A 288,358-nucleotide genomic window follows, 5' to 3' on the forward strand; every position below is an offset into this window, starting at 1 on the left:
TGTCCCTAGAACACCCAGGAAAAGTGTCCCTTAATGTCTACCTATGCTCCATTCGCTTCACTGACCACATTATCCTGCCTATGTCTGTGTCACCTGCTGACATTTCTAAAGCAAGTCTCACCTACTTGCTTGGGCTACACACAAGTGTGGGCCTGTTTACAAAAGCCTTCTTCCCGGACACTGCGTAAATGTACACAAGGCTAGTCCCATGGAAATTCAAAACGGCGTTCCTTCTCTGCCGAGGGCCCTGTGTTAGACTCCTTGAAATCTGGCAGCTGAGGTTAGCAGATATATATTTAACGTACATTTGTGAAATGGCAGAGAGGAGATTTGTTTTGAAAGGAGGGAAGGAAAACAAGGCCCTTCTCCCGTAGGTCTGGGGCTGACAAGCTGCAGTTGAAGGCTTGGCTTGGACTCTGTTTTCCTTTCCAGTGGGTGTGCTGTGAGTTGGCACACATACTCGGTGTGCGGATGGTGTGGGGGTTGACAAAGTTGCATGGCTCCTTCTCTTTGTAAATGAACAGTGGAGCCCTTATGAGAGCCGCGTAGGCTCGGGAATGCACCACACACCATTCTCTGACTGCATAATTAGGGAGGTCTCCATAATAAAATAGTCCTCATTCTTGCCAAAATGGATGCCCCTCCTCCATCCCCTCCTCCGGGAGGCAGCAGACTGACAGTTGCTTTGCCGGCTTCCCTACCTCTCACAATTTACTCCCAACCTCGCAAATGCCCTGGTAATGAGGGTTTTCAGGTTAGGCTGAGACTGCAAGTCACCTTAACCTTCCCGGCTCTCCCGGGTTCACAGTGAATGACTCACTCTGCACTGTACACAGGAGTGCTCCCTGGGTGCTCCCCATGAGGTGGATTCCTAGGGGCTGGCTTGCTGCCTGTAACGTGACTGCTGGGGCTGTAGTCCTGCACCTGTGAAATTCCAATCAAGGGTCCTCATTAACAATGCAGACTCAAAGGCCTCAACTCAGCCTCCCTGAATCAGAACTGCTTTAAAAACAAAGAAAAAAAGACCCCCCCACCCCACCCACTGAACCCAAGGCCTTGGTCCAGTTGAGCAAATGCCTTGTCCCTGGCCCCAGCATCTGCATTTTAAGATGCTCTCAGAAAGCAGCCTGGGTTTCAGCATTTAGTGTCAACCAAGCACTCAAGAGCCATCCTAAAGAAGGATGCTGATGGGGTCACATTACAATTACTAAAAGCAAATCAGTGTGCTACACTCACAAGACAGAACGAAGCTGCGGCGCCCTATGGGTCCAGCTGTTACACCACTGCACTGCGGCCTCCTTGATTCCAAGGGGGATGAGAACCTCAACCAAGCCAGCAGCTCACTGCCATGTCGTCCACCTTCCAAGAGCTGATTTTATCCGGTCATGTACCTCCAGAGAAGGTATCACTGGGCCAAGACTCCCTGGGCTTATCAGACCGAATTTCCACAACACCATCCAGTCAGTTCCTATGGACTGTCTACCTTGTTCTAAGTGTGGAAATCAGAATCGTGAAAAGGAGCTGTCTTTGGGATTCCTAAGGAAAAGCTTCTCCCAAGCTTGTAAGATCTGGGGCAGGAACTTGGTCTATGAATGGGATAAGGTGATGATTTTGTGGTCCTTGCAAATGCAGAGGCTGTAGTGAAGGCTAGCCCTGCTGTGATTCTATTGCACTGGGAAGGCTGTAGTGAAGGCTAGCCCTGCTGTGTTTCTATTGTACTGGGAAGGCTGTAGTGAAGGCTAGCCCTGCTGTGTTGCTATTGCACTGGGAAGTCAATGCTGACGGGAGAAGAAGTAAAACCTCTCGTGTGGGGTTTTGATAAAAAGTGGTAGTTGGGGAAGATGAGTGGGTGGGCATGAAGGTAGACTTGTGTCTTGTTGTGGATTTCCCAGTGATGACATCAACTGTCTTTAATTGTCCGTTAACCAGACACGCATCAAGCATCACTCTATAATGTCTCTGAAAGCATCCTTCAGGGGCCCATTTCAAGGGTTCCTTTCCTGTTTCTCTCCCATCACACAGCACATCTCTTCAGAAATGTCTTCCATTCATTTCTGCCCCTTCCTTTCCTGCGCCAACCCTGTTGTCTGAGCTATTACAGCAACTGACTGTAACAGCTACATGACATCCTGCTTCTGAACTTCCCCAAGCGTGCCTTAACCACAGACACATTTCTTATTACGTGTGACTATGTGCACACCAGGGCAGGTACCCACAGAGGATCTGGCTTGGAGCTGGTGTTACAGCAGCTTTTTGAGCCACCTGATATGGTTGCTGGGAATTGAACCTGGGTCCCATGGAAGAACAGTACATGCTCTGAACAGCTGAGCCATCTCGTCTTCCCCAGTCATATCTTTTAAAGGCCTCTAGCTGGATAGCTTCCTAAGATCATGTTTATACAGCGATGTCTCTGCTCCATAATGCAATATTCTGCCCAATTGTCTTTCTTTGGTCTTCAAAGCTCTTACCACTTGACATCCCATCACCTGCAAAAAAACAAAAACAAAAACAAAACAACAACAACAACAACTTGCCATTCTTTGATGCCCTACCACTAGCCCCTTCAGCCAGGATATTAGTCAATTTTTTCCCACAGCAGCACCCCTTGTAAGTCACATTATATTTAAGTCTTTACAAGGTTTGTTGTCTTTTGTGAAGAGCACACAGACCAAAGATTTTCTTGACTGATTTTATTTGGAACAACAAGGTTACTTCTTAGGGTCACACGTACTAGACTGAACTCATTGCTAATCTGGAGTACTCATTGGAATTAACTCCTAAAAATGTAGGAAAGGACACTGTTACTTCAGACCTGTGATCCCACTTCCAAAATTCAATCCATGTTTTTTTTTAAAGATTACTAGAAAAATACAGTAAGAGGGTGCTTTGTAGAAGTCACGAACATGCAAGTTTTAGGAAGAAGGAAACAAATTCCTAGGACTGATACACTTCAGCTGAGATAAAGCATTTACTAGCTGACTTGCAGATAAATTGAATACCTTATGTTTAAACCATAGGTAGCCGTGGGGATGACGTGTGTTCTCTGTGGGCAAACTGTCTGTAAGCACTAGTGACGGTGCACACACAGAGTTGCAGCAGCTGCTCATAAAAAATGTGAGAATGGAGACAAGCAGAGTTTGCTTGGTGCATTAGATACAGCTGTTCATAGCTGGCGCACAAGACGGAGGGAGGCGTGCGACTCAGATGCCCTCAAGGAGCGGCTTGCTCCTGAGGTACTGGTAGAGAGCTCCTGCTCAGGTAAAGAGAGCACTGTCGCCTGATGTCTCCTGCTGAGGCAGCTTAGTCTATGAAGCAGTGAGGTAAAACTCTGAAGGCCTGGCCACTGGAGCCCCACTCTGCTGCTTTGTCAAGTTGGAATCTCTGGTTAATGTGTTTCTTTGCCCCTTTCTGCTCCCTTCCCCATTTCCCTCATAGCTGCTGAGCTCTGGGAAGCGTTTTGTCCCTCAACCACCGCCTCAGCATCCGAACTCACCCTGCGATGACATGGGTAGGTAGTACATTAGTAACTGCCCTAAGACGCTGAGGCCCTGGGATTGAGCTGAGTGCTTACTTTGCATGTCCAGGGCCCTAGTTCAACCCCCACAGCCCATGCGAAGAAGTGGGTGTGGGGCACATGCTTGAGGCCCTAGAGTTGATGAGGCAGAAACAGGCAGGTCCCTGGAACTCACTGGTCAGACAGGCTAGCCTCCTTGGTGAGTTCCAAGTGAGGGATCCCGTCTCAAAAGAAAAGAAAGGTGGAAAGAGCTTGAAAAATAGCACTCAAGGCTGTTCTCTGATCTCTGATCTACACACACACATGCTCACGTGCATCTCCACATACATGTATACGAATGCATACATACAAAAGAAGACTACCTGCTCATCTAAATCCTTACAGCGTCACACATTTGAACTAACTACTAAAATTTTTCTTGCAAATTAACTTCTCTGGGGATGCTGAGTTTCACCAGACTACCAAGGGTGGTTCTAGTTTTCATACACTCGGTGTTCCCTTCACTCTGCTGCTCAGCCTGGGCCTCTCACTTCCCTCCCACCCCCCACCCTTCTCTCCACACCGCGTCACTGTACCCTGCCCACAAGCCCGGCTCACACCATCCCTGCGACACTAAGTGCTCTCTTCTCTCTGATGCCTTGCACACTCAGAGTCTACCCACCTCAAGGTCTTCTAGGAAGCCGCAGCTTCTTCCTAGAAGACTTTTCTCGTGTGACTTTTATCCCTGTATTTGTTTTAAGCAAAATATTATTATCGTTTGTGTGTGCATGCACATACATGTGCAATGCCTGCATGAGCTTACACTTGGGTCCGAGGACCAGAGGTTGACCTGGGATGTCTTCGCCAGTCTCTCTTTGTCTAAGTTCTTTTTTTTTCTTCAGAACCGGTAAGAGTTTAATGAGGCGTCTACACGTAAGATCAGCATCTCCAGGTCAACAATTTTTCTAGCAATCTGCTCAACAAGAACCTGAGCCCTTCCACTATAACAACAAAAAGTCAGACCACGGGGTAGAGCTCCAACAGAGAGCAGTATTGCAGAGACAGAGGCCGCCATCACACTGAATGCAAAGCTTGCTGTTACAGGGTTGTTATAGGGTCTCTCGCTGAGCACGGTGCTTATGGACAGGCTAGCTGGCCAGTGAACTCAGGGAGCTCCTGTCTGCCTCCGAGCGCCACCGAGAATGTGGGTGAGCACTGCTGTCCTGGGCCTCCATGTGGGTGCTGGTGATCTGAACTAAGGTCCTCAGTGCAGGCACAGTAAGCACTTTACTGATTGAGCCCCTCCCCCACCGCCTTGGCTACCTGTTCCTTCCTTCTTTCCTTCCTTCCTTCCTTCCTTCCTTCCTTCCTTCCTTCTTTCCTCTCTCTCTCTCTCTCTCTCTCTCTCTCTCTCTCTCTCTCTCTCTCTCTCTCTCTCTCTCTCTTCCTGTTTTTCAAGACAGGCTTTTCTCTGTGTAACAGCCCTGGCTGTCCTAGAACTCACAATGTAGATCAAGCTGACCTTGAACTCGCAGAGATCCGCTGCCTCTACATCCCATGTACCGTCATTAAAGGCATGCGCCACCACTGCCCTGCCTCTTCAAACTTTATTTTAAAAATAGAATAAAACTTTATTTCGCCCTAACAAAACACCTCAGCTGAGTGCAGCTGTTCCCTGACTGTCTTATGTGAACCAGACACTAAACGCGTCTGGCCTAATCTTGTTATCCCACAGAACGCGAAGCCACTGAGTGAATGTAGACATGATAACCATGTAGAAAACATTAGGACACAGTCAGAAAAACGTAATGGTTACAGCCTGGAGCAGTGCATCCCAAGGCTTGTTTTCTGCATTTGTCCTTAAAAATAAGTAAGAAAACAAATAAACTAATAACATTTTCACTGTCAACTTGATTAGGAAAACGCTGCCTGAATTAGCATCTTACTGGGGGCTAGCACACTGGCTCATGAGAAGATGCGGGCAGTTAGGTAAATAAAGCTGGTTGCCGTTATTTAGCCCAAATTACATCACTAAAAATACCACACGGATTTCTCCTTTTTAGAGCATGTCAATGTCTCTACAAAATTCGTATTTGGAGGGTGTACTATAGAACCTGGGTGTTGACAGGTGGAGAAGGAGAATCCAAACAGAATGGACAGAAACTGTCAAACTCCTGCTAGCTCCATCAAATAGGACTCCAGCCTGTCCCAGTCAGGGCCGATGTACAGCTCAAGGCTGTATTCTGACAGTGCTCTTTAGCAAAAGGGGTTGTTGGTTAGATTTCCTTGCAATGAAAAACAAACCAACCAAATAGCCTTGTGTCTTTGTGATTACTAGATGTTGTGGGTTCCCAGATCCTTCCCTTTCTCTACCACCAAGCCCCCCAAATGTTATTTCAGTGACCACACACCCTCTCGGTGCTTCCTTCCTTCCTTCCCTCCTTCCCTCCTTCCTTCCTTCCCTCCCTCCTTCCTTCTTTCTTTCTGTTTACAGGGTCTTTCTGTGTAGACCGCCATCAAACTCACAGAGCTCCATGTACCTCTGCCTCCCAAGTGCTGGAATTAAAGGTGTATCACCGAGCCCAAGTACTCTCAGACTTAAGTAGCCATAGCCAACTCCTCACTCCACTCTTGTTTGCTGCTTGGCTCTGACTCATCCATCAGCTGCTTTATTCCCCTGTCCTCCAGTCCCTGGTTAGCCACCGGGCTCTGAGAGCAGCACTCGTCTCTGGGCACACCGGCGCTTGTCTGCTGCAGGACACAGACTAGAGATGGCTTCTAGGAATAAGCACCTGTTAAAAGAAGACACTGGTGGGGCTTCACACCTGGAATCCTAACAGGAAGAGGTAGAGGCAAGAAGATTATGAGTTCAAGGTCATCTTAAGCTACATAAAAGGCTCAAGGCCAGCCTGGGCTTCATGAGACTCTGTCTCACAAAACCGAAAAGAAGGACTGGAGAGACAGCCCAGCACTAAGAGCACTGCTGGCTCTTACAGAGAACCCAGGTCCTGTTCACAGCACCCACATCATAGCTTACAACCATCTCTAACTCCAGTTCCAGGGAATCCGACAGCCTCTTCTGCCCTCTGTGGGCACAAGGTACATACATACATACATGCAGACAAGACATGCCTACAAAAAATTTTTAGAACAAAACAAAAACAGAAAGTCTGATATATCATATCATCAGTAGAGCAGGTTTTTGTTTGTTTGTTTGTTTTGTTTTTAGTTATTTTGGAGCTTGCTCTGGCACATTGACTTTAAATTCCATTTGAAAGAAAGAAGGCAGGAGTTGATTTGATTATAAATCTTGTCATTCTGAAGAAGACTTATTTCCCCTTTACAGGAAGTGAGGAAATCTGTCCCAAATCTGATACCAGTATCCCTGAGAGTGAAGGGCCTGTTCCTTCTGGTGCGTCTGTCACAAGCTATGACGTGCTCTGGCCATCAGTCTGAGTATAACCGGGTAGCAAGAGCTGATAAACACGCTTGCCTGTGTCGGACACTGCAGCAATACTACTCCTTCTTGTGGCAAGAGCCTGAGCCACAAATGTCTATTTCTTGTCTCTGAATTACTCAGAGGGATGGAAGGGAAAGTAAAGGTTCTCGGTTGTGAACGGAAGACCCTTTCTTGGCTACCTTATGCAAAAAGCAGTTCACTGTCAACATGCGGGGCATCTTACAGAGCTCACAGGAAGGCTGAAGAATTAAGCATGGAAATGGGCAACCAAGACAGGTCAGGCTAGGAAGCCAGTGAGAGGGCCATGGCACAGGTGCCCCAGGTGAACACAGTGCTTTTCTGCAAGGCCTGCTCCGAGCAATAGCACCACCATCACTGTCACCCCAGTGCCACACCTCTGTCACCCCCATTTAGCCAGCCTGGGCTGTATACCTACACTGCACATTCCAAAGGGTGTTTGTGTTTTGTGAGTCTTCCTGGAGAGATGTGGACAAATGTCTGTTTGCCTCAGGTAAGGCACCCACAACAGATCAGGAAATGGTTCCATCTCTGTGTAGTTTGGTGAGCCAATGAGTTCTCAGCTGAGAGACTACTTAGAGGACAGTGGATGACCCCAAACATTTGCGTCCCTGGGAAGTCCCAATCCAGGATTCCCAGATGGAAAACTGCACAGGTAAAGTCTTGTCTTCAGTCAGCCTTCTGCTTTCTCTATGTTCTAGAACCTCCCAAGATCGCATGCAGTTGCAACATTATTGCGTGCAACCTGAGTGTGGGAGATTCAGGAAGCACTGAGTCTAGAATCTCAGGTGAAGTCTAATGACCGGTCCCCAACTGTTCTAGGAGGGGACTTGATAGTGTCATGTGCAGTTATCAAAGCTGCTGTCATTTCAAGACAATAATGGACATGCCATGCATGAAGGATAGTGTCTACAATGACAGTCTGGTACTTCCCACTCCAAGAGTAAGACTTTTCCTCCCATGATGCATATGACCAGAGGTTAGTTACTATGTAAAAAGTGGGGGATGGGCCAGTCAGATCATGGCATGTGTCCATTAAAGGTAATATCCTTTTTGTTTATGCATTCACTACAACCAAATGATTGAATACTTTTAAATAAAGATAGTACCTTTAAGACTCAGTACATCCACCCTTTTCTATTCTATGCCAAATGCCTGTGGTAAGGGTCTGTGGAGGTTTGGTGCTGTGATGGTATAATTGTCAGCTTGACACAATCTAGAATCACCTGGCGAGAGAAGCTTGATGACAAATTGTTTACATTAGATTGGCCTGCCTGTGAGGGACTATTTGTTTCATTCAAGACAAGGTTTCTCTGTGTAGCTCTGGCTGTTCTGGAACTCGATTTAGACCAGGCTGGCCCCAAACTCAAAGACCCACCTGCATCTGCCTCCCTAGTGCTGGGATTAAAGGCCAGTGCCACCCCTTGCTGGCAGGGACTTTCCAGAAGGCCCACCAGGAATTCTGGGGGCACTATTTCATGGGCTGGGCTGGGTCTGGATAAAAAGGGAGAGGTGATGAACGCTGACAGGCATGCACTAACTCACTGCCTATGCTCTCAACCATGGATAAAATGTGACTGGTCGCTTCAGCTTCCTGCTGCCCCGACCACCCTGCAGTGATGGGCTGGGACTGGGAGCTGGGATCCAAAGAAACCTTTTCTCCTTTTAGTTGCTTTCCTCCAGGTGCCTTTCACAGCAACAGGAAACAGAACGAAGACAGGTCCCTACAGTTCTAGGACAGGTCCCTACAGTTCTAGGACAGGACAGGTCCCTACAGTTCTAGGACAAGACAGATCCCTGCAGTTCATGGCAAGACAGACCCCTGCAGTTTGCCTGTGCAGGGAAGAAGACAGGAAGACTTCCAGATGAGGCAGCAATGTCTGGCAGATCCAGAAGCCCCATCTGAATTAGCTTAAGCAAAACTGACAATTTATTGTAAGTGTATGGAGATTTGTAAATCGCACCTTAGTAAAATATGAAAATATGGGAGAATGTGCTCTTATGGAACCCTAATGGGATAGAATGGCACAAATCCAGAAACCACAACACTATCAGACTCTGTCTTTAATATTGTTATAGAACTAATACAGTATTTTCAGAGTAGTTTTATATCCTAGGAATCATGATTAGTGGTTGGACCCATTGAATTTTTTTTCTTATAACTTGATGAAACCAGAACTAAAATTATCCCATTTTACAAAGCAGGAAGCCTAGAGCAATAGAGGCGTGTGGCCAAGTGCTGCCTAGCTAGTCTTCCGTGATCCAGAGCCTGTCCCCGAGGCCATCAGCATGTCCCATGTCCCTGCCTTAGCATACTGTTTTTAGCCCTTCGTCCCACAGATCCCACGAGTTACACAGGCTGTCACCAGCCCAGAGACAGGTGTCTTTTCTGTGTCTACAGTTCAGTCCCTCCGAGGGAGGGCGATGGCTAGACAGCTTGTGTTGGGTGCTGGGGCCCAGAGGTAGGACGCATGCGCTCTAGCACCAAGCCTGTCTGCCCCATGCTACCCACAGCTATGATCACGGACTAACTCTCCGAAGCTGTAAGTGAACCCCAACTAAATGCTTTGTCTATGATCACGGACTAACTCTCTGAAACTGTAAGTGAGCCCCAGTTAAATGCTTTGTCTATGATCACGGACTAACTCTCCGAAGCTGTAAGTGAGCCCCAACTAAATGCTTTGTCTTCTACGTCGCCTTGGTCGTGGTGTCCCCTCACAGCAGTAGATCGGTAACCTAGACAAGGTGTTAACGGACATGCCCTTCTAACTGGGGAGACGGGTGACTTTGGGGCTCTCAGCAGTCATTCTGCTTTCAGGGACTGAGGTTGTGGGACAGCCAAGCAGTTGTCAGCTGCATGTTTCAACTTTGCCTTCAGGATGGCTCCTTTGTTTTCCTTACTTTGCAGAAATTTAGAGGTGCATTGAGCTTTCAAAGGGCGTGGCTTACCCATGCTACATGTTGTGGGCAGCTGATTCCTGTCATCTTTCACATGGATTTCTCTTTCTACCACTGTCTTGTCATCAATAACAATAATAATAATAATAATAATAATGTGAAATCAGTTTTCTTTCATGCTGTGCTTGTTTGCTTTTTTTTTAAAGGCAGGTTATCTTAGAATAATCATGGAAATAGGTGAGGTAGGAATCATTAGCAAAAAAAAAAAAAGGCAACAGTTATGTTATCCAGTATGGTGCTACTTTAATTAATTGAATTAAATGCAATTAACGCGTCATTTCCTCATTCACAACAGTCACATGTTCTGCACTTAGGGGCACACCACATTCAGTATTATAGAATATTCCGGTCACTTCACATTGTTTTGCTGTACAGTGATGTTACCGATTCCAGCAATGGTGTAGAGAGCCTGTGAAATGACCTGTGTGGCAGAAGTGGCCCCATGACCTGGAGTGACTCTCCTGCTCCCAGAGGCTACGGACCCCAGCATTCTATCCACCACAGTGTCCCTCTGGCTGATTTCTGAGGAGTTCCAGTGTGGATTTTCTCAAGACCAATATTTGCATCACATGACCTTGAGTTTTTTTCTTCACTGGTACACAAAAGGCATACGGCTGTAATAGTGGTTTCTTGGGCTGGGGTTGACGTTTATTGCTGACACTGAGATTTTCATGTACTTGCTTAGAGGTGGGGTTGAGAGACCCTGCAGATAGGAGATGCTGGTGAACAAAATGAAGTGTTGAGAGATAAGAGGCTTCAGGGTCCGCACAATGGAGTCCCGAGGTCTCCATGGGGGGAACCTTTCCAGCTCCCCTTTTATAACTTTCCAGAAATGACAGACTGTTTGAGATGGAGGGACTTTGACTCCTTAGCATTATCTTGGAACAAAACTTCCTTCATGCAATGTCGTCAACCCAGACTCAGTTTCTGGAAGCTCTGATTCAACTGGGGCAGTAGACCATAGACAGTAGACAGTAGGGGACAGTCTGGAGTCTGAGAGAGTTCCAGTGAATTCTGTCCTAGCACTGGAGGAAAAGAAGCATGTTTTGGGAGCAGCCAGAGGTCCTGGTGGTCTCCAGTACCGATCAGAAATCTTCCAAGAGTGAAAGCTGTTCACTTCCTGGAGGGGTGCTGCAGAGATGTCAGGACATCCCTAGGGGGAACCCCCGCCATGATGTTTGTATCTAGGTTCAGGATCTTCCAACACACTAATGATTTTCCCATACCCCGGAGCACAGGGGTCGTTCCAGATAGTCGGGGGAGACTGGCACACAATAGCAGGGTCTTCGGGTGTGGATAGACAGAAATGCTCTTCGGGTCTGAAGGGAACCATCAGGGGGACAATGCCTTCATGACTGCAGAACCTGGAATCCCCAGCCAGAACAGGATGGAAGAGCCTAGTAATGACGGCTATCAGCTCAACAGAAGGGGAACCTGGGATGACTTAATTTACAGGATTCTAAAGAGAATACTTGAGCTTCAGAATGAAAATTCTCGGTTGCTGCAGTTGCATATACTAAGGTTGGATACAAAGCCTCGAGAATCTCTGTGGTGGATCCAGCACCCAAATGAAATTTTAGTGGCAGCGTCCAGGACTGACTGCAGCATTGCTTTCCACATTGAAATCTTCACATGGGCTCGTTTGGGAATCTTTTGTGGGCGATTCGATCACCAGACAGAGGAATGAGCTCAGTTAGGATCCATTTCAAAGCCAAGGAAGACGTGTTTCCAATGAAAGTCTGCGGAATGCATTGTGAGACTCAAGGAAGAGAAGTCACGGGAAGATGGCGAGTTACATTTAAAAGCTGTAAGTGCAAAAACGCTAGGATTTGTTGAGTTGCTCTGCACTGCATTTAAATGCTTATTTCATATAGGGAAAAATCCAGACGAGACAAAATAAAGATGCCTCCTATGTCTGACTTGCAAAGAAAGGGAACAATACGGCATTCTAATCTGCAAATCCATAGTCAAAGAAAACACTGACCGAATAAAAGGAATGCTGCGTTCACACTTTACTCTGAAATGTAGAGTGTTTGTATTGTCTGAGATTTCCCACTCGATCGATCGCCCTCTACCGGTCAGAAGCCGAGGTGCGGCTGCGGGGATCACGTGGCCGCCCCACCCACGCTTGAATGTCAGAGCATTTCTGTCTATCCAATTGTGCAAATTCCCGGTGACAATGATTGGTGAGCACGTGGCGGTGGTTAAATCGGCACAGCGAGACCATTTTATGTGAATAATATTTTCGTCTATCCGGATAAGCATGTTTTTGTGATTGTAAAACCAAAAGGCGTGATGGACATCCCGCCCCGCCCCACTGTTTCATTGTCTTTCTCTTGCTGGTATGTATGCATATTAAAACAGATGCGGATTTAAAGGCTTTCGGAAGCTACAGCTGCCGTTCAGAGTACAGTGTGAAATAAAAATGATTCTCACTACAGAGAATTCTGATCTTGCTGTGGAATGAAAAGGTCGAATGCTTGCGGCAGAGAAAGCCTTCTCCTTACTCAACCGGAGCCTTACGGTAGTGATGGAAAAGCCTCCTGCAGCCACCATCCTAGCTCTACTGCAGCAGATTTGGCGAGATGGCGGCGGGCTCCTCCCACCTCTGCGGCAGCCGAGATCAATAAAGCAAGGCTCTGCGGCAAACACGCGCCTCCTTTCTTCCCTGGCCGCGGCGTCAAGAGCCTGCGGCGGGAACATTGATCCGTCGCGCCATCTAGTGTCCTTTAGAGTCCAGTGCAGCCTTGATCTGGCAGTCCGGAAACAGCTTGAAAGGTGCCTAGGGTATCAGGAGTTTTCAACAGCTGATCTCATTTATAAGGACAAAGGGAAAAAAAAGTAGCGCGCCTATTTTCCGGTGAAGCTTAATGTAAAGGCTAGGAGTCCCAGTGCCAATCATCACACGAAATAGAGACTTGCTACGTTTTATTCCCCATGTCTTAGGTTTCTATTACTGTGACGAAACACCAAGACCAAAGCAACTTGGGGAGGAAAGGGTTTACTTCCATATCATCGAAGGAAAGCAGGACAAAAATCCGGGCAGAGAAGAAACCGGAAGGCAGGAGCTGATGCAAAGCCCGTGGAGGGGCGCTGCTCTCCATGGCTTGCTCAGTCTGCTCTCTTACAGAACCCAGAGCCGCCAGCCCAGGGATGGCACCACTCACAGTGGGTGGGACCGTCGCCCGATCAATCACTAATTAAGAAAATGCCCTACAGGCTTGTTTACAACCCGATCTTATGGAGTTGCATTTAAATGCTCGAGTCTTAATGATTCTAGCTTGTATCAAGCTGACATCAAATTAGCTAGTACACCCGCTATTTTGAAGTAGTCTGTTTCCTACATGATTCATGCTAATAGGAAAACCCTGTACAAGCATATCTGGCTAAATTTGAATTTCAGATTAAAAACTAATAACTAGTATAAGCATGTCATATATGCATTAAAACATTTCAATAGACATCCTATCATGATCATTATCTTTGGTTTTATTGGCCGAAGTTGACACACTCCTATTAACAAATTGTTCTAGTACAGGTCTTACAAGGGCTGGTAGCCAGACTTGTATTGCTTAAGGCATTTTGCTGTGGGCGCCCTCTCCTGGTCTCCAATGGTACTTCACCCACCTGCTCCTTCCCTCAATAGGCCTATTGTTAAAAAACTAAAAGTTAGGTGGTGGTCCACGCCTTTTATCCCAGCACTTGGGAGGCAGAGGCAGATGGATCTCTGTGAGTTCGAGGCCAGCCTGCTCTACACAATGAGTTCCAGGACAGCCACAGTTGTCACATGAGAAACTCTGTCTCGAAAAACCTAAATAAATAAATATAAAGAAGGAAAGATAGAAAACCAGGAACAGGACACCGCATTTGCATGCTTTTCTTCCCCTGCAACATTAGCTCCACCCACACTTGGGGCCACAGATGTGCTTGGTCCTGTTTCTCCCGCTTTTCCTGTGGCAGTTTTCCCGGTCTCGTTAACTCAGCTCTCTTTCCCATTCAGAGCTCCCTCTGCAAACCCGACGAGCAGGGTGTTTATACACGGCCTTGTTTTTCTTATGTTCTTGGAATGAAGACATCTGCTTCTTTTCAAAAGTCTCGGACCCGGGGCCCACACAGCTGGCAGGGCAGGTCATTTTGTGACTTGAGTGGGTGCTACTAGCGGCCTGGTTCACTAAAAGCCAAGCAGAGTGTGGTAACATCCCTACTCCCCATGCATGCAGGGAGACGCTGCAAACCCTGGGCACTCTTCTCAGGCAGCCTCCCCGGATTGCACGAGTGTAGGTTCACCGGGCTGTGCACAGGTTTAGTGAAGGAAGAGAGAGCATGTTTCGCTCATGCAGGCATCACTGCAGCCAGATCGGCATTTTGAAACTAGAGCTGTAGTGACCAGCCTCCCCGTTTTAGCAGCCATGACAAGCTACCATGTGCTTGCATGACCTTGTGGCTCCTGTCCTGGTCGCTAAGGTCAGATGCCCTCCTCGTGGCAAGGAACCAATCAGAAGTTAGTGGGCAGGGCTGTGCTTTAAGGATAGTGCACAACAGTGACATGCAGAGCATAGCAACTGCCCTGGGAGGCCATGAAAACCAGTTGACCAACACAGGGCAGGACACCCAAACCTGGAAGCGCACCAATCCCGAGACTGTTTCATACCCCTAGACACTCCCCTTACGCTGCGCTTTAAGATCCCTGCCTCGAGATTACTTGGGGTCTTTCTCCAGCCATCAGCCATGGTGTCGGGGTGAAGGACCCGAGCTAATGGGTTTAGCTCGTTAAATAACTTCAATAAGACTCTTTGCTTTTTGCATCGAAATGGGCCTCTTGGTGATTTTTGGGTTCAGAACTTGGGCACAATAGAGCTTGTTAGATTTGGGGGTATATTTAACAGAGGGGTTCCATAATCAGTATCAGCAAATGTGCACAGACGTAAACAACCAGTAGATGCACTCGAAATCATGCGCATGCTTGACTGTGGTGGTTAAAATGTTATTTAAAAAAAAAAACTGGCCGGGCTGTGGTAACAACACAGAGAAACCCTGTCTCGAAAAACCAAAAACCAAACAAACAAAAAACTGTTTGCAATCCCCAGCAAGCGGCTACTGTGTACCTACTATGCGAATGCCCTTCAACACCATTGGGCCTGGGTACCAGCCTCGAGGGAAGACTCGCCAAGGTTATGTATGTTGCTGGCTGTATGAGTTCGTTTTCCTATTGCTGTGTTAAAATGAATGGGCAGAGAAAGTATTTCCTTGGCTCACAGGGTACAGTCGGTTGTGATGGAGAGTCGTGGGGCGGGAGCTGGACTTCCGTCCGAGCGAGCGCAATGGAAGCTAGTACTCAGCTCACTCGCTCCTTTTCATGTGTCTAAGGCATCTAGACGCTCCAGCGTTGGCTTCGATCCTAAGGCCTGAAGATTTTCAAATTACAGTACATGCAATCATAAGTGTTCTCGGGATTTATAGCAAGCATGAATATGGCTCTATGAGCTCACTTTCTCTGTCATTAACTCTTCTCCTCACCCCTACCTGAGGATGGACTTTTTTCCAATGGATCTGTGGTGTACCTTTCCTCCTCACCTGTAACATGATAAATAAAAGACCCAGAGACTGATATTGGGGTTCAAGCTGAAGATCAGAGAAGCAAAGCAGCGGGTCACTAGCTCTTACTTCCACCTCAGCTCAGACCAAAGGGGCGACCCTCAGACTGCTCCCGACTTCACTGCTCCTCAGATTCACTCAGACTGCTATGCTCTCCCCAGCATGGCTAGAGGCTAACTCTCCCATGAGCCCTTTAGTCTTCCTTTTAAACCTCTCAACTCCTGGGATTAAAGGCGTGAGCTCTGGTTCACTCTCCTGTAGCCCAGGGTGGTCTTGGACTCAGAGATCCGTCTGTCTTTCTCCTGAGGCCTGGGATTAAAGGTGTGTACCACCACAGCATGATCTCTGTAGCTTGAGGCTGGCTTTGCTTTCTGAATCCACAGGCAAGCTTTAATAAGCCATAACTAATATATCGCCACACTCACCTCCAATGCTACCACCACATAGACGTCTTCCACCACTAGTAGACGCCGAACAGCAGCAATGCAGGAGCTCCGGAAGGCACCTTGACAAGAGGTCAGGCCTCTGAGCTTCACTCCCCAAGTTTTCTGACTGCATCTGGATTTTCCACCTCTGCAGATAGGTTCTTGAGGCTACAGATCCATGGAAACTTCTCCAAGGAGGTTTGCTGATGCTGGAACCTCTGGGATCAAGTGAATTTTCCTCACTGAACCAAGTCCCACCAGGCTCCTGCTCCTGTCCTGTGGTCACTCACTGGTGAGGGCCAGAGTGAAAGGGATAAACTAAACTCAAAGGTTACTAAACACAAAGAAACTCCAGGACCCCACCCCCCAGCCTCCTAGATGCTTGATTTCTGGGGACTGTTTAGACAAAAGAAACTCTGGAGGAGACCAAAGCCTCCCCTGTAGTCTCCAGGATATAGTTCTGAAAACTATTGGTATCTATGAACAACAGGCCACCTGCAAGTAACGAGACAAAGCCATAGAAAACACAGAATGTTCCCTCTCAGCACTGACGGATGAGACTAATTGGTACACAGGAATTTCATGCCAAAATATTACTTTGAGAAATTCTCCTAATTGTTCCCAAATGTCAACCAACCTGTACCTACTGATGTAATCCTATAAGTTTTGTCTTTAAAAACCTAGCAGTAGACAGGGAACTTCACTCCCTCTGGGGGCTGCTGTGTTGGCTAGCCAGATGGGGTCCCTGTCATGGTTGGATAAACAATAAAACCTTGCTTTTGCAGTTAGTTGGGTCTGTATCCCTGGTGGCCTCCGGGGATCTTCGCAACTTGGGCACCAGGAACCCTGTCCTCACCCAAGCCTCAAATGTCATCCCTCCCCTGCCACCTCTTCTCCCAACACCATCTTCACTGGGATCAAGACACTTCAAGTGACAGAATAAACCATTTCAGAGGCTTCTGCTTTCTGTTTGGGGCATGAATTGGTGGGAAACAGAATCTCCCTGACTTCTTGAAATCTAGGAGGAGAGCAAGAGAAAGAAAAATACCGAAAATACAAGGCATTAACACGCTATGGGTCACTATGGGATGTATAGGCTCTGTGGTGACGCTGTGGGATATGACAAAGTGACAGACAGCCTGGGGCCCTGGCCCTACCTTTTACTCTCCATGCAACCTTGCCTGGCTTCCCAGTAAATGAGACAAAGGGGATGGTAGTACTATCTGTGTCACAACGTGGCTGTGAAAACAAGTGATTCGTATCCAACAGTTAGTGCCCCGTGGAGACCCAGGAAGGCTCATCAGATGTTAGCTGCTATTATTATTCAGTCTACTTCCCCTGAGGGGATCACGGAGCCTCCCTCCTGGTGCACCTCCTTCCCAGGTTACTACACAGCAATCGCTGTCTCTCTCGCAGACCTAGTGATCTGCAACCCTTTCTATAACCAAAGAGATCGGAAAGGAAGGGATGAAGAGAGGAGCTCATGCTGTACGAAGCTTGCTGACCAAGAGTGTGGGTTCTGACTTTTGTCTGCCCAAGAAGGCAATAGTCCTGGAGAAGGGATTAGACTCCCCGTGACGACACCCTTAGCAGAACGATGAGTGGTGGGATGCGTCCTTTGCTGATGGGGCTCTCATGAGAGGCACGCAGCCTGCCTGAGCACTGAGGCAGAAATCCTCTCTTCACCTGGTGTCATCTCCGTCCTTTTGAAGACACTGCAATGTAAAGTAGCTCTTACCCGTCATTCTTCCTAAGTTTCACTTCTGTTGTTAGCCTTTATGCAACTTTTAATGATGGATATTTTGTGTGTTTATTTATTCAAGGCCTGCTCTGCTGGTAGACTGCATAGCTCTTGAGGGCAAGGATTAAGAGTGTTTTATTGACCAAGCACAATGACTTAGCTTTAACTTTTTAATCTGTTAAATGAAGACAGTAATACTGCTTTTGTCCACCTCACTGAGCCGTGAAATTAAAAGAGACAATACATGGGAAATGTCCTTGTAAGTCATGAATGAGCTCCGCATATTATGCTTAGGCTGTGTCTGTTTGAGGGGACATCACAGGCTGAGCACTGTGATGATCGGGAGAGAGATGGGATGATAGTAGGAAGTCCTTGGAAGAGGACTGTGACAGCAGTTCCCACCTCTAAAAATACCCAGTTCACACGTTCGCTCAGTCACGACTGACAGAGGAAAACATCAGTGAAGGCTGGAGAAGTCTGAGTGTGGGTGGCTTCGAGTAACCCAGAGCCGATGGTTTTGCTAGCTAGGTCTTCCTTTCCTACTGAGGGCAGGGGTGGACAGACAGTATGACACCCTCTCTGCTCCACAACTGTGAGAGTACGGGTGAAGGAAGACGTTTCCAGAAAAGTGGCTGCTGCTGCAAGCTTATTACAGAGAGCAAATGGGAACAGCGTGGATCTCTGCATGGAGTTTCACATCTGAAACAGTGTAGATACATGGAGTTTCACATCTGAAACAGTGAGGAGTTGGAGCCAGAGAGATGGAGTTGATGATCTGGGGAACAAAATACTATCAAGTCTGATGGCCAGTTTGGGGCGAGAACCATTGTGCCTGGGGATCCAAATGCCAAGTGATCCAGGCAGTGGTGGTGCACGCCTTTAGTCCCAGCACCTGGGAGACAGAGGCAGGCAGATCTCTGTGAGTTCGAGGCCAGCCTTGTCTACAAAACTACACAGAGAAACACCATCTTGGGGGTTGAAGGGGGCAAGGGAGGAGGGTAACAATGAAAAAAAAAAACCACATAACCAAATGCCAAGTGATCACTAAACCAGGACAATAAAAAGAGAAAGATTAGACTGTACTCAAAGTAGATACAATTTCCAGAGTTTTGTTTCAACTCTCCAGGAGCAGCATACCCCAATGATGGCTAATCTTGATTATCAACTTGACTGGCTCTGGAATCAACTAAGAAACATGTCCTTCCTTGGATCTGTAGAGGTGTGTGTGTGTGTGTGTGTGTGTGTGTGTGTGTGTGTGTGGTTTTTTTAAAGAAAGGATTGGCTAAGGTGGGAAGACCCGCCTTGAATACAGGAGTACCATCACATGGACTGGGGTCCTGGGCTGGTTGTGTGTGTGTGTGTGGTGTGTGTGTGTGTGTGTGTGTGTGTGTGTGTGTGTGTGATTGGCTAAGGTGGGAAGACCCGCCTTGAATACAGGAGTACCATCACATGGACTGGGGTCCTGGGCTGGTTGTGTGTGTGTGTGTGTGTGTGGTGTGTGTGTGTGTGTGTGTGTGTGTGTGTGTGTGATTGGCTAAGGTGGGAAGACCCGCCTTGAATACAGGCAGTACCATCACATGGACTGGGGTCCTGGGCTGGTTGTGTGTGTGTGTGTGTGTGTGTGTGTGTGTGTGTGTGTGTGTGTGTGTGTGTGATTGGCTAAGGTGGGAAGACCCGCCTTGAATACAGGCAGTACCATCACATGGACTGGGGTCCTGGGCTGGATACAAAGGAGAAGCAAAATGAGCTCTTTCATCTCTGCTTCCGGACTGTGACTGCAATGTGGGCAGTGGCCTCACACTTCTGCCATGGCTTCTCCGCCTTGATGGACTGCACATTCAATTGTGATCAAGACTTTGCTGCTTTGATGGACTGCACATTCAATTGTGATCGGCATAAACTCTTCTTCCTTAAGTTGCCTCGGTCAGTATTATCTCACCACGAAGAGAAAAGTAACCGATGGAGGCCTCAGAGCTGCAGCTGCATGGGTGGTCCAGTGTGCACACAGCTGTATGGGGTGTGGTCTGGACTGTCCAGTGTGCACACAGCTGTATGGGGTGTGGTCTGGACTGTCCAGTGTGCACACAGCTGCATGGGGGTGTGGTCTGGGTGGTCCAGTGTGCACACAGCTGCATTGGGTGTGGTCTGGGTGGTCCAGTATGCACACAGCTGTATGGGGTGTGGTCTGGATGGTCCAGTGTGCACACAGCTGCATTGGGTGTGGTCTGGGTGGTCCAGTGTGCACACAGCTGCATGGGGTGTGGTCTGGGTGGTCCAGTGTGTACACAGCTGCATGGGTGGTCCAGTGTGCACACAGCTGTGGACTGTCTGTGTTTGTGTCCATGCCTGTGGCACTGAAGGTCTGTGGGAGCATCAAACTCCCTTAGCAATGTGCTACTTTCATGTTCACAGAGGTGAGTAAGAAGAGTTCAGTGTAAGAAAGGCACCAGGACACCGGAGGAGAGGTGACAGCCAAAGGGAGATGAAGAGGTGTGGGAAGGTGTTTTTGCCTGCTGGGTCCTCAGGAAGACAAGACTCTGACAGAGAAAGAACAGAGGTCCTGGTGACAGCACAGGAGGGGACAGGTTGGTGGCCACATGTGGGGATGCATGTGTGAGGAGAAATGGTACACATTCATAATAACTTTTTTTTAGATTTTTAAAGATTCTTTTAACTGACACATAAAAGCATAAAAATGTACACATTAATTTGTAACGGTCCATAAGGTTTTCATTTTGTTTGAGACAGGGTTTCTTTGTGTAACAGTTCTTGCTGTCCAGGAACTCATTTTATAGACCAGGCTGGCCTTGGACTCACTAAGAGCTACCTGCCACTGCTTCCCAAGTGCTGGGATTAAAGTCGTGAACCACCACCGCTGGGCTCCATACATTTAAAAATTCCTATCATTTCTTTGAATGTGAATGCTTGGTCCTAGGCTGGGAAAAATCTGGGGTTAACTTTTCTGTTGTCTTTCATGGAATTGTGACCGCAGAAAGGGGCCTACCTTAGGCAATGCATTATGGGAGTCCACCCACACGATCCAGGTTTACTGGTTACTGTTCCCCTGAGGTGAGACACGTGTTGGAGTAGAGGACAGGGGTGGGGTGTGGACAGCTCGGAGACAGTGGGCAGGAAAACAGCCTCTGGAACCGGTTGTTGGTAGAACATGAAATTTGGGTTGGCACCTAAAGGGGCAGGACCAGACCAGCACCCAGAGAGAAATCACAGAGACCAAGGGCAGGGAGGGGATTATGTCTAAGGCCACCACCTCCTGGAAGACAGGCTCTGACCTCAAGAACGGGCCACCAGCCCTCTCCCTCAGGCAGAAACCTCCGCTTGATCTTGCAGAATCCCTGCAGGAAGGAGCTGGCCTCTCGTGACACTAACTGTGCAGACCGAAGGTGCTTCTAGAAGTCACATGAAGTAAGCAGGGCACTGGAATGGGTCCTCAGACCGAAAGTGCAGCCTGGGAGTCGGAAGCCCGGGAGGTGGAGACGTGGTTCCTTGTGCAGGACACAGGAGAGCTTTGTGCCCGAAGCAAGGACGCGCCCTGCTCCTCCGCCTCTCCATCCTCCCACGGTCCGGCAGCATGCACAGGCTCTTCTTTGGCGCTCTGCTCATTACTGCATTGGCACAGGTAAGTCTTTGTTTTACGCCCAGGCTTCAGCTGTGCTTCTGCAGGCCCCAAGTAAAACGGCAAGATGGGGATGGGGAAAGATGCAGGTAATGATTTCGTGGGGGAAATGGGAGCCATTTTCCTTTCCAGAAAGTTCTGTTTTAGTTCAGGACAGATGCTCGACATTTCCTCTTTGAGGTGTACTGGTTTGCTTGTGAAGTGTGAACAGTCCACAAACGTTACCTTGTATCTGTTTAGAGTGCAGCTCCCAGATGGGTAGTGCTAGTAGTCACAGCCGTAAACACTGTCCCTGTATTCCGGGTGGGCTCATCTTTCCACAGCTTGAAGTGTGCAAACAGCCCCTGGAAAAACGGTTTTGGGCAATGATCTCCCCACTCCCCCAGGTAATCCTGTCCTTGTTTGAAAGGGGCATTTAGGAAGGAACATTTAGTTTTTAAAAATGTGTTATTTGTCTTAAGCCTCTCACTTTTTGTGACTCTGTCCATGGAAAGTCGAAATGTTTCAGAGGGCAGATCAAAGGAAATTTAATTTAATATGAGAAATTCATTGCCTTGGTGTTTTTAATGAGATGATTAAGACAGGGTGACTTGTTTGTTGATTTGTTTACATGGTGAAGGTCATTGCTGGCACGGAGGCCAGGGCTCTGACCTCTTCTGGTCACTTAGAAAACTTGCAGGGGTGTGGAGTTAACAGCGGATTCTGGCCCGGGCAGCAGGGGTATTTTAGACAAGAAGGGAAGTTGTTGCTCTGTTTAAGGATGTAAGGTTTGAAAGGAATCCAAAAGAGGACGTCTGTCAGGGGTGGGGTTCCTCTGGCTCTCACAGTTGGAATACATTTCTTCTGCAGTTGTGCAGCCTGCTCGATCCTGTTCTACATTCTGAGAGGAGGCAGGTGGTTATTGTCAACCAAGGGATGTTCTTAAACAGTAACTATTCCAGCACAGGGAAACATGTACAGAACAGAAAACAAGTGCAAATATAAGAAGATACCGTGCTTAGGGCAGAAAATATAATTTTGTGCTTATTTTTGCCTGAATGATTTTTTTCCCCTTTTGCTCACTGGGATAAGATACCTAAGACAAACAACAGAAGGAAGGGGAGGTTGGCTTTGGCTCTCAGTTTCGGAGGTTTTGGTCCTTGGTTGTTGGCTGGCTCTGCCTCTGATGAGACACGACACGGCAGCAGCGTGTGACACAGGAGGCAGCTTCCGTCTTAAGCAGAGAAAGACCTAAGAGGCAGGAGAAAAGATGTGGTGACACACCCCTAATGACACAGTTCAGTAAGGTACCCCCTGCTCGTTGTCCATTCACCTGAAAAATCCACGAATGTGTGGATCCATGGGCCAGGTCATCATACTCGTGAGACAGAATCCATTTCTGAACAACGGTGACCAGGCTTGTGTGTGTACATGTGGCACACGTGTGTGCACACAGGTATGCAGGTGCCCGTGTATGTGTGTCCGAGTGGTAGTCAGACTTCAGCTTCGAGTGTCTGTCTGTGACTCTCCACCTTATTTTCTTGAGCCAGGGTTTCTCACTGAAACTGGAGCTTGCTGTTTCTAAATGGCTGTCAGCGAGTCTGGGCGACTGATTCTTCTGTGTCTACCCCAAACCAAGCTTTCCTAAGGCACACTGTCAAACAAAACCAACGGTTTGATGCCAAACCCTGTGCTAGACATTTAGTCAATATCTTACTCATCTTAACTCTCAAACAAGTGTGCATTAATCCCATTTCACAGAGGATTGCTACTCAAAAACCAAATAATAGGACATTATTTAAGATCACAGATCTAGCCCAAGTCTCAGATCTATTTTTAGAACATTCTCATGCATCATTTTTATGGTCCCAAGACTTTGCTTTTGAAACAAATGTCTAAAAAAACAATATGTAAAATTCCTTATATTCTCAATATATTTTCTTTTTCTGTGAATCCTACTTTTTGTGCTTTTGCATTACAATTTATTATAATTTCCTTGTTTTTGTGTGTGTGTGTGAGGTGAGTCTGCTAACAAAAACAAACAAAAAATCCCTACACCCCAAAACACACAAAAAACAAACAAATAAAACTCCAGTTTTATTTGGAAATTTTTATTCCACCTTCACTAAAAAAAGTCTTTGTTCATGTTTGTGTGTATGTCACTTTGGGTGACCATCCTCACCCTCCACCTTGGTTGGGGCAGTTCTCCTGTTGACTGATGCTAAAGATAGGTCTGGTGGCCCATTACTTCTGGGGCCTGTCCTGTCATCTCCTCCCATCTGTCTTGTTGGGAGTGCAGATGCCTACTCTGCATCACTCTGAACTCCTGTCCTCATGTGTGCAGTAAAAATGGGCCATTGAGCCATCTCCCCAGCCCCATTGCTTCCGTTTGTGCTAATTTCACTAGACACAGAATTCTAGGCTGACAGTTTGTTGTTGTTGCTTTTTCTTTTAGCATCCTCTCTGGGCACCTTCACCCTTTCCTCTTGCTTCTTCTGCTGAATCAGCTCTCTTCTGTATGCAGGGTTTCCCTCTCTAGGGCTACTAGCATGAATTTCCCTTTTAGTCATGGATTTTTCCCCCCTGTGTTACCTTTTAATTTCTGAGATGGACTAAAAATATTTCAAGACTGGGAAAATAAACATCTCATGTGGACAGTCTGGAGCTGGAACATTAGACAAGGGAGTGTATTAGTTATTTTCCGTTGCTATGGCCAACATGCCTAGCAGAAACAATTCTTTGACTCCAGGTTTCAGAGGATCTGTCCTTCGTGGTGGTAAAACAGTTCATATCATGACAGCAGAGGCTGCTCACATTATAGTGGACTAAGAAGCAGGAGGCCAGTTGGGAAACAGGCAGAGGTAAAGGGATAAAGATGCCATACTCTCCAGTGGCATTTTTTCTTCAGTAGACCTTCCCATCTCCCAAATTTTTTAGAACCTCCCTGAGGACCAATTTTTCAAAACAGTTGGTGGTTGACATTTCAAATTCAAAGCATAACAGGGATCAACAGGAGAAGCAGGGAGGAGAACGTGGCATCGTGTCTCGTATACAGCAGGTCGTAGAAGGAGACTGTTGAGACATAGGCATGGCCAGGTCAGACAAGGCTTGAAGGTCCCATGCTCAAAAGTTTGCACCATAGGCTGCAGATAGTGGGAATCACTGGGGGGGACTTTAAGGAGTAATACAATCATATAGATTGACTTTAATATCTGTGAAATAAGAAAGACTAGGCCTAGGAGCATGAGGACAACACAATAAGCAGGGTTAGCCATGGCATGGCTATGGTGTGACAGAGAGGGGCTTGACCTGATGACTGCAAATACTGTGTCTAGGTGAAAGATGAATTTTGAATCCCCATTTTTCCTAAGGGACATTTGAGTATCCATGTCCATTGGGTAGTCAGCTGTGTGGGCCTACAGGTCAGTGGAGAAGTCTCTCCTGGGGATTAAGTGTCGAAGGTGCGTAGCATAGGGAGAAGACAGAAGATGGGGCTGGGAGCAAGACTGCCAGGTGGTAGCATGTAGAAATGAGCAATGTGTCAAAGTGACAGCTGGTGTGTCTCAGGCACAGTCCAGCAGAGGCTAACAGGCAGGGAGAGCTGCAGTTGTCAGGTGAAGGAAACCAAGGGAAAGGATTCCACCCGGAAGCATGAGGCACTGATGTAAATAGTCATTGCGGATGCTGAATAAAGGTGGCTGTATAGGAGGCTCTTCCAATCATCCAAGTGAAATTGGATCATGGTGGTAGGAGAAAGGATGTGGAAGCCAGGGATAGTGGAGGTGATACATTTTAAAGGAGTTACTGACAAGATTTGTCAATGAGATTAGATGTTAAAATGTTAAGTCCAGCATGACCCAGGGCCCTAGGTGTTTTTGGAAAAATACAATGGGCATTTGCTCAAATAGGGAAATGTATAGGTGGAAAAGATGACCGGAGGACACTGGAAAGTTTGCTCTGGCCCATTTACCATCTAAGCGGGGCAGCTAAGCAGACACTTTTAGTGAGTTCAGATGAGTGAGCTGGTTGGGAAATGAGATGGAGTGAGGGAAGGGAGACCGTATCCAAGCAGATCTGGGGTGGGGGTGGGGGTGGGAGGTTGGGGGTGGGGGTGGGGGTGAATGACCAAGCAGCTCAGGAGCCCTAGGAGCAGTATGGGGGAGGAAGAGAAAGAGAGATGTCTTGGAAACCCAGTGAGGAGTCAGTCAGGGAGTGACCACATCAAATACTGACACTGCAACTAACCGGACTGTCAGATGCTGGCATTGTAACTCAAGGCCCTGTGTGTAGTCTTGGGAACCTTTTCTAACATCATCTTTATCATCAAATGAAGCTATGCTGCAGGGCTCAGGACACTGTGCCATCAGAAGCATCACAAGTGCGCAAACAAGTCTGTCACTGGCCCTGCAGATGTCCTCCTCAGAAGCCCAGTTGTCCTCCTGGGGTGAGCTTGGTGAGGGATGGCTGTGGATGCTGCAAAATCTGTGCCAAGCAACGAGGAGACATGTGCAATGAGGCTGACCTCTGCGACCCACACAGAGGGTTATACTGTGACTACTCGGCTGACAAGCCTAGGTACGAGACGGGAGTGTGTGCATGTAAGTGTCTTCTGGGCCCACTGGGGAAGGCTGAACTGAGGCACATTGCACAGTGTGGATTTAGTTTAGCTAAACACAAGATGGATGCAGTCGTGCACCGGTGGGCTGGCTCGATTGTAATAGATGACGTATGAAATTCATAAACAAGCATCTGGGAGCCCATTATAGTTATCATGCAGTTCTCAGGTGGCTGGTTGTTGTTGTTTTGGTGACAGGATCTCTCTACATAGCCCTGGCTGGCCTGGAACTCACTCTGGAGGCCAAGCTGCTCTAGAACTCACAGAGACCCACCTGCCTCTGCCTTGAGTGCTGGGATAAGTGTACCACCAAGGTTGGCTCAGGTAGCTGCTTTTCATGATGGAATATAGGGTCTGACTTCAAAATGGCAGCTGTCGTTAATACTGTCTAAAATTAATCTGCATTCTGCCTTTCTTGCAAGGAGAGAGCAATCCTCTTTCAAATGCATGGATGCTTTTTCTCTCTTCAGAAGAAGGAGTGGGTGGGGGGAGGGAGGCTGGGAGGGGAGGAGGGGAACTTTGGCCAGGATGTAACAGAAGCATGCAAAACTCGTGAATGTAAAATGTGAGGATGCAGACGCAGTTCACTTTTGGCTTTCCTCTCTCTCTGACTAGCTGTGATGCGTCTTTCCACAGTGGCTTCACATAATGTGGTGATATATCGCTTGTGATTTATTAAAGCCACTGGAGATCAAAATAGCAAAGCAGCCATACTAGTTAGCCATAGAAGCCAGGTACACACCTTTAATCCCAGAACTCAGGAGACAGAGGCAGATGTATCTCTCTGAGTTCAAGGCCTCACTGGGCTACATGAGAGTGAATCAGTCTAAGAGAGTAACAGAGCTCACACCTTTAATGCCAGAACTACAGAGGTATAAAAAGATAGGAGCAGGGTCTTCAGTGATCAGTCTCAGGATTCTCCATCCACGCTGAGGCTTGGTGAGAGCTCATGGAGGCAGGATCAGCCCTTTCAGCCTGAGGTAGAGGTAAGATCCAGGGGCTTGGTTGCTTTGCTTTTCTGATCTTCAGCTTGAAGCTTGTACCCCAGTATCTTCTCTGTGCCTTTTATTTATTGTGCAACGACATGAAACATGAGATCTTTAACAGCAGGTGGGGTGGGGCGTGGGGGGGGCAATCTAGAACTAGATTTGAACAACTGCCCAGGGCTGTACCTAGACCATAGCTTGGCCTGTGACTGGTGCCTCACTTGGCACAGCTCAGACATTTGCAATCAATGCCTGCTGCACAGAGCAAACCAGTGTAGAAACCACATGGCCTGGAATGACTAAGTCAGTCAGTCTTCTATGGACACTTGCTGACTTCTGATGCAGAACATCCACTGTCAGACTTCTGTTTTAAAGTCTGGAGCTCTCCTACAGTCCTAGCAACCTCCAGGACTAGAGCGTCTCGCTAATGCGGGCTTTTGTCAGTTGACATTTAATAGCTGCTTTTACTACAAGTAGAGCTTCTGGGTTTTTTTGGATGTGACCATTTGGGGTTAATAACCTATACAAAAATACAAACACCCCATTTTAACCTTTCTATAGATGCTCTGTGAAGGAGATTCCAATGTGGCTTAAGGAATTAAGAACCAACCACATTGCTAAGAGGCAGCTACAGCTGGAGTAAGTCTATCTAGCCAAGCTGGACAGTTTATTTTGACAATCTGCTGCTTTTTTCTTTTCAGATCTTGTGGCTGTCGGATGTGAGTTCAACAGGGTCCATTATCAGAATGGCCAAGCGTTTCAGCCCCACCCGCTGTTCAGCTGCCTCTGTGTGGGTGGTGCCATTGGATGCACGCCCCTCTTCATACCTAGGCTGGCTGGCAGCAATTGTTCTGGTTCAACCAACTGTGGCCTGGGACCACTGCAACCGGGGCGCTCAGCAGGCTACAGAGCAGTGCCAGGTGATCCCCCAAACTGTAGCCCAGGACACTGTAACCGGGACGCTCAGCAGGCTACAGAGCAGTGCCAGGGATGCTCAGCAGGGATGCTCTCATGGATGACTTCCTGTGGTTCTTTCCTGATTCCTTTTATGCACCACAGGCAGTAAGAACTCACTGGCTGCTGGCTAGAGATTTACAGTGAGTGTATCAATGTAGTGTTGGCCTCAGGCAGGTATATTCCAAGTGTCTGAAAAGAAAACTTAATGTTTTGAGGATAACATAGTCTGATTTTTAAAACCTACTAGATCAAGAAACCTCTAAGATCTTACACCTCTGTTTATCCCCACCCCCTTCTTAGGAAAACTGAACAAACACTGTTCACATGTACCCTAAAAACCTTTCATTCTATTGTGGGCTTTAGAAGTTCAACCATCCAGTTTCTGCATTCTCAAAGTTTTTTTATGTATATGGTCTAGCAGAAGTGGCAAGTTGATTTAAAAACTATTTTTTCTTTTGAGGACTAACACATTTTGAGGTTCAAAATATTATTTTCAAAACTAGCAAAAATAATATTTTGAACCCAGCATTTTCAAAACCAGCGCTCCAGTCTTCTTGCTTACTTTAAAGCAGGCCACTATGTTTCCGTCAGGATGCAAAGCAAGACTCCCAAGTGCTCGCCATGAGGCAGTGAGCAGTAGGTGGCTGCAGGTGTAAATGATGTCCTACTTACATGCTGGAGAATTCTCCAGACAGGAGTTCCTCTAGGCTCACCTTCATTGTGTTGTTATCAGTTTTAGATATTTAAAAATACAACAAAACATCTTTAGGGACTCTAGTTGTGACAATTTACCAGGTTGTTTACATGATCACTCGGCTAACAGCATGATATAACTAATGTTCCTAAGAACTCTGAAATGGTAAGCTACGAGGAAGTGAGACAATCTCCTAACTCTGGTATTTGAAATTTAGGTCTCAGTATTTCAAAGGTATGTTAAGTCCACCGTGACTCTCCTTGGCTTACTTGTAAAAAAAAAAACCAAAAAAAAAAAAACCAAAAACAAAACGTGTTTATGACCACACTGGAATTTGGCTTTCATGGCGAGTGCCAGTGAAAGCATATGCCTTTAAAATGTATGGGAGAGAATAACTAATGAGGTCTATCATTGAAATCTAGCTTTTGTTGGGTCAGTACAAAGCAAGCAATGGCAGAATCCCTCCCGACACCAAGCTTTTATTAATCCCATAATTTCTTTGCTTTTTAACGAATGTTGAACAAATTCCTGAGCTGCAGGCCTTGGTTTAACTGTAAGCAGAGTTATTAGCAATGCAATAATCTGAGCTACCTTTATCTATTGCAGATATCTGCCCGGCTTCTAATCTGCTTCCTGCATTGAGGCCTTTAACTGTTGTCTGCCTCCAGGTATCTTTATGTCCCCACTTTCTGTGCTAGTACAAGGTCTCACTGCTACAACGAAGGCAGCATCGTGATGTCACTTTCATCAGACAGCACATGTTCAAAGTGACTGATACTGTCTATTGAGGTGGTTGGGTCTTTTTTCCTTTTTTCCAGCTTTAAGTTGATTTTCTCCATGTAGAACTATGCTGTTAACCGTGGGCTCAAATCAGTCACAAACCTGTTGACTTTCTACGGACCAAGAGGTCTGTTTCACTGGAGTACGGTAACAGTTCCCTAATGTTTTTCATGGAGAATTATTATGGAAGGATTATCTTTTTCCTGTTTCTTCTAAGCAGCAGGCAGTGGAAGGGGCTCCCTTTCCCCGCTCATCCTTCATCCACAGCTGCATTGCTTCCCTAAGTATTTCATAGTGGTTTTAAGTGGGCCTGACAACAGGGAGCTGGATGAGACAGACATTTGCAATATTTAGTATATTAAACTCATTTAGTGCAATATAGCATTAATTCAGTTGGTTATAAATTTCCAAGATAGACAGGCGAGACTTGCTGTGCAAGCCTGGAGACCTGAATTTGAGCTCATCATAAAGGGGAAAGGACAGACCGGATGACACAGAGTGGTCCTGACCTCCAAAGGCACACCGAGGCCTGTGTGCCTCCCCGAGTAAAATTTCCTAAGACTAGGTTTTAAAGTGGAAGAGAACTGATTTAATTGTCTCACTCTTAAATATGACTTTATTTTAGGTTTTTTAACATATCAAGAAATTTAAATACTAAGATCATACTATTACATCAGCCATGGTGATACAGGCATGGTGCCTGTATTCCTAACACTTGGAAGGTAGGATTGCAAGTTAGCAGGCAGTCTGAACTACACAGCAAAAAGTCTCAAGGAAAGAAAAGACACACTAATCTGAATTCCCTAATCCTGCCAACGTTTACTTCGTTATCTGCTGGAAATATCAGGCAAAAGCAAACAAAAGATGGGCACTGATCGGAAGCAGTATGGTACTTGAGAATAGATGAGGCAGAATGATGCCAGCGGGTGAAGATGAGAGTCTTCATTCCCTAGGAAACTTAGGTACCTGGAAGGGAGGATGACTTAGAATATAAGCGTTCATCCTTTCATGCAAAAAGCCTTAGAACTTTTAGATACCCACTTTATGTTTAAAAGTTAAATCCAGGTTAAGTACATATGTGCACACATATGCACTCCCCCATTTATGTTAGCTTACAGGAACCTGCCGCTTACGTGGAAAAAAAAATGCCTTGTGCAAGCAACCAAGTGGACTCCCTGCTCCAGAACGTGTGGGATGGGAATTTCTAATAGGGTAACCAATGAAAACAGCAACTGTGAAATGAGAAGCGAGAAGAGGCTATGCTATATTCAGCCCTGCAACAGCAATATATCAAAGGCAGTGAAGGTAAAGTATAACCAGATTTAACTGAACTGTGCTTCAACATTAAGATGTTTCTGAAAAGTAAACATGTGTATACATTCTGGAAGGCGGGATAGTATTTGGAGCTCATCAAACAAAACCACCCCACTGTGACTGACTCTTAAAGTCAAATTATCTGAGGACAGCAGGGGTTGATCTAGCTCATCTCTGCAGGGAAAACGTTACATAGCAGTGATGTTAACCTGTTGATTGTAGGTGTTCTGTCAGTTTAATGTGAGTCTTGCTGGGTGGTGGTATACACCTTTAATCCCAGCACAGAGGGGGGTGGGGGGTGGAGGGGGTTGGGGGGGCAGAGGCAGGCAGATCTCTGAGTTGAGGCCAGCCTGGTCTACAGAGCGAGTTCTACAACAGCCAGGGATACACAGAATCCCAGATATCTACTCCGAAGGAGGGTTACAAGAGTGTTACAAGAGGCTGGGCTGCTCAAGGCCATACTGTTTTTTTTGCTTTTTTGAGACAGGGCTTCTCTAACCTTCTTATTCATACTAACTATAGAAGTGGAACATAAAATTCCGGCTGTTACACTATAACTATGAAAACAGAAGTTCTGTTCATGGTTACATATGATTGGTTGTCTTAGAGGACACACCAGAATGTTCTGTGCATGTTAGAGTAAACTTGCCAAAGGACATGTTATCCTACAACTGACATAAAATTGTATAGCTGGTCCTCTTTCTTGATCAAAGCAAGAGAATTACCTTTTTACTTATTTATTTATTTGGAGATATTGCCCCGGAACTCACTATGTAGTCCAGGCTGGCCTTAAACTCAGAGATCCACATAGCTCCTGAAATGTAACAAAATAACTAAGTTTTCATTTATCGTAGACCCGAATAAAAGATGGAATGAGAAGCACCAGACAGAGAACCTGATAGCATGGTAGGGCAAGGGTATTTTACAAAGAAGACGGCCCTAGATGTCACAAACAACTACTCTTAGTGCCCCCCAAATAACTCATCTAGTGTCTGTTATAAAGTTAAGTCATTGCAAGCAAATTCGAAGAATGACTTTTTACTTTACTCATCTTTTCAGATCCCCAGAGGAAAAACGTGTCAACCCACTTTCCAACTCTCCAAAGCTGAAAAGTTTGTTTTTTCTGGATGCTCAAGTACTCAGAGTTACAGACCCACCTTCTGTGGGATATGCCTGGACAGGAGGTGTTGTGTCCCCAACAAGTCTAAAATGATCACCGTTCAGTTTGACTGTCCCAGGGAGAGGTCATTTCAGTGGCCCATGCTCTGGGTCACATCCTGTGTGTGTCAGAGAGACTGCAGAGAACCAGGAGATACATTTTCTGAGCTCAGGCTTCTATAGAGTCAAACACACAGGGGAAAGTTTAAGGCTAAGTCATTCACATCACATAATCAAAAAACTAAAGTAGCTATAAAAGGGTAAAAGTTTATTTAATGGATTTAAAACAGAAAGAACCACTAGTCATTCTTTGGTTGCTTTATTTTTGATATCACAAGTTTCTAAAAAATATTCTAATAAAACAAAAAGGAATGACTGAAAAAATTTAAATACAACTCATTTCCTGAGCATATCCTATAATTATATAATATATACATACATGGTACCATATAATGATTCCATATATAATAAAAATACAATTTACAAGAAAATATTTTATATAGATATAAAAAGACATAATTTAAAATTTTATTCTGTACTTGGCAATGCAGTCTATCAGATCCTATTACATGATAATTAGTGGGAAAGCAAGATTCTTAAAAATAAGATGCTATAACTATAAGTTTCATTGCCATGTTCTCAGTATCAGTTAAGATTCTTCTAGGAAGGAGAAAACGGAACGTCTGGGACTACTGTTAATAACTGTAATATTGCAGTTTTATATCAAATACTGTTGGGGAAGTCCTGTTATTTGTCAATAAAGTACTGTTGAGCCTATAGAAAACCTAGATAGGAGGGACTAGGAGTCGAGGAGGATTCTGGGAAAGAAAAAGACAAGAGAGTTCGAGATGTAACCGCATGGGGTAGGAAGCCGGGAACTATTCTCCGGTAAGAGACATACTTAGATTAACAATTATGGGGTAATTACTTAAAGCAGAGCTAGCCAGTAAGAGACAAGCAAGGCCAACAGCTTCATAATGAATATAGCCTCCTGTGTGTTTATTTGGGACTCATGCGGCTCTAGAACCAGGCTGGAGCGGCAGAGCCCAGGCGACTGGCGGGGAATATACCAAATCGGCAAGCAAGAAAAAGCTTCCCTTAACAAAATACTATAAAAACTAAACTATCAATATAAAAACCAAAAAGAGAACAATTACTTAGCAAAGGAAAGAAACATAAATATTAATAAACAAAGCATACAACAGATCATTTTTTCTCGAAAAGAATTTTTCCCCCAAAATTATTTCCTTGAAGGATAAACCAACCAATGGATCTGAAACATAAGTTGTGACTAAAAACAACATTTAAAAATTCAAAAGATTATGTAGACTGAAATAATTTCAGTAAGCAATAACCATTTACTACAAAATCCAGATGAAGATGCCAAGCTTAGCCATGTTTTTTCAATGTGCAAACGGTGATATGATAAGCAATGATAAGTAGCACTGTTTAAACATCTGTCTTTAAACCATTCATTTTAAAAGGATTGGACGTCTAAGTTGTGATGCCTTGAGTATAAACATGTTCTTACTCAAAGAACAAAACAGTCTTAGCATCTTTAATAAAAACTACGCCCCAAAGCCCACAGACATTACACACACTGCATTCTTCCATTCCTAGGCCCTCCTTTTCCAGCATGTAAACAGCATGAAGACATAACGTATAAACATAAAAGGATACATACAGTCTTCCTGAGGCAATTACCAGAGTGAGACAGTCTGCAAAGGAAGCTACAAATAAAGCAAAGTGATGAAGAACTACTCTTTCACCCTACATTGGCTCTCACTGCCCAGTCTAGACTGGCCCTGAACACAGTCCTCCTGCATGTCAGACACACTGGGATTACATGTATGAACGACCATGCCAGGCCCTCTTAATTTTGACAAGATGTTAGAGGTGACCCCACATACTGGTACAGAAAAATTATAACAAAATAGAAACCATTGTTTCATACTGTGAAAAATAAATTGGGCTTTCTGAATCACAGGAAATGCTGGAAGACAAAGGGGGAAAAATTAATGTGAATCAGAAAAAAGTAACAATGTATTTTTAGCTTCTTCCTTCACATGGCCACGCTTAGCCTAGGCACATCTGGCACAGGCATGCTTTTGGTGGCATCAAGTTCATTATACTCCTGTATGAGTGCTGACAGAGAGGACACAGCTTCTGCAAAAGCACTTTCCTCCATCCCGTCGACTTGCAGATAGTGATGGAGATGAGCCTGTAACCGAAAAATTACAACATTGTCATCTCAGGAACTTCAGACACACAACTACCCCATAAAGCAAATACTGTTAAAATATAGGTCACGCACCCATCCCTCCTTGGGAACTATAGGCAGTTAATGGTTGCTGGTGAACTTAAGTAAGTAGCCTTGCTTAAGTAAAAGCCCCCCCCCTCCATGTTCATCAAGGAACCCTATTTTAATTACAGTAGGGGAAACACACACACACACACACACACACACACACACACACACAGAGGAGGGAGACTGAGAAGCAGAAGGGGTTCAGCTGGAAGGAAATAGGAGAGAATAATGGGGAGAGAATAATGGGGAAATGTGATCAAAGTAGGTACTATACATGTAGGAAATAGCGAAAGATTAAATAAAAAACGGCATAGTGTCTTAAGCTCTGATCAGGAAGCAGGACTTAATGTAGTGCATGAAGATGTGTCCACTAGTACCAGAGCGGCATGACTGGATGGGGTAACCAACTGATTTTGATGGGACTTGAGGCTCCCTCACCGGAGCTGTAACCCAGGTCCAAGACTGAGGAGGTCACCGGATGTAAGGGACCATCTTCCCCATTGTTTTGCTAAATGGAAACGTTGTAAAACTGTCCATTTATATTTATATCCATAGAATATGCTGCTTTCAATACTGGTCACAAAGGTTTTTTTTTTTTTTCCCTTCCAGTGGACAGTGCAGGGACTCATAACTTGTCCAAATGGGAAGAATAATTGGCTATTGAGTACTCAGCTATAAATGGGACATCTGGGGAATCCCTTCCCCCCGACACCCTGGCCTCACCAAGGCTCAGGGCACACAGTGAGAAAGACAGACGGCAGTGTGAAAGACATAAGCCAGAATATGGGAAAGAGTGATGTGAGACTGTATTCTGGATGTGGCATGGCCACCGTGCTCATGAACTCCGGTGGCTGCGGTTAACTGCATAAGATTAAGCCTGCCAACAGTGTAACCTGGGCTGGGGAGAGGCTCATGAGGCCCCACCCCTAATGCAGTGCTACTGGCAGTTAATGTTTGCTGGGGCGGGGGGAGTCATTCTTGCTCAGTGATGCAGCCACTGGTAAGCTGTCCATGCCCACACTCTGCTCATGCAAGCAACCCTAGTCAAACTCAGGGTGTCACCAGGGAGGACTTGTTGGGAAGTGAAGAACGGGTTAAGGGCAGTGTGGGGATATAATCAGAATACATTACACACATTTGTGAAATTGCTGAATAAGTGATTTCTTTTAAACAAAATTAGTATATTGCCTAAATCCTATCAATGCATGGAGTGTCTCACTTAGATACAAAATAGCATAGGTGGCCTTCTCTTTGCTTACTACTAGTGTAACAGACACGCTGCACTTCAGCCCTGACTTCCAATACATCTTACAAAGTAAGTGCAGTTACAGAGGTGTAAGTACCTTCTTCTTGTAGAGCCTCATGAACCTCTCTCTCAGTTCCATGAAGGTGGGCTTCACACACGTGTTGTTGGCTAAAGCTAATAATGAATGGGAGTGACCCACAGGCGGTACCGAACACAGGCTAGTCTTCCAGCCTTCTTGATTCCAGGAGACAAATTGCAGAGCAGGTTTTAATCTGAGACACAAAAACCCTAAGGTAAGAACGAAGGTACTAAAAATGCCACGTTACAGCAGCTCAGTCCACAAAGGCAAAACAAGGACATTAGCAGAAGCAACAGTCTAACTGTTGTTTGGAATCTGCCATCTGTCTTTAAAACTGGCAGCATCACGTGACAGTATGGTGAGGCATCTTATATTTTATCCAGTGCTTACAAAAACAAGGCTTTGTACTTAAAGAGCCACTTACCTAGAGTCACATTTTACTGTAATTTGAACAAAGACTTTCTTAACCACTATGCATCACAGTGTCCCAAACTGTGCACGTGAATTATCTTAAAAATAAAAGCCAAACCTTTCAATATTTCTGCGAAGATCTGAAATCTGTACATCTCCTCTAACGATGAGGGCACAGGCGAGGTACAGACTGTGTCTGGGATCGGCTTGCATGAGTTGGTGATCTTTACTGAAGGCATCAGAAAACATCTGGTCCAATCTACAACAGGAAAGTGCCACTGCTTACACAAAATGTATCTGTTTCTTCTAAACATAATCGTATAATGAAAGCATACACTGATATGACAGCCTCTGGGTTATCTATAGTAGAGCAGATGTAGAAAACCAAAAAATAAGTGCATTAAACCCTTAACAATAGAAAAGGACACCACGATGAATTAATAACATTTTAAAAGGTTCTTATGGATTTTTACTAAAACACTTTAGTGAAATGTGGCTGCACCACAAACTATCATGATTAAAATTAAAATGTTGATATAAGCATTATTTATATAAAAATATACCAAGCAGTTTACAGAATATTTCATTTAAGTTAGAGGACCAAGTCAAACATGTTCCTTTTTCATTATGTTGAACCTACATAAAGATTAACTATTATGTATTACACTACATAATAGTTTATTATTGCTGGGTGTGGTGGCACACACCTTTAATAATCCCGGCGCTCAGAAGGCAGAGGCAGATGCAGGCAGATCTCTGTGAGTTCCGGGCCAGCCTGGTCTACAGAGCGAGTTCCAGGCCAGCCTGGTCTACAGAGCGAGTTCCAGGACAGCCTGGTCTACAGAGCGAGTTCCAGGACAGCCAAGTCCACAAAGAGAAACTCTGTCTCGAAAGAATGGGGCAGAAGTTTACTGCCAATTCACATTAGGTGTGTCCACATTAAAGTGCTAATGCTTCTTAAACACCTAAGTGCTGATGATCCAGGAACAGTCAGCGGTCATGATCCATACACCGCTTCCCCTGCTGAGATCATTATAGGATTCCTGGCAGATAACGGTCCTAGCTACTGGCTGGCACAACTTTATTTAATTTGCTTAAATAAAGTTTATTAACATCACTTGTAATATCCCTTACTTTAACAAAACTTTAACTGTAAAAAAGAATTTTTGAGGGCCAGTGAGATGGCTCTGTGGTTAGAAGCATGCATTTTTCTGCAGAGGCCCTGAGTTCAATTCCCTGTACCCACACAGAGCAACTCACAGAACACCTCCAGGAGGATCTGTTGCCTCTGCCTCTGCAGACACCTGTACTCATGCTCACACACACCCACAACATACACTTAACTACAACAAAATCTTAAAACAACAATAAAACCCTATGGCCCACAAGATGGCCCAGCAGATTAAGGTGCTGCTATCAAGCCTGGCACCTGGGGCTCAATTCCTGGGACCCCCATGATGGAGAGAAGTGAATTCCACAGTTGCTCTCTGCTCTTCAAACACCGTAGCACACACACAATAAAAATTTAAAGATGTAATCAAAATAGCAATGCGTGTGTTTGTCTGTGCACCACATGTAAACCTGGTGATCTTGGAGACCAGAAGGGGACATCAGAACCCCTGGAACTGGAGTTACAGTGAGTTGTGAGCCATCATGTGGGTTCTGGGTGACATCCCAGCCATTTTTTTTTTTTGTATTTTTGAGGCTCACTGTATTCTCCCACACTGGCCTGCGATCCATGAATGTACTACCCCCAAGTGCTGGTATTATAGGTGTGCCCAGCTTAAAAACATTTTTTCCTTTAAAAAAATTTTTTTGGGGGGGTACAGGAGCTCGCCATGTAGACCTGGCACACCACTTGCTACGTAGACCAGGCTGGCCTCAAACTCACAGAGATCTGCGATGGGGGAAGTCCTTCTGTGTATATGTGCTTGTCTTAATGGCTGATTAAATAAAGCACTGTTGGCCAATAGGGAAGCAAGATAGGTGGGACTAGAAGTCAAGGAGGATTCTGGGAGAGAGTCACAGTCAGTCCCGATGTAGGACGCTGGAGAAGAGGTCTGAACCCCTTTCTCCGTTAAGAGAAGACCACATGGAAATACTCAGATTAGTGGTTTGGGTTAATAATTAAGTCAGAGCTAGCTGATGAGAAACAAAAGCAAACGGACAACAGCTTTATAATTAATATAGTGTCCTGTGTTTTTTGGGGGCTAAAACGGCGATGGGACCCAGGTGGGAATCCCACAACAAATGGCGGCGGCTGGAGGGAAAATTACACGTTACAGATCTGCCTGTCTTTACCTTCTGAGATCTGGGATCAAAGGCGAGTGTTACCATGTCTGGCTCTAAAGCATCTTCAAGGTGGTCTGAAAATGATACCATATAAAGGCCTTCTATGGTGCTTTGCTGTGGTAAGAACTTTAAAACATCATTTCATGTACCCACAAAGAGTAAGATTGTGGAGAGCTGCGACATGCCGCACATTAAAGATGGTGCGGGCTTTCGCCTACCACCCTCCCGACGGTGAGTGCTCTCTGTGATAAACAACTCCTTATTTGGTCAAGGCTGGATATCAGGCTTGCTTCCTTGTATGTGGACCTATCTGCTGTCGCCAAGTGGCGTGCTGGGGTTGGCTATGCCTAGGCCATATAAGCTGTGGGCTGGCTTTCCCCAAAAAGAAAAAGATTGTTCATCAAGGTTCCTGAATAAACTGCGTGGAGAAGAGTCCGAGTGTTGCGTCTTCCTTGCTGGTCGAGGTGGGCGCGACATAAGATGAAATTTAAGACATTTGCTCAAGATCCTACAGTTGGCAACAGAATCAGGGTTTAAGTCTGCCAGATTCTATTAATTTTCAAAAGTCTAGAAATCTAGTTACCAGGTTTAGTTTCAGTGTAATACTGACATTTTAAAACAACTTACTTCTAAATAAATATTTGCCTAATGAAAAATGACTGCCATTAACTACATTTTATATGATTCTCAGCAATAAAATGATATAAATAACCTGTTAATATAAACTTTTTTTTTTTTTACAGAAATTTCACTTCAAGTTCTCAGGAAATGAAACCCAGTTCTACCTTACCTTCGAGGGGGGATGTTAACATCTGCCAGAGTGTACAGAGGTGTAAGGCTTGACACCAGATAGTGAAGTTGAGGGAAAGGAACCAAGTTCATGCTGATCTCATTCAAGTCCATATTCAGGGATCCTTCAAATCTTGCAGAGCTAAAAGGTCAGCATTACAACAAAGAGTATTTTTATTTAAAATAGTAATTCAGCAGGTCATTTTTTCAGATTCTTTGTTACACCGATCAGAGCAGAATGGAGCCTTTGTTTCTGAATCACTAAATTTACTATCATAAACAGTCACATGGAAGGCTAAAATACAACAATGCCTAGCGATTCTTATTTCTAGATTTCTAGCCTGCAAGCAACCTCTATTACACTTGTTCATCATACATGTAAAAGTATCCTATTTAGCCACGGAATTGTTTTGGATCCAGTGACAAAGATGTACAGGTTAGCTGGGTTACAGCAGTGGCAGCCTGTCCACCATGAGACTGCTGATCACAGAACTCCCACTAGTGTTCCAAGTAACACCCTCAGAGAAAGGCGGGTTATCACTCCAACACGTGAGATTACAACACCACAAATTGGTTTGATGGGAACAAAACATAGACACAAAGTTGGATAGAATATGGGGCTATGAGGCTGAGTATGACCAAATTACCTTGTAAGAAATTTTCAAAGAACTAATAAAAAGTGTCAGACAAATCTGGACAGAAAAACAATAAAGAAGCTTCTACAACTTAGAACAACTAAATAAATGTGACTGGGGAGGGAGGCCTGGAGAGACGGCTCAGAGGTTAAGAGCACTGACTTTTTCCAGAGGTCCTGAGTTCAATTCCCAACAACCACATGGTGGCTCACAACTACCTATAATGAGATCTGGTGCCCTCTGCTGGCCTGCAGGTGTACACTCAGGCAGAAGACTATATACATAATAAACCTTAAAAAATAAATAAACGTGACTGAGTTGGGCCTGTATGTAGCTCAGTGCTTGTTTCAACATGTTTAAGGGCTGAATTTAGCAGTGTCCCCAAATCAAAGGAATAAAACACCATTAGATGTAAACATCACACAGGCACAGTGACTTTGCCAGCGTCCTGTCCTAAGAGGGTTACCTTGTCAGGCTGAGGAGCAGATTGGCCACAATGTTGTTCATTGCATCAAAAGGCTTCTTGTGGCGCTTTGTAACAGCCCCCATATTCGAAGTAACTAGACTCTTAGGCTTCACAGTTGTACCCAACTTTCCAGAATTTACCACAAGATCAATTTTGCTAATGATGTCAAATAAAGACTTGAGAAAAAAGAAATATTGGATAAGAAACTATTAGTGAATGACTTAGATGATATTTTACTAGGCAAGAAAAGAAAAATAATTCAAACTTATTCTTTCTCTTAGATGGAGAAGGTTAAAAACTGAAGAGACTACTGAACAAAAATGAAAGCATGTGACAGAATTACATGTATATAAAATGTCTGTCAAGTCCACTACCATGTCTTACTTGGTTGTCAATGGGCAGCACACAGTCTGCGTGCTCGTTCAATTCCTTCATGGCCAGCATGCTGTTATAAGGTGAGGTGATGACGTCGTCCTCACTGGAAGGATAAACGGCTGTCACAAATCTGTACACTTCTGGGAATTCATCCTCCAGGACCTTTAACAGAAATGTGCCGAGTCCAGACCCTGTTCCTGAGAATTAAAAATTTGAGGCGACAACAACACAGATGGTTTGAAGTGTAACTCTGAAGAACCCAGAGTGTTTTATTTGTAGGCACAGTTTTCAACTCAGAGAGAGCACAGGCAAGGCTGTCAGGATTCAAGTGGAGAATTCCATCTCAGGTTCTGAGCACGAGTCTGGGACGGCTTTCTCTAATCTTTTTTTTTTTTTGTATTTAAGTCATTAGATAACAAACTGAACATGAAAAATTTAACTAAGACAGCATCCACTATTCCTGATAACAAGCAACTTAAAAAACAAAACAAAGGGCTGGAGAGATGGCTCAGAGGCTAAGAACACTAGCTGCTCTTCCAGAGGTCCTGAGTTCAATTCCCAGCAACCACATGGTGGCTCACAACCACCTATGATGAGATCTGGTGCCCTCTTCTGGCAGACAGAACACTGTACACATAAAAAATAAACCTTTAAACAAAACAAAACCAAAAACAACCAAAAAACCCCCAAAACCATATTTTGACAGTTTTGGTCTCAAGATATGCATTGTCTCAATGACACAGAAAACTATCATGTCCTCAAGCAACTTCAAATACCCAAAAAAATATATCCACCTTGCTTACCAAGTTTCAGACACAACATGTTATCCTTACTTATTTAAAAGCAGAAACTCTGGACATCTCATGAAAAACTTTTGATGTTTAAAGTCACATTTATACAAAAGAACTTAAAGGAGAAAAGTGGATCCTATAACTTAGTTCTACGACACTAGTGAAATTGGTAAGAGTGTTTTTAAGTTGAAACATGAGAAAGAAGCAATGTGTCAGATGCCAGATGCAGTATGGATAAGTAGTTTTCTGAATCATATATATATGGTTAAAATGTGGAGCCCAAAACTCTCAGGTGTGTCCATCACATGAGTCACGGGCCATATGCAGCCAACATAAACCCAGTGATTGAAGACACAAAACATTTATTTATTTGTTCGTTCATTCATTCATTCATTCATTCATTCATTCACCCATCTATTTCTGTAACTCTATTACCTGGTTCTTCACTGGGACCTCTGTATGTGACAATGTCATCTTGCAAGCCCCAGAATGTAACATCTTAATCTTAATTTTAGGAAGAAAAGTATGTTAATTTTTTCTTCCAAACCTTGTTAATATTATCATTTTAAAATTAGCATATTATCTTGTTTCTGTTTTATGGATAGGAGAGCAAAATACTTCCATTCCAAATTACAGACTCATCTGGGTAAACAAAGCAATGTAGATCATGCTTCAAGCTCAGCAATTATACTGTGAAATGAATGACTCTTAAGGAAAGGAAAGCATTTCTTTTACTCTTCAGTTTTCTTATTGGAGAGAGGTGTGGGAAGGTTTGAAGGTGATTAATAAAAGAGTGTTAGTATCCTCATAATGACAAGAACATAAGAATATGCCAGGAAAAACCTCAACTCCACCTGGGGTACAGAAACAAACAGGCATTTCTCAAGAGTGCATACATACTGGAGTGAGTTTGAACTATTACAAGAGGATCTGAAAGTGGAGACAACAATTCAGAGTTGAAAAAAGAAACGCTGGTTAATAGTGACAGCTTCACATTTTTTATGTGCGTGCACTTGCTCCTGTGTGTGCATATCAAGTCAAAGACAATGTCAGGTATTATTCAAGTGCCATCCACCGTTTTGCTTGGGATAGTCTCCCATTGGCCTAGAGCTGGCTGTCCAGAGACCACTCCAGCTTGTTTATGTGGGTTCTGAGGCTCCAACTCAGGTACTCAGGCTTGTAGCAGAAGCATTTTACCCTACTTGACGAATTGTTAAGATGAAAAGTTGAAATGTACTATGAAGCACATATATATACTCTACATCATGGTTCACAAGTACCCTAGGTTAGTTAGCCATGACTGTGGCCAAGACAACACGTGAAGCCTCATGAGGTTGCTTTTCTGTGCGTGGTCCTTGAGCAGGAACCCTCTGGTTGACACTGTGTCAACTGACAATGTGGAAAGGGTTAGCAGGCATCAGGTCTGAAAATAAGACTTATGTGAGCAACTGAATTCCCACTCATTACAGGCAAACGAGCGACTCCTACCTCCCCCCATGGAGTGTATGACGAAAAAACACTGCAAGCAATCACAGTGCTCTGCTGACTTCCGGAGTTTCTCTAAAATCTGTTCCCGGTAAAGACTGCCAAACACTTTGTGACCCACAGCCCTGAAAATAAGAGCACAGATTCAATCATTTTCAAATTTTCTCTAGATAAATTATAAAAACATAAGAGTTCAGTTATAACTTTTGTTTCCATTTAAACTAAACTCTGAGCTACAGTCAATTCACACATTAAAGAGCAGAATGAGGTTAACTCAACAGATAACAAAACGCAAAATTTCGAACTAATTTATCTTGTTTAAAAATGGGAAAAACTGGTCACATCACATTATTAGATGGAAGAGCAAAGGTTGAAAATGACAGTGAAGAGTCTTGGAGTATCACTATGATACAACACAAGATAAAAATATGTCCCATTACATGCCGCTGAGCACATGCAAGCATTACATAAGGAGTTATGCACACCAGAGGAAGGCTCGGCGGGTGGTCAGGGAGGCTCATTTCTTACGTGGCTGGCTGTCCCTGGTCTCCTGACACATGGAATTCAAATCACGCTTTAATAAACTGTGCATCTGAACAAACAATGTGAAGCAACTTAGTTTCTAAACAAAACCACAACAACAAATCAGGGTGTATTCTGTTGGGCCTGGTTTTCCCCAGTAAAGAGATCATATACTTAAGGCAGCCTGTGTCAGCTTGGATAGGGGAATCCTGGTTTGGCTTATATCCTTCTGTTAATTCAGACAAATAAATTGGAAGAATCAAATAACATCAGTGAATAGTTTTAAAAAGTACTTAAAACTTAAGAATTTAGTATATCGATTTCTCATAATTGATTTTTTATTAAAAAAGCAGCAGGAGTGAAAGTAAATCCTGGCAGCTTCTGAGCATCATACAGCAGCAGCATCAGTTAATCATCAGAAGATGAAGCAGAGAGGCTGAGACCTCTGTGTGGCAAATCGCTCTTTGCTTTCACACAGCAGGACCTGTTAGAGTAGGGCAGTGGACATTCAACTTTCTCAAACGGCATCAGTATGTTCTCACCAATTATTTCCTGAGCCAGAAATGTCAGTGATGAGCTGCTTGCTATCAAACACATCTCTCAGTGGTCCTTGGAGAATTTCATTCACTACTCCTTCTTCCATGTCAATCAAAACAGCCTGAAAAGAGAAGTTAATTTGAGCATATTTTCTCAGGTAATTATAAATTCAAGAATCCATGAGCTGCAAGTTATATTGTTCTTTTTCACCATTGGAGGTTAATTAAATTTTTCCTTTATGTAATCTATTGTAAGAATTAAAAAAAAAAAACCTGATCCATTGTAGAAAGAAGGAATCCAGTTAAAAAGTGGATCCTAAACTCTTTAATTCTACTCCAAAAGGGGCCAGTGGAGGACAAAGGAACCCAATAATCCTTTCAGCTGAAGTGTTTTTCACAGGGTCTTAGAAATCTAGAAGGCGCCAGGTGTTGGTGCACATGCCTTTAATTCCAGCACTGGGGAGGCAGAGGCAGGCGGATCTCTGTGAGTTTGAGGCCAGCCTGGTCTACAGAGTGAGTTCCAGGACAGCCTTCAAAACAATGAAGAGAAAGCCTGTCTCGCAAAAAAAACAAAAATAAACACAAACAAACAAACAAACAAAAAACCAAAAAAGAAATCTATGAGGCAATCCTGGCCGGAAATTTGAAAAAAAAAAGTAGTAGAAATGTAGGATGTATTAATGCATTTACTCGTTAGGAAGAAAATGGAACCATTACAGCCAACAAATGTCCAGTTTCAGTGAGTTAACTTCTAAAGTCAAGGCACTGGGCAGATGTTAAAGAGGACAAGTCAAATTCGTTAACCCTGACTATACTGACTCGGGAGATAATCTACACTAGAAATAATATAAACGATAAAATTAAAGGAGACAGCAAATGTGAGCAGAAATGGACTATATGCTCCCTTTCCTGGTTTTCTTCTTTACTGGCCAAAGACTTAAAAGTGGACCATGCTGGCCATTCAGCATTTAAAACAAGCTGGAAGGTGAATCAGCTTGAATACTGGGCGCCTCATGAGCTGCTCAAAATGAAACAAACTGTGGTTGTGAGCTACTCTCCTCTCTCATCCTAAACCCTAGACAGAACAACAAACCGTTCTAAACTGGCATGGACTGAGAAGTTTCAAAACATGTCCCAAAGCCAAACTTAGGATTGCCCAAGCACGTGCGCGCGTGTATACACTCACTCTCTCTCTCTCTCTCTCTCTCTCTCTCTCTCTCTCTCTCTCTCTCTCTCTCTCTCTCTCTCTCTCTCTCTCTCCCTCCCTCCCTCCCTCCCTCCCTCCCTCCCTCCCTCCCTCCCTCCCTCCCTCCCTCCCCGCTGTTGGACAGCTGGCGGTCTCATCCACATCTTTCTGATTCCCAGAGAAACTATTACAGTTAAGCACAGGATGCACTGGGGCTGCAGTGCTGAAGCTGTCTTTGGTCAGCAGAAATGGTCCACTTCTTTTCTATGATAAACCCAGCCATGCCGCAACTTCAAAAGTTGACCGAACTGGGCTATTACATTTTGCCTTTCCCACCATATGTGTCAACCATCCCCCGCTTCTTCTAGTATCTGGTATCTTTATGCAGGGAAAATACTTCCCCAACCAAAAAGATGTAGAAAATGCTTTCCAACAGATTGCCAAACCGCAAAGCATGAATTTATAATAGAGGAAAAACAAACTTACTTCTCACTGGCAAAAAAATGTGTTGATTGTAATGGTCCCTATTTTGATGAATAAAGATGTGTCTGGGTCTAGTTATTCTAAAAATTCTTGATCTGAAATAGCAACTCCTTTTGCTCCAGCTCGTCCATGCCATTGTTTAAACACTGACCTAACCACACAATGCTGTCATTTTCATTTCACACACAAGGAATCTGACACCTCAAATAATGGTATAAGCACTTGGCTATTAAGTGGTACAGCCGAGACCCAAACCTAGACTGACTGTAAGTTCGTGTTTATAGAGTGCTAACTACAATGGAGCTACAATTTACACACATGCAAATTCTGCCAATTTGTTAATTAACTATGCTTCCGATTTTAAGATTGTGCTGATTGGTTTTTGTCTACTTGACACAAACAGAGACATAAAGGGGAAGAGGGAATCAATCATAATTGAGAAAAATGTCTTCACAGACCAGGAAGGCTCGGCTCACTGTCGGTGGTGCCACGCCTGGGCAGGTCGTCCTGGAGAGTGTAAGAAAGCAGGCTCACCAACAAGAGGGAAAACAAACTTGCAGAGAAACAACTGACTCAAATTGTACTGCCATGTAACAAAGCCAGGATCCCAGATGTGTCTTACTCGCGCTTTTAAAGAAGATATTCTTCCTTTGGAAATACTGCCACCATCACCGACCACTCTGAAACAAAGAAATTGAGAATGTGTCATAAGATTTTCCAGGGCTGGCAGTATTCGCTTTCATTTACACAGTAAAGCAGCTCTCTCCTTCTGTCATACTGGTCCAGGGAACTCAGACTCCAGTCCTCCGCTCAGCAGCAAACTCCCTGACCTGGACCTGCTGAGCCATCTTGCCTGCCTCCGTATCTGTGTCTCTGAGGCACTTCCCCGCACTGAGAACATCTGATTCCAGTTGTGAGGTGAGTGGGTATCTTTTTTTTTTACCTTTAGATTTTCTGATGTAAGCATTTCTAGCATTTTTAGTGAAAACACTACAATCTATGAATAAGCATAGTGTATGGGTCAATATAATTTACCAGACAGAGACTAGATAAGGAGCTATTTAAACACAGATACTACAGGCCAATAGTAAGTGAACCGTAATTCCTAGGCCAACTCCAATTAGCTGCCTGTTTTGTTAAACAGAAATTTGTTTAAATATAGCCACCCCATTCTTTCATTTGCCTATTATCCACGAAGGCAGATGAGTGCCCGCAATAAGACCTTATGCTCTCAACAGTGTCCAAGTATTTGCTATCTGGTTTCTCATGCCAACCTCTACTACTGGTATATTTCTATCGTGGTATTAAAAAGGATTAATTTGGAAAGCAGGTGTACACAAAGAGGTGTTAGCAGTTTTCAAAGGGAGTTTTGGGTACTAAACCTGCAGAACAGAGGCTGGTACCAACAGCAGAGAAGGAAGGGCAGGATGCCCACGCCTTTCCCCCCTCTCCAAACTCTAGACAGAGGAAATACGAATGTTTTCATTGAAAAGCATATGCCCCACAAGGTAGATGAGAATTACACGACAACCTTCTTAAGAAAGAAAACTCAACCTCAAGGCTGTCAGCTATGTAATACATTGTATTTTATGAACTTGTAAAGAACTTGGTTTCATTATGTCATTTCTCAAATTTTTGTTGTTTCTCTCCCCAGTTCTGTGCCTGCCTATCCGCAGAGCTTCCTTCCTGTTTTCATGTCACGCGTGGCCTCTGCCCCCACCTCTGCCGTCTCTCGTCTCCTCCCATGGTCTCCTTATCGTTTCATTTGACTTGTAGTAACTGAAGGTTCGGCTATCAAAACAGGAAGGTGTGGAGGCAGGATAGCAGGGGAGCGTGACGAGGGACGACCACACAGGCAGGTCTGAGAACTAGTGTTTGAGAGAGGATACTGCGGGCCGCAAATAAGAGAATCGGCCTAAACGACAGCCATCTCCCTACAATAGCTGCTCTTCCTGCCACTGTGGAAATTCACCTGAATCCTTATTCTGACCCCACGCCTCCAAATAACCTTCTGACTAACAGCGTTGGTAGCTTTATTCCCCAAAACGTGCTTATGACGCAAAAGGGCTCTCTGGCCAGAGTTCATACTGTCCACCACTAACAATGACTTTCCATTTCCATTAACCCCCCATTTCTTCAAATTTGACTAATCTGACTGTACCGGAGAGCACTGGAACAGGTGTGAGCCCAAACATGAGGCTCTGGGACCAACCAACAAAACAAAGACCAGGCAGGTTTCCCGGTAAGATAACAGCTAGTTATGAATCACAATGTACATACCTGATAAGTAGGATATCTGACATGTGACCCCTGTGAAAGGAACATTTGACCCGAAGGGGTCTCAACCCACAGACTGAGAAACACTGCGCTAAGGTCAAGTAATAGGCAAAATAATCTCCTCCCTCCCCTATTCCTCAACACATGACATGGCACCCTCATTGAAAACAGCAGGTTTCTCCACCTGAAGCTTCACCTCACAGGTACTGGAGTCTCTTTAAAGATACTTTTTGGTTCTTCACCGAAGCCTGCGAAGGAAGCCTGCTGTTTGGCGGATATGAAATGGGCCATGAGACTAGGCTTCCAATCAGAACAGCAGACACCATGGCAGCCTAGGACTGCTTCTGGGACCCTTTAAGCTGACAGGACAGGAAGGAATCAATGGCGAGGCAGGCTCTCATCCCCTTACCTGGTATCCACATTCCTGAAGAAGCTGCTTATTGCATCGTCATAAATTCCTTTCTAGAAACAAAGCGAACAGAGCATTTATTTTCCCTGAAGTCCTTTCAATTTTAGTAATTCTACAACGGTCAAAGGGCTGATGGATAGCTCTTAGAAAAAGAATCCTAGGTAGGCTCTTTCATCTGCGTTTAAAGAGTAACATACCAACAGAACTCCTTATTAAATGTGAGAGAGCGATGAAAACAGTATGCCCTATAGGACTATACAGCTGGTACACCAAGTGAGAATTTCTTGGTATTGATCGTTTGATGTGTTATCTATTTTATAGAACTTTCACCTACAGCGCCTACTGCTTTCAAAAACAACTTAAAAGAAAAAGAAAGCAAGACCGCTGAGAATTAGGGAAACTCTTTGCCAGTGCCTTCTGCCTGTGACTTACAGCAACATGGGTCTAAAAAGAAACTAGGCTACGTTCCGTATGAGAAGATTCCATGCAACACACCGTATGGCACACATAAAAATGCAACTTGTGGTATAGATAAAATCGCTCAAGTGAGCTGGGCATGAAATATCGCTGCAAGTTCGAGACCAGCGCGGTCTACACAGAGAGTTCCAGTTCAGCCAGGGCTCCGTAGCAAGACCCAAACCAGCACCGCTCCCCAAACCTCAGGGGAACTCTTCTCTGCTGGCAGGCCCTGCGTCAGGCTCAGGGCGAGCGGGTACCTGGTTGACCGCGGCGTGCTCCCTCAGCGCCAGGTCCCAGAAGCAGCAGCCGATCTGGTTTCCGCACTGCCCGACTGCGGCCAGCGGCGAGGAAGAGAGAGGAGGACATTAGCAAGATGACCAGGTGGCTGGGCTCCCCGGCGACCCGGGGGACGGGGGAGGCATAGCTCACCCTGTACGACCACCGACTGGGTCATCCCGGCCGGCGGACCAGCAGGCGCTCTCCCGCTTGCACTCCCGCGCTCACATTCAAGCCCAACGACGCGCGACCAGGGGTGGCCGTAAGTCACGTCGCTGCCGCAAGTACCCAGTGTCGTTCAGCCCCGATTTCGGCCAGGAGCAGGGCTTCCGCGCAAGCGCATTTGCGGCTAGCCGTTACCATAGCGACTGGGCCTCCGGCAGGTAAATCCTAGCTGCCTTATCAACATCCTTGGGCATCTGCGACACCGGAGGCCCCGGTAACTGAAGGGTAACTAGGTTTCGGAGTGGCATTTTAAATAAGGGTCTTTAAGACTGGTCCCGGGCTGTGAGAGGCTCACAGTCTTAACAGCCAGGGCGTGGGTCAGATTCCTCGGGATGGTGCCCTAGAGTCGTTATCTAACAGAAAACGAACGTCGAGGAGCTCGGAGAAACCTCAGACAAACAGGCTTTTCCGGGAACAGCTGGAGCTAGGTACACCTGACCAAATATGGCACAGCTTTTAGAGGCCAACCTCAAACTAACTTTTAAGGTTTCGGGAGAATTCAAAAGCAATTAAGACATAAACCCAGCTTCAGACAGCCAGCAGTGTACTTGAACACACATACGCAAATGTACTCAAAGGACAGGACCTAAAATACTATGTGGCACGGACAAGGAGAGCAGAAATATTCAGTGAAACAGGTGGTCTCAGGGGCTGGAGAGATGGCTCAGAGATTAGGAGCACTGGCTGCTCTTCCAGAGGTCCTGAGTTCAATTCCCAGAACCACAGGATGGTTCACGACCATCCATAATGAAATCTGATGCCTTCTTCTGGCCTGCATGCATACATGCAGACGGAATACTGTATACACAATAAATAAATCTTAAAAACAAAACAAAACAGATGGCTTCAAAGTTATGGCATTTGATGTATGTACTATATAGACAGGATTTTTTTTAAAAAGTGGGGATTGCAAAGTTAGAAAAAAATCAGCTATTTCCAGAAACTGAGTTTTTACTGAATAAATTAAACAAGATTTAAATTAAGAACTAAATTAAGAATTTAGGCTAGAGAGATGGCCCAGTCAATAAAATTCCTGCCACAAGTATGGGGTCCTCAATGCAGATCTCCCGCACTTACAAAGAAACCAGGAGCCCATACCCCTGGGCTTGGAAGGGTGGAAAAGGGAGGACCCCTGGAGTACAGCTGAATCTGTGAACTCCACGTTCAATGGGAAACAATGTCTTTAACAAGCAAGATGAAGAATGACTAAGGAAAACACTTCATGTTTACATCTTGCTTCCACACACACAGAGACACAAATCCTCAGCAACTCTAGTACTTTAATGAAATTAATATTTTCCACAACAGTTCTGAGAAACCATAAAACCTTTAGTCTTGATTTAACAAGAGTTAAATTATACTTGCTCTTAATGTGTTGTGACATTAACTACAACCTTATTCTGCCACCAATATAAATAATAGTTGTTATTAGACAGTTTTGAAAGATGCGGTTTGAAGTTGTAGTGGATTATTTATATTGCTGAGGCCTTTCCATATTTTTGGAACTTTACAACTTTCGTTACATCTCTTGTAACGAAGGGGCCGATTTTAGTCAAGAAAAGTTTGAAGTTGCTTCATTTACTCTTACTTGTTTATTGGGAAGCACACAGTCAGTGGTGAAGGTACAGTGAGATTCTTTGGGCCTTAATGTTGAAATCCTCAAATCAGGGGCTTCCAAAATTTGCGAAACTTCGACAAATGTGTAAGTTGTGCTGTAATTAGGTTGAGTCGGTAGATTAAGATGCCAACTCACTTGGTGTTCCGGCCTTTGCAGAGCTCTGCCCATGCTGTAGTTCCCGTCATTCTCCAGAAGTCACACAACAGCAAGGAGTTGTAAAAAAGTTCTTACGAGTTTCGTCAGTAACGTCAGTCTGGAGTGAATCAGATGTGTCTGTTTAATCGCCAGGTGAAGTAGAGCCTTCTACACCAGTCACACCAGGACTTTTAGGGCAGGCACATTTAGGTTAGCCAAGATGGAAACAGCTCAAGGGCAGGTTATCTCCAGTCATACATGCAAGATTTTTTTTGTATGAAGTCTTTGAGGTTTTGGGGTGCAATTGTATCAGAGTAATAAGTGATTAATACACAGAAGAAATAGATTCAGCAAGATTTTACATGTTAAATGTCAGCAAAAGAAAGTCACCCATAGTCATGTCGATAGGTGATGGAAAAGGAAGGAAAGGGAAATGAAAGAGAAGGAGAGAGGAAGGAAGATAACATGTTAAGATGGGCGAGGCACCGGATATGAGATAAAATCTAACCTCAGGAGGAGGAAAGAGCATTTACTAAGTAAGCTGCACTGTGGAACAATGTAAGAACAGAGTAACCAGTTACTAAAGTAGTGTGTTGAAAAATACAGGCTGATTGAGATAAAGGAAACAAGGAAACCAATTAGAGTCAAAACCACCTTTAAGGGTTAATGGACAAGTTTTAAAATCATGGAAAAAGCAGACTGGAGGGATGAAATCAAATTATTGATACAGAGAAAAGGCTTGAAGTAATCACAGAATGCTGAGGGAAAGGTGACATTTTTGAAGCTATTAAAATAATATTCATGGGGGAGGCAAGATGGCTCAGCATAAGATTAGTAAATACCGGGGCTGGAGAGATGGCTTGGTGGTTAAGAACACTGGCTGCTTTTCCAGAGGTCCTGAGTTCAATTCCCAGCACCCACATGGTGGCTCATAACCATCTGTAGCGGGCTATGATGTCATCTTCTGGCATAAAGTCAGACATACAGATAGAGCACTCATACATAAAATAAATAAATCTTTAAAAAAGATTAGTAAATACCCCTGAAGTAGAGAACACAGACTACACAAGGGAAAATATGCTTAATGATATAAAACAATGAAAAACAGATCAAAAGGATACATCGTATTCTGCAGTATTTCTATAGTGCAACCAACATCAATAACTATATTTTGGTTAAGTTATTCAGTTTTCAGAACAAATAATCCTTTGGGTTTCTGGGAAAGAAATAAGGAGTGGGATGAAGAAAAACCAATTAGGCTGCTTTGACTGCTCCATAACAGGCATATCTTTATATTCATCTGTAGTGTTGCATCCATTGTTAGACATTCTAGCCCAATCCCAAGGCAAAATTCAATTAATTACTTTCAAAAAATGAAACTAAAGTCAGTGACCGAAACATCAGTTTTAGAAGTCAAACATTCTGACATAGTTTCAATCCAAAAATAGACTTATTTGATACATGCTGAGGGATGAAAGTAGGAAAATATTAAGAGTCATTGTTCTGTATAATGAAACCACTGTGTTTCTATAAGAAGCAGGAAATTTTGCACATACCATACAGACACTGCAATTAATAACCTCCAGTCTCAAACCTGAGCCAAGGTGTTTCTGGTGTTGTGTGTCTTGATGGCGTCGGTAGTGCGTGCTCAGAACCACGGCTGCGGTGAGATTCCATGGTTCAAGACAGGCAAGCACTGCCAGACACAGGACAGATTCATTATATTTCTTATCTTTAATCAATTTCTGAGTGTTGTGTGTTCAGAAACCGTTGATGGTTGTCAAATATTTCCTTTGGTTACATGACCCCACAGTTTAAGAAGCCACAATCTAACACATTTAGTACTGGGTGTCACTGGAAAACCTCTACAGGGTTGTTAGGACAAATAAAATATGTTCAGAAGAAATTCTATTTCTATGGCTTTCCAATTTGTCATTTAAGTACAATTTGATTTTGTGGTCACCTATCCACATTTATTCTTGTACACCGTCATTTCTGAATCCATCTCTCGTAGCTTGACAGTCAGTAGCAGACACCAAGTTGGTAAGATTGCCTTCCAGTCTCTCTTTGCACTTAAGTCCTTAGCTCAATGATCTGAATTACAGGTAATTACAGTTTTCACACTTTTTTTCTAGACTGGGTACAGTTTGGGAGGTAGACAGGTGAATCTCTGTGAGTTTGAGACAAGTGTGCAACTACAGAGTGAATTCTAGGCCAGCCAAGGCTACACAGTGAGACCCTGTCTCAAAAAGGAGACTTTTCCTCTCCTATGACCAACATGGGTCACTATACTTTAAACTTTCAATAACAGACTATTGCCAACCCTGCTAATGAGTAATGTGAAGTGGTTTGTAGTAGTACCTAAGTTTGGACCTAAGTCTGGACAAACTAGGATAAACTTTGTAATACTGGAGACACAATCAGCCTTAACATTTCAGTGGTATCTAAGAATAAATGTTCATCTTCTGCATACAACAAATGTCACTCAGGGTTGTCTAGGGTGTTACCTAGGCTGATGGGCTGCCATTATTTGGTCTATTGCTGGTTTATTTGAAATCGATGAATAATAATTGTACACATTTACTGGATATAGTTGCTATATGTTTGTATTTTGGGATGATAAAATTCACATGTTTTACCTCATATACTTACCCTTTTTATAATGAGAATACTTGAAATTGATTATCAACTTTTAAGTTAGAACACATTATGTAATCATTATGCTATTCCGTAGATTTCTAATATTTCTTTTCAACCTACTAAAACTTTATGCCCTTTGAAGATGCCTTTACTCCCCATCTCTTCCCTTTCTGATAACCACCATTTTACCCTCCTCCTTAACCCTTTAGCTCTCACACATAAGTGAGACATGTAGTGTATGTCTCGCTGTGCCTGGCGCATTTCATTTAACATGCTGTCTTCGAGAGGCTCCTGCATGTTGTTGTGAATGACAGGATTTTCTTCTTTCCTTCTCTCCTTGCAGTACTGGAATTGAGCCCAGGGCCTTGTGCACGCCAGGCAAATGCTCTACCACAAAACTACATCCCCAACTCAGGATGGCTTCTGTTTTTAAAATGCCAATTAGTATTCCATAGAGCACATTAATTTACATGGTTGGGTCCAGTTCACACCCACAACATCTTATGTAAAGGCTTCTTATAATCCATAGATCATTAAGTAGCAGAGACAGATTAGTCCTAATGAAAGACTCTCATGATGTAGTTTAAGAAAACATAAAACCAATTTTCCAGAAGCTGTGTTTCTGTGTTCCGGACAAAAATCTAAAAGGACTTGGAAGACTAAAAGTAAAATTATTCATCAATGTAAAATTTTCATTGTCTGGTAATACTTCCCAGTATGCAAAGATGACGTCTATAACTAGGAAAAAAATTAATCAGTTAAAACAGACCAAGGGAGGGCCACAAATGAAAAGATTAGTAAACAAGAGCATGAGTAAACAAGAGATAAAAAGAATAATATCTGAGCTCATCCCCCTCCTTTAGAGATAGTCTGATTATACAGCCTTTGTTGTCCTGGAACTCACTATGTAGATCAGGCTGGCCTTGGACTCAAGAGACCTGACTGCCTCTGCCTCCTAAGTGCTGGGATTAAAGGTGTGTGCCAGCACATCTGGCCATATCAAACTTCTCACTGGAAAAAATGAAAACCAAGAAAGCCTGGAAAGTACTTAAAGCAATAAAAAGAAAATAAAACTGTTACATTTGGAGCAAGTCTGTTGTCTGATTTCATTATACCACCTGTGCAGAAAACGACAAAATCTGTGACAAATAAACCACTACAATGGTATTAAAAGGACTTAAAGAATAATAGCCTTGAAGATACTTTACTTTGTGGTTTTAGTGCTATTTTACATATAAACTTTTGGTGATCTTCTTAGAATTTCAGTGCTAACATCTTGTCAAAATTCATACCCAGTTTTGATGCCCAAACCCATCATCTTTTCACTGTTACCTTGTCTCAAACACAACTTAAACTTTTTCTTGCCATCTTAAGAAACTGACTAGATGTTAGTCATTTGTTAGCTAACAATGGGCAGCAATTATTTCAGTTGCAAGACTGTGACACAGTAAGTTAAACTCAGTTTTCTCTAAGATGAAATTGTGATCCATATATTTACAGATAACCCTGGAAAGAGAAAGAAGATAGAGGTAAGATTTTTACCCAACATAAACTTCATTCCTAGATAAGACACCAGTTTTCTTTAATTTAAAGTCTGAAGCACAGCGATGGGGACTGAGCATACCATGTGGTTACCATATGTAGATGTGTAGATATGTACATTACTGCCTGACTTAAGGCTTAAACTAAAGCACTTCAAAGTGGGACAGACATTGAGTGGAGTAGCTCTGGCTACAGAAGCCCAGAACGGGGGCAGGGGGATAAGAAGGAGTCCTAAGGATCGGATTAGCAGAAAAGAAACTCCAGAACAAGGAACTAGAATAACAAGAGTGTACAAAAAGGAGCCTTCCCTTGGCAACCGTCATTCTCTCCATTTGGGGATTTCAAGGCTGTCTGGATGAAACTGGAAAATGACGTGGACCAGGCATGACAAGAAATGGCCCAGGACATGAAGAATTCCAGGCAAGAAGAGATACAGAATCTCTTCTGAGCCTTTTAGCTGAGACCAAGGGCAGAGACACAGGAGCCTGGGTCTGAGTTTCACGATTCTGAGGTGGCAGGATGGTGTAGACAGACAGACTGGATGACTTGGTGTTGATTGTCATAGGAAGTCTGGGAGGTAATGAGGAAGAGGAAATGGTGAATAAGGTGGGAAGAATCAGGAGTGTGATTTTATGCAGATTGATTAATTATATGTCTCATAGATTAAGATACGTAATGTTGAAATTAAGGCACTGACAAGAACACAACTCTAAAATGCTTAGTTTTTATTGAACATTCATCTTGTTAGCAAAGCCACAAACTGATATGCTTCATTCATTAGCAGGCAGGAAGCTATGTGAAAGAATCTTCTGATGTCATAATTTCTGGTGTCACTGGAACATTGACCAACATTCCTTTGGCAAGTCTAGACTTCTATGGAAAGTCAGTAGAAGCAATTGATTTATTCACCTCTATAGGAATCACACTTGGCCTATTTTGGTAAGTCTATGTTTCCTTAAGCATGGTAGCCAAAGATTAATGTTATCTAAATTACATAGATAGTTAATTAAACCACAGGTGATTGTGTTTATACAAGATCATCATTGAGTAAAATCCCCTTTCTTGATAATGGTCACAGTCTACCAATCAAATTCTTAGAACTTAATGATTTAGTTTTGTTATTACTGCCAATAAATACTTATTTATTAGAAATAGAAAACTAGGCATAGGAAATACTTTAAAGACATTTTCATGTTTCCTATCCCTGGTGTATTAATATTTGAAGACATGTAAATTTACTAAAGATAGAATTATTAAATGTCTATTGTGTGCCCAGACACTTCTAGCTATGAAGGAGTAAATGGTAACAAAGATGAACAAAGAATGGTTGAGGACATTTAAAACATTTACTAAAAATAATTAGGGCAGGGCTTCTCAATAGGGAGAATTTTTGCTTCTCTCTCTCTCTCTCTCTCTCTCTCTCTCTCTCTTTCTCCCTCCCTCCCTCCCTCCTTTTTTAAAATGTCAAAACACTGGGAGAAGGTTGTTGTTGACATCTAGTGGGTGAATACTGAAGAACATTTTACAATGCCTATGACAATTTAACTTTCTCCCATTTATAATGCCTTTGATAGTCTAACTTTCTCCAGTTTAGAATCATATGATCTCAAGTGTCCACAACATCCTGGTTGAGAAATCCCGAATTACAAAATTATAGGTGTTACAAAACAAAAAGAGAGAGTTCTATGAAGACCTAGACAATAATGGTTATGGAAGAGTTCTTTCTCTAAGAAAGGGAATGTAAATTCAAATCTAGTCAGTGAATCCACTCTAGCAAGTAAAAGGTGGGAGTAGTGGGAGGCAAAGAGTTCCAGGGACAGGAAAAATAGGCAATAATAAATTTATTTGTGTACATGTATTGAATACACTTAATGTCTCCCATTTATCTGTGTGTTTACTAATGCTCAGCATCTACTAAAGAATAATAGCTACCACTGACTGAGTTCTTACTGTGTGTCAGGCATTGTATTTCACATGATTTATCTCCTTTAAACCTGTTACCTGAAAGCAGATATTATCATTGCCCTTGGTAATATAGACAAGTGTTTTCACCAAGGTCATGATGCTGGGATGTAATGTTAACTCATCAACCCAGCTCTCCCAAGGCTTGCTTAACTAACACCCTGTAACATGGGGTGGGTGGACTAAATGGTTACAGGAACAAAAGGGTTATCTAAAGGTGTCTAGACAGGCATAAAATTCTACTCAAAGAAAGCCTGCAGTAGTGGCATGGAAGGGTAGAGAATGAAGACTCAAGCTTGTTGATTTCAGTAATCGTGGGAAGGCAATTTGATTTTTTCTTGTTCCACAGTAGAGATACCACTGTTAACACAGGCTAGCCACAGTGGGCATAGTTAGCTTATACTACTTGGAGTTATTTAGAATTTGTTATAAGAGTTTAAATTGTTTATAAGGGATATTTGTATAATAAAGTATTTTATAGATTTTTTTCAGATGTCTCCTTCTGAATGTTTTTTTTACACATATAACAAAATTATAGCATTAAAATGTCAACTTATCTTGGAAGATAAGCACCATCTTTATTTTAACTTTGTACCCTAGGATTTCAGTGAATTATGCCTTTTCGGTTTGGGACCCAGCCAAGGAGGTTTCCAGTGGAAGGAGGAGATTCTTCGATTGGGCTAGAATCAGGCCTGAGCTCCAGTGCTGCCTGTAACGGGAAAGAGACGTCACCCAATAGGTGAAGTTCACTCATTTTGACAACTGAGGTTATGGGTATTGCCTATCATCATGAACTCTGACATTTAATATTCACAAGAAAAATTAAACCTGGGGATTCAAACACTGCTGTCATTAAATTAGTACTAACGAGCCCAGATTTAACAGTCTATAATTTTGAAACTTTGTAAGTCTAGACTAATCCTTCCCCTATCTTCATAAATTTTTTCTAGATTGTGTCTATATTCTCAAGATCAACATTAAATTACCAGTATAACTATGTGTAGGGAATTGTTCTAGGTACAAGACTACAAATGTAAAAAGAGATAGAGACTTCAGATTTAGTGTCACTTGTATTAGATCATTGGCTGAGAATACAGTAGAGTGTGAAAGTACTGTGAGAGAAATCACTTTTACAAAATCGAAGCAAACTATTATAAATAGGATTTGTCTCACTCCTCCGCTCTTTACCATAGCAAAACTGCAAATAATACACTGCTAATTCTGTTAGTGGATTAGAGTTCTGGGACCACAGAGTTGAGCTTAGTAAGGTCAGTACTTTAAGAGCTAGAGTTACTTATGGATGAAATTGGTGAAAATATCCAAGGATGATTGTTTGGTGGAAGTGTCAGAAAAGTTGCTGAGTCACTAAATACATTTTGGACTCATGTCATTTAAGGGTTATTTTAACTGAGATTCTATCAACATTTGAACATTAGTCTGCTAACTTTCACCCCACAAATGTCCTAGTTTGAAATTACTCAGCCAACGTGATTGAAGGTTCATGTCTGAATTAATTTCCATACTATAATCACTTATGCATTTTTGCCACTTAGTAATTATTGTATACCCCTGAAAATGAACAACTGGAGTATTAATTTTATTTTTATGAATTTCTCATAATTAAATATACAGCAATAGGCATGTTTTCTTTGCTATGTAAGCGTAGAATCTCATCAGGACCTCTGTGTTATTGATTTTTGTGACATTCAGAGGTCCAGATTTGAAACAGTTGAAAAGATAGTGAATTTTTTTTTTGCTTTGGAAATAACTCCCTATTTAGTGTCTTAACTACATATCATTTGCCCTTTCATTCAGGCAACTCCGAAGATGCCCTGGAAGTCATTGCCTGACAATAACTGATGTTCCCATCACTGTCTATGCAACAATGAGAAAGCCACCTGTGCCAAGCAGCAAGGAAATGCATCCCAAATAGCATCAATAAGTCTTCTGTCAAGGGTTGACTAGGTCAAGGGTAATGGGCCAGTATCATCTTATGGTCTGTCTCGTAAACAAATAAAGGTGGTGGCACGACGTGGGTGATGCTAATAGTTGAATATTTGATTTTAATAAAACCGGAAATGTGGTTGGCAGAACACACACAATGATAAGCCACTGGTTACAACTTAGAAAGCACCTTAGAGATCATCTGTTCACAGCAGATTACTGGTTCAAGATGCCACCTGATCCATGTTGGTCATAATGCCAGATGCTTGGAGCTTATTCAGAGCTGAGACATTTGAATTTTCATTAGTTAAAGAGAAAGTCCACACGTAAGTTGGGCTCTGAGTCTTGCCTCTGTAAGTCTAAACTCCCTCTACAAAGAGAGACAATATAGCTCTGCCAAAGCCTGAAAATAATATGAGACTCAAGGTGATGCCCAATTAACACAGTTGTCTATCAAGTAAAGATACAACACTCTCTAGACAAAGAAAACTAAATCTAGACTGAAAATTGCCTAACAATAGGAAAATGGCAGGAAGGAAGGAATGTCATGAAAGGTGGGAATGACTGGTGTTTCAATCATAATTAAAAGTCCTTTCTACCCCCTCCTTCTTCCTATCTATCTTCCCTTCCCTCTCTTCCTTCTCCTCCTCCTTCACTTTCTCCCTTCTTCCCTCTCTTCTCTCCTTCCTTTCTCCCCCTAGAGATCCAACTCAGGGCCTCCCACATGCTGGAAAAGTACCCTACCTTACACTGTAAGCTACCTTAACACATGACCTTAGAGCTTAGTCCTTGCCACAGTGCGGATGGTGCTAGACTCAATGAAAAGTGAAGGCTGCTAAAGGCAAGACTGATTCCAGGGAACTCCACTGGGACAAAGTGTGAGGGGAAGAGATAAAGAAAACAATGACATAAGAAGCATGTCTTACAACTCCACAGTTAAAACAGTCAGTCAGAGGCACAAAAGTAACGACAGCACACTTTTTCATCAAAAGACATGTAAGAAGACAGTAAAGCACCAACCCCACATCGGACAGGGCTGATCTCCAAAATATATAAAGAATTCAAGAACCTAGACACCAAAATAGCAAATAATACAATTAAAAATGCGGTATAATTAGTGTATAGATGTACTTTAGAAGCCCATTACACATAAAAGGATACTCCCTCAGCCTAGACACACGGGGGAGGGCCTAGGCCCTGCCCCAAATGATGTGACAGATTTTGATGATCCCCATGGAAGGCCTCACCCTCCCTGGGGAACAGAAGGGGGATGGGATGAGGGCTAGGGGGGTATGGGAGGATGCGAGGGAGAGGAAACTGGGATTGATGTGTAAAATAAGATTGTTTCTAATTTAAATAAAAAATCTAGAGAAAAAATGGGTTACAGATCTAAACAGAATTCTCAGCAGAAGAAACTCAATTAGCCAAAAAGCATTTAAGGAATTACTAGACATCCTCAGCCACTAGGGAAATGAAAATCAAAACAACTCTAAGATACCATCTTATACCTAACAGAATGGCTAAGATGAAAAACATTGATAATAGCTTATGCTGGAGAGGATATGGAGTAAGGGGAACACTCCTCCATTACTGGTGGGAGTGCAAATTTGTACAACCACTTTGGAAATCAGTATGGCAGCTTCTCAGAAAATTGGGACTCAATCTACCTCAAGACCCAGCAATATCACTCCTAGGCATATACCCAAAGGATGCACAATCATACCATAAGGACATTTGCTCAACTATGTTCATAGCAGCTTTAATTTTGTAATAGCCAGAACTTGGAGACAGCCTAGATGCTCATCAACCAAACAATCGATAAGGAAAATGTGATACATTTACACAGTGGAGTATTACTCAGTGGTAGAAAAAACGACATCTTGAAATTTAGAGGCAAATGGATGTAACTAGAAGAAATCATACTGAGTGACGTCACACAGACTCAGAAAGACACAGTATATATTCACTGTATATAAGTGGATATTGGATGTAAAGCAAAGGATAACCAGGCTATAATTCACAGCCCCAGAGAAGCTGGGTAAAAAAAGGAGATTGTAAGAGGGACACACATAGGAAGGGAAAATAGTTAAGATCTCCTGGGTAAACTGGGAAAGGGCAGAAGGGAGGGGGTAGGGGAAGGGAACATGAGAGATCAAGAAGTCCGAGTTGGGGGAGCCAAGGGGAGAGCAATGAAAGAGACATCTTGACAGAGGGAGCCATTATGGAGTTAGAGAGAAACCTGGTACTAGAGAAATTCTCAGGAATTCACAAGGATGACCCCTGCTAAGACTCCTAGCAATAGTGGAGAGGGTGTCTGAATGGGTCTTCCCCTTTAATAGGATTAGTGACTGCCCTAATTGTCATCATAGAACCTACATCTAGTAATTGATGGAAGCAGATGCAGTGACCCACAGCCAGGCACTGCTGAGCTCCTGGATTTCGGCTGAAGAGAGCGAGGAGGGATCATATGAGCAAGGGGGTCAAGAGTGTGATGGGGAAAACCACAGAGACAGCTGACTGGAGCTAGAGGGAGCTCATGGACTATGGACTGACAGCTGGGGAACCTGCATGGGACTGAACTACACCCTCTGAATGTGGGTGACAGTTATGTGACTTGATCTGTGGGGGTCCTTGGCAGTGGCACCAGGACCTATCCAAGAGTCCCCCCGTGAACTGGACTTTTGGAGCCCACTCCCTGTAGTGGGATAACTTGCTCAGCCTTGATACAGGCAGAGGGGCTTGGTCCTGCCTCAACTTGGTATGCCAGACTCTGCTGACTCCCCTGGGAAGGAGGAGGGGACACCCTTTGCAGAGTGCATGGGGGATGGGGAAGATGGGAGGGGGTGGGAGAAGGGAAGGAAAGGGGAACTGGGGTTGGTATGTAAAATGAAAAATAATTTTTTAAAAATAAAAACTATATGAAATAGCATGTTAGTACTTGATTGTGATAAATGTGTAAATTGTAAAGTTTTGAATTATCTCTAATAACAAATAGAATAATTATACAAACAGTAGGACTGAAATAACACTCTAAAAGAAGACAGGAAAAAAGGTAAAAAGAAACATTTAAATCTTAGATATTTATATCAGTTACAAATGTCTAAATTTTATTTGCAGCAAAAGACTATCTTATTGGCCAAAAAAAAGTATAAGCATAAGCTGTTTACATGAACTCACTTTAAGTTTAAGACTCACAAATTAAAAGTCTAAAGGGCTGGGGCTGGAAGATGGCTCAGCAGTTGAGAGCACTGGTTGCTCATCCAGAGGACCAGGGTCAATTACCAGTACCCACATTGTGGTTCACAACCATCTGGATTTCCAGTACTAGAGAATCTGATGTCCTCTTCTGGCATCTGTGGGCCCTGGACACATGTGATACACACACATACATGCAGACAAAATACCACACCCATTAAATAATCTTTATAAAGTTAAAAGGATATAAGTAGAAGGGCATGCAAACATTTATCAAAAGGTTGGAGTAGCTATGTTAATAATTACTTAGATCTTCGAAGTGCACTGAGCCACAGACACTGATGCAACTGAAAGGAACAATTCTACATTTATAATACAGGTTTTCAAGTGGTAGAACAAGAAAAAAAATCAGAGAAGACAAGGAAACATGATTTAGTTGGCATTCTGAATGCCACTTCTTAAAGCCAGAATAGTGTGTATTCTTTTCAAGTTTCACTATTCTAACTACATTATGGGTCATCAAAGCTCAGAAAATTGAAAAACATTGAGTATGTAGAGCATTCAAAGTATATTCAACTAAAGAATTAAATTAAAAACAACAAAAAACCTAGAATATAAAAATGACACAATTCTAAATAACCCTCGAGTAAACGGAATGAGAGAAGTCACTTTGAGCTAAATAAAAGCACATATCAAAACATGTGAGTTTTAGCTACAATAGCACACAAAACTGGACCATTCGATTATTTCATTAGAAAGGGATAAGATGGGTGTGGTGGCACATGCCTACAATCCCAGTAGGGTGGCATAGAGCATTACCACAACTTCTAGACCATCCTGGGTTGCAGAGTAAGACTGTCTCAACAAAATAGCAACGACTACAACAACAACAACAACAACTAGAAACTCCATAAAACAAAATGAGAAGCTGGGGGGGGGCAGGTAATCAAGCCTTACTCTCAAAAATAAGCAGAGAAATAACAAAGATAAGAGGAGCTGGTGAGATGCTTCTGCAGGTGATGATGCTTGCTGCCAAGTCTGCTGGCTTGAGTTTCATCTCCAGGAGCCATGTTGTGGAAGGAGAGAACGGACCCCATAGGTCATCCTCCGACCTCTGCACATGCATCAAGGCATGTGTGTACCTAAATAAATGTAATAAAAAACAAGAAGCAGAGAAATAATAGAGGAAACAGTGGAACCCAAGCCTTTTCTTCACATGATGAGTAAAACTGATAAACGTCTACACAGAATGGTCAAGATTAACAAAAGACACAAATTCCTGCTAGTCAGGATTGCCAATGGAGCATTATTACTGATCTCACAGCAAGAGAAAGCACTTTTCAGTACTATTGTAAGTCTCCCCACATTCCCTTACATTACTGGGTACGAGCTCTCTCGGAGCATATCATACTTTTATAACTTGCTTCTAGGCTGACATTAGCTCACGGTTACTTGGAAAGCTAATCTATCGAGGCTGTGGATGTAGGTCAGTGTGAGCTCAGTATGATCTGGCTAGGTTGGCCAGAACACGTCCTCTCAGCACCACCCTGGGCAGCTTTGGAGAGATTCAAGGACTGCAGCTGACTGGCAGTGTCATTGTACGTGGTCATGTTTGTGTGTCATCCTACATGGCTATGCTTGTGCCTTTCTGTCCTGTGGTTACACAGATCATTGGGCTGTCATCCTTCAATCTCATTTTACTCCTCGATTGTCAGAGGCTCTTCAGGGAATGGTGTCCTCCACTGTGAGCTTTAGCCAACTTTATTCCCTGATTTTGAGAACTTTCTGAGCTTTCCATCTTTCTTCCAGTCTTCTCATGCCCTCAGGCAAGTCTCTTGGGCTCAGTGGAGTCAAAAGTAGAAGCATCAGGTTTTGCTTTTCTCCGATTCCAAGGATTGCCTTGGAAGCTTTTGTGGAAACTCTGCTTGCCTGAATGAAGTTCACTTAATATTTATTAACTGTATTCCTACACATGCCAGATACAATTCTGAGCTTTTTTGAACAACCCAGAAATTCACTTAGTGTATATTAGAAAAGCATTTTATTCTATGTGTATGAGTGCTTCGTCTGCATGTATGTACCTGTAGTGCATACATACAAGAGGACAGAAGAGGGTAGCAGAGCCCCCGGAACTGGAGTTACAGGTTCCAGCTGCTAAGTAGCTGGAGGTGAATAAGGGTCCATTGCAAGCGGCATTTGCTCTTAGTCCCCGAGGCATATTTCCAGCTCCCAGCTTCCAGTTTTGAAGTTGTATGAACTTTTTATGAGGAGACGCGAACGGGTGTTTACTAACAGATGGGGCACCGATGACAGAAATGTTTCTACCCAAGTGTAGCATGGGAATCAGTGAGTTAGGAGTATGGGTGAGGGATTACTGGTGACTATACCAGTGAAGAAAAATGTTCTCTTTATCAACCTTTAATTGCCTATTTTCAGGGGATGTGGGGCCTCACGAGCCCCCTTCCGCCCCACCCCAGCAACTGTTAAGGCTTATACATTTTCAGGGAAAGGCGGCGGGAACTGTTTTATACCCCTCATTAATGGGCCCAATTCCTAGCCAAGGACTGAAGTAATCATTACTGGGCAAAGTGTAAGCAAGTGTGTGCTGGGTTTCCGCACCAGAATGTGAGGGTAAGTGTTACAGCTTTGGAACTGCAAAGGTATCCTGACTTATGGGGAATTTCCGCCAGGCTACCTAGAGCCCCAATAGGACAGTTCTGGAGGGGTAGAGCGCAATCGGACAGCTCAACCCTGGAGAGAAAGGTGTCTTGACTTCTCCGGAAGCCAGGCTACCTGAAGCTGGGGTGCTGTGGGGTGTGGTCTCCCCGCAAGGTATAGCTTCTAGAGAGCTGAGCTCTGGTCTGTTCCCCTAGCCTAGTGTCCTAGCAGAGAGAGCTAAGCGCTTCTTCCTCGGCCGAAGATGTTACTTCTTCGGCTATAGTCTGTTAAAGGGGAGGCCCCTGCACAAATGTAGCAATCTTCTCCAGCTCCGGAGAAGAGTTGTTACTTTTTCTGCTCAGTTTTGCTCAGCCCTGCTAAGTGAGCGTCTGAGCAAGGTTTTTTTTGGTTGCTGTTATTGTTTTGTTTTGTTTTGTGCTCAGTTTCCCAAGGGGTGTCTCAGCAAGTTTCTTCTACTGTGCGCGGTGAATGAAGATCTTCATCCATGATTCTTTTGAGAAAGAGATTTATTTGAAAAGGCAGAGTCTAGGAGACTTGTTGCCTCTGCCAGGGTGGGAAAGGACAGTCAACAATTGAACAGGCAGAGGAGCTTATATAGGGCTTCTTAGGGGCAGAGTTTTCCCAAGGAGAAGGTTTTCTGCTCAGGGATTGGTTAGTTTTCCTGCTCAGGGATTGGTTAGTTTAGTTGGTGAGGGACAGAGATGGCTGTGATTTCAGGGCCAAATTGTCTTTCTTTCACTGGTCCTTTTTAGCCTTTAGGACCAGGACACATTTCTTTCACTGGCTCAGGTTTCAGTGTCAGGGCATGTTTCTTAGGGCCTGTGTTCAGGGCTGAAAGTGTTTCTTTGGCTGGCCCTGTTTCCTTACACAAAGGATAGAGGATGTGTCATTTTCTGTCTACAGAGTGGCAATGCCAAGATTTACATGCCTGGGAACGTGTGCCCTGAGCGTCTAAAATCACATTTCGGTTGAAATCTCTTCAGTTTCAACTTCTACTAAGTACCTGGTTTTCTTGTTTCATAATCTAAACTCACAAGAGAAAATATTCAGCTGTTCACACTCATCCTTTCATACCAGACAGTGTCAGCTGCGGCCATGTCAGAGAGGAAGGGAACACAGGTACACAGAGGGTCTCCATCAAACAAGGTCCCCTTCATTTTGTAGGGCTCTGAATTGGCAGGGACTGTGAATGATCAAAAACACATAACTCATTTTTCTCCTTTATCAAGTACTGACAATGACATGCTTAGCAAGAAGAAGGAGGAGGAGGAGGAGGAGGAGGAGGAGGAGAAGAAGAAGAAGAAGAAGAAGAAGAAGAAGAAGAAGAAGAAGAAGAAGAAGAAGACCTTTTTCATTTTGAGTCTGGGAGAGTGAAGTCTTATATAAGAACTGATTTAAGTTTATGTAAATGGCGAGGCTTTGGTTTCAGAAGGCCACTGCGCGGTGCTAAGTGGTACCCTGACTCGGGATTCTCATTTTCTGTGTATGAGTGTGAAGTTCTAACTCTGTAAAAAGGTGGCCTCCTTTCAGTCCAGAAAAAAATTAAATTATATGTAATTACCTTTTCTTTAAAAAAGTTATGTGTGTATGTATGTCTATACATACATGAGCCCTGTGACTTTTGATGCTCACGCACACATGTGTCCTGTAAATGCACACATGGTACTTGTTGGGAAACCACAGGTTAACTTTCCTGAAACAACTATGGGGACTACAGATCTAACTCAATTAAGCTTGAGCTCAAGCACCTGCTTGTATACTTGGATTCATCTCCCCAGTCCCATAAAAACATAATCCATTAGAGCTGTTACTAAACCAGGTACTCCTAATGTAAACTGAAAACCCTCCTGTAAGGGTGTAAACGGGTCATCCGATTTTAGGTTGTGAACAAGTCAGGAAATGTAAGGTAAGAGAAAGCATTCGAGGACGAACATATTGGAAATACGTTGAATGATCTCCCCTGAGAGGCTGCTCACTTGGGGGACACAGTGACACCTGGCTTGTATACCAGGGCTGGTTTGGAAGTTCTTCTGTTTTATTATAGAGACGGGAGCAGTGACTTTGCCAGCTGAAGAACATGCATTCTCAATATAAGGAATTCTGCTGCCTTTTCAATTGCTGCCCACCGCAGACATTTTGGATCTGCAGTATAAATTCAAATAAGAAATAGGAAGCGGCCGGTCTCTGATTTATTGAAATCCCCTTCAACCAGGTGAGAGCTGTGGTGGGGAGGGGGTTCTGCCCCTTCCCCCAATGGCTCTGTGTTTATTTCAGTGCTAGGAAGAGTTCTTGTCGGCAGGGGGCTATGTCCCACCATGTCAGGCTGTGGGGCAGGAGTTGATGCTCACGGCGCCGCTGACCAGGGCTGCTTTACTGAAGCTCACTGGTCGCCCGTCAATCACAAAGTGGCGGATGCAGCCTGTGAAGGGTTTGCCGGGAGCCAAACGCGGTGTCAGTAGAGACTCTGAAAAGAGAAACACAAAAAGAGCAAGAATGTCAGTGGGGGAATTCCAAGCTCCAGTATTACCTCCTGGTGAAAAACTGGAAAATTGCTCAGGCTGTCAAACTGATTTCCGCATCAGCGATGGCACGGGTTCTCTAGCAGACTCCCAGGACCGGCCCTCGTTCTTGAGGAATGAGCACCCTGGGGTATTTTAATGTTTGCCATGTTTTCTCTGATCACATTTCTGTGCATGCTGTGGCTGTCTTCCAGGGCTGAAGCTCACCGCTTCCACGTGAAGCCTCAGCAGTGAGTTTCCATGATCTACCTGTGCTGTCCAGAGTTAATTTCCCCGGGGCCTCATTTGCTGACTATGTTTTGCTGAGAAGGGAAGAGGAACTTGAGCTTCCATATTATTTTTGGACAGAATTAATGTTTTTGTATAATTCCTATCTTCATTACCCTTCACCCTTAAGCCTCTACATCTCTGCCAAGTGTATAGAAATTGTGAGAAAATGATGAATTCAAATGAGGTAAAATATAATTTTCCTGAGCTCAGAGCTTAAGAACTATAAATAGGGAAGCGGTAGATAGCATGGACTTTGTATGGACACAGGCATCTTGTGGTTATGTCAGGGAATCTTCTCATCACTGCAATTAGGCACCTAGAAGAACCTGTGTTTATATTAATTGTACAGATACAATTAGGTGTGTTGGGATGAGAGAAGCAATATAATTTAAGGCAACTTGGAGAGCTCATAAATATTGTAAAATTAAAATCCATTCAGTCAAAGCTCGTTATTATAAACACACAGCTATGTGAGTAATGGTGGAGAAAAGAAAAAAAAAACACTTGGCAATCTGACTCGGGAAGGAACATAAAATAGGACACCAGGCAAACGGCACCAAGCAGCTGTCGCTGTACATTTTCTCTGCAGGGTAGGGTAAGTATGCACGGAAGCTGTGCACTGAAAATAAAGCGTGGGAACAGCATCCGTCTTTAGAATGGTAATCATAAAGCGTTAGATGTGAAAGCGGCCCCAGAGAGCAGTTCCTTTTATTTGTATCTAATTCACAACCGCTACATGGTTGCAGCCTGCTCGGTGCACTTCATCCTCAGGATAAAAACCAAGTGAAAGCCTGAGAGGAACCTTCTAAGGCCTCCACCACCCTGCGCACCGTGGAGCACAGCTTCCTTTCTGCTCGAGCTGTCCACCCTTGGTTCATGCAGAAAATCATCTGGGGGAATAATTAGCATAGCAATTACGGTCTGCATGATTTACCATAAAATTAATTATATGTAGAGACAGAAGAGTACCCCAGGGCCCTAAGTAATTGGTTAACAAAATCAACGTGCTTGTTTCTGTGTTTGTGTGTGTGAGTGTGTGCATATGTGTGTAGAGCATGCACTTATGTGTGCAAAAGCTGGGGAGGGGGTGTTGTGTCTTTCATGATCTCTCTCTCTCTGTCCCATTTCTTAGAGGCAGGGTCTTTCCTCAAACCCTGAGCAGACGGTTTAGTTTCCAGCAATAATACAGAGCTATTGAGGCTCAGGGATCCGCCTATCTCTGTGGTTCTCGGTGTTGGGTTATATGTAATCTGTGGACAATACCTGGGTCCTGGAATTTGAACTCTGGTCCTCATGCTTAAGTATCAAGCACTTTCACCTGCTGAGTCATTTTCCCAGTCCCCTAACACATACTTTTAAGGATGTTTCTAAGATGGAATGAAGATGTGACTATATTTTATAGAAAATAATGTGGGGGTTTCAATAATGATAGGTTAGATTTTGGAATGAGCTATGCTAACCTCAAAGATGCTTTAACTTTTAAATTATCATATAGGCAAGTTGATTTGTGTGTGTGTAATAGTTAAATGGATTTTATTTATTACCTTTTTGTTGTTTTTTGAGACAGGGTTTCTCTGTGTAGCCCTGGCTGTACTGGAACTCGTCCTGGGCTGTTTTGTATAAAAAGGGTATCTGAACAAGCCAGGAGGAGTAAGGCAGTAAAAGGCATTCCTCCAGGGTCTCTGCCTGTGCTCCTGTCTCAATTTCCCTCCATTTCTCCCCAAGTTGTTTTGGTTACAGTGTTTATCACAGTCGTAGGAAGCAAACGAGGACATGAGAAAATGTGTTATCAAAGTCGTGAGTCATATAAGAGTGACTGGCATTTCAAGAGAACTCAGAACATATTAGATTTCTATCTATGCTTAATTTCTTTAGTTATCATTCTTGATGCTCCGGTTTCTGATAGGATTTTAGTGGAATTAATCTCGAGCATCTCAGGATGATAGAATTAATCACAGCCACCTTAAGTTATAATTGCATTTGCTGAAGCCTTGCTGACAAGTTTCCTAGGTGGAATGAAAAGCTGCTCACTCAGTGGGCTGGTGGTTCGGACTACAGGTGGCTAGTCCCAGTGGGGTGGCTCACTAGTGAATCTTTGCAGTCTGTTACATGGGTTGGACGCCCTGGCTGTGGTTTCAGGTGTATCTTGCTGGCTCAGTCTGTGGAGCTTATGGAAAGACTCAGAAGGCAGACAAAAGTCAAAAATGAAGACTGCTGAATTGCAAGGTGAAGAGCTCAGGCACTGGGAGGAACAAGCATTGTGATGTGCACACTGGAGAGACACGCTGTCACTCTCACACAGGAGAGACACACTGTCACTCTCACACTGGAGAGACACACTGTCACTCTCACACTGGAGAGACACACTGTCACTCTCACACTGGAGAGACACCCTGTCACTCTCACACTGGAGAGACACACTGTCACTCTCATACAGGAGAGACACACTTGCTGTCACTCTCACACAGGAGAGACACACTGTCACTCTCACACTGGAGAGACACACTGTCACTCTCACACTGGAGAGACACACTGTCACTCTCATACAGGAGAGACACACTGTCACTCTCACACTGGAGAGACACGCTCTCACTCTCACACAGGAGAGACACGCTGTCACTCTCACACTGGAGAGACACACTTCCTCTCACTCTCACACTGGAGAGACACACTGTCACTCTCACACAGGAGAGACACACTGTCACTCTCACACTGGAGAGACACGCTGTCACTCTCACACTGGAGAGACACACTGTCACTCTCACACTGGAGAGACACACTGTCACTCTCATACAGGAGAGACACACTGTCACTCTCACACTGGAGAGACACCCTGTCACTCTCACACTGGAGAGACACACTGTCACTCTCACACAGGAGAGACACACTTCCTCTCACTCTCACACTGGAGAGACACACTGTCACTCTCATACAGGAGAGACACACTGTCACTCTCACACTGGAGAGACACACTTGCTGTCACTCTCACACTGGAGAGACACACTGTCACTCTCACACTGGAGAGACACACTTGCTGTCACTCTCACGCTGGAGAGACACACTGTCACTCTCACACAGGAGAGACACACTGTCACTCTCACACTGGAGAGACACACTGTCACTCTCACACTGGAGAGACACACTTGCTGTCACTCTCACACAGGAGAGACACACTGTCACTCTCACACTGGAGAGACACACTGTCACTCTCACACTGGAGAGACACACTGTCACTCTCACACTGGAGAGACACACTTGCTGTCACTCTCACGCTGGAGAGACACACTGTCACTCTCACACAGGAGAGACACGCTGTCACTCTCACACTGGAGAGACACACTTCCTCTCACTCTCACACTGGAGAGACACACTGTCACTCTCACACTGGAGAGACACCCTGTCACTCTCACACAGGAGAGACACACTGTCACTCTCACACTGGAGAGACACGCTGTCACTCTCACACTGGAGAGACACACTGTCACTCTCACACTGGAGAGAGACGCTGTCACTCTCACACTGGAGAGACACACTGTCACTCTCACACAGGAGAGACACACTGTCACTCTCACACTGGAGAGACACACTGTCACTCTCACACAGGAGAGACACACTTCCTCTCACTCTCACACTGGAGAGACACACTGTCACTCTCATACAGGAGAGACACACTGTCACTCTCACACTGGAGAGACACACTTGCTGTCACTCTCACACTGGAGAGACACACTGTCACTCTCACACTGGAGAGACACACTTGCTGTCACTCTCACGCTGGAGAGACACACTGTCACTCTCACACAGGAGAGACACACTGTCACTCTCACACTGGAGAGACACACTGTCACTCTCACACTGGAGAGACACACTTGCTGTCACTCTCACACAGGAGAGACACACTGTCACTCTCACACTGGAGAGACACGCTGTCACGCTCACACCTGCTTAGGTGCTTTGCAGTGAGTGCTGGATGGGATGAGGTCTTGTTCCCTGCCAGCAGGCAGTGTACCGTTTAGCTTCACAGTGTTCTATGGTAACCTGTGACGTTTAAGTGAGAAATGTCTTCCACAGTTTTGGGTATTTGAGGATGTGCTGTTGGTACTGTTTAGGAGGTTGAGGTGGTGTGGCTTTGCTGGAGGAAGTGCGTCACTGGAGGCAGGCATTGAGAGTTTAAAGACACACTGTTTTGTGTATGTTCTCTCTGCCTCATGCTTGTTTACGATGTGATCATCTTCCTGATCCTGCCTCCACGCCTTTACTCAGCCATCATAGACTGTAAACCCTCTGGAAGCGTAAGCCCAAACAAACTCTGTCTACTACAAATAGCCTTGGCCATTGTGTTTTATTGTGGTGATAGGAACGTAACTAATACAGTTTCACAACAGTGGTAGTGTATGTTTCCTAGGGAAGAAAGATGGAAGGAAAAGCCAAGCCCAGATGATCAATAAGGAGAGGTAGGAGAAATTGCTACTTGGGAATGCACTAGAAGAAAAAAGAAGAGCAACATTTACTGGAAATCCGATTCCCAAGTGTTTGTGGGAAGGCCTGGGGCAAAGGCAGCATCCCTGAACATTAAAGAACTTCAGTCTCAGTTGGTACAGGGAGACCAGAGGCCAGGGCATGAAGGAGACAGGTGCATGCCTTCATTACTTTAATCCCGTGTGTGCTGGAAACCCGGGAAATAGTTAAAGCCATACCATGATTTCTAGGAAGGAAGCGATGTGGAGAGATAGAACTGATATGAGACAATGTTCACAGGGTTCCGACATGAGGTGCAAGGGTGGCCTTCACCACAGCCCCTTTCAGAACCAAAGCCAGGACAGAGGCAGGGGGCTGAGGAATAGTGGTGTGAGCACTTGTGTGAAATATAAGAGAGGGTTGTGTTGTGAGCACTTGTGTGAATGTAAGAGGGTTGTGGTGTGAGCACTTGTGCGAATGTAAGAGGGTTGTGCTGTGAGCACCTCTGTGAAATATAAGAGGGGGATGCCTATTGAGGGTCTTAACTATGCCTTTTGGCTCCTGAGTTATCATTGTTAACGAGGGTGTCTTAGTCACTGCTCTATGGCTGTGAAGAGACATCCTGGCCAAGGTAACATGTAAAAAAAGAAAGCATTTACTTGGCACCTTTGGTACCTTTCAGAAGATTTGCTCATCATCCTAATTCCCACTGTGGTAGGAAGCATGATGGCAGGCAGGCAGGCATGGTGCTGGAGAAGTAGCTCTCTCCCTCACGCAGGAGGGGAGGGAAGGAGGGAGGTAGGGAGGGAGGGGAGAGAGAAAGGGAGGGAGGGGGGAGAGAGAGGGAGGGGGAGAGAGAGAGGGAGAGAGAGACAGAGAGACAGACAGAGAGAGAGAGACAGAGAGACAGAGAGAGAGAGAGAGAGAGAGAGAGAGAGAGAGAGAGAGAGAGAGAGAGAGAGAGGAGAGAGAGAGACTGGGCCTGTAATGGGCTTTTGAAAACTCAGAGACTCCCAGTGAACTTTCTCCAACGGTCACACTTAATCCTTCTCAAGTAGTGCCACTCTCTGGTGACCAAGTACACACATATATGAGCCTGTGGGGCCATCCCTATTCAAATCACTGCAGCTCCTACCTGAAAAATGTCAGCCTAGAAAGAGGGGTACTTGGTTACTACTATTTTAAGAGGACACGAGATGAGATGCTTGATTTTATCTGCAGATTTTTCTTTTTTTAAATTATTGACTGCTTTTGTATGATACAGTCAAAAAATCTAGTTGAATTATTAAAATTCTCACCAAATTCCAGGTGAAAAGCTTAAATATTTCCACCTTATCTCCTCCTCTTCAATTTTCACTTTTAACTTTTCCAAGTCAGAGAAATGTAGAAAAACAATCTTGTTCAATGTAGGATAATGGTCATTATTCTAAGGGCATAAGGTAATTTAAGGGGGCCCGTAAGAGTCTTCTCACTATACTGAATTAGACACCATTTAGATGCTGTTTACAGGACTGTAGATGGAAACCTCTTGTAGGGAGTGCCAGTCCGTTTGAGCAACGTAACTTATGGTCTGCAGCTGTTTTCTCAACTCAGGCGAATTCTAGGCAGGGGAAGTATGGGTTCTTTCCTATCGTGTAAGGGGAGATGGTCAGTAAACTTTAATCCTCAAGGTTTGCAGGTCCTGAAGCATCATCACTCATGAATGAGTGTTCTCTGTAGTGTTTGTGTACATTAGAGGCTATTTAAAGGAGAAAGAGGGAAAGAGGAGATAAAAGTAAACGTGGCAAGATGGACTGGTGTCTCCTGGTGAGCAAGCTGAGTCTTATGTTATTAATCTTGAATGAGGAGTTAGTTATAAGTTTTGGCACTTTACACCCCCCTCTCTCCCTTCCCCCTCCAGTGCTGGGATCAAAGTCAGCACTTTGCAGTTCTCCCCTATTAGGGACCACTGCATATAAAATCCTTTGAATTTTTAGGTGTTATGACAACACATGTCTCAATTTTTAATATAACAACAACAGTATGAAAGCTTACTGGTTTTCCTGGATTTGGAAGCCTGTCACTTCTGGGAAGTGCTTACCTGGAACACCTCCAACAAACACAGGCTCCCTGTGATCCACTGGCTTTGGATTCAATGGTCCAACCACATGGTTCACTTCAGAATCCACATCCAACTGAACCACGTTTGAATCTCTAATAACTGAGAGACAGGAGAAAGATTGGTCATGCATGGTATAGGGGTATTATCACAACACCAAATACATTCCAGAATAAAAATCCCTATACTTCTTTATCATTGAAAACATCAACAATATCTAAAGCATATCTAATTGATCCACTGTGGTGACATTTTCCTTAACCATGAGCACTATTAGTTTTTGCTCCAAAATTTCCATGTCTTGTATTTTGGCAGCATTCATATTCTTGCATTCAGTACACATAGTGTAGTCTGATGATACTGCGTTCTTTCTTCTTGTCATCTTTCAGGTGTCATAGAAGGTCGCATCAGCCCCCGTGTGCTGTGCGGCCTCAGGCTTGCACAGGACACTTCGGGTCTCACCTGTGATTCTGTGCCATCTGCCATCACAGAGGTTCTGCTTGGGAGTTACTGAGGTAGAAAAGTCTCTGACGCCATTGTTGACTTTCACTATGACCTGCACAGATGGGGCATGTGGTAGAGTTAGTTGACTTTCTCATTATCCTGGTAGAGCTGAACTCCATAACTGATTTACCACCACAGAGAAGCAGTACTTTGAGTAAATGCCCGTGCATGATTACATTTGCAATGTGAACACAAGGGGTCACTCTTTGACAGGTGATAGGAAGAGTCTAAGTTAAAATAGTTCAAATCTTTGGAGAGAGAACAAAATTATTCTACTGGAGAGAACATAGAGGAGTGGAAAGAACAGTAACAGAACAGTTTTACTGAGTTAACAGAGCACTTTCTATTATACAAAGTAATAGAACAGTTTTACTGAGTTAACAGAGCACTTTCTATTATACAAAGCAGGGCGCCTGGGAGTAGTCAACCAGTGCAAAACAAACGCAGTGTACTTTTGTGGAGTCTCTCTCTGTCTCTCTGTCTCTCTGTCTCTCTGTCTCTCTGTCTCTCTGTCTCTCTCTCTCTCTCTCTCTCTCTCTCTCTCTGGCAATTTTGTCTTTGTGATCTTTTGCTTGTTTGTTTTTTAATTTTTTTTAAAGAGAGAAGAACACAAAGTTGGGTGCACAGAGAGAGGGGGAGAATCTTGGGGAAGCCGAGGGAGGACATCACGATCAAAATACAGTGAATGAGTTTTTTCAATCAGAAATGGAAAATAAAAGATACTGTTGAGGGGAATGGACTTTCAAGCCAAATCATAGCTTCCATTTATCTACTTTCTGCCCCATTATTCTCAGACACAAAATAATAGTGTTAATACTATGCACATCCTTGAGATGACAGGAGGCCTAAGCCAACTCACTCATATTAGAATAGTACTCGATACCTAGTAACTAATATGTATAACATATGTAGTGTATATTATGTACTAATATATAACACTAACATATAATGCATATTACACAACATGCACATGTAATATATGATAACATATAACAATACATAACATATATATCACACAATATATTATATATTACATATGCATACAATTATATACATTACATACATATTATATTATATATATTACATATGATATATAATTATATATTTATACACACACAATGATGCTGGGGATTCATTTCAGGACCCTATGAAAGTTGTTTTATCTTTAATCCTTTAATTGAGTACATTAGAACCAAAATAAAACTTAGTTATATTAAGTTTGAGGCATAATGAAAATATTATTTTCCTTTAAACTTATTTGAACATGTTCCTGAATATTTTTTAGTAATATCTTAGGATGAATGTGGTGTTTAACTACAATTAATACAAATTTCTAGTAACTAAGAATAATATCTATGTACATGTGTATATATACACACATCTATGATAAGCATATAAGTATTTAGAAAGATGCTTTCACACTTGTGGACGTTAAGAAGTGGATATATTTTTACCTTCTATTTGCTGAAAAGTTTTCTTCTAATTCTTTTATTAAAATGTCATGCTGTTATTTATTGGTAATCTTTTGGTACCTTTGGCATATTTTCATGTCTCTATTCTAATCAACTCTCGGCACACCAATGTGAATACATGCATTGCACATACTTAAATCTCATGTTCAGTTTTCCTCTTTTTTCCCATTAGAAAGGCAGATGGAATAACTCTGTGAAATACATCTGCTGCTTTACATCAGCACTCTAGGTCAGACAAGATAGACTGTTAATTCTCAGCACACTACCTGCCCATTTTTTATGTGCACGTTCAGGTATTCTCCGTTGACACTGTGGCCATGGACAAGGGTTCCAGAACTGCTCCGGGGACGGATTTCGAATGCTATTTCAAACTTTAATCCAATATTGAAAGACTCATCTGCAGATAGAAATATAAATTACCCAGAAGAGAAAAATAAATTTTCTACCTATGGTGTGACTTTGTGAGGACAACACACTAAACGTACTCCCTATGCTGTGAGAGTTTAGGGCAGTGGCATTCCAGCCAGCAGAACCATTTGTTCTTTTAAGATAGAGAGGATGGCAGGATGGCTAAGTAGATAGAGCACTTGCTGTATAAGCCAGCCAACCTGAGTTCCATCCTTGGAACACATGTAAAGGTGGTAGAAAAGAACCAACTGTGATCTTACACATGTGCTGTGGCGTGTGCCCCCATCACGCACACACATAGTACATACAACACACACACACACACACACAAACGGTAATAAATAAAAGTGAGATGGGTAGGACAATTTGGGCAATGGATGGAATCTGAAGACACATATCATACATACATAATTTTACAAAAAGGAGGGCAGGAAAGTCTGTGCAGAGACTATAATTTGAAGTCAAGTACAGAGGCTGGAAAACTTGGGGAGCCTGATGAAGTGGCTCTGGATGGTTTTTGGGTATGCCTAGCTGGTTCCACATGGAAGGTGGGGAGCCCTGCCTAGAGGCCTCCAGTATGCAAATATGGAAGACAGATGTTACATTGTAACCACTGAAGAGGTCTGATTAACTGTATTTTAAAAACAATTTTAACCCCAAAATTAACTGGTGCTAGTATTTAGAAATTGTTACTGTGGTGACCTAAGACATTGCTTATTAAGAATAGTCCAGTGGGGGTGGAGGCAGAGAAATGGTTTCATTGATTAAAAGCATCGGCTGTTCTTTCAAAAGACCCGGGTTCAATTCCCAGCACTCACATAGCACTCACAATCATCTAATCCCAAGGGACCTAGCACCATTTCTGGATTCTGTGGATGCCAGGCATGCATGTGGTGGGCAAACACGCATACACATAAAATAAATCTTAAAAAAGAAAAAGGGAAAAGAACAGCCGTGGGGCTAAGAGATGGCTCAGCCGTTAAGAGGGTGTGCTACCCTTCTGAGGAGTTCAGCTCCTAGCAGTAACACTGGGCAGCTCACAACCATCTGTAACTCCAGCTCCAGGGGATCAGACACCCTCTTTTGACATCTGCACTCATGTGCACCCCCCAACATCCCCATACATATACAATTAAAGGCTCATTGCAAGCCTAGGCATTGTAATAGTGTCTACTTGACAATTTCCTCATAGACAACTTAAAATTTTATTTCCCAACACATTTCTTTCTTCCTTCCTTCCTTCCTTCCTTCCTTCCTTCCTTCCTTCCTTCCTTTCTTTCCTTCTTTCTTTCTGTTTTTAGTCAGGGTCTGTTTGTGTAGCCCTGGCTGCCTGGAACTTGCTGTGCAGACCAGGCTGGCCTTGAACTCATGGAGATCCTGAGAATGCTGGGATTAAAGGTGTGCACCACCATGCCCAGCCCTCCTGGTATTAGATAATGCTCAGAACACAAATTATACAGTTGGTTATATATTTCAAACTGTCCAAACTTCAGAATTCTTTAAAGACTAAGAAACTTGAGGGTATGTTTTAGTAGGAGTAAATGGGAATGGGCAGGGAGGGAAAGCAAAATCCTGAGGTAGACAGAGGGCAACTGCCTCCAGTCACATTCTACTGGACACGAGTGGTTCTTTAAGAAAGTGTACCTGGTTACATCATGGTTTCTTTATCAGAGGTTGTGCAAAATCCCTGGTGGTTATTTTATCAAATCCATTAAGGAATGGTTAATCCTTTATATTTGTAGCATGTTTGTTGCTGTGGGTTAGATGGAGCCTGGGTATAGTCTCCTAGGATTTCTTTTTTCTGTTTTTTTGGAACTGTTACAGTCCATCACCCAGCACACACACTGCCCTACTGAAGGTGTGCACAGAGTGTCCTCCAGGTGGTGTGCACAGACTGCCCTCCAGGTGGTGTACACACACTGCCCTCCAGGTGGTGTGCACAGACTGCCCTCCAGGTGGTGTACACACACTGCTCTCCAGGTGGTGTGTACAGACTGCCCTCCAGGTGGTGTGTACAGAGTGCCCTCCAGGTGGTGTGTACAGAGTGCCCTCCAGGTGGTGTGTACAGAGTGCCCTCCAGGTGGTGTACACACACTGCCCTCCAGGTGGTGTACACACACTGCCCTCCAGGTGGTGTGTACAGAGTGCCCTCCAGGTGGTGTGTACAGAGTGCCCTCCAGGTGGTGTGTACAGAGTGCTCTCCAGGTGGTGTGCACACACTGCCCTCCAGGTGGTGTACACACACTGCCCTCCAGGTGGTGTGTACAGAGTGCTCTCCAGGTGGTGTGCACACACTGCCCTCCAGGTGGTGTGTACATAGAGCTGGGGGAGGCAGTGTATTTTCTCTCTGTGGGGACAACAGTTCATACTAACAAACAAGAAAACTTGGAGGACAAAGGTGGCCAAGAGCTGACATAGACCAGATCACATGACGGTGGGCAAAGTTCTGCGTGAAGATGGTCTGCACCCAAAAGTTTGGCTGATGCGAGCAACAAGGATAGGCGCTGGATATTTGGTTTGAAACAGCAGAGGGGATAACAGTGGACAGGGATGAGGGACATTACAGGGATAAGGTTGGCATTATTGAATTTTAACTTTGGCTTAAAATTCCCTGTCAAGTGTCTCCAGGAAGAAAGCATTTCAGGACTCATGCTTTTGGCAGACATCATTGTCTTCATCTATTACGTTGCTATAGCAGGGTACCTGCCACTGGTTGATTTATAAAGAAAGGAGGTTTGTTCCACTCACAGTCCCGGAGGCTGGGAAGCAGAGAGTATGGTGGCAGCGTGTTGAGGCTCTCACTGCAGAAGTGGGAGGGTGTGTGGATGTGCGCACAGGGAATGAGGAGAGGGACCAGGGTTTCTTTGTAACAACTCACTCTGTTGGTGAACAGCGCCGTTTTCAAAGAGAGAGAGTTCTCTCACACAGAAGAGCATGGATATTTCTAATAATTCTACCCCTCACAGGCCCCCATTCTGGATGTTTTGCACTGAGGAGCAAGCTTTAGTTCGAGTTTAGGCAGGGGCCAACCGTAATCACGCCAGAGCGGTCACATTACCTAGAACCACATAGCCTCCTTCTGTTGAAAAGTAGGTTCCTGTTTCCATTGGCCCTTCAAAGCACGGGGTCACGCTAAATGTCTGAGAGGCGGAGGTGAGGGAGGCACCATTGAGCTGCAGATTGCCAAGGCAGCCACTGAAACTGTACACGGAGTTAATCTGAAAGAAGGAGAGGTCATTTAAAATCGCCCCGCCCAGCGCTAGATGCATCATGGGAAAACAAACCCGTGAGTCTTGAGAGAAAGAGATATCCCTTGTTCATTTTACCTTTCCCAATGATCAGTATTGCTCCAGGTAACCAACTTTTAACTAATTCATCGAAGCTGGGATTTTTGTATTTTGTAACATCAGCATGTAGTAATTAAGCAATGGAAATGTTTCCATAGGCTGTGACAAAATAATCAAATCTATGTTTGTGTCTAAGATAAATTAAGCCCTTTGATACCTTCCTTTCACTGAGAATCATTTTAAAAACACGTAATGGTTACAATTCAATTCACAAAAATGTTTCTTGTATTCTCAATTCTTCTACTTATACCCACATTCTTTGCATATTTAAAAACTGTATGAGAAAGGAAAAAAATTGAACTGAATTAAAATGAGCTAAAGGGTTTTTCTGTTTTGTTTTTTTTTCTCACTCAGTAGTATAGTGGAATCACTTGCTCTCTGGTCTTGGTGTAGCTTTACATAAAAATTATAGGTACTTGCAGAACTAAAGAGGTGCCCTGGAGTTTCATGACCTACCAAGTTTTTTTTCATCTCATTTCTGCTTTAAAAATCAAAAGGTGACAGCTGACTTTGTAATGCCCCAGGGCAGACAGGACGCCCAAGGGACAGCCTAGGGTGCTTCTCCTGCAAACCCCCTTCACTTTTGCTAGCTTCCTACTCTGACATGAGGGCTTGGAATCAGCCATCTTCCCGTTCAAGGGTCAGTGACTTAGTCTTGCCACAGCTGGCTTACCTGGATGTTTTTCACAGCCCTTCCAGGAGCCACTCCTCCCAAATAAATGGGACCCTTGATTTTCCAGGCAGCCCCACTTGGAGGAAGGCTTTCTTCTAGGACTCGCAGACCATCAATGACCAGTCGGCCACTGCTCCTTTCCCGAATAAATATCACCTGGATAAAGAGGAGGAGAATAGCTTGGCTTAGCAAAGGCCACAAAATGGGGAAGGTGGTTTTGTCTACCCTCCTAACCCTGGTATTGCAATGCTGTGGGAAGGTACAGAAAGTTCTTAAAATTGTGAACCCATCTCTGAATGTCTCAGCCTTCTTGCTTCCTCTTTGTATGCTTTTGGCTGTCTTGTTCTTGGAGTGCCAGAAACTTTATCCCTTGATTCTTGGTCCCAGTGCAGATGTCTTTATTATGAACTGTCTCTAGCTTCCTTACTTTTTGTATTCTGATTTTTTGTCTAGCTCTCCTTGGGTTTACCACTTCATGTGTTACAGCAAATGTTCACCTGTTTTCTTATCTCTAGATTTAATGACTTAAAGCTATAGGTTTCATCTCTGAGTGCAGGCTATATTTTTGGCAGGAACTTTAGGAAGTTCCTCCGAGCTGACCAGCTATTGGGGGATATTCATACACTGCATAAAGTGTATTGCTGTGATTGGTGTGATAAAATGCTAAACAGCCAATAGCTAGGTAGGAGAGATAGGTGGGACTTCTGGGCAGAGAGAGATTTCTGGGAGGAAGAAAGAGGATGGACAGTATGGAGAGATGAGGTAATGAGTCACCCAACAGAACATAGATTAAAAAATAGGTGTTAATTTAAATTATAAGAACTAGTTAGGAACAAGCCTAAGCTAAGGCCAAGCTTTTATAATTAATAATAAGTCTCTATGTCATTATTTGTGAGCTGGTGGCCCAAAGAAAAATCCTTCTACAGCCAGCGGCATCGTACAGTTAAGTATATAGTGTACTACTCCTGCCATTCCACACCCGCTGGCTACCTTAAGTGTTAAGTACTCCCCATTGGAAGAGTCTGTCTTCCAAGTGGTTTACTCACTTCATAGCTCCTGTAGGTTACTTTTAAAAGAAATACAGTGATAGTTATCAAAAATTCATTAGAAACCAAACTTTTGCTCATGCTGATTACTGGGATTTTGGCTAAAATAATTACTATCAGCCTGTGATTATCTAAATATATGATTCAAGACTTTTAAAATAGGAAACTGATAAATTCTTATAATTGAACTCTGGGTGCATAGCCTCAGAATCTGAGCATGGTCATTCCTATTAGGCCAGTAGTATAGAATCAGCCCTAATCTGGGGGGGGGGGCAATGACCAGCATTTGCTGACAGTGCTATTTCTCTGCACTCGACTTACATCATGCCACAGTCCATCATTGTATTTGTCTTGGCTCCTAATCTTCAGTTTCTTGTGGCCAACATTAAACATGAAGACCAAGCGGCCATGAGCCAAGAACAGAGTCATGAAATCATTCTCTTCCTGATCCGAGACATAGAAAATCATCCCATGTGAGGAACGGGTCTTCAGACGAATGGAAAACTGAGATCTGTAAAGGAAAAGAGAAGCCACCATATGTAAGGTGAGGCTCAGAATAATATTTCAAAATGAAATTTCAAAGCAATACAGTCCAAGACAGAATTGCCATTCTATCTAGTCCAAACAGCTTCATTCTAATTGTCCATGACTACGAGCTAATGAATTTAATTGGGTAAGCATGGTTACCTCAATGCAAACTCCTATCTAGGTCTATTCTAGAAGCTTCAGGCCCAGGGTACCCCATGCATGTGCATCTCTACTTTTCTCTAGAGGTCTGTTACACGTTTAACAAAGTCTTATCTTGTTTATGAACCTTATGGTGTCTGTGATAGCTAATCTTGGTTGTCAATTTGATTGTCTGGAATGAACTAAAACTCAAGCAGCTGGGCATACCTGTGAGGGATTTTTCTTAACTGGATTATTTGAAATGGGAAGACCCACCCTAAATCTGGGTCTTTTGAGGTCAGAAGATCTGTCTCCCCCTCTTATGGAGGCTGCTGATACAATGAGACATGTATCATTGCTTGCTCTCAGTCTTGCTGGCAAGTTCGTCTGTCCGGCTGCGGAGGTCTCCTTTGTTGATACGAGAGCCTACTTCTTTGGGACTGTGACACAGATCAAAGACCAGCTGAGACAGCTGGCCTCATGGGTGGAACAATTACTGGGTTCTGTGCCTTTCCGTTGGAGACAGCCATTGTTTTACTAGCCAGACCGAAGCCTGTAAGTCACTCTAACAAATCCTCTTTTTATCCTTATGTTGTCATCCTATCAGTTCTGTTCCTTTAAATCAATGGTTCTCAACCTTCCTAATGCTGTAACCCTTTAATACAGTTCCTCAGTTGTGTGACCTACAACCATAAAATTATTTTTGTTGCTACTTCACAACTGTAATTTTGCTACTGTTATGAATCATAATGTAAACATATGTTTTTTGACGGTCTTAGGTGACCCCTGTGAAAGGGTCCTTCCACCCTCAAAGGGGTCTTGACCCACAGGTCAAGAACCACTGCTCTAGAGAATCCTATCTAATAAAATTAGTAAACACCCAAAACGAACATGTTAACTTATCTCTGTGAATATAAATAGCAACAAGTGATTAACATGCATAGAGACAATTTCACAGAAATATCATTTATCTACATAAATCACAGACTAAGGACCCGCTCAGTGGAAGGGTATAGAGTCTATACCACTGACAAATATCACATGTCAAAAACAGCCATGGGGGTGGGGGTGTTGTGGAAATGTGTATGAAGAAACCTGCCTAGAACTTCAGCTCCGAGTGTGGGTAAGACACACTTATCAAGTCTCCTTCATGAAGAATATGAAAACACTGATTCTGCCTGCTGGTACACAAACACTATGAAAATGAATCCTTAACAACAAGGAGTCATTAGAGATTTGTGAAGAAGTAAATGGTGTGTGAGGCAGATGGAGGGCCGCAGATGTGTAGGAACAGTGCATTTTCTGTGTTCTTGATCTCTAGAAGTTTGGGCGCATTCTCGTTCGTAATCTGAATGCAATTTATGTGGGGGAGAGGAGGTGGCATCAAGTCAGCTGATGCGCCATTCAGCGCTGTCCCTGATTAAGATGCTTCTTCTTTGGGCAACTTTGGTGAAATCAAAATGCTGTTTTCTGTCCACTTGGAGAGAAAGTGTGAGCACAATTTCTTGGAAAGCAGGAATCATGTGCTGCTTAGTATATACTTACACACACACACACACACACACACACACACACACACACACACACACACACGCCCCAGAATTAAGGAGACATATGAAGGAAAGGCAGAACAAGGATGGAGCACGGCATGAAGTTTCTAGAAGGACAGTGCACTCCTTTACTTTTCACCAAAATCTCCTTGCACGTGTTCAAACTCTTGGCGGCTGTTGGCTGTGCCTCCATATTGATAGGCATGTTCTATCACTCTGGGGCTGTTGGAGAGGTGGCAGTGAGAGTCTCTTTGAGTCTTCCGTTCTAGAAACTTCAGGCCAACAGGATCCCATGAAGAAAGTTCATCCTTATTTTTCTCTCCCTATAGGAAACAAGTGAAATGAGAGATGCAATGTCTTTATCCTTAATAAGAATATAAAATTAGCCTAGCGGCTATTTCTTGTGAGTTTTCTATCCATGAAATAGCAGACTGTTTTTCCTTCTAGCACCATAAACAAGTAACAGCAACAGTAACCACACAGCATGTCAGCAGACCCAGAATTCTGTGGTCGTAAAATAGCACGCAAGCTCAGCTTTAGAGATAACTACCCTATCACTCAAACCAAACGCACATCTTAAATAATAGTGACCAATGGGAAAGTTGGCAATAAAATAGCCTTGAGAGAATCAATTCATAAAATCTTCACATAGCCATAACATCACATTAACACACAGTATGCTGTGTATAAAAAGTTAAGATTTTGGGGCTGGAAAGAGGGTTTAGTGGTTAAGAGCACTGGCTTCTCTTCCAGAGGCCCTGGATTTGGTTCCCAGCACCCACACAACAGCTCACAGCAGTCATTAGCTCTAGTTCCAAGAGATCTCCTTGGGCACCAGACATGTACATGGTGCATAGACACGCATGCAGTCAGAACACTCATACACATAAAATAGGTAAACCTTTAAAAAGCTTGAAAATATTTAAGATTATTTTTTAGTGACAGGTTATATAAGGAAATTTTTGTGTGACAGAACCAATATGGAACAGCATTTTAAAATATCGTCTTTTTCTTTGATGACTTGTTGTGCCTTTCAAATTGTCCTGCTGGCACTACAATGCAGGGTTGTGAAACTACTGGCTAATACTTTTTTTAAAAAAAATATTTATTTATTTATTGTGAACACAACATCTTGCTTCCATTATGTCTGCACACCAGAAGAGGACACCAGATCTCATTACAGATGGTTGTGAGCCACCATGTGGTTGCTGGGAATTGAACTCAGGACCTCTGGAAGGGCAGTCAGTGCTCTGAACCTCTGAGCCATCTCTCCATCCCTACTTAATGATGGTTTGGTGTTTATTTCTGAGCCAGAATAAAAGTATGAATAAAATTAAGTATGTAATAATTTATTCACTACTTAAGCAAACATTTACTGGACAGGTAGAGGCAGACATGAAAGAAATCAATGTAGGTGCTATGTGGTGGGGACTAGAAAGTGAGAGATAACTGTTGGTTTTTAAGAACTGATAATCAGTTTGGAGAAGCAGGTCTACAAAAAGAAACTGGGCATCAGTTTGGTGACAGAGAGAAAGGTCTTTAGATGAGCTGGAGGTAGAGTTTTGCGTTTAGGCAACCAGTAGCCACACAGGTTTTAAAGCAGGGAGTGGCTGGATCTGATCTACTCAGGAAGCAATAGGAGAAATGTTTGGCATCAGGGAGGGCTGGAGAGCCTGGCAAGATGTTTAGCATTATTTCCCCTCTCCTGAACTCCTGCTGAAGTGTCAGACCTATACACATTTAAACAAACAAACAACTCTACAGTTGTTCTGGGAATCAGCAGAACAAAGCACTGTAGGGTTTTTGGAAACTCCACGCTGATTAGAAAGAATCTCATGCGAGCAAAGAAACTTCTAAGTAATACTTTGCCTTTGCCAGGGTGATTTCTTTCTTTGAGAGCATGAGTTACAACCCTACTAGTGGTGTGAACTTTAATTCATCACCATTTTATGTGAGCCAGATAAGAGCAAAGACAAAGGAGGCAATTGTGATAAGGACAAGGGGGGGTTCTCATGCAGTCCAAGAGAGGACATAGCAGGAAGCGGGGACTGGACAGAATCTAGGTGCTTCCTTTGCGGAGGCTTCTGGTATCTCAGTGCACGTGCTTGCTCTCTCTCTACCCCCTCCCTCCCTCTCTCTTTCTTCTCTCCTCTCCTCTCCTCTTCTCTCCTCTCTCCCCCTTTCCTCCCTTCCCCTCTCATCTCTTCTTCCCTTCAGGGCAGTTTTCTGGCTTTTATTCTTTCTAGAAAGCTCCTTTCTGTGCTGGAAGAGTGGTTGGCCAGATACCCACAGTGAACAAACTGTTTACAATTATGTTATAAATGAAAATGTCTCAGTTCATCTTAAAGTATATCTTAAAACTGAAAAAAAAACTTTAAGCCTGGAACATAGTTTTTAAAGACACTATTCTCATGGAGAAACACAAAATCAGTCTTACCTCTTTGGGAACATGATTTGCCTTAATCCAGTAATTCTATCTCTTGGAATCTATTCTAAAATTTATTCAACTAAGCATTCAGAAGAAATGATTGTGAAAATAAATTGTTATAATCCAGACCCTTTAATGCAGCCTTGATAGAAATTCAAACCAGGGTTGGATGTGGTGGCACACACCTTTAATCTCAGCACTTTTGGGAGGAAGAGCAGGCAGATCTCTGTGAGTTCAAGGTCATCCAGGGCTACATAGAGAGATTCTGCCTCAAACAAACATACATACATTCATTTAAACCAGAGACGGCAAGTTTTTCTTGGTAGCTAGTGAAGACACATCTACATAAACTACATGAATCTTGGTAGTTACACTTTATCCTGAATGGGAAAAGAACAACCAGAAAATGGCAAAAAGTATGTATAGTACTTGTGAGAGACAGCAGGTAGGCTACGGTACAGAATAGGCAATCAAGTTCAGTCTCACTGAGTAGAGGAGAGGTCCCTACAGCAGGACAGAGGAAAATGGTGCACATATCTGAGAGAACTCTAAGGTGGGCACTGATGTGACCCAGTTTGGGAAATGGGCCAGAGGGGGAGAAGAGTCAGAGAGATGAGCAGTGAAAGAGATGAGCAGAATGAATGGGTATTGGTCACACGGGGCCTATCGGGAACTGGAGGCACTTGGGTCTTTCTTCTGAGTGCACTGGGGTGGGGGTATTTTGGTTAGAGGAGTGCCTGGTATGGTTTTACACACAGGAGGGTCTGGATGCTATGTCAGGAACAGATGGTAAGGGGACAAAGTAGAAGCAAGGAGCCCTGTTTGGAAGCTGTTGCAGTAGCAGGAACATTGACAGGAACATGTACCAAGAAGGACACGGGGAGCATTAGACTGAGAGAATGGGGAGGGACCAGGGCTTTCATTTGCCATGGAACCAAATAATGTGCATGAGTAAATAAGAACAACAGTGGTCAGAGATGAAATTTTACAGCTCAGTGTTTATCAAAGGAGCAGTTCATTTCCAACTGTGTACAGAGGGGGAAGACAAAGGTTGAGAAGGAAAAACAAAGTTTAATGATTTTCATGACTGTGACAAAGGCTTAAAATTATTCCTGAAAGTAGATTATAGTAGACAGCTATAGTGCTAAACATTGTGTGCATGCGCGCGCGCGCGCACACACACACACACACACACGATGGGAGATGTCATTCTGTAAATATGTCTCTCTTATTGGTTGATGAATAAAGCACTGTTGGCCAACAGGGATTCAAGACAGGTGTGACTAGGAGTCAAAGAGAATTCTGGGAAATGTAGTCAAGAGTAGGGAGTTGCCATGTGATCCTGGGGGAAGAGAGGATGCATCAGGATGCCATCCTCGGAAAGATAAGTCCTTATAGAAATATATATTAGTAGTCAAGGGTTAATACTTACGACAGAACTAGCCAATGAGAAGCCCTGGGTATTGGCCGGCAGCGTTGTAACTAAGAGAGTCTCTGTGTGTTACTTGGGGTTGATACAGTACTGGGACCAGGCTGGTGGGAAGAACTCTCAGTGTACACACACACACACACACACACACACACACACACACACACACACACACACACACACTGTTAAGAGCAGATATTTTGATCGCCTTTAATGAAAAGCCATTAGAAGTAGGACTAAACACCTGAGAGCAACTCCGTGCAGCGCAATGATAAGCTGGTGCTTCTGATGCATGGGTACCCGCGGCAGCAAGAGCAGGTTCTACAAAGCAAGAACCCGCTTCCACGTGGGCACACGTGTCAGTGAGAGCAGGTTCTACAAAGCAACAGTGGCTCTCTGCAGTGGTAAGTGTGGAGCATGAGGGCAACTGTGAATTCCGAATGATGTTAGCCGTTACCTGTTTACTTGTTTTAGGCTTTGAGGAATTTTTTCCTTTCTTGTGAAGGAGAAGCAATGGCGACGACTCAATGGGACACTCATAAAGTGAAGTGTGTACCTTTTCAGAATACCGCTGGAAATCTTCTACTTCCACATCTCTATCCAGCCTGTGGCGTAAGAGGGAAAATCATCCTAAAAATGCTTGTCCATAATTACACAATGAAAACCATGGCAAAAATGTGTGGTGGTGGAAATGTACGAGTGTGTGTGTGTGTGTGTGTGTGCATCAGAGTTGGTGTGATAGATCCTTGCCTATCTTAATACGAATACTACAGTTATCATTCAGTCAACTAACACTACTTTCTGGCATTCCACATTCTGACTGGCAGATGTCTTGCCTCTATTCTCTAGGTGACTAGGGCCATGACTGTGTCTCTTTGTCTGTGTTCAGCTTCTCCCTTGCTTGTTTATGTAACCCCAGAGCCTCTGTTGTTTCTTAAGGACCTAGATCAGCAGCCTTTGAACAAGGATTTTGGTATGTTTACCTGTAGTTTATTAAAAGCTGGCACGAAATAATTGTATCATATTTATATAGCTTGTTACATACCAGGTGCTAAACAAGGAACCTTACTATGTATTGTCTCATAAATTTGTGACAAGCCTACCAAGCAGGCACCCTTGTTATCTGTGTTTTGCAGGTGAAGAAGTGAAGGCTTGCTTAGCACAGCAATACAGGAATTAAAAGGCAAGAGACTTACAATCCCAAGTACGTCAGTTGCTCAAGCACATGAACTTTTAGTTACTATCTGCTAAGGACTGTAAATTTAATAATTACCAATTTTACTAATTTAAACATTTCACCATTGTACTGATTGTTATCAATCAGGCACATTTGTCAATAGAAAATAGCATACCTGGTAAAGTAGGCATTGCTTATGCACCCGGTGAAATTAGCATATTGGGGACTGATGGGTGAGCCGCCAAAATAGAACTTCTTCTCACTTATTTGAGGCTCTTCCGCCTTTGCGTTTGCAGAATTCATGCTCCCAAGTTTGCTTTTGTCTACTACCAGTTCATATCTGCAAGGGAAAGAGTGTTTACACACAGCATATTTTACGCAAACACCGCACTTCACCAGACAGGCAGGAAAGAGTGTTTACACACAGCACATTTTACGCAAACACCGCATTTCACCAGACAGGCAAGTTTTCTCACAGGGCGGAAACGAACCCTCTCCTTAATGAAAAGGCAGATTCCTCAGGAGGCCCGGGAGGAAATGTCTAACTACACCTGTGTGCAAGAAGGGTTCTCCAAGCTGAGGCTGGAGCTTAAGTTTCCACAGAGAGAGTGTTTTAGGGAGAACCAGAGCGCACTGCTGGCAGCCATCACATTTATTCGAGGCCAGTTTCATTGCACAGCACACTGGGGCTAATGATTAGAAACACAGTCTGCAGAAACCGCACCACCTACACAGGAAGACGGGCAGCAGCAGTCCTCAACAGAGGTTTATGTCTTATTTCAAAACATTTTGTTTTATGGGAAAGAAATTCAGTAATATATATATTTTAAATATGAAGCTAGAGCCTTTAAAATGCAGTCACAAATATAACATCCTTTACTGTTTGGATTCAAAATCTAAACGCAACCAGCATTTGTTGAACCCCTTCTGTGTGCAACACACCACACTCTGTTCACCAAGTAGCATAGGTACAGACTGGCGGTGTGTGCTGCCAGGGCAGAGATGAAAACTAATCTTTTAATTAACCCCCCCCCCAACCAAAGAGTCTGCATTTGTTAAGCAAGTTTCTGATGGTTTCTTTGGTATCTCTTGAAAATGAATAGAACCTTTTTGGGAAGAAGGTAAGTTGTTCCTTCCATCTCATTTTGGAACACTAGAAAATCAAGGGCACAGCCTAGGAGTCATGGCGCCTTTGGCAGAAGCACACCCTACAAATAAAGATCCTGGTGGGAAGTACGGGAAGTGAGGAGCCATACTTTGTGGAAGAGACGGAGGTAATGACGAAGTGGGATAGACCGTCATGGTACTGCCTGTCTGCCGACTCAATCTTGGTGCCCTTTACGTCCATGACGACAGTCCCATTGTTCAGTGAAATGGAAAACACGTCAGGCTGAAATGTAAGCACATGTATTGGAATCTCAGGATAAAAACTGGACACGTTTTCAAAAATCCACTTGATGGCATTGCTTAAAGGAACACATGGGTGCAGAAAACTGTCCAGTAGGATAATTTCTGTGAGTAGCAATGACTAAACTCTTTTGCCTATGTTAATGCTGCTCGTGAAAGTAGACATGGTTCAGGGCTGACTCAGTGGGTAAATGTGCTTGCCCTGAAAGCCTGATGACCTGAATTCAGAACCCCAGAATCCGTGTAAAATCCAGATCCAGTAGTGTGTATCTGCAATGCAGTACTACTATAGGGAGATAGGAAACTTAGGTAGGAATATTGCAAACCTGGAGTACACATAGAAGCAGAGAGAGAGAGAGAGAGAGAGAGAGAGAGAGAGAGAGAGAGAGAGAGAGAGAGAGAGAGAGAGATCCTGCTGCTTCAAAACAAAGTGGGGAAGGCAAGAACTGAAGCCTAAGAGTTGTGCTTTGACCTCAACACATGGTAGGATATACCTGTAGTCTCTCTCTCTCTGGTAGGTCAACAACGTTCCAGTGGATGGCCTCATACCCAGGAGTACATGGGCAGCACAAAATGGACTTGGACTTAAGGGGTTTTATGTGTATTAAAAAAGAGGACGCTGGTTGGGGGTGCAGAGGGAGGTAGGATGAAGCAGGAGGAGTTAGGGGAAGAAACATTGTGTGTGTGTGTGTGTGTGTGTGTCTATGACCAAATACATTGTATAACATTCTCAAAGACTTAATAAGACATTATAGTTAAAGTATATGCATTAGTATCTGACAGTCTTCTGTGTATTTGTGAGTCAAAATCTGAATCAAAATTAACTTTTTTTTTTGGTTTTACGGGACAGGGTTTCTCTGTATTGTTTTGGAGGCTGTCGGTCCAGCCTGGCCTCGAACTCACAGAGATCCGCCTGCCTCTGCCTCCCGAGTGCTGGGATTAAAGGCGTGCGCTACCACCGCCCAGCTTCAAAATTAACTTTTAACATTCATAAAATTTGTTTCTGATAGACAAAACAGCTACACAAAGTATCCTCAGAGGAAAACAAATACTTACCCCTGAAGCATAGTAGAATAGTAACCCATTTGGCTGTAGCGTTCGGAAATTGAAACCTCCTTCGAAGCCATCAAAGAAAGATATTTTCTGAGTTGAAGCAATAAAACTCTGCCCATTGAAGTATGCTCTACGAGATATCTGTGTGAGAAAAGGGAAACATAGTGCTTTTGGTAATTATGGAACCTTTATGCCAGTTTTCATATACAAAGAGCCTTGCCTGCTGTGTAAGGAGTTTGTGTTACACGTTTGTTTTTTGCTGGAATTCAGGCTTGCTAGCCTTCCTTCTATGCTCCTATTGCAGCTGGGTTTCAGCTTTCGCATTTCTTACACCCGAGTGACCAATAGGATTTGAGCAACCTCTCTGGGCTTTGGATACCCCATCCGCTGGAAACTGGAGCAGCTGCACAGGTGACGGGAGAGTCCCACAAGCCTGTCTAGTTTAATGAGTTTTCTTTCTCCTGGCAGCAGAGACGAGCCCGGAGAAGCAGCAAAGGATCGATCTAGCTGTAGAAAGCGCTATGTTTACCCGTGAAAAAGCTCTTGACGGAATGGTGCTTACCAGGGAGTCTTCTGGGCATCCATAACCAATGCCTAGGGTTTCTGTCTGCTCCAGTAAATTGAAATCTTTCTTTTGGAACTGGAAACCCTTCATGCATCCCCTGAAGTTGATATCTAGGGGAAGATGTGTTCTTAGGGTCCTGGAAAAGAAAGCAGTCTTCACTGGCTCAGAGGTGCTGATGATGCTACATATACATGTTCATATACATATACATGTTCATATACATATACATATGCATATGTATATATACCTTTCAGAGCTGAGCTTACTTACAAGCACAGTTGCTTTAAAACCATTCATAGACTCATGCTTTTTCTCATAAGCATATAGCTGTGTCAAACCTTTGTGTGTAGTACACTTTGCTCCAAGTAAAGACAACTCGCTTACTTCTTTACAGTTTTCAAAGAATTTTAACTCAGATAATCATTTGCCATTGCTATAACAATCAAGCGGTATACATGGAAATGGTGGTATTTTTAATAGAGTCTTGAGACTGAATTGATGTCTTACAGATAAAAAACCCTGCTATAATTTTATAGAAATTAGAAAAGAAAGTTATTTTCTTACATCATAACTACCAAGTTAGGATTTGAACTTGGGTTTTCAGACATCTACGAATGGGTTTGGCCTTATTTGTAGCATAGTCTAAAGAAGGAAAGCTAGAGGTGGGTCTTAGCGAATGTCAGACTGCTGGGTTCCAGGGCCTATGCAGGTCTGCACCAGATAGGTTCCTAGAGCTGAAAGGAGACGTGGGCGCAACTCCCCACCCCTAACCTGGACGCCATCTCCAGTTGATAGCTACTTGCCAGTGAAAATTAGTTTTCTCCAAATGATTCCCACTGAAGAAACAAACCACTGTTAAGGGAAAGCTCCATGCCCGGGAGTAGATGGTCAACACAAAATGAATTCACCATCTTTTGGAGGGCCTTTGTTCCGTAATGTTAAGTCAGGGCACTTAAAAACAAAACAAACACAAACCTTTACAGGTGCTTGCGTGTATATATTATGGCTTCCTGCTGTGTGATTTTTAGGGGATTCCTGTGTGGGACAACATGTGTGTCTGCATCTATATGTGGTTCTTGTGCTTTTTCTTTGGTTCTTTTTCTTGTTTGGTTGTTTTCTCCTATTCTGATTTGTTTTTGTTTTAACTTATTTTACTTTTATTCCTTAGGAGCCTGTTTTCTAACAAGGGACAGAAAGAGTGTGGATCTGGATGGGAAGGGAGGTGGGGAGGAGTAGGTAGAGGAGACCAACTAGACTCAGGATATGTTGCATGAAAAAGTCCATTTTCATTAAAAAGTGAAAGTAAGACAGTTTATCTGATCAGGGATGGTGCTCTTGTTCAGTGCTCTGGTCTTAGTCCCTGACTTGCTCCGAAAAAGGAGGTGCCCAAGAACATGTCATGTGCTACTGAATGAATGCCATGCTGGTGTAGACCAGATCACAGTGAGTTAACTATGCTGAGGATTAATGGCTCTGCTGTGTTCTTCCCTCACAGCTCAGAGCTGGAGGAGTGTGCTTCCCAGCAGGCAGACAAGTAGTCAAAGGTCCCACAGGACAGGGTTGGAGGACTAAAGAGGGTGTTTGGTTTGAAAAATCTTGGGAAGCCTTCTTTAGACTGATATTTTGCAACACAAAAAGGATTTAACTCAGGATAAAGGAGAACTTTGTAACAAGTGGAGTCTTAATACACACAAACACACACATATTGCCTTCTGAGGTAATCATGCATACAGCACTAAATTTACTCAGAAGTTTGAATGTGAATAGAGAAGGTGTTTCTGTTGGATGAGGAGCTCTCACTTGAGTTGGGGATTAGTTTCTCCTTTTGAACACTGGGGCCTGACCTCAGAGCAGTCAGAACTTTAGGAAAGCAAGTGGCTCTGTGTCTAAAGCTTCCCAGGTTACTCTAACAAGAGTCACTATGCAGGGTTATCTCAAAGTCGCTGTTATGCTTCAAGGAGCTCTGCTTCTGTGGATTTATTTATTTCAATTTCATATGTATGGGTATTTTGCCTGTGTGTATGTCTATGGCCCATGTGTGTGGCTCATGGAGGCCAGAAGAGGGTGTTGGATCCCCTTGGAACTGGAGTTACAGGTGGTTGTGAGCGGCCATGTGGGTTTGGGGAATCAAATCCAGGCCTTCTGGAAGAGCAGCCAGTGCTCTTAACCACGGAGCCATCTCTCCAGCTCTGTTTCTACGAATTAAATGTGCAGTAAGAGCTGACTTTCCGAATACACCAGAACAATGTGTCAGTGCACACCGAGCACGGCCTCTTGTATACCCTCAAGAATGTACCTACTGCCAGGTACTATTGAAGAGTTCAAAATAAGTTCAAAGACGAAATCAAAAGTAAACATATATGCTGTTTCATCTTCACATGATACATTATACTCTTCTTGAGAAACACTGCAGGAGACAGTGGTCTAAAAGTGATGTTATATTAATGAAATATGTAAATTACACACGAGATACTGATTTAAGGAGGTCAAAGTACTGGCCTGCAGGTCCATGAATATGTTTGTCTGTACCTGTGCAGGTGTGTGAAAGTGATGAGCAAGGATGCTTAAGCCCGTCATCGGACCTCTCCTGGGTATTGAATACTCGTTATTATTAGTTGGTAGTGAAAAGCTCTGCAATAAAAGAGCCTCACCTGGAGTGTAACACTTCTTGGGGAGCACCTCCAATGTAGATGTCTGTGAAAGGAATTTTCTTCTTTTCATTGTCCATGCTCTTGACATGGCGTCTGTCAACCACCAAAATCATTTTCTTGTCATTGTGGTAAATGATTGAGATCTGGAAGAAAGAATGTATTGTAAGCCTGTTTAAAAATTAGGTTTTTTAAAAGTTTATTTAACTTTATTTTATATGTTGGTGTGAAGGTATCAGATCCCCTGGAACTGGAGTTATGGACAGTTGTGAGCTGCCATGTGGGTGCTGGGGTATCATTTCTGTATTGTTTTGAAATGCTAGATTTGCATAAATAAACATGGAATTATTATTTAAAGGACAGTGAGCAGTTCTAGTCAATCTACAAAAATGCTAGTCAGACAAACAGCTGAGTTCTTCTGTGGAAACCCATCCTAAGGCAGTAGACTAAGGCTAACAACTTAAACTAGCAACTGCATTTGGTTTCACCTTAAAAGATATAACATCTTTTATATGACTTAATAAATTACATAATTAAAGTACTTGAAGATGTAGATGAAGAGTATTTTCAGCAGATTATAAATGTGATTTAAGAGTAATGAACATACTTTTGGAATGCTCTTAATGAAAAAATCACTAGTATTTTTATATTCTCGAGAACGAATTCATGAGAAAATTCTGTATTTATTTATATGACCTCCTTAGCATATATTATTGAGGCTCAATAAGTAGCAAGGGCCTTTTATCTGCATTCTAATATGTTCAACACACACGTGCACACACACACAGCATTTTGTTGGTCTGCTATTGTAATCAAGATATTTTAGATTAACAAGAGACTTTTGGTCAATGAACCCCTTTTAAAGAAAAGGGAACTTCCGGTGACTCTTTTGTTAGAAATTTCAGCATGTGTTTTCCTGGGGTAGAGTAGATGAGGGCACATAAATTGTTTTTTAGATATGAACATATTAATTTACTATCTCTCCTACTGCATTTGGCCACCTGGTCTACATGTCAAACCCCAAACCCACCCAAAGTACTATGACTGTACCTCATGGTATTTTGCATCATTAATCTGGGCTTTTTTCAATGTGTCTTCAAGATGCACAGGGCCATTGCTGAATCCAAAGTCATAGAACACATGTAGGTAGCCGTTGCGCATTTCCAGGCTGAAAAACATGCTCTGTAGAGAGAAAGAAACTCTAAGATGGGGCATCCACTGTTATGAAAGCAGAGTCCAGTTTTAGCTGAATTTGAGAAATGATATTTACATTCTTTATTAATGGAATTCCTTGAAGATTAGTTTCATGAAATTCTTGAACTATGTAAAATGACAATTATGTCCCCATTGGCACTCATTTCTTACATATTACTATAATGCACTAATATTTTTGTAAGCTTCAAAATACCTATCTTCTTTTGTTTTTATGTTACCCTAGAAAGCACTGCATGGAAAAATAAGTCACATTCTTGACCTTAAATTCTCCAACACAAAGTACTACATTTTTTCCAACTGTCTTGCTGTTAAGCAACTTTTGAAAATACAATAACCTCAAAGGTGCAATTGTATTCATTTAAGGATAAAAAAATGGTAATACTGGAGAATCATTGCAAGGTAGGCTAAAGAGGTCCTCTAAAGTGCCAATACATACGGACACAGGAAAAAGAAGGTCATTTCTGTATTGTTTTGAGCCACTGGATTTGCATAAGTGAAGAGGGAATTAGAATGAACTTGGGTCAGCTAGAGAATAGAAATAATTCAGCAGTTGTCAAATAACTTGCTGTCTGGGTTTTCTCCTTTCAGAAGATGGTTCATAGGTACAAGAACTGAATGAATTTGAAAAATAAAGTGTCATGGTAAAGTGCCCATGAAGAGATCATGGTAAAGTGATCTCTTCAATGGAGTTTGTATATTTCTTGACATGAGAAAAGTCTCTAGGGGAAAAGGTTTTAACTTTTATTTATGCTCATTAAGAAATCTGAGATAGCTGGGCAGTGGTGGTACATACCTTTCTTCTCAGCATTTGGGGGGCAGAGACAAGTGGACTTCTGAGTTGGAGGCCAACCTGTTCTATAAAGTGAGTTCCAGGACAGCCAGGGCTACATAGAGAAACCCTGTCTTGAAAAAACAAAAACCATACCAAACCAAACCAAACCAAACAACGCTACTAAACAAACAAACAAACAAACCAAACCAACCAACTGAACAAAAAAACCAAACAAACCCCAAACCTAACTGAAATATAGAAAGAAAGTGATCTTGGATATAGATTATTGACCCTGGGACTTCATTCCATGGTTGTACCAGACTTTCATAGGTTTCACAGACCTGGTGAGGCTTCCCGAATTGAAGGGCTCAAAGTGTCCTCTTTGGGTCTATTTGTGGGGGTTTATTGGTGATATGACTTAAAAAATAAAATTTTGACAATCATTTTATACTGAGATGTGGAGTGATATGAAAACATTTTAGGACAGGCAGGTGTCTGCTGGTTATTTCATGTGAAGTTTTGACAATACTGGCAACTCAAAAGACATTTTTTGTTGTTCTGAAATGTGTTATTTTAAATTGTTGAACTTTACATGTGATGACAAATATCCTTAAGCAGCATGGACCTGCCTATCTCAAGAAACTCAGTTGATATGCCGACTCAAAATAAAGGGTATTGTAGCAACGGGTGAGAAAGTAGAATGCTCTCTCCCTTCCTTCCTTCCTTCCTTCCTTCCTTCCTTCCTTCCTTCCTTCCTTCCTTCCTTCCTTCTTTCCTTCCTTCCTCTCTCCCCTCCTCCCTCTCTTTCTCAGAAAGTATGGTATAGATAAGAGGTTGCTTGAAAAACGTCTTGGGGGGATTTTCTATTGTTAAATGATTTTGGTGATGAAAACAACAAGAATATACTATCTATTAAAAACTTTCACATTGGAACCATCAGGCTGTAGAGAGGGGAGAGAAAGGAGGGGATTGTGGTGCTGAGAAAGGTGGATAAAGACAACCAGAGTCTAGACTCATGCATGGATGGAAACACCTCAGTAAACCCTATTGGCTGGTACAGTTGGTGGGCTCTTTGTAAGCTCTCTAGCATCTCTTACGTCTGTACTGCTGTTCCCATCTTTGGAATATGTATTTATTTCTCAGCAGCAGCAGTTTCCAGACACCACAGTAAATCACAGCCCAACCGAAGGACTGTACCATCTGGTGGGAAACTTCAGTTTCTGGTCACACTATTAAGTCATAGCTGTATTTTCAAAGAAAATTTTTTTCAAGACAGGGTTTCTCTGTATTGTTCTGGAGGTTGTCCTGGAACTTGCTCTGTAGACCATGCTGGTCTCGAACTCACAGAGATCCGCCTGCCTCTGCCTCCTGAGTGCTGGGGTTAAAGGCGTGCACCACCAATGCCCAGCCTTAAAAAAAATTTTTTTATGAGAAGAGATTTCTCATTTGTTTAAAAATCTTCCAAAGATGGCTGGGAGCAATTTTATTAAAGTTTATAAGATAATATTGTATCTGATTTGCTCAGAAGAACTGACATGAGGAGAGAAAATGGAACAGCCAAATATTACTTGGACCAGGTGGAGCATGAAATTTAAAAAGAGTATATGATTTAGTAGGCACAACTAATAATGTATATATATGACATATATATACATACACATAAGACACACACATATATATACATAATATACATATATACACAAGTCTATCTTGTTTTGATAGCCAATAAACAGTAATGGAAAAAACTAGATTAGGATGTCATTCTTGGTTATTCTTGAATCAATGCATCACAAAGCATCAAAAAAGAAATTCAGAAACATTCGATACATTTTATTATACCATTCTCACTAACATTGTTTGTATTAATAAGATAGTTTTAGTGAGTTTAGGTTTCTACATTATTAGTGAATGAGAATAATTTACATTTTATTTAAAATATTTAAAAATATTGATATTTAAATTTTTATTTCATATTTTGTTATTGTTATCAATTTGGAGTGTTTCATGACATGCTTATGTCTGTATTTTCCACAACTATACTATATCACTTATAAAGAGAAATATCTTAATATATACTCGATCTTGGTGCTGAGTTTTTTCTAAGTTTTTTATTATGAAATGGTATATTTAATATATACTGAAATTGAAGTGTGGAGAAGTACATCTCAGGACTGCTTTTACTCAATGCTGTCATAACTTCCCTGGAAAAAAATAAATCTGATTTTCCTTTCTAAGCTAGATATTTATTTTGATGGCATGGCACACCCAACACGCGAAGGGGCAGTTCCTGGAAAATGAACAGCAGAGAGCAAAGGGAATATAGGGTAATAAGTAGGACTTCCACTTTTACTCACCCCGTTGACCATTAGAAGCACAAGGCCATTGTCAGCTGGTGTTCGAACTTCTATGTCGAAGCGAGTCACCTGACCAAATTTCCCTCTCCTTGTGATGTCCCTCACCACAGCGTAACTGGAGCCATCGAAGAAGTAGCTGGCAGCCCGACTCTGAGTGAAAGCCAGCTTATCCCTGAAATAGAACACAGGGTCACACACATGTTACAGGTTTGGTTACATTTCTCAGGTGATACCCTTGAACCCATTTTCAGAACACCTTCCATTGTCTTGATGGCATGGAGGTGAAGGCCTGCTGTCCACAGAAAGAGATACAGTATTTATAAATGCATTAAATGGGGTTCTGCTCCACCCTTCACACTAGGATAATTGAAGTTTTCAAGGAAACCCCTGACCTTAGAATCCTAAATCATACACACACACACACACACACACACACACACACACACGCATGAAGAATTTTAATGTCGGGCATGCGCATCTGTGGGAGAGGAAATCGAAAGCATGTTTTGCAGGCCTGGCACTTACACAGCTTCATACATACTTTTCCCACAGAAAAGTTTAAGAAGCTGGCTGTGCATCAGCTCATGCTTGTCCTGTCCACTGCTGGTGCCTGGCTATCAAAGGCGTTCGAGCTCCTAACAGTCTCTTACCTGGCGCAGGGCACTGACTTGGACGGATCCATGTTATAGATGTGCTTGAAGTTGTACAGACTGATCACATCATTATTCAGAGTGGCCAGCTCCAGGCAGCCTGAGTAGCTGGGCAGGTTTAAGCTGGCAGGGAGCTGTGAGACAGAGAAATAAAATCAATTACTGTGGTGATATATTATTTATGATTTATTAAAGCTAGCCTGAGGATTCAGAAAGCAAAGTCAGCCATAAGCCACAGAAGCCAGGCATACACCTTTAATCCCAGGACTCAGGATTAAGAGGCAGACGGATCTCTGTTAGTTCAAGGCCACACTGACTACATGAAATTGATCCAGTGCTAAAAGAAACAGCTCACACAAAGATGATCTCAACACGTGGTATCACATGCCTTTAATCCCAGCACTAGAGAGGCATAAAAGATAGGAGTGGGGTCTTCAGTAGATCAGTCTCAGGGTTCTCTCCAGACGTGCTGAGGAGAGGCAGCGGTCTGAGGCTTGATAAAGAGCGGGTCGATCAGCCCTTTCAGCCTGAGCTAAAGGTGGGAGCTAGTGGCCTGCTACTTTGTTTTTCTGATCTTCAGCTTGAAGTTTGAACCCCAATATCCGTCTCTGGGTCTTTTATTTTTCATGCTACAAATTACTCATTATCATGTTTCATGCAGACACTGTGGAATGGGGAATCAGAGGGACCCACCCAGTGACATGAACATCTCTCTGGACCAAAGTTTGCATCAGTATGGCAGATACACAGCAATTTGCCAGTTTCACATATCTTAGTGGAGAACTGGTGTTTGTTGGGTGTGGAATATGTATACTACATATCCTTAACAATGAATTCACAATGAAAACCAATTGTCACACCAATTCTGTGAGGTGGGAATTACTGGTCTCATGCAATGATAGAAGAATTCTCAAGAGAGGGTGGACAATGTGCCCACAGCTGTAAGCAACAGTACTTGAATGGAAAGCCCGATATCACTTCTCATCTTCTTTGGCCTTTCCCTTATCCACTCTTTATAAGTCTCATACTCTCCCTTAGGTTTTGTTTTTTCTCATCTCACATGTTTTATATTGTGCTTGTATATTTCAGGTATTTGAAACTGTCATATGCAATGCTGAAATCTACACCCAAGCCAGTGGCATTCTAAGGTACAAACATTCCATGAGCAGATAATACTAATTCTTACCTGGGAGTAATATTCAATACCTTTACAAAATAACATTACAAAATGGCATTACAAAAATCACAATTTTTTGTAATGTATTTTTTGGTAATGACGTTAATTACAAAATGAACATTAGTTAATCTTCAAGTGTTAGCTGTATCAGACATTGAAAATATGGTTAGAAGAGACCAGATTGAGATATCAGACTTGTAGATTCTAGTCCAGAATTCCACCACCCATTGAACAGAGCTCTTAAAGTGGTATACACCTCCCCACCTCCAGTCATTTAGATTTATAGATTTATAAAAGAAACACAGCAGATTTGCACTAAGGCAGCTGCCTAACTTACCTTGAAGTTTGCAGGCACCCCACCAACATAAAACACCGTGTCCTCAGGGGACAGATCCAGCAAGGAGTCATAGCCTGCAAACTCCCCCTTCTTAATAAACTTTTCTTCAGCTGTGCTACTGAGGCTGGGAACCGTCAAGAACACCTTTCCGTGTTTCCCTATCCTGGTGAGAGAAAAGGTTGTCACTCATTTCAGCTTGGCAATTTGTAGAAAATACTTTCATTACGTCAAAATGTTAATGTCACTCCATTAAAATAAAACCAGGTGTTTGATTGTATCATATTGCTGCTCACATCTAGAGTATCCACTACTGAAGGAAAGTAGAAAAACAGACATCTTAATTTTAAAACTTAACTTACAGCAAAGTAGAAGCGTCAGATAAGCAGGTTGCTATGTAGAAGTGACTTTTTCCCCTAGTATTTACATTTCACTCAGGTGTTTGGGAAGGAATATAGGAACAGTGGAAGAAGAGGAGTAAGATGAAAAAGAAAAATGCACATGGCATCTACAAGAAGACGTGTGTGTGTGTGTGTGTGTGTGTGTGTGTGTGCGCGTTCATTCAACAGACTTCGTAGGAAATGTGCACACAAGCCACTTGTCACAGATTCACCTGCTGTGTGATATTTTGACCTCATTCTGACAATAAAGTTTGCTTGGAGTCAGAGGGCAGAGCTAGTCACTAGCTGACCAAAATTAATCGTAGAGGTTTTGGAGGACTGAGGATGGATAGGAGACAGGAAGGAGTAAGGCGGGCCTGAGAAAGGATCTTGGCCCTTTTGAATAGAGGGACAGAAGAAAGAGGAGGTGGCTTCTCTGTTGCTTCTTTGATCACAGAGTAGCTATATCATTATCCCAATATCTGACTACCGATTTGAACAATTGATAAGTAATAATTGATAGAGAATAATTAGATAAATACATCATTCACCTTACCTCTCAATCTTAACAATACTAAAGTAAGCAGGCCAGGAGCTGACAGGCTTGGAATCCAGGGGGATTTCCACGTCTTTGTTCCCCAAGTTATAAACATATACCAGGTTATCATTTTTGATTGCGAGACCCATGTACTCTTTTTTGGCCTGAAATATCAAGAGGTCACTTAAGTGAAATCATTAAGTATAATCCACACAAATGATACCATCTGCTTCTTTTCTGCAAAACACAATCATAGGTTCGAAGAGTTGCTGACACAAACAGCTTCTGACCCAGATTACCACTCCAAGTCGCTGCTCTTGTTTTCTACACTCCCTGGGCCTGCATCAGAGCAGGCTGTGCCTGTGATCTCTAAGTGCTTGTTACATTCATGAAGGGTGAGGAGAAGGGAAAACAACTGAATGTGACTGCTGCCAGAAGTGTGACAGCATTATCAGGTTAGCGTGAGGATCCTGTACCTTGACAAAACCAGTCCGTATGCATCTTTAGGCAGGATTCAGCATTGACAAACAAAGGCTATAGCTATTCCAAAGTGTTCAGATTCACCCAAGTTAGTTATGGGATGCTGCCAGGAAGTAATCCCAAAATGTGGTCCCTACCCCTGGAATCTAGTGCATCTCAATCACAGCTTGTATCCTGCCATTAAAATGACTTCTGGACCTTATTATCAAAGCTGTTTGCTTTTTCAACAGCTTTGTTCAAAGAGGAGGGAGGGCAACACTATCCCCTTCAAATCCTCTGCAACGCTCTTACGTTTTTGCTTCCGAGGTAGAGGACAAACTGATCTGCTACCCAGCTCCCAGCCTGCTCTGGCTGCTTTGCAGGAGGCCTCATGTACAAGCTGAGGGATGTGAAGGCCTTCAGGTCATCCACGCTGACTTTGGGGTGCACTTCAACGGCCGACTGGCCATCAAACATCATGGAGACCTGGATCTGGAATTATAAAGTTGTTCCATTGAAAGCACTCAGAAGAAAGGGGCAGAATGCTCTCCCACAGTATCTGGAGGGACCTCTACTTGCCCCCGTCCCTTTATTTCTCTACACATTCCCACTTAGTTAGAGAAAGAATTTACAACAAATAGTTTCGGACTAAAACGGGCTGAAGAGCAAACGATGACCACGTAGATCCAAGGACGAGGATAGACATGACTCCCACAGTGAACTCTCCCCTCGGGTTGGTGAGCTACACAAGATGAAGGGACACTTGGCTGGTCTTACACTTCACAGTGACTCTACAGTGCACAGAAGAATTAGTTGTTTCGGAGAAGTATAACTCATCTTCGGTGCTAGAGCTGCGGAAACCCCTTCTCCGAGATTGCAAGAGCTGTATAGAATAAAGCTGTGTACAGCATCCTGACCACACCCACATAGTTGGGGTCTAGACACAGCTCCTGACTTTCACACCTACCATTTCACTTAATAACTAGGCGCCCCTAAGTTGGCCGCTCAGTGTTCTTTGGAAAGATGACATAATAAACAGACTGGGAGAAATAAGGCGGCAACTGTAAAGTGCTTTCCAGCCCCTGGCTCTCTCCCTGTAATAGTTGTAGTAAGAACTTCCTTCAGCCATTTCCTGTGATGTTTCTCAGAAAAGTGAAGTATGATTTCAGCATATTTCTTAGAGGCCCACGATGACACTAGGAGCTGACTTGATTTGCGAGAGATTTTTGAGGCGTTTGACAATGTGCATACCCACGCTGTCTGTACAAACCTCTCTGAACAGTTAGATGTGTTTATATCAGTTAGTATTGACTTGGCTGATGTTGATAGCCAGCTAGCTTGAGTGTCTATTCCCCAGTGCTTGGAGCACAGCTGTCTCCTGCTGTCCTCTGAGTAGAGATCAATACATCTCAACAGACAACCAAGCAGTGTGTGGGGCTGAAGCCTCCTGAGAGTCTGAGAGAGCTGCACAAAATGTGTATGGAAGCATCTCACTTTGGAGCTGGGTACCCAGCAGCCGGGAACAGTCTTTCTTTAGAAAAATAACCTTTCTTTGTGATCAGGACCCCAATGCTATATTCCATATAAGCAATATTGAATAATATCAAGAAAACACTAACAAAAACTGTTTTGAAAATGCCCCCCTCCTTTTGGTCTTTGAGACAGTCTTACTGTATTGTCCTGGAATCTTCTTAGGAATTCAGGATGACTTTAAACACACAATCCTGTTTTAGCCTCCCAGATTCTGGGATTACAGGCATGTGCCACCACACCCAGTTTAAGATGGAATTTCTTGATATATGTTTAAGATAATCTATCGTGACATATCCATGGAGGTATCCACATAAGACACTTTGGAAGGCAGGGCCTCTCTTACACTGTACTCAACAGCTGTGTGTGTTTACCAAGAATGATCCGCAGCACTAAAACAATCCATCTCTCAATCTTGTTTCTACCAGTCCTTGGGCCAATGCTCTGTTTGATGCGGTTCTTAATTGAGAAAAGAAAATCGCATAGTTTGGCTGTAAAAATCAGGCCAATCTATAAATCAATTAAAACAAACTATAGAGAGGCCCAAGCACACGTCCTCTTCTGGCACGTGAGGACATTAACTGTGTGGGCATTGCCCCGACAGTGCTGGCTATGGTGTCGGGTGGCTCGGTTGCCCCTGTAACTGAACCTCAGATGTGTGCCTTCCTCCAGTTTCTTCCACTCATGATTCCTCAGGTAAGCCTGCAGGGTGACCAACAAAACCTTCACACAATAGGTGCTGTGCCAGAGAAGTTCCTCGGAGGAGGGGCAGATAGGCAAGACTATCCCATATGGTAATGGCACTTACACAGCTGTTAAAAATGAATAACTGTAACATTGATTGGAGTCTTTTTATTGAAGCTTAACTTGATTTCCTTTGCTTATAAGCTTTGCTGACTAGAACTCTGTAGTTAATTCTGGCTTCACATTAGGAGAGCCAAGTAACTTAAGAGATGACAAGTACTGAGCCTTCCTTGTTCTGAGGGTTGGGACTAAGAATTTTACTTTAAGAAAAAAAGATTTCTTTATTTGTATGTTTCCTGAGATATGAATTTGCTTTGGAGGCCCAGAGGCAAGGTTTTGCTCTGTGGACGAGGCTGGCCTGGAACTTGCTGTGATCCTCTTCCCTCTGCTTCCTCGTGCTGGGACTACAGTCATGTGCCACCACACCCCTCAGGTTTACTTTCCGAGGCTTCTTATGTGACTCTAACAAATGACACAGTAGGACAGTGCCAGGCCTCAGGAGTTGCTGAGGAGTTGGAGCCCAATGTCTTGTCCCCATCATTCCCAGATAACTGATGACACCACTCATAAGTCACATACCTTGCTGGCGACGCTCCTGGTCTGAGCAATGAGCTCTCGGATCCTCTGGATGCTGGCAGAAACATTGCTTGCAGGCCGCTTCTGCTCAACAGTACGAAGCTGATCGAGGAGCTGGGGCACAACCTCTGTGAGATTTCTTACTGCAATAAGGAAATTGAGTCGCTCGAATTAATGATATCCTAAGAATCCAGTGAGAGACAGAGAGGGTATTGCCTCTGGTAGATCTATTGAACATAATTGTCAACCTTACAAAATTAATAATAGAGTTCAAAGCACAATCCATTGTGTTTTTGTGACATTTAGAGTGTATATTGATTTATAAATGGAATGTGGTGTGTGCTGACTTACAATGTACATCCTAAAAGGCAGGCCCCATGACCAGCATACAGATGTCCTTTTACCACAGAGCAAAGGCGCCTCACATCTGTTATACAGACTGATACAACAGGTCGAAAGGCTTTTTCTGATGAGAGACAAGAAGGCTGTTTTTCAGGAAGTCTGTGTGTACGCTACACTGTTGCAGTGGCTGTTACAGTGGAGGTGGAGTTAGAGGGAGGAGCATACAGCCAGGCTGTCTTCACCACTGTGAGAGAGGGTGGTCACCGAGACAGGGCAGCCACCACTGTGACAGAGGGCAGCTTTGTAACCTGACATGAGGGCCCAGACAAGGGGACACTGCAAGCCGACTGTACGGACTTTTCTCTCTTCTCTACCCATTCCTTGCCTTCTCCCTCCCTCCCTCCCTCCCTCCCTCCCTCCCTCCCTCCCTCCCTCCCTCCCTCCCTCCCTCCCTCCCTCCCTCCCTCCCTCCCTGCCTGCCTCTCTCTCTTTCTTTTCCTCTCTCCTTTTTTTAGGTTCTAGACCGCCTCCTGAGAAAACAACCCCTGGTCATTAGGGGACAATTAAGGGGGCATCAAAAGAAGAAGTGGCCAGGTTGGGGCACACACTCCCCTTCATCTAGCCTGGTATGGCACTGATTCCACTAACCATTTTATATTAGAGTGATCTGTAAAGTGGGAAAATAATACAAGATTTAAACTACTACATTCAATTTTTGCTTATGGAAAGGTATATAAGACAGACTTCCGACCCTCTTCATACAGACTCTTTCTAAAGTCTCTTACATCATGGTATATTATTTAATTTACTTTGTTTTGAACTGCAAAGTACTGTTTGAGGAAAACACAGTAGCTTGAGACAATTTCAATTAGTGCTAGTTTTGGATGCTTATTATGATAACTTGATAGGACAAATGAAAAAAAGATGATGATAAATTTAATACAGACAGAAAATGTTCTCAAGTCAATGTTTTGATAAATGAAAATACTGAATAACACATAGATATCTCTAACCTCATGCTAGAGATCAAACTAGGGCTTTAGAAATCCTAGTAAAGTCTCCACTATTGAACTAGACAAATCCTTTAAAGGTTAAAAATTTAAAAAGATTAGATAAATGGTTATGTGGATGAGTTTATGAATACACATGGGAAAATATAAGAGAATTATATTCCTACTATGGTAATTTGTAATTTGTGGTAGATTTGCTAGTGACAACAGACCAGGTCTAGATTTGTGACTGTTTTTAATTCTGATGTAGTCTGCAAAGCTGTTCTGGAGACTGGTTTGTAGGGAATGACTGTCAATGACTACCAGTCATTATTTGTCATGATACTGGTAGACATTGATATCTGAGAGATTTATGAAAAATCTGAATAAAAATGTGAGAATGGAAAAAAGTGTCTTCTGTTGTTATATGATTTTTAACTATGCATGCGACATTAATATATTTCATTTTCATTACTATAGAATTGTATGTGTGAATTGGCCAACACAAATAGTTGGTATTTGTTGGTAATAATCAGATCCACTCAAGTGGAATATAAATGGCAGTTAGTAAAATCAACACCATTAACTATTTTTTCCCCTCTAAAAGTAAGACAGTATTTTTCTGAAATTATTTACTCTAACAGTTGATCAAATTTTATGCTAAAGGATCAGTCTTACATTAATAAAGATAATTGCTATCATTTTAATTGCTGCCACATAATACAAACTACTTCATTAATGTAACTACTGTATTACTTTTTACCAATGTATTGGTAGGTGTGTGTAAAATTTACATACATTTTGTGTAGGTCCATACCTGTCTAGAATCTAGATAAATCTAGACTCTAGATAAATACCAAGATGAACTGAATAAAATGTTTCTCTTTTTCTAAATTAACTTCTTTAAATGAGTTTAGGTTGCATTCCAAACAAAAATGCAAATGGAGCAGACTGTTTCTTAGCAAAGGTTGTGTAGAGTTTAGTGGCTGATTCTTCAGGTAGGCAACCCTGTGAAGCTTGTAAGAGGTACCTGCATCTCGAGCAGAGGCCACTGCGGTGTTGTACGCAGAAGAGTCGAATGTCTGAAGGTTCTGGGACCAGTTGCTGAGGTTGTTAGCCATTGGCGTGGTGACCTTCTCGACAGCCATTGTTGTCTTGTTAACTTCCTCAATGACCAGCTTGGACTGGCCCAGGCGTTGCTGGGCATCCCCTGCACACACAGAGAGCAGACAGACATTCCCTTCACCAGAGAGCACTGACATCATTTCAGTCACGGGCTCTGTGTGTGTGTGTGTGTGTGTGTGTGTGTGTGTGTGAGAAACAGACCTCAAATGTGGGGCTGTGAAAGAAGACTAAGACTTAAATCTGTGACAACTGTGTCACAAGTTAAATGAACTAGAAGATGATAAACAGCATCGATACACGGATCGGTAAGACTCTGCAGTTTCAATAGTACAAGATTTTTACTTAAAATGTTTCTAAATCAAGAGGTAAATTATACAAAACAAAACAAACAAACAAACAACACAACAAAATAACACCAAACCAAACAAAAACTGAGTATGTTCTCAGGCCAGCAAGCTGGTTAGAAAGTTACAGGAAATAAACATGAAGTTTCGGCTTCTGTGATGTTCACATCTGAAGTCCATCACAAAAACATCTTCCTTTTATGGAAAAGAAATTCCCATGGAAGACTCCTGCCATAAAAATGACGCTATATTTAGTTCACAAGTAAAATTAATAATAAGAAAAGCTTTTATTTTGTTGGTGGCGGTAGTTTTATTTTTCAAAAGAAAGACAAGATTCAGAAAAGCTGTGATGTTAAAATCCAATTTTCATAAAAAAATGATTACATATTTGGGCCGGGGAACCCACATGAAGTCAGATGGAGTAGCACACAGCTTTAGCCTGTTCTGCTACAGCAAGATGGCAAGCAGAGAGGCGAATCCCCAGAAGCTTGTGGACCAGCTGGCAGCAAGGACTGCCACAAGTTTAAAGTCAGCCTAGCTAGGTACGTATTAAGTTCTAGGCCACTCATGGCTACATAACAGGACCCCACCTCACAAAAACAACAAGAGCCAGGTATAGTGAATCATGTCTGTAATCCCAGCTGTCTGGAGGTAGAGGCAGGAGGATTGAGGCAAGTTCAAGGCCAGCCCTGTTCACAGGGTGAGTTCCAGGAACTAGAGACTTTGTTTTAACCCGACAGATGATGAAGGCCCATAATTGAGGTTATTCTTTGACTTTCACAGTGCACAGTAGTCCGGTGCACATGTGCTTGTGTTCTCTCTCTCTCTCTCTCTCTCTCTCTCTCTCTCTCTCTCTCTCTTTCTCTCTCTCTCTCTCACACACACACGTATATATCATACACACACATACAGTAAGTCAAAACTTACTGCATATTTAAAATAAAGTTAATGTAAATTTTTTGTCTAGACGATGGGATTATAGGCTATTTTTTCCCTCTTTCCCTTCTAATACATGTTTTCACATTTTTTTCTATAAGGGCAATGTATTACTTTTGTAATAAAAATCCTTAGAAATCACATTGATGCTGTAACTTCATGTCTTTAAAGTGAGGAAACATTTTGTTTAATCTTCCTGCTCTGGATCCCGCTGTATACTGGTTTGAGTCCTGGCTCTCCCTCCTAGTCCCTGTGCCCATGCCCTGACAAAGCTTAGGATTCTCTCAGCTGGAAGGTAAATAGTGACTCTCATCTCCACTGCACAGAGTCCAGCAAGTATCTTCTGGCAAGGCTACCCAGTGCATACGCTCTCCTCGCCAGAGCTGCAGGGCTCGAAGGCAGCCCCATTTCAGCAAAACGCCCACATCCAACGACAGTATCTTAACTGCTGCTCTCCCTAGGAGAGCGTGTCTGCTTCCAATCACAGCTTTCCAAGACACCACTAGAGTCCCAGATTATGCAAGGGAAGCACTGGTTTCTCTTTTTGGAGTGTCGATCTCCCTGCTTGTTTGATAAGAGTAACTTGACACGTAACAGAAAGGATGCTGTGTACGGTGGGGGCCAGAGAAATTCAGTAACCAAATTAGGGCACACTGTTAGCAAGAGGGAATGTTCACGGGAGAGGCACCAAGCAGCAGAAACAGCACAATCCTATTTAAACACATGTGGGCCCATGTGTGTAGGCAGAGTAAAGACTGGAAGAAAATACAGTTACAGATTTATTTTTAAGGCAAGTTTTTGTTGTTTTGGTAAAAGAAAACAAATCCTACTCTGTATGGAAAAGTTGATGCATAAGGAGTCCCTCAAGTCTCCTTGTAAGGTTGTTTTACACCAGTGGACAAATACAGGGACCTTGGAGTTCTGGGTCCTTACCTCTCTCTGCTGCCTGGAGGCGCTTAACAGCATCACTCAGTCTGTCTCTGAGGGCCCCCTTTCTCCACAGGGCTCCGCCCACCCGCCTGCTGGTGTCAGCCAAGGCTTCATTATCGCCTGTGGAGAAGAAGCAGAGGGAAGTACCAGGAGGTCCAAGATGCCTGGGAGAAGTCTCCCACTCAACAGCATAAATTCTGACTGTGACATGGATGCGTGTGCAATAACCTATACTCTAGAAACAGATGGGCAGTTCTGGAAAATGGCATTTGGAATCAGAGGTACAAGACAGCAGAAAACTTGTGGCACTAGTTGGGAGTGACTTAGGATGCCACAATGCTTGTGTTTTGAAGAAACAGAGCAAGACCATGGTTGATAAAATTCAGTAGCACAAATGATAAAGTCAAAAGGAAATTTATCTATCTGTATGCTGATGTCTGGTTATAAGAGAATCCGTTCCCCTCCTAGTTCTCTCAATAAAGATTTTATTAATATATGTCATGAACCTAAGAAACAGATTATACATACACAGCCTGATGAACTTTCACGCAGTGAACACAAATATAGCTACAAGGAGGTCATCATGATGGAATTATGAGCACTTACCAAGCTCCTTTGGGATCCGTGTATGACTGGCCAAAGAGGACCACTGTTTGGTTTCTATTATTATCTAGTTTTAAAGATTTATTTTATTTTTATTTATGTCTGTGTGGGGTACGTGTATGAGTGTATGTTTTCACAGAGGCCAGAAGAGGGCAGTGACTACCCTGGAGCTCAAGTAACAAATGGTTGTGAGCCACCAGGGGTTAAGTATTGGAAGCCAAGTTTGGGTCCTCTGCAAGACAGCATGTCCTCTCACCTGCTCACCCATCTTTCCCGTCCCTATGCTTTGCAAAGATTTATTTTATTTTTAATTATGTGTGTGTGTGTGTGTGTGTGTGTGCATGCGAATGAAGGTATTATCTGGTTATAAATTCCCTGCCCCCAAATATGACGAAGTACTACAATCTTTTATGTTTTGATATCTATAAAGTTATAGTCTTGATATGTTTTCCCATTTTCATTAGCATTTACCAACTGCATGAAACAACGGGTTTCACTGTGACATTTCACACACGTACATAATACACTTTGACCATCTTCAGTGCCTTACTATCATGTCCTGGCCCTGCTCCCCTTCCTCCACGCCCTCCTTCTCTCATGCATTATCTCTGCTGCTTTCTTTTCCTTTGATTATGTTGTTACATGCTTACACACACATGAATATACAAATGCAACTACTCAGTCCATTTAGTGTAACTCACATATGCTACTGTCTAGACATTTTGCTCTTTTCAGGACTGGCTACTGGCATTTTCTCTCTCTTTTCAAGTAAATTCCAGGATTAGTCTCTCTGTATATCTAGTGTTTCAGTGTCTCAACCATCATTGTTTTGCACCTACAGATAGGTGTGGTAGAATTGTCCATTTTACAACGTTGTGCCTTTCCCTTAGTGAAAGTTTTTTATTAAAGTGTTACTTAAATGTTTTATTTAGAATTGGTAATGGGGATATCCTGATTCTGTTTACAGTCTCATTGGGAAAGCATTTAATAATTTAAATGAATGTGTTTACCGAATATTATTTTATTATTCTTTATTAGATTATGAAAATTTCCTTATGTTCTCTTTTTTACTAAGAGTTTAAAACATATTGAATGGGTGCTGCTTTATTAATGAAGTAGTAAGGAGGGGTGATCTGGGAGGAGTTGGAGGAGGAGGAAGAATATGACTAAAATATATATATAAAAATTTAAAAAGTTAAAATTAAAGTTTTCCTGTGTATAGTCAGATGATCATGAATTTTCTCCTATAGTCTTTAAATGTGATGATCTATAGTATTTAAATGTTAGACTACCTGTGAAATCCTATAATAAACTTATGTTGCTCACCATATGCTACCATTTCTATACATGGTAGATTTGACATGCTAATATCTTTATTTGCTTTTTGAGTCAGGGTCTTATTCTCTGACCTAAACTGGCCTTGACCTGTGGCCAGTCTCCTGCCTCAGCAGCCTCCGGAATGCTGGGATTACAGGCACGAGCCACCACATCTGGCTGATTAGGATTTTTGTATCTATAAGAGAATTCGGTTTGCATTTCCCCCTTTTCTATGCCTTCCTGAGGTTTTGGTATTCATATTATGCTGGCTTTTATAGAACAAGCTGGAGAATATTTCTTTTGCTATTATTTGGAAGTGTTGGATAAAAGTGGTGCTGTTTTGTCTCTAAAATTTGGAAAGAATTTACTGAAAGCCTGGAGACTTCTTCATGGGAGAGTTTAATTTCTGAGTTAACTGATAGTGTAACTGTACTCTATATAGTTCTATTGGATCACCTACTCTCTGCAATTCATTTGTGATACTTTTCTTTTTTGCCTTGAAAATATGCCCTGGTCATGGTTCCCAAACTGGGGTTATTCTTGAGCAAATCCTAGCAGGTTATGAAGTTGTATCTCTTTATTTGAATGGAAAACCACTTTCCCTGTAACTAGTGGTTTGTGTTTGGCTTATTTCTGAAGCACCAGGAAATTTGTCCTTCTTGACAAATAGCAAACTGGTTGCTTTGCTTCTTCTTCTTTTTCCTTCATTGAGCTTCTAAAACACACACACCCCAGCAGGGCACCGACGCTTCTAGCTCGGTCTTTGAGTATTTTGTTACTGCTGTGTATATATACAAGATGGAGCGTCACTGTCTTACTGTCACCAAGTACTGCGTAACCAGCAACAAGCGCTTATTTATCTCCTCTAGGTTTCTGAGAATTTCCCAGCATCCCAAGAGTGGCCTAACATACTTTTGGTGACAGTGAACCGCCCTTCCCATTTTTGAATTTCTGGTTTCAGATATGTCGATATAAAAGTTTTTTAAGCTTTTGGTTTTGGGCCCGTGACTGCATTAAATGCTGCTTTATTTAGCTCTATATTTGGGACTTGATAAAAATAAGAGGAGAATCTATTTGGGGCTGGATATATAGAAAAAGAAATGTTTTGCTGAAAGTGTTTCCTGATGGAAGAGGCTAGTGTCCTTTCAGAAGATTACGGCAATGGCGTTTTTTAATGTTTATTACAGATTGTTAAATCTTTGTTCTAGACAACGAATAAGAGAGAAAGCTGAGAAACATACTGATCACAGAAAGCCTTTTGAAAATGGAGGAACACTAACCTGGAATTAGAATGTAATTGAGTAGAGGAAAACCTGAATTTATCTTGCAAATGTGCTTATTGCCCAAAGGGAGATTCTTATCAAGTCTAGGATACGCGGTCCAAACTCCTTTATGTTGTCCCTTGTACAAGGGAAAGGGAAGGAATTCAATAAAAAACAAACAGATCATGAAATACGTGACGAGATCTGCCAGTCAAAGAAGCTGATGCAAGGGATTTACTGCATATAAAATGCAGGCCTCTGAGAACATGCTGTTTGCAGATGGGAAGGCTGCTTTCAGGGATCTCTGTGACTCCATGATGATAGGATTCACTGAGAATGTGTGCAGATTGTCAAGCAGAACACAATGTTTAAGAGACTGGCTCACAAGGATGGCTATACGCTGGCCCTCCCCACACAAGAAACAAAGCAGTTCACAGATTTGCCAGCACTTAGTTTTAAAAATTGTTGTTACCATCTTAATTCTTGCCAGGTGGTAGTGGTGCACACTTTTAAATCCCAGCACTCGGGAGGGAGAGGCAAACAGATCTCTGTGAGTTCAAGGCCAGCCTGGTCTACAGAGTGAGTTCCAGGACAGCCAGAGCTACACAGAAACAGCCTGCCCCAAAGGGGAAAAAAAAGAATAAAAAATAAAAAAGACAAGAAAAAGAGAAATAAAAAATAAAATCCTAATTCTTTACTGCTCACATTCTCATTAATTTTCACAAGCATATTCAGAATTATTTTTATAAGGCATTAATATGAATTACATGATAAATTAGGACAGAAATATTAATAGTGTTCTTATTACCTTTGTCTACCTAGATAGCATAAAAGAGCAGTTGCCTTGTGGTACTCAGCATTCAGAATACAAAAATCAAAGTGTGCTCATTTTCTTATATAGTTTTTTTTTAATTCAGAATAGGACAAAAAGGTAGAGAGAGCATGGTTGACTTGAGATTAAATGCTTTGATAAAATTTCATGAAGCTTTCTGTTTCAAACTTGTCTTGTTTTCAGGTGAGAGTTATAAATCTGATAGATAATGACTTTGCTACTCAGGACTCAATGCTCAAATGACCTTGGGAATGAGTCCATGACCTCAGAAATGAGGGCCATTGAAAGATATTCCTGGTCCACTCAGCTGTTTGTAAGAGTGACGCATGAGGTTTAAACACTGCAGTGTTTCGCTTGTGTTCCTGTTCCATTCTGGCATGCTCGCCTTCACAGCGGTGGGGGAAGCTTCTTTCTATGTGTCTCTTCAGGCTGTCCACAACCACCACTTGAGGCAAACAAGCTATAGCTGAGCCGACCAACCAGATGGCTTGTGGAATCCACACTCACGGGAATGACATTTCCCATCATCCCAATCGACTCTTAAAGGAATATGTATTAAGTCATCCCAATCAACTCCCATGGGCATGATGCCTCCCTTCACTGTAAAACTGTGCAAGTTCTTCTGGATGGGTAAATAGGTTTAGTGTTTAGTCTGTTTTATGGTTTTATCTCCATGAGTATTAGTAATATGAAGTTCCCACTAGCCAGCCCATTTGATTAGTATGAATTTCCACCATATGTTGGATACATACATATTTCCATGCAGTTTTCCTACATGGAAGAGGCTTTTCATTCATAATTTTCTTTGAAATATCAAGCCTGCTGTTTTGTGACTTGATTCTAAAGCACTGATAAGTTATTTACTGACTTATTATTTACTCCTTAGGTCTCGGCTTTAGAAACCAGTCTACATTTATAAAAGGTGGCTATCAGTCAGAAGGAGAAGAAAATGAGATATTTACTGGAATCTGCCTTTGCTTGCAGCGCTCTTGCTTGATTGAGAAGATTGTCACTTTCATCCTTATGGTAAATGATCTGAGTGTCAATTCCACTCACAGCCTAAAAAACAAGGGGTCAGAGATGGTCAGAACAGCTGGAGAAATGCCAACAATTCTTTATGGCTTTCGGATTTAAATGATGTCATTTATCCACGAAATGCCAAGCGAAGTTAATACAGCTTTGTTTTCATAGCTCGGAATCAAGATGGAGCACAGAGAGGAGAAAACAGCATCTTGGCATTTCCAAAGTAAGTCCTGCCCCCACCCCAGGAGGACTCAGCAAACTAGGAGACCTCTTTGGCCAAGGCTTGAGCTAAGTACTCTCATAAAGAAACCATTGGATAAATAATTATGAATTGAGAAAGAACACAAAAGAGGAGGAATCCATCCCATGACATCTTCTCTATGAGAAGATGCTAGCCAAAAATGTTTTCTTTGGAGACTTCAGCAAAAAAAAGAAAAGAACAATCAGTGAACGAAACAGCATGAGCAAAGGAGCTCTCATTTGCTAACTGGACCCATCCTGATGAACCTGCAAACCCAAACCTTCGTTCCTGACCTTGCTGACATTTTAATTTTTCATTAAAAGGTCAAGGGTTAAGCAAAGATTATATATGTATATATATATGTATGTGTATATGTATATACACAAACACATGAAACACATACAATGTATATTTACTATGCATAATGTATTATGTGTATATGTTCTAACACACATACAAAAGCAGAAGGGAGGAAGAAGTGCAGTAGCAAGTAAGAGCAAGGCATAATGATGCTTTTGTATTTAAAAAGAAACCCAAAGGCTGGAGAGATGGCTCAGTGGTTAAGAGCACTGGCTGCTCTTCCAGAGGTCCTGAGTTCAATTCCCAGCAACCACATGGTGGCTCACAACCATCTGTATTGACCTCTGGTGCCCTCTTCTGGCCTTCATGCATACATGCAGGCAGAACACAGCACACATAATAAATAAATAAATCTTAACGATTAAACAAAACAAGAAAGACACTAGGATCTGTTAATAAATAAATAAATAAAAAAAACCAGGAGAAAAGCCAGAGTGAGATGAGACAATCAGTACACCAGCAATCCCCGAGGTAAAGGAATACTCACATCATGAATTCGGTCAGTGATATTCAGAGCAACTTCTGCTGTTTCATTGGCTTCGCTGACATAATTGGCAATATTTTCATAGACATTCGATGCATCCAAAGCCTTCTGCACCAACCCATTCATGTCTGAGCTGTGCAAATTTCTGTTAATAAACGAATCTGTCACTTTTCCTTCTTACTTTAAAGGAAATGGGACCACGCTTGAGTATTCATTTGGAGTAATCACAGATGCCCTCCTTCCTATTTTTTCAAAGCCACCTGTCTTGGAAGGTTTTCCCGAGTGTCCCTTCCTGGGGGTACATTATGCCTGCATTTGTCTTTCTGTGTTACCCCCAATGTGGCAGCCCATTTTGGCTTCATGGGCAGCTGCAACTTGGCAGTAGCTGCCGAAAAAGAGAATGGTGATTTAAAAGAATTCCCTGTTCCTCTTCCTACAGGGTTTGTTTAAATTGTGCAGGTCGAACAAAGGCCTGAAGCCTGTGCCTCTGCTTACTCCGTACCCAGCCGTTACTCTCCTATAACAGAGGTACAGTCCCCAGAGACGGTGCAGAGCTTACCCGTTCACACATTGGTTTGCTAAGGTTAGTCTGGTTCCTCAGCAGGCCCAGCTCAGTCTAGCCTTCCCTCTGCCCTGAAACACAATGTTCTCTGCATTATCTCGGCTTGGGTAAGATTCATGGAGCACTCACCAAGAACCTATCACAGACTGGGTGTTCTCACATACAATGGCTAATAGCCACACATCTTCTAAGGATTCATAGTGGGCATAACAGGATCAACCGTGCGTCTCTCCAACTTTAGGACTTATTGTTAGACCATTTTTGAACTGGACTTGGAAACTGTTTGTGTGACATATTTCATTTCCTGACTAATACGTTCTCGTTCTCTCTCTCTCTCTCTCTCTCTCTCTCTCTCTCTCTCTCTCTCTCTCTCTCTCTCTATTCCTTCCTTTTTCTTTTCTTTTTTCCCTTTCCTTTCCTCCTCCTCCTCCTCCTCCTCCTCCTCCTCCTCCTCCTCCTCCTCCTCCTCTTTCTTCTTCTTAACAGGGTTTCTTTACATAGTCCTGGCTGTTCTGGAACTCACTATGTAGATGAGGCTGACTTTGAACTCAGCCTGCCTCTGCCTCCACAGTGCTAGGATTAAAGGCCTGCGCCACATGCCTGGCTAACCAATACCTTTAATCATCTGCTTTATAAACTCCACTCCCAATTCCACAGCTCATCCTAAATCCTTGTTTTACTGACTCCCAGCTCCAGTGGCCACTTATTTCCTCTCAGTTCCAAACACCGCTTGTATCATGTGGCTCATCAATATACTGCAGATGATGGCTGTCTTGCCCAGACTTCTGGACACTGCAGATCCTACCTTCTCCAATCCCAGAACCTACGGGCATATTCTGCTCTTTCTTCCTCCTACATCTGGCCCAGGCCCATTTTATTCTCAGGCTGAGAAACTTCCTCTGTGCTTCCTCAGCTACTCTCTCTCTGTTTATGCCCATCATCAGCCAGTTGCCCTGTAGGAGGGCTGACTCCCCACCCCTGCCCCCTTCACCCATGGTCACAGAAGGGATCCACAAAAATGTTTCATTTGAATGTTTTCCAAATCAGCAGGAAAAAAAATGAAGACAATAAAAAGATTTTGTCTTCATGATATTGTGATCATGACAGAGTTTAATTTTGATAGAGACAAGGATCAGCCATGGCAAGAGTCATCTTACGTGGAGGTGATTCCTTCCCAGACACTCTCTACCATTCCTTCCTGGGTCCTATCCTTAGAAATGGCCCCAAGAGTGAAATATGAAGAAAGCAGACAAGAAAATGAACATCACGCCTGTAATCCCAGCACTCAGGAGGCAAAGGCAGGAAGATTTCTGAGAGGCTGCAAGCCAGCCTAGGCTACAGAGTGAGACCCCCAAAATCTTGTCTTGGAATATTTGGTTCAGCTATGTAGAGATGGGCTAAATTTGTTTATGGTACGGAATATTGCTCTAACTGTGTAAAGGCGTGTTACATTTGCTTGACAATGTAAGGGTGTGTGCTTAGTTATGTAAAGATGAGTTGCATTTGCTTCCCCTTGACTGCCTAAGGCACCTGATTGGTCTAATAAAAAACGGAATGGCCAATAGCTAGGCAGAGAGAGGGAGGGATAGATGGGGCTGGTAGGCCGAGAGGATAAATAGGAGAAATTTAGGCTTGAGAAAAGCAAAACAAGAGACAGGAGAAGAGAGGGACGTGCCTGGGGCCAGAAGCCAGGCAGCTGACAGCCAGCAGACAGGGGAAGCAGTGGAATCAAGATGTACAGAAAGAAAGAAAAAGGAAAAAGCCCGAGGCAAAGGTAGATAAAGAGAAACAGGTTAATGTAAGTTAAAAGAGCCAGCCAGCAGTGAGCCCAAACTAGGTCGAGCATTCAAATCTGTTAATAAGTCTCTGTGTCATGGTTTGGGAGCTGGTTGGTGGTCCAAAAGAAAAAGCCTGGGACACTTGTCCAACAAATCAAAGCAAACAAATACATAGCACCTAGAATGCACAAAGCCCTGGGTTTGATCTGCAGCAATGCACAAAACACCACAGTAGCTCACACCTGTAATCCCAGCCCTTGGAAGGGACAGGCATGAGGATCAGAAACTTAAGATCATCTTGGAAGTCAGGCTGGGTCACAAGATACTTTGTAACAAAACAAAACCACATACACTCCCTAACAGGCAAAAGGAGATGACGGAAAAGAGTGTGTACACCGGACAGATGTTGAGGAATTTTTCAGTCTTTACATTTTGAGGGGGGAAGGTCTATAAATCTTGATGTGTCCCTGAATAGATTGGGTCAGGAACATGATGTCAGGGTGACTGATGTTTGCGACGGTGGTGCAAGTGGAATGAACAGTAGCTTCCGTGGAACCCTGTTGGGCTGTCACTGCAGGATGACATTTCGAGAGGGGTGCTGTGTGCACCTGCCAGTGGGATATGGCTACTGACGAGATGAGCGAGCCAGAGGATGGCTCCAAACTAATAATCAACTGATACGCGACCAGCAAAACCGGCATTTTATCTAAGTCCCTTTTATTGCTTTCACAAAAAGCATACTTCCAAAGGACACGGCACCAAACTGAACAACTGCGACACTCCAGCACTGCCGATATGCAGGTTTTCATGCTGTGTCTCCTCCCTCCCCCTTCTTTCTTCCTCCCTCCCTCCCTCCTCTTCCATTTACCTTTCCCTTCCCTCTCTCTCTCCCTTCCTCTCTCTTATTCCTTAAGCCCTCTCACTCAGTCTGGAAGGTTGTTTGACAATTTTGGTGAAGAGGAGTGAAAAGATGACGTATTTGGAATAGTCGTTAATCTCTGCTCTTTACTCCTGACCTTTCTGGGCGTTTGTTTTCTATAAGGATCCCTATTTACCTATTTCAGGGTCACGAATCCAATTCCAACCTTCCAGTACATATCGATTAACATTAACAGAGTGCCCAAAGGGTGTGTGGCTATTTTCTAGGTGGTGTGAGGGAAACTGTCAATTGATTTCTCTCTCTCTTTTTTTAAAAAATATTTATTTATTTATTTATGTGCGTTGGTGTTTTTCCTGCATATATGTCTGTGTGAGGATGCATGATTCCCTGGAACTGGAGTTATAGACAGCTGTGAGCTGCCATGTGGGTGCTGGGAATTGAACCTGGGTCCTCTGGAAGAGCAGCCAATGCTGTTAATCCCTGGGCTGTCTCTCCAGTCCTTGACATTTCTCTTAACGGGCATTAAGTCATACATTTCCTACTGGGTCCCACAGAAAGTCGAGTATTTACCAGAAGTCAGTTGTATTGCTAACTCCCAACCAGCATGGCTGACTATATTTGGATAGGGAAGGTAAAACGGTCTGTGAAATAAGCAGGCTACGATGGCGGGATTAGACATTGTGAAGGGACTTGATTTCTTGTGCTAGGCATTTACTAATTGTGAAACAGACCTTACTTGCACGCTTGCCTAGAGCACAGGTTTCTAGTCTCAAAGACTGAACCAAAACAAAATATGTCTCCCAGAAACAACTGCAAAAAAAAAAAAAAAATGATGATTGGCTCTAAGGGAACAATTAACAAACAAATCTGCAAGCAAGCGGATCCACTCCAACCTACTTATCTTAGGGACTCTGGTGTGGAACTGAATACAAATGTCTCATTCAGCCTATGTAAGCGTTTGCATTTCTAAAACTGGGATGTTACCTGCTCAGCTCATCGGCTTCTTGTCGAAGGTTGGACGCATGGTCCACAGCTTCTTGCACTAAGTCATGACTGAGGTTACTTAGGTTGGATAGTTTTCCTTGCAGCTCGTTTTTGGCTCCATCTATTTCTGCATAGATTCCAGATGCATTCTAAAGGAAAACAAATTGACGAGTTTAGAGAAATGTACAGCAGTTTCTCCAGATAACAATGAAATCGATCATTTTCCTTCTTGTCAATTTCAGACCTGAATTACTGTAAGGAGGATTTGTGTACTCCTACACTTCACCCCCCTTCTCTATGGATTGCTTCCTCATCATTCAGACATGTTCAATTTCCTTTTGAAAACAAAAACTGAACACACAGCTTCTGTTACCCACACATCCTGTTAGTATTCCACCTTTCGATTCCCTTCTTAGCAAATCTCTCTGGGGGAATTTACTGGTAGGGAGCCTTGCTTTCCAGCATCTAATTTTAAACAAGCTGGCAAATATATAATACAGAGTCCAAGCATGTTGCCTTATATATCTGTGAGCTGAGATGAAAGCATACCTTCTGATCTCAGCCGACTGGTAACTGAAACTTAGTCCAAGAAGTACAGTTAGTCTACCTGGTCAGGCAGTGTGAGCGTCATGGGCCCTTGTGCCCGAAGAGTTTCCTTACAGAAGAACACAAGAAAGTGGGCCTTCTGCCCAAAGCTTCCATCCAAGAAGAGGGTAGAGCTGAACAGCTCCTGTACAAGACTTTTTCCTAAATTTATCAATAAAGAAAAAATTTTCCCTTCTCACAGGGCACAGGTGAGGAGAGGGTCTAGCAAGGTTTGCAGAGTGGCCAATATTTCCCTAGGAGCTGAGTCTGATAAAAATCAGTCTTCACCATCTTGCAGGAATGGTGATGATTTCCCTTCCCAGACTCAGCCCATTGCTTTTTCCATTGTAGCTCTGCTCTTGTCTGGTTTTTCTCTGCTTATTTAATATTTTTTCTCCACTAGATCTCATAGATCACCCTTGTCCAATGGGTTGTCTTAATGCTGTATATATATTTTTTCTGACCACTGTTCATGCTATTTCCTGGATCTGGAATAACTTGCCTCTCAGAACCTATTTGGGGTTCTACTCATCCCTCTGAATTCAGCTCAAATATTACTCCCATTCTGTAGCAATTCCTAACTGCTTGGGTGAGCTCATGTTTCCACAGGTCTGTTATCCATGCTACACTACTGTAATCATTATATATGGCCCTCACTACTGTAATCATTGCATGACTACTCACTCATGATGTTACAAACACCTACATGACATTACAAACTCTTACATGATATAACAAACTCTTTTTTTATTTAAAAAGCTGCATGCATATTTATTTTGCTTTCTGACTCTTTGCTTGTGCCTTCAACACTTTCACAACAATTTTCTGCTCCTCGATAAGGAAAGGCCGCTTGATCCTGTCTCGGACACACTTGTCACACAAGGAGCCGCCGTAGGCCCTGCTGACATGCTTCTTTGTCTTAGTCTCATAAGGACTTGGTCTGTCAGCATGAACCCCTCGAAGTCTGACTGGGCACACACCGCATGCAGATTTAGGTGCTTTTCCAACCTTCTTGGTATAAAGGTAAACGATCCTGTTGCCAGGGGTTCGAGACAGCCTAGTTTTGTTAGAGGCTATGTTGTAGGAAAGCCTACGTGGGTATGTCAGACGCTGGACCATTCTGAGCACCCTCACGGAAGCCGCAGCACTGTCCCCCAAGTCGTCCCACCCGCCTGACTCCTCTGATGGCTGCGGGTTGTAAACAGGGCAAACACGGAGCAGAAGCAACGTCCCAGGAAGAGCGATATAACAAACTCTTAAGAATCAGGAACTGAGTTGAACTGCGTTTTATTTCTCTAGACTGGAGCACAGTTTCTAACACATGAGATTTATTTCTTAGAGATTATATTAGGCCTTTAGCCATTTGGCTGGTCACATTGGTTTGAATTATATAAACAGAAAAATATCACAGGCAGTCCATCTTTCCTCATTATCTCATTATTATTTTAACAAATGTCCACTGTGTGCCCAGTGCATGCCCAGCACTCCCGGAGAGGAGAACAGTTGTTGTTTTCAAGGCCGCAGATGAGGGATGGCACGGACAGTTAGCAATGATCACATAAGTGGACAAGGGCGGGGGGTACAGACAGCAATGATAACATACGTGGACAAGGGTGGGGGGCACGGGCAGTTAGTGATGATCACATAAGTGGGTGAGCTAATTGTAAAAAGCAAAAGATATTTTGAACAAAATGTACATGTAGCATGGGGTGCATAGTGGTTGGGGGTACAGGGACCTCTTGGATTAAACTGTCACAAAGATATGAGGTCATTTGATGATCTAGGGGCAATAGGTGAGGAGACCTTGAAGGAGGACTCTAATTGACATTTGTGAAAGTGAGTTTGCCGAGCTGCTGAGTAGCCAGTGAGGAGCAGAACGTTAAAGTACCAGGTCAGACAGGTAGGTGAGCCAGGTCACGTGGTGCCTCCTGGACATGGTTGGAGAAACCATATTTTGATTATGCTTTAATATGACTTTTCTTCTAATGGTTTGGGGATGTGTCTAGGAGGGTCATGGTGTGGCTAACACATCTGTTAGCAGCCTTCTCCATCACTTCACAAGGGGCACCAGGTTGTTAGAAACATAGGGCAGCAGCAGAGATGAGAAAGTGGCAGGAAGCTAGGGTTCACACACAGCCAGTCCGTCTTGGTAAAATGTCACCCGAAGAAAGGAGAACTCAGGAATGACTTGGGAATTTGGACATGAACTGGTGGGAGCTGCCCTTTACTGAGATGGGGAAGGGGGAGGAAGTAGCTCTTATTCAGAATACTTGAGGTTTGGTGTGCTTATTTATTATACAGTAGATGAAACTTGAGATTTTGTAACACGGAACCCTGCCTTCCGAATTGTCTACAAAGGTTTGGGCAGTTGGGTCAGACATGCACTGTAAATGGAGTCGTCTGCATAACTATTCTTTATGGGAGCCAATGACTCAGCTAGGAGAGACTAGGGTAAAAAGGGGGGCTTCAAACCGAGCTAAGCCACTCACTCTACAGAGCAGAGACCAGTACACCTCAGACCCAGGTCCAGCTCAAAACCTTTTGACACAGCCTGAGCTAAGAATATATCTCTCACATTTGAAGGGTTGTTTAACAATAGCAACCATAGGAAAGGGCAGAAGCAGTATGTGGTCTGCACTGATGTAGTTACCATACAGAGGATGCAGAGAGCTGCATCAGTGGAGAGTCCTGGGATCCCATGCAGACTGGGTAGAGCTAGTAGACAGTGGGGGCTGGAGGGCAAAACAGCTGTGACTTGAGACATCATTTTTCTATGATGCTGAATAGAGTAATGGGGCAAAGATTAGGAGGGACTTCAAGGTTTTTTGTTTTTGCCAGCAATAGCTTTTTCAAAGGGCACATCTCTCTCTCCTTCCCTTTTTCCCTCCCTTCCTCCTCCACTCCCCCCCACCGCCCCCGTCTCTTTCTCTGTGTTTAAAAGATAGGAGATACCAGAGCAAGAAGAGATCCAACAAAGCATAAGAACTAGGAGACTGGAGAACAAAAGCCCTGCAACCATGTGTCCAGGGGAGGGGAGGGCAGGGTTCCATGTGTCCAGGGTAGGGGAGGACAGGGTTCCATGTGTCCAGTGCCTACAGGCTTTGCCTTTTACTCTTCTCTCCCTTGCTAAAAGCAGTTAGATTACATTCCTAAAGCTAACCCTCAAGGTCCATGCCACTGACTCATTCCTGAGACAAAACACACCATGGCCCAAGAATCAAAATTCATTACTTGGTTAATGTGTCCAATCAGGAATTACTGGCTCACCCTAGCGCAGATTCTCCATTTTTCTCCTTAAACAGCCTGGTCCTACCAGCTTGGAGCTTGCTGCTGACTGCTGCTGCTGCTGCTGCTGCTGCTGCTGTTGCAGTTGCAGTCCGGTGCCCCTCCCCCCAAGGAGGCTAATAAACCTTTGTGCGGAGAATTTAGTGTCTGGGTTTGTTCTGTATTGGCTCTCAGGGGCAACCTCCCTTACAGACAGGTTTCTTACAAAGCACATTTAGCTGCTTGGGAACAGCTATGATACTGGGGACCCAGGGTTAGAATCTGTACGCAAATAAACAGGAACAGGTATACCTGGAAGTTCAAGGTATTTTCCAGGAATAATTAGATTGATAATTTCAGTTGGTTAAGAAGAAAAGAAAGGAGGCAGAGGTACAGGATAAATGAGGGGGGTTGATGTGGTTGGAGAATTGTTGGCCTGGGTGTTCTAGATTAAGTGAGATAAGAGAACAAAGTGGTCAAGACCATGCTAGGGAAACCCACAGCTGACCTGAACAAATGGGAGCTCATGGACCCCAGTCTGACAGTTGGGGAACCAACATAGGACCGAACCAGGCCCCCTGAAAGTGGTGTCAGTTAGGAGGCCTGGGCAGTCTATAGGGCCTCTAGCGGTGGAACCAGCGTTTGTTACTAGTGCACAAACAGACTTGGTGGAAGGGGGGACAGCCTAGATACACGGGGGAGGGCCTAGGCCCTGGCCCAAATGACTTGACAGACTTTGGTGATCCCTCATGGAAGGCCTCACCCTCCCTGGGGAGTGGATGGGGGATGGGATGGGGAGGTCGGTGGGGGGGCATACTGCTTCTAATTTAAATTATATATAATATATATAATATATATGTTATATATATATATATATATATATATATATATATATATATATATAGAGAGAGAGAGAGAGAGAGAGAGTTGAGCAAGGGAGGGTTTGAGCTGGATTTAGGAGAAGGTAAGCTCCTGGATAGTGAAGATCTGGGTGTAGCCCTACAAGGGACAATAGTAGTGGTCTGGAGGAAAAGACTGGAGAGAGTGGGTGGGCTCATCCTCATGGATTTTGACATCATTAGGAGTAGTGATGGGAGCTAGGTTGGAGAAGGTAGGGACTTAGGGACTTAAGTAGCTGAAGAAGAATGAGATTGTCTTAGTCTGATGTCCTTCACAGGTTAAAAAAAAAGCAAGACCAAAAAATAAAAACAAAAACAGCCCTCCCCCAACAAGTACAGTCATTGATTTCAAGATAGTATCATTCATTGCAATTCATTGGAAATTTTCTATTTAAAAACGCATGCCTTCTTATAGAGTTTTGAATGATGGCTTTAAAAAAAATCAGTCTTTAGGTTGGCATACAAAGTAATTGGCTCAACTATGGCATTTTCACACATATTTGCTGCTAGATTTTCTTTGTATTTATTGTCCTCCCCTGCTGCCCTCCTCTGTGATCTTGTCTGTATCTGGCTGGTTCCTTCCTTCCCCCAGATGGTCTTCCATTCCTCAGTCCTATTACACGCATTCCCCCAGAGATTTCATTTCCTCCACCTTAAGATCTCCTCCTCTCTTCTCATAATCCCCTTTCCACATGTACATAAACACACATACATATAATTGTAAATCTGGGTTCCACAAATAAGAGAAAACATCTGGTATTTGTCTTTCTGAGTCGGGATTATTCCATTTAATACAGTAGTCTCTAGTTCTAGACATTCTCTTGCAAACATCACAATCTCATTTTTCTTTATTTCTTTATCTAGTCAACTATTGATGGACATCTAGGTTAGTTTCATTTCTTATCTATTATGAATAATTCAGAATGGGCAAGGATCTCTGGGCTATGTTGACTTAGGATATAAGTGAATATACCAAACAGTGGTATAGCTGGGTCATATGGTAGTTCTACTCCACAGTGACTGCACAAGGTTACATTCCCAACTGGCAGTGCATAAAGGTTCATCTTTCCTTACATCTGACCTGCATTTGTTTTCTTAATTATAGCTATTTTAATCGGCATGAATGGATTCTCAAAGTGGCTTTAATTTGCACTCCCTGATAGTAAAGAACATTGAACACTCTTTCCAAGTATGTATTAGCTGTGCGTATTTCTTCTTTTGAGGATTGTCTATTCCGTTCATTAGTTTATTTACTGATTGTATGATTTGGCTTGTTAAATAACTTTCTAGGTAGAGTGAATAGGATGGAACTACACCAGTACTTTTAGTAGATTTTACTGTGACCATATCTCCATATCTATACCATCAGAGCTGCTAGCCGCATGTAGCTCTTGAGGATATGAAATGGAGTTGAATTTCTGACTTTATGAAATTGAAATTTAAGTAGCTGTGTGTGTTAGAAGCTACTGTGCAATAAAAGAAACTAGAGATTCCCATTACTTGATATTATTTTACAATCCTACTAACTTGAATTCAGTTTGATTACTCTGACACTGAACTGCTGTTCAGAATTGCTATAAAGGCCAGACTGAGCAATCCAGGTATGTGCTTACCTTTATTATCTCATCAAGTTCCTCAAGAGTCAGCTGAGGTATCATCAGAGAGTCTGCAGACATGCTCAGAGAGGCGCTTACAATTTCTATCTGTTCCTTCACTCTCTCTTGTTGTTTCTGAGGGAAGGAAAAACAAAGGATAGAGAATGTGATTGTATACCATATAAATAAAGTGAGGGACAAAAACTATACAATCCTATCATTGGATGTAGAAAAGGCCTTTGACAAAATCCAACATCCATTCATGATAAAAGTCCTGGAGAGATTAGGGCTACAAGGGACATATCTCAACTAATAAAGGCACTTATAGCAAGCCAATATAAACTTAAATGGAAGCTCAAAGTAATTCCATTAAAATCAGGAACAAGATAAGGTTGTCCAATCTCTCCATACGTCATTAATATGGTACTTGAAGTCTTAGTTAGAGCAATAAGAACTGAAGGAGATTAAGGGGATAAAAAATGGAAAGAAAGAAGTCAAAGTATCTTTATTTGCAGATGATCTGATAGTATACACAAATGACCCTAAAAATTCCACTGGGATACTCCTACAGCTAATAAGCACCTTTAGCAAAGTAGCTGGATAAAAAATTAACTCACAAAAATCAATAGCTCTCCTATATATAAACGATAAATAGGCTGAGAATGAAATCAGGGAAACAACATCTTTCACAATAACCTCAAATAATATAAAATATCTTGCAGTAACTCTAACCAAACAAGTGAATGACTTGTATGACAAAAACTTTAAGAAACTGAAGAAAGAAATTGAAGAAGATAAAAATGGAAGGATCGTTCATGCTCATGAATCAGTAAGATTAATAAAGCAAAAATAACCATCCTACCAAAAGCAATTTACAGATTCAATGCAATCCCCATCAAATTCCAACACAATTCTTCACAGGTCTTAAAGTACAATTTTCAGCTTTATATAGAAACACATAGACACAGATGCACACAAACACACACACACACACACACACATACACACACACACACACCCACCCTTCCGATAGTTAAAACCATATCGAATAACAAAAGAATTGCTGTATCAACATTCCTGACCTCAGATTGTACTACAGAGCAATAAAAATGGAGAGTGGCTGGAATGGGAGGATCACGTGATCACGTGGGACAGGGAAAGATGAGGGGGATGAGGGAAAGAATATAGGCAGAGACAGCTAAAAGAAAGAACAATATGAGGGGGAAGCATAGAAACCTAACATGGTAGCCTATTCCTAACACACACACACACACACACACACACACACACACACACACACACACACACACGCACGCACGCACATGATCTAAATGAAACTGCCAAGTAATGAGGGGGCAGAGTTACAACTGGACATCTCTTGTCACCAAATGAAGCTTCCAGTATCAGGAATGGATTACATTTAATTGAATTGTAGGCCAAAGGGGCCCCATGAAAACCCCCAAACAACCCACGTTGTTGCCAAGACTATAGGTGGCTTCCACAAACTGATTGGAAGGTCCTGTTGCTGAACACAAAACCCACATGACTCATCAAACATGGAGAAATGTGCACATAGAGCCCTGACCCCAGATGGTAGCATCTTTGGTACAGGAAAGTACTCTGCACACTACCAAAAGAGAAACACAAACACCAACCTAGCCACAAAACCTGTGGTCTACAATGGTACCCTGCCTTAAAGATTTTCTAGTGCAACAATGGTACAAAGCTTGTGGGAATAATCAATATATGACTTGACTTAAGGTTCACCCTATGAAATGAAACCCCATATTTTATAGTGCTTGGGTGATCAAAAACCTAAGGAAAGACAGCCAGGGACTTAAGGAAAACAAAAACTACTGTTCTACTAAAAGAACATAGCAATAAAAATGACTTCTAATAACCGTCTGCTGATGGGGGATGTCCTTCTGTATATATGTTTTTCTTATTGGTTGATGAATACAACACAGTTTGGCCAATAGAGGCAGGAAGATAGGTGGTTCTAGGAGATGAGGAGAATTCTGAGAAAGGTAGGCAGAGAGAGACCCAGGAGAGACGCCATGTAGAGACTGGGAGGATAGGATGAGTCAGGCGTTCTCTGGTAAGATAAGGCCATGTAGAAATACATAGATTAGTAGTTATGGGTTAATAATTAAAACAGAGCTAGCCAATAAGAAGCCCTAGCTATTGGCCAATAGTTTTATAATTAAAATAGCATCCATGTGTTTATTTAGGGCTGAAGGGTGGCGGGACCTGGAGGGACAAGAAACTTCCATCTACAGTCTGCTATACTCATAGATCAGTGACTTGATCAGCCATCATCAGAGATGCTTCCTCCTGCAGCAGATGGGAACAGATGTGGAAACACACAGCCAGGCATGATGCAAAGAGAGAGAATACTCAGTCCTAAATAAGATGTTTCTATCAAATACCTCCCTGACAGGACTCAGGGAGTCCTATGGAGGAGGAGGGAGACAGAGTGTAAGACCCAGATGGGATGGAGGACACCAAAGAAACAAGGCCCTCTAAACAAACGTGCTCTGCCCACACACGAATTCATAGAGACTTAGGTAGCACTGGGGAAACAATTTACTCTTAAGGGTAGGTTTTATGCCAAGCAGTAAGTAGATGGCCAGCAGAAAACAAACTCCATGACATTTTTAGAGGTTCCTTGTCTCATAATGTTATACCAGGGTATTTCCTTTTTTTAAATACTTCAAACTTATTTTTTATTTTCATCTATATCTATATCTCTATATCTTTTACCCTAGAGATTCTTTGTGCATACATATTTTTCCAGTTTAGTGGTTTTATGGGGTTCCTGAGTATGTGAATAAGTGGGTTTCTGCATCTATATCTTTTCCTTCTGTTGGTTTTTTTTGTTCTATTCTGATGTGTTAGTTTTTGTTTTATTATATCTTCTTTTATTTTATTATTATCCCTGAGAAGCCTGCTTGTTTTCTAACTGGAGACAGAAAGGGGGGAACTGTGAGGAATAGAAGGAGGGGAAATTGTAATCAGGATATATTATGTGAGGAAAAACATCTATTTTCAACTACTAAAGACAAGTATGGGGCCTCCACTTGCACTTCCAGGACAGAAGCAGTGAGATGGCTTGTCAGCCACTGGAGAGGAGTCCAGGGAAGCAGGGATGGAGGTCTGGCTAATGCTAACTGCCTAATTAGGAAGAGAAAGAAGCAGGATGGGCTATGTATGCTGTGTGCTGTGCTGTTCTCTTCCTAAAATTTTGCTCACATTGTTCCTTTGTACTTAGTAGAAGGATTTGCTTAACTAAGTTAAATGAGGCCTATCATCTGTCTGAAATCACCGAAATGCCAAACTCCTGGTATCCACATCCAGGGGAGGTTTTTTGTGCATAAGAAACATTTAATTAAGAGCTAGACTGGCATTTATTTACTTTTAGAACTGGAGTCACTTCACATAGGCGACACTGTTCATTTACTGCTCATGACAAGGCCCTGACACACATCAGCATTTAGCAAACTCCAGCAAAGCAGCTGGTCATTCCTATGTATATACATTGGTTTCCAGTCAATCATGCGTCACTCTTGTTGGCTATGGCAATTTCAGAGCCCTAAAAATAAAGTCAGTGGAGAGCTGAGCATGTTGTTAACTCACATTATACTGGAATGTGTTCTCTAGTAAAGGTCTATGCAGAAGATAAAACACTTGCTGAGATCCACAGCTCACAGCTGGAAAAGAGAACCTATGTGGTTTGCTGTTAGTGTATATCAACGTGGATCAAAACCTTACTTCTATGGCTAATGGAACAATTATCCTAAGGGCTGTCACTTGCCCTTGTCTGGCAAGGGATGGTCTAGGTTGATAATCCTTCCTTTTCAAGACTTTTGGTATTGAACAGTTTGGGCATCTTCATTAATGAGCCTCTAGAACTGTTAGATGTGTCACAGTGATACTCTGGTCTTGCATGATTTTCATCACATTTTTACTTTGTGTGCGTTGCCTTACAACCTATTGCACATTTATTAGTGAGTCATGGTGAACATCATTTGAAAATCTCCACCCAAAAGGAAGCTATGTTCTTCACATGGCACAGGGGACCCTCTTGGATCGGTCCCATCAGCTTCCTTAGCCTTGACCCACATTGTTCCTTGGCACATGCGTTCAGTTCAGGCAGTCCCTGCCTACCCAGAAGGCAGGCCTTGTTTGCTCTTCACCTGGCTACCTTAGTCAATCATTACTTCTTCCTGCAGAGGCTGACCATCCAGTCCAATCCCATATCGCCAGGTACATAGCTGTGTTTCTCTGTTGTGGTCATCTGTGAATGGATCAACCTACCTCTAAACTAGAAGCTCCATGATATCGTTGAATAATGTGTTCTTCATCTTTGAGCCCTAAACCACCTGTCATAATTCTCGGCACAAATTAACATATCAGTAAACATTTGTTAATTTAATGGAAATATTTTTGTACTTTCCCGTTGTGAGCTGCTATGATTTTTTTAAAATTATGCCCAAGTTTATTGAAGATGTATTGTAGATGTATTATAAGTAATAAGTGATGCTTTTGTCTGTGGATTTAAATGCACACCTACAACCTGCTCTATAACCAAGAAAGGACAATTCTAAGCACTCATGTAAGACAGGAATATAAACATCCTTTTATTTGGTTTTCTTTAAAAAAGGTTGTCATAAACCTCCAAAATTATTTTATAGCCCACTGAATGGGTCACAGTGACTATCTTCAAACGATACTTGGTGCTATATTGACATGTTTATTGTACACCATAAGCATACATTCACTCAACAAAGAAATGCCACCCTAGGCATTATTATTCTAAAAAAAGAAAAGAAAGAACAACAACAAAAACTCTACTGAATAGAGTTTGTTCCCATTAGAAAAATGGTGGTGAGTGTAATTTATTTTTATTTAGGGGGAAAATGATGACTGCAAATCACATCAGTGCACCATTGAGTTGATGTTCCATTGAGTTGATGTTATCTCCCATAAAATATGTAACTGAACTGATGAATTTAGTCCTGGTTACTTCTGTTTGTCTACATTGTTTTCTTTAGTCTAAGTTTTAGAAACATGTCCAGGTTTACTGGTGCCATCCCTTTGGAGGACGGCTCTTCAATGGTGGTGGTTGGGAGTATGAGTGTGGCTTAGAGTGGACACATGGCCAGTACCTCCCAGCCCTGCAAGTGTGGGCATCAGAGGAAGACAGGCTGAGGAAGCTATGGTGATGCTCTTAATTTTCCTCACCTTTTTATGTTTGTATGCTTTTAGCTTGAGCCCAACTCCATCCTGCTATAGCTGTTGCCAGTGGCTTGTGAAATTTGCTTATTGTGTCTTTCCAAAAACTATCCCTTTCTAAAATCTGCACATATTCATAATACATGGTTCTGGGCAGTTGGATGTTTAATGAATAGTCCTTTTCCTTCTTGAGAAAGCCATGTAGCCACATGTAGGGGTGCAAGCAATGCCACATCCTCATTCTTCCTCAAGCATAGACTAAACATTTATCACCATTAACGTAATTTTAGGCACAGATATGGCGGTAACTTACAACAGCAGAAAAGCAATATATCAATATTTAAATTTTTAAAAATGTCAACTGCTTTTTCTTGGCATAAGTTCAGATAGTTCGTGCCTAACATGCATTTTCAGTTGCTGCCCACTGTACCTCGTGGTCCCGCTGCTTGGAGGTGATGGCTCTGTTCATGTCTTCTGCATCCCTGACATGGTCAAGGGCCTGGTTAAGTGATTCCTGGATGTCTGACAGCTTAGCATTGTAGTCGTCCAGCTGTTCCAATACCACGGGGAACAAAGAACGGGTGTCATTGTGAAGCCGCTGCCAGCTCTCAGTCTGGGTCAGCACTGAGGAGAAATGGAGACACATTTAGTCTGTGCTTCTCCTGCATTTAGCAAAGTAGACAAAAATCCAGGCCTGTTTCCTTCAGTGATTGAGGCTGGAGACAGGAGTAGGCCAATAGTTTACATTTGGTATGAGATGCTTTTCTGTTGGATTTAGAGCTTCAGACACATCCATTGAAGGAAGGGTTTGGTTTGTTTTTCCATGAGAGTTATACTTCATGTAGAAATTAGGCTGCTACACTTTCCTGCTTGTTACCCAGAACATCTGTAGTTTTACCTTATAAAGGGAAACCCGGTACACTACAGAAAAGAACCACCATTTTCTAGTTAGGGACAGAACAAACAGCTCTGTTGGTTATAACTACTCACTCTTACCAAGTTTTCCTGCGGTTTCCAGTTAGCTCCTTAGGTCAAACTCAGGTTGAGATTTTGGGTGAGATAAAGATGAAATAGCAATAATACAATATCCTTAAAGTCTCTTTTCACGCATGCTTTATTCTTGGCTTATAGGCACATTGGTTGATTAGGTGCCATGATTCTTCTGTCCCAATCCGTGTCTGTTCTCCCCCACTTGGCCCAGGGAAGGCCAGTCTGTCCTTTTGAGGCTTCCCTTCCCCACAGGCCCTGGCTCAGTAAAGAAAGTGCTTGAAATACATTCATTTATTTCGCGAGACAGACAGAAGTAATCCGTCTCCTTTCCATGGGGCAGTATGGTTAAATTTCAAAACAGTCAAGGAGCTTGGAGACATCTGGCTACAATACTGGAGTTCCAGCTGGCTGAATGGCCTGGGATTCTCCTGTTGGCCTCCCTGATGCTATTTATCTCTCACCACAATAAACCTTTATGCCAATAACCTTCTCCTCTGGTATCCATAGCAATTGTCAGCAGAGGTTGTTAGAGTGACATCCGTGGACGATGACTTATGTCTTTTAACTTTTAATGTTTCATTGATTCCCTGGCAATCTAGTGAATTCCTGGGCCCCATCTTAAAATAGACTTTTGAGTGTTTAAGATAAAATTTAAAAAATTTAAAAGTGACTAGAATAAAAGTAAAAAATAGCTAATATATTAAATCAAACCAACAACTTTTTATCTATATTAATTTACCAATTGATCTTTATTAGTGTATTGAGATAGGATCTAGTGATAGATGTATTAACTATAATTCTGAGGTACTGATGAAAGTATTAAGAAATATCAGCAACAGCTGAAATCTGATCTGAAAATCTATAATTTCCTTTATCAAATGTATAGATCCTTTGCAATCTTTCTTATCAATCCTACCACTGAATTCAGGTTGGCCTTGACCAATAGGACAAATACGATATGACTGAGTTCCAAGTCTAGGCTTGAAGAGTCCTTGGATTTTCTATTTTTTCCCTCTCAGAAGGCTCCCTGCCATGTCAACAAGCCTGGGATAGTCTCCATGAGACAAAGACTCTACATGGAGGGAGAGGTCTAACTTGCCTAGCTAGTCCCAGACACATGAGTGAATTTTCCCTATGCCACATAGAATAGAGCTAAGTATGCAAGTTGCATTTAGCCTGAATAACTACCCTGTGAAATTAGAATCAAATAAATAGTTATGTTTTAAAATAAATACACTTGGGGTATATTGGTAGACAATGATGAGCTATATGGTGACCAAGTCAGAGGTCCAATAACACTACTTCACGTGTTTTAGTGTTTACACTTATTATTAATGTCATGTCAAGTTTCTGTTGGAGGTTAAAGGTTATAAAAAAATCAGGGATATCAGAATTTCTATAAAATTTCTCTCACTATAGACTTGGGAATTTAATCTTCCTTTCCTTATTTTTATTTTTTTCCTCCACCAATTTTTAAGTCCCTATTCTTTCTCCGAGGTAGTAAAGGTTATATACATTCTGGACAGAATCTCTGAAATTTCACAAATTCTCAAAGTTGGGCCTGGACCTAAAACTCTTGATCAAAAGGTCAAGTTTCCATGAAAGAGTCCCTGATGCTATGTATAAATTCTACATAGCTCTGAATATTGAGAGTGAGTTGTTTGACCAAATGTCACCCTCTGGCCTGTTGTCCTTTTTTCCTGATCCCACAGAGAAGGAAGAAGACATATGCTGTGCTGGCCTGGAATGGTAGACACATACATTCCTGGGCCTCATCTGCCTCCTCATCCACGAGCTCCCGCTGGGTGAGGAATGGTTGCCGGCTTCGGATCTCCTCCAGCATTTTCTGGGCCAACACCAACTTCTGAGCAATTTCCTCTGGGCCAAGTTCCTGATTCTCTCCGTAATAGAGCATCTTGCTGTTGATCTCTGAGGAGAAGAACACCGTGAGACAGGAGCAGGGCAGAGATGTGCAGGGCTGCTCAGTCAGATAGCAAAGCTCAGGACTGACCTTGCAATGGAAAGAGAGCCTCATTTCCAGGTTGTGCTGTGAGTGTTGGTGTCAGCATGGGAGCTCATCATGAGGGGAGAAAGGTACACCTGAGGAAGCCATTCTGGTCCTATGAGGTGTGTTCAGAGTGGGAATGGGCTGCTCCAGAGCCTGCCTGACTCCTGTGCTCATCTGGTACGCATGCTGACTAGAACACTAGCATTTAAGGCACAATAATCTAAGGGCTTTGTTCAATACTTCATAGAAATACTTGACTTGGGAAAAATGCTTGGCAGTGTCTCCTGTCACTTGTAGCATGCAATGGTGAGATTAATTGCATTTTAGTCATCAACAATTTAACAAAACAAACCTCTAAGCCAAAATGAGAGTGTATTTGTAATTGTCCAAATGAGACTTTTAGATTGTTTTTTGCAGACAAGCTAGTAACAGGATTAAAGAAAATATTGCGTGATAGTTTTGTATATATATATATATATACACACACATATCATGATTTTCTATTTGCCTTCTGTGGTGTGTATAGGGCATTTGACATTGAGTCTTTTTGCCCTACATATAATCTAGGCTGAAGGATTTTAGAACCAAGGGGACCACTGGAGCACATGGGGATTAGGTAATGTGCCTAAACACCGGCATGAAACAGTTCTTTGACGTCCTCATTCCTACTCCATACGGTCAGAGGAAGGTTGTATAGCTCCCTTGTTTCCTGGCAGCTCTGGGAGGAAGTGTTTTATCTTCCTGGCATAATGAAATCGTGTGTCTGTGGTTCACTGTGATCTATGTGGTTGGCCAGATAAGATGGGTAAAGAAGCAGCAGTGTCACATAAATCACACCAGGATGAGGAGCTGTATTTTATGTGGGCAATAGCTTGAAGGTCACCAGCAGCTATTTTAGAGCTGGTTGGGAATGAGAAATGACGCACTATTGGTGCTGTGTAGCGCTCCTGAATTCTGAAAGAAGGGAGATAAATGGTAATAGATGGTTTTAATGCTCCAAACATCACTGTTAGTGTTATAGGGAGATCAATATATGCTAAGTTCCCCCAAACGCCATGTATCAAAGTATTACAAACTCACTTTTCAAAGTGAATCTTGGTTTTCACATTTTCAAAGATAAATAATAGAGTCCTTGAAATAAACGCAATGTAAAACATTAAATAAATCAAACACACCATTCTCCCTCAAGTTCTGGTAGTGGCAAGGCTGAATTGTTTGGCATAGTGATGCAAATTCTGCTCAGTTTCAGGATGTTTTGTTTAAGCTATGTCTGGAGTAGATTAGCAAAAAATAAATGCAGACAATAACACTGTGCCTTTGATCCTTGGAGACTATTCATACATTATTTTAAGGAGATGAAAAACGGAAAAAAGTTACTGTTTCCCACTTCCTTTTCTTTTGTATTTTTTTCCTCATCCTTTCCCATGACCAAAGGTCAAGTTGGATGGTTTGGATTCTTTTCGAATGAAACATATTATGACCAAAGTCTGGGTTACTAAATAGCAAAGGCGAATTACTTCCTCTGACTGGTTTAGAAGGGTCTTGAATTTATCTGCTGCCCAATGGGGGCATTTACTTCTTAATTGGATGAATATTAGGGCGTTGGCTATTCTAGGTTCATTCTCACTGTTTGAACAAATCAATAGAGCTATGCTTTAGGAAAAGAATATTTTATTGGTAGATGCTAGGGAGCTAGGGAGGATGGCAGCGAAAAGTCTGAAATGTGTGTCATTTGTTTCCACTGGTTTTACAGGCATCCAAGGAAATGAAGCAAAGTATTAATCTGGGCTTTATCTGTCCCTCAGCCTAGACTATGCTCCCACTACCTCAGTATAAAGATATGAATCTCCCACTGTGGGTCCCACTACTGTCATTGTGCCCTGAGATGCATTCGGTGTTGTCATCCAACTCAATATATAGCACAATAAAAACCATGGAAACAAACAGTAGATCTGAGCTGACTCTAACCTGAGGAGTCTCTCTTTACCCTAGAACAAATGTGGTCTTTTTCAGTTGTGCAATTACAGGCAGCTTTCACGGCACCGCTAAGATAGTCTTCACGACGCAGCCTGCACTTAGTAAAAAGCAGAGCACAGATGAATTAATCGCCAGCAGGGCGGGTAGACTCTGCCACAGTGCTTGAGGGAAAGGAATCACTCACAGACCCTGCTCCCTTTCCTTTTGGGTCACCAACACGAGTGACTCATCTGCCTGGTCCTTGAGGAAGAGCACCACAGAAACAACAAGTGACTATCTGGTTTACCACCTTCACTGCACGCCATTCAACCCTCATTTTTTTTTTTGAGGTAGAGTTTCATTGTGTAGCCCAGACTAGCCTGGAACTCACTCTATAGACCAGGCTGGTCTTCAACTCACAGAGATACACCTATCTCTGCCTCCCAAGTCCTGGGACTAACGGCGTGTGCCACCCTGCCTGACATGGTATATTAATATTCTGAGGACATATTTGGGGGCTGTAAATAATTGAAAAAAAAGTGTGACTCCTACTAAACTCATTCATTTTAAAGACACCACATTCCCTCAATAGAAATGCATCATGGCATTAAGCTTAAGGGATTTTTACATATTTATTCTTGTGCATTAACAGATAATAAATAGAAATGAGTGCTCAGAAATCTCAATGAACAAAATTGCCATGCTGAGTGTGTGTAAGCTAAAACCTGCCACACTTTGAACAACATGCTCTTGCACATAGCAATCATTGACAATAGGCATTCTTTCGCTGTCACTAAGACATTGTATGTCCCTTGACATGAAGTTAAATGGAAGAGAAGATAATTTACCTTGGATTTTGTCTCTCATGTTGTGGGCTTGTTCTACAAGTTGAGTTGCTTGGTCAATTGTATCCATGCTTTCCTTCTGAAGCACTTTCCCCTTTCTTGAGGCTTGACTTCCCTACAAATTATATAAAGCACATTAGATTTATGTCATATATATACCTGAGGGTGGGTTGCCATAATGTATACATTTGACAAACAAACTTTCCCAGTGTGTGCAAGTTCTATGACATTCTGAATGGTCCCAGGAGTCATACAAGAAGATTGGGTAATGACTATTTTTAGGATCCTGGAATGCTGTTAAAATCAGACACAATATGGCTCTGTGGCACAATGGACAGCATATTGGACTTCTAAAATCAGACACAATACCAAGGCCATAAATCACGGTTCAGTTCAAACCAACCACCTATCACACATGTCTTATCCTTGTAATTGCTACTGTAGATTAAGATGCCAGACTAGGATGTGACTCGTGTCTGCGGATCACTTTGACGTTGTTCTGGTTGAAGGGTTTAAACTTCAGAGAGGAAATCATCTAGAAGGAGGACAGATCTTGAAATGCTCCTACCAGGTGGTCCAACCACTGCTGAAACGGAATCGCCACAGGGATTTACAGGATTATAGTCACTGGGCTAACTGCTGTCTTTAGAGCTTCATCATCCAGTTTCCCTTCAACATCGATGGCCCTTGTGTGCAAATAGCTGCTCAGGCAGATTTGGCACAGAGTAAATGGAACTTATTTCCCCTAGGGGCTGACTCCACTCAGTGGGTGCCTCTATTTCAGAGCTCCCATAAAGTATCTGTCACCATTAAATCCCATCTGCTCTGTGGCTTTAGAAGTGTGTGTGTGTGTGTGTGTGTGTGTGTGTGTGTGCGCGCGTGTGCATTTCTGTATATAGTAAAGGGCAGGAGATGACCTAAAGACTTGCACACAGGTCAAGGTCAGGACATTACTCCCATTGCATGGAGGATGTACCCTTCCTTTTGGCATTAGATGACAGATTGACAGTTATTGTGGCTAGGAGGGGCGGTTAGTTCTTCAGCCTGTATTTAAGAGGTATCTGCTTGCCTTTTCTGGTGCTTTCTTGGTTCATCTCTGTGCTAAAAGGCAATAATGATCCCATGAACGGCAGACTGAAGCCACATGAATGGAGCACTGAGAGGCTACTGAGCAGGTTCTCCAGACTAGGGAAGGGATTGTCCCAAGCCTCCCGTCTGTCATGAACTTCTACCCAGGGGACAGTGGCATGATATCAGCAGTGTTTTCAGCCTTTCTAGGACAAACCAAGCAAATGTCACTCTATGATGGTTAAGAAAGAAGATGCAAAAATATTTGTGTGCGTGCATGCGTGTGTGAGCGTGTGCGTGTATGTGTGCATGTGTGTGTGTGTGTGTTTTGGGGGCTTTTGCTTGTATTTCTTTATTTGGTTGTTTGCTTTTGCAGAGATAGGAAAAAGGAATGTAAAGTTTTGAAATGGGGAGATTTGGGAGGAATTGGGACAGAGGAAAAACATGACCAAATATATTGATTTTTTTTAAATTAAAAAAGAATAATGAATGCTAGGGGCTGTACCCTGAGAAGCCAATGCTAGATAAGCTAGCCATTTTATACTTCAGAGTATACTTACTCAGATATATTGTGTATGTCAATCAGTTGATATGACCTCTTCATGTAACCAAAAGATGTCATAGTCAAAAGATGGAAGAAACTGCTTCCAAAACTAAACAGCCTTTCATTCTCCAGCTAATTATTATTTTGTATAAATGCAAGGATACATTCCACAACAGGAAAACAAAGTTCAGTATTGAAAATATCTCAGCTCATAACATTGTCTTTTATTTTCATTATCATTCAACATGAATTGTGCATGACTGACTGGATTATACTTCGCTTTTGTTGACAGTAGGTTAGCTTCTTAGTTTGGATTGTTTTTTTCTTGTTTGAACATTGGTGGTGGTTTGGTTTTCAGTACTGTGGATTAAACCTAGAGTCTTGTACCACTGAGCTATATTCCAAGCTTGTAAATTCATATATTAAATGTTTTATAATTTATTTATTTATTTTGGTTTTTCGAGACAGGGTTTCTCTGTGGCTTTGGAGGCTGTCCTGGAACTCACTCTGTAGACCAGGCTGGCCTCAAACTCACAGAGATCTACCTGCCTCTGCCTCCCAAGTGCTGGGATTAAAGGCGTGTGCCACCAACACCCGGCTAATGTTTTATAATTTAAATTACATATCACTCATTCATTTATTCATTGTGTGTGCTTAGGCACATGCATGCCCAGCTCATGTGTGGATGTCAAAGGGCATCTCAAGGGAAGCCCTCCTCTTCTTCCAGGGTGGGTCCTGTGGTTGAAGTTGTCATCAACTTTAGCAATCAGCATCTTTACACACTGGTCCCAAAATGTTTTATAATTTTGTGTTAAAATTGTTGAATTTGTGAAAATTAAATATACCTATGAATACATGTCATTTTAACGCATGCATTAAGTCAATGTGCTCAAAAAAAAAAAAAGAGTAATGGAAATGATGAAAGAAAGGCAGAAAGGAAAAACTTTTACTTGATGAGCACCAGAGGGCTCTGTGAGATATAAGGATGGACAGGGACCTGTAGTTCTGTCCATGAGTGTTTGTATAGAGAGACAGATAAGAACAACATAAATAGCAGTAAAGGTGACCATTTATTACTTTAAATGGAAAATTTACCAAATATAATAGAGCATATAGGGATTTTTTAAGGCTTAACTTCTTTTCTGGAACTTTGCTCATGGAAGGGAAATAATGGTGTGTGTACAAGAGGAAACAGGCGTGCCTTGCAGTTAAAACACTACCCATTGTTATAAACTGGTTGATTATTTGCATCACTACAAAAAAATGATCACTTACTGCCCCAGTGGTGACTTCTGCTTGCATTTATTTCAATTAAGTGACGATGATAACCAATCTATTGGCTCACCAAGAATTTTATGAAGCTGGAATTCTTTTGTGGTTGAAAGTGGGAAAGTTTTAGTCATTACCCTGGGACACAGTTCAAATGAAGACGGCCCCAGAGAAACAGGTAGTGGGAATACTGCTGTGCTTCTCCAAACCTGAATGGTGATGTCAACTTCTGTGGGCTTCTTTTCCTCCTCAACATTAGTAACATCCTGATACCTGTGCATCCTTCATCTAGTGCCTAAGCTGCTGACGCATGGCATAGAGGTACCAACTGTCAAGTTTGAGGCCGTATCATTAGTTTTAATCATTGTGGGAATAAATATGAATGAAGTATAGCATGTGTTTGCTTGGTGCCCACAAAGGTCAGAAGAGGCTGCTGAATGCCCTAGGACTGGAGTTACAGACAGTCGTAGTAACCATGTGGGCTCTGAGACTAGAAGCTGGGTCCTCTGCAAGAGCAGTAGTGCTCTCAAGCACTGAACCAGCTCTCCAGCCTTGTGTGAGAGTTTTTGTAAGTCATTATTCTGAGAACTTTCCCTCAGTGATTTGACTATTTATTTAGTGTTTCTCTGAGAGTTGAAATTATAACTTGTCAAATCTATTGCCTATATTTTTGCAGATCTTCATACTGTATTTATGTTATACTGTTTCCTTTTGATGCTAGTAATGACTTGATTCTATTTTTCTGTGGACTTGAAATTTTTTATTGACTCTTTAATCTATCTGGAATTCATTTTAGTTCATGGTGTAATGTAAAGACTAAATTTGGCTTTTCTTCTTTAAAACTTAATTTTTTGTGTGCTTGTGTGTGTGTGTGTGTGTGTGTGTGTGTGTGTGTGTGTGGTCTCCACATGGGTTCTGGGGATTGAACTCAGGTTGCCAGGTTGTGTGGCAAGAATTTTTACCATCTAAGTCATCTTGCCAGTCTGAAAATGATTTTTTTACCACCTTGTAACCTTTCTTTTTCAGTGAAATTTCTTGTTTTTCTCTTTGCATTTCATGCTCCTTTACTAACATTTAAAGCATATTTCTGGATATTCAACAGCTCTTACCTACATAGTGCTAAGGCAAACAGTTCAATGACTACCCCAGTTGCAGCACATATCAACTGTGTTAACCAGCTATAAATGCATAGAAGGTTCTCCATAAGCATGTTTTTTTTTAAGAAAACCTATTAAAACAGGAAATCAGGAAAACATCCTGTGTTAACTTTCTCTGTGGATCTGGCCTTGGCTTATCTGAATACTCATGGGTCACTGACGTGTTAGGCTCATAGGGCTACCTGGACTCTACCAGGTAGACCCTGCTGTCTTAACAGTTTCCTCCAAGACTGAAATTGAAAGACCCCAGCCCAGTCTAAACAGGCAGCCGAGGCTTATGGAAAATTCCGTTTCGCCCCCCCCAGCTGAATAGTCATTGTTATCAGAAAGGAGCTCAGCTCAAGGTCCTCATGGCTGAATAGTCACTGCTATCAGAAGGGAACTCTGCCCAGGGACACAGGTGTCTGCATAACCAGCCCAGCAGGGCTGAGCAAGCACAGAGACCAATTGTTCTTCAGATAGGGCCAAGGCCGGAACTTGAGTTCCAAGAAAAATCTCTATTTGCCCGCGCTCTGAGCCCTAGCCTCATTTAAATTGCCCAATCAGGGTCCTGTTACTAGGCTTCTCGCTTCTGTACTGCGCTTTTTGCTATAAAAGGACCCCTGAGTCCCCAGCTCGGGGCGCTCAGCCCCCCCCCGAGACTGAGACGCCCGGGTACCCGTGTGTAAATAAAGCCTCTTGCTGTTGCATCCAAGCTCGTGGTCTCGTTGTTCCTTGGGTTCGGGTCTCCCTCCCGTGAAAGTCCCCCGCCTGGGGTCTTTCAAAATAATGTATCCTACAGAGATGCTCCTTAAACAGGAAGGTAAACAACTCAAAATAACTCTCAGAAGTCCCTGAAACTGACCAGATTCACTATGCCCCTCCCTGCCAGAGTGAACAACAAAAGCTGAGACTCCCTCTCAGGTGATTTAAGGTGCAAAGACGACCTAGACAAATCAACTACAAAGAAGAATCTGAGACCAGACAAGCTTCCTGGAAGAAACAGAAGCCAGCTGTGCTGCCTGGAAGATGTTTAGACCAATGGAGACACGCTCCCACCTGTTGAGCTACCTGCAGGCTGTGCAGTGTGCTCCAGGTTCCCAGCTTTGTGAGCTGTCACCCATGCTGGGGTGGAATTTGGTGATACATCTGTCTCTAAGTCATTTCTGTTCTCAATGTAAGTAACCCTTCACCCAAATTCCTATAAGCAACCCCAGTAAAACTCACTGGTTCACCAAGGTGGACTTTGGTGGTATCTGGGTTGAATAGACGTGTGTTGTGTTTCCCCAGGAGAAGTTTTGTTGCACAGCAGGCTAGACCCAGAGCACATACCTTTTCGTCCAGTTCTTCCATGTCAGACAGGAGGCTCCTCATCGTGCTCTCAGCGTTGCTGATCTGAATCTTCCTTAGGGTATATTGGTTTTCTCTCTCCGACAACCTTGTCTGTTGGGGAAAGAAAGTGTTTTCAAAACTGTTAGTGAATTGTGTTCCACCAGTCTTAAAATAATTCATTTTTGTTCATTTTTAAGTGAAATGTTTGTGTCTATCTGTGAATGAGTGTAGAATCCACAGAGGCCAGAAGAGGGCGTTGGATTCTCTGGAGCTGGAGTTACTGGTGATTGTAAGCTTGAACACTGGCCATCTACAAGAAAGCTACTCAATCTAAAGTGCCTAGCCATCTCTCCAGTCCTGGACACAGGGTTCTATAGAATACACATGACTCTTTCAGCATAGGAAGATTTAGGTAGATTGTGGCCTCTGTTCTTTCCTTTTTGAATATATTTTATTGTATGTATGTGGTTGTTTTGCCTGTATGTATGTCTGTACACAATGTGTGTGCAATGCCCAGGTGGCCAGAAGATGGCATTAGAGCCCTGGAACTTGAGTGACAGATAGTTGTGAACCTCCGTGTGGGTGCTGGAAATTGAACCCAGGTCCTCTGCAAGGTCAGCTGTGCTCTTAATCCCTGAGCCACCTCTCCAGGCCCTGACCTCTGTCCTTAATAGAGGTTCCTCAGATGGCTGTAGAATTCTGTATAGAGTGGGTCTATAGGAGGGGCCAGAGTTTCTGGGGCTGAAAGTCCCAGTTCAGGAAACCCTGGTTAGCCCTGGGCTGACTGCAAAGAAAGGGCACGCTTTTCTGTTGTCACAAAACTATAATTAGGCTGGAGATGTCCCTGGAAATCTGGCAGATTTCAATCTAGTCAGGCCTCAGAGAAACACATCAAATAATCAGGATCAATGAAAATGGATTTTTAGAAATACGTTTTCCTCCTTTGGATGTCAGTGAAGGATGCTCTTTATTTTGGGTCACTGCCCCTCCCTGCTTTGCAGTTTTGAGAAGCTTGGTGGGGATACAGCTATCCTGAGGCTACTCTGGGTTCTGTCCTTTAGTCCTGGTAAAGCCTTGGGGCTGGCTGCTGTGACACCCACGTGAGGGGTGCCTTATGGAAAGGGTTGAGTGCACTCACTGTCCTGGGTCTGGGTGACTCCTGAGAATTAACACTCTTATGTATCTGAGCAGGGGAGTTTGACAAAGCAGTTCCAGATGGCCACAAAGATTCCATGCAGCGCTACAGTTTAGGACATTAATTTTGGTCTGCGCTGCACATTTCCAGTCATTTGTGGATATTAGTTGAACCCCCCCCCAAAAGTCATGAATACTTAGGCTAGGTCCTGTTCTGACTACTTTATGTATCCCTGATGGGGGAAGTCCTGCTGTATATACATTCTCTTATTGGTTGATGAATAAAACACTGTACGGCTAGTGGCCAATAGGCAGGTCTAGGAGACGAGGTGAATTCTGGGAAATGTGGCCAGACAGAGTTGCAATGTTGCCGGATGTTACTGGGTAAGCCACAGCCTCGTGGCAATATGTAGTTACCAGTCTTGCAGTGATTTCATTTTCCATATGCTCTCTCACATAAATGGCATTTCTGGTTGGGGCATTAGCTCATGGTTATGCTGAACTTTTCCTAACTTCTCATGTACCTGGGTTATTGTCTATGTTGAACCTACACAATCTGTGAGACAGCCACGGAGCTCAGCTGCCAACAGGACGCAGAGGTTACCTAGGGGAGGGAGCCTGCTGGGCTACAGCAAAAGCACAGGCAAAAGTACAACATTTAGCATACTTTGAGGAGGTAGATGGTAGAGTTCATCTCGCTGATGTGCCTATGCGCCGCAGCGCCAGAGGACACGCTCAGCAGTCCGGATTTGCTCTCTTGGATGGAGAGTGCTGCTAACCGCAGGTCATCAGTCAGGTCCCAGATACACTTGTCACAGCCTGGAGATGAAACAGGGAAGTCATTCCTGCAGAATCAAGAGGCCCTGGAAGCATGTGGCTTTAATGTGGGCCCCCTTGGTAAATACCATGTTTATTTTTGTTTCTTGAGGATTTGTGCTGGCCAGCCTTTACCAAACCAAACTGTACACCAGGCAGGATTTCCACTTAAAACAACGAGAAACAGGCAGCAAAAACAGTTAACAGCAGCACTAGTTGCTGGCAAGAAGGAAGGGTATCATGGGATAGGTGGACAAGAAGCCCTGCCCACTTTTTCTTAGTAGTGGGGCCCTGGCTCCCCTGGAAAGATTCCATTCTTGTCAGCTGGTGGCAGCTGGTAGTGCAGACCTAGCTTTTTTCAGGCAGTATAGCAATGCTGCACCTACCTTGGCGTCCCCCAGGGAGGGACTGGCTCCCCCCATACCCTACCTCCTGTCTACATGAACAAGTCCTCAGAGCAGGTCTGTAGGGTACAATTTTTTGGCTAATGTCATGACTTGGTCTCCAAGGAAGGCAGCCGAAGCTCTGACCAAACTTGGGCATGGTGAAGAGACCAGCCCCGGTTTCTCATCGCTCCTCACCCTTCGCACCGCGACCCTGCCCAGGACCCAGCATCCCTCCATGGATACAATCAAAAGGAACACACGCCAGGCTCTGACCCCTCTTTGTACCTTGCCAGTTCCCATGCTCCTTCTCATGGGTGTTACTGTTTTCTAGAGAGCTGGGAAACGACAACTAAAGGGTTAATGCATATTAATATGTTAGTTTGTTAATGGAAGGTCAGCATAGTACTCCCTTTACGCTCCCTCAGAAAATGAGTCCCCAGCCTACACCCCAGGCTGCTGAAGATGTTTAGGGCTATGTAGGCATCTGGGTGTCTTTAAATGGAGCTGGTCAGGGATGGTCTACTTGATAATTGCAGACTTTGACCTGCTGTGTCTCACATCTCGGGTGTCCTCTAAGATGTACAATGGCAGATTTACTCTCTTCTGCCCACAAGGACTTTGGGACTGATGTAATTTTGTTTTGAGGAAGGGATGCATAATGTTCAAATAGTCTTTAAGACAAAAGCCTTGTTGCTATGAGTGACAAAGAAACCTAGGAAAGAAAGCAAGCAACTCCATTTTGTAATGCCTTATTACTTTACCCCTGGGGAAAGCAAGCTACCCAAGTCTCCCAGTGTTTCCGTGTCTACTGGTGTTGTGAAGCACTGTCTGTCTCATTATCTGAGGACCGGCCAGCCAGCTCTGTCCTGGGAGCATGAAGCTTGAGTGTGAAGACCAGCTAAGTAAGATGTCTGAAGTGGGGTGATGTCAGCAACAACCACCTACCTCACTGCTGAGTGAGAGCGAGACCACCACCTTTGCACAGGGTCCATCACCCTGGAGTGAATAAAGCCTTAAATCCAGGGCTGAGGGTTAAACAGTTCCAGGGAAAGTGGTATCACATCTATCTTTACATTTCTTTTCACTACATTTATTACATATTTGTTGCGTGGTGTGTGTGTGTGTGTGTCTCAGTGTGGATGTGGAGGGCAGAGGATAATTTCTGGGGGTCAATTCTTTTCTTCCACATTTTTGAATGTTTTAAACTGCAAAGAGCTCTTCTAAAGTGAACACCTGCAGCACATTAGAGAAGGCAAGTTAGTCACTCATGCGCTGTTATCTTTACTTATGGTTGGGCAGTCCGTGCCTGTAGGGAGTTCAAGTCCTTCTTCCAAGCACTCTCCGGTTATGCTGTCACAAGGGCCGCCTCCACAGTTGCATACTGTGGGAAACAAAAACAACAGTAGGGAGTCATCACCTAGTGCTTAAAGCAGGGCAGTCTTCCCATTGTTTCCAGAAATCCTGGCTACGGCTGCGGAATCCTTCAATGGGGATTAATTATATTCATCTTTATGAGTATGGAGTCTATGATGTCAAGAAAATGCTCTCCTGTCACCTCAACAAAGGCAAGTGAGACATTCAGAACTGACCCCAAAGCAAAACTGCATCTCATTTCCTAGGATTCTTCTCCCAACTCTTTATGATCTTATTAAAACTCAACAGACACTTTATTCCAGACAGGCCCAGGACATTTTCACCGGGAAACAATGGCCACAGAAGTTCAACACTCAACTTGAAATCGAAAGCCATCCTCTCACATAGAGAGTCTCCAGTCAATCCAACAGCAGGGCTGGTCCCTGCCAGGTGTGAGGGAATCGCTCCAGAGGAGAGAGTGAGGAGGCCAGGAGCAATTCTTGGCTCCCAAGCATTTGACCCTTGGCAAGACCGATTCCAGACTCCAAATGGGAGGTGTCAGGGGGGATGCTGGGAATAGCGCCAGGGAAAGAATTAGGAACATATTTACATGAACTTAAAAGGCTTGAGAGTCCATCTTTCGTCTACTGATGATTTTCAGCAATGCCTTTTGAAAAGCAAAATCCAATCTTATCAGACTTTTAATTTGCCACTAGTTTTTCCCCCAGGGCTGGGGAGCAGGCAATGTTGGGGACTGAACCAACCATATGCTTTGCCGCCGAGTTACAATCTGAATCACCCCTTGAAGTTTCTGTGTGGAAGTAGATTTGTAATATTTTAAGAATTCCCAGGCCATCTCTGCTAGCTGGCCAGCCATAGCTAGAATAGGATTGCGAGTTTTCCCTCACAGAATAAACACATCATTTATTATATATATTTCAGCTGTGTAAATGCTCCACAAAATGCAGACTTATTAAACCCTATTTGAGGTCATGTTCCGATGCTTCCCATAGCTGCGTCATCTAGGAGCGTCTGCATATTTATTGTTTAAATATAGGTTTTGTTATTTCTTTGAGAATAATGGTGCCATTTTCTAAGGTTTTATTTTCCACTACACTTCTAATGCCTGACCCATCTGATTGTCTTTTGTTCTGCCTGCCATTGATTTTAGTATTGTTGCTCTGGAAGCATTTCTTTTTCTGTAGGTGTGTTTGTTTTCGTTGTGGTCAGATCACAGCTGTACCCTTCTCACTATTAAACTCTTCCCCTTTGTGCATCTTTCAAGTGACTCAACTGGGGGATTTTCCCAGAATGCATGCTGTAAGCGCACAATCTCTGCTTTCTCTCCCGTCTTCCTACAAGACTCCTAAGCCTCATTCTCAGCCCTCCTTCCTCCTGGAGGAAAGCGGTTCACTTCATGCCTGAAGAGCTTATTCTATGCAGCAAATGTACTGGAGAAATTAGGGATGGGAAGTACACACTTCAGCTGACCTGAAGTCTAACCATTAGATTTCTCATCCTCCCTCTGAGGTATTGACTATCTCAGGAAATGTAGAGGGCCCTGTGTGACTAAGCTGTGTCTGTGCTTTGCGAATTTACCTATCTGGAACTTAAATTTTCTTAAACATAGCTGAAAGAGGATGAAGTTTCCAGAGCAAAACAACTGGAGCCAAATCAGATTTCATTCAGTCCTAGGTCAATATAGGTAACTCATCGTGATGTGACTTATTCCTTAATGAAAGCCACAAAGATGAACACAATAAGACAGAAATCACTCATGCTGATGTCTCTTGCTTCACTCCACCCACAAGCTGAGGTTCTTTGGTTGCCTTAATGAAAATGTCGAACTTTGGTAAATTTTGATGTATATTTTGTATAGTGCTCTAGACCAGAACTTCTCAACCTGTGGGTCACATTGCATATCAGATACCTTGCAGATCACATACTATTCTATAACTCATAAGCAACAGTTGCGAAATTACAGTTATGAAGTAGCAGCAAAAGTAATTTTATGGTTGAGGGTCACCACGACGTGAGGAAGTGGATTAAGGAACTGTAGAATGAGAAGGTTGAGAACCACTGCTCTAGATAAATATCAGGACTTTGGCAGTATCCCCTCAATATAAATTCTTCAGTTCTGATGGAGAGCAGGGCTGGCTACACCGGGGCCTGAGGGTTTGGGACCTGTACCTGCACAGTTCTGATGGAGAGCAGGGCTGGCTACACCGGGGCCTGAGGGTTTGGGCCTGTACCTGCACAGTTCTGATGGAGAGCAGGGCTGGCTACACTGGGGCCTGAGGGTTTGGGGACCTGTACCTGCACAGTTCTTGGCGGTTCTGGCATCTCCGTAATAGCCAGGAGCACAGCGCTCACACTTGAATCCTGTGGTATTTCTTAAGCAGTTCCTACACTGGCCAGTGATTTCATCGCAGTCTTCAAAGATTAGGTTGGGATCCGAATTTCCACTGCAGTCACATTTCTTACAGGTGCTTCCAATGAGTAAGGGGTTTCCATAGTAACCAGGAGCACATCTGAAAGGTGTTAAACATGCCAGCCATTTTAGCATCCAGATTTGTTATTTCATTGTTTTGAAAATCTTTCCTACCTAGAAGAAATACATAGTGAATATTTGTAGAGGCCAACCCCAGAGTTCATCCCAGTTCTCCTATATTACTAATATGACTAGACCTCTAAAAACATTTATTTGCATATTTATTTTGATTCTATGTCTCCCCAAACATCCCAGGCTGGTCTATTCTCTCTCACCCTGCAACTGCTAAGATTATGGGCATTATCTCTCATCTCTCCCCTTTAGAGGTTTTTTTTTTCACTTCTCAATGTGTTATAGATTATTCAGGCTCCAGATGCAGGAGTGTCTTTAATGTGAGGGCATTGTTGGTAATCTTGGGGACTGGTGTGCATCACCGGCATGTAATGAGTGGGGTCACATTTGTTAAATGTCCAGTAATGAGATGCAGCAATAGGATACAGCTGGGTAATATCCTGACCAAAATGTTAGTGGTACCTCTACTTAGAACCAAATCACAACTTGTCCTGCCTTAATGAATTGTTCAAGGAACTTAGCCTAAGCCACTTAGTGCTGAGCATTCTCCTAGCCCAAAGTGACTGATTTGGGAGTAATTTCTTGGAACCCGTCCTAGTGAGGGTTATTATTGCTATGATGAAACACTATGACCAAAACCATGTTGTGGAGGAAATAGTTTATTTGGTTTATATTTCCACATTATAGTCTATCACTGAAGGAAGTCAGGGTTGGAACTTGAGTAAGGCTGGAATCTCGAGGCAGGGACGGATGCAGAGGTCATGGAGGGGTGCTGCTTACTGACTTCCCACGAGTGGTTAGATCTGCTTTCTTATAGAACTCAGGACCACCAGTCTAGGGATGGCCCCACCCACGATGGGCTGGGCTCTCCCTCATCGGCCACTAATTAAGAAAATACCCTGCAGCTGGATCTTCTGGATGAATTTTCTCAATTGAGGTTCCCTCCTTTCAGATGACTCTAGGCTGTGTCAGGGTGACATAAAACTAGCCAGCGTAGCAGCATAACCTAGACCCTTGTTTGAATGGCATGCAAGAGAAGCAGGCCAGTCCTTCAGCTACTGGCTGCTATGCTGTGATTGAACATAAGCGGGCTGGACAGAAAGTGGGTAGCAGAACTCAGAACACCAGAAGTAAACAGAGTAGAGCCCAGATTGCTGTCCTGGGTACTTTAGTATGTGAACTAACAGTTAATCAGAGGGGGCACTTGCCCGAAGACGCCAGCCACTTGTTACCAGGTTGTTAGCCTGTATGAAACAAAGGACTTGGGCTGGCCGATCTTATTTTTGAAGGAAAAAGTAGGAATTTGGATTTTTGATGCAGCATTGCATTTTTTAGAGACGAGCAGAGTATGCTAAGGTCAAACTCCATGTGTCTCCTGGGTGACTGTGGACTGCCCTTTGCTGTAGGAGGTCCTCTAGCTGGAGAGTGGAAGATGGGCTAAGCTGAAGGTAGCATGGGAGAGGCTGGGAGAAACATGTGGTCACTGCTCAGTGGAGCTCAAGGTCAGGCCGAGGAGTCAGCTCTCGTGGGAAAAGGAAAACTAAAGGGAAGCCGAGGGGAGGCTTCCGAGTGTGATGAAAGGCAGTGGTGTTGGATACTCTCAGAATGGAGCAGAGGCCGAAGCAGGGTGTGGCTGGATAGATTTGGGGAGATGGTCTTGGGAGTGGCCAGTCGGGATGACTTTCCAAAGAGATCCTCATCAGGGTAATGATAATAAGACACTACATTTAAAAAGTTTTCCCTTTGAGGCAAGAGAACCATGATTCAGAACACTTGGAAAACAAATCAATGAGTGGGAAGAAATCACATGTAATCCCTGGATCTAACTACTGTTGAACACACGGTGCATGGCTCTTGGTCTTTTTCTGATGTCTTTCTTTCTATGTCTGTCTGTCGGTGGAGCTGTGATGTTGGCGTCTGTCAGTCTTTATGTCCTTTGCTTGCACTGTGTCTCAGAGCTGCTGGGTTAGCTCTTTCAGTTGCCATGGACAGCTGGAAGGAGGACCATTCGCACTGGGCACCTAGGCTGCGGGGCTAGCCACCCATTTTCCAGGATCACACAGGAGATCACAGTTCAAGGCCCAGACCTTCCAACCCTGATGTTCTTTCCCTTGCTGTACCCTGTACTGCACAGCTGCTGTTCTGAATGAATAAATAAATTCATCCAACAGAGGGACAATTCATGTCCGTTTTATGTGAGGCGTGGCGGGAGACAGGAAGAGGAACAGAAAGAGGAAGAGCACAGCTCCGGTTCTGAAAGGACAGGAAATGAATTACATATAATATAATGCACTCTGCAAGTCTCTGAAAAAGATGAGAACGAATGTCGCTTCTACACACTCCACAGAGAAACACCCCGAGAGGAAATGTCTAGTGAGGTTTGTTATTCATAGTCACTTAGGTCTTTGTGCCTCATATTTCCAGGGCCTTTGGTTTTCCAGCAAGCATAAATTATTCATCTATGGAACATGTGGCTGGATTGAATTTCTATTCTTTGCTGTAGTTCACCAAACAGAAAATACTACGCTTGCTGGGTCACTGAAATTGGATTCAGATATACTTCAGCATGCAGCTGGGAATCTTGAGGTCTTAGGCAGAAGGACTTGCTTGCCTCATGGAGGCCAGATGCCAGTTTCTTTGTTTTCTCCATTGATTTCATTCCATCAGTATAGGTGGATGGCCTTCCATAAAAGGAAGACCAATGGGGACCTGGAGATGGCTCAGGTGACTCAGTGCTTGCTGTGCAAACATGAGACCCAAGTTTAACTCTTAGAATGCACATAAATTAAAGGACATGCATGTAATCCTAGCACCAGGGATAGAGATGAGTAGATTCTTGGAGTTCACTGGCCAGCTAGTGTAGCTGAATTAGTACAACCCAACTTCAGTGAGAGACTGTCTCAAAAAACACAAGGTAGAGAATGATGGGGGAAGAACTTGGCCTCCAGTGCACATACATACATGTGGCACACACACAAGACACAGGAAAACAAAGTTTCGCAGCCTGTGAATTGGGGTCTTGGTCACGATGGAAACCTCTGAGCTTCAAGACCATCTTTTGGTGATAAGTTTGGAGTAAACTCTGAAGTTACAACCTAAACTTTGGGCCCTATGGACTTCATAGTTAGCATACAAATGCTTCCTTATTTATTGTCTCCTTAGAAACCCCACATTTGTAGATAAGGAAGCCATCATGTATAAATTGATAGTCCATTCAATGCTGGTTTGGCTACCTTGCATTTAACAAAATGATGTTTTGAGACAGGGTCTTATGTAGCCTAGGCTTATCTTGGCCTTGCTACATAGCCAAGGGTGACCTTGAACTTGCTCTGTAATCAAGGGTAGCCTACTTCTCTCTTCCCAATCCCAGGACAATGGAAAGGGGTGAGCCAAAATTAACAGCAAGCTCTTTGTCACCTGAGCCATCTCCAGGTCCCCATTGGTCTTCCTTTTATGGAGGGTAATTTTTTTTTTAGTTGCAATCATATGTCTATAGTGGACATGCTGCCCTATGTCAGAGTGGGAACCCCTGTTTCCCCACAGGGGTCTTATGTGTGCCAGCCCGGTATTTGATCAGCAGGGCCATTAACTCCTCTTAGCACACACTGGTGATCCATTAGCAACATGCTCCATCCTAATTGGACTACACAGAATTTCACTCCAGACACAGGAGAAAAGCCTCCATCTTTGCCTGATAAACAATTATCTCAGACCTCCCACAGGGCCAGAAAATGAGTAAACTGTGTGCCTCATATTTCTGTAGCTCCAAATAAGGAGACACATAGTGATTGTGTCACATACATTAATTAATCACTCCCTCTGAACCCCTTTGCCATCCCTCATGTGGACCCTCCTGTAATGCCAGTGGAAAGGAAAACTTCCATTCACCAGGTGCAAGAATTACCTACAGCCTGCCCTTTTAAGAGTGAATACAACAACGTAGAGATCTTTTTTTCTTTACTACAAGCTGTGGCTGCTTTTGAGTTTCAGAACTACTCTCTGAGAGATGCAGGGACATTTCTTAGGAGACAGATGTCTCGTAATTAAGGATTTATGTCTTGAGCCACAGGCTGAGTTTGTGAACTCTGCTGAGGGGCCAGCTTGCATATGCTGTCCATGAGGCTAGGAGTCTGTGGATGTATTTCTGGATTGAATGTTTGGTCAGTATCTCTGGTCTTTCCCACCCTGTCTTTACGAATCACGGCATCCTGGTCTGCTGAAGCCCAATGGTGAGGCCAGTGGCTCTGTTAGGAAGACCTCTCTGTGAGATTCTATTAGCTAAAGGCATTTCATCTTGGAGAACTATGAGCAGCGGACAGGTGGACTGAATACCACATATCTTACAAGGAAGTCATCCAGTGGGAAGCCTCGAATGCTTAGCTGCTGAGGTTTCTCTTGAGAAAGCCACAGGGTAAGTGAAAAGGACATTTGTGTAAGCACCAAACAGGGACTCTGAACACCCAGCTTTGTGGATTTTATTTTGTAAGGGGTGGAAGGTTAGTGCTTTGTACATTTCTCATTCTATGAGTAATAGAGGAGATAAGACTGGAGGATTCACTTTCTTTTTACCTGGGGAGTCTCACTCTGTGGGAGAGACATGAAGTATAGTAGTGGTTTGTTATGCTGCAGAGTGGGAAGGCTTACTAACATCATCTGGAGAACCTCCCCATTCATCCTAAGATACCACACTTGTCTGGACCCCAAGGGATATACTATTCTAACTGTACTGGGACATGGAGTTTGAGGATAACACCCCACTTGGGGTTCTGAAATATTTCTCCACTCCCAATTTATATATCAGTCTTGAAGAGAAACATGGTTCCTAACACAGAAAGTTTTCTCTGGCCCCACAGGAAAAAAAATAAAGAATTTTATTTACCTACCTTTCACAGTTAGGTCCAGCATAATTTTCTTTGCAAATACACCGAACAGCTCCATTTTTCCTATAGCAGGATTCTGCAAAGCTAGAATCATGAGAGATGTTAGAAGTCATTCCATTATCACTGATTTGTAATGCTGGTGAGATGGTTGTCTTAACTTTAGATTGGGTCATTTCTACCTGGTTGTTCTCCAACAAATGTGATTAAATTCTTACCCTTCAGAATAGAGTGGACACCAAACCAAGACAGAAAACCCCACTCCATGTGGGACCATCACCCAGATATACCACTACATATCTCTATATAGAGGTGGTTTATTAGTTTTGCCTGAAGAAGGAGGGATTTCTAACATAGCAGATTATATAATACATATGTATTCAAATATGTGTATATAATATTTACCTTTTAAGTGCAATTGTAAACTATATGCTCAAAAGCCAGAAAAGAAAATTCACTGGTAACTTTAGACTTGTATAGACTTCTCTCATATTTCCACCACCTCTTGGGTATACATTAAAAGTTTCTTCATAGTTTTTCTGCACTCAGTGAGCCAGTCCTAAACGATACAACCCACAAACTCTTAACCTGTTCCTCTGTGTACTTTAAGTACTGGGACTATGGGTGAAGGGATTGGCTGAAGTAGATCAAAGAGCCAAAAACAAGTCCTCAAGAAAAAAAATAAGGTTCATGGTGTATACACACACACACACACACACACACACACACACACACACACACCCATCCCATGGGAATTCCTCTTTTCCTCTCCTTCTTTCTCCCCTCCTCACCCCCTTCTTTATTGTTAGCAAAAATTGGGACATAAAACAGAAATGTAATAAAAACATTGTTCCAGCAGAATAAATGCCTCTCCTAAATTTATTGAGGCAGAAGAAATGGGGTATTACTCTTTCGGGCACGGAAACCTTCACAATGACACACCAGCTGTGTGATGGGTAGGTGTAATGTGTGTGACTTGTGCATCACTTTGGCTTCTGTACTATGCAGTCAGGAGAGTTTGATCTCTGCTCTCCACTTCTTGCGTGTGTCAGCAATTTCGCCCTAATGATGCTTGAAGAAAAGCAAGGGATATGTCTGCTTTCCTCAGCGGTGGTTATAAAATCGGTACAAAAACACTATGTGCCCCTCGTTGAAAGGCAATATTCAAGATTTATTTTCTCAGCAGTTTGGTAAAAACATCCCAGTGACATGACATTTCCTTGGAATTTCACCCTTTATTTTGCCTGTTCTTATTCCTTAGCTGACCTAAAGAAATCTTGCCTGTTGCACTCAGAAAATGAACAAACACTCATGCATCTTTCCTTTGAAGGTGTTCCATCTAGCCTGCCCACAGCTCAAAGAGGAAACATCTGCCTGGGGTGTCTGGAGTCCTCTGCATTTATCTGATGTCCTACTGTTTCAAACAGATGCCATTTTCCTTAATTGGAGTGATTAGCATAGCTGCTGGTAGACATAGAGGAAGTCTGGCCAGACCCAGAATAAACAAGTGGACTCTATGCAAATGGCCCTTGGGAACAATGGCAGGACCACTGATTGGTTTCCATGGTGCAGACCCAGGGACAGTGCAGCACCAGCCAGGATGCTCAGTTCTGTTTTCACTGGCATTAACCATTTATGCTTTAAAAACAGGGGAATCTCTGCTAGTGGATGTGGAAATTAAAACCTAATGCCTTTCCCAGTGCACTCTAACTCCTGTGGTGTCCTCTGCAAGTGGCAAGATAGATTTGCTCTGGGAAAACACTCAGGTTTAAGGAGAAATAGAAATTTAAAAATGTTTTTGTTGCTTAGGTATCTCAAGCATTATCTCCTTGCTTAAAGATAATATTTACTTGTCCCTTAGTCATGGGTCTCGTGTGTGCCTGTGAGCCTGCTTGAGGGTGCCTGAGGAGGCCTGGAGAGGGCATCAGTCTCCGGAGCTGGAGTTAAGGAACCTGTGGGTTTCTGGGTGTTGGGAATTGAATTCTAGGCCTTTGAAAGAGCAGGAAGCACTCTTAAACACTCAGTTACCTCCCCTCCTCCTCTTCCTCTTCCTCCTCCTCCTTCTCCTCCTCCTCCGTTTTCTGATGTGCTGCCATTAACTGGAAAACCCAGTCCTTCTCGCTGACACTCACATTTGGGGGGTCCAGATCAGTCCCATACTGGCCTCCTCACTGTCAGTCTGGAATCCAAGAGCTCTCCCCTGTTCAGATCAGCTGTCTCTGCTGGTTTTGCGAGCCCATTCTTTGCCAATTTGCTCATCACTCCTCTCTCTCTCTGTCACTGGGTTCCTTGGGTTCAGTTCAGTGATTAATTGTGTGTTTGCCTCTGCTTCCATCAGTCCCAGGATGAAGGCTCCCGGATGGTTATAGACATCAAGTTCATTATCAGGAATGGGCATTCGAGGTGGTCTCTCCACTATTGCTTAGCTTGCCAATTGGTGTTATCCCTTTAGATCACTCGAGGTGGATCAGTGTCTATCCCTGATATACAAACAGTCTTCGTGTGCCTATAGCACAAAGAGGGATGCTCTCTCAGCCTGGACTCTTAGGGGAGTGCCTGGACCCTACCCAGAGTAAAATGACAGACTCTGATATCCCCTATGTGGAAGGATTTGCCAATAGGGTGGGAGGGTGGGGGGAAAGGGAAGTGGGGGAGGAGGGGAGGGAGAGGGAACTGGGATTGACATGTAAAACAAGCTATTTAAAATAAAAAAATTGAAAAAAAGAAAAAGAAAACCCAGTCCTAGGTCGTTGATTCAACCCATGGAGTTTTCCAATATAATTCAGATTCCAAATTAGGCGCTCGTTGGAGAAGTTGTCTGACACTTATTTTATACTGATACTTTATATAGAAAGTATCAATACAAATAGTTTTTGAAAGCTGAAAATGACAGTGAGGCATTTGACCTTTTGTGATATATCCAATTAATGCTTGTGATAGTTCCTTAACTAAATTATTAATAATAAAACCTGATCAAAGATTAGACCTCTTGGGGATCCAGACAAATCTTGTTAGTCCTGTGACGGCAAGCTAATCCACCCCTGCCCCTTTGACGCCAGTTTTCCCCAACGACAGAGCCACTGTCACTACAGAGAAAACTGTAACATCTCAGAGAAGGCCTCTCAGACCCTCTTCCCACCCCAGGAGAATGTCGTTTACTCACGGGTGGCATACTTTTGCTTTCATTTTAATTTTCTGCAGGTTTTATTTTATCATGTTTGCGTCACAGACAGCATGGTGAGCTTTTGTTCCTGTGGGTCTGATTCTAACTTGGGAATGTGTTCCTGAGGTCCTGTGGCTGCTGCCTTGGACCCTGGATGTGTCCTTGCACACACAGCATGGGTGGGAGTCCTGCATCTTGATGCCTTTGGAAACTGCTTGTGAGCTGAGGCCATGAGACTCATTATCCAGTTGGTCAATTTCTGCTTCTTTTATTGGAAGGGGCCAACAGCTTGAAGCAGTGCGTCTTGTGCAACTAGAATACTGAATAGTCTGTCTCAAAAGAGAAAGGGTCATTTGCCGTAGGAGCATAAACATTGCCCTACTTTGACCCAGTGAAACATGGCTTTCAGCTGTTGGACAGATACGCTGCTGGCAAGAAATAAATACCAGTGTCATATTGGCATGTGGTGAGGGCTCAGGAGTTGTTTGGCCTGATTTCATGTAGACAAAGGTCCTCAGCTTGTAGGGAACGATATCTTAGGGGTCTGACATTAATGTTAGACAATTGTGACGAAGAATTGCCATGTAAATGGGGCAAAAATGCAGAAGCAGGAAGCACAATCAGAAGGAGCCTGTTAAGATGACTTTCCTAATGTGTGTTACTGTCTAAAGAAACTGCCTAAACTCAAAGCTTCTAAATCCCTTTCTTGAGCAGATAATGGTATTGCCGTCTTTGTATGGGTGAATGAGTGAAACTTGTTATTAGGAAGTCAGGGGTGAATATATTTAAGTGTGGCTAAGGTCTCATTAGAGGTGGTCAGGATTAATGTTTGAGAACAGAAGAGGAAGAAATTTCATAAATCAGGACATTCTTGAGTGAAAATATCAGATCTTTCAGTGTTTGTGTTCTTCACTCTCCCTTTCAAAATTGTCCATCCTGCACACGTTACTAATACTATCCAGCCATGAAAAAAAATCACTAAGAAAGGTCCACAGCAGCTTCATGTTGTTTGAAAGATGCAACTGTAGAAGTTTTGACTTTGCTGCCTGGCTGGCTGGCACATTATAAGATTTGAAACCAGTTGATTCCTCAAGTGATTAAGGAAGACAAGGAAGGGAACATCTTGCCACCATATTCCTTTCTTACTTTATCAGTGTGTATGTGGGCAGATATTTAGGCCCTTTTCAGTGTGTGCATATGTGTATATGTGTGTTTGTGTGTGCATAGGCGAGAGGTTTGACGTGAGATGTGTTTCTGGATTGTTGCACGATTGAACCCAGAACTCAGCGATTTAGCTGGTCAACCTAACCGGATTGCTCCGGTTATCTGAGCACTGGGCTTAGAGGCAAGTGCACACACATGCCCACTAGCATTTACATTGCTGCTGTGAATCCAAAGCCTGGTCCTCTGAAGTGCACGGCGAGTACTTCATCCCTGAGCCGTCTTCTCAGGCCAGTACGTGGACGCTAAGTAATTTATTTACTCTTTACAATTATGTTCAATTGTGCAAATGTTGTCTATAAATACAACAGTTCCTGGCATAGAGTAAATAAAACACAAGTTTTAGAATAAAAGTTACTGTGCTCTAAGTTTAATGAAGCCAATGTCTGCTTCAGCTTTCAAGGCATCCACCCACATGGTCCACACATGTTACCATGTCCAGCCTACACCTTACTTTAATTTACTTACTAAGGAAAACGCTGAGTAAAAGCAGGTAAAAGAACCAAGGGATGGAACCAACATTTGAACCTAGTCTCACAGATAGAAGTGCATAGAGATGAGGTACCAGTCTGAGACCACATGGGCATTATGTGTCAAAACAGAAATAGGAAGGCAGGTTGGTGATTCTGTTTAAAAACATTTAATCTCTGACCTCCCATTTTTAGCAAAGAGCTTCTATAACCCTTGAATCTGTCAAGTGAAAAGACTTCTTTTTCTTAGTTTATAAAAAGCATCTTCACCATACTCGAGTATGCTAATGAGGAGGCTTAATGATTCTTTAGTGGATTCAGTGTGCGAGTGGTCACCGGAGGAAACATTCCTTTGGCTGTGGCTAAAGGACTAGCAATTCATCTCGCCACTCCCACCCCCCAATCTATCTCGTTTGCACAACGTCGGAGCTCAGTGGCCAGTGGCCACTACCCTTCATGCCTCTGAAAGGAAACCTGGATGAGAAGTCTGGAACAGTGGGGCTCAGGAGCTTTGGGTTCTTTGCATATGGACACTGAGAATCGGGGGAGATGGTGTGGGATTTCTGAACCTTCCCCTTATGTTCCCCTGTATTTCCATCCAACATTATACATGTCTTGTATACATTATTTATTTACATATATTTCCTTACAGGTTACTTCATTTGGCTCTTCCTAAATTGCATCATTTAAATAAACTGATAGCCATAAGTAGAATGCTGTTTTGAGTTTTGTGAATAATTCTAACAAGTGATTAAACGTAAGAGTGTTTGAGGGAAACCCCGAATTTGCAGTCAAATGGTGAGAAATGTGAGTAGCCCGGGGATTCATTTCTTTTGGCTGGTATCTGGAATGGGGCCAGTCTTGTGGAACTGAACCGTTACCCCGGAGACAATGCTACCTCTATGCACTCTCATTAAGAACTGAATCAACTGTGGGACACCCAGTTGGTGTTAGAGAATTGGAGAGCTGGTTGCTGTTTGGAAAACCAAACCCACCATGCTATTTTAATTCTACACTTTAACTTTTCGGCGCCTTGTATGTGTCAGGTGGGTGCTCTACCACTATGCTAAACTCCCAAACCTTGTGTATCACCGTTTTTGTTTCCTAGATCTTTTTCCTTCCCATGTGCTTAAAAATTGCATTGTTTCCATTTATGCCCAATGGATATATGTTTATTCTTGGCAGTTCCACACTGCAGTCACAATACAGCTCTCAGCATTCTTTCTGGGTGTCTATGTTCTAATTCTGGCTGAAAAGCATATTTGATGGCATCCTGGAGGGAAACTATTCTGTAAAAGTCAGAGGGGGAAATACTTTTGAAAACACAGGGTGCATGTTCGTATTACTAGTGGAAAGTGAGAAAAGGATGAGTTGGCTTTGCTTGTGACACTGAGATGACTTCGTTGACTTCATGATCTATTCTAATACTTTGGCAATAGTTGTACTCTCTATAAGTGCTTAAGCTGTCTCCAAAGTGTCTGTAGGCCAGAGCGAATTCTTACACTTTTCTCAACATGAAGCATCCAGTTTTGGCTGTGGGTAAAAATTGGAATTCCATGTAGAACCAAAAGGATAATTGTAAGAATAGTCATTATTCTAGGCAGAGGCCGTCTGCCTTCAGGACTTACTTGGCCAGGTGGGGCAAGGGACAGGGGCACGGCTGGCAGAATCGGGGTGCGCCTCTGATGGAGTCTCCGATGTAGCCATCCAGACATTTCTCACAGTGTTCCCCTGTTGTGTTCTGCTGGCAGTGCTGTGGGACAGAACACAGGAATATTGAGGAGAATGAAGACATTTCACAGACAGCAAATGTAACACCCTGGCTTACTTCAAACAGAGGGGCATCAGGCCTGCCCGCATACACGTTGTGTGGCAACGTAAAGCATCTGTGTTAGTCCTAGTCAGAGCTAGAAGTCTAGATGAAGGTGGATGGGTGCATCCTGCAGGTCTGTGTGTGCGCTGGCAGGCCAGGGACTCTATTTGGAGTGTGTGTGCAGAGGGGACTTAGCAGTTGTCCACCTTGATTCAGAAGGATAGTTAGAACTGCCACACACTAGGTATTCTGGATGCTTAAGCTTACTGATGTGGAATGGACATTAAATGAAAACAAATAATATTCCCAGGGTGCTTAGCCACGACAGTGGAAACAATAAGGACTTACAGGCATGGAAGAGCAAATAGGTTGGGCTATGGCACACATGTAGTAGAAGGAAGATAAAGGCCTTGCTAATGACTTGACTGTCTTGGTTAAGGACACATAAGAAATAGAAGGCGGGTGGATTTGCATAATTTCCTCCTTGTGATGAAAGAAGCAAAAAATAGGAAGAATGGCACAAACCAGGCTGTTCCCCTGCCTTGACTGTAGCCGGTTTCAACATCTCCAGAATGTTCTTTCCGATTCTCCCTTCGCAGTCCTGCCTGTGGAGCTAGGCTGTTCCCCTGCCTTAACTGTAGCAGGCTTCAACATCTCCAGAATGTTCTTTCCGATTCTCCCTTCGCAGTCCTGCCTGTGGAGCTAGGCTGTTCCCCTGCCTTGACTGTAGCAGGCTTCAATATCTCCAGAATGTTCTTTCCGATTCTCCCTTCGCAGTCCAGCCTGTGGAACTATCTGTTCCCAGCCTCTGCCCCTCATCTTTACCACAGTTGGTTATTCAGCACTGTATTACAATTACATGGGAGAAGTGGATCCCCGGTCCAACAGGAAGAGTCCTATGTGGGTGACAAGCTATCCTGACTGCATCTTCCTCAAGCATTTGGCCCACTGTTAGGTATGGATGTGAAGTATAATTATGTAGCAGAAGAGAAATTAGAATCTGGCTTAGACTGTGTGATCAGGGAGAATTCTTAAAAATCAGGTTTGATATGGAAGCAGGTGTTGACACAGTTCCTGCACAGCCTTTAAAACTGTTGGGTGCTCAGGCACCCCTCAGGAGATATTTTGGGAAATTAATTGAGGAAAGAGGGAAAACATGAAAGCTTGAACTTGGGGCCAGTGTCCTTCTCTGGAAAGACAATGAGCTGTAAACAACTACCATGCACCTGAACCACAAGACATTTGTAAGGGTGCTTGTAAACTAGAGGAAAATTTGAGTCCTCGTCACACAGATGAAACAGGCCTGCATAGAAGAAACCATTCCAAGTCATTGGCCACCTCTAGTGGCCGAAGTGACTATTGGGGCACAAACATGAGTTGTTTCTCAGTTCTGTCCCTTTGTCACTTGATGGATGCTTTGGATTCCCCTTCAAGGCTTCAGTTCTATTTGTAGTAGCCACGGGTAGCGACGTTCAAGGGCAAAGCAATGCAATCTCTGTAAGCCACTACAGCATCAGAGTGCAAGCACTGGCTCTTCTCACCTGCCTCTTTACACAGTTTATTATGGATTTCCCTAGAAGGTGCTGGTATCAATTTGGGGAGGAGTGGGGGCTGGTAGAGATAGTGCCAGCGACACTGAGAAGGGACCCTAACTCTTCGTTTTTCCAACCAGTTCACGTTGAACAGTGCCTTGATCTTCTTGACTCTCGATGTCTTTCTCTGAAGCTTTAGAATAGATGGCCTTCACCGTTGTTGCTCTGAAAGTCTTTGACCTTGAAATTGCAAAGTGCTTCTTCACCTTTGACACTCTGCCATTTTCCAAGCAGGAAACAAACCTGACAACAATAAATGTTACAGGAGAGGGGGATGGGGGATGGGGGGGGGAGCCAGGGTTTAAAAAGCAGGGATCTACATAAAATGTTGGTATCTCCACTAATTTATACAAGTATAAAGGGTTGGTGAAGTCCATGAGGTTTAAGAATGGGATATGCTCATCATCACTCCTTGAATTTCAGTGCACCTGTGTCTTAGTGCACAGGGCAAAATGTCGATTCCAAGGCAGGACATTTGGGCTGCACCCTGAGAGTCTACACATCAATCAAGCTCCTGAGTAATTGCCAATGCTGCTGCCTTGGGCTCCACTTAGAGAAGCAAGTGTCTGGAGAGTATTAGCTGCTAATTAGTTACTCTGAATTAGGTTCCAGCAGTAGTCTCCAGCAAAGGGCAGTTTATCTTACTGCAACAAAGGAGTGCCATTAGTAGCTCATAAATCAGAAATTAATTAAAAGACTTTTTTTTTTTGCATGGAAGTCATCGTCTTATCATTTCAGTAACCAACCTGGATTAAGCTGATACAAGGTGGATAAGGTGCTCCTGCAATGTGTGGTAAGATGAGGAAGACCCAGTTTCTGTATTTGAGGAACTCACAGGCTCATGGGAGAAACAAAGAACAGCCTTGTGTACTCAGGGATATGACTGAGGAATGGGAAGGCTTGGTGGAGATGCTGCTACCTGAAACAGGCCTTGACGTTGTCTTTCAAGAAATCTCCCATAAAAGACAAATACAGGCACAGACTGTCAGAGCACCAAGATGATCTAGGTAGCAGTGTGCTCCGTGTGGTTAGAGGCAGAACCTTTACTTTGGAGCATCTTAAAAAGATACTTGGAGTTGGGAGTGTGGTAGGAAAACGGAGGCGACAGTAAGGAAGGGATGCTATGGTCCTAAATTGAGGTAGTAGCAGGTCATAGAAGAGAGACAGCTACCTAACAGTGTGAGCTGTTGAGATCTAGCATAAAAATAAATGTTAGGGGAATAAATGGAAGTTGATAAAGACAGTGGGACTTCTGGCAGAATGATGCTGTTATTGAGTGAAGTGGGGAATGAAGAGGAGGAATAAAGTGTTTTAAGAGCAAGAATGAAAACTGTCCGGAGAATCTTGTATCTACATTGACTCCCTGCTGTATTCTGTACTGATGTACAAAGCATAAGGGAACTTCATCAAGCTATTCATGCTTAGTATTCTTTAAACCTTGTCGTTTTTTTCGACTTTATGTCAAACTTTGGCTGTCATGGAACCAAACTGATGGCTATTTTGCAAAATGCCAGATTTTTAAAATTTGCAACAGTCTGAAAAATCAAAACTTGGGTATAACAATGTATCATCAAGTCATTTTATTGCTGTGTTTCTTTAACAGAATAAAATTCCATCACAATTTTTCAAGGACCTGGAAAGAACATTAAGCAACTTTATATGGAAAAACAAAAGGCCCAGGATAGCCAAAACATCCCTATACAATAAAGGAACTTCAGGAGGCATCACCATACCTGACTTCAAGCTCTATTATAGAGCTATAGTCCTGAAAACAGCTTGGTATTGGCACAAAAATAGGCAGGTAGACCAATGGAACCGAATCGAAAGCCCTAATTTTAACCCACACACCTATGAACACCTGATTTTTGACAAAGAAGCTAAAACTGTACAGTGGAAAAAAGAAAGCATCTTCAACAAATGGTGCTGGCATAACTGGGTAGTGGTATGCAGAAGACTGCAGATAGATCCATGTTTATCGCCTTGTACAAAACTTAAGTCCAAATGGATCAAAGATCTCAACATACATCCAGCCACACTGAAACTGTTAGAAGAGAAAGTGGGAGATACTCTTCAACGAGTTGGTACAGGAGACCACTTCCTAAACATAACACCAGTGGCACAGGCACTGAGATCAACAATTAACAAATGGGACCTTCTGAAACTAAAAAGCTTCTGTAAGGCAAAGGACACAATCAAAAAGACAAAAAGGCAGGCCACAGAATGGGAAAAGATATTCACTAACCCTACATCTGACAGAGGGCTAATCTCCAAAATTTACAAAGAACTCAAGAAACAAGTCTCCAAAACACCAAAGGATCCACTTGAAAGGTGGGGTACAGAGCTAAATAGAGAATTCTCAGTAGAGGAGGCTAAAATGGCCAAGAGACACTTAAGAAAGTGCTCAACATCCTTAGCCATCAGGGAAATGCAAATCAAAACAACTCTGAGATACCATCTTACTCCTGTCAGAATGGCTAGAATCAAAAACACCGAAGATGATTTATGCTGGAGGGGATGTGGAGAGAGAGGAACACTCCTCCACTGCTGGTGGGAATGCCAACTCATACAGCCTCTCTGGAAATCAGTATGGAGATTCCTCAGGAAAATGGGAATTAATCTACCACTAGACCCAGCAATTCCACTCTTAGGCATTTATCCAAATGAGGCAGGTTCATACAACAAGGGCATCTGCTCCACTATGTTCATAGCAGCATTGTTTGTAATAGCCAGAACCTGGAAGCAACCTAGATGCCCCTCAACTGAAGAGTGGATAGAGAAAATGTGGTACATTTACACAATGGAGTATTACTCAGCAGAAAAAAACAATGGAATCTTGAAATTCGCAGGGAAATGGATAGCACTGGAAGAAACCATCCTGAGTGAGGTAACCCAGTCGCAAAAAGACAAACATGGTATGTACTCACTCATATATGGATTTTAGATATGGATCAGGATAGTGCCAGTCTGCACTTCCACAGATAGAGAGTCTGGGAAACAGGAAAGAACCTAAAAGATATGCATATATGCATAATACCCAAGAGAAGAGGATGGAGACAAGATCCTCTGAATGGATGGGGAACAGGGCGAGGGGGGGGGTAGTGGGACCTGGGAAGAATAGAGGGGGTAAAGAGGAAGGGAGCTGGTCATGGGGGAACAGGAAGTTGAGGGGGTGGGGGTAGAATAGGGGGAAGAGGGAATCATAGGATCGAAGACAGATCAGGCACCAGAGTGACCTCGAGTGATCTAAAGGTATAACATCAATTGGCAAGCTAAGCAATAGTGGAAGGACCACCTCGAATGCCCATTCCTGATAATGAACTTGATGTCTATAACTATCCGGGAGCCTTCATCCTGGGACTGATGGAAGCAGAGGCAAACACACAACTAAGCACTGAACTGAAGCCAAGGAACCCAGTGGCAGAGAGAGAGGAGTGATGAGCAAATTGGCAAAGAATGGGCTGGCAAAACCAGCAGAGACAGCTGATCTGAACAGGGGAGTGCTCTTGGACCCCAGACCGACAGTGGGGAGGCCAGAATGGGACTGATCTGGACCCCCCAAATGTGAGTGTCAGTGAGAAGGCCTGGACAACCTATGGGGCTCTGAGCTGTGGATCAGTGTCTATCCCTGGTATACAATCTGTCTTCATGTGCCTATAGCACAAAGAGAGATGCTCTCTCAGCCTGGACTCTTAGGGGAGTGCCTTGACCCTACCAAGAGTAAAATGATAGACTCTAGACATCCCCTATGTGGAAGGATTTGGCAATAGGGTGGGAGGGAGGGTGGAAGGGGAGTGCGGGAGGAGGGGAGGGAGAGGGAACTGGGATTGACATGTAAAACAAGCTATTTAAAATTAAAATAAAAAAATTGTTAATGACTTATTACATAGAAAAAAAAAGTAGTAGATTTTCCCATGATCCGTGACTACTTATCTAGTCTTGGGTTCTTGGCCACTTTAGCAGTGCCAGGTATGAGTTTGACCTCATGGAATGGACCTTAAAGCCAATCAGAGAGTTTGGTTGCTCCCATAACACTTAGGCCGCTACTGTACCCATGTGTCTGTCAGGCAAGCTGCTGTTGTAAGTCTCACCGTTTGTAGCTGGTTGATGGTGATGACAGTTTTCTCCTCCAACAGTGAGAAAACTACCTCCCAGCACCCTGAGTAACCAATAGCCTTAGAAATCACCTGTGGTCTTAAGGGTGTATGTGTCTGTCTTTGGCTAATGATCTTTTAGTTGTGTAATTAAATACACTTTATGCCCTTTTAAAAAATTAAACTTATAAGAATATAAATATGATAAACTGGAAAATTGGTCATGGTTGACTTTTGTCCTTGAATTTCAAATACGTTTATTATACATATAGTATATATGTATGTACAAATATTACATTTAGTATATATTTATTATTTTCCCCACTGAGCACACATTACTTAAATTGGAGAGGAAAACATTTTTCTCTTAACAGAGTGTAATGGGGTCACTGCCATTAATGAGAGGAATAGTTATTTCTTTCTGTGTACATTTTCTGTCTTGGAACAAAGTCATTGCAGGAAGAGTGACAATTGATGTACATGTGAGTGTCGAATGTCCTGGTGCACTTCCAGAATTGGAGAAGGACCCTGTCATAATGAATCATCTCAGAAGCTCATGTTTAGATCAAAAACTACAACTGTTCCCGTTGTGAAAACATCGTCACAGCTGTGGCTTCATCGTAGCTCGTGATGGACACGAGCTGAGCGAGCGAACCCCCTCCCCAATGTAGTCTACCCATTCATTTTGCCAGTTGCCTAGTGGCAGCTGACGGGCCTAGTGATCCCTTCTGTCTTACAGTCTAATGAACCAGGTAACAAAAAGCCTTTAATTGGTCACATTATCAGCAATGTACATTGTTAGTTCAAGTGTATGCATGGGATTTCCCCCCAAGTGTCACTGGGATTAAAATAACAGGAAACCGGAGATGAAGGCATTAAAAAGGGGTACATTCTGGCAGCTGTGTATGCCTCCAGGGTTGTGGAGGACATCCTGGATGTAATGGTTATTAAAGACGATGGTGTGGGGGGAAGGGAAAACAAATACCACGATTAAAAAAAACTACAAAATTACAAAATTTAGTGACAACCACTAGGTTCATGATAAATGCTTTCTAATTTGCATCTTAATGTGAAACATGAGTTAAATTGCACTTTTAAGGCACATACCTCGGAGGCCACTTACAATAAAAATGATGTGTTCAGTAGAGATAATTATGTAATTCTGAGTGTATCTAGATAAGCATCGTTGTAGTTTAAGTGAAATTACTCTTGCAGTTTGGGAAGGCTCTGTTTCTATGCAGGAGTCTGTAGCACAGAACTGTCATGTCTTACAGTTGTTGAAGAGGAACATGATGAGAATACACAATCTTTAAGAGACTTCATGGCTTCTACCGGAGCCACTCTGACCAGCATTTCAATGGTAATTTTTACTAAGTGATCAGTCCAATCTTGAAAACGTGAAGTATACAGCAATGTCTTGCAGTAACAGCCTTCTCCATCTCCATCAGTATCTGTCTATCTGAAAAGCTGTCTGCTGGGGAAGAGAATTTTCTATTTTTTTTTTCAGCCTTGAGTGCAGACTTGCAAAGAGCCGAAGACAAAGCCTTCATCTTTACCGGCTATTGGTTTAGACAGCTCTTTAGAAAAATCATTTTGATCCATAGACCTGATTGTCTTGCATGCTGCGACAAGCTTTGGGACAACCGTTGCATTCTGGCTTACATGGGATGAAGCCAAACACCTGGCCAACTATACTATTACGAAGGAATCTGGAGGGTGGGGGTCCTCCGCTGTGTATTATTTTCAACCCATCACCACTGGTCTACAGCAGGAAGCCAGCTGCCAGGGAAGGGAAGACAGAACCCTCCTGGAGCACATATGCACATTCATGCAAAGCCTCAGGGGCCACTTGTGACCAGAAGGCGTTGACACGATATATTCTTGCAGGAAAAACTGAAATGTAGAAAAGAGCTTGGTTGGCTGTTTTCCCTGCATGTCCCTGAACTTACCAGACAGAAGCCGGAGCCGTCCAAGCACTCCTGGGAATTGCCATTGCAGTCACAGGGTAAACATTCTCCTGACCATGTGCGAAAGAATCCAGCGTTGCATCTCTGAAAGAGACATCGACATGCATTTTCATTATTTCATATTCTGAGGAAAGTAATAAGAGGTGATTATTAAATGAAATATTTTTTAACAAAACACGAACGTGTGCTATTTGTACAGCCATTCAGCAACAGACGGGGCTGCACAATCTTCTTTGTTGTACAGTTTCTTTTCGTCTTTCATTCTGCACACAGGGAACAGCAAGGTTCTGTCATTGTAAGGAAGGAGGAGAGAGATAGACAGAGACAGAGAGGGAGATGATGGGGAGAGAGAGAGACAGATGATGGGGAGAGACAGAGATGAGAGAGAGAGAGAGAGAGAGAGAGAGAGAGAGAGAGAATTTTCTATTTTTTCCAGCCCAAACAAAACAAAGTCAAATGAGACCATAGCTGGGTTTGTCTCAAGGTGAGAAGCTGTGTGATGGCCCCTACAATAAGGACTTGTAATTTTGAGTGACTGACTCTGCCATAGTAACTTAAGAGTTGTGCCTTTAGTGTGTGTGAACGTTTAAAGAGCTCCGCGTCGGGGGCTGGAGGGATGGCTCAGCAGGCAAAAATGCTTTCCACGAAAGCCTGGTGACCTGCTTTGGATCCCCAGAGCTCACAGCCCAGGTAAGTGGAAGAAAAAGAATGACTCCCCAAAGTTGTCTTCTTACCTCCAAAAACGCGCCATGCCAAGTGTGCCCTTCCCCACCACGAACATACATATACAATTAAACAAAAAACAAACACTCAGAACAAAATAACAAACAAAAAGCCCTCTGTTTCCAGACCGCAGCATTGCAGAGGTCCTGGGAAGGAAGCTAATGAGGTCTTACACTAGTCCAAGCCTATGTGGTCCTGGTCACAACTTCACTGATTGTCATAATTTTTGAGAATATACTATTTTTCTTCATTTGGGTGATGAACCTCAGAGAAGCTAAGTGACTTGTGGGATTGTGCACCCACTGACCTGCACAATAATGAGTCACCTTCCTCCCCCATGTCATCAGTGCCTTCTATGGAAAATATTATGAGATTGCTCTCCTATGTGGCTAGGCTTATGGATACGTGGTTCATGATTTTCTGAGATGTCTCAATGGTGCCGGGGGTGGGGGGGCTAAAAGCAGACTTCTAGACAGATAAGAATGTAGACTTTTCACAGCCTTACAGAGAGCATTGGACATCACACCCTACAGTGACTCATTGCAGTGTGAACTGTCATGGGTACTGACAGTTTTCACTGTGTCTGGCTTGAGTCCTTCTGACTGTTATGTGAACCCATTTCCTCTTGTTTCTTTCTGTGTGAAGAAACACAGTAATTTGCAGTATAGAAGCACCCATCTGGACCCTAGAGCTACACAGAAACAAGTAGTTTACAGTATAAAACCAATGATTGGGACCCTAAAGCTACAGAGAAACAAGTGATTTTTTTAAAATAAAAATCACCAATCTGGATCCTAAAACTAAAATTTAACATGTTCACTTGAAGAAAGTACAAAAGATAATAATGATATTTGTTCATGATGTAAAGCCAAAGAAATTTCACCCAAATGAGAGAATGACAGGCTGAGAGGGACCAGGGAATTTATCCTGTGAGTTTATAGTAGACAGTAAGCCTTTTCCTCGGTTTCTCCAAACCAAGAGGGGAGAACAGAGAAAGACACTAAAACTGCTACTGGAAAGACTTCACGTAGAACATTTGATTTCATGTATTTCTTGTTTGTTTTGTTTTACCCCAAGTTAACACACACGTTTTTACCATGGTGCAGCATATTGGCAGGTGAATCTAACTGCAATGTTCATAATTCATCTCAATTGCTATTGATAGAGATCAGGCTATAGATTCATCTCTATATAAACAGGTGTCTTCCTCAGCAGAGAATCACATGACAGTAAAATCCCATTTTGTTTAAGATTAGTCCTGCTCATGGCTAATAAAAAATGGATTTCATAGTCCACAAATTTGCGGCATCTTACAATGTCCAGGGTCTTAGTTATACTAGGAGCGGCTGACAGTAGGCAACATCTGAATATAAATTAGCCTGGTAGTTTCCAAACAGTGGTTCCTGGGTCTGTAGCTGAACATACTATAATCATTTGGGGAGCCTCAGCTCTTCTGACGTCAAGGCCAAAGGACTCGTGTTTTATTAATAAATACATTTGCATTTTAAAATAATTTCAGATTTACAGAAAAATAGCAGAGCTGCATTAGAAACAGTCTTACTCAGAGATTCCAACTTTGGGCCAGGCAGTGGTGGCGCATGCCTTTAATCCCAGCACTCGGGAGACAGAGGCAGGCAGATCTCTGTGAGTTCAAGACCAGCCTGGTCTACAGAGCAGGTTCCAGTACAGCCAGGCCTATCACACAGAGAAACCCTGTCTTGAAAACAACAAGAGAGAAGAGTTGGGGGCGGAGAAGGAGGGAGGGAGGGAGAGAGAGAGGGAGAGATTTCAACTTTGGACCTGGTGGAAAGATCTTGAATGGCGCCTTGTGTACATTAATTGCTCGGTCAGCACATGGTGTTTTGAATGGTATAGAGCCCGACAGCACAGCTGAGTTATACATTCCTAATCTACCCTTCACTCTCTCCTCGGGCTGAACTGGTCTTTCTCAATTGTCCAACAGTCGATGTCCAGAGAGGACGGTGTAACGGATGAAATCATGCTGGGCCAAGGTTAGGGGGAGAGTTGAGTCTGAGAGTTAGTTTATCTACTCCCCAGGCCGAGCTGTGACATGGGACAGAGGATGATTTGTCTTTAAGATTACACCATGAGAGATAGGAAGATGGGAGGCAGGGATAGGGCTGTACTGAGCAGGCTCCTGGCCTCCGGCTGACAGGGGAAGGGAAACCTGGTGAATTCCTTTCCTATTGGCTCTGTCCATTTACAAGAATTATGTGCTGCAAAATTCCTGTGTACAGACAGAAGGCATCTTTTAAAAAACCAAGTAAGTGCAATCAATAGGTGAGCAGAAGCTTTAGGCGTGTGGAGATTCTGATGCCATCATTTGGGCACACGGATGGGGTATCTTGCACCTTGTGTTATAGAGTTTCAGAAATTACCTTGAATGGAGTTGAGTGTTTTGAGAGAAGTTAAATTATTCCAAAGGAAGTCAAGCTTAAGACCATCTCTTTACATGGAAATAGTCCATCATGGTTTGCAAGAAGTCCAAGATCTCTTTACTAAGTGTCTTCTTGACAGTGTGAACTGGCAAAACATACCATTTAACATTAAAATACAAACATTCTCAAGGATGAAAGCAGAACTGTGTTTCTTAGCGTTGTTCCTGAGTAGCAACTGTCATCCACTGTGCCATGGAGAGGTCTGTGGAAGGGTAATGGCTTCCCTTGTAAATTAAATTCATGTCTGTCTGTTTTCTTTCTAGAAGATGGTGTTCTGTATGCTTTTCATTTCTTAACAATTAAAAAAAATAAGTATTGATAATATAAGTGACAATGCTGTGAATGGGACAATATATGAGGCCACTGGCAGTGGGCCCAAGACCTAACACTAATGTACAAACTGACTTAGTGGAGCCCATTTTATATGGAGAGATACCTTGCCCAGCCTAGACATGGGGGTGTGGGGGTGAGAGGTGCCTTGGTCCTGCCTCAACTAGATGATGGGACAGACTTAGTAGACTTCCTAGGGGAGGACTTACCCTCTCTGTGGAGCAGATGGGAGGAGTGGAGGGAGGGAGAGGAAAAGGGAAGGGAACTGGGATTGGAATGTAAAAAATAAATTAATAAAAAAGAATTCTAAAACAAAAATATATATAAGTATTAAATGTCTTGCCTGCATGAATGTATGTGCACCACATGTGTGCCTGGTGCCCTTAGAGATCAAAAAAGGGTGTCAGATACCCTGGAAATGGAGTTACAGATAGTTGTGAGGAACCATGTGGGCGCTCGGTATTGAACTGGGGTCCTCTGCAAGAGCAGTAAGTGCTCATAAGTCCCGAGCCATCCCTCTGTCCCCTGTGCATGCTTATAGATGCCACATTCAGCTCCTTTTCCCATGTGAGACTTTCTTACAGAAGACAATGATAACAATAATGGGGGAGCAAACGTTAAGATAATTCAGAGGGGCTGGGTATGTGCCTCACTTGGGAGGACGCTTGCTCAGCATTCATGAGACCTGGAGTTGATTTCCGAGCACTGAATAAACAGGCATGGTGGTGCTCACCTGCCACCCCACGCTGGGGGTGGAAACAGGAGGAGCAGACGCTTGGGGCCATTCTTGAATGCACTGCGAGTTTGAGGTCAGTTTGAGAGCTGTCTTAAGAAAAAAAGAAAGAAAAAGAAAAGAACATGCAGAGGATGTACATCTCCTGACCCATGGCTGTGAAACATTGCTAGCAGGATTACAGCGTTAAGAGTGTGATTCTCACAACGTCATTCCACTTTGTAAGGGCTTCAGACCAATGCAAATTTTTCTTCACTATTACATGCTGACCCCAATAACTAATTAAATTGAATGGTTAACTAATTGAACATGAATGTCCACAGAATCCAAGTGTAGGTCATATACAGTTTTCTCATTTAGTCCACAGTAAACCTAGGAAGCAAGCTCTTATCTTCATTTTACAGTTAGGGTAGGGGCTTTGTGGTCTTTGTAAGTCAGCTAAATGAAGAAATGCAGATAAGAAATGCCAGACTCGGGACTCATAATTTTTGGGCCTTTTTTCCTATTAAATTTGAACTCCTATTGCATCATTAGCATACGGAAGCAAGCCTTCCTTTCTGGATAATTTTGTTTGCAAATCTTTATTATTACAAGCATTACAGAGTGGGCTGGAATGAATAAAAAGTGTAAAATTTCTCCTTTACATCCCCCAAAAACATTTAAAAATTTAGTGTTTGAAAGTATTTAGGTTATTAATGTATGAAAGTAACTGAGTTGTAAAACTTCCCTTTAAAATGGTTTTTACCGTCATGTCATTTTGATCAGTTGGTCTCCACTGAATCACTGTATACCTTTATTTGTGTGTGTTATTGCTTTTTTGAGACAATACAGTCCTGGCTGTCCTGAAACTTTCTATGTAGACCCACCTGACTACCTTGGCCTCCCAGGGGCTGGGATTAAAGGCATGCATCACCACACCGATCCTTTTGAATTTCACGATTACTAAGTCATCTCGTTACTATACCTTTCTCCAGTTCTATTGATACTGGATTAATCAATGCCATTCACTCGTGCCCGTTAAAAAGGAAGAAATAGTTTTAATTTGCTTACTCTATCATTGATGTGAGGTCTGGCTTGGAGCGAGAAAAAAAAATCACCATGACCACAACAACTCTTATGAGGAAAACATTTAACTGGGGTGGATCACTTAACAGTTTCAGAGGTTCAGTCTATTATCATCATGAGGGGAGGGGTATGGAAACATGCAGGCAGAGGTGGTACTGGAGGATACCTGAGAGCCCTGCATCTTGCAGGCAGCAGGAAGTCAACTGAGACACTGAGTGGTATCCTATACATAGGAAACCTCAAAGCCCGCTCCCACAGTGATACACTTCCTTCAACAAGGCCATACCCATTCCAACAAAGCCACACCTCCTAATAATACCACTCCCTATGAGATTATGTGAATCAGTTATATTTAAACTACCACACAATGCATGTAAAATACTTATCTAATTTTTCCATTTATAGAAATTAGAAGGAAATCAGTATGGCAGTTCCTCACGAAAATGGGAACCAGTCTGCTACAAGATCCAGCAATTCCACTCTTAGGCATAAACTCAAAAGATGCCCATTCATACAAGGACATCTGTTCAACCATTTTCATAGCAGCATTATTTAAATAGCCAGAACATGGAAGCAACTTAGATGCCCCTCAACTGAAGAATGAATGGAGAAAATGTGGTACATTTACACAATGGAGTACTACTCAGTGGGGAAAAAAATGGAATCTTGAAATTCACAGGCCAATGGATGGAACTAGAAGAAACCGTCCTGAGTGAGGTAACCCAGTCACACAAAGACAAACATGGTATGTACTCACTCATACATGGATTTTAGACATAAGCAAAGGATTACCAGCCTATAATCCACACCACCAGAGAAGCTAGGAAACAAGGAGGAACCTAAGAGAGACATACATGGTCCCCCGGAGAAGGGGAAAGGGACAAGATCTCCTGAACTTGGGAGCATGGAGGAGGGGAGAGGGAGTTTGGAGAAAGAGAAGGGGAGAAGAGGAGGGGAGAGGAAGACATGAGAGAACAGGAAGATTGAGTCAGGGGAAGAATAGAGGAGAGCAAGAAAAGAGATACCATAATAGAGGGAGTCATTATAGGTTTAAAGAGAAATCTGGCCCTAGGAAAATGTCCAGAAATCTACAAGGATGATGACCCCAACTAACAATCTAAGCAATAGCCGAGAGGCTACCTTAAATGCCATTCTTTAATAATGAGATTGATGACTACCTTATATGCCATCCTTCAGCCTTCATCCAGTAGCTGATGGAATCAAAAGCAGACACCCACAGCTAAACACTGAGCTGAACTCCTGGAATCCAGTTGCAGAGAGGGAGGAGTGATGAGCAAAGGGGTCAAGACCAGGCTGGAGAAACCCACAGAAACAGTTGACCTGAACAACGGGGAGCTCATGAATCCCAGACTGATAGCTGGGAAACCAGCATAGGACTGTTCCAGACCCCCTGAACGTAGATGTCAGTTTGGAGGTCTGGTTAATCTATGGAACTTCTGATAGTGGATCACTATTTATCCCTAGTGTACAAATGGACTTTGGGAGCCCACTCCATATAGAGGGATACACATGGGGAAGGGTGCTCCAAATGATATGACAGACTTTGAAGATTCCCCCATGGAAGGCCTCACCCTCCCTGGGGAGCAGAAAGGGAATGGGATAGGGGGCCAGTGGGGAGCAGGGGAGGAGGGGAGGGAGAGGGAACTGAGATTGATATGTAAAACAAGCTTGTTTCTAATTTAAATTAAAAAAAGAAAAAAACAAAAACAAACAAACAAGCAAACAAACAAAAAAAAAACAACCCCAAAATAGAATTAGGTGGAAGGAAGAAATTGGTGTGATTTCTACACATGGCACTTATCTGTAAAGGAACTGGAAGTGACAATGTATGTTGCAATTATAGATGTCATTTCCAGGAGTCATCATGGCATAAGTTATTTAATACTGGAATTATAATGAATTAAGATAAACTTTTTACAAGCAATGCCATTTGTACAACTCTTTTGTTATTTTTGCTCTATTTTGAATAAGTCTCCTTGAGGACAACTAGACTCATTCTGACAATAATGTCATCACACAACACTTCTTGAGTTTCCTTTAAAAACATAATCATCGGAGCTGGGGAGTTGGCTTGGTGATTAAGAATACTTGTTTCTGTTGCAGAGGACCCAGTATTGATTCCCAGCACCCATATGGTGGTTTACAACCACCCATAACTCTATATCTAAGGATATAATGCCCTCTTCTGACCTCCAAGTCCACAAGGCACATCCATACATGCAGGCAAAACATTCATACACACAAAATAAAATAAACATAAATAAATGTAAAAAATTTTAAAACAATTTTCTTTTGAAGAATAGTTCAGTCTACAACCTTTGGGTGCAGTGAACTTGTAAGTATTTGGAATTATTACATAATCAAGCATCTGGCTAAATAGTAAGATTTTATTTGGGGGGCTGGAGAGATGGCTCAGAGGCAGAAGTCCTGAGTTCAATTCCCAGCAACCACATGATGGCTTACAATTATAATAAATCTGGTGCCCTCTTCTGAGCTGCAGGAATACATGCAGACAGAACACTGTATACATAAGATATAAACAAATATTTTATTATAAATTTTTGATTTTATTTGGAACATGCACAGAAACCCTACTGTGCTTTCCAAGTATGGTCACAGGAGTGCAAATTAATTGGTCAGAAGCATCACTTCTGCTCAGACCTAAATATCTGGAATCTTGAGAATTTCTGTTGAAAAATCTGGTGAGAAAATAGTTTGAATGCTTTCATGCACCCTTCTGAGATCTAAGGTCCCTGCTGTGCATTAAAACAAACAAGGGGGCAAACATGGGATTTGGGAAGAACCTGAAGGGGCCGCAGGCTGAGAGCAAGAGACACATCTTGAGGTCTCTAAATAGATGAACCTATGACCTGCAGGGAATCAGATAGGAATCTCAGCTGCAGCAAATGACAGTGAACTACAACAAAACCCCATGACAACATGCATGCCCTCCGTCCCTGTGCTGTGCCCAAGGGACCTAACTGATGACTGCAATGACACCTGCGCTGTGTCTGTAACCAAGGATCTACAAACATTTTATAAATATTAGCATGACTTCATCTTCCTTCCTGAATTAGACTTGGAATTATGATGCACCAATTTTTGCTTTAATTAAGAGACTCAAAGAAGAAGTCCAAATTTACTCACTAGTATGCAGAGTTTTTACGACTTCCCACATTGGTGGTTTTCAAACATAAGCTAGTTCATTACATTGTCTTTCTGCTTAAATCTTTGTATGTATATAACAAATCTATTTTCTTCTTGTTTCCAGACAACAATGTTTTGGGTCTAATTTCAGTGTTAACAGGTGCTATTTTTTGTTTGTTTGTTTAGATAAATGATAAAATCACTTTAAGAAAGATATGATCATCAGTAGCACAAATATAAATAAATGAAACAAATAAACACAAAGCCGAATGAACAATAACTAAGTATTCTTTCTCACTTAGGGGGATGGAACTCTAACCTAGAGTCTCTGTGGTCCTTCACAATCCTGGTTTGCATCTGTTTAAGACGTGGACAGACTTAAGAATGGGATAGCTCTGTTCTCAAAGAACTAATGTCATTCAATTCAACTTTGTGTATTTAAACACATCAATTTAGATTTTGCTGCAGAGGAGCAAACCTAGGAGCAAACTTACAAACAAAGAGGAATTGCATGGTCTTCTTTGTTGTTGTTTACAAAAACAGAAATGTAAGCTACTGATCACTTTTGGTTCTCTATTTTTTTTCAGATGAGGTTTAATGTGTCCTTGTTTTTCACGTATAAAACCATTGGCAAGGCATTAGGCTGAGTTAACTAAGTTCATTACCTTATGTAACCTGCTCTGTGAGAAGGTGGAGGATTGATTGATTTTACTTGAATCTGGAGCGAATTACCCACATACCCTCCCTTGGGTATTTCTAAGCACTTGTTGCGTAAATGAAATTCCCTGCATTTTAATAGGTGAAGTTAATTTTTAGATTTTGACAGTGATTTCACCATAGCTTGATTAGGAGAGTGGTTTCAACATTCTTCAGGGTTATTATTTTTTTTCTGATTGCCACAGCAACAGATAAAAGCTGAACATAGACAGTGATGCTGCTTTCTCCTAAGTAGCTTTTAGAGCTATGCGCTTGAGGTTTAGGGCCGATGACAGGCATTATTTGTCTCCTTTGTAAAGCATTCTCAGTCTCTCAGTCACTAATAAGATGGGAACAATCATTAAGATGCCCAGGAACTCAGTGGATCACTGTTTTCTGACTGATCTTAAACTACACTTCTGATTGTTAGTTACTGTGCCATTCATGCTATATCTGTGTGTCTGTCGCTCAACATTCTTGATTTGCTGTTGGGTATTCTCATGGGTGGAAACCCCAGACCCACCCACAGATTTCAAGTATCTGTCCCCATACCCTGTGCATCAAACAGTTACTAGGATTACAGATACCAGTAGACGCAGACTCTGTTGAAATAGTCCTCTTTATTTGCAAAGCTGAAAGGATCAAAGCTGAAGCTTGAGGCCCCTACAGCTAGACAGAGTTTCCATGTGAAGTACTGGATTTGGAACGGTTGTGCTGAGAACTTCCTAAACTTTTCTCCTTAGAACATTAGGATGCTTTACAGATTGCTTATCTACAGTATTGATTGTCACTTCTATAAGGGAAGGAGGCTTCAGGGGTCCCCCTCCCTCATTATGAGATTACTCTTCAGCTGACATCCGGCCTCTGTACTGGACTCTGTTCATGTTGCCTTGTGTAACTGGCTTGTTCTTCTCACTCCTCGCCTTCTGGGTCTTGATTACACAACTTAGACTCTGCCAAGTAATTTTTAAAAAAAATCTGGACTGACTCAGTCTTATTTAACTTAATAGGGGCAACTGCTGTGGACACATTTCCAAGAAAGGAAGAGATTCAGCCTTCAGGGAGGGCCTGTAGAGTGAATGACCTAAAGTGTGGCCATTTGGGGGATTTTGATGACTCCTTGGCCATTTACAAGGAATCATGTTGCCAGATGACAAACACTGCCACCGTCTGCACCCGGGACTTTTTAAAGACTAGCAATAACTAATATTTATGGACAGATGCCAGCACTGAGCTGCATGCATTTTATGGGTCACTCAATTTTATCATTACCACGTAATGGTCTGCAGTCTTGTCCAAATCTGCCTACGTTACCTTTCCTTTTTACACGAAGTTGGAGGTGGAATTGTTATGGGTGGCTAGGGCTTTTCTCCAGTGGTCTCGGGCAAACTACTTTGCACGGGTTTGGTGTTGAGCCGCAGCCAGTGCTTCTGGGGACACCACTTCTGTGTTCTGTTCTGTGAACCCTCTGGACAGGGTCCCTCACTCAGGCTCATTAGGAAGGGGGACTCACGTGCAGACAGCGACTAGGAAAACCTTCCTCTCCTCGTGTTCTTTCTCCCTGGCTCACAAACCACTGAAGAAATGCTGCTGTGGATTGATAGGAAGGAGAAATGCACCCCAACTTTCTTCTTCTCATTAGATAGTTTAGAGGCCACTGGCTGGGAAATCTCACTCTTCTTTTTTAAATTCTCCATTTGTTTTGGCTTATCTTTATGCCTTTTACCTATCCCAGATTGCTTTCTATTCACTAGAAAGATGAACCTCTGATCTGCAACCCACGCATCTGTGGCTTTTAGACTCTGATCAATTTATCCTCCTCTCCCCACTCTCCCCTTCTTTCCTTCCTTCTCCTTCCTACAGTATCTCTGTTAGTCAGCTTTCTGTTACTATAATAAAACATCCAAGTGACTTAAGTAACTTTTAAGGACAGAGGACTCATGGTTTTGGAGCTTTCAATTCAGGGTTGATTGGCTTCATGGTCTTGGCTCTGTGGCATCACAGGACATTTCAGTGGGAGTGTGAGACAGAAGACAGTCTGTTTACTTTATAGCAAACAGGAAGGAGAGGGGAGGAGAAGGGAGCATAGGGCATGATACTTGGGGTTCAAATACTGGTTTATATGATGAAATTCTCCAATGTCCTAAGTTCTTTCATCAGGTTCCACATCTTATAGACTCAAGTTCCCTCCCAATAGTGCCACAGGCTGGGGAGACTTTAGCCATTGCCATTGGGTAGACGTTCTAGAATAAATTATGGCCCCACCCATCTCTGCACAATGGGGATTGTGAGGGGAGACCCAGTCTGCCCAGGCATAGGTCCTGAGTTAGGCAAGCCTTCACTGCCTCTCGGGGCTAAGCTTCCAAGCATACCTTCCCTCAGCTCTGCTTCTCTTTCTTTTCCTCTTCTCTTACCCAGTCTTTTCACCGGAATTCACTCACACCGGCTCCGATTCCATCACGACAATCTGTGCCTCTACCTATTTTATGGCTTACTCTCCCAATGAGGCACTATCAATGAAGTCCAGGGATGTCCCAGGCTTGCCTTCCCCAAGTCCTGTTCCCATTCACATAGTGCTGTTTCCCTGTCTCCTTGAGGCTCTTACAGTCCTCTCCTTGGGAAACTCTCCGTTCTTGTTTTTCTACTATCTTTTTCTCCATTTTCTTTTAGAATGAGAGTCTCATCCTCTGTTGTTCTTACTTGGTTGGTGTTTTTCAGGGCATGCCCCTCCCTTTTACTTTGTTGATGTGTCCCAGGGCATATGTCTCCTTATTTTCTGTCAGCACAGCTTTGCCCAATGATGTCAAGTTCCCACAAGCACATTAGTCTCCTCCATTGTGGTGACTAGTGACTCTCTGTGTATCTCCAATCTGGCTCTTTTATGTCACTTCTAGCTTCTAAGTTTATGTAGGCAATAGGCTCCCAAAGTCCACTTGTGCACTAGGGATAAACACTGGCTCCACTGTCAGAGGTCCCACAGACTGCCCTGGCCTCCTAGCTGGCACCCACATTCAGAAGGTTTGGTTTGGTCCAATGCTGGTTCCCCAGCTTTACGACTAGGGTCTCCGTGCTCTCACTAGGTCAGGTCAACTGTTTCTGTGGATTTCTCCAGCACAGTCTTGACTCCTTTGCTCATCCCTCCTCCCTCTCCACAACTATTCCAGGAGTATGGCTCAGTGTTTAGCTGTGGGTGCCTGTTTCTGCTTCCATCAGCTACTGGATGAAGGCTCTAGGAATGGTAACCAAGGTAGTCATCAATCTCATATAGGGGAAGGGCATCAAAGGCAGCCTCTCCACCACTGCCTAGATTCTTAGTTGGGGGTCATCCCTTGTTTAGAATTTTCATAGAAAAAAAGAAGAAACCAGAATGGATTTTAGTAAGTTTTAATAGAATTTTAAAATTCTCTACATGCAATCATACTTTGTGCCGTGTGGGTTAGATAGTTCCAGACTCCTGCCACCCTTTGTATGTTGTTATCCCACAGAATCACCATTTACCTCTCAAATACTAAGAAGACGGTTCTTCCTTGTTTCCAATACCATGAGTTAGTTCAGGATGTCGAGTATTTCTCCTTCCTGACTTATTGTACTTACACTTCTCCCCCAACACACACACACACACACACACACACACACACACACACACACACACACACTTTCTTCTAGTTTACTCTTTATATCAGAATTAACTTTGAAAAGGTCTTATTACGTTACATTTCTGCTTCTTAATGGCTACATGGATAAATAAAATTTCTGAGCTTAACATACAAGGCTATGTTATAGAATCCCAACATCTTTTTAGGATAAACTTTAGCTCCCTCTGCCCTAGTAAAACCACATCTCCTCACTTCCCATATGTGACGTCTCACAGAAGTCAAGGGGGTCTCTTTTGCCCTCTGTCTATTGGGAACACTTTTCCAAGTCTTTCAGACTTGTCATGGTCATGACACGTTACAGATACCTCATTAGAGCACATGGAACAGGATACTACAATTTGAAAATTACACCCCTGATTCCCTGAGATCACTGATTGGACCATGAGGACAGGGATATTGTCTTATTCATCTTAATGTCCTCACTACTTATCTCAGTGATTGACAGATAGCAAAAAGATACTGGAAATGCCAACTGGAAAAAAACAATCTATCTGAACCGGTAAAGAATGAGCCACCTGGGAACAATGTGCAAACACTTTGGAGAGCAATCCAGCAGATCTCACAGTACAGATATTTCTAGTTATGAGAGAATCTTATACTATTGCGGGGAAAGACAGTTGCTGAGGAGAAACAGTATATTTATGTTACATTAATGCATGCAAAACATGTAATACCTTGTAATTTTGTGTACACATACAAAGTAGGAAGAGGAAAAAAATCAGGCTTCTTAAGGGTTAAGAATGGGAGTGAGATTAGGGCAGGATGAATATTGGTTTCTGTGTTGGCAATATTTTATTTACTAAGTTTTAAAGAGAATACACAAATTTCCATGAAAGTCTTAAAGAAATCCGAAATGAAAGGGAAGGGTAAGATGTCACTTAGGTTGTGCCCTGGATTTCTATGACTAGACCCGGAGAGACTCAAGCATCATTCCCAGGAAGTCACTGATGTGGTCCTCACAATGATGAACAAGTGTAATTTCCCTTGCTTCCTGGCTACTTACTTTGTATAACTTTATCATTACACATGGTTCAAAAAATGAGCATACAAATTCCTTACATAATTTGCTATTCCTTTGTTTTCCACTTCACAGTAGTGATGCCCCCTACCCCAGGACATCCTTTCACAGGGGAAGCACTAGTCAGTCTCTAACTCCTGTGTGAGTATTTAACTTAATTTTAATAGCTTTCATTTCAGTGGTAAATTTATTTATCCGGGGCTACCAGCGAACCTAGGGGACTTTACAACACCTTCTTAATTTGACTGGGCTTTTCTTTTTATTTTTGTTTTATGTGTATGAATATTTGCCTGCTTGTATGCATGTGCTCCGTGTATGCCCAGTACCCACAAAGGTCAGAGGACGGCATTGTATCCTTTGGGACTGTAGTTACAGATGGCTGTGAGCCACCATGTGGGTACTGGGAACTGAACATGGGTCCTCTGCAAGAGCACCAAGTGCTCTTAACCACTGAGACATCCCTCCAGATCCTTGTTACAGATTCTCAGACTCATACACAATATTCCCGTTTTCCAATTGGCAGATCTGCCAACACTCAAGTGATAAACGCTCATTCGCCAGTTTTCTTCCCTAAGAAAAATACCGGGGTTCAATAACAGGCTTCAAGATGGCTAGTAATGGAATTTGGGCAATCTCTGCCCTTCGATGAACAGAATATATAGAGAGTGAACCACAAGCTAGACACACAAGCTCTCCCTAACTGGTTTGAAGTTAGAGGGAATCAGGAAAAGACTCCAATAATTCAAGATTAACAAAGCTGGGTTGTAAATTTAAGATCATGTTCTTTCAATCTTGTAAACTGAAATTGATTTATCCTCTTTTTCCCATTACTCCTTTACATGAAGGGAAAAGGGATTTTTTTGTTTGTTTTTCGAGACAGGGTTTCTCTGTGTCTTTGGAGCTGTCCTGGAACTCGCTTTGCAGACCAGGCTGGTCTCAACTCACAGTGTTTTGCCTGCTTTCTGAGACCACTGGAGTTAGTATGTACCACTACCGCCCAGTAGGAAAAGGACATTTAAACTGTTGGTTGGGGCTGTGGATGCAGCTCAGCGGGTAGACTACTTGCCCTGTACGGACACAGCCGTGGGTTCAATTACTATGACTGCTTAGGATGCACACCTTATTGTAATCCTAGCACTTTTGAGAGGAAGTAGAAGCTGGAAAACCAGTTTAAGGTCATCCTGAGCCACACAGGGAGTTTGAGACCAGCTCAAGACACATAGAATCCTTTTGAAATGAAATAAACCATCTGCATAAAACAGGTGTAAGTAGATAGGGTTTCTCTAAAAGAAAAGAAAAAAAAGAATTTCTCAAGAGGGGTGTCATGGGCATGATGTATCAACCAGTTAGGGGTGGAGAGAGAAATGATAGTCTTTCTAGTCACATCCCCCTCGTGACTCAATGTGTCCCTTCTTCACTGGTGGGACACTGCTTTGTGGGCAAAAGCTGGAGCCTCCAAAGCAGAAGCCTTTCCAGGCAGCGTTCCTTCTCAGGGTGGAGTTTCATTGGGCTCAAGGAACGAGCTGCCTTTAGCTCTTGGCGCTAAAGTCGGAGATGTTAGCAGAGTTCAGTGGTACCAAGCTTTCTGTGGTCTTCCATCCCTTTCCCCATAACTTCTCACTCTTCTCCACTAAGGAAGCCATGCTCCTTCCTGTTTTCTGGCTTCTTACTTAGCCTTGTTCCTCAGCTGTTCTTGGGTATAAGTCACCCAAAGCGCCCAACTACAACAAACCTATATTATCTTCTCCAAAATTCCTGAATTCATCTTTACAGTTCATAAAAATCAAATTGTTTTTGAAAGTAGTAGTAGTTCTCTTTCAGAGCAAGCATTATTACCAACAGAATTTTTAAGTAATTTCATTAGGGGTCACAGGCAGGATGCAGTGTGGATAAAATTTTCCTCCAAGATGTATTTCTGAGATAACTAATAAAGGGCTCAAAATATTTTTAAAAATTTAATTCTATCCACCTAAGGATTGGGATTGCTTTATCATAAGACAGCTTACACTTCACGTGGTCTTTCATAACTTACAGGAATCTGAAAAAAGTGACATTTCCCCCCTGTTTAGTGGTAGAATCAGAATAAATAAGCATTTGTATTTAAAGCAAGACCCTGTTTCAGCTAATCAATTTTGATAGATCTCTCAATATAACCACTTTGAACTGGATATTAAAGGGAATAAATTGAAGACATTTCATAGGTGATGAATTATTTTTCTTTCAAATGCTTTGTCCTTTCCTTTTTATTCTCCTGGTGCCTCTGCAAGTTCTCTGCCCCTTCAGGAATATGCACACTTAGATACTGCTTCTCCAGAACTTACCCCCTTGGTTTCTTAACAAATGTCCCCTTGTGTGTGTGATCTCAAGTCCCCATGTGTCTACCATTTATGGAGCAGGCGTTTAGTACATCCTTGCTTAGTGTGCAAATGAATTTCTCTCATAAACATGCTTGCATTCAGGATACCACTGGCTTTTAGGGGAACTGATGCAGTGTCCCGAGATCTACTTCTTACAGTGACCACACTTCTCTGCAGTTATATCCTTTGTAAGACAATCTAGAACAGTGGAATCCTCTAGATCATTGGATTTCGGTTTCAACTCTACCACTGGGGAAACTGCCCAGGTAATTTCATCTTCAGCTCCTGCTTCCCTTTCTGAAGAAGAACAGAGGTGATTGACACATTATCTTCTAGAGTGGTTGTGAGGATCAGCTAACTTTGTGCATTCAGGTCCAATGAAGGGGCAGAGGGCCAATTACCCCTATTGTCCTCTCTTCCCTTTGTGCTTGCTGCCTGTCTGGACTGTTGTGACTGTGCTTTATTGGTGAGCTATAGCTCTCCTTTTCTGTAGGATACAAGGCTCAGAAGTGGCAATCAGAGATACAGGTTCACCGCCCTCCTTCCTCAGAGCACATATTCTCTCTAGAGCAGAAACTGGAGTTATTTGATTTGTCACTGAAGTCTCAGCACCCTCACAGAACAGGTGCTTAGAGAATGTGGCTGTCTTGACTATGTCTGTCATTACAGAATCACTGAATACCAGAGATAGCAAGGACCAAAGGCTATTTACACAGAACCAGGCGATGTCATCTTTAGTGCTTGTCACACTAGGCTAGACTACCAGATAGTGATGATGAAGGAAAAGAAAAGGATGATGCCGGGAGTGGTGGTGCATACCTTTAACCCTTGCACTTGGAAGACAGAGTTTTGAGTTTAAGGCCAGCATGGTCTACATTTGAGAGTTCCAGGCCAGTCAATGCTACATAGTGAAATCTTTTGGGGGTGGGGGGTGACTGATGGTGAAGTCTGAAGGTTCAGCTAAAGATTGGACCTTTTCTGGACAGTGAACAATCCCATGCTGTCCATCTCTTCCCCTCTAGGAGATACCTGAGAGGAAAGTTAACTTTACTCATGTCTATCATACTTTTAGAGAATCTCACTGAAGTGATGTCAGTACTATGAATTCCTTATTTTACAGTAGAGGGTCACCAACACACACACACACACACACACACACACACACACACACACACACACACACTTGAGACAAGGTCTCACTCTGTAGTCTTGATGATTTGGAACTCACTATGTAGACCTGGTTGACCTTGAACTTGTAGCTATATTCTTGTCTCTGCCTCCCGAACCATAAATCTGAATACCACTCTCCAGGCATCTTTGAGGGGGATGAGAGTGGTGGATAGAGAAAACCCTATTAACAAATTCACATTTTCTCTATGAGTATATGGCTGACTCCAGAGAAGAAACATGACCCATCAGCCCTCTGAAGTTATTTGGTCTAGCTTGCAGCAACTCTTCTTAATTTAAATATAATCATTTATATCTGGTGTTCTGGTTTAAACTGTTTTTAGATGTGGAGCTAGGAAGTGCCTGTTGAATCAATAATGCTGATTCCTCATTAGAGAACACATCTCTTGTGGGAAGTTGATTGCATGTCATCCAGCTGTGTATCCGACACCTCCCTTGTTCCATCTGAAAGATCTGACAATAGGCCCTGGGAAAGGATGCCCTCTGTGTAACGGACACCGGAGTATGTGCAGGTGTTTCCTCTCATGAACCACAAGCAGATGTCTGGCCATGCAGAATATATGGCAGCTTGACATATATCTGGATGCAGCCACAGGACAATATAATTTATGGTCCATAAACTATATTAATAGAATACTCTCATTGAAAATGAGTGAGCCCTGAAATGCATGCCTTTGTCCTTCAACACCAAGAAAGGGTAAACCTCACAGAAAGCTCATGATTGGTTCCAAATGTGGGATTGTAAACGGCATGCCTACTACCTTTGGTGCATTTTTATGAGACATGTAACCATATGAAACATGTAACTGCGAGTTTCTATCTTACTTTCCCATTTGTAAAATGTTAGCAGTGGGTTTGTTTAATGAATATTTTACAGGTCTGCTATGAGTCAAGCACCAACTGAGTCTCAGAATATTGGAATGGGTCTTCAGACCAGGATCCAGCAATTGCAGAGTGATGACAGAACATTTTCAAACAGCTCATAATGAAGTAAACACACCAAGCACCAACTGCTCCAAGAAAGGGAGAGAAGTGCATTACCACCCCAAACATTACTTCTTTAATTTGGGGTGCAAATGAAAAACAAAGCGAGAACGCTCTGAACACACGCTAAATATTTACTCATAAAACTTGAGCTACATCCTGAACTGTTCACAAAGTATTTCTATTATTTTCAGGATATGAGTAATATTAAGAACTAGTACAAGCTGGGCAGTGGTGGTGGCGCATGCCTTTAATCCCAGCAGTCGGGAGGCAGAGGCAGCTGGATCTCTGTGAGCTTGAGGCCGGGTTGGTCTAAAGAATGTGAGTTCCAGGACAGCCAGGGCTACACAGAGAAACTCTGTCTCAACAAACCAGACAAAGAAACAAAATTCAAAACAAAACAAAGCCAATTAGTATAGTGCTTCTATTTTTCATTCTATTTCCTTTCATTTGATTTCTGAGTATTTCATTTTGAGTTTTTTTTGGGGGGGGATGACATTTAGTGAAAACAATTTCGAGCTTACACATGTGAGTGTCATAGACTGGAATGGTTGTTTAGAAACGACTGTGGGGGCTAGTTTCAGAACCATTTTATAAGCTGTCGTCTGTAGCTTTGAAACTTTGCTCCCAAATAACCACTGTGATCTGGACAGTTACTCATGGTAGGATGTTCATAAAGCCAAAGGTCAAGTTTGCAAAGCGAAGTAAAAAGAAAGAGACTGAAGGGGATGGCAATGCACAGGGTGCTGCCAATATCACACCTGTACCGCCTTTCCAATGACAATGACATAACGCACAGTCCAGGGGGAAGTGAATGGTGATGGCTGAGTGTGCGCTTTAAAGCAACTCTCTTATCTGTTTTCTGAGGGGAAAATCATGCTGATTTTAAAACAATACTTTACAGATGTTTCCAGACCCCATCCCTGATCCAAGGAAACAAAATACCATTCAGTAACAAGCCCAGATTTAGAGATGGGGCTTGTTCCAATATAAACATCTCTTGGTTGGACCTTCTCCGTGAAAGTGCATAGTCAATTTTTCCATATACAGTGGGAAAGACAAAGCTTTTAGCTTAAAAGGCATTCTCTCTCGCCAGCAGTATGGAGCTCCTGGGATGGGCAGTTCAGGCAAGCCACTTTGTGGTTCACTGTTGGTGCTGGGCTCAATGTTGATGTCTTTCTCAGAACTACATGGGAACATGCATGCACCCTAAACAGAGACTCGGCTCCGTTTAGGCTTCTGGTGTTTGGTGTGGCCATTTATTCACTTGGTGTTTCTGCTTCACGTGCCACTGTTTACTTAAGGCTTTGCTTGGGCTTGGCACAAAGCTGACATTCAACAAATAACTGAGGAATGCACAAACAAGGGAGCTGAGCACCAGCTACGCGGACAGCACTTGCAGAGGCCATTTGGCGAGCCAGAAGATGACCTGTGAACTGTCCCACCCGGTACATGTTCACGAGGGGTGTCTCAGGCATGCCACTCACTACAAAACACTAGTGTGCTCAGAGCTACAAGATTCTTACCACTGAGAGGTACAGAGAAGTCCTGCCACATGGAGGAAGAGGTGGGGATTGATTTTAACAGGGAAGTGAGGAAGTCCAGAATAACTCTAAGGGAAGGCATTTGTACAGATTTTTCTGGAAGGAGAGAATGGAAACCAAAGGACTGGAAATCACAGGATAGAGTACTGCTGTAAGGGAGACAGGCTTCAGGTTAAGATTTTGTCTGCTGTCCATTGCTTAGGATCCACATCTTTCACTTTTGGTACTCTACCTCAATAAAGATACCACATGGATTTGCTCCTTTTACTTGTTGGAATCTTCTGGAAAGGTTAAGTGAATACCAGCGATTAAACTCTTGTGAGCTACTCAGCAATTTTCTGGCTTACAGTATGCTCCCACGGCTTTCTTCATATGTTGTGGACAATGCTGAAGACTCCTCTCATCCCCAGAATAAATGTTGGGTGGATGTGGAAGCTTTGTTGATTCTTTGTGGCCACTAGTATCTCACAAGTCACTGATATGTGGCTCGAGAGGAATTTTGAGAGTGAAAATAAATTTCAAGTAATAACTTATAAATAGGGACAATGTCATCTAGCTTTAAAAGGAGACTATTTTTTATTTCTATCTGCTTTCATTCTATCCAAACTGGGTTGAGGAAGAAATAGAGAAGATACTTGGTTTTGTGGCTGAGTACTACAAGACTGGGTTAGTTCACTGAGAGCTTGTGAAGAAATGAAGACCATAATGTCCTCGGTTCTCAGTCCTCTGCTGTGGGTAATCCAGTCTGCAAGGGGCTCACACATCCAGTCTCCCAGGGGCTCACACAGAGCAGGTAATTGTCTAATATAAAGTTTGGACTATAGTATTTTAATTTTTTCTTATTTACTTGAAATTTATGAACTTCTTTGATTGTTGAACCAAACTCAAGGGAAATCTCGGCTTATTTTTGGGCTTTGAGGAGGAAAAATGTATTTCCCTATGAATATATCTTATGCTAGAAGATTAAAAGAGAAAAATTGTAATCAAACAAAAGCTCAACTATTTTAAATAAACTAACTTGAGGATATAATACCTTATAGTTAGAAACATAACCTAATGCTTAATGTTCCAAAAAAGTGAATGGAAAATCAGACAAAAAGAGCAGAAAAAAATGTTATTTCCAATGAAAATTTAATATACCATATGTCTCAGGAAACAGGCACAGAAAAAAAAAGATGTGTTCTCTCTGCTGAAATAACCATAATTTTGGGGGGGGGATTAGGAAAAGCCTAGTCCTTTCATTAGAACCTGGAGGTTTTAAACAACTTAGAGAGAACATTAACCTTCCTCCATAAAGACCATTTCTCCATCTCTACCATATTTATATCACCGTAACACTGCTGTACTGAGGCACTTCCTCATATCACAGACTAGGACAAAGCAGGCATGGTGGTGTCTGCAGTATTGAAAGTGAACTAGGGCAGGGCGGTGGTGGCACACGCCTTTAATCCCAGCACTCGGGAGGCAGAGGCAGGCAGATCTCTGTGAGTTTGAGGCCGGGCTGGACCGACAGCCTCAAAAACAATAGGGAGAAACCCTGTCTCATAAAAAAAAAAAAGAAAGTGAACCAGGTAGCAGGCAGCAGGCCAGAGCTGTCCTGCCCCTCTAATGTCTTATTATTTTGCTGAGCACACAGGGCTGCCTTAAACTCCTGTAATCCCCTTCATTCTGCCTTCTATTATGTTCAAGACACCTCTAAGCAGATACCTATAAGTCAAATCTGGATTGTACCATAAAGTCCAACAGTTTTGTTGTCAAATTCCCTTTGGAAAAATGGATATTTAATGTCCTTGCTGTTAGAGTATGAAGAAGACACAGTTTGAAAACCAACAGTGCAAAAGCTCTACAGATAAAGGAGGAGATGGTGGAATTGTTATGAGCAGGCTGGGAGGGTCACAGTGGGGTGTGAGCATGAGCTATCACACAACGATTTCCTTCATTAATTTCCTACATCTCCATTATTTTGCAACATAACAGGGGAGTTCCTAAAATCATGTAGAAACCTGACAGAAGGAATACCAGACATGATGTGCTCTGGGAATGTGTAAGTCTCTTTCTTCAGTCGTTTTTGCAACAAAAGGATTATTGTCCACTTTTGAACTACATCTGTCTCTCTTCTTTTTAAGATCAAGGATTTGTCTTTTCTTTTTATGTGACCATGAGAAAGCTTTAGCCATGGAGAGTGAAGTTGAGAGGACTGACAGCTATATGAAGCCATGAGTCAACTGGCTAAAATGAAAGAAAGGGGATGAATGATATTACTATAAATTAAATTCAAAATTAAGATAAACAGAATGAATCAAAGCCAAGAGAACTTCTAATGTGTGTGAGTGTGATCTATGCATGTGTGATGTGTACACATGTGTGCACCTGTGCATGTACGTGCATGGGTAAGAGGACAGCAGATGTCTTACCTTGTCATTCCTTACCTAGTCCCTAAAGTGGGGTCTCTCATGGGACCTGAAACTAATCGCTAGCCAGCAAGCTCCCGTGATCCTCCTGTCTCAGCTCCCACAGTGTTAGAATTACAGTTGTGATACATGCGACTATGTCTTTTTATGGGAGCTCTAGAGATTCACACTTAGCCCCCCTCATGCTTATGTAGCTAGTGCTCTTTCCCATGGGGGCATCTCTCCAGCACCCAAACTTCTAATGTTTTAATAATTAAATGAGTTCTAAACCATAAATTACTACAGACTTATCAAGAAGGTAACATGCCAGGACAGCCTCCAAAGCCACAGAGAAACCCTGTCTCGAAAAACCAAAAAAAAAAAAAAAAAAAAAAAAAAAAGAAGGTAACATGACCCAAAACAGCCATCTCCAGGTACTCCTCTTCCCTTGTCCTTGTTTGTTCCATGTTGTGGGACACAGTAAGAGGCTGGAGGGACAGCTCAGTAGTAGAGCACTTGATTAGCAAGCACAAGGTTCTGGGTGTAATGCCTAGCATCTCAAAACAAACAAGCCCATGATGTAGGAGGAGAGATGGCTGCCTCTAAATCAAGGAACTTGGCTATAGTTCCAATGCTAAAATGTGTCTGGGGGACCTTGAAAAAATGACTCAAATTCTGGCACCAACATCTTCCTCTTCAACGGTATTAGCAGAACAATGGTTCCTCACTGTCTGGACTGCTGTGAAACTTCCTGCTGTTGGGTTACCTGTAGACATTCTCATGTTTCATAAATAGATTAGCAACAACTGGCCTAGCATGTAAGCCGGTTATGATGATTAAAGCTGGAAATATGAAGGAAAATACATTATAAACAATGAAGCTTAGTAAGTATTGACCTGTTCAACAGAGTTAGTTGTCATTGGAAATTCCTTTACTTGGAAGTTGTGAATAACATTTTTCAACATCAATAACTTTTTAAAAATTGTCTCATAGAATAGATACATCCCAACCACAGTTTCCCCTCCATCCACTCCTCCCGGTCCCCTCCTACTTCCCTCCCCTCTCCTTCAGATCCACTCCTCCATTTCCCTTCAGAAAAGAGCAGGCCTCCCAGGGATATCAACTGAACACAGCATAACAAGATACAACAAGACCAGGCACAAACCTCATATCAAGGCTAAGCAAGGCAACCCAGTAGGAAGAAAAGGGTTCAAAGGGCCAGCGAAAGAGTCAGAGACACCTCTACTCCACTGTTAGGAGTCCCACAAAACAATGCCAAAAGCTTTAAAAAAGCTGAACTCCGCAAGAGACACAAAAAGCTTCCCTAATTCATTAGATGATGAGCTATCCCTAGGTGTTCTGAATATACGTCATGAAGCAAAATTTCAAAAGCACTGCAAGGAACCTGATGACATTGAGACATGTAGGGATCGGCTTTTTAAACAAGTGACAAACTAAAGACAAAAATATTGGACATTTTTTAAAATTTTTTGTTGCTCTGAGTGAAATTACATGACTTTTAGAGATTGGCTTTTGTACAACACATGAAGTGCAGTTCACATTTTAAGGTAAAATGCTGACTCTTGTGATAGGATAAAGTTTAGAAAAAGAAAAACTTAACAAACATCCAGGAGTTGCTAGGAAGACCAAAAGATAATGGCTAACACGTCTGCCCATCACCACCCCACCCTCTCTCCAAAATTCCTCTGTTGTTTTCCTCAGCACTCCCAGGTAATGACTGAGACAAAAGTGGAATTTCCTAGGAAGGGCCAAAAATATCATCTGACAAGGAAGAGGAAGCATAAAAATATCTCCCTGGAGGGCATCAATTGTTAAAGACTTCAGCTCATGTGTGGAGGTGCTCAGCATGTCGGAAATTCTGCACAGCCAGCCGCTAGTGCTGGCTGGAGACAGGCGTATGTCCTGCTGGGATCTGCCAGGAAGACGGATTTCAATGACACTTTGGAGATTTGTCATGATTTACAATGTCAACTTCCCAGGCCTCTGTGCTGTGCTACAGTTTGCAAACATGCTGAAATATAGAAGCCCTATTAGAGCAGCAACCATAAAACAACGAAGTTCTGTGAGGAACTCACGTGCAACTCAAGCGAACCAAAGATGTTCTCATGATGACTCAACTTAGAGCCATTGACTTAGTGGGGCTAATGTTAAACACATGGTTAAATCCATCTCTACAAACATCAGCAGTACTGTTGCCTTCTCCCTCATTCTTACTCTCCAAACATGGGACAACCCATCTTGATAAAACCTTGGCAGTGATCCCAGTCTCTGTTTTCTCCTTTTTAGACAATGGCCACCGCACAATGCAGAACCTTTTATTCTTTCCTGGGCAGTCATCAGTGCACAACAAGTCACTCAGATCTTGGGCTGTCTGCTACTCAATTCCCAATCTATCTTTTTTTGTTTGTTTCTTTGTTTTGTTTTTTCCAGATTAAGGTTTAGAGAGCACAAACCTCACTGTATTTCTCTTTCTTCTTTGCTGAAATCCTCAATGACTCCCAGGTGTATAGTCTAACCAACTCCACTCACCTTGTCTTATCATGAGCAAGCCGGATTTTCCCAAACCTTAAAAGTCCAGTTCAAAAGCCACATGGCTCATGGATTGACTTGGTCACTTCCCACCAGAAACATTCTTTCTAAACTCTCTAAGCTTTTATAACATAACAATTTCATTGTTTACAATATTAGTGTGCATGTTTTGCCTCTCTGATTGTGTTTTATATGTAGGATACATAACATTCAGTGGGCATTATAGTAGGTTAAGTGCAAGTATCCAGATTTCTTTCTGTGAACTAAATAAATTACTTCATGTTGAATGAGAGAGTGATGTTGCCAAAACTATTGAAAGCAAATGTCCCTAAGTGCCTAAGGAATACAAGATAACTCAGGACTGAAATACTACTTCTTTCATTTCAAAACATAGAACTGAAGTTAATTGTGCCATTATCTAAAAAGAAAAATCCAATCAATATGAAATAGTATACTTTCATGATGCTATTTTATCAGTAGTCCTCTTTTGCAATTATGAATTATCTCATTAAATATTGCTTAATACTTTTCTTAGCAGATGCTGTGGGTTGAATCATGCTCCTCAAAATTCAGATGTTGACATTTTAATTCACAGTCTGACTGTACTAGAAGACAAGGCCCACAGGGAGATGGTAAAGCTTAAATGAGGTCACACGGTCAGGACCTTCATGTGATATGACTGGTGTATTCCTCTAAAGACACAAGAGGAATGTTTCAGGAAATGCGTCAAGGGTGGCTTTCTACCAGCTAGCTACCAGCCAGAAAGATAGCCCTTACCCTACAACCCGCACAGCTATTTGATCTTGGACTTCAGCCTCTGTAACACTGAAAAATCTACTTGTGGTGTTTAGATCATTCCATCTGGGGTATCTTGTTATGGCAATCTTAACAGATGAAAACAAAAGGTGATCTCTGGTAAAGAGATCCCTGGGTGAAAGGTTCAGGGATTATACTGGCCTGCCCTGTTACCTGGCAGAATGCACTCAGAAAGCACTCTGATCAGCCCAGGGTTCCGTGAGTACAGCCTGCACACAGGTGCAAACGACCCCTTTAAAAGGATAGACCCCCCCCCCTGCGCCGCGCCCACTTACGCTCTTCTCTCTCTCTCTCTCTCCTGCTCCTTCACTCTTCTCTTACCCTTTCTTCTCTCTACCCCCCTCTTGTCTCTCTCCTGTCTGTCTCCCCCCTTTCGCTCTCCCGTCGCTGGAATAAACCATGGCTTGTACACTCCATCACGCGGCCTTTCGTCTTTTTTCTAATTTTTAAACTTTTGCAAAATAACAACACTGGGCATGAAAGGTCTGAGGCTCACCCGGCTCAAAGATGTCCCCCTCTAAGTTACAACGGACGTCACTGATGACTTCTTCCCCAGCCACTGTGCTGGTCCCAGAGGGACAGTCTAGATCTGTGCTAGACGGAACCATGTGTGTTGAGGATAACGTCCTTTGCTCTCCTCTCTCCGGCAACCTGTTTCCTACAGTAGTTGGTGGTCTAGGAGAGGAGCGAGGCTGTTTGTCTTTGCTCTGAATTGAATGTGTTTGTTGTGAACTGCTTTCTTTTTCCACAGTCATTTGCTGGGGAAACTGAGAAAGCAGACAGTTTTAAGGCTTCAGCTCAGTTTCCCTTTGATTGATCTGTCAGTCATTTTCCCCGAGGCAGCTCAAGTTGTTTCCTCATCCTTTTGAAGCAGGCTTGAGCCAGGGGTCTACTCAAGACTCCACAGAAAAAATGAATGCTCAGCCAAGTTGGGGGCATGTGAGTATGTGCATGTTTGAAATTGTCACCAGTTACTCCTCTCATAGCCAAGAGAAGACTTTTCCATCATTACTGATCAAGATAGTTTGTTCCCAACTGTAACTTTACAAAGGTTAAAGACTAGACATCCTACTAACTTAAATGCCCTTTATAGACTGATCGCTCTCATTTCTGGATGGCACTGGGGACCTTTGTTAGCTGAGTTTAAGATTTAGAGACAGCTATTAGAAGACATTATAATGAGAAAATTAAGAGTTTGGAAGTAGAATTCTCGGCTATGACCTTGAGTAAATCACTCAGCTGCTGTGTGATTCCATTTCCTGTCTGTTAGATGGGGCTAATAGGAAAGCTTTCCCTGGCGTTGTCAGGAGAAATAAGGAATAAATCAAGGAGATCCATAAAGTGCTCAGAACAGTGGCAGGACCCAGAGTGCTAATCAAGTGTTTGCAATTAAAGTTAAAAAGATCTTAGAACTCAGAGAGTGAGCTGCCCCACCCCCACCCCCAGGGTGAGACACAGCCGTCCCTTAAGATTGTACTAACATGTTCCCTCAGGGCTGAAGTGGTGTCAAGGAGATCTGGAGAATGGGACTGTCTGATACAGGAGACATCTGGGAACTCAAATGGTGCTTCCTTGCTGTTCTCAAGCCTGTTGGAAAACCTCTGCTGGAAGACAATTTCCATTGTAAGGAATAAGTTCTTATTTTGTTTTCTTTTCTTTTCTTTTTTTTTTTTTTTTGGTTTTTCGAGACAGGGTTTCTCTGTATTGTTTTGGAGGCTGCCCTGGAACACACTCTGTAGACCAGGCTGGCTTCGAACTCACAGAGATCTGCCTGCCTCTGCCTCCCAAGTGCTGGGTTAAAGGCGCCTGACTGGGAATAAGTTCTTATATATCTTGTGACATTAACTTTCCAGTTCAGGATGTAAACTACACTCTTCTTTCCATGGAGACACATCCTGAATCAGGATGACATCCTTGCTATGAAGGAAAACATCACAACTGTACCACTCCTTAAAGAGTCAAAGTGACACTCTATTCCAGCAGACTTCACAAGTAAGTTCCTACTTGACCTGTGAGTGCCACTCAGGGATGATTTGATTTAACATTTCTGGTCTCTTCCTTCTCGTTACATAAAAAAGTTTTCCCTTTATAGAGTCATAGGTCTTCTCTCCCCCAGCCCATACCAAATTCAGACCTGGCTGCATTTTAGACTTCAGTGTTTCCTGTATTTCAATGTACTAAGGAGAATGACCAGTGGGTGAAAAGGCAGTTTCTGGTTCCCAGGCTCTGCATTGCTAATCTGTACTCAGGTGACAAAAATAATGCCCCTTTGCACACACTTGAGGGTCAGTCTTTTAGACCCTGCTTCCCCACCACCAGCAATAACCAGTCTTTTATCAAGGCAAGCTTCCTTACCTAATTTTGACTTCCAGAAAGTTCCTAGTACATATCTGTTCCCAAATGTGTCCCGCTGAATCTAAAGCCAGCTTTCAATTTTCCTTCCAGCAGCTTTAGCACCCAGCAGGCAACTCCTCAGTGGATAGTACAGTGTGGGAATTTTGTCTGATGTTTATAATGCATTGAGGTGTTGCTGGTTTGCTCTGCCATCTCCACCGAGAGAAAACACGTTCTCCTCTCTGGACCCTCTGCAAGCTGATACTTGACTGAAGGCACTTAGGTATGGGTGTGTGTTTTACTTCTGTAGTTCATTTCGTTTTAAAAAGTCTCAGTAGAGCCTCTAGGAACCCTGGCATAGGATTTGTTGATCACGGGAGGACATACCTTGTATGCATGGGGGTGTCTGTACCTCACACTGTCTGAAACACTTCCTTGGTGTGTCACTGTAGAAGGTTCATGTCTGTGCTTGGCCTGTGTCCTGACTTGTAGTTCCCCCTCAGCCTCACTTACAGAAGGTTATGGGAAGGTGGAAAAAGTAGTCCATTAAAGTGTTTCTCGTTCCTTCTTCCAAGTCAAGGCCCTATGTTTCCTATTCTCTCTGGACACTTACGAACTTGGGGTTTTAAGGGAGGACAGTTATAGGTGTGCTCCTTCTGCTTTGTACATTTTAATCTGTTAGGACTCACTTTTAGAAGGCACATTATCAGCAACAATCTCTTCATCTTCTTCCTTCTCCTTTTTCTTTCTCTTCCTTCCTTTCTTCCTTCCTTTCTTTTGTTCTTTCTTTTTTTAGACAAAGAGACTGTGATCACTGGAGGTAAAGGGACTTGCCCACATTCCTTAATCTACCAAGAGCGATCTGCTTATTAGTGATGGCATGAAGCACCATCAAAGTTAGTCTAGGCTCATAGTTCACCTTTACTTGGTGCCTTGGCACTCTTCTACTGGCATTTTAAGGATAACGACTAAAACGAGCAATAGTGCAGTGAAGTAAATGACTTCCTACACAGAGACATCAAGGTGTGTCTGTGAGGCAATCTGATGCTTAAGGCGACCAAGTCCACTGGAGCAACGAGGCACAGTCAGAAGACACAGTTCCTTGAGCTGTCACTCATGATCCCTGCTTCCCTCTGCCCAACTTAATTCCTGGGCTACGAAGCCAGAGGACTGGGTCTCTAAACTGCCTTTCCAGATGGAACATCAGATCATTTCTTAGACTTATGGTTCAGGGCACAGCAGAGTTTGTATCCAAGGATAACGTCTGTCTGACTGTCAAACACCTTTCACCCTTAAGTAAGTCTCTGTGCTGTAATAAAGATCTTCAGGGCTTCTCTCTATGAGTGATAATTTGGGAGTCTGTTAGCATTGATCGCGACAGACAATGCTATCCAGGGAAGACAACAGGATAAAACAACTATTTATGCATTATAATGAAACATTCATGTCCAAGCGATCAGACTCCATTCAGTCCTGACTATCAGGAATTTAGCATCTCACCTGTGGGACTGACGGAAAACAGACTGCTGCCAAGATTTGTGTCAGATCAGCAGGAAGAGAGGAGTACTTAAGGGGTGTTGGTGGCTGGTCAAACTATGTCACCCTGCTCAAGGGCCATCACACACATCACCAAACTTAAGAAGAATTGTAGAGCTACTAGCTACTGAATAGGCTTGCCACATTTTAAGACTAAGATTTGTGGGAGGAGGCCAGAGAGATGGTTCAGGAGGTTAAAAGAACCAGAGGGCCCAGGTTTGATTCCCAGCACCAACATGGCAGCTCACAACTGCTTGTAATTCCAGTATAGGGGATCCAATGCCCTCTTCTGCACCAGAGGATTCTGCGTGCATGTGGGGCACACACACTCTCAACACACCTCAAATTAAATAAACAAATACATAAATAAATAGCTCTCACACACCGTCACATTAAACAAAAAATACATAAGTAAATAGCTAAAAAACCAAAAGGCTGAGATATGAGATTTATGCTGTGGTATCACATTTTCAGAAAAAAGTTTTTATTTTGATATTTTTCATTTGCAGCTTCTACAGTCAGTGTATATCCATCCAGGTAACTCAGAGTCTGAGAATCACTCATTATCTCTCTTGCTTCTGGCTACTATGCTATGCAGTCCTTTGGACTGACATGGCTTTTTTTTAAAGAAGTTTTTAGTTCTGTTTCTACATTGCAGTGTACTTGGTGCAGACAGCAATATGGAGGGTAGCTGTTGTGTCCTCAAGGCAAGCTCTACTGAATGCATTTTGGGTCCCCAGAGTCTCCAATTTTCTTTAAGGTAATGATATTACTGCATAACTTCAAAATAAATGTAATCACACAAGGTCTGCACCATGTTCAGGAGGTCTTTTTGCTGAAGGGTACAGCATAGATTTCCATTCTTTTTTGCATGAAATTTGTGCTAATGTATGTTCTAGAGTTGCCCCCCCTTTGTTCTCAGGGAGCCATCAGAGTAGCTACATCATTCCATTTACATACATAAACATAAGATCTCTAACTTTCACAAGCTTTAAGACAGCCCTGGAAGTAAGCAGAGGGCCACCTTGCATACTGTCATTATTTTTAAAGCATATCACTACCTTTTCTATTGGTTTTTCAAAGAAGCCTCTTATGTGCTTTTCTTTATGCAGAGTATTTGGGTTTGAATATGGAAAACTTCCCACTACATTCAGCCTCGGAATGTTGTTCCCCCCCAAGTTTCTCATGACAAAAAGGCAGAGTCAGAGGCAGGCTGCTGGCAGCTGAATTTCATTAGGACTTTGATGGGAAACTCAAGTTGGAATTACAAACATCTGTGGTTAAACTTCCCTTTAGTAAGCCGTTTCCCAGAACTTAGCTTTACCACACCAGCAGCAAAGGATAAAAACAGTTGAAAGGAGAAGGTTGCTCTTGTGAAACCCAGGAGGCCTTTAAGCATCTGGCTATGGTTCACTATCTCTTAACAGACTCACAGACCTCCGCATTTTAGAAAATTAATAATTATTTAGAAATATTAATTTTGGGAGTTGAAGCATGTACCAAAAATCTGATTTCAGTGGTTTCTAACTCAAATGTCTCAAGATTATATCTGGCCACCCTCGTATTTATATGATTGTTATAAGCAAGCAAACCCCCTCAAGACTTTTTTCTGGCACTATGCATTTCTGCATTTCACAAAATTACAAGCCAGATTTGGATATCTGTGAATTTGTCATTTCAGAGCTTTTTTCCCCCCACTACTTAATTTGTTTTTCAATTTCATCCTTTTTTGCTTTGCTTTGCTGTTAGTTGGCTTTTCTAGAGCTTTAGAGAAACCCATCATTTTCCTCAACTGTTCAGACAGCATATTGTCAGCATAAAACTATTAAAGAGAATGATTAGAAGAGACACACTACAATCCCTCTACTCTTGGGTTGCACAACTAGCAAGTTTGCAGACCAAAGTTGAAAGTAATCAAACTTACAAAATTATTAACGATTTAGATGACAAAATATGTTTAGTGAGCATTAATCTCATGCTTTACCTGTGTTTAGATGAAATCACATGGGAAGGAAGGAGCAGGAAGAGGGCAGGGTGAGAAACTGGGGCTAACTGTCTTGTGTGGCCTGCAGACACACCCATCTATGTGTCATTTCACAACCTTGCCAGGCAAAATATGTTCCCACTAATTTTATAGCAAAAAAAGACAATCCTTCTAAGATGAACTAATTTGCTCAAAGTCATGCTGCGGAAAGTCTGGGCACTGATTCACACATCTGTCTGGCCACAGGCCCACATTTTGCCTCTGATGCAAGGTGAAATTCAAACATGGTAGATGCAGCAAGGAAATTGCCCCTGGCCTTCACATACACTTGCCTAGAAGAAATTTAAAAATCAAGTCATCAATTTCAGCTAAGCATTCAGATTCTGTCTTCCCTTAAAGGAACAGGCAAGCAAACTCCCAGAAGAGCTTGCAGGGCTCACCACCCACGGTTGTTCTCCCTCCTTAGCTGGCCCCACTTAGGCGTTTTTGCAAGGCTTCTGTAACAGTCTGAATATTAGAAATGCCTTTGAGCCATGTGATCCTACATTGCATTGGCTATGAACTCAAAAGAATTGAAAACAGGGACTCAGAGCCAGGTACTTGTACATCATTGTTCACAGCAGTATTGTTCACATCCCCAAAAGGAGAAACCACACTTATTTCAGTGAATGGATGAACAAACAAATGTTCTGTACCCATCCGTCCACATGGAAACTACGTGCATAAATACGTGGATGTGAATGGGAGCTTTAGCAAGTAAAGTCTGACACACCTTCAGTGTGAGTGAACTTTGAAGACTCCCGCAAGTTGTCTGCTGACTGCCACACAAGGGTCAAGGCAAATGATGCCACCCCAGCCCCCCAATAAAGGAAAAAGAAATATAATCAAAAACAAATAGCAGGCAGTGCAGGGAGGGAGTGCTACCCAAGTCTCCTAACAGTTTATGCAGCTTACACAACTGTTCCAGTAGCAACAAATGGAGCTTTGAATGACATTTTACACTTCTTCCTTAAAACAAAAACCTCTCAAAATCAATAGGATCCCCACGGATGGTTCCATACTTTTCTAGATACTCCTGCACAGTCAAATGGCTTTTATGAACTCCATTCCAGCTGAGTCACTTCACATCTAGGGGCTTGGGCATCTGGTTCTGTACCTGTTTCCACATCTGTGAAATGAGATGACATCTGTATAGTCCGACCCATTTATGGAGGTGACCGGAGATATCTTGGGGAGTGTTAGCTACAACTGCTCTGATATTCCAGTCTTTCTAAAGTAAGCTATATGACATATTCTTTGCTGTTTGGCAAGTAGAATATTGTGTCCTCCTGGTCTACCTCGTTTTCTCCATGGTACTTAGCTCATAGTCATCCTTACATCAATTCATTGTGATGGGCGTATTTATTTTCTCCCAGATTGCTTACCACTTGAAGGTAATGGTAAAACTTTTTTTCTTAAATTGCTCTTGGTACTCTTTTTCTTCTGTACATGGTAACTCTCTAGATCTGCTTGCTGTGTGAAAGAAGCAGAGGTTCCAAAGACCTAATCTAGCACTGTGACAGCAGTCCAGGATGGCTGCCTAGGCTAGTGGCTGGAAGATTTATTGTCTTCTTAATCTTTTTCAAAGCAAGGGGTTGAGATAAGGAAAAGGAAAGCAGATTGGGAAAGAGATACAATGACTTTCTGTAAACATTCCGCAACCCTTCAATGGCAAGGAGCCTAACAGTGTGTCAGGGCATGGGACTACATGTCAACACAGAAAAGTATAGAGGGAAAGTCCCTCAGAATTGGTCTCCTACAAGGCTTCTTAAAGCAAGTCAGTCTGTCCAGAGCAAGGAGTCCATGGGCCCATGAAGCAATGGTATTTTTGGAGGGAAGTTAGCATGACAAAGAGGTAACAGTGGAATGCATTCGGGTTAGGCCATGAAGTCCTATTTTCTCCTCTCAGGGAATTTTCCTCACCTTTATCAGTGATTTCTCTTATTTTTCTCACTTAGGTATCAAAACCAGTTACAATGATGCAACTGGCCTCCACCCACTCCCACTTGGCCCTTCCAGCATTCCTTCTTTGCCCAGTATTTCTCAATGCCTGTGCATGGCCTCCATCTAGTTTCTACCTCTAGCCCAGTGTTCTTGACCTTGGTTGACTCCTGGCCTATGTCTCAATAGACAAGAATCTCACTATTCCCAAGGGTTTTCTGATGCTTGTTCCCTGGGGTCATTTTCTCTCCACTCCTGCTTTCTTTCTGGTTCTCTCTGCACTTCCGGGTTAGTCAAAAAGATTCTGATCACTTAGCTTCACAGCAAAATCCACACATGTAGATTTCCCTGCCTTTGCTTCATCATTTCTATAAATTGCAACCACCCTACAGGCAAGAATAGAAGGAAACAGTTTTTCTCTCCCAAGCTTTGTGCAAACTAACTCCATAATCCCCCCTACACACACACACAACACACATACACAACTTTTAGACTTTCACTTGCTACTTTGTACTTGACAAAGTGAATGGGTTCTGTCCTCCTTCTAAAATGTTCCTTTTGAAACTACCAGTCTCCCTCTTGCCTCTACTCACCTACTGAAAAGCGACTGCTGTCACCATACACTCAGCAGTGATGGGCTGCTTGTCTAGAGGCAGGAAAGAGGAAAATCACTGAGTGGAGTGTGGGGGTCCCTTTGGGTGCCTCTCTTCCACACTCTTTCCATCCTATGGGGAAGCGTTTCTCAAGGAAAGGTAGGACCTGCCTTTTTGGCCTGCCAGCCATTGTTGTCCCTTCAGTCTGCTAAGTTTTCGAACTTATTTGCTGCCAGCTCACGCAGAGTACCACCGAGGGTCATAGACACTGCTTTAGGACAAGCATCCAGCCGTGGAGGAACTCAGAGAGAGCATTAGGGGGACTTCTGCCAAGCTCCTCCCACTGACCCGTGCTTGCCTTACTTTTTTTCTTCCTTCTTTTGGAGAGTTGGTTGAAGAACAACCATTCATATCAATCCAATTCAAATAAACTGGAAATATTTTTAGAGGACCCTCCCACCCACATTTTGAACCCCTCCTATGAATAATGTGACCATATTCTGTTTTATGTAAATACAGTTTCCTTACCCAACCCAGTAAAGCGGTCGTGCTGTGTTATTAAGTCTCTGGGATGTATTTGGTTTAAGATCTGCTTACTGGCTATAAAGAGCATGGGAAAGCTGCTGGTAGGGCACTGAGATCATCTTGAGACCACAGGCGAACTGGAACCTTTATATGAAATTACCCTTTGGAAACGTAATTGGCTACACTGTCTACTGTGATCTTTTCTGGGTTGACTAATATTGCCTTTCTCTCCCTTAAATTCCTCAACTAGTATTTTGACCCTAGTAGACCCTGACAATACTGCACATTTAACTGACTATGGGCCATTCTTTCTGATTGGAATAATATAGCCAAACATAGATACAATATTAACAAACATTAAGTAAGTTAGTAACAAAAAAAGTCTCTAAGAAATAGCATCAAATAAGGGATTATAAAAACAACAACCCCAATCCATCTATGATAATAACTCAGAATGTGTAAATCAACTACATCTACTACCTTCACTATGGTAACCACAGAAAGTATAAAATAGGTATCAATGATTTCTCTAAGCCTCAAGTTTCTCTTTCTTCGATCTGGGCAAACTATTACTTAAGTAGAGTCAGGAAGCTTGCAGTTTAAACATGGTCAGAAAACCTGCCACCTTAAATGTTTTGCTGTCATTGCACTGGATATGTGTACATATAAGAAATTGCTACAACCTCAACATCAACTTTAAGGTCCCCTAACATTCAAATAATTATTATGAGATGTAAATACAGAAAAAATAGTTATGTATGATATGATCAAATCTTTAGATTTAACATACCCAAATACAGAATGCCTAAACGATTTGAATTAAGATGAGTAATGAAGAAAAATGGGCATAAATGTATCCTGTACAATTGGGACGCAATAAAGATTTGGTTATTGTTTATCTGCAATTCAAGTTAAATTGAGAGTCTTATACTATATATCAATTCTGCCCTTGTATCGAGTGTTTCATTCAGGGACTTTCCATGCTGGAAGAAACAGGTGTGGAGATAATGCTGCCTGGGGTTAGTTCCAAGGGTGCAGAGAAACAGTGCCTTCCTTTTCATTGATGGAGTTTGGCTAGTCTGGCCTGTCTTCAGTGTCTGGGTGTGATCAGAAGCCAGGCCCCTTCATTCCCATGGAGCTTTTATTTTGAACCTAAACTAGAGACTGGTCCTACCTACCCACCCCCCTTTTGAGGGAGCATGAGAAAAGGTTTCACTTAAGAAGGACCGTCATGCATTTTATTTTTGATCAACAATTGGTAACTATAGTTATATTACCAATGAATAGAAGCAGGAGCAACAGTTCACTAATTTTAGCACTGTTATCAACCTGCATTACAGGTTGATATAGATTTTAGTTGTATGATTGCTGTAGCCATGGGTACAGTTGATATGTGTGTGGAGGGGGTGTATGTGTGTATTTGTGTGTATGTGTGTGTGTGTGTGAGTGTATGTGTGTATGTGTGAGTGTGTGTGTGGTGTATGTGTGTATTTGTGTGTGTATGTGTGTATGTGTGAGTGTGTGTGTGGTGTATGTGTGTATTTGTGTGTGTGTGTGTATGTGTGAGTGTGTGTGTGGTGTATGTGGTGTATGTGTGTATTTGTGTGTGAGTGTATCTGTGTGTGTGTATGTGTGAGTGTGTGTGTGGTGTATGTGTGTATTTGTGTGTGTGTGTATGTGTGAGTGTGTGTGTGTGTGTGTGTGTGTGTGTTTGTGCATGCTGTTAGGTCAATTGCTCTTTCCTTTCCCATGAACTTAGGTGACTGCATTTCCCTCCTTCTTAGCATCTCCCACGGCTGGAACATGCTGCTGTCTCTCTAGGCTCAGGGACTCTTAAATCACTTACTCCAGACTCATCCTCTTCCAAATGTCTACACTGTCTATTTCTCAACTTAAAAGTCTATTAATGTATAACAAACAGTGCCTCTTTCAATATAAGCATTTGATCAGTAGTATGACCAGATCAGTTTTCTTTGGGAACGGAGTTTGACTTAATCTTGCTTCTGGATTAGAATGGTTCATTTCTGTTTGAGGTATCTGTCCTAAACTTTTCTAACAGGTTCCTTCACTGGCAATGACCCCACTCCTATCCCCAGCCCTCCATCTCCAGCTCCCCTGCCCCAGCCTTGAAGAAGACCTTTTGTTTAGTTGGAGACAGAAGGTTAGGTCTTTTAGTAATAGTGTTCCCATTGTTCAAACAACAGGGAGGAGAAGGAGACAGCGACAGACACACACATTAAGTGACAAGACTTGGCTATTGGGACACACCAAAAGACCACCACCTGCATACTGCTGCGGTCTACTGCGAGTCTAAGAGACCCAAGTGGACCATGAAGGATATTAGCACTTCCATCAGCTGGAAGAGACAGGTTTCACGCCTCAACTTTCAACTCACATCCAAATCCAATTTACAAAACAAAACTCTTTATTTCAGCTAAGGGACCGACCTAGTCCAGGTGAAATTCTAGGTTGTCAAAAAGAGAGGGAGAGAGAAAGAAGACTGTGGCCCAGCCGGCAAGCACAGGAGCCGAGCAGGGTGGCGAGAACAGGGGAGGACACCTTACCTCAGCAGCAGACGGGAGACGTCCCAGTGTCACGCGGGGGTCGCTGGTCTCGGGTGGGTCTTGCCTGCCGACCACTGAGCTTCCCTCGATGTCAAAAGGAAAAGCATTGTCGTCCCCGGACGCCGCGCTGGAGCAGGCAGCACCCCAGAGGAGCCACAGGGGCAGGGCTGAGCACCAGGCTGTGCTCCAAGCCATCTCTCTGCTGATATTCAACAGGCCCTTCCTGGAGCGAAGGATCTGGGGGTCTTGGTGGGCACCCCCGAGAGGTGCAGCGATGCCTGGTGTTTTATCTTCTTTGGGCGGACAGTATTTAGACCCAGGAACCCGAGCTGCAACTTTGTTGTTGTTTTTTACAAATAGGGAGTGAGAGTCAGCGTGGTCCCTGTCTTGCTCTCCTTTCGCTCCCACCCACCCTCTCTCACTTTGTCTCTCGTCTCCCGCTGCTCCCGAGGCTTGGGCTCTGGGACCTACAGACTGATGGAGCGGAGCGCTCCGCGAGCATCAAAAGGCAGCAGAGCGGGACTGGCATGAGCTGTGCGAGCGCGCCTGGCCAACTCCTTTCCCTGGCGGCTGGGACGCAGGACGGCGCGGCTCTGGCTTCCTTCCCACACTCATTCTCACCACTCCCTTTCCACCTTCCCCTTCCAGGCCCTCCCACTCCAAGTTAGCTTTCAGACCCTGAGGTCAGGCCTTTCCTTGTCGCCCGCTTCCCCTCCCCCTCGCCGTTTGGAGCCCCTCCAAGGACTTCAGATGAATATTCAGCGTTCCTGATTCCTTCCCCTTATTTACGTAGCCAAGGCGCCGGATGTCTGATCTATATTTATATAGATTTGCATGTGGCCCCCACTAGTGTACAGGAAAGTGGGCGGAAAAGGGATTCCAGGGGCGGGAGGGAGCCTGAGGTAGATGACCTCAGGAACCAGCGGCATTTCTTCTCTTCTTTTCTAGAGATAGCCTGTGGCTGTCTTCTATAGAGGTTCGCTGGCCACTCCTCTTCCTCTGCCCGTCCTCACCCAGAGGGCTGGAGAGAGTATCTTTCACTACAGTGCTAGAAAATGACTTCATTATTGAATTGCATGAACTTTTATTTACAAAGAACATCTTGTTTTTCCCTAAAGAGGTGCTTTGTGAGGGACCCAGAACAAGGCTTGCAGTGTAAGGGCCTGTCAAATATGCAGCCCACAGCCCATAGCCCTGACCTCTTCCTTTGGCTGTAATCTCATGCCTACTACATCTGTCTGAATATGTAACCTTTCCAAGACTGCCATAGGACTTGGGCCACCGCTGTGCTGGGATGCCCATGATTGGTACCTATTGCAGCTCATAGCAGGCTTCAGGTATCTCTGGAAGGCCCCCAAAGTGCCTTAAAATAACCATACAAGGGTACCCAGGCCAGTTTCTAGGAGTTGGGAATCAGTCATGCAGAAAGTCAACTAGACATTCTTATGAGTCCCATTTCAGAGTGGGTTGTTACCTCTAAAGATACAAGAAACCGGTTCTCCTCTTCCATGGGCCAGCTCCTTTCCATAGCTATCTGTAAACACTACAGCATTCCTGCATAGTAGGACTGTTACTTCCTTGCTGTGGAAGAAGAATGGGAGATTTCCCAAGGCCACCCAGCGGGTAGGAAGCGAAATTAAAATCTGAGTGAAAGCCTTCTTGGCCTACAGCTCTGGTTCCGGTCTGTGACACACTGAACCTGATAAGATAAAGATAGAGCTGGGGCACAGAGGACGTGGGCTCTGTCGCTTTTTGAGGCTTTCTACATGCAAACAGTTTTCGTGAGGTATCTCACTTAATTTCATGTTGATGATTGTCTAGGTAGGTGGATATTGTCACGTATATTTGGCAATGATGGCACAGTCTGGCACTTGGGTAAACCAACCAGTGACACAACCACACCATTGAACGTTAATTTCTGTGTTGCACAAACCTTGCAGACTGTTTTCAGGATGCAGATGCAGAGTGTGACCTGACCTGAAATGACCTTGGGAGTTGCTAGAAAGAACGTTCTCTGAGGAGCACAAGTGGGGAAGAGGAGTGGGACCTGCTGACCTCAGGACACCGAAGAGAAGTGGAGGGTTCCTCCCGAGGCAGCGTCTTAAACTAGCAAGACTTCTGCATTCTGCCTGGACCTGTGTGATAGGTGTGAACTAGCCCAACTCCTCTGTATCTCCTGCTTAGGCCACTTAAATCCTGGTGCCGCCCGCCAATATGTGAGGCAGACCTGAGCAGCTCCTGTCCCCTTACTAATCTATTGTCAAGAAAGTTTTTGGTAAAGTAAAAATGATACCAAAATAAATGCCTCCAATGCAAATGCACAAACTGACTTAGTGGAGCCCATTCTATATGGAGATATACCTTGTCCAGCCTAGATACAGGGGTGTGGGGGTGGGGAGGTGCCGTAGTCCTGCCTCAACTAGAAGATGGGACAGACTTAGTAGACTTCCTAGGGGAGGCCTTACCCTCTCCATGGAGCAGATGGGAGGAGGGAGTGAGTGAAGGGAGTAGGAGGAAAGGAGGGAGGGGAACTGGGATTGGAATGCAAAAGATAAATCAATAAAAAAATTACTTCCAGTGCAGTAGTATGGGCTTCTTTGTGCACTGGGCAATGAGCATGTTTTTGGTCATCTTAATTTAAGTATCTTGATTTTAAATATTAAAATAATATGTTGTGAAAGAGCCAATGTCAGAAGAAGCAGATAGAGTGCTCATAGATTCCACTGTATCTGTCATGTTTTTGTTTAAAGATTTAACAATAATACGAGGAACCGTTAAACCAAATCGTTGTTTTTTCCCATAGAAATTGGTTAACCTAATAAATGAAGTTTCTGTTTGGTCTGGATGACTCTTGCAGAGGTTTCTGTGGGGAGAGAAGGTGGCCAGACTCTGAGGAGGAGCAACAGTGCTCCGTTATCCTGCTCAACCCACCAACTTTATAACTTTAAATAATAATAACCATCATCACACACCACACGTGTACACATACATACACATGCCATTCTGGCTTCAGGTATTTAGTGCTTTATCAAGTGCAAACAGCTCACATTTTCTTTCAGAAGGACCCAGTCTACTCTTCCTTAGCTGTCAACTAGTTATACACTTGTTAGTTTACCTGGAACCTCTTCTCGCTGCCCTGTGCAGTCAGTTTATCTGGTCTACAAGGCTTATCAGTGGGAATTGGGTGTATTTATCTGGGACCTATGAACTTCATTTTTCCATTAACTATATGCTTCTAATTTTTTTCTCTTGTCTATTATTGTTCCTTTGGTAAATTATAAGACATATATATATACATATGTACATATACATGCATATGTATACACACACACAGGTTTTTGTATTAAATTTAAGAGTTCTTAAGCCTGTTTATAGAAGTTCTAAGAGCTCGACATAAATCTTAATCTTTCCTAATGTCAGTTTTCTCACCTGTAAAATGGGAATAATGATTTTTTTCAATGAATTATTAGTGGTAGTAAATAAAACATTAATATGCACTGGCATTTATAAAGTCCAAGCTTAGCAAAGACAATTTAATTATGCAATATCTTGAAGTTTAAAAAAGAATAGAAAGATACTTCCTAAAGGAGAAAAGCAGCCATGTTTATTTATTCTGTGGCTTGGGTTTATTATCCTGTTGGCTGAGGTTAGCCATTTCCCTTTCTGGCCACTCCCAGGACCTCCCCTGTCCTAGTTGTTGATTGGGGATGTCATGGATCTTAGGTCATACAGATAGGGAGTGAGAGAGCATAGAGGAGTATATTACAGTAAGCTAGAGGGCATTAGAGTAAAGAGCACCCCACCTCACCACAGGGTCACTCAGATCTTGAAAAGCCTGGATAATGGTGGCTCTTTTTTTTTTTTTCTACTAAAAGAAAAATTCAGTAAGTGGCTACTTTCCCTTCCTCCTTTTCCTATGATGTGGAGGAGGATTCTTCAAGTATCTTCAGAATCCTGTCCTTGTTTCCTGAGGTGTGTCAGGGGAAGCTCCCACCTTCCCCAAGATCAACATGGACATCAGGAGAGACTCAGAGGCTAAACGGCTTGTCCAGGGACACTGAATCAGTCAGTGTTAAATGAGAGCCTTGCATTTTCCAATGTCCAGACCAACTGCCTTTCCATTAGTAACGGAATAGACTAAGCTATTTTTAGTTTTGGCAGCAGCAGACCTGGTTGTTTTGAGGCTTTATCAAAAGAAAGTTCTGGAATTCTCTTATAAGAACCTGTGGAGTTATCTGCAGATAAAGATCAAGGCTGCCTGCCTCTGCAAAGCATTGCTGTGGGGGCCTGTCCTCAGCATCCAGCGAGCTCACCAGCGTGTTGTTAACACATCCCATGTGTCCTTCTGCAAATAGAAAGTTGTGTCAGCTGCTATTTTGGATTTGTAGGTGCTAATCTTGGCATAACTAGATGGAGGACTGTTGTGGGGACTGTGTACTAGTGACAATAACTTCATGATGATATTGGTCAGAGAAAGGAGTGTAAGCCGGCTGCTCTCTGCTGTGATGTCTCTAATTGATAATTTGGTGTGGGAATGCAAAGCATAGCAATAGTTCTCTCTTTTTTTCTAGGAACACCCCCATTTTCTCACACATGAATATCTTCCTTCATGGATAACTGTGATGAAAGTTCAGACTATATGAGGAGGACCGACAGCAAAAGAGCTAGGGGAAAGATGAGACCTTTTAAGGGTTGCTGCTCCTCTCATTGGGTCCCCCAGACTTTTGTTCAGGAGTGGACATTATACTTTACTGAATTTAGTTCTTCTTCTAACCTGGCCTCTTTTGGATTTGAGTACACATTTCCTCTATTCTTCACTATTCATTCCCTTTTCCACTTATTTGAGCATCATTTATTGAGTACCTCTTTAGGCCAAGTTTAGATAATCAGGGTGAATGGTCAAAATGTAATCTTAACTGCCAAGGAGCCAAGCTGCAGCTGAAACAGATGGAACTATTCTCTATAAGCAATGTAAAGTGATTAACCAGTGTGGAAACGAAGATGGGCTGCTGATAAAAATATTTGAGCATGCTCTGTCTTAGTTAGGGTTTCTCTTGCCGTAAAGAGATACCATCACCACAGCAACTCTTATAAAGGAAAAACATGTAACTGGGGCTTGCTTACAGTTCGGAGGTTTGGTCCATTGTCATCATGGTGAGAAGCACGGTAGCATGCAGGCAGACATGGTGCTGAAGAGGTAGCTGAGAGTTCTACATCTTTATTGGCAGGCATCAGGAAGAGAGAGTGACACTGGGCCTGGCTTGGGCTTCTGAAACTTCAAAACCTACCACAGCGGTCTACTTCCTCCAACAAGTTCATACCCCCTAATGCCTCTCCCTAAGCATTCAAACATAAGAGTCTATGGATGCCATTCTTTTTCAAACTACCACAGGCCCTTACCAAGGTGCAGTTAGAAGTTATGGAGAAAGTTCTAGAAAAAGGTAACTGTGCTAAGTCTTAACTTATGGGGAGAAAGAGCAATGGTCCAGGAGTGGAGAATTGCAGGAGAACAGACACACTGATGTCAGCGAAGGAAGGAGGAAGCCAAGTGATTGTCTGAATCAGGGATTCTCAACCTTCCTAAGGCTGCAACCCTTCAATACAGTTTTTTATGCTGTGGGGACCCCCAACCATAAATTATTTCATTGCTAGTTTGTAACTGTAATTTTGCTACTGTTATGATATGATATGAATGTTATGATATGTTTTGCTGTGTTATGATATCAGATGTGTGGCCGCTGTGGGGGTCGTGACTCACAGGTTGAGAACAGCTGGTTTAAACAGTGTCTGAGCCTGTTTCTGAAGTCAGTGACTCATGTGCATCCTTCCAGATGCCAGGATGGGAAATGGAGAGCTGCTGGCAAATCTTACATGCTGAACAAATGCTCCAGAAAACTGGAGGAGGGCAGAGCAACATTTACAGGGCTTTCTCCATTGTCCAGAACATGCCAATCTACCTCCTGTGTCTCCCAGTTACAGAATATCAGCAGAAAAAGGGACATATGACCCTCCTGCCACCAGCACCGGTCTGAGCTCCACAGAGGGGAAGCAGGAATGCTATTCCCTGACTGAGCTCATGCGTGCTATTGTCCTTTTTTCAGGCAGATGAATTTAAGCCTAAGAATGACACAGTCCTATTTAAAAGCGATAAAATGTACCAGGCAAAATAATTCCACAAAACAGAAAATTACAGACATCAACAAAGGAGGAAATGACCAATACAAAACATTGCATTCAGATAATAACTGCACTGAAAGTGTTTTGTTGACCCTACCTTCAAACTTCAGTTATATCTATATTGATGCATTTTACATATTTTTATTTTTTACAGACTCTACTATATATGTTATGTATGGTCTTTTTTCGCACTGCATTTGTAGATTTAAAAAAAATAGAGTAGTCTGTTTCTGCTAACTTAAGGTCTCTAAAACACACACACACACACACACACACACACACACACACGCACACACACACAGTGTCAAGGTAATTCCAGTATGTTACTGTGAAGAGCCTGCCATGTTGGAATGTACCTTTGGGGAGGAGCACCTTGTGAGGATAGGGTCTTCCCTGGGGGACAGATTGAGAGATAGTTAGTAGGCTGAGAAGCCCTTTCTGTTCATACATCTATCAAAGCCCTGAGGATAGGGACTGTACCCACAAACAGGTGACCCTCAGAAAGCATTTAAGAGTAATGTAGTCAATGGGGATATCCAGACGCAAGATGCACTTAATAGATGGAGAATGCATGACCAAGAATGGTCCTAAGAGGAATTATTGCTTTACCTGTTCTATGGTCACCCTTTTTGACCTAGCAAGATAATTTCTTCATCAGTTATAATGGAAAATGATCCAAACAGAGAATGACTGGCATTGAAGCCAGTCAGTCAGGTGACAAGATCAGGACAGTCAGGTTTGTGAAAGAGGATAACTGTAACTTCAGTTGTTCTCTAATTCTTAACTCTACCATCCCAGGAGTTCAGAACCTTCAGAAATGTGAGAGGGAGGAAGAGAGGGAAAGAGGAGGAAAGGGAGGGAGAGTAGGGTGGAAGGGAGAGATAAAGAGAGACAGAAACACACAGACAGAACAACTAAATAACAAAAATTTATGCCATGTCCAAAGTATTTTGGAGAAGAATAAAAGAATCGAGGCAAAAGAACAGAGTGGTCAAGCTGGAGAAGGAGGGACGAAGCTACTGAAGCCACGGAGGCATCATCAACATAGGCTAGGAGAAAACCAGGCATCTGCCGATGTAGAGGAACAGGCCAGAAAGAAAGGATCAAAGCTAGGTGCTACAAAGAAGTGTGCTTGCTTTTTGTGAAAGAGGAAAAAATGAAGTTACAGAGATAAAGAACAGTTGGAAATCAAGTCAGAGGTTGTCATGGGGCCACTGATGGGTTTGAGATAATTGTAAGAACCTTGTAAGGCTTTCTGTCCTGAGTGGCTGGTATTTGGAGGACTCAATGTAGAGAAGTCTCGTGGCTTAATTTACTCTGAGTACTATCTGGAGAGGAAATTGCAGGGAAAGAGGCAAGGAAGGATGCAGGGAAACCTTGGAGATGCTGTTGCCATAGTGCAGGTTAGAAACCATGGAGACTGGGGCTCAAGATGTTAGCATTATAGATGACTTAAAGTTTAGTGTATTCTGAATAGTGAGAAAGTGGGCTCTGATGGATAGAGGGACCAAGGCTGATCAATGCACATATTTTGACATGAGCAGGCTTGCTACAGTTGTCATTATTAAAACAGGAAGGACTATGAGAATGACAGCTTGGGGAGGGTAATAGAGAAAGAATTTGGTTTTGGACAATTATATTTCCCCTGAGAAAAGTTCTCATTCTGTAGGCTGACCTTGAACTCAGGATTCTCCAGTCTCTACCTCTTGTGTCCTGGGACTGTAAGTGTATGCTACCACACTTAACATGGGTAGCTTTCCTTTTGTTTCTGTGGTACTTGTTAGCTGATTCCTTAAATTTAGCACATATTAATTTTACAAAGCAAGGCGTTCCATTATGACCTAAACATACGTGTCTATAATGTGCTTTGCTAATATTCTTACAATGTCCCTTACATTTAAAAAGAGTTGTTTAAAAAAGAACATATATCCATCATGTATGATGTAGAATTTTCTTTGAATTGGGATCTTACCTTAGTTGATAGTCCAAAGGCGAAACAACTTTGTGAGGAGCTAACCCCACAGAAGAAGAGGGGAAGGGAAGGAAGGAAATGAGTTCAAGAAGACATAATTTATCTTTAGAATTCGAACTTTCCAGTTTCACAGCCCAAGAAATATAACTTACCACCAGTTAAGTTAGTTTTTCTATTCTTAGCAACCTTCAAGGTCTTAACTTATATGAAGAGCAATAGGAATTCAAAAGTTGTGATTTAGAAAACCACTGTGGTGAGTGAGTAAGAGCTGGGAGGAGGTGACTTTCTGGGCAGGAATGTTAGCTGTTTTCAAGAAGAATTAAGGAAAACAAAATCAAAGTATAGACAATACTGGTTCTTCTCTAAGTTCAATAGGCTGTAGAAATTAGATATTGATGCTAAAATCCAGTCTTTGGCATCAGAGTCTCTGTTTCCTGTCCTTATTTCTCCTACTCAATAGGCGAATGATCCTGAGAAGTTGTTATTGGCCACGTCTATTGTTAAGACTGAAAGGTCTACGTGGATGACTCTCTTAAAAGTAGATTCTACTTGTCTCATATAATTATTGTGAGATTCAAACAAGGTCATATATATAAATGTCCAGAATGAGGGCTGACAGAGCATGGACATCTATATACTTCAGCTGTGCAATATTATTATTATTGACATTATCAATATTACCACTGTTGTGGATACCTAATATGTTTTGGAGGAATTAGAAGATAGGTAGGATGATGGTAATTAAATAATTAAAGGAATTGGCAGCTATTTATTGTATAATGCAGTTTTCAGTCATTTTACTATTCAGATGTTACATCTTAGCAATGATATATATTGTTAGCATGTTTAATATTCATTAACATTTCTTATGAAGGCTTCTAATTAGGGTATCACATAGCTATGCTCTCTTTAGGAACCCAAGACAATATTGAACCCTTGTTTATAGGTCCCATCTGTTGTTTTTTCTCTATTCTTTTTCTTCTTAAAATATTTTATACAATATATTCTGATCTTATTTTCTCCTCCCCTAACTCCTGCCTGATTCTCTCCCCCTCTGCTAACTGTACTCAGCAATAGTCTCCATCTTAGTTCTTAACCCTATCTAAATAATTTAAACTCCAACTACTCTGCCTTAATTACTTAGTTCTTTCCATCCAAAGTGGTTTTAGTACGAATTTATCCCTATCCAACTTCTTTCTCTATTTTAATTTCCATGTATAGACTCAGACATATTAGAATTGTTAGAAACAAGTGCCTAGATGTGAATGGAATTTTCTAGGGGAGTAGACCACGTTTGGAGGAGAAAGTCTTACCAGGAATTCCCAGCCATTCACATTCTGACTCTAATTCATTAAAGGTCTTAGAACTTCAGCACTGTACATTGGCTTTACCCTTTCATTATTCTGAGCACTTGGGATGCCACCATCTGCGTGGTCCCAAGTGATTCTTCTGACAAGTTTCTCAAGTGAGCATCACCATCCAACCTGATTACAGAGTGAGGAGGGAAAGAGAGAGATAGATGGAGACAGAGATAGAGACACAGAGATGGAGACACAGAGACAGAGGGAGAGACAGAGACACAGTGACTGAGACACAGAGAGGGAGAGAGAGACATAGAGAGAAGGGGAGAAAGAGAGCGACAAAGAGAGGGAAAGAATCAGAAAAAGAGACAACATAGAGAGAGAAGGAGAGAGAGAAAGAGAGAGAGAGTGAGAGAGAGAGAGAGAGAGAGAGAGAGAGAGAGAGAGAGAGAGAGAGAGAGAGAGAGAGAGAGAGAGAGAGAGAGAGAGAGAAGGAGGGTCAGGGCAGAGGAGAGAACAAGAGAGAGCAAGCTGTTGTTTCTATCACACTTTTTCTGATATCATCAACCTTTGGTATTTTTAACTTTTCAACAACAATGAGAGAAAAATGTTCCAGACTCCAATCTGTTTGTTAAAGAACCTGTTTATTATCATTATGAAATTAATATCTCTTAGAAAACAAAAACACCAATGGCAGGAAGCCAGTGATGACATGAGGAGAAGTGCTTCACCTCTAAGTGACCTAGAGGAAAGGGGACTGCTTGCTTGGCCTCTCTGCGTGTGAACGGAGAGTTTCAGGACTAAGTTTGCCATGGCTCTTTCTTAAATGAAAGCAGAAATTGAGTGACTATGCTATGTACCAAGGACCTTTCAGAAATCATGTCTTCTAGACAACTACTAGAAACAGGTCTGGGACACTTCTGTGCTTAAACCAGCTAGCTGGCTAGCCTCTTGAAAAGATTCAAAGTGATTTCCTGCATCGGGTTATTATGAGAGGTGATTACTGCTCCATGAAGGGCCTGCAGTACACCACAGGGACCAGGGACTCAGGGCCTGGTGTTCACATCTCAAGACTACTTCTCCATTGGCACAGCCCTGAGCTGGTCTCTTGAATAACCTGGTCTTCACTTTCATCTTTTACAAGATGAAAAGTGGGACAAGATGAGTCTGGGGCCCCATGCAGCATCCCAGCTCCAATGTTCTAGGAAAGAGCTGATCCCCAGACACATTGTTACCGCCATGACAGGGGCAGATGGTTCAGAAAGCAACACATGAAGGACTAACCCCCTCGCCTTCCCCGCTGGAGTAATTAAACTGAGAGTCTGGTCATTTTGCTTGGAGACATATTTTAGGTGTGCAAGGAAAGCCTGTGGACAGTTTGTCCAACAAATCAAATTTGGAATTATGAATTATTAACTTCCAAGCCTGCCAGAGTCAGAGCTGCAGGCCAGAAAAGAAGTAATGCTGTGTGAGACCACAAAAGGAAAAGAATTTGCAAATGTCTCCTGTCCCCAGTTCACCACTGTTTTATAGCCTTTCCCTGGCTCTGCCGTGCTTGCTTCCTAGGACGACAGGCCATCAAGTCTTGTAAGGCCAGAGATTAGAGAAAGAACAGACAAAGGCACACAGGACTTTGTTGCAGGAAGTTATAACTACCGCCAGGGCAGGGTGGCTGTTCTCAGCTAAAGGTCACCTGTGGGGCTCTTCAAAAGGCATCTATATTTTAGTGCAGCTCAAGTTCATTTCTGTTTATCAGCTGTGAGTCAGCTTCTTCTTGCTGTTTATAAAGATCCCGAACAATTGATGAGAAATGGTAAGAAGCTAAAAGATGTGTTTGAGTAAAATGTATATGAAGTCCCCCAGGGCCATGGCCAAGAGTAGTCACAAGTGTAGCGGTGGCGTATAGGGACATCATGAAGCATAAGATGTGCCATTGTTTCTGTAGTTTGAGCTGTGAGCTCTGTGACAGCTCGATTTTATGTAATCTACTACTTAGACTAGGTCTTTCACAGAATTTTTTTTCCTGTAAAGGAGTTATGAAACCCTGACTGTTAAGTAGCTTTGAGTATCACATCTAGCTGGCCAAAATAGGACATAAGTCAACTCTGTTCTACATGGGACATAATCATGAGAATACACCATCAAGAGAATTTTCAAAACCATTCAAGCCAGGACCACTGACACACAGAGCAGTCACACTGCAATCATAACTGGTCTTTCCTTCCATCTCACCACCCTCACCGCTGAAGGTAACTCAAACAGTTGCTTCTGATCTTTTCTTGGAATAGCGGACAGCACAATCTGCCATGATTCAACCTTCTACTTGGTCCATTCCATTACATCATGGCTGGATGTCAGCAACACCCCCAAAAAGCCAGCTGGCTCATAAAAGAAGGCAGGATGCCATGCACATGCCCGGAAAGCTCCTGGAAGGAGGCTGGTGGAGTGGTCAAACATCTGTTCCAGAAACGGCTTCCAGGACATTAGCCGTAATCATCAGATGCCTGCATGCCAAATACATTCAAAATGGTAGGTCAGAGCCCAACCGAGGGACTCTAGAAACAAGCAGAAATGTTTTTAAAAACAAATTTCTTTATGTTTTTTGGTTTGTTTGTTTTGGTTTTTTTGAGACAGGGTTTCTCTGGAGCTTTGGAGCCTGTCCTGGAAGTAGCTCTTGTAGACCAGGCTGGTGTTGAACTCACAGAGATCTGCCTACCTCTGCCTACCAAGTGCTGGGATTAAAGGTGTGCACCACCACTGCCCGGCTTGTGATATTTTTGTACAAACATTTCATTGTATTTTGTTCATGCCCACCCTAATGCCTTTCTTAGTCCCCCTTTGCCCTCCCACTGTTTGCTTACTTCTCCCTAATAGTTCTCTCTCTGCTTTACATCATGTATATGATGTATATGATGTATTCATTCATGTGTGTTCATATGCATATTTACATCTGAATAGGAAATAGAACATATGGTATTTGTCTTATTCCTTTCCCCACGTATTTTCTTCAATTTTTTTTTTACTCCAGTGACCCTGAATAGCTCAGGTCACCTTTATTTATTCTTTTTTTTTATATTCCAGTTTAAATTTAGATAAGAAACGAGGTTGCTTCACAAGTCGGTTCCAGGTCCCTCTCCCTTTCCCTCGCCTCCTCCCGTGCCCTCCCCCCAACCCCCCCCCCCCCGTTATCCCCTCATTCCCCCAGGGAGGGTGAGGCCCTCCATGGGGGTGTCCATAGTCTGTCATTTCATATAGGGCAGGGCCTAGACCCTTCCCCAAGAGTTCAGGGTGAGAATGCACCTCACATTGTTCTATGGGAGTCCAAAGTCCGTGTGTATACTTGGGATGGGTACTGATCTGCTGCCCAAGGCTCAATAGATTACCTAGGCCTCTTCACTGACACCCAGATTCAGGGGGTCTTGATCAGTCCCATGCTGGATTCCCAGGCTGATGCCTGGGATTCAAGAGTTAACCTTTGTCTGGTCAGCTGTTTCTGGGGGTTAAACCAGCCCAGTCTTAATCCCTTTGGTCGTCAGTCCTCCCTCTCTGTTACTGGCTTTCTTGAGTTCAGCTCAGTACTTAACCAAGGGAGTCTGCCTCTTCTTGGATCAGCCACTAAATGAAGTTTCTGTTTCCCAGACTCTCTGGCCATAGGATTGCAGGCTGGCACTCCCCAGATCTATGTCTAAAATCCATATATGAGAGAGTACATGCCATGTTTCTCTTTTTGTGACTGGGTTACCTCACTCAGGATGGGTTCTTCTAGTGTCATCCATTTGCCTGCGAATCTCATGATTCCATTTTTTTTTCTGCTGAATAGTACTCCATTGTGTAGATGTACCACATTTTCTCTATCCACTCTTCGGGTGAGGGACATCTAGGTTGCTTCCAAGTTCTGGCTATTACAAATAAAGCTGCTATGAACATAGGGGAACAGACTTCTTTGTTGTATGAATGGGCATCTTTTGGATATATGCCTAAGAGTGGAGTTGCTGGGTCTTGTGGTAAGTTTATTCCCATTTTTCTGAGGAATCGCCATACTGATTTCCAAAGTGGCTGAACCAGTTGGCACTCCCATCAGCAATGGAGGAGTGTCCCCCTTTCACTACATCCTCTCCAGCATAAATTGTCATTGGTGTTTTTGATTTTAGCCATTCTGACAGGAGTGAGATGGTATCTAAGAGTTGTTTTGATTTGCATTTCCTGGATGGCTAAGGATGTTGAGCACTTTCTCAAGTGCCTCTCAGCCATTTTAGACTCCTCTATTGAAAAATCTCTATTTAGTTCTGCAGCCCACTTTTTAATTGGGTCCTTTGCTGTTTTGGAGACTTGCTTCTTGAGTTCTTTGTAAATTTTGGAGATCAACCCTCTGTCAGATGTGGGATTAGTGAATATTTTTTCCCATTCTGTGGGCTGCCTTTTTGTCTTGCTGACTGTGTCCTTTGCCTTACAGAAGCTTCTCAGTTTCAGTAGGTCCCATTCATTAATTGTTGATCTCACTGTCTGTGCTACTGGTGTTATGTTCAGGAAGCTGTCTCCTGTACCAATTCGTTCAAGGGTACCACCCACTTTTTGACATTGACACTTACAAGTGAGCATTAGGATGTGTAAATCAGCAAGCCAGAGAAAATAAACACTTGCTTACCCAGGTAAAATTTAGTGACTATGAAATAAGTCCTTCAATCATATCCCAGCCCCCATCTTGAATATCCATCTTTGTATCATTTTAACAGATATTTGTAATCCTGACGGAGTTCTGGAGGCCAGCACTACCTTTGGTATGTCAGTAGGCACCTAGATAGTCATTTGTCCCTTTTGACAGTGATAGGGAAATGGCTCCTTTGGCAGAGAAGAACTGGTTTCCTTTGGACCTAACATTCCTGCCTTTTGTCAATGATAAGCGGTGATGTAGTCTCTTCTGTAACTGCTTCTCAGATGATATAGGATGTTGTTGTCAGGTCCAGGGAGCCTGGATAAAGGCCTGGAGTGGGGAGGGTACAAATGGTTTGCCGTCCATGGACCATTTGGGGCTAGCGAAGTGCAGGTAGCTTTGGAGCAGTCTGAATGCTGGCCTGAAGCTGGGGCTCAAGCTGGTAGGAAATTTTGTCAGAAGTATCTGGCTGCATCCAGGACTAGTTTTGAAGGACCGTCTGAGTCCGGTGTGTTTGGAGCAGTTTCAGTCTTTAGTATCTGGGTAAAGTTTAGATTAGAAATAGAAGGTAAAGTTAAGGAGTTTATAGGAAAATCTTAGCTCCATCGATTAATGCCAAAACTCTGACAGTGGCGTAGCAAGAGGGAAAGAAATCTGAAACATTTTAAATTGTTTGATATGTATCTTGAAACTTTCTTTTAGATTTTATAACTTGCATTTGAATACCTTAAATCATTTTTAAGACCCTCGTAACTTATTTAAGCCTCCTTATCCTCAAACCTTTGTGTGTTTTAAATTGCTTCTTTAGATCCTCATAACTTATTTAAGTTTTTGTATTTTTAGACCCTTACAACTTGCAACCTAAATCACTTTCCCAGGCCGTCATTCCTTTTATAAGTTTTCTTCAATCTAATTTTTTACAATGAGACATAGGTGGTTGATTGCTGAGAGCAATTATTGCCATAGTTAGGCATCAATCTTCAGAGACCTGAGAAGGCTAAATTTGAGCAGGAAATATAATTCATATGACCTCTGTATCAATTAAAATGTTAGAGAATTACTTAGACAGTTTCCCTGGGCTCCTCTTTGGGGCAGAGGTTGCCAGTCTTATACAAGCAGCCATACAGGACAGCTTAGCCTTCAGCTGCCAGACCCAGAAGATTCAAGAGGCACGCACACGTGTGTGTGCGCGTGTGTGTGTGCGTGTGCGCCTTTACCCTATATTTATAACAGTTTTTCATAGGTGGACCCTGACCACCTACCTTCTTCTTCTTCTTCTTCTTCTTCTTCTTCTTCTTCTTCTTCTTCTTCTTCTTCTTCTTCTTCTTCTTCTTCTTCTTCTTCTTCTTCTTCTTCTTCCTCTTCTTCTTCTTCCTCTTCTTCTCTTTCTCGTCCTCCTCCTCCTCCTCCTCCTCCTCCTCCTCCTCCTCCTCCTCCTCCTCCTCCTCCTCCTCCTCCTCCTCCTCCTACTATACCCTAGTTTTTCCAGAAAACCTTAAGGTCTCATGCACTTAGGGCTTAATTGCATATGACTGGCTGGGAGTAGTTATTTGATGCTTAGGTGATGATCCAATGACCTTGCCTATCTAATTTTTTGAAGGAATATCAATTTTTTTTAACAAGTCCAGCTCAAATTATTTTTCAACTTTTTTTATTAATTTAGTTTTTATATTCCAATCCCAGTTCTGCCTCTCTCTTTTCCTCCCACTCCCCCAACTTCCTTCTCCACCTCCCATCTGCTCCATGGAGAGGGTAAGGCCTCCCCTAGGGAGTCTCCTAAGTCTGTCCCATCATCTCCTTGAGGCAGGACCACGGCACCTCTCCACCCCCTTCACCCCTGTGTCTAGGCTGAGCAAGGTATCTCTGCATATAGAATGGGCTCCACTAAGTCAGTTTGTACATTAGTGTTAGGTCTTGGACCCACTGCCAGTGGCCTCATATATTGTACCCATCTGCACCATTGTCACCTATATTAAAGGAGTCTTATGCAGGTTCCCCGTTTGTCAGACTCGAGTCAATGATTTCTTCCTAGCTTGGGTCAGCTGTTTCCTCATCATGGTCTTGACTCCTTTGTACATATTATCGCTCCTCCCTTACTTTGATTGTACTCTAGGAGCTCAGCCCAGTGATTAGTTGTAGATTTTTGTATCTGCTTCCATCTGTTTCTGGAAGAGGGTTCTAGCTTCTCTGGGGTTGTAGATTGTAGGTTAGGTATCTTTTGCTTTATGTCTGGTATCCACTTATGAGTGAGCAGACATTGAACTTGTCTTTCTGGATCTGGGTTACCTCACTCAGGATGTTTTTTTCTAGTTCTGTCCTTTTGCCTGCAAATTTTAGGATGCCATTGTTTCTTACCACTGCAGCTCAGATTATTTTATGCAGGCATATTTGGAGTTATTACTGAGAGGTTTTAGACAGAGGGTTTTATTTTATGACCAGTGTGTCTGCAGATGGAGCCAGGCAACCTGAAAAGCTTAATATGTATTTTTTCTTGTAGTCATTATGTTGCAGAATTATAAAAATATCTAACCTAGAGTCCATTAAACAGAAACCTATAAAAATCAGACTTCTACACGAACTCAGAAAATGTTGGCATCATGTTGTTTTGCTTTCTTTATAGATTGTTGTTTTTATAGATTTTTAAACATAACTGATATGCTTATAAATCTTGAGGTACAGAAAGTCTATATTTTAGCTATTTAGGTCAGATGGTCTTCTGATCTAGGACAGAGATTTTGGAGGAAATTTTTTTAAGTTTCTTTGACTTATTTGTTTATTATTTATTTAAATTAGAAACAATCTTGTTTTACATGTCAATACCAGTTCCCTCTTCCTCCCCTCCTCTTCTTCCCTTCTCTTTCTCCTAACTCCTTCTCCCCTCCCCCCATGTTCCCAATTTGCTCAGGAGATTCTGTCCCTTTCCCCTTTTCCACAGGACCATGTATGTCTCTCTTAGGGTCCTTTGGAGGAAATTTTTAAAGAATCATGTTTGGTTTGGAAAAGGTAGGCCATACCCCAACAGCAGAGTCAGATTTTAAATAAAAATATTGTCTGTATCCAAAAGACACCTGATCTCTGCAAAACCAAACTCAGTGATCAGAAGGAGAGACCAGAGCAAGAAGAGTACAAAGAAGGCTTAGAGATAAGAAATTCTGGGTGTAGGCCAGCTACAGCAGTGCAGTAAGCAGCAGGCAGTGAAATAAGGGCCTTACTGCCCACCAGGGTTACGTATCAGGGGCACCCACATCACCCAGCCCAGCAGTGGGGTACAGCCCACAGTCAGAGCTCCACAGTCAGATACAGGAGCCAGCTTGAAAATAAAACAAGTAGGAGAAAGGACATCCTTCAGAAGCAGAGTAAGGGAGAAGGGTTGCAAATAGGAGGGCATAGAGAAACACCCGATGTACCTGCGGGACTTAAATAGCAGGTTCCAGTGAGCTGGTGAGAGGGACTGAGACAAACCAAGCTAGGGGTGGAAGTAGTGTAGAAGCAGCCTGAAGCTGTCTCTCAAAAGTTCTGAAAATGTGGCATGTAGCTCAGGGGCAATTTGGTTGCGCCTGAAAGCACAAACCAACAGTCAACAGAGAACAATGGGAAAAGACAGTGCAACAACACAATGTGGTGGCGGGGGTGGGGGTGGGGAGCAGATAAACTCAGATGTATGGTAGCCACTTTCACTCATACACCAAAACCAGCAGAGTAGGGCATCACCTCTGCCCGAGAGACTGGGTTCATGACTCATCAGATCTTGCCTTTTGCCTCTTCAAATGTTCAGACTCTAAAACAGAACAGAACAACTCATAGATCATGTCAAGCACATCAGCCAATAATTATTACTTTTATTTTGCTTTCATATTTCAAATTTGGGGCTGTTGCAGTCTGGGATCCCCGGGGCCCATTAAGTCCACTTTGGACTTTCTCCCTCTGGGGTCTATCCCCTACTAGCAACCATTAATTTGTGGGAGTCTTATAGTTTGGTCTTCCTGGGGCCTGTCAAATCCAACTTAGATTTTCTCCCTCTAGAGCCTTTTCCAGACCCTTGACCCTGAGTCTGTGCTCTCTCAGAGATCTTGCTGGGGCTTCCAAATATTATGGAGTTTGTGATCCATGGGGAAAGACCATAGACTCAATCTAATTTATAATGAAAGTATTTATTGATTAGCTGCTAGCAGGATGAACAATCACTGAACCAAAGTTGAGATTGGAATGAGAGGAGTTTAGGAAAGAATTTTTCATGTTTTTTTTTTTTAAATTAGAAACAAGTTTACTTCACTTGTCAATCCTAGCTCCCTCTCCCTCCCTTTCCCGCCCCTCACCAGCCCCCTAATCCCCGACCCAATCCCCACTTGTGTCTCCAGGGATGGTGAGGCCCTTCATGGGGGATCTCCAAAGTCTATCATGTGATCTGGGGTAGGGCCTAGCCCCCCTCCAGATTGCCAAGGTCCTCTTCTCTTATTTCATTTCTCATTCAATTCTACTATCTTAAAATACATGTTTTAATATGTTGAGTGTTCTTTCAGAATAAATAATAAACATATATAGTGTAAATATATAAATAAGTTTGTATGGGTGTATGTATATAATAAATACAAGTCAAGTACTATCACTGATTTTAAAGGTTTCTTTTTCTTGGAGACAGTCTTTCTATGTAGTCTTGGATGTTCAGGATCTCATTCTGTAGACCAGTCTGGCCTGAGACTCACAGATATATGTCTGCCTCTGCCTACGGAGTGCTGGAATTAAAGGTGTGTGCCATTATGCCCAGTCTTGATTTTAAATTTCAACATGACATTTCATCTGACAAGTATTTGTTGAGCACTTAATATCTATTGCTCAAACCTTGTGCTTGAGCTGGGATATAAGAAAATAAGATAAATATACATATTTCCTCCCCCAGTAGGACTTACTGTATTGATCGGCTTTCTGTCACTGTTAAGATAGGGAAGGCCCAACTATTTTGTCTCTTGGTTTTAGAGGTTTAGTCCATGATTGGCTGACCCATTGTTTGGGGTGGAGAACACTGAGGGGTGCATGCCACAATGACCTAAGTTATTTTCATTAGATGACACCTCATAAGGCGTCTACTGCCTCCTAAGAGTGCCACAGGCTGGGAATCAAACCTTCAACATAAGGGTGGGTGGATTCTGTATCCAAACTGTATCATTTATAGTGTAGCGCAAATATATTTCGAGTTCTGTCCTGTTTCAGTGCCCATGTGGTTTTCTCATCATTTCTAAAACCTGTGTGGCACTTTGTTAAAGAGGTCCAGCATAATTTACTTAACCACTCATTTGGTGGAGGGCACTCAAGCTTTCTGCTCCTGTTTTTTGTTTTTGAAGTACAGTGAATGTTATAGTGAATATCACTGTACACGCCCATGAGTTTTTATGTGAGAATCGTATTTTTAAAACTGCCAAGACAAAGGGTGTGATTACTTGAAAGTTTGCAAGCTATTCTTGCACTAGTGTCTGAGAGACCATAATAATGTATGATACCAGTAACAAGCAGATCCCTGACCTCAGTCCCTTCTTCCTCCCTGGAACTTCACCAGCTTCTCCTTTTGCCTGTATCTCTCATCACTTTCTTGGTCTCCAAGTAGCTTACGCCACCCTGTTGTCTCCTATTGGTATGAATATTTCCTCCATTTGCCTATTAAGTTACCAACCTACATTTGAAATTCTCTCCAGCACCGATTTATTAAGCTAGAGTACCTTCCCTTACTTCCTCTGAACTCTCCCAGGCTGTAAACCCTTTCCTGGGGTCCTTAAGAGCACCATGTTTACTAGAAGGTTCAAGCTTTGCAATAGCCACACTCAACAATCCTACCTAAAGCCTTTGTCTAGTTAACCCATGTGTCATTTTCTTTTCCTGAGTCTTCCTTTGGCTTGCACCAAGCATACATCTCTTGTTCCCCTCCCAACTTTCTGAGGGTTCCCTGAACTCAGGAAGAAATTCAGACTTTGTTATTCTTTCCTCTCTCCTCATTGTTTCCTTCCTGAACCAGTCAATGGCCTTGGCTTTTGTGATCTGCAAGCATCTCCAGGCAGGACTACTATAACAAACCCCGTACCTGAATTTCCAATTGCTAGGCGTCCGTGCTTGCAAAACCACCTTTATATGGTCAGAATGGAATGCATCATCTCCCTGCCTTGACATCTTCCTTTCTTGGTAACAGGATCACATTCTTCCAGTTGTCCTCGTTCAAAATGTCAGCACATATCTTACTCCCCTCCCACACTCCCTTTGGACCACATTTTCTGTTCCTTGCCAAGTTAATGGTATCTGCTAAAGCCATGTGTCATAAATGGGCATCTTGATGAACATTGGGTTAAACAAGTTTAAAAGGAAACTATAATACTTCTCAGAGATTTGAAAATGGGTCTTCAAATCAGAATGTTCTTAAGCAGTTCTCCACTTACTAAGATAAAGAATATTTTTCCTTATACAAAAAACCCACTCCTAGGAAGCAGTGGAATATATTTTGGCAAAAAGACACCACTCCATAATAAAAGCATTTTCATGTAACGTTTTTATTGACTTCCCTCAGAAGTGAGTAATAAGAGAACCATGCTTGTTGAGCAGAGTGGACATCTTGCTTGGCACTGTCCCTTCCTAACCATAAAGTAAGCACCTGTGTAGTTTATTGCAGGCAGATTGCATAACCAGTGTGAGAAGAGCCATAGCCATCTAAGCCTTAAAATGCGGCTGTAAACAATTTTCTGCTTACTCAGAATGCCCCTGACTCAAAATTCTCTCACATGCTGCTTGGCCATCTCATGTGATCTGAGACTTGGCCCTGGGTGGGTTTGGGAAAGTTGTCTTTTCAATGCTAGGTGTTAAAGAGCAGTATCCTTTCTTCTGTTGGTGAGGGGAAAAATCACGTCTCAACATTACTGGAGCATACCAACACATTTGGTTTTTCTAAAGGGAAACACAGATAAGTACAGGCACTGTACTTTCTTTCGAGTTTTAGCCAACATCTAGATCTAAAATTACAGCCTTTCCTATGTTCACAGCAGTTACATCCTTATTTTATATTTCTTTTTAGTTCAAAGAATATTTGCAGACTGTAATAAGATAAAATGTATGAAAACCAGAAATTTTTCATTTTTTTCTTTTCTATAAAAATCAAAAAGAGGCAAACTTTATGTAGCCACAAAACACATGTTTATTGCCAGAGGCACATTTTTAGTAGTGACTTTGTATGCCTTGTTTATAAGAAATAGCTACCTAAGAAAGAAAAAAAATGTCAGTAAGGGACTTGAGAGATGGTTCATCAGTTAAGTGCACTTGGCCGCTCTTACAGAGGACCTGGATTTTTCTATTCCCAGCACACAATGGCAGCTCAAAACCATTTATAGCTCCAGTTCCAGGCATCTGATGCTCTCTCTGACCTCTGCTGGCACCCAGCATGCACACAGTACACGGATATACATTCAGGCAAAGCACTTCTACTTATAAGTAAATCTAAAAAGAAAACAATTTAAAATGTATCCACTAGAATCCAAGGAGCTGGAAACTTTCACTCTGATGTGGAGAATAGAAATGGAGGTTTTCCCACAAAAAGGCTCAGAGAGTTAAATGCAAGGCTAGGGTGTGAGAGAGTCCAAGCTAAAAACAAATAACCACACCCATTTTCGGTAGATTGACACTATCTAATACCAGAGAAGGATCTTGTTCTCCAGCAAACCAGCCATTAGAAATTATTGGCCATGCTGTTTGTTTGTTGTTTTTGTGAACTTGACACAAAGTATAGTCATCTGGGAAGGAAGGAAGGAACCTTAATTGAGGAATTTTCTTCATCAGGTTGGCCTGTAGGCAAGTCTGTGGGGGCATTTTCTTGACTAATGATTGAAGTGGAAGGACCCAGCCCACCATGGGTGGTGGCACAGCCCTGGACAGGTGGCCCTGGGTGGTATAAGAAGCAAGCTGAAGAAGCCGTGGTTAGCAAGCTGGTAAGCAGCAATTCTGCATGGTCTCTGCTTCAGTTCCTACTTTTGTGTTCTTGCCTTGAGTTCCCAATACGATGGTCTGTGATTGAGATGTGTAAGCCAAATAAACCCTTTTTGCCTCAAGGCGGTGTTGGTAAATGTTTTATCATAGCAACGGAGAAACAAACTATGACACCGGGCAAATAGGGTCACATACTTCTTTCTTACCAATTATTAGTCACAAGTCAATTACAATTTACACACAGTGATGTTCTACATAGTATGGATTAACTAAAATTCAGAGGTGTTTAGGTCATTGTCCTCTGAATCCACTGAACTAGTTTGTACTCTGTCATTCATGAAGGGTAGAAAATGAATGCGCCAGTTGTCTGTGATGGAAAAATGAACCACCCAAATTGTGGAGTTTAGCAAGTACTATTCATGTAGTTTGCAATTCTGGAGTCAGCAATTTGGACTAGGTTGTTATGGGTGGCAATTTGAATTTGTATGTCTTCACATGTGAAGTCAGCTATGGGTGCTAGTGACCCAGCTTTTGGAGGTAAAGTGGCCATCCACTGGAGCTCTTGGTTCTCTTTCAGAAGGGCTACCATTTGCAGAAGTTTAGCCTGGACTTCCTCACTTGATACAGCAGGTCCCAGCAAAAGAGAGCAAGCGTCAACGCATATAGGCAAGCTCAGCATCTGCATTGTGAAGAGTGTTAATGTCTCCACTGATCGAAACCAGTCCCAAGATCCATGAACACCTAGACTCAAACAATAGGCACCTCCACCTCTAACCTTTGGAGACAAAGGTCTTGGTATGTAGCTAAAGTTAGACTCAAACTGGTTGGCTTCAGCCTCAGGCTGCAGAGTGCTGGTGATATAGATAAGTACCCCCACATCCAACTTTATCATCTTCTCCGTCTTGAAGGAAGTAGATAGGTTTTGGCCATGTTTGTTATGTATCTTATTGGATTTACCATTGTCTGTTTGACAAGTTTTACTTAAAGATCGTTAGAAGAATAAATATTATGCTTTCCTTGTCTTTCCCTTTGTATGACCCATTTCAATACCACTTTAGATAATAGTCTAAGCAGAATTTTAGATGATTTCTAGGTATTTAATGTTTTGGAATGGTTTTCTTCAGCAATGCATATGCTTATGGGATCTGCCACAATATTTTGCATCATAAAAATGTTTGTTAAAGGAGCTCAGCACTTCAGCACTTTGTCTAATGAAAAGCTTAGACACTTGAAACACTTTTCTGGAAATTTCTGAGCAGGTGTCAACATGGTTAGATTGTTGATTAGGGCATGTATGATGGATAAAGCCTTCTAGAGTAAGATTAAGGTACATGGTAATAACCAAGTCTCCATGTTTAAGAGAGTGACTGTCTCTTTGTAGCTATATAAACTGAGAGATGCTTAGGGTTATTCCGTTTGTTGTTCAACCATTTAGCAATCTAATGTCAGAGGTGGAACAGAACCTGAATTCTGGTCTAAATTCTACTGATTTTTTTGTTAAAATTTGACTATTGAGAAAACAAACTGTTTTACTCCCTTGTTCCCCCCACCCCAATACCATCTAAAACCAAGTAAGCAAAGGAAGGATTTGAGCCTTAAAAGTCACATTATGAATTTCATGATGTTTCCATGGAAGAGAGCCTCTTTGGACCGCCTCTCAGAGCTCCTCCCCTTGCATTTCACATGGTTACAACAGTCCAGAAGGGATAACTTTAAAAAATTCAATATGCCTGAGTACCTATTACAGATACCAGAATTTTGCTGCATATAGTATCTTCTCCCATGTTAACCCCCTACTTCAAGGATTTTCCAAACTAATCCTTGGAAAAACTTGTTAACTTGGAGATTCATACAGCAATAAAAAGAGTTTATTGAGGATGGCTGAGCCTGAAACTATGGGAGCCATTTTACTGAACAACTAACATAAGCATAAAATATGTATCATAAAACACAGAGCTATTCTGACACAGTTCTAATGAATATTAATTTTGATTCCTTTAGTCCCATACTGACTGAGTCTGGAATGATCTGTAGTACAGACTCATCCCATGCTTCTTCTACAGGGATTATAACAGCCATATGCTGGTCTTTTAAGAAGGCAATAGCTCTTTTAGTAGTCAGTCTTGCCTGAGAACATCCCATATTCCACGGCAGAGTTAATATTCTCCTGTCCTGTAGACCAGTTATTCTTTCCCCTAGGTGTATTCCGAGGAGAAACTCCTACCCCATCACAACAGGGCATATGCACAGGGACGTTATACTGCTTTTAAAAACAAGGGAGACAATGATGCCTTGGTGGAGAGACTAGAAAGGAAGGACATAGTGGTACAAAGCACTAAATTCACGGCTAGTCCCTTTTCTGAGCTCCCCAGAAGGCTGCCTTGCTGAACTTAGAGGTGTTGGGAGGTCCTTCTGCTTGGAGGATGTGGTCTACCATGGCCTGGCAGCTCTCTCCAAGCTTGGTAACATGGAGGACTCCCTCCCCACCAGCAGGGCTTCCTGCTCCTACCTAACCTTATCTGGAGGATGCCTGACTTATCTCAAGGAGGATCCTTGACATAGTTCCCTGCAAAAGCTCTTCCCCTGTTACCCACATAATAATTAGGTTAAGGCCCTAGTCAGGTTGATAGGGTCGTGCTTCCGCTAATACAGTTATACAGGAGACTGCCACTTAATGCAAATTAGGCTTTGTTCCCAGGCTTCCCAATTCTATACAGTCCCTGTACTCTGGAATAAAGTTGAATTATCTCACGGAAGTCATCTACCAGAGGGATATCTCCATCATATTCACAGCCTTCTGAGCCATGTTCCCCACTTCTTCTGCCCCCCCCCGCCTTATAGACTGGTGGCCAACGATCCTCCAGGAAGAAGGAGACCCACATAGAGGTTGACTCTATTCCTCCAGCTACATGTTTGACATACATTGGTGTGCATTCTCTGTGTGATCACGACTGTGAGTGCAATCCATGTTACTGTCCTTTGATGGCCTCGTCTGTGCATCCGAAGGATGTAAGGGACGATGTAAGGAGCGTAGGTTTCATTAGCACATGCCTTGTGACATGCTTTCCCCTCTGAGGATAACTGCTTTTCTGGCTGTAGTTAGTGTCTTAAAAGGGTCTTTATTTTTTAAAATATAGTTGTAGGTTGGTGTTCAGGGTTAGCACAACTGTGCAAGAATCTAAGCGGGATCTATCTATCTATCTATCTATCTATCTATCTATCTATCTATCTATCCATCCATCCATCCATCTATCCATCCATCCATCCATCTATCCATCTATCCATCTATCCATCCATCCATCTATCCATCTATCTATCTATCTATCTATCTATCTATCTATCTATCTATCTATCTATATCCCACGGGAAGGAAGGAAGGTCAGTTGCCTTTTCTCTCTTGCCTGTGTGTGAGAGAGAAGTTAGGAGAGCCAGGGCAGCTCTCTCCTCCTCTGAGAAGTGTGACCCCTGAAACATAAAGGGAAGGACTCCAAGATGGAGGTGATTAGGACACGTGACCAAGAAGCTGGTCTGATGGCATGCCTTCCCTTTCTCCACCCTGTGTGTCCCATCCCTGGGAGAGACTGCTGGAGCAAGAGGCTCAGCCTGGAGAGCCAGCTGTTTTTCTTAGGCAGCACATTTGACTTACTATTGGGGGAACTAAGATTCCAGCTTTTGCCTTCTCCACCCAGATGAAATCATTTCCTCTCACCATCCTGAGGCTTCGTTCTTGTGTAAGAGAGGAGCTGGTGCTGGGAGGAGGTCACAGAGGGAGAGGCAGAGCAGGAATTTAGAAACACGATCAGGCTCAGTCTGTCTGCTGGTCCGCAGGATACCTAAAGATCCGTTTGCCCTATTTCTGAGGATGGACTACTTTTCTCACCTTTGCCATGGTAGACCTGAAATTGGACCTTGGTGTTCCCTGGAAGGAATCCTTTAGTTAGCAATGATAACTTTTCTGTCTTTTTAGACATCTGTAGGGTTTTATTTTTATACAATATCTAGATCTCGCTTGGAATTTGAAGGTATTTTTCAAAGTCATGTTAAATCAAAGTATCAAGAAAATGCTCTCTAGGCCAGCATGGAACTGATCCAGACCCAATGTGGATGTCAGTGAGGAAACCTCTGCAATCTATGGGGCCTCTGGTAGTGGATCACTATTTATCCCTGGCATACGAATGGACTTTGGGAGCCCATTCCATGTGGAGGGATGTGCTCTCTTGGCCTGGACACATGGGGAAGGGCCTGGGCCCTGCCCAGGATGATATGACAGACTTTGGGCATCCCTCATGGAGTGCATCACCCTCCCTAGGGAGCTGGTGGGGTGTAGGGGAGGAGGGTAGGGAGAGGGAGCTGGGATTGACATATGAAGCAGGCCTGTTTCTAATTTAAATAAAAAAAATTAAAAAGAAAATGATCCCTCGTCCTCAAAAATGCAAAAATGGAAAGTGGCAAGCTTTGCCTTCATCCTGGGCATATGGAATTTGAAAAACAGCATAAGGGACCATATCCAAACCTCTTCTGTGCCCTAAAAATGGCTTGCAGCCTAGAGAATGAATATATTCGTCCACATATGTTGTCATCTTTTAATAAATGAAGTGCTTTCACATCTGGGCATGATGGTGCAGCTTTTAATCCCCAGGCATATACAAGTGTATCTCTTTGCATTCAAGGCCAACCTAGTCTACATACTAATCTCCTGGCTAGCCAAGGCTACACAGTGAGACACGCTCCACAAATGAAACCTGCAAATCATAAAATGTTTCCATAATAGAATGTTATTTCTTCAAATCACAGTCTGCAGTTTTTCTTGGATATAGATGGTAAGGGAGGAAATCAAACCACTTTTTAGGTCTTAGGACAAAGACTAAGGGACAGAGGGTGAGAGGTAGGAAGGTTTCACTGCCTGTCCAAATTCAGTTTTGAGGTAATTTGAGAAGAAACACAGTATCTGGGGAAGATCAGTTCCTCCCTGTGTTAATAGCATTTGGAGGACTTTTTCGTGTGTTTCTACATCAAGGGCCAGTTATGCTGACGTGAGAGAAGCCTCTGCTCCAGGGTCACCCTCCAGATATGGCTGTAATGAATGGAGCACGCTGCTGCCTTGAGATAGCAAAGACTCAGTGGGAGTCAAAATTGTTGGTTTCAGCTATGGTTAGCTCCATCACACAAGCACACAGACACACACACAGACACACACACACACACAGACACACACAGACACACACACACAGACACACACAGACACACAAACACACGACACAGACACACACACACGCACACACACACACAGACATACACACAGACTCACAGACACACAGACACAGACACACACACACACAGACATACACACAGACACACAGACACACAGACACAGACACACACACACACACACCCTCAATTCTGAATATGAGAGTTTTGTTTTGTTTCTGTTCACCAACTGGCAAAGGTGAAGAGGAAGAAACTAGACTGAGGATCCCCTCCATGGTCTTATCGATTCAAGAGCATAGAATCTTCAAAGAACTTTCAAACAGCTAATAGTGGGGAAAAGATAATCAATGGAACTACAACTCTTTTTTTCTGCCTTTTCTATTTTGCTTTCAGTTATTATTATTACTTTGGTCTCATCTTCATCCCTGTTGGTGAATTCTAGATTGAAAGTCCATGAAGAGCCCTGATTTCAGATGCTTTACTCTGTGGTCCCTTGAAATAACCGTGTGAACCATCACATCTGCCTGGTGGCTCCTCTGTGACCTCATGCTCAGAAGGTTCTTAGTTACTCTGAGACAGCTTGGTAGCAGCTGGTTGGGGTCTCCTGCTCTGACCTGGCTCCCAGGGCTGGGTACCTCAGTTTTGGTAGCTCTTGATACCCCAGGGGAAGAAAAAAGTATTCCAGTGACACCCAGGATAATACTTTTTTATAACTATGGTCCTGAAGAGTTTTGTAAGACAATATATATAAAATGTAACATTGGCAGGGGCTGTTCAAATGTCTCTTTTTCAGGATATTATCTTCAGCTCATAAATTTAGCCAAAGCATGACTATAACTGAAACGTCCCTAAGTGAACTCCAAATTGTTCTCCAACAGTGAAACTGCACTGTGAAATGAGGCTTGCGCTTTCTTTTCAGTGAATCTTGGAAAATTTAATGTTAACTGATTTTTCCTGCTTCTTCCATTTTCTTGCTATTTCAGCAGTTTGACTAAAGATTTCATCTTCTTGTTCCCATGAAATACTATAGCAGTCACAGCCAGTGCTTCAGTTTGGACATTATGCTTTAATCCCTGCCAAGCCTTCTACCCGCCACACTCTGGAGGGAGCCTCCCAGGGCCGGGACTGAAGCAGCAGGATAGCATCCATGGGGATATGCAGCAGCACAGCTGACTTGGGTTTGCAAGGGAACTATTTGTCAGCGAGGGAACTGAACAGTTTCTTCCACCAGAGAGCACTTGGATTAACAGAAAGTATTGAGTCCATAAAAGCCAGTCTTAAGTAAGTGCCTGAAGCACATCTCTTGACCCTGAAGTTGAGGGTCAGAAAAAATGATGCTGATAGCGTTTAATGGGTGAAAACTTTTCTAAACGTTTTCAGAAGCCTTTCAAGCTGCAGTTAGCATTTCCTGTTTGCTTAAGGAAAATGTAACACATTCACACCCATTGATCCTTGTTTATAGATGTTACTTTATCAGGGACATGAAAGTCATATAGTCAAATGCTTGAAGTATTCATTCTTGTCTTTTTTCTTCCAGTTCTAGACACACTAAATTTTCTACAGTTTTTTTAAACAAGCCATTTGTCATTTAACATAATTTTTTATTGATTCTTTGAGAATTTTTCATCATGCACCCCAATTTTACTCACTTCCCAGTCCCTCCCCATATTCTCCCCTCACTCCAGCAGTAACCTCCAAAATAAAATAATCAAAACAAAACATAGCAAGAAAGCAAATAAAAACAAGAATAAAACAAAACAAATGAACAAAAAACCCTCCTTGTTTTTCTCCATCTTTCCTGTAGCACTGGGAGTGGTGTGTCTTGTAGTATGCCTGTTTGTTGAAGCAACTTTCCTAGCATGTGTTTATTTGCTAGTCAATGGTTCAAGGCCTCTGGGTTCTGGAATCATCATCACTGGATCCTCACTGAAACTGCTCTGGGATATCATGGAGATCCTATGGGTATGGTGTCACAGGATCAGTCCCTTCGTGAGCTCAAGCAGGTCCTAGATGGGGTGGGTGTTAGGGTGGGCCACCTAAAGGCCTGGCTGTGGGCCTGGGTGGTAGCTGAACTGGTCAGTCTGGGCCACTGGTTACACATGCCTCAGGTGTAACACGAATAATAAAATCCCCAAATCAGATTTTGAGGTTTGAATTGAAGATCAGAGGAGCAAAGTTGCCAGCCACTGGCTCTTACCTCTATCTCAGACTGAAAGGGCAATCCTGTCTCCATGATTCCTCAGCATGGCTGGTGAATGAATTCCTGTAACTGGAGACTAATTGCCAGCTCTGAGACCCTGCTCCTGTCTTATATACCTCTCTAGTGCTGGGATTAAAGGTGTGAGCTCTGTTTCTTTTGTAGACTGATTGACTCTCAAGTAGCCTTGGGTGGCCTTAAACTCACAGAGATCCATCTGCCTCTGTCTCCCCAGTGCAGGGATTAAAGTATTGTGCCACCACGGCCTGGCTTCTATGGCTGCTGGGATTAAAGGTGTGTATGACCACTGCCTGGTCTCTGTGGCTGTGGCTAGCTTTGCATTCTGATCTCCAGACAAACTTTAATAGACCATAAATAATATATCATCATCAAGAGGGTGGGGCCAGCTCCCTTATGCCCTTGCCATTAGGATCAATTCTACCTTCCATGTGGTGAGGGGTGGGGTCCTCTCTTATAGTGGCATCTTATTTCTCCAGTGGATTTGCAGTGATGGCCGAATCCTAGGGGCATGGCTTCAGATTGCTGATGTGACCCCTTGTAAGGAAGAGGAGGGGCTGGCTCTCTTTCTCTCTTGGGTTGTGGGTGGAGCATCCAGAAGGACAGAGACTGCATCTTCAGGAGCAGGGAGACCTGTGGTGGTTATTTACCATGATTGTGTTAGTGCTCCACTAATAAATACCTGTTAATCATTCATCTGGGTTTTGTGGACTCCTTTAAATCTGCCTTTACTCTCTCCCCAGTGCAGAGTCAACTCTCTTGTTGCAGTGTCAAGAGAGAGTTAGGGTCAGCTTTCCTAGGGCCAGTGAATGGCAGCTGGCTCAGCGTGGTCCTCTGATTTCATCACACATGGTTCCTATGGCTCCCTTAGGGGACAGAGGCCACAGACATCAACATAGATCCCAGCTGCAGCAGGACCATGGACCCAGACATGGCCCTTGGCAGTTTCTCAGGCCTGGATGACATCCTGGCTCAAGGTGGAAGCACTGGCCGCTCAGATCAGGATGGCTTCTATAGCAGCATGGTTCCTGGACACCAAGGCCACAGGTTGAGGCCCCAACCTTAGGCTTCCATGTCACCTTCAGTGACAACATAGGCCTTGGACTTCAACACAGGTCTGGATGCCACCATTGTCCCAGATGGCAGTGCAGGCCACTCAGACTGGCATGGACCCAGTGGCAACATGACCCTTAGACACTAACATGGCCCAAGACCTTGAGCATTTAAGCCCTTTAATGGTAACAGAAACCTCAGACATCAGCACAGATCCTGGCTGCTGTTAGGGTCATGGACCCAGACATGACCATTGGCAATAGCCTGGGCCTAGATTACCATGGCCCTGGGTGGCAGCACAAGCCACCCAGATCTGTGCATGGGTGCAGCATGGTCCCCAGACTCCAACAGGGCCACAGGTTGTAGCCCAGACCCTGGGCCTCAGTGTGGACCATGGTGGCCACATGGGCCACAGACTCCAGCATAGACCCCAGATGCAGTAGGACCACAGACCAAGACATGGTCCTCAGCAGCGGCCTAGGTCAGGATGTCACAATGGCCCCAGGTGGCAGCACAGGCCACTCAGATCAGCATGGCCACAGTAGCTGTGTGGCCCTCGGACATCAACACGGGTCCAGGTGGGAAGCAGGCAAAGGACTTTCAGAAAACTCAAATTTCTATCAGACTCAGATATCATTTCCTATCTTTCAGATGGCTAGAGTAAAAACAAGTGGCCACATTAAATGATGGACAGAACGTAGAGAAACTGAACTTTTCATACATTGCTGGTGAGAGTATATGATGATTTTTCTCTCAAAACTAGTCATGACATCATTGTAGGACACTACACTTCTGGGCATATGTCCCAGAGAAATGAAAATTTAGGTTGACAGAAAACTTGTACATGAATGTTCATAACAGCTTTAATTCTAAGCCAAAAACTGGGGCCAGTTTGACGTCCTTTCATCTTGAAATGATGATCACCAATAACACCTGAGCCAGTTTTGTCACAAACAACAACCTGGATGAATCTGGAAAGCAATATGGCCAGTCTCAAAAGGTAACATGTTTCGGTTCTATTTTTATAACCTTGAAAAAATAAGCCTATGGAAGAAAAAGAAAAAATAGATTAATGATTACCAGGAATGGGAGGCGGTCTACAAAAGGGTAGTCTTAGGCAGTTCCTTTATCCTGACAGAGTAATTTGCATTTATATTGTAGTGATGATTCCAAAGATCTATACAGATGACTAAAGCACACAGAACCACGGAAGCCACATCCATTCATTTATATCCATCATATGTTAGCATTCTCCTCACAACCAAGTGACAGGAAAAATTCCTGAAAATGGAACAAAGTGTATAGTGTGTTATTGGTAATTGTGATGGCTATTCCTGGTTGTCAACTTGACTATATCTGGAATGAACTAAAACCCCCAAATGGAGGACACACCTGTGAGGGATTTCTGTTTAATATGAAGTGGGAAGATCTACCAATCTGGAACTTTGAGGCAAGAATCTTGAGGTGGGAAGACACACTTTTAATGTGGGCCCTGCCATCTGCTGGAGGCCTGTCTAAGGACACGGAAGAAGGCAGCTTTAGATCTTTACCCGCTTGCTCTCTCGAGCAAGTCCATTCCTTCACTGGCGTTAGAGCCTATGTCTTTGGGATTCTGATGCATACTGAAGATCAGCTGAGACATCCAGCCTTGTGGATTGAGAAACTTCTGGATTCTTGGACCTTCCATTCTTAGCCTGCCATTGTTGGAATAGTAGGGAGTAGCATGTAAGAGATTCTAATAAATCCCATCTATCTATCTATCTATCTATCTATCTATCTATCTATCTATCTATCTAATATATATATATATATATATATACACATACACATATACATTCTATAAGTTCTGCTACTCTAGAAAGCACTGACTAACAACACAGTAATGTACCAGCATCAATTTCCTGGTTTTGATATTGAGTATAAAGTATAAAAATGACAACATGGAAGATGGGCATTTTTTGCAACATCTGTGTATTTATTCTAAGTATGTTTCTTACCGGAGAAAATTCCTGGCCTCCTACCCGATGGCGTTACATCTCGAACTCCTCGTGTTTCTCCTACCCAGAGTCCTCCTGGACTCCTAGTCCCTCCTATCTAGATTCCCTATTGGCCAGACAGTACTTTATTGACAAATGCACAGGCAAATAGCAGGACTTCCCCAACATCTCCTCTTTTCTGTTTAAACAAAAAGAAAGGTCTTAACTTTAACATAGTCAAATTGTATATGACAGAACAGTTATCAAGTAAGAACATAGTTACAATATTTTAGTAAGATTTAAAGAAAATATCATCCATCCCATCCTTGTGAGTCCAAAGTTCTATATGTATCTTTTATCATAACTAAGGAAAACTATAATTATAACTATCTATCTTTAACTCCATCAAAGACCACGGAAGGATAATATATAAACACTAGGATTGACAGAGACATCTTACTGCCTGGACAGTCACCCGAAGTTCCTCTGTAACGTTGGGGCATCCATCTTCAGCCCATAGGCCACAATGTGTCTGGAACACTTCTCAGCAAAGCAGGAAATTTCAAACTGTCCATCTGCATCAGCAGTCTGTCAGTCATTTTTCTGTGTCTTGCAGAAAGTCTGGTAGACTCTTCCATGAAGTAGGAACCCTGTAAGACTGAGTTCAGCAGTCACTTTTCTGTGGGTCCTGAATGTCCAGATTATACAACAACAGTCAAGCAGTCTAGGCAAGAGCAGTTTCTTGCCCAAATGGCTAAACTTGCCATGTTGAAAGCAAACTCCATAACAAGTTTCTTCGATGCCCATCTTCCTCTCAGACGTAATTGGTGCTGCCAGGAGCAGACATTTCTCATTGTCAAGAAAAACCCTAAACTATTTTAAATGCCATTTTCTGAAGGTCTTTGAGAGGTTTGAAGACTCTTTATCTATCTCAAATATATTTCTGTATATCTAGAAAACCTAACTTACCTAACTATAAGTTCTGACTATTATAAGTAACTATCTATAATCTGTATTCAATTATGCATTACATTTTAAAAGATCAGTATAAGCACAATACTTAATCAAGAGGAGAAATATAAGCATCACAAAATTAACCTTGAATTTGTATCCATTAATGAAAAACAATACCCATACCATAATTCCCCTTTTTACCATTAAAAAAGGATTGGCTGTGATCACTAGCCAATTATTAACAATCCCATTTAAATGAAAACAAAGATTTATAAACAAGATGGGAATTGGGACGTTGCTCATTCTAAACTGCTTCCTGCTGGAACGGGGCGCCGTTCATACTATGGGGATCATGACAAAACTCAGAAACCTGTATAAGTTCATATTTTCGGGGTCTGTAAGACTGTATCATCTTAGCTGTTTCAATTGTTGGAACATCTGATCCACTGCTTCCGGGGGTCTTGGTTCGTGAAACCACAGAAGCCTGGAAGGAATCTTCAGCTTTTCATTTTCTGTAGAAACATAAATAAAAACTCCTTTTCCGAGTAACATATCCTTATGCTTAAATTTTGAAGTCAAGGTATTTTCAAAAGATATAAGTTGTATTAATTTAGCAGCATTTATAATCAAGTGTACTTTAGCAGTTGCTCCTTCCTTAGCAATGAAAAAACTGAAAAACACAATAGTGTACAGTATCCAGACTCTCTGTGTGATTTCCATCTTTACGTGGCTTATTTATTTATCTATTATTACTTTATTTCTTTCACTTTCATTTATTTTTCTCTGAGACAGGGTTTCTCTTTGGAAATCTGCCTGCCTCTGCCTCTGGAGTAAATCCTACCGGCGTGCGCCACCACAACGCTGGCTTTTGTATTTATTTACCACTTTGCTGTTTTATTTTCTCTCTTAATCTCACGTATATTTTTAAACACACTGTAAACCTTTAGAGGTTTTTCTTTATCCAAGTCTGACTTTACTGTAAATCTTTATGTTTTTCTGGCCACGTGTCTTATTTGTAAAACTGCGGCTGTTTTAAACTGCCGTTTCAAGATGGCGGGCGTAAGCGTGATTCCAGCTTACCGCCTCAGTCCATGCTGACATCCAGCAAAAGCTGCCACTTCCAGCTGTACGTACACACCTTTCAATCGTTAGCAGAGTCTCTTAAAAGAACCTTGTTGGTTTTTTTTTCTTTTTCTTTTTCTGCCGAGTCAGGAAGACTCCAGTAAACGAGCCGCGTGAATCTCGGCTTGTCACTAGCAAAACAGAGCACACCTGAGAAAAATGCTGCTACCAAAATCTGTGCTTCTCTCTGTTCTTCTGTTTTTAAAATTCCTTTAAAGCTTTTGTTGTTTTGCGTGGAAATTCAATCCCGATCCTGACAACCATTCTGTTAAGAGAAGCTTTTTCCTTGAGAGAAGCCTTCCCGCCAGCCTGGTTCCAGAGCTGAATCAGTCCCAAATAAACACACAGGAGGCTATAATAATTATGAAGCTGTTGGCCTTGTTTGTTTCTTACTGGCTAGCTCTGACTTAAGTAATTACCCCATAATTGTTAATCTAAGTATGTTTCTTACCGGAGAAAATTCCTGGCCTCCTACCCGATGGCGTTACATCTCGAACTCCTCGTGTTTCTCCTACCCAGAGTCCTCCTGGACTCCTAGTCCCTCCTATCTAGATTCCCTATTGGCCAGACAGTACTTTATTGACAAATGCACAGGCAAATAGCAGGACTTCCCCAACAATTTATAATTATTTCACAATGAAATTTACAACTTTATATTGGTATTTATGAGTTTCATTGATATTTGTTGAGACTCATAGCTAAGTTGGAAATTTTAGCATAGTGATGATGTACCAATCCAAGTCATTTTAGTTGTTCAAATCATACAAAAATGAACAAAATTAATTCTCTCATTCTTATTCTTGTATTGTCCACCCAGCCTAGCACAATGACACACATATACATTATGATGTGAAAAACAGTACCATTTAACTAACCTTAACCATTTAATGGTGATTTGTGACAGATTTCTCAATTACATGAATGCTGTATTTTTATGCTGATTTCTTTCTCTGGAATTATTAAAATTGTTTGCAAAGAAAATACAATTTCCAAATTAATTCTTTACATCTAGAGTTTAAACCACAGGACTAGGGAAAAATAATGTATTTCATAATTCCCATGTTTTAAACTTTAGCATGTTATTTTACATTATGATATATATCTAATCTTATCTTCAGGTTAGGATAAAATAATCGAGTCTATCAAATGATAGTCTCGACTTTTAAAAAAATAATCACCAAACATCAATTTGTGGGGAGGAGAGCAATTTCCCTAATGTTTTCTTCTTGTTTCGACATTCCCAGGCAGCAATTACAAGCTAAATATCATTTCCGTGAGTGAGAAATTCTTGTTTTCATTTGCTGATTGGCTTTATTATATACTAAGGTTAATTGGATGGCTTCTCAGGCTTATCTCATAATGATGAACAGCTGCAACCGACTCATCACCCCACTCCACATCTCCTTGACAGAGCCGCACCCAAACAAAACTGCTGGCAACATGATTGTCATTAAGCAGCATTGCAAACCTTGGCCTGGGTGTATCTAAGATGGCCTCACAGAAAGCCTGAGAAAAACACAAAGCTTGAGCAGAAATGTTCAGATCTGAGGTTGGCGACCCCACTGCAGTGATAACGATTTGGTTACTGGAGTTTGTGTGGCCTAGGAAGTTCATCTCATACAGATAGGTGGTACCATACATGGAAAAATATGCTTGCTAATCCCAGCACTTGAGGGAGGGGTGGAGGCAGGTGGACCTCTGTGAGTTCGAGGCCAGCCTGGTCTACAGATAGGCTGCAAAGCTACAGAGAAACCCTGTATGCAGAGAAACCCTGTCTCGATAAACCAAAATAATAATAATAATAATAATAATAAATAAAGAAAAGAAAAAGAAAAATGTACTTGCCTCACCAAACAAACTTAGTGGCAGATTTTTGTTTAACATGAGGATGACAGTATTGACTGAGATAGCTATGTGGAAAAAGACAAAAGATGCCCGTGACTGCTTTCAAGAGCTTGAAAAGTGTTTTGCCTGTCCTATGATGTCTTCAGTATCAATATTCAATCAATCCGGGCACTTTCAATGCTCCAAACTCTGTGTGCTTCTTGTGTATAATTCCTGTTGATTTTTCTCCATGAAACTAAGATAGACCCAGTATACATATATTAAAAAGGATACCTAGAATATTTATAAAGCTTATCCAAGGTCCCAGAGTCAATGAGATTCAAGTCCGGGCTCTCCTGTCCCCAGACTCTGTTGTGTTGGTGGTTACATTAAGAGGGCATGGTCTACAGGAACTCACTGCTTAGTAAAGCATTACTAGGGAGCAGACATTTTCCCTGTTCAGTTACCAGTGTCACTGGGTAGATGACTAATTAGTATCCCCCCTGGTCACCTCCATGCATAGTTAGGATGTCTTGCCTTCTCCTGGGTGGTGTCTCCATACTGTGGTGTTAGGGAATGAAAGTGATTACACCAAAGCAGCTTACTGAGTCATGAAGGAAGAGTTTGTCAACTCTGCTTTTGAGGAGGTGGAGTGCTCCCTTGGTCTCCTCCAGCTGACTTCTCCACATGCTGTGGGCAGTCTGCCCCATTCCCACCTCATGGCTTCTCAAGTTTTGGAACTGTTGCTATTTTCCTTTGTAGCTTAATGGGCTAGATAAGCATTTGTGAATCTCCCCACCCCCAACCCCCCACCCCCGGCTGTTCTCAGCTGGTCTTTCCTCTTTTATTATATGATCAACAAGGGAGTACAGTAAATACACTGGCGGGCAGGTTTGGAGCCAGGCCAAACTGGGATTCAATCTCGGAATGGTACTTGCTGACACTCAGACACAAATTTCAGTCAAGTCATTTAATTTCCCCAAACCTCAGAGAGTTAGGTGAGATGATTCATACAAAGCCAAAGTCTCGACACAGTGGACATATTCAAGGACTATTTTCATCCACAACTCAGTGTTACTCCTTTCTAATCTGTTACATCTGCTCTTTCTACAATTTGGAGTTTCTTTTACTTCACTGATCTTTGAGCTTCCTTTGCATCGGCATTGTTCAGTGCCGAGGAAGCATTTTTATAAACTTATATTTCTCTGTATTCTAGTTGCCAAGTGCTGTAAAAAGCCCTGCTCTCTTAACTTTTCTCTCCCAGATGCTATGTAGCACCTGTGTAAACCTATGCAGCTGTGTGTAGCTATGTATAAATGTTTGCTTATGTGCTTCTGCCATATTTATTATGTGGTTCTGTGTCCAGCCAATTACTCTATTAAATTATAAGCTCCCCAAGGGCCAAAGATCATACTTTTGACGTTTGCAACAAGTCCCTGTTTCTTTCTGAGAGCAGATTTCCAGAAGGCTGAGACATAAACACACACTGTTACTTTAACAAGAGGTCAGCGACAAGTTCTCAAACATTGTGTTCTTATGCAGAACTTTATTCAAAGCAACTTTAGTAATAACAAGCATTTTATAGAAATATTCAAGTTGGGTGCCTTCAGTTAGTGACTCTTCATAGCCAAAAAGTTATTTCTTACAATTAAACAATAAAGAAAGAGATGAAAAGCAGTTGCTACTCTCCAGGGGACATTGGGATATCTTTTCTCTTGATCTGTTAAGTGGCTGGTGTGTCAGGTCAAGAGGGTATCATCAGGTGATGCCTACTGGAAATAATGACATGCTTGTAGCAGTGTAGTTAAATAGGTAGTCCATGTCACACTCAGTAGATGCTGGCAATGCAGTAGGAGATGTGTTAGGAGCTTGGTTTGACTTCAGTCTTTTCAGTCTTCCAGAGAGGTGGGTGTTATGTTTCTCCCTATTTTGCACACAGGGAAGCTGGGGAAGGTTTGATTTTTGATAAGATCCACGTAGAAAGATCTATAGCCAGGCTCAACAGCACCCTGTGTTTGCTATGCTGCCTTCCACTAAATGAAGGGTTTCCCAGATGAGCTACAAAGATAACTCTAATATTCACTTCCCCACCACCTTAGCCAAGGCCCTTCTGCCTGTCTTCAAAGAAAAGGAAATTCTATTAGTGCATGAAATTTGCTTAGTGCAGATAGATTAAGTGAACTGCGGGGTTCTTGGTTGGTTTACCAGAAAATCTTCAAAAAGAATAAAAGAAAGGAAAAGAGAAAGAAAGAAAAGAAAATGTCTCCTTGGTGTTTTGCCTTCGTTGTTCCTGTTCCCCCAAAGACTTGGCAAAGGTATCCTGCACTTCCTGACAGTGGAGTCCCCAGACGGTGTTTCCGGTGTTTCCATTTCAGAGGGACGCCATTAGGACATCTCATTGTGGTTCAAGAGGATAGACACCCTGCTTTTGCTTTCTTTGCTTGTAGCTCCCCGCTTTCCTCCCTCAGTTCTATTCTTCTAGATGAGTCACAGGCAAGCGTCTTCCAGTCGCAATGCCTGAGCCCTTGCAGCCCTGTCTGAGAAGGCTGACTCTCAGCGAGCTGAAGCTGAGGGCAGCTGCCTCTTTGGCAGCCTCTCAAGTCCGCCTGCTCCTTCTGGAGCACACGGTCTCTGGTCTGCACGTAAAGCATGCTCTAACAGTAAAAGCCTCGGGTTGGTCCTTCCAACTACGAGATCCTGGGAGTCTCTCAGCACTGAGTTGAAGGGGATCCAAGAACCGTCCCCATGGAATCAGGATTAGGCTGTAGTTAATCTCCTAGAGCATTCTTACATTTGTTCTGCCTTACCTCAGGGGTGCTGCGAGCTTTCAAGTCACAGCGACACACAGCTGTAAAATGCTGGGAGAGCTTGAAGGGCTATGGTGACTTCGGTTTCCGGTTTCTTTCCTCATACAGAGTTCTAGAAAGGAAGGACTGCGTTGCAGACTCAACGGTTATTCTGTGTTCTTAAACATGTCCTCCCAAATTGGTTCTGTCCTTGGTCAAGCGACTTGCTGAACTACTGCTCCATCTATATTATAGATTCTACACCATATTTGACTGGAGCATTCTTATTTATAAGAAACAAAAGCCCCTGAATGTTACTTATTTGAGAGCATTCACACAATGAAAGCTTTTTATTGGAGTGTACATGTAGGAAGCGTTTTTCTTGTAACCACTAGTGTTCAGTGCTCACAACTCTGCAGTAAGATCTATTATTAGGGTATTTTTTAAAGAAGGGCTTACTAAGGCTAAAATATCTCACTCAAGGCTTCAACTAGTAAGGGTCAAGGGATGGATTTGAACCCAGGCAGCAAAATCCTAGGATTTCTGCCTTCAATGCTGCTATAAAATGAAGGCTTCTGTTTTACCTCATCTCTTTGGAGGGGTATGTTCTTTTTATTTAGCATGCTACTAAATTACTTTCTTTTGTAGAAAAGTTCATTTCCCTGTTGCCTAGGAATGACACTAGATTTGCGTGTGTTTAGTGCAGATCGGAATGAGAGCGTCTGTGAAGTGTACTCTGAACAAAACCCAGAGAAGGAAAGGATGGTTTGCCACGTGATAACTCAGCTGGGACACATCTTACTGCTTGTCCCAGAGGATCCTCTACTGAACACATGTAAGATACAGTGGGCACTCAGTGTGGTGTAATATAACAGGGTCTGGTAGTTGCAAAGTCAAATTTCCAACTGCTGTCAGCTCCCATTCGATTTAAACCTGTGCTCCTAATTATCTAAAACATTAAATTTAATCACTTCCTTTTGTATTGCTTATGATGACTCTATATTTTGTCTACATCAAAAGAAATCTCAGGCTGCATTACTGAAGAGAATAGCAAACTTTCATGAGCCATATTATTATTTTATGAGCTATTCAATAAATAAACATCCCACATTTCAGCCTAGTGTTGTTTATGATTTCAGTACATTGTCCTATAAAAGTGTAGCCTAAATAAATAAGTCAAAGTTGTTTGTTCAGACGCGTCTAAACGTTTGCTCCCATGTGACGAATGAAATGTAGATTGTTCTTTTGATGCTTACGGTGGAGTTTCATCCACAGGCAGCATTGCTGTACATCTGAAATGTCAGGAAACACATTGTGTTGTTGTTTTCAGACCACCTGAGCATCGTAAATTGACTGACTTCAAAAACTGTGTCTTGGGTAAAAAGCACAAAGCTGGGTTCCTGTGGTTTAAGTAATCCCACCTTTAACCGTATGTGACAATAGCTCTCCTAAACACTGAAGAGTTTATGAAAACAAACTTCTACATCAGTTCCTCTGGAGGGTCTCAATAGTTTCAACTCTACCTTCACCTGGCTCACACTAAGAACTGCTTACTTTAAGCAATAGCATCTCTTCTACTTTAGACCATAACGCATAAAGCAAGAGACTTGGCTGGCCAAGCCTTCTGTCTCCAACCTGTTTGCTTGCCAGGTTGGAAGAGAAAAAGAAAACATAAAAAGAAAGAAAAAGAAAAAGAAGTACCTCTGTTCTACTCTAACATTTCCTTAAGACACCATGTTATGTGTCTGGGACGTGCAGACTTGCACATTGTTTGAAGCACAGGTGCCCTCAGTCTCCAAGTGTCCTCATCCCTTCTGGTCCTCGGGCATGTCCTCATCTATGACTGCAGAACTGACACGTTGATCATTTACTTTCTGGACACCACTCACATCTGGTTTCCTCTGTGTTCTTAGGCTGTTCTCCTCTCTCCTCCATCTCCTTTATTGACTTCTCTTCCTCCAGTCCAATCTACCTTGTCATCTAATTTTCAACTGTGTTTTCTGTTCCTTTCCTCAGCTTGCAAATCACTTGGAGTGATTTCGTATAACCTCTTGGTGGGAGTGGCAACATTTTTCTGCACAATTTGTGCAGCTTGATCTTCTTATCTAAGTACTGGGAAAAACTTGCAATTGATTGTTAAACAGCTCCAGCTGGAAGACCTGCAGTTCCTCAAGCCTGATATGTGTAACAGTTAAATCATTCCCTTGTTTCTAAAGCCTATCCTTTGATTGGTGCTCTGTGAGGCCACTGTTAAATGTTATCACCGCAGACATCCATTCCATGTGAAAACACCAGAGGTCTTCAACCTTTCCCTTTCCCTTTTCAAAATTCATCCATAAGAGTTAAACAGTAGATAAGTAAACATTGAGCGATGAACTACAAAATACTTAATCAGCATTCTTTGAATGTACAAAGCCCTGGAAGGCCAAGAAGGATTGAGAAACTTTTACAGATTGGAGAAGACCAGGAACATGCAGTGAAAAATGTAATGAGACTCTGATTGGATCCCAGATGAAAAAAACCATCGGTAGAAAACTTGGCAGAGTCTACAGTTTTTTCAGCAGTCATGAGCTGATGTTAAAGCCTTTCTGAGCATGTCCTGTTTCCCAAATCAGGAGAAGCTGGGAGAGGGGCATGGAGACTGTGTTATCTTAGGAACATTCTTAAAAACTGAATGTTGTTGCCAAATAAAAACTAACAATCTAAACCTAAAGCATGGCTTACCATGCTTACCACAGCTTATGTAATGTTTCTCAACCTGTCTTGCAATATCCCTTAGGAAGCACGGTGGTCTTAATTAGAATGGCCTCCAGGTGTCGAAAAGTCATTCATTTGTGGGAAAAATAGAGCCTGCCTGTGGCATTTTCCCTGTGTAAACTTTTTTTTTTTGGGCAGAGTCTCATGTAGCCTAGGCTAGCCTCAAACTCACCATATAGCCAAGGATGACTTTGGGCTTTTGATCTTTCTGCCTTCATCTTTACAGATCTGGGATTATAGGAGTGCAACACCATGCTTCATTTATGCAATCCTGAGGATTCAACCCAGGGCTTGGCAAGCACTCTACCATCTAACCCACAGCCATAGTTCTTATGCAGACTTGTAAGCTTTTGACATGAGACAGTTACTCAAAGACCATAGACTGGCAGAGTTGTCTCTTACAATTATAACTAAGAATTTGCTACACTGTAAGACTTGAATAAACCTGGGAATAAGGAATCTAAGTGATATCTTTGAATAGATTTTCATGCAAAGAATTGAATGAGACATATATTTTATTTTGGGGGAAATTTTATGGTGGCATAAGTATATCCTGGTCATTTTAAGTATACAATTTTTTTGTTTTTTATCTATCTATCTCTCTATCTCTCTATCTCTCTATCTCTCTATCTCTCTATCTCTCTATCTATCTATCTATCTATCTATCTATCTATCTATCTATCTATCATCTATCTATCATCTTTAAATTTAAATTAGAAACAAGGTTGCTTCACATGTCAAGCCCAGGTCCCTCTCCCTTTCCTTCTCCTCCTCCTATGCCCTCCCACCAACCCCTTGCCCCTCCCCCAAACCCCACTCCTTTTCCCAAGGAGGGTGAGGCCCTGCGTGGGGGGTGTCCATAGTCTGTCATTTCATCCAGGGAAGGGCCTAGACCCTCCCCCAAGAGTCCAGGCTGAGAGTGCATCTCTCATTGTTGGATGGGCACCCAAAGTCCATTTGTATGCCAGGGATAAATACTGACCCAAGGCCCCATAGATTGCCTAGGCCTCCTCACTGACACCCATATTCAGGGGGTCTTGATCAGTCCCATGCTGAATTCTCAGCCATCAGTCTGGCATTCAAGAGCTCCCCATTGTTCAGGTTAGCTGTTTCTGTGGGCTAAACAAGCCCAGTATTGACCCATATGCTCATCAGTCCTCCCTCTCTGTCTCTGGGTTCCTTTTTTTTTGTTTTGTTTTGTTTTTCTAAACAGGGTTTCTTTGTATTGTTTTGGAGGCTTTCCTGGAACTGGATCAGGCTGGCCTTGAACTCACAGAGATCCACCTGCCTCTGCCTCCTGAGTGCTGGGATTAAAGGAGTGTGCCACCAATGCCCGGCCATGTTTCTGGGTTCCTTGAGTTCAGCTGGGTGTTTAGCTGTGGTTGTCTGCCTCTGCTTCCAGCTGTTATTGGTTGAAGTTTCTGTTTCCCAGACTCTCTGGCAGTGGGATTGTAGGCTGAAACTCCCCCTGATCCATGTCTAAAATCCATATATGAGTGAGTACGTACCAATGACAGTTTATGCTGGAGGGGATGTGGAGAAAGGGGAACACTCCTCAACTGCTGGTGGGAGTGCCAACTCATACAGCCACTTTGGAAATCAATATGGAGATTCCTCAGGAAAATGGGAATCAGCCTACCACAAGACCCAGCAATTCCACTCTTAGGCATATACCCAAATGATGCACATTCATACAACAAGGACATCTGTTCCACTAAGTTCATAGCAGCATTATTTGTTATAGCCAGAATCTGGAAGCAACCTAGATGCCCCACAACTGAAGAGTGGATAGAGAAAATGTGGTACATTTATATAATGGAGTACTATTCAGCAGAAAAAAACAATGGAATCTTGAAATTTGCAGGTAAATGGATGGCACTAGAAGAAACCATCTTGAGTGAGGTAACCCAGTCACAAAAAGACAAACATGGTATGTACTCACTCATATATGGATTAAGTACACAATTTATTGGCACCAATTTTAAAATCACCTTTAATAGAAACTCTGTAATATTACTCCTTGTTTGCTTTTTTCTCCCTGTCTTTTTTTTCATTTTCAATTTTTTATTTAAATTAGAAGCAAGCTTGCTTCATATGTCAGTTGCAGCTCCCTCTCCCTTCCCTCCTCCCCCCCCCCCGTCCTCCCCATCTCCCTGTCATAAAGAACGTTTCATCCACTGTCTGTCTTCTTGAAATTGCCTATCTGCATATTTCAGAAAGTAGAATAATACAATATTTGTCCTTTCGTGTCTTGCTTCAATATGCACAGCTTTGAACTTTACCTGACTGGGGCGATGGGAGAATGAAGAAAGGATAGACACATAGACACGGGAACAGAAAAGCTGGGTTTACGTGGGCTGTGGGCTCTCATGGATACACCAGGAGCCTGGAAACTCAGAGCATACATTTTATGTATCTGAATTAAGAAGGCAGAATGTATTGTATACAATTAAAAGGAGACGGGTTTACCTGATTGTGGTGGGAAATCTCTGTGTGGAGCAGTCTCAGGAGTCAGCCATCCTGGAACCTGTACCTAACACTGTTTGTACACTCTCACAGCATTCCTACTCAGGTCAGAGAAGAGCCTTGCTGTTCCCATGGTCCGAGACACTGGGGTCCTCGACGTGGCATTGATCATGCCAGCAATACACATTCATTCAGAACTTCATCTGCTCCCCCACAGTATCTGGCTTCTTTAAATCATCTCAATGTTTTATAGCTCATCCTGTAATACAGGTCTGTATTTCATTGCTAGCTGGGGCTAAATAATATGTCTTCACATTTGAAACATTTTGCTTGTACATTCATCTGTTCATGGTCTCTTGGGTTATTTTTAATCTCTGGAGACTTTTGAGATGAACTTGAGAAAATGGAGTTACAAGGAGGGAGTTCCAGAACCAGGGTATGGGCTCACTCAGTAAGGAGAAAGCTGAGTGGCCACACAATCATGTTAGAGAGGATGCTTCAAGTCCCTCACGTGAGGCGAGCCTGCTGAGCCAACCTAGATGTGGGCAGGGAGGTTCTGGAAAAGGCAGTGCAAGTTTCGAACTTCCTAATTTGCCTGTGGAGCTACTACCCTTATTAGCTAGACCAGCATGTGAGATTCAGAGCACCGTGTTGAATCTACAATGCAATGATATTTTCCTGATGAGAAAGAGATGAGAAAAAGAAGGTCAGGTTTGTCTGAACAGCTGATTTACCACATCTTTAAAGGCTTCCTGTTATCTGAGATAACCTGGGTGAAGCTTCTGACTCGGGGAGTGGGGAGGGTTTAAGGCAGTGGATAAGCTTGACCTTGTGATCTGGCATCATTTGATAGAAATGACACATGTTGGTAAATTCCGTCATTCCAGGTTCTTGTAAGCTTCTGGGGTGACTTTTGAATCTAACTCTTCTTTCCCCCAGGTGCTGGACAAAATACCAACATATTGTGATGCTGTTAGGGCTTCCACACTCAAGGCTTGTCTGCAAACTTCTCCAGAGAGCTGGACATGCTAGAGACAACAGCTCCAATGTCTGCAAGAGTGATCCCAAATATTGGCAACCCCCCCATGGCCTGTGCTGAGGTGTCATGACCTCTGTCAAAGGTTTTCAGTGGCTTCTGAGCAAGCTGCCAAGCAATGCAGGATGTGGGAGCACCACTGGATAGAAATATCCCTCCATTTCTCCCTTATAGTCAGAGAGAAGCATCTGTAGCTTGCCCCCACTCACCTGAGGGACTGTCTCCAGACTGCTGGGCACCACATGTGGCAGGTCCAGGTGAGTCGGGACACCCATCAACAGCTTTCCAGGATGCACTTTTTTTCTTTGCTGAGGTAGTTCCAGAAGTGAGTTCCACAAATGCTCCAAAGACACAGTTTAAAGCATACTCCATGGGTGACATGCCACTGTAGCTGCATTTGAACACCTCAGCATCAAGGTCCTGGCACCAGGGCATCTTGCTGAGCCACATCCACGGTCACCAAGAACTGTTTGTTCTCTAGAATGGACAGTGCCACCCTGAGTCCAGCTCTGAGGTGGGAGAGCTCAAGCTCAAAGTGCTAGTGGGGTTGGTTGGTTTCTCCTCATACCCCTTTTCTTGGCAGGCTCCTCTGTCAACTGACACTTGGACAGGAAGTTATTTCCACATCTTCATTTTGCCTTCCATTTGCCTGAAGTGAAAATTTAAACATGAAACATATCCAGAGGATTAACATATGGCTGTCCTATATTTGTAAGATTCTTGTAAGGCTACAACACTCCGAAGTTATTGCCATAAATGGAGAAACAGGAAAAGGTACCCCAACAGTCTGATCAGATGAAAGGAAAAGTTTTTGTAAAATGTGCTATGAGTAGAAGTTCTGAATTAGACCGTGTGTGTGTGTGTGTGTGTGTGTGTGAATATATGTGTGCTTGAAACTAATTACTGAGGTCTGTAATTAGATGCCAGGGCCTCCTTGGAATCCCTAAAAGGAAAGGAAAACATACGTATGTATATATTCTTGGAGGTTCACCATGAGGATGGGGGAATAAAAAAGCATTAGGGAACACTGACATAGGAGAATTTTGAAACATGATAGTGCATTTTATATGACTTAAATTGCATTTTAAATAAAATAACTAAAACATGGATGGACTGTGGCCTCATCATATAACTACTGCTAGTGAGAGCTTGTTTATATCTTTCTAGGACAGAAAGTCTTGGAAGATAGTGAACACGCCCTGAAAGGATGACCCAAACTGAAGCCTCTATCCCAGGGAAAGCCACTTACTCATCAATGTTCACAAGGCACTCGCTATGGGTCAGGCACATGTACTTCTAGGATTGTTGGATTGCATTGGTGAAGAAAAATGATGAGCATTTGTCTCTAGCTGAGTTAATACTAAAAAGAACTGCACATCATGTTAGAGTGCGAGATAAAAATGGGGTAGAAAGGAGGAAGAGAGCAGGGAAAGGAGGGAGACCCTGCCAACTGGGGTAGGAGATGGTTGCTGTAACCAGCAAGAGTAGCCTTCATTGCGGGGGTGAGGTTTGAGCGAAGATGCCAAGGAGGGAAGGAGTTAGCTAAGAGGCAGAGCATTTCAGGGAAGGGAAACAGGGCAAATGTCTTTTTGGCAGCAGTGAAAGGGCTTCCATTAGGACCCAAACAAGCCTTGGAGACAGGCCGAAAGTAAGCCAGGGGAGAAACCGAGGTGGCGAGGGACGTGTAGATTCTGCAAGGACTGCAGCTTTCTGGGTGTGGTCAGGACACTTGCAGGTGTCTTTGTTTTGTTTAATTTTGTTCAGATCCACTTTCTTTTGCCCTTGTCAGTACTGACAAGTCAGCACAAAATCTGAAAGGCCTGGGGGAATTTGATGAACAGAATGAACACATGAACCAGCTTGAAAACTAGTTTGCTTCCCATACTCATGGGAACAGAGGCAAATGCTGTCGGTGTATATTCAACCTCAGGTAAAATCTCAATGCAAAGTTGGGCAGGTAGGGAGGTAGAGGCAGGAATCTGGAAGAGCTGGGGGAGAGGAAGAAGCATGATCAAAATATATTATATGAAATTTTTTTCTAAATAAAAACAAAATCTGAAAGTGTTCAAGACAGGAAAAAGCATACGCAAATATATTCATACATAAACATATTATCTTTGAAATGTGCAATAATAGTGCATATCAGCAAGAACAGAAAGGATTACCATACATATTCATTTAGACAAATTAAAGTATTTGTTCAAATAACTTTTGGCATCATAAGGATATCACATTCAAAGTATGAAAAAGAAGTCAAAGATAGGAAAACGCCCATGTATTTCCTTCAATTTAAAGAAGTGGTATGACCCCTTGAAGCAGTAAATTGAATTCAAAACTCTTGGGAGTGCTTATGTTGAGGTTATAGTGTAGGAAAGAGATGACCCTGACACTTGAGATGGGAACGTGCATCTCTCTGACTGGGAAGCTAGTTTCCCTCAGCTAGGAGAACTTGTAATGCCTCCCCTGAGGCAACTGCCCTGCAGAATTTTAAACAGAAACAATAGACCTTGTATTTCATATGGATTCCTTTTAAGGGTGAATTACAACAAATGCTAGGGGAAAAGCCTGGATGCCAAAGGACTAGTAGGTTATTACTGCAGGAATTCAAGTGACGGAGAGCCAAATGTGGTGGTGCATATCTTTAATCCCTGCGCTCTGGAGCCAGAGGTGCGTGGGTCTCTGTGAGTCCAAGGCCAGGAAGGTCTGTGTAGTGATTTCCAGATCAGCTGGGGCTACATAGTGAAAGCCTGTCTCAAAAAAAAAAAGCAAAAAGAAAGAAGGAAGGAAGGAAAGAAGGAAAGAAAAATCAGGAGACAGAAGACAAAAGGACAGAGGACAGAGACTAGCACCATTTTGTAGGGACTTGGTGAAGATTTATAAGTCTTGATATAGTCTATAAGTGATGTCAGCATGTTGTCCCATTTGGCTGTGAAACACCTGAAAGACTGAGAGTGACTCTGAGGTTGTAGACTGAGCATCTCAGAAGGGGGTTATTCCCAGATGAGAGGGAGAAGGTTGTGGGTGGATGAACTCCAGGTGGAAGGGCCGATCAGTTTGAGATCTGCTAAGTTTGAGGGGTTAGACAATCACATGGAGGAGGAAGTTGGCCCTATGAACCTGGAATTTGGGAGCAGTCTCTCCTGCAGATATACATTCAGAAGTCACCAGCATATGAAGGCAAGGGGCTAGAGACTACAAAAAAATGGGGGTAATTAAAGAAAGGAAGAATTCAAGGTGTGAGTCTTAGGGACCTCCAACACGAAATCATCAGGGAGAAGCTGATAACCAGACCACAAAGAGTGCAAGGACTTGATGGAAACAGGCCACAAAGACCAAGAGTGATCCACCGGTAGGAAGGATGAGCCGGAGTGCAAGGACATGATGGAACAATATTCAGGGAGACCCACTGAACAGCCTGACCACATGCAGGGCTGACAGATCAAGGGACACAATCAAGGAGACCCGCGTATGGGCTTTGATAACAGAAACCATTGATGAGGAACTCAAGACAGAATGGGAGGTAATGAATACTAGGTAGGTATGCTGTAAAGGGAAGACGGCAAGGGGATGAGCTGGAAGGAAACACGGCACCCAGCAAGAGTGCGGGCTTTGTTTTTCTAGTTTAAGGTAGAACAAATAAAGAGTGTTTGAATTTGGACAGACCCCAACAGACAAATGGAGGTTGTCACAGCTAGAGCAGAGAACCAGAGGGGCTGTGCTCTACCACACAAAGGGAGAGGCTCATTGGGGACTGGAAGCTCATGTTTGAAAGGGAATAAGGATGTGTGCTTTGGTAGAAGCCTGTGAACTTTTCTTGTAATTGCTTCTGTTTTCTTAGGGATGTGAGAATGGAGATCATCAGCTAAGAGGGCAGGATATCCCAGAGTTCCTGTGATGATAGAAATATACCTGCGTCTCCTTACATTTGAACTTTGCCTAGTATGACTTGTTTTCTTCCTGGAGCTTCATTCCATTTGAGCAGATGTGGTGTGTCTATCAAGCCGTGTTTACTTGCCGGGGCTTCTGTGGAGCAGACATGTTGGAGTCCAGGCTTCAGCTTGAGAAGTGCTGCCATAGCATGGCCTCAAGAGCATCACTGCATGGTGTGCTGTTGAGCTGCTGAGCTTACAACTAGATGGCGCCCCAGAACTCAGCGTATGTGGAGGGGCATCCCAAGGCCTCCGTCTTAAGAGGATGGTGTGAGAAGGAGAGAAATAATAGTGAGAGCACAGGTTGCCCTCAGAGGCCTCCACAGGGAGTGTCTGACTGGAGATGAGGTGGGCAGACCCATCCTGACCCCAGTGGTATAACTCTACACAAGGTTTAAATTTTTTCCTGCTCTGCCCTGTGAGTGCTCTGAAGCAAATGCTTGTGTTCAGCTCCCTTGACTCTTTCCATTTAGCTGTCAGGTCCATTTAGGTCAGCAAAACCACTATGTTGCCTCTGCTTTTAAAAATTGATCCCCCGCCCCCAGAGTCCTCACAGTGGCACACCTTCACGCATGCCTTCATGAAGAAGCTGCCTAATGTGGGGGCCCTGCAGAGACATGTTAGGAAAGTGACTTCATCTAGCCAATAAGTTGAATGTTCACGCTATTGTTAGAACTTTGAATATATGAAGGCCTCCCTTATAAAGGCATAATAATAACAATAAAAATAATAATAATAATCCAATATTAAAAGTAGGCTTTAGAAAGTCAACCACCATGAGATAATAACTTTGCAACTTCTATCTGGTTCTTAATTGAGATGATTGATTTGTTACCATCTTATATTTATGCATGCGTGTGAAAATCTGGGAAGACTTTACATCCTTTAAATCATCCTAGTGTGAAAGTTCTGTATTATAATTAAAAATCATGGATGGAGAGATAGCTCAGCAATTAAGGGCACTGACTGCTATTTCAGAAGCTTTGAGTTTGTTTTTCTGCATCCATGGCTCACAGCTACCTGTAACTCCACCCCTGGGGGATCTGGTACCCTCTTCAGGCTTCCATGGGCACCTATATACATGTGGCATACACATGCCCAAATACACACTCACCCCCCTCTCTCTCTTTCACACACACACACACACACACACACACACACACACACACACATACACACACTGAAAATAAAAGAAATCTTTAAGTAAAAAAAATGGAGGCTCCACTCTGTCAAGTCCAGAGTTTTAATCAATACTCCAAGAGCCATTTGAAGGCAATATTCCCCCACTTTCCATCTCTCTGCAGACCTGTTCTCAAAGGGCAGTTTTTATTGTCTCTTTCTGGAGCATTGATTCTTCAGGATGGAGGAAGTTGGAGGAAGTTGAGGTTATAGTGGTATGTTGAGTTCTAGCTTCTGGGAGTCAGTTGCTAAGTACCACCCTGAACTGCAGTGGATCCATTTATACCACAGATACTGGCCAGTGTTGCAGATCAGTGTTTATAATGCCCCCAGAGATGGCTTGCCAACATGCCACCAGACTAGGAGATAGGAAGTTCTTGGGTTTTGATGACTTCGAGCTTTTTCTGTAGATAGGCATTTCTCTTGCCTTCCCACTTTGAGGATACTTGGAGTGAGCACTTATGTGGTCATCTCCCATCAGGCACTTTTTGACTCCTGTGGTATGTTGTCCCAGGATTGGCTACTTGCATTCCACAGCTGGGGGTTCTGGTTGTAGATGATCTAGACTCGTTTTTGGTTTATGTATAAACTTGATCATGTTAGTAGATTTAAAAATGACTAGAATCTTCAATTTCCATGATATATGGTAGTATTCCCACTTGTGAACTTTGCCCCAGTCCCTATGATCACTGAAACCAACTTTGTCATGACTCATTGGCAAGACTGTTCCCAATCCTTGCTGGAAACCAAATACATGGCTTCGTAAATGTCAAATAAGCAAAGGAGAGCAGCATGTGTGTAAGATATAAAATGCTGTGGCGACTATATGAAAGATAATTGAAAGAATGAGGTTACCGATGTCTTGGTTATCCTTTTAGCACTCTTTAATATTATACATACATCCCTCCTATGTTTTGTAGATTTTTAAAAGGTATGCGGAGTCATTATTTTCAATTTCTTTATCCTTTCATATCTTGTAGGGATGGACACAGGTACCGTTGTTCTTAGTTAACTCATCTGCTAGGGGACATAGCAATGCTTAAGAAGACAAAGAGATGAAACTTTTGGTACAATTTGAGGCTGCTAAGACTGCATAGTAGGTGTGATGAGCCAAGTTACCATAGTCGAACCTTCTAAAACATCAGCTCAAATACACTGTGTCAAAGTTCTTTCGCTCTCAAAGTTATGACTCATTGCTGAAAATAGTACTGAGTAGAGACTGTACTGAAAGCTTGTATTTGACATAGCTTGATGTTGACTTACTGATTTCAAGTTTGTATTCTTCCAAGTTAGTGTCTACTTTAACAAAATGCTCCTTATCCAAAATAAAATGAAATACAAAAATAAAAACAAAAACAACGGCAGAAAACCTCACGACTCTTCCTGGTGTGTTGAATGAGAAATGTCCTTCATAGTCTTGAAATAGGAGCACTTGGCCTACAGTTGGTGGGATTATGTGGCCTTCTAAAACTCTGCAGCTGGATACAGTCTGGGAAAACTAAAGGACTTTCCCTATTTCCATTTGTTTTTTCTTTGCTTTGTGCTTTTGGAAAAGGATGTGAGTCCTTAGCTTCCTGTCCCAGCCACTATGCCCGTTGCTTGGTTGTAATGTTTTACCACGGCAACAGGAAAGTAACTGATGCACCTTTTCTCATTATACAGGTCTTCTACATTAATGTGCTAGACACACTGGCACATAGATGTAGTGGGCATATATGTTCTGAAGTGGTGTTGAAACCAGATTTACGTTTGGGAGTCTACTTGCATGGTTGCCTATTTCAGAGATCCCAAGAATCAGGTCAAAGTCAACAGTAGGTAGAGTTGTCAGTGTCCACACTCAAGGTACTACTTTCACCATTGGAAAATCAAACAGTAAGACAGCAGCAATCTTACCCATTCAACCTGTTTATTTTCTGTGGTGAACTGACCCAGGACATTTTGAAAAGGCACAGTTCTTGACTTATCTTTGGTAGGTTATAGGAGCACCAGTTTGACATGGGTAAAAGTTAACTTCTCTTTGATATTGTTACGGATCAGCTGGCTGGGATTCTCTTGGATCCCCAGGTTAGGCAAGCAGGAGCTTTTCAGCAGTTGTTTGTCGTTGGCAGTTTTATATCTCTGGATGCTTGACCACAGTAGCCAGCAGCTGACTATCAGGTGTGTGCAGGTGGAGCCCTCTAGTGTTATAGCTCCTGGGCAGACCTTAGGTACTGGGACGCTTACTGTTACAGCTCTTGTGTATCGAGATACCTCAGTTGTCTCCTGTCACCACTTTCATGGCTATTGTTGCTCAGAAGGCCTTTACTGTCCATCAAGCCCCGTTCTTTCCCTTGCAGTGGCTCTGCCTCTCCCGGGGAAGTCAGCCATGCAGCTGATCCTTTGTTGCTTCTGCAACTTGACCTACAGACTGTTCAGCTCTGCTTCAGACACTTGTCATGGCTGCTGAGGGTTCCCTTGAGCCCCTCCTGCTACTCACCAGGGTTGGGCAGTTCCCTAGGCATCCACTGCTTGTTAGGGGCCAGATCCCTCGTGGTTCCCCAGCTTCTAGAGCGGCTAGCTGGCTGCTCTCCTTCTGGGTCTATCGAAGTGGCCTGCCATTCTACTGCTCCCTCAGGGTTAGGTGCAGGTTCACAGTCACCACCAAGACTGCCACCACGACTCTACTGTCGGCTGCAGCTGCTTCTCTCGCTTGTCACTATCTCAGCTTATTTTATTAAACTCCAACAAGAGGGGAGTCCTGGAAAGAGTACCATTTTGTTGGTACTAATGTTGCAGCACAAGGGGAGGCAGCACAGAGGGATGCCTGCCAGCCATTCATAAAGTGAGCTGAGCATGCGCATACAGCCCAAGGAGTTTTTGCACCAACCGTAGCAAATCTATTGTATGTGTTTGCACTCGTTATGGAATTGTCCTTTTTGTACCAGTCCCTCTGTGAGATTGCCAGGGAGAGTGCTCCCCATCTGGCCTGGGAGGATGTGGTCACAGGGTCATCTAGAGTTCACCAGGATTTGTGATAGTGAAAAGCTCAGTGTTGCGGAATATTATTTTAAGATGTGTTACATTTGTTTATGCTTTGGAACCTTTGTTTTAATGGATGCAAAGATGTGTTGCATTCTTTTATGTTGCATTTGTTTAACTCTGTGAAGTTGTGTTACCTTGTTGTCTAAAACACCTGATTGGTCTAATAAAGAACTGAAGGGTCGATAATTGGGCAGAGAAAGAATAGGGGGACTGGCAGACAGAATAAATGGGAGGAGAAGTCTGGGAAAAGGAGGAGCAAGGAGCAAGAAAAGAAGGAAAGAAGGACGCCAGGGGCCAATTACCCAGCTATACAGCCAGCCACGGAGTAAAAAGTAAAGAAAGGTATATAGAAAAAGAGAAAGATAAAATCCCAGAGGCAAAAGGTAGATGGGATGATTTAAGAAAAGCTGGCTAGAAACAAGCCAAGATAAGGCCGGGCAATTATAAGAATAAGCCTCCGTGTGATTTATTAGGGATGGGCCCTCCAAAGACTAAATAGTAGGAGGAAAAACCCAACCAACCATAGTCCAGTGTAACTGGGGTTATACCCTCAGAAGCTGGAGCAAGCAGCTTTGCTTGTGGATAGCTTCCTTAACTGCTTTGAATCCGGAGTAGAGCACATAACAGGCAAACACCGCTGTCCCCAGGTATATCTATAGCCTCTAGACCTCCATCTTCGTGATGCTTCAACCCCTGCTGTGCAAATGTTTCCTCCCAGATTGGAACAACTGCCTCTTGCAGGGAATCTCATTAAGACAGGAAATAAATAACTCAAGATAGCTCCAGGAATTTCCTGAAACTGTCCAGATTCACTAGGCCCCTACTTTCTGAGAGCATGTACACAGAAAAGACTGTTGAGTCACCCAAATGAGTAAATCCCAGCTGTCTGGAAGACGTTTAGACCAGCCAAGGCACCTGGAAAAGACACTCTCTAATCTGTTGAGCTGCCTACAGGCTGTGCAGTGTTATCCAGGTTCCCAGCTTTTGTGAGCTCTCCTTTGTCGAGTCTGCCGCGTGGCCTGTGTCCGAGAACGTGCCGAGGGTGTCGGGGATTGACAACACAGAGACTCGTTCAACGATGTAAAGAAAACTTTAAGCAGGCCTCAAAAAGGTTCAAGAAAAACTTCCTAAGAAAGGCTCCCACCAGAGAAGCTTCTGCTCTTTCCTCTACCCTGGCTGGTTCTGCCCTGACCCCAGAGGTGGATGTGGGTGGGTCTGAAGGTGCGGTTAGTCTTTGGACAAGGTCGAGGTCAGGGCGGTTTCTGTGGGCAGGCCTTTTGCAGAAACTTATTGCCCCGGGCATTGTATTGTTTTTAGTAAACATGTTTTTAGTAAAACATTGTCTTACAGCTGCCTACTCCCAGGCCGAAGGGGAAGTGGGTCTCTGCTCAAGGTCTGGTGTTCCCACAATTCACCCCTTTTTATTTTCAAATGAGGCACTCCTGGCTTAGGTCAAGTAGGGTCACCCTCCTTTGCCCATCTTCGGGGGACCTTGAACCCCTGTCTTAGGTGGGAGGGGTCTTCCCCACAGGTTGCCCGTCGACGGAGTCACCCCAACCTTAAATCATCTGTAACCAACCTTCATGGCTATCGGGATTGCCATGGGCTAAGCTAAGCAATACTTGGTTACGGATCTTTTGCCTCAGGAACAAGGCACGTTTGAGCTCGGCATTAAGCCAGAATGCCTACTGCCACTGCCACCATTTCCAGGACCCCCATTGACATAGCGCCTCTCCATCACCATACCCATCACCAGATCTGGGCCATAACATTCTACCAGCCTTCGTCTGTTACAAGGGTAACCTGCACGTGATTTACATTTACAATTTGATAAAGTTTACAATCGTTTCAAGATCTGCTCAGGAAAGCATTTAGAAAGTGCACTTGCACAGATATATTGGACACAATCATTGATGTTACACATGTAACATTATAAAAAATATGAACAATAGGCTTGTTGCACTATCCACAGAGCAGCAATTTGTTCCTGTGGTGGTGCAGTTTGTTCATTTAACGTCACTAGCCTCAGCTGAATATGCGACTTTAGCCAAAGGTCTCCTTTTTGTTGCATTAGGACAAATTGCATTTCTCCAGAAAAATACACTGGCCTAGACACAATTCCAGAAACAGGAACCACCAAGTCTGATATTTCAAGTGACCATGTCCTGTTCAAATACTGAAAAGAGGCTTTTGCCACTCATAGTCCATATCAATGTCCAAATGCTTTAAATGGGTCGTTTTTTCTCTGTTGGCTTCACGATGAAAACTCATGGGTCTGGAAGGTTGATGCAGCAGGTCTGTTGAGAAAGTGGAAATCTCGAAACGACTGTTTTCTTTCTTTCTTGGGCTCTAGATTCGATGACATCAAGGGTCAGGAACACTGATTTAGGAGATCTTACTCAAACTGGCTTAGGTAGGCTCCCATGGTCTCAGGTCCAGTTTTTCTCTGCTCCATGCATCTCACTAAATGGTCTGACAGCTGCTGAAGCTTTATTCTTTTCCTGCAAGAAAATACAAACATGCCCTCGACCCCAAATTAGGGTCTTCTCCACTGTCTAGTGCATGGATGTCTCCATTTGACCTGAGCAATGGTTGCTCAAGTTCCATCATGCCAGAATCTGTCTGAAGCTCACTGGCATTCACATTATAAAATTTTTAAATGAGGAGTGTATTATTTGATGAGTCATGTGGGGACTGGGGACATTATTCCCCCTTTTTTATTTTCTAAAAAATTTTTTTTTGAACTGTTGAAGATGGACCATAACAGTAGAAGGATTTGTCTACCCTCCTTGGTTAACTATCTAGGTAAATTGGGGTCCCTACTTAGATTATTTGTAGATGCCCATTAAAAAGGACATATCCTTTGAATATTTCCCAAAAACTTCTGAAAATCACTCAAAGATTGTAAACTATACTGTGTCCAAATAACTTTTGAAAATTATTTGAAGTCTGTGAGCAGTCTTTCCCAATCTAACCTGTAGAGCTCTCACTAGCTGACAAGGCCTCATTTGCATCTTAAATTTTTCTGTTAAAACATTAACAGACTGGCTGGATGTTCCTTTTGGCTATATTTAAAGCAATCTAGGTAGCTTCTTAACTATTTTTGAAGGGATTTAAGTATCCTTTTAATCATATAAGCAGTTCACACTCACGCATTCACAATCACATTTCATATATACCGGTGTGGCCACACCATACATTCAGAACATACATGCATCTTTCAGTCATCCTTTTTCCCTAGGTCATGATTAGTCTGTTGCAATGAAGCTTCCTTAATTGAAATCTATGTAAAAGAACAACTTCAGCCAATCCTTGAACTACAAGGGTTAAAAAGTCCTGTATGTTCTTTATCATTCCTCCATTTGAGCTACAGTCATGGGGTACATAAACACTATCAGTATATAAATTAAAGGGCTCTCCCTCAAACATTTGGAAAGCCATCAAGCAAGCAAACAACTCGGCGGCTTGTGCTGACATCTGCCCTATGAGTACCCTCTTCCGCACCTGAGAAGAAACCACCACCGTGAAACCCTTGGAGGAGCCGTCTGTAAAGACTGAGCGAGCTCCAACTAGAGGGTTCTTCTTTAAAATCTTGGGAAAGATCACAGGGTGTTGTTTCAAAAAAGACCTCAAGGGGCTATTGGGATAATGGTTATCAAACTGGGCGCCTGTAGATGTAATAAACAGGGTCCACCCATCATGGAAGATCTGTAGATATTCCACCTCCTCCTTACCATAAGGAAGGATAATTTTATCAGGACTCTTTCCAAAGGTTTGAATGCTAAACTTGTGTGCCTTCAACAACAATTGTAAAATGAGATCATAGTAAGGGGTCACTACCTTCTTAGGGGAGGCTGACAAATGTACCCAATAAATAGGACCAGTCTGCCAAAACACGGCAGTGGGCGAAAAGCTAGATGAAAGTACAACCAGAACAAGGGGCTGCCCATAATCTATACGCCAAAGGTGGGTTTGCTCTATACTTCTTAACAACAATTGTAGGGCTTCTCTGGCCTCTGGGGTAATCTGTCTAGGGGAAGTTGGAGTAGGACCCCCAGGAAGAATATCATAAAGGGCTTTGAAAGCCCCTGTTTTAACAGTAAGAGAAGGGCGAAACCACTGCACCTCTCCCAAAAATCTCTGCCAATCATGAAGTGTTTTTAAATTTGAACAATCGATCTGGAGTCTTTGTGGCCGGAGGCCAGTTTGTTGAATTTGATGACCCAAATAAGTATAAGGTGGTCTCTTTTGGATCTTTTCAGGAGCCAAAATAAATTCTTGGGCCTCCAGAAGCTCATGTAGCTCTGCAAAGGCTATGTAACATTGTCTTTCTTCGGCCGCGGCCAAAAGAATATCATCCATGTAGTGGATAATGTAAAGATCAGGGAATTACGTCTGAGGGGATCTAAACAGGCAGCTACATAAATCTGGCATATAGTTGGACTATTAGCCATCCCTTGAAAAACCTCGGCATCAAAGCGCCGGGCACTGAACCGAACAGTCTGCCCAAGAACCGGGGCCAGACCACTGGCTGCAAATGAAAGAGGTGATTTATTGAGTACACAGGCACCTGCGGATGCTACTGCAACTCGGGTGCAGAGCATACCGGGCTTTCAGGGAGTACAATATTTATAGAGTTTCAATGGTTACATAAGTAACAGGCATTTCATTGGCTCATCTTGGGGGCAGGGGTAGTTCCCACGGACTAAGTTTCCTGGTATTACTTTATGAAAGACCCAGGCATACTTCAGCAATTATTATCCGGGTCCCATGACTACTATGGTGATCATAGACACAACTGGGGGCAAGGGTAGTTGCCAAGGACTAGGTGTCCTGGTATTGTCATATGAAAGTTCCCAGCACGCTTCAGCAATTATTATCTGGGTCCCATGATTGCTATAGTGATCAGACACAATTGGGGGCCAGGGTAGTTGCCAAGGACTAGGTTTTCTAGTATTGTCATATGAAAGTTCCTAGCACGCTTCAGCAATTATTATCCGGGTCCCATGACTGCTATAGTGATCACAGACATCCTGTTTTGAGGGTGAGACACCTGGTCTGGGTTTCTTTCATTAGGCAACGGCCTGGCCTTGCTTTTCTTTTCCTAGGGGGTCCTGGGTAGGGGTCTTTCATTCCCCCCTTGTTCTTGTGCATAGGTAGAATCTTTTACCTATTGTCCAGCCCTCTCTACTTAAGGTTTACTTATGGTTCCATCTGTTTGAGGGCATGGTATTGTTGAGTTAGGACTAAGGCTTGAATTATTGTTTGTGAATGTAGGGCCCAAAGGTTGGGAGGCCCATAAGAGTAGAGACTAGTGTATCGAACCAGGGGGATATGTTAAACCAACCCTCATACCAGTATTGTTGGGATTTAAATTTTTTTCTGACGAACAGTGAGCCTCTCCTTGAGTTTATCCAGAGTTTTGGTTACTACCCCAGTCTTGTCTGCATAAAAACAACATTCCTCTTTGAGAGTGGCACATATGTCTCCCCCTCTTATTATACTGTTCCCTATGTAAGGGAATTTTTTTTCTTTTGACTTTGCATCTCAACCAGGGGAAAGAGGGCGATGTATTCCTTTCCATGCTACTTCTTGCTGACTTTGGGACGAAGTTAGGGGACCCAAGAAGGCTGAAATGCAAGTCAAAAGCAAAAAGGGAATTTAGGCAATGGGTTATCTATCCAGGAGCAGCTGATTGGCAGACTGTGTTGAAGAGACAGGGGGTGTCCACATCAGCTGAACTGGTTCACATCCATAGCAAGTCTAGGGCTCGCAGTCTTTAGGAGCAGGCTGTGTTCAGCAACTGATGTTCAGATGTGTTTGCCAGAAGTGGAAACCTGTTTAAGACATGTTTAAAACTGGGAACAGAAGTTAAAACTTATGTATTTAATTGGAACTCTTTAGACCCATAGTATTAGTGATCAGGAAGGTCAGGAATCCCATGACCAGGAGAGAAAATCTCATTCTCAGGAACAGACAGGTGGGATAATTGGCTGTACTTATCTGGAGTCCTCTTTGACCTGTGAGAAGTAGATCCAAGCTGTATGACTTTTGATCCTCTGAAGCCTATATAAATTTTGTTATATAAAAGGACATAAAGGTTATAGGTACAGTAGCATTATCAATTGGTACTGAAATCTACATTGTAGAAAAAGCAGGTATCTGGGTATCTGTATTTTGTCCTAGCAGAAACTACAGATTTGGGCTAGTAGTGTACATTTGTCTTCTGTCCAGGGAGCCAAGTATGAATTGGACAGAGGTATCTATGGCATGATGAAAAGCCCTTTATGTTTATACTTAGAGGATAACCAACATAAACTTGAAAACCTTGAGCTTATGACTGAACAAGTATTTACATCCTTTGATCCTTATTGAGACATATTAAGGCTTGAATTTTACATAAATAAAATGAGTTATCAACCTGACTATAGTCTTGTGGATTTGACTGCCTAATGTCAAGCTGACAACAATTAATACTTTTAGAGATCCGAGAAGGATAAATTTTATACAGTCTTCGAATCTATTAAAAAGTGCCAGGTACCAGTCCATATAGAGCCATACCCCAGTCTCCTCTATTAGCACTGGAGGCACAAGTATCAGGAACAGCATCAATCTCTACCAGGCCTGTAAGGTGAGTTTTCTTTCTCTCTGTGGAAGAGGGACATGGAAAAGACTGACCTTGTTTTGTCTCGGCAAAAGGGGTGCAATCAATTTTCCAGTGTCCAGCAGCTTTGTCCACATTCTGGGCCAGGTCCTAGCAGCAGCAGGTGTCACCTTTGGGCATCTTGCTCACTGGTTAGAGTTAACACAATCCAGGTGTAGGGACCAGGGTGCCTCGTAATCTTCTTTGGAGACTTTGGGTCACTGTTAGGATCTGGCAGTCTGTCTGATATTATACACTTTTAAATTAACATTTTAAATGCCATGTTCTTCAGGTCTCTGAAGTATTAGAGGTTTGTCTGCCTTAAGCTTAACTGTTAAAAGTATAAACTTTATTAACCTTTATAAGACTATAACTATATATTGTTAGGCCTAGCTTTAAACATTTTAACAGTATAAATATCTTATAACCTTATAAATTGAAAACATTTTAAAAACTTCTGAAATCCCTTAATGTTTTTATTTAGGCCTTTAAAACCATTATTATCTGGGTGACTGTTAAATTATAAAACTTAGTATTCCTGTGTATAAAAGCATTAACATTTTAAATCTGAATAAAATCTTGTTGATAGGATGGTACCTCATAACTTCCATGTGGTCACCTTTAGTTAAGATGGTGGATCAGGTATCTCTTTTAACTTTAGTAAAATGGCTACCAGCCAGCCATGTGGCCAGCGTGGCATGTGACTGACTGTAAAACGGTGGCGACCTGCACCACTTTTGTTTTAGCTCTATGCTTGTAATAAAACTTAGATTATGACAGAAAATACAGATAGAACTTTTTAACAAAACAAGCATACATAATTTTTGAGAGATTAATTTTTAAAATTTAGCATTTGTAGAAATGAAACATCATAGTAAACAGCTTACATTTTTTTCTCTTATAGTTATAACTTTAAAGCCATTTAGTTTCTGTGGAAAGACCGGATCTGGCCAAATGGCTTACCTGCTCCAGCCCTGTGTGTTTGAGCAGGGAGCTCTGGTGGAGGGAAAAGCTGGCAGATGGCTCCTTTGCCAGCACGCCATGTGCATGGGGCAGAGAGACAGAAAGAGAGAGAGACCCCATCCTCACATCCTGCACACCTCAAAGGCAGGCAGGTGAGGACGGAGCAGGCTCAGCTGTGAAGGCTGCAGGAGCAGTTGGAGAACAGAGCAGCTGCCTCACTGCATGCTCAGGGATAGGAGACCCTGCTGCAGCATGCTCTATACCATGGCACATGGCAGGGAGACTTTTGCCCAGCATGCCATGTGTTTAGGGCAGCAAGAGAAGACCCCTGACCTGCACCATGTGTATAGGCGGGCAAGAACAGAGACAGAGGGACACGATGGGCCAGTGACTAGCTAGGCTTGGCCGAAGTCCTCAGCCACAGGACCAACTTATAAAAAGAAGTGTTTAGTTACTGAACCTGGGGCATATTAGATACTCAACCAATTGTACACACACATAAAAAAATTGGCATGTAACAGCTGTCTTAATGTGAAAGTCACCTTATCAACAAGGTTGAAAAATTATTTATCCTGAACATGAAAACCTATTAGCAAATTTAAATTAACTTTACAATACTTGTTACTTGTAGTTTTCCCCTTGTAATATTTCTATGAGAACTGCATCATCTAGGAGTAGATGATGATCTGGAGCTGGGACAGGGACCAAGGGTGAAGAAGGGGGTAGGGGAGGAGCTGACAGTTTTCTCCGAGACTGCCTTCAGAGGAGGTCAGAGAGTCACAAACCGGGCTGCCCATGTCGGGGGTCTTTAGCCAAATTTTCCCAAATAACAATGTATGCTATCTGGTCCAGGTGTCCATGGGGTCCCTTGTCAAAGACCCGATCCTAAACCTGTAAGATAATTTCTAGGTTAAAGGTCCAATCCCATGGCCAGCCCACATCAAAGGTTGGCCACTCAGATGTGCAGTTTATACTGGTTAGAGGCACGACTCTGCACTTCATTCCAGTGATCTAAACTAAGGCTCAAAGGGGTGGTTATGGTTTGTCCCATGCTTGAATCAGAAAACTCAAAATACAAAGACAAATAGATGAACAAGACAAATAACACAATTAAGCAACTCACAAGGAGACACGCTGCGCGCTTTCGGCAGAGAACCGAAAGTAAATACTCAGACGGGTCAACAGGAGTAGTGGTCCTGTTTTTCCCTTTTCAGGCCCATGAGCTCCAAACAATTGAGCTCTCCAGATCCCTGGCACATCTGTCAGGGTGGCGGGGGAGAACTCTGGGCTCGTCAGTCCCTTCTCAAGCCGCCCTAGTTACTGAATGACTACGTAGCCAACCTGCTCGGAGACAGATCAACATACATACATATAACAAAGAACGAAGCAGACAGGGTGCCGGCTAGCTTACCTCCCAGTGGCACTGGTGGTTCTGGGGCAGAAATCTCGGTGGAACCTCCAATGAAAAACCTCGGCATCAAAGCGCCAGGCACTGAACCGAACAGTCTGCCCAAGAACCGGGGCCAGACCACTGGCTGCAAATGAAAGAGGTGATTTATTGAGTACACAGGCACCTGCGGATGCTACTGCAACTCGGGTGCAGAGCATACCGGGCTTTCAGGGAGTACAATATTTATAGAGTTTCAATGGTTACATAAGTAACAGGCATTTCATTGGCTCATCTTGGGGCAGGGGTAGTTCCCACGGACTAAGTTTCCTGGTATTACTTTATGAAAGACCCAGGCATACTTCAGCAATTATTATCTGGGTCCCATGACTACTATGGTGATCATAGACACAACTGGGGGCAAGGGTAGTTGCCAAGGACTAGGTGTCCTGGTATTGTCATATGAAAGTTCCCAGCACGCTTCAGCAATTATTATCTGGGTCCCATGATTGCTATAGTGATCAGACACAATTGGGGGCCAGGGTAGTTGCCAAGGACTAGGTTTTCTAGTATTGTCATATGAAAGTTCCCAGCACGCTTCAGCAATTATTATCCGGGTCCCATGACTGCTATAGTGATCACAGACATCCTGTTTTGAGGGTGAGACACCTGGTCTGGGATTCTTTCAAGGGTCTTTCACCCTTGGGGGGAGCACCACCCATTGGAAGCGAAGGGCAGGCTCCCTAAAGTTAATCGCAGGAAGGCTAAATGCAAACCGAGGACTATCTTGAGCATGCAAGGGAATAGAAAAGAAGCAATCCTTCAAGTCAATGACAATCAAATGCCAGTCTTTAGGAATGGCCACAGGCACGGGCAAGCCAGGCTGCAGAGCCCCCATAGGCTGCATGGTCGCATTCACGGCCCTCAAGTCTTGTAGTAACCTCCATTTCCCTGAAGATTTTTTATTACAAATATAGGAGTATTCCAAGGGGATGTGGAAGGAACCAAATGACCTGCCTCCAATTGTTCTTGAACTAGCTGGTGAGCCACCCTTAGTTTCTCCGCTGGTAAGGGCCACTGTTTTACCCATACCAGATCATCTGATAGCCATGTGATGGGTGTGGGGGCTGGCGGCACAACAGTGACCCTCATCAAAAATGACCAAAACCCTTCCTATCCCCTGGGGCCCTGGTCTCCAAAGGGAGGGATGCCACAGGGCAAACCTCTCCCTGTTCTAGTTTACCTAGTTCCCTCCCCCGGGCTCCAGCCCCTACCTTGCGTCATCTGGGTGCCCCTGCTTTTGGATTTGGGTGCCTGGGTGGTGAGGACCACTCCTATTTCTTGTATGAGGTCCCGTCCCCAGAGGTTAATAGGGAGGCCAGGCAAAACATATGGCTGGAAAAGCCCTGTGTGGCCCTCAGAGTCTTGCCACTTTAGGATTCTGAGGCTTTTTTGGGGCACAGCCTGTCCTATTCCCTGGAGGGTCACTGTCCCTTCCTCTTTCGGCCAGGCTGGGGGCCTGAATTTATCTGAGAGGACAGAAAAATCTGCTCCAGAATCTAAGATGCCCCTAAAGGACTTGCCTTCTATCTTTAATGTAAGCTGGGGGCGGTTCTCCATAGTGGCTACCCAAAATGCTGCTGGGCCGGCACTTCCAAAACCTTGGTTGCCCCTTTTTCTCTTTAATTTTTCTAGCCTCACAAGGAGCTGTAGGGAGGAGGATTAACTGAGCAATCCGTTCTCCTGCAGGGATGGCAACAACCCCACTGCCCACTGATGTCATTATTTTAATCTCTCCCTCACTATCCTGGTCTATAACACCGGGGTGTACCTGGATGCCTCGAAGAATACTACTGGACTGTCCCAAGAGTAGTCCGACCTGCCTGGGGGCAATGGTTCATGCACCCCAGTAGGGAGGGCCTGGATCCCCATTTCTGGTGTTAGGATTGCCCGGGCAGAGGGAGCGAGGTCCAATCCTGCACTCCCTGAGTTGGCTCTAAGGAGGTCTGAGATATGAAGGGGTTGCTCTGGGGGAAAAAATGAATCCTGCCACTGCCCGGAGCAGGGGTCATTGCCCCGTACACATTGGTTTTGGGGCCCTGGGGTGGGGCCCTCCTTCCATTTCCCTGATTATTATTAGCAGGAAGGAAATTTCCCTCCCGGTCAGTTTTAGAGTAGCAGTCATTGGCCCAATGATATCCCCTTCGGCAACGGGAGCATAAACCAGGTCTCTTGAGACCCGTAGTACTATTTTGAGGGCACTCTCTACGGAAGTGTCCCTCCCTACCGCAGCTGAAACATGTTTTTCTCCCTCCCAGAGTAGGTCTTTCTTTCCCCACCTGGGGCCGAATAGCAGCAGCTAACACTTGGCCCTGGATGAAGTTCCCATCAATGTCCCTACAGATCTGGATGTAGTCATTTAGACTTTTATTATGATAGGGGCAAAGGGCCTCCTTACAGTACTTATTTGCATTTTCAAATGCCATCTCCTTGATGACTGGCATCGCAGGCCCAATGCCCCCAAATATTCTTTCTGCTACCTGACTGAGACGGTCTACGAAGTCTTGAAAAGGTTCGGAGGGCCCTTGAAGGACTTTGGACAGGTGATCCCCTCCTTCCTTGGAAGGCAATGCTTTCCAAGCCTCTTGGGCCACTGCTGCCACTTGGGCATAGACTGCGATGTCATATTGCATTTGTTGCTGAATGGTGGTGTATTGACCACTCCCGGTAAGCATCTCCATATTTCTCTGGGGCTGTCCAGCCTGTGCATTTCTTTGGGCTGTCTGGCTGCATCTTTCCTGAAACTCACCTCTCCAAATCAAATAATCTCCCCCCTACAGAGCTGCTCTGCAAAGCTGCTGCCAATCGCCAGGTGTCAAATTAAGAGGCACAAAAGATTCCATTAAGGAAAGTGTAAAGGGAGCCTGTGCTCCATAATTTAGAGTTGCCTCTTTCAGTTGTTTCATATCTTTGAAACTTAAAGGGTCATGGCGCCGAATGACCTGTCCAGTATTGTTCGGGTCTGGAACTTCCATTACTGGGGCCACCACCGGGCAGCATTGGACCCCTCCTCTGGGTCTTCCCTCCAGGTCCGAGAAGGACTGGGTTATCTCATAGGAGGAGTCCCTTTTTTCAGAGTATGGGGAAAGGTTTCTCTCCCTGTCCTGTCTTTCCTGAATTCGAATCTTTTTTAGTTCTATTTTAAGGGCCGTGATCTCAGCAAGTAACCGTTCTTTTTCAGACTGTGACGAGTCTGAGTCTGAGCTACTTCCATTTTCTAGGTCTGATAGAGAAGGATATAACCGATTCTGACCGGAGTCCTTCTTTTTTGGGTCGCGCCCGGAGATCTCTACCTGTTTTTTTGTTGTTACTAAGAGACTCCTCCTCATCCTCACTAACAATGGAGCTTCTAGTTTCAGTCAGGGTCTCTTCATCCTCACTCTCTGGCCCTGAACTCCAGGAGGCTTGAGTCTCCATCTCTTGTAACTCTAAAAAAAGCCTCTTTTGTGTCCTGAACTACCTGGCGGTGATGAACCTTATCTGTCAAAAGTGCTCCCCTCACTAATCTCCATTAGGAGAATGTCGTAGGGGGCAAGGACTCAGATCCCTCTTTTCGTAAAAGTCTATGAAGATCACAGCGAACCTCCTCCCAATCTGGAATATTTAAGCTTACCCCAGTAATGAACCATGGACTGGCTCGTTCAATGGATTTTAGAAAGCCTTCTAGGGTTTTAGACTTGACTGCAGTCCCATGTCCCTTAAGTAACTTTTTTAGTTGATACTGTAATGATTCTAGCTTCCTGGAACTATTCCCCATAGTTTCTTAACCCTGTCCACTTACCTTGCTTTCACGATCTCGGTAGGACCTCCAATTGTCGTGTCTGCCGCTCCGCCTGTGTGGGAGAACGTGCGGAGGGTGTCGTGGATTGACAACACAGAGACTCATTCAACGATGTAAAGAAAACTTTAAGCAGGCCCCAAAAATGTTCAAGAAAAACTTCCTAAGAAAGGCTCCCACCAGAGAAGCTTCTGCTCTCTCCTCTACCCCGGCTGGTTCTGCCCTGGCCCCAGAGGTGGATGTGGGTGGGTCTGAAGGTGCGGTTAGTCTTTGGACAAGGTCGAGGTCAGGGTGGTTTTTGTGGGCAGGCCTTTTCCAGAAACTTATTGCCCCGGGCATTATATTGTTTTTAGTAAACATGTTTTTAGTAAAACATTGTCTTACAGCTGCCTACTCCCAGGCCGAAGGGGAAGTGGGTCTCTGCTCAATGTCTGGTGTTTACACTCATTCACATTGGGGTGGGCTTTGGTGATTCAGTTGTCTTTTTTGGCTCCTGTAAGTAACCCCTCACCTATACCTTAAGAAACCCCAACAAAACTCCCTGGCTTACCAAGTTAGACTGTGGTGGTGCCTTAGTCAGTGTTCTATTGCTGTGAAGAGATACCATGACCACAGCAACTCTGTTTATTTGTGTTTTTTGAGACAGGGTTTCTTTGTCCTAGAACTCACTCCGTAAACCAGGCTGGCCTCAAACTCAGAGATCTGCCTGCTTCTGCCTCCCCAGCACTGGGGTTAAAGGCATGCTCCACCACTGCCCAGAGCACAGCAACTCTTATAAAGGAAAACATTTAATTGGGACTGGCTTACAGTTCAGAGATGTAGTCCATTGTCATCACAACAGAAAGCATGGTGGCATGAAGACAGACATGGTGCTGGAGAAGGAGCTGAGAGTTTTATATCTGACTTGTCAGGCAGCAGGAGTGATACTGGTCTTGGCTTGAGCTTTGGAAACCTTAAAGCCCACCCCCAGTGACACACTTCCTCCAACAAGGCCACACCTCCACTAATGTCACTCCCTGTGAGTCTGTGAGGGAGTCTCCCCAGGAATAGTATCACACAACCATTCTTGTACAGATGCTCTAGGTTTGCTGGGGGAAGACACACCGTTTTCTCCAGAGTTGATAATAAAACCAGAAACTGGCAATCTTTTACTAGGTTATAATGTAAGGCACAGGGCACAGGCCCTTCCTAGATTCGTTTTGTAGGACTAAAAGTGTTTCCCAACACACCTGTGTATCTACTGTCACATTAATTTAATCAGCCAGTGACTGAATTCAGTATTCCTTAGCCTAATTTCCCGCCTCTCATGCAGATTATAATGGAAGTGTGTGCAGCCTTGGGGGTGTAGGGTTCCTGAACCACCTGACCAACTTATAATATGTGAAATTCCACTTAGGATGATAGACAATAGCAAGGTCCTGTCAACTTACACTAATATACACAATTTATGCTAAAATATGTATTTTGATGTGTGTATTGTATGTACGTGCTCGTGTGTGTGTGTGTGTGTGTGTGTGTGTGTGCATGAGCATGCACCCCAGTGTATTTGTGTGTATGAGTGTGTGTGCCTGTGGAGGTCAGAGGCAGATGTTTGGTATCTTTCTTGATCACTCTCTGCCTTGTTTTTGAGACAGGGTCTCTCTGAATCTGAAGCCTACCAGTTTGACTTGGCTGGCTGGCCTGTGAGCTCCTTCTGGGATCTGCCAGTTTCCATCTCCAGGTGCTGGGGTTGCAGACAGGCATTGCCTTCCCGGCTTCTTTATGTGGGTGCTGGGGCTCTGAATTCAGGTTCTCATGCTTGTGTGGCAGTCACCTTAGCCACCCAGCCATTTCCCTAGCCTTGTAAGCCAAAATAAAGTAAAACATGAACATCATAACAACACACATTTGTTGGGCTATATTCAGCTATGTTTCCTACTAAATATCAGTTGTCCTGGAGTAGGCAAGCACAGATTGGAAAACAAAACAGTTGATTAATCTTTCACACTGAAGCCGGTTTCGGCTGTGGACCAAGGAGGAGGATAAATCTTGCTGCTGCACTTCATTCTTTTCCCATTTCTGAAACAAACTTGGCACAAGTCTGTAAGCTCTTGGTCATTGCTAAGCTGCCTGAGGCCATTGAAGTTCTTTATCTTCTCTCGGTGGCATCAGCAGAAAATTGATGTCTCCTCCATAGCACTGGCCTGTGTGCATAATGCCATCTTTCACGTGGAGGTATGTGCCTTACTTTATGAGGGTGGTTCCCAGTTAGCCACAAAGGAAGGACAGGCTCTCACGCACTCTCTCTCTCCCTCTCCTCCCTTCCCCTCTCCTTTCTCTTTGCTTGCCTCTCTCTCTTTTTTCTCCTCCCTCTTTCCTTGCATCCTGTTCTATTTCTTCACTGTTGTCTTTTCTTCACTTCCTGAATTTAAAAACCAACCAAACACAAACCACAAACATCTAATATAAGGGAATCTACAGCTTAGTCCCTTGCAAAACAGCCCCTAGCTTCTCTTCTTCAAAGGCAGCTGGCTACATTCCTGTTCACCAGTGTTATAAAAAGACATGCTCCGGCGCAGCGGCCTCTGCTGTTTCTACTGCGTGTTCTACAAGACCCAGAGCTCCAGGCTCCCCCTTGGACATAGCTTTGTTTTTGGCTAGCCTGCTTCTTACTGTGTCTGACGCCTCTTCTCCTGACCTTTGTTTCCTTCTACTAGGTGTCATGGATCCTTAGTTCCTCCAGGCAGGAGCTAAAACACTCAGGTTGCTTTCTGTTATTTATTTATCTTTTCATTTATTCCAATAAATATTTACCAGTTACCTCTTCTCAAGAGGAAGCGTGTAGACATAAAAACGAGGGAGTGCGCCACTGAACCACAAGATGGCTGTTAATGGCTCTCTAACGGTTATGCTCGGACATTTCTCTGGGATGCCTTCTACAAACTTGTACATTTTGGGAAGTGCACGTTAATTCCACTTCAAGAAGCCAAGACTTAAAAATATCTGCCCAGGGGCTAACATTGACCTTATCCTTTTCCTTTCCCCCTTCCCTTCCTTCCTTTCTGTTTTCCACATCTGGATTTGGAACTGCACTGATAACTCAGGTGAAGCAAGAAAGGATTTCCCTATAGTACCCAGCCAAAATGAAATCAAGAAAGGAAAACAGAGTTCTTATCTGGAAAGCTATGGAGACCTTGGACTGAGGCAGCATAGCTCAGGGTAAAACCAGAGAGGGAAGGGCAAGATGGAGAAGTCTGGCTTTGTCACCCATCTCTCCCTTTTCCCTGGAGATAAAAAGTAAAAAACTCAGTTTTTGGCTCACTTATCGAGTAAGACTGTCCAGCCTCTCAGCAGCATTGGACAGGTGTTCAGTAAACATCTACTTGTCTACTAAGGGATGTTCAAGTTGAGTTTCTCTGAAGCATCTTTGACCCCGCAGCCTTTATGGACCTCATGAGCCCAGCCTTCCACCAGCTCTCTGAGAGAGCCCTTTTAAAGGCAAAACTTCGAGGGCTCAGTAAAACACGGTGGCGTGAACATCCAGTACTCGGAGGTTTAAGTAAATACTTCATGTCCTCCCTTTGGCACACGTCTGTGGATGACCTTGCTTAGTTCCATGGACGTGAACCAAATACCTCAGCCAACGATGGAATGTTCTCTCTAAGGCCTAGAAGGCCTTCCCTAACTTAAAAACAAACGCTTAGTTCAGATGATCTCTAGCTTGGCCCTCCTGAAGGCACAGAAACCTAACCTAACTGTAGGTGCCCGTGGGCTCCCCTTGAGGACCTCTTGCTTCAGATGGAGCCATGTTTCTAAAGTGGAGTCCCTCTTCATCATACCTGCAGCTGGACTGCATTTGGTCACGTGTGTTCTGATGTGGCCCTACCCACTTGTGGCGTAATCTCAACACCCAGAAGGTTCCAGACTCTGAAACATTTCAGACCTTGATGCTGAGGTTCATGCAGGCTAGCTTGTATTTGGTATTTCACCTGACACTTAAGTTTTATAAACCCTTCAATTTGTGTCAAATTGTGTCTCCTCCCAGAAATCTTCAACAAACACAGGGCAACTTCCCGCGTTGCTGTCACATGGCGCCATTTACCGTGTTGGCATTTTCTAGACTCCATGTTGTTTTTCTTTCCCATTGGCTGCATCATAGTTGCAGGATCTCATCTAATCTTAACTCTTCATTCTTGCCACTCAGTGTCCAAGGACAACTGGCTGAGGTCCCGCTGCCTCTGGCAGGCTACAGGCTTTGAAACTTTGAAACCAGCTGCATGTGTGTGTGTGTGTGTGTGTGTGTGTGTGTGTGTGTGTATGCGCGGGCACGCGTGCGTGCGTTTTCTCAGCGGCAGAAGAGACCTTTTAGTTCTCTAGCTCTGTCCCTCTAGGGTCATGTCTGTCAGACGGTGGCAGCTTTTCTCAGTTGCCTGATGGTCTTAATCACCTCCAATCCTGCCACAGCCTCATCTTGTCTCAAACTATTCTATACATAGAAGAGATTTAAAAAGTGTAAGCAAGCCACTTTGCACATAAAAGCCAGCCTCTGGGGAGCCTGGGGATCAAATGTATGAAACACAGTAAGAGGAGCCAACCTGATGTCTCAAAGTTTCCAGCTCTCTGCTTCCATTGTAATGCCCGTACCAACCACCACCAGAGGGAGGCCAGTACTGTATGTAGATAATCACACCGAGGCCTGGACCGGTCCTGAGAGTCCGAATACCTAACAAGGGTCCAGGTGATGCTAATCCGAGCATCATAGATTAAGTTACAGGCAAAGCCCATGTAATCTTTGAAACCTCTAAGAGCTAAGCATTTTAAACCAGACTTTATGATTGAAGGCGCAGATGAACAGAGCGATTAAAGCAATCTGTTCCGGGCCACACCTCTCATTGGAAGAGGCATGGAGACTGAGAAGGAAAGCCTGCCAAATTGAAGACTTCTTTTCAGTCACTATGGTATTGGAGAGAAGAAACACAAGAAGGAGATTGCATTTGGAAAGGAGGCTTAGTGATGGGCGGGCTTGGACTTTCTCAGTTGAATTGCCTAGGAGGAGAGCATGAGCCGCTAGCAGGGAGCTGACATGGAGGGGCTGAAGAACTTGGCAAGAGTTCGGGGCAGTGGGAGGGATCACTGGGTCACCTAAAGGAGCAGTGAGGATCTTCGAGGGCCTGCATAAAGCTGGGGGCAGGCGTTGCATTTGCCAAAGCACCAAAGGAAGAGGCCCCAGACTCCATATTCAGATCATCTGGGATCTCCAGAAACTTTAAGCGTGGGTTATACCACAGGCCAGGAAGTCACACTCTGGTCCTAGGATTCCAACAGCAATAGTTTTTGGTGCTACTCAGGCAATTCCATATACTGAAGCTGGGGAATCAGGTCTGCACAGTGTTTGCTTCCAGTGCTAAGAGGGACAACATATTCTATTATTAAGACAGCAAGGAACATTAAAGAGGACATAGTTCAGAACCTGGCAAGCCTTTTCTGTACAGAACAGAGAGTATATAAAATATTTTAGGCTTCATGAGACTTAAAGCAAAATTGAGGCTATCAGGCAAATGTTTACATAACAAAAGCAAACAAATTTCCATGACTTTTTGATGAAATACAAACGTTAATGGTCAATGAACACACAGTTTCATGTAATTTTTATGTCATGAAACATTACATCTCTTTTGATTTTTTAAAAAACCATTTTAAAAGTAAAACCATTCCTAGCTTGTAGTTTATACAAAAATAGGCAGCAGGCTAGATTTGCCTCCTGGGTTAAAGTTATCTGACTGTCAATATAGCTAGCAATATGCTTCCAATCTAAAGACAACACCAGAAATGTGCATCAAAGTAACACTCTACACTCAGACACCTTAAATGCTGGAAAAAAAATCACCATTTTCTCCAAGGACAGTGTGTAGATGCAATGACAATATTTTTAAGGCAAAACTTGCTTACAGTCTCCACCCCTCCCCCCATTTTTCATCAGTTAAAAGAAGCTGACTTAGAATGTTATATGAAATCAGTGTATTCTGTTTCCAAATGATCCAAAATGCTCTTACAAATGTCTTTTAAAAATTCAAATGAGACTTTGGCTAGATTTCCAAACATCTTGGTATTTAGCCAGATGTGTATCTCCTCAGGCCTGGAATTTTAAAGATTCCTTGTTACAGAATCTAGCCTCTTGTGTTTACAGTTTGTACATTTCCACCCATGGGCTATCGGACAAAAGACTAAAAAAAAAAGCAGTTTTATAGAATGGCCATTTGTGTTATCAGGAGGATAGTCTGAAGTACTGTAGAGAGATTGTGAAGGTCACTCTCCCAAAGGCATTTGATACCTACATTATTCTGAATTATGACTCTGAGGATGACACATAAAGTTTCTTATAAGCAAAAAGCACAGTGGGAAAAAAATTAAAGAGAGAAAGATTTAAGACCCAAAAGTCTAAGTATTGCTTTTGTAACTCACTTATAAAAGTGGACAATTGTGCTATTTCTGTGCACGGACATTTTTTTTTATTGTAACCAGAAGTTTCCAGGAACTAAAAGGCCCTTCTCTGCCATGAGAATTTGCCAGGCATTGACGGGTGCCCTCTGCTGTTAATTGTAGTCATTGCACTTGGATTTGTTTTATGTTGTTTTACAACAGGTTCATTGAACCTGCTCAGGCTTTTAATGCTTTCTGCTATGACGGTACATTTCACATAACAAAGAAAACATAAATTCTACAATGCCAGCTGGCATGGTTAATAAATCTTCAGCTCTGCCCTTTTGGAATTGTATCACAGCACTGGAACATCTGGTGGTTTCCAATTTCCACGTTAGAGTGGGGTTTTGACCTCTATTTCACTTTCAAATGGGTCTCCTTGGCAGAATAACTCTGCTTTCTCCATTAATTTTGCCATTCTCATCTTTGACGGCAAATGGGAGACTCTACGCCTGGTGCTTTAGAAGGCGACTGTGCAGTTTTCAGAGCTGCTCTGTGATCGCCACTGTTAGCTTCTCCAATCCGCTGACTGAATGCTCCTCCAATCTGGTACCTCAAACCTCTGGGTTTTCAATGTCTACATTTGTCACAATGATGGATTCATCTGTTCTCACAATCAGCTTTTAAACCTAGTCACCAGGTTTTAAAATGATGATTTCTTTTTTTAAAGATGATTCATCTCTGGGGTGTTGAGGTGGCACAGGGGACAGTGTTTATTGGGTTTTGTACAGGAACGAGTGTGTGTCTAAGCATGTGGAAACACACAGAGTTCATCTATCTTCCACACTGATCTCCACAGCTGCACAGTCCTTTTCATTCCCGAGTTAACATCTTTGCCTAGCCCCCTTCTCTGGAGTGAGAGCATCCCCACGTTCCGGGGCTCACCCTTGGAGAACAGTCTCTTAGTCATCTCTGACTCTGAATTTACTTCTTTTATCTCCGGCCTTTTCAGGCCAAATGGCTCCACACAGACTGATGAATGTGTCAGTGTTTAACTCTGTTTCTAGCCCCACTAGATGCTTCATGTGTTCTCGTCACTCCAGTCTTCCTAAAGATAATTTCTATAATCATATTCTCACACCTTCTCCCATGGCCCATAAATTCATCTAGGCCCTTCAGACTCTGGCTTCAACTCTCTAGACTAATTGCCAAATATTAACATGGCTTATTCCTACCGGGGCATTATCCCCCGCGCCTTCTCTTCTTCCCATACCTACTTGACAGTCCTATGGCAAAGCTTTTTCAGTCTGCTCCCTATCTGATATGTGTTCTTTTTCTCTCCTTATACAAATATGACTCCAATTTAAATACTAATGTCCACATCCAATTTCTCTAATAATCTAGTAACCACTGACAGTTACATGTTCAGCATTTACTGCCGCTAGGACCACACATTGTGCTTTCTTGTATTGAATTGTACTGGCTTGATTTGTATTTATTTGGTATGGACTCCCTTGAGTACCCTTGATTGCTCCTTTGCTACAACTTGCCTCACTCACTAGACTGTATGTTTCTGATGATAAGAGAACAGTACATTTCATACTGTGGCAAACCAGAGGTAGCTCAATTCTCTCTTCTGTAACATGGAGATAATGATGCCTTTCTATTTCATTGGACACAAGTCTAACAGGAGGTGATGTGGAGAAATGCTTCAAAGCTTTCACATGTGCTCATTACGGTTATGATGATGACGAGTAACCTTCCTTCACCTGAACTATTACACAGGGGTCTGGCCTTCCTTTCTGAGGACAAAGTGAATCACCAAGGAGATCACTATTACTTCTGCCACCTCTGAGGGCACCTCAGATCAGCTAGAGAGTGCAAGGCTGAAGTCAGGACCCCAGTTCAGCTCTTTATGCTTCACAACCAGACTTTGGTGACTCCTATGTTATAAAGATCCTAGAGTTAGCCTTTATCTCCTGTTTATCCTCTTCCAATTTGGGGCCTGTCTTAGGTTTTTTTAGTGCTGTGAAGAGACACAATGACTATTGCAACTCTTATAAAGGGGCAGCAACTTACAGTTCAGAGGTTTAATCTATTATCATTGTGGTAGGACATGGTGGCATGTAGGCAGACATGGTGATGGAGAAGTAGCAGAGAGTCCAGGCAACAGGAAGTAGACTGTATATCACACTGAATGAACTTTGAGCAAAGGAGACCTCAATGCCGCCCCCACAGTGACACAATTCCTCCAACAAGGCCACAACTACTTCAAAAAGGTCACACCTCCTAATAGTGCCGCTCCCATTGGACTTAAGGGGGACAATTGCATTCAAACTGCCACATGTATATATATATATCTTCTCAAATGTGGACAAAGGAATCTAATATATTAATTGAATGTTTTGTCCTCATATTTTAGAACTCTTAGTTGCATTAAATGCTAGTAGTAGAGTTATAAAGTTTCAAGAAAGAGGGATGCTTCAATGAAGGGAATCACAAATGGAAGATTTGACTATGTTTTATTTCTGAAAAATTGGACAGTATTAGCTATGTGTTTGGCAACCATGTTGTTATTCTTAATTAAAAGCTTTGACTGATATTGAAAAGAACACCAAGGAAAACCATGATCACGCCCCCAGAAGGCCCCTAACAACACCCTAACAACACAGGCTATCGTCCTGGCTCCTAGTTGCCTACCATACCTACATGGTGAGACTCCACTTCAGAAGAAAAGTCATTTTGCATCAACACAGAGAGATCAGTGTTGAATGGGCTGAAAAGCCTCTTATCTGCTGGCTAGCCTTCACAGTCCCAGAAGTGCATTACGCACTACTAAGGAGAAAAGTCACCACTAGTCTCCCCATACAGTAGACCCGGCATGCCATAATACTAACCTTCTAGGCAAGGTGTGCCCATTGGTATAATATTGACACAACTATTATAGGGGTAACAAACCTATTTTTCTGATTGTATTTGAGGCATCTACAGAGGAATTCATGCCTGGGCACTGTAAACCTTCTCAAAAGCCCATGATTTGGAGACTGTAGACCCCAGGCAAGGCCCTAATATTATTTGTTTTTGTTTTTATTTTGTTGTTAAATTGATAAGCTATCAAACTTTCTTCTATACGTTTATATTTATTCATGTAAGATGTCAATACTTGGTCTTGGTCAGAGAAGCTTCTTTTTTGCAGTGGGCAGCAGTCAATGCAGAATCCCATAGCTGGTCAAAGTGTGGAGAATGAATGACTATGACATCTATACCAACCCCCACGCTGCCCAGCCCACAAGGCTCAGGGAACTCTGGGAAAGTAGGTGCAGAATGAATGTAAGAGTCAGAGGATGTGTGGGGATGGAGTGCTGTCAGATACTGTGATTGGCATGTCCTTATTTATATGTTTCTCTTATTGGTTGATGAATAAAACACTGTTGGGCCAATGGCCAATGAGGAAGGAAGATAGGTGGGACTAGGAGAGGAGGAGAAGTCTGGGAAAGGTAGGCAGGAGAGACTGCCCGAAGAGTCTCGATTTAGCAGGCAAAGGAGTTGTAGGTCCGGCATTCTCAGGTAAGTCAAGACCACATGGAAATACATAGAATAGTAGTTATTGGTTAATAATTAAGGCAGAGCTAGCCAATAAGTAGTCCTAGTCACGAGCCAACAGTTTCATAGTTAATATAGCATCTGTGTGTTCATTTGGGGCTGACGTGGCTATGAGACCAGCCTGGCAGGAAGAACCATCTGCAACAATGCTGTCTCCTGGGCATGATGTGACCACTTACTCATGAACTCACTGAAATTGTGGTTACCTGCACAAGACCATAGAAGATTTAGACAGCATCCTGGTATGGGTGGAGAGAGACTTAATGAGCAGAAGAGCTACTGGCAGCTTCTGGCTACTGGGGAACAGGGAGTCATTTTTCTTCATGGTGTGGCTGCTGGTCGGTTGTACATGCTGCTGTGGATGGCACACATACACACATCTCTAGCTAACCTCAGGGTATTATTTTTTAAAAAAGAAAGTGTACATGTAGGTCGGACGGGGATGTGTTGGGGAAGGTCCCAGGGGAGTGGGAGAGAGAAGTTGAGGGTATATATGATCAAGATACATTGCATACATGAATGAAATTCTCAAAGAATAAATGAAACTATTCTCTAAAAACAGTACATTTTGAACATACAAATCACAGAAAGGGAAAATACCCAAGTATGCTTATAATGCAAATGGTTCCTAACTTTTGAGAGTTAAAGTTATGAGTTTTAACTAAGTCATAGCAGAAAAGTGATAGGTGTCCAGTAGAAATCCTACTTTGAATTCTACATTTCAATCTTTTACCAGGCTAGTGGTAAGCAGTGCAATGTCTTTACATGGTGATGGGTAGACCAAGCTTTTTATGGCTTCCAGGCAGCCACAAGATCTTGAGTGGAAATGACAGCACTCTAGAGTGGATTCAGTTGCTAAACTGAGGTGTTTGGTAGCTTGGATGTATTAAATGTATTTTTTTCCTTTGGGCTCTTTTCAACTCACTGATGTATCGGAATATAATTACAAATTGAGAAGCTTCTATATAACCTCACTGTTAACCGGTGACAGTCTGTGGCACTTAGTTCCTGTCTCAGTGTTTCTATTGCTGTGATAAAACATAATGACCAAGAGCAACTCTGGGAGGAAAGGGTCCATTTCAGTTTATTGTTCTACATAATGGTTCATTACTGAGGGAATCCAGGGCAGTAACTCACTCAGGAGTTGATGCAGAGGCCATGGAGGGGTGCTACTCAGCTGACTTTTATAGCACCCAGGACCATCACCCAGGGGTGGCATGGCCCATAGTGAGCTGGGCCCTCTCACACCAATCATCAATCAAGAAAATGTGTGACAGACTTGTCTACTGGCTAATCTGGCCAGGACATTTTCTCAATTGAGGTTCCCTTTTCTAAAATGACTCTAGTTTGTGTCATGTTGACAAAACTCTAGCTTGTACAGGTCTCATCTCCTGAAGTTTAAGAAGCTTAAGAAGTTTAAGAAACTTTTTTTTGGAACAGTGTGGTGGTTTGAATAAAAATGCCCCCATAGGCCCATATTGAGTGTCATTATTAGGAGGTGTGGCTTTGTTGGAGGAAGTGTGTCACTGGGGGGTGGGCTTTGAGGTTTCAAAAGCTCAAGCCAGGCCTAGTGGCTCACTGTCTCTTCCTACTGCCTTTTGATCCACCTGTAAATCTCTCAGCTACCTCTTCAGCACCATGTCTGCCTGCATGCCACCATGCTTCCTGCCATGATGACATGGATTAAACCACTGAACTGTAAACCAGCCTCAGTGAGATGTTTTCCCTTATAAGAGTTGCTGTGGTCATGGTGCCTCTTCACAGCAATAAAATCCAACCTAAGACAAACAGGTTCCACTTAAGTGTCTGCTTGAATTGCCCGGAGTTATTCACATTGAAAATAGTAGGCTATTTTCACCATGTTTGGTGTGTGATGTCAGTTGGGAACATGGTTTCTTTTTTTTTCAAGAATATAGTAAAATATATGCACCCTAATATTGATCTTGAGCACAGCTAAGCTTATTCCAAGTGTATTCCAGCTACTTAGGAAGCTGAAGCTGGAGAATTGCAAATTCAAGGCCAGTTTGGGCAAATTTGTCAGTTCCTATCTCAGACAGGGGGCTAAAGATATAGATTAGTGGAGGAATGCTTACTTAGCATGTGTGAGCGAGACTCTGGGCTCAGTGCTTAGAAACATTTATATGAAGGTAGCATTAGCTTGCAAATGCAAGTTTATATCGTTATGTCACAAACAAAATATGCCTGCCATCCATCATCCCATAAAAATGAGAAAGAAGGAAACGTAAACACAGTTTTGTTAGGTCTTGTTGAAAGAATGAGTGATGGGTTGTTTAGGGAGGTGAAAAGTAAGGCAGAGTTAGTTACCATCTGAGCATTGCTTAATACCAATATTGTACATTTGTATCTTCGATTCAGTGTTACAGATCTTCCCAGCAGTCCTTAGGTCTCCTCTCCCATCCCCGATATTACAATTTGTCTTTTGGGACATTAAGCCTAGAAAATACTTTAGAGTTAGGATTTTCAAATGGAGCTACACTGTGAATACCTTACAAATATTCTCTTCTGTGTTAAAAAAGAAAAGCCACACTTAGTGACCACAACACGTCAGACACTACACATAGGTTCATTTTGATGTCTTTGGAGGATAGGCTATGGATGTGTTTTCTATTTGCATTTTAGAGAAAACCAATGGTTCAGATAAAATAAGCATCTATTTTAAGTCTATACAGTAAACTAATGGCCTTCTCAGTTGAGCTGAGGTCAGCTGGACCCTAGAGTCCATGTTTCTCTCATCTTACCTCATTGTGCGTTTTCTTTTACTGCTGTAATTTTAAATGCTGTTTTCATTGTCTTTTCTTTTTTCAATACAGCCTGATGGCAATTTCCCCTTCTTCCACTTATCCTAGTCCTTGTTCTCCTCACCTCTCCTATCCCCCAGATGCACTCCTCCTTCATTTTCCTTCAGAAAAGAGCAGGCCTCCCAGGGATATCAACTGAACAAGGCAAAACAAGATGCAATAAGACCAGACACAAACCTCATATCAAGCCCAGTAGGAAGAAAAGGGTTCCAAGAGCAGGGGAAGTGTCAGAGACGCCCACCCCACTGCCACTCTTAGGAGTTCCACAAGGATGTTGTGTCCACCATGCAGCCTGTGTCCGAGAACGTACAGAGGGTGTCGGGGATTGACAACACAGAGACTCGTTCAACGATGTAAAGAAAACTTTAAGCAGGCCCCAAAAAGGTTCAAGAAAACTTCCTAAGAAAAGCTCTCTCCAGAAAAGCTTCTGCTCTTTCCTCTACCCTGGCTGGTTCTGCTCTGACACCAGAGGTGGATGTGGGTGGGTCTGAAGGTGCGGTTAGTCTTTGGACAAGGTCGAGGTCAGGGTGGTTTCTGTGGGCAGGCCTTTTCCAGGAACTTATTTCCCCAGGCATTGTATTGTTTTTAGTAAACATGTTTTTAGTAAACATTGTCTTACAGCTGCCTACTCCCAGGCCGAAGGGGAAGTGGGTCTCTGCTCAAGGTCTGGTGTCCCCACAATTCACCCCTTTTTATTTTCAAATGAGGCACTCCTGGTTTAGGTCAAGTAGGGTCACCCTCCTTTGCCCGTCTTCGGGAGACCTTGAACCCCTGTCTTAGGTGGGAGGGGTCTTCCCCACAGGTTGCCCGTCGACGGAGTCACCCCAACCTTAAATCATCTGTAATCAACCTTCATGGCTATCGGGATTGCCATGGGCTAAGCTAAGCAATACTTGGTTACCGATCTCTTGCCTCTGGAACAAGGCACGTTTGAGCTAGGCATAAAGCCAGAATGCCTACTGCCACTGCCACCATTTCCAGGATCCCCATTGACATAGCGCCTCTCTGTCACCATACCCATCACCAGAACTGGGCCATAACATTCTACCAGCCTTCGTCTGTTACAAGGGTAACCTGCACGTGATTTACATTCTGTTACAAGGGTAACCCGCATGTGATTTACATTTACAATTTGATAAAGTTTACAATCGTTCCAAGATCTGCTCAGGAAAGCATTTAGAAAGTGCACTTGCAGCCGGGCGTTGGTGGCGCACGCCTTTAGTCCCAGCACTCGGGAGGCAGAGGCAGGCGGATCTCTGTGAGTTCGAGGCCAGCCTGGTCTACAGAGCGAGTTCCAGGACAGCCTCCAAAGCCACAGAGAAACCCTGTCTCAAAAAAAAAAAAAAAAAAGAAAGTGCACTTGCACAGATACATTAGGTACAATCATTGATGTTACACATGTAGCATTATGAAAAATATGAACAATAGGCTTGTTGCACTATCCACAGAGCACCAATTTGTTCCTGTGGTGATGCAGTTTGTTGATTTAACGCCAGCTGATTTTGCGACTTGAGTCAAAGTCTCCTTTTTGTCGCATTAGGACAAGTTGCAGTTCTCCAGAAAAATACACTGGCCTAGGCACGATTCCAGAAACAGGAACCACCAAGACTGATATTTCAAGTGACCATGTCCTGTTCAAATACTGAAAAGAGGCTTTTGCCACTCATCACAGTCCATACCAATGTCCAAATGTTTTAAATGGGTCCTTTTTTCTCTGTTGGCTTCACGATGAAAACTCATGGGTCCAGAAGGTTGATGCAGCAGGTCTGTTGAGAAAGTGGAAATCTCGAACCAACTGTTTTCTTTCTTTCTTGGGCTCTAGATTCGATGACATCAAGGGTCAGGAACACTGATTTAGGAGATCTCACTCAAACTGGCTTAGGTAGGCTCCCATGGTCTCAGGTCCAGTTTTTCTCTGCTCCATATGCATCTCACTAAATGGTCTGACAGCTGCCGAAGCTTTATTCTTTTCCTGCAAGAAAACACAAACATGCCCTCGACCCCAAATTAGGGTCTTCTCCACTGTCTAGTGCATGGATGTCTCCATTTGACCTGAGCAATGGTTGCTCAAGTTCCATCATGCCAGAATCTGTCTGAAGCTCACTGGCATTCACATTATAACATTTTTAAATGAGGAGTGTATTATTTGATGAGTCATGTGGGGACTGGGGACATTATTCCCCCTTTTTTATTTAAAAATTTTTTTTGAACTGTTGAAGCTGGACCATAACAGTAGAAGGATTTGTCTACCCTCCTTGGTTAACTATCTAGGTAAATTGGGGTCCCTACTTAGATTATTTGTAGATGCCCATTAAAAAGGACATATCCTTTGAATATTTCCCAAAAACTTCTGAAAATCACTCAAAGATTGTAAACTATACTGTGTCCAAATAACTTTTGAAAATTATTTGAAGTCTGTGAGCAGTCTTTCCCAATCTAACCTGTAGAGCTCTCACTAGCTGACAAGGCCTCATTTGCATCTTAAATTTTTCTGTTAAAACATTAACAGACTGGCTGGATGTTCCTTTTGGCTATATTTAAAGCAATCTAGGTAGCTTCTTAACTATTTTTGAAGGGATTTAAGTATCCTTTTAATCATATAAGCAGTTCACACCCACGCATTCACAATCACATTTCATACATACCAGTGTGGCCACACCATACATTTAGAACATGTATCTTTCGGTCATCCTTTTTTTTCTAAGTCATGATTAGTCTGTTGAAATGAAACTCCCTTATTTGAAATTTATGTAAAAGAACAACTCCAGCCAATCCTTGAACTAAAAAGGGCAAAAAGTCCTGTATGTTCTTTATCATTCCTCCAATTTGAGCTACAGTCATGGGGTACAGCTGTACCTACTCGTTGTAACTCTGTAGATGCAAGGTGGAGAGGCCAGGCTTTTGGCCAAAAGTTTTTAGAGATGACTCACAAAATAGAATTTAAATGTAAACAAACTTTTTTATTCCATATACCTTCGTCCTTTCCTTTTTCTTTACTTAATACCAGTACCTCTTTACTGTTACCAAATTTTTTTTTTTACACATTTTTTTTTTGAGTCAGGGTTTCTCTGTATTGTTTGAGGCTGTCAGTCCAGCCTGGCCTCCAACTCACAGAGATCTGCCTGCCTCTGCCTCCCAAGTTCTGGGATTAAAGGCATGTGTCACCACCGCCCAGCTTGTTACCAATTTTTTTTTTCGAGACAGGGTTTCTCTGTACTATTTGGAGGCTATCCTGGAACTTGCTCTGTAGACCAGGCTGGCCTTGAACTCAAGAGATCTGCCTGCCTGTGTCTCCCGAGTACTGGGATTAAAGGCGTGTGCCGCCAACGCCCGGCTATTCACCCATTTTCAATCCAGCTTTCAACCCAGGATGTTCCCTCATAAAGGCGTGTTGGGATTAAAGGCGTATGCCGCTGGCAATCTCTTGGGTTCCCCTCTTTCCTGGCCTTGGTATCAGGCTTAGGAGGGGGAAACTCAGAATGTCTAGTTTCTGACTTTTTAATCTCATTGGCAGCAGCCACTCCCAATGTATTATTGGTGTTATAAAAAT

General features: G+C 42.9%; 5 protein-coding genes and 1 long non-coding RNA gene across 19 annotated transcripts; 2 read left to right on the top strand and 4 right to left on the bottom strand.

The window, feature by feature from the left end:
- Positions 1-20,958: 20,958 nt before the first annotated feature.
- On the top strand, positions 20,959-32,661 carry Ccn6 (cellular communication network factor 6). The gene is made up of 5 exons (XM_005073337.3): positions 20,959-21,327; positions 25,637-25,901; positions 27,606-27,824; positions 30,447-30,640; positions 31,709-32,661. The coding sequence occupies exons 1-5, from the start codon at positions 21,280-21,282 to the stop codon at positions 31,988-31,990; spliced, it is 1,008 nt and encodes a 335-aa protein (XP_005073394.2). The 5' UTR covers positions 20,959-21,279; the 3' UTR covers positions 31,991-32,661.
- A 484-nt stretch (positions 32,662-33,145) lies between these two features.
- Positions 33,146-49,107, bottom strand: Tube1 (tubulin epsilon 1). Of its 2 annotated transcripts, XM_005073260.4 has the most exons (12): positions 48,986-49,107; positions 48,814-48,887; positions 48,098-48,150; positions 46,034-46,091; positions 43,749-43,864; positions 42,688-42,809; positions 40,418-40,605; positions 40,034-40,209; positions 38,934-39,074; positions 35,970-36,110; positions 35,459-35,633; positions 33,146-34,028 (listed from the first exon to the last, which is right to left on the bottom strand). In XM_005073260.4, the coding sequence occupies exons 1-12, from the start codon at positions 49,008-49,010 to the stop codon at positions 33,870-33,872; spliced, it is 1,428 nt and encodes a 475-aa protein (XP_005073317.1). In that variant the 5' UTR covers positions 49,011-49,107; the 3' UTR covers positions 33,146-33,869. The 2 variants fall into 2 exon arrangements, with proteins under 2 accessions (XP_005073317.1, XP_021084730.1); XM_021229071.2 differs by lacking the exon at positions 48,814-48,887 and having other exon boundaries at positions 48,986-49,063.
- A 20-nt stretch (positions 49,108-49,127) lies between these two features.
- Fam229b (family with sequence similarity 229 member B) lies at positions 49,128-58,985 on the top strand. Of its 13 annotated transcripts, XM_040728210.1 has the most exons (6): positions 49,292-49,485; positions 50,832-50,963; positions 54,951-54,979; positions 55,774-55,931; positions 57,555-57,693; positions 58,770-58,985. In XM_040728210.1, exons 5-6 carry the CDS (start codon positions 57,569-57,571, stop codon positions 58,885-58,887), a joined length of 243 nt encoding a protein of 80 aa, XP_040584144.1. In that variant the 5' UTR covers positions 49,292-49,485; positions 50,832-50,963; positions 54,951-54,979; positions 55,774-55,931; positions 57,555-57,568; the 3' UTR covers positions 58,888-58,985. The 13 variants fall into 13 exon arrangements, with proteins under 13 accessions (XP_040584143.1, XP_040584148.1, XP_040584141.1 ...); XM_040728209.1 differs by lacking the exons at positions 49,292-49,485; positions 50,832-50,963 and adding an exon at positions 49,128-49,215; XM_040728214.1 differs by lacking the exons at positions 49,292-49,485; positions 50,832-50,963 and adding an exon at positions 49,162-49,215 and having other exon boundaries at positions 55,777-55,931.
- Positions 58,986-66,948: 7,963 nt separating this feature from the next.
- On the bottom strand, positions 66,949-206,198 carry Lama4 (laminin subunit alpha 4). Its single transcript, XM_040758219.1, has 38 exons — positions 205,577-206,198; positions 168,366-168,467; positions 160,549-160,673; positions 154,073-154,153; positions 148,943-149,157; positions 146,580-146,654; positions 144,739-144,890; positions 142,938-143,048; positions 137,592-137,703; positions 134,541-134,708; positions 132,220-132,413; positions 126,573-126,689; positions 120,212-120,360; positions 116,011-116,152; positions 114,862-114,958; positions 109,889-110,005; positions 107,581-107,760; positions 105,223-105,362; positions 102,682-102,861; positions 101,929-102,074; positions 100,996-101,158; positions 99,482-99,615; positions 98,832-99,003; positions 95,541-95,672; positions 94,494-94,636; positions 91,840-91,978; positions 91,281-91,418; positions 90,074-90,207; positions 88,993-89,157; positions 88,098-88,245; positions 83,916-84,106; positions 81,889-82,078; positions 80,522-80,677; positions 79,560-79,719; positions 76,360-76,490; positions 74,580-74,673; positions 74,100-74,219; positions 66,949-67,236 (listed from the first exon to the last, which is right to left on the bottom strand). The coding sequence occupies exons 1-38, from the start codon at positions 205,769-205,771 to the stop codon at positions 67,091-67,093; spliced, it is 5,454 nt and encodes a 1,817-aa protein (XP_040614153.1). The 5' UTR covers positions 205,772-206,198; the 3' UTR covers positions 66,949-67,090.
- On the bottom strand, positions 121,568-121,915 carry LOC101836111 (60S ribosomal protein L34-like). The gene has a single exon (XM_040758220.1). It carries the CDS (start codon positions 121,913-121,915, stop codon positions 121,568-121,570), a length of 348 nt encoding a protein of 115 aa, XP_040614154.1.
- A 30,753-nt stretch (positions 206,199-236,951) lies between the features above and the next one.
- LOC121132847 lies at positions 236,952-240,656 on the bottom strand. The gene is made up of 2 exons (XR_005869510.1): positions 240,610-240,656; positions 236,952-237,150 (listed from the first exon to the last, which is right to left on the bottom strand). It is a non-coding gene; the product is annotated as an uncharacterized LOC121132847 (long non-coding RNA).
- Positions 240,657-288,358: the final 47,702 nt, after the last annotated feature.

The sequence above is a fragment of the Mesocricetus auratus genome, unplaced genomic scaffold (assembly GCF_017639785.1).
Source record: "Mesocricetus auratus isolate SY011 unplaced genomic scaffold, BCM_Maur_2.0 Super-Scaffold_100018, whole genome shotgun sequence".
NCBI lineage: Eukaryota > Metazoa > Chordata > Mammalia > Rodentia > Cricetidae > Mesocricetus > Mesocricetus auratus.

Excerpts from the sequence above, each read along its gene's own strand:
- Ccn6 (XM_005073337.3), top strand. The coding sequence starts at position 21,280 with ATGCACAGGCTCTTCTTTGGCGCTCTGCTCATTACTGCATTGGCACAG. Across the intron at positions 25,902-27,605 it reads CGAGACGGGAGTGTGTGCAT|ATCTTGTGGCTGTCGGATGT; the intron begins GTAAGTGTCTTC and ends TTTTCTTTTCAG. Across the intron at positions 30,641-31,708 it reads ATATATCAAAGGCAGTGAAG|ATCCCCAGAGGAAAAACGTG; the intron begins GTAAAGTATAAC and ends TCATCTTTTCAG.
- Tube1 (XM_005073260.4), bottom strand. The coding sequence starts at position 49,010 with ATGACCCAGTCGGTGGTCGTACAGG. Across the intron at positions 43,865-46,033 it reads TATCTTCTTTAAAAGCGCGA|GCTGTTTTGATTGACATGGA; the intron begins GTAAGACACATC and ends TTCTCTTTTCAG. Across the intron at positions 40,210-40,417 it reads TGCTGCCCATTGACAACCAA|TCTTTATTTGACATCATTAG; the intron begins GTAAGACATGGT and ends TTTTTTCTCAAG.
- Fam229b (XM_040728209.1), top strand. The coding sequence starts at position 57,569 with ATGCCTTTTCGGTTTGGGACCCAGCCAAGGAGGTTTCCAGTGGAAGGA. Across the intron at positions 57,694-58,769 it reads AAAGAGACGTCACCCAATAG|GCAACTCCGAAGATGCCCTG; the intron begins GTGAAGTTCACT and ends CCTTTCATTCAG.
- LOC101836111 (XM_040758220.1), bottom strand. The coding sequence starts at position 121,915 with ATGGTCCAGCGTCTGACATACCCACGTAGGCTTTCCTACAACATAGCC.
- Lama4 (XM_040758219.1), bottom strand. The coding sequence starts at position 205,771 with ATGGCTTGGAGCACAGCCTGGTGCTCAGCCCTGCCCCTGTGGCTCCTC. Across the intron at positions 99,616-100,995 it reads GGGTGCCTGCAAACTTCAAG|CTCCCTGCCAGCTTAAACCT; the intron begins GTAAGTTAGGCA and ends TCTGTCTCACAG. Across the intron at positions 82,079-83,915 it reads CAAGGAGATTTTGGTGAAAA|ATCTCAGTTTTCCATTCGTC; the intron begins GTAAAGGAGTGC and ends TTTCCTTTACAG.